The sequence below is a fragment of the Camarhynchus parvulus genome, chromosome 6, assembly GCF_901933205.1.
Source record: "Camarhynchus parvulus chromosome 6, STF_HiC, whole genome shotgun sequence".
Lineage (NCBI taxonomy): Eukaryota > Metazoa > Chordata > Aves > Passeriformes > Thraupidae > Camarhynchus > Camarhynchus parvulus.
The window spans coordinates 22111894-22399345 of NC_044576.1; the positions used below are offsets into that span (position 1 = coordinate 22111894).

The following is a 287452-nucleotide window of genomic DNA, read 5'->3' on the forward strand; positions in this document are numbered from 1 at the left end:
ACCTGGGATCGCCATCCCCGCCATTAATTGTTGACGTTATTAATGAATACTCGGATCAGGTGGCGTTGCTAAGAGCAGATCGGAAGATACAGACCCGGTCGTGGGGTGGCGAGGGGGTGTGGGGGAGGGCAATTGGCACAGGGGGAGTCCCAGCGGCTCCCGTTAATGAATTAATCCGCTAACGAGGGTGGGCTCGGCGGCCCGTGCCCCTCCGGTCCCGCAGCTACCTCCTCCCCCGGAGGGGGCAGTGACAGGCAGCGGCTTCTGCCCCATGTGACTGGGGAGCGGCTGCCCCGTCCATGGCTGGGCCTCCCCCGGGCAGCAGCAGCTCCGGCTCCCGGGGAGGAGGGGCGGGAGCTGCTGCTCCATGGGGAGGAAGGGCAGCCCCCGATCCCCCCAGGCGGAGGGGGGATCCCGGGCCGCCTCCCCCCCGTCCCCGCTCTGGGCCTTACCTGAGGAGCTGCTGCTCCTCATCTGCTCCTACCTGGACGCGCAGGCCTTGGGCCGCCTGGCCCAGGTCTGCCGCCGCCTGCGCTTCCTCAGCAGCCGCGATGTCCTCTGGAGGCGCATAGCCCGCGGCTGCCTCAACTCCGGCTTCACCCAGCTCGGCACCGATCTGTAAGCGCGGCCTTCCCGGCGGAAGGGCGGGGGGCGGCGGCGGCGGCGGCGGCCCGGAAAGGCCGGGGATGCCGCGGCCCAGCCGGTTGCCAGGGCCGCGCTGCCCTGCTGGCGTGGCCGCCGCTGGGCCGCGAGGGGCGGGGGACGCGGGCCCATTCCCGAAGCGCGGTTGCGCCGCCCTTTCCCTGCGCCAGGAGGGGCGGTGAGGGCACGGGAAGGGCCTCCCTGGGAGGGAGCTGCCGATGGCGCGCACCAGGGTGGCGGGGCCCGGCCCCGGCGCTGCCCGGAGGGGTTGGGGGAGGCGCCTCTTGTCCCCGCGAGGGAGCGGCGAGGATGGCGGGGCTTCCGCGGGATCTTTCACTGTCAGGCCCAGCGGGAGTGCTGGAGCATGAGGCCCTCTCCATGTCTGGAGAACTGTGTCCAGTTCTGGCCTCCTCCATACATGACAGGGAGCTATGGGTGAGAGTCCAGCGGGGGCCACAAAGAATGATAAGGGGTCTGCAACATCTCCCCTGTGGGAAGAGACTGGGAGCCAGGCCTGTTCAGTCTCGAGATGACTGAGAAGGATTTCATCAATGCATATAAGTGTCTCAAACGCAGGTATCAGCAACAGGATGAGTAGCAACGTCCATAAACTAAAACAAAGTTTCACCTCTGCATGAGGAAGAATGTAATGCTGAGAGTGGCAAAGCACTGGAATGGGCTGCCGAGGGAGGGCATGGAGTGTCCCTCTGGACACATTCCGAACCTACCTGGACTCATGTAACCTGCTCTAGGTCACCCTGCCTTGACAGGGAGGCTGGACTGGATTATACTCAGAGGTCTTTTCCAACCCTAATAATTCTGTGATTTTGTGGTCTTTTCAGTTCTGGACCCCTCCAAACACTGAGGCTTGGGGGCTTCGGGCTAGGGAAAGTTGGAGCACAAGGAGATGGATGGAGCTGCTGTGTGCAGCTGGCATGGATCCTGTATGCCCACACACCCTCCCCACTTCTGAGCCGTGATCCCTGCCATGGTCTTGAAAACACCCAGAGAAGAAGCTGCAAGGGAGCAAGGCCTGGGACAGCATCCTGGGAAAAGGCTGGAGAGTGGGCTTAGTGCATTCTTAGGTGAAAGAGCTGTTATGGGCCCTCAGGAACATGTGTCTTAGGTTCTCACAGAGCAGCTTGCTGGTATAAATGGTCATGGCTGGCACAGAGAAAATGACTCCTGGACTTCTCATGGCTTCTGGGTTTTAAAGTTTTGTGAGTAGGAATTATTTGAGATTTTTTTCCCTGGGGTCTTTATTTTTCCCCCAGTTCAACAGCACAACACAGATTAGGAATAGTGTCAAGCCCTCTAGGCTTTGCAGTGTGTATGACACCAGCATCATCTTAGATGAGGTGCCTTTGGGTCTTGGGCCTTGGCAGTGGTTGGTGACAATCCAGAGTTTGCCTTTCCTCTCTCAAATTTAGCTGTGTGCCAAATGCCACTTGGAGGCAACTTCACAAAGTGGGCCTTCCTTCATCATTAAAGGATCCTGAGAGAAGTTTATGTTCTTAGGATCTACAAATCCCTTCCTATGGCTTCTCTGTCGCTGCCAGCATGGACATCGTTTGTCATTCAGTGACTCAGTATTGTTTCCATAAACACTGTGCTGACATGACTCAAAAGAAGGGATGGCGAGTTTTGACCGCTGTTTTGCTGTCTGATGTTGCTGTCTCATCAATGCATAGACTTTAGAGAAACAATTATGGCTTCTGCTGGCAGGAGCAGAATTTTGCTGGTGCTGAAAATCCTTGTGTTGGGTTTTCAGGCCAGCACTTCAACCCGTTCGGTTGGAAGTTAAGCACAGTTCCCTTGAAAGTCAGGAGGAATAGGCACTGTGGAATGGCTGTGCTTGGACTCTTGTCTACTGTGATATATGGTTTTGTCTCCTGAGGAAATGAAGTTCTGTATTTTTCATTAAGAATAAGGTGATACTCTGCTCCTTCAGTTGCAGTAGGGATCAGGTGTACAGCAGAGCAGGTGCAGTGTGTGTAAGGACCACCACTTCCCCCTTCAGAGGAATGCAAGTCTATAAACAGCTACAGAAGAGATTTGCTAGGTCAGAGGGTTTCAGAGAAGGGAAGGCTGCTTGAGTTTTGAACTCACAGGATTTCAGTGCTGTTAGATTTGCTATGAACAGGGGTTTTTTTTTAGTAATTCTAGGATGTACTTTTGTGCTGTGTCCTATTTTCAAGTTTTCCTCAAACAACTCCAATATTGAGAGCTGCTTTTAGCATTGGTCAGCACTTCCTTGGTCCTGAGGAGTTCAATCATAGGTAACACACTAAGTTACATTACAAGTGGTTGTGGAGAAACCTTGAGATGTATCTGGAGGATGACTCCTTTAATTGCTTTTAAATTCATAGAAGGCTCAAACAGTTTCCAATTCCTTGAAATAGTGTACCAAATCCTATGGAGAATACCTGAAAAACAAACACTTGTTTTCACAGGGTGGAGATCCAGCATCTGAGGCCAGTTGCAGGAGTTTTACTCCAGTAGGCTAGAGAGTCTGGCAACAGATACGAGGCAAGGGCATACTGCAGAACCAGGAGATCTGGGTATCTGAACATCTGCAGAAGAACCAGTATGGCTGCATGTGTTGAATTGTACAGCTGTAAAATTTGTACTTAGCTGAAGAAGAGTTTAATAGTCCCTGTGGCAGCTCAAGGGTTTTAACTAGCACTTGCTGTAGCAGTCTCAGTCTTCTGTTGCACTTGCTCCTTGACCATGTCTCCAAGATCAAGAGCCATCTCCCAGATTGCTGCTCTTGCAATTGAGGGAGTAAGATTTGCAGAGAGATACTGTGTTTTATTTGAGTAATCAGTACAAGTTGGGGAGGGAGTTTAGGCAAGCTTCTGGGCACACCATCCTTCTTAATAGCAATTTTAAGTAGGAACCTGGTATATTGCTCATTGAAGGTTAAATTTGAGCTGAGTAGGTATTCAAGCTAAAATATTACTGTGAAAATAGAACGGTGATGAAGATGTTGGATAGCTGGACCTTCTTGGTAACTGTGCTTTCTTAGTGATATGGAATAACTTGAGTTTGTCAAACTTGGCTTTGACTCACTCAGGAGCTGAAACTTCAGCGGCATGTTCTGGCTAATGTTGCATGAGGTGAACACTAGTTTTTTATTTTGAGAGGTTTTTGTGCAATACTGTGTGCAGTTGAGAAAGCAAAGGCTGGAACCGTTTATGGTTAATATACTTAATGAAATAACATGCATGGTTCTCACATTAGATCTTAAACTGATGGTCCCTAGGAGGCTGGCATAAGTTAAAAACTAGTCTAGGGAGTATTTACAGTTTAAGACAAAAATCCATCTCAGAATAGTTTGATCATTTCTGCTGTTAAGTGGCTTTTGATAAGCCATCTGTTAGTGCTTTGTAAATAGCAATAAATTTGAGCCTAAAGGAGATAGCTGTGAAACTTAACTCCTGCCCCCACTTTCCCATTTTTAAAAAGGTGATTAACTTGAAAATGACACTCTTTCTTTAAAATGCTTTTTCTGTTGGGTATATCTTCAGATAATTGTCACAACAAGGATCAGAAGTACCAAGCTTTATCTTGCATGTGAAAAAAGTTTGAACAGTTAGCTTGCTTAAAAAACTTCTTTCTGCTAAAATAGGGAAGAGGTAAGATTGATAAGAAATTGGTTGCAAACCCCTAGCTGTTAGCAACATGGAGAAGAAAAATAGCAGTATATGTAAAACCAAAATTATTTGAATTTTAAAATTGTCATCCTGGCTACATACTTTTAAAAATTGCCAGCTGTGGTTATCTCTGGACACATGCTTGTGCTTAAACGATATTAAATTAAGCTGGTAATGATGTCAAAGGAAGATGTGGACTTAAGCCCAGACACTAGCTATTATGCTAAAAGGCATATTCACAATATTGACAATCTCTAATGTTTTCACTTTCTGGTAGATTCAGCCAAATGGGAGCCACAGATGTAAGCCAAGTTAAGTGTTTAAGGCATGGATTCAGTTGTGCACTTGTAGGAGAAGAAAGAAGTTTGCTTTGAGGGATGTATCTGTACACTTCTTTCCTTTGGCAGAGGGGAAGGAATCACTAGGTTCACATCCACCTGAGTCACTGTATGTTAGGGATGTAGGAGCTGACCTGGAAGAGTTCTTGAAGCACATTCTCAGTGTTAAAAATGTGCTGTTTCTGCGTTGAATCAGCAGTAAGTAAATGTTCAATAGAATATTGTGTCACCATTATGGAAGTACAGAGTGGCTTTACATGATGTGCTTCTTGGCATCTGAACTGTGAGTCTCTCCAGGTCAGGTTGTCACTTTTTCTGTATAAACAAGTTAATTTTATGTATAGACCTGTACAGCTACAAGACCTTGTCACGAGGATGGTAAAAAGAGTCCTTATGCTAAGATTTTTGCTTTACTCAGTCATAGGAGCAGCTGAAGTAAAAGTTGAGCCACGTCTTCATGATGTAAGGTGAAAGGAGAATTTTTTGTTTCAAAAATGCGTGGCAGCATATTACAGAAAAGTTAAGGCTTCACAACACTTTCTGCAGCTAAACTGTAGCTGAGTAATGACACAAAGCCTCTGGGGGTTTTGGCAATATAGTGATATTACATTTGTGTCCTGTAGTCTGTGTCTGTTTTGCCAGCTGTTGTACAGGCCCAACAAGAGTAGTCTCTGCCCTGACGAGCTTGCTGCCTAAATAGCCATGGTAAACAGGGGCTGGAGGGGAAGGAGAGGCAGGGAGATGTCAACCAAGCTGCCCTCTGTGCAGTAGGTCAGTGTCAGAGCCAGGAATAGCAGAGGGTGCTTTAAGCCTTTATCCAGGGCCTGCTTGCTGGACCACCTTGGACTGGAGAAATCGGAGAGGCAAAGAGCTCATTGTAAGGTGATTCTTTATTTAAGGCATGGAAGAAAGGAGTAAAGTTGCAGCTGGGCTAAACTTATTTCCTCTTTGTTACAAAGGAATTTTAGAGGGCAGGTTAAAAGTTGGAACCTAAATAGTTTGACAATTTGCTCTTTGTAATGTATTAATAGACATCAAAATATAGAAGTGTTCCACTGCATGTTTTTTCTCTCCCTGTCTCCTGTTCTGCCTTGCCCACTAGGATCATGGTATATTCTCCAGTTCAGAGAAGCAGATTCATTAATGGACAGATTTATCATCTATGAGTATTTAAGAGCTTGTGTAAGCATTTTGGTGAGTTAATAAAAGCTGTGTTTTCTCCAGATCTTGGAAAAATGTATGTACCTACAGGAGCAGGAAATGGCCAATCTGTGCAAGTCAAATCCAAATGCAAACTGCAGCAATCATAGGAGACCTCAGCCTTCACCACTGGAGGGGGAGGGAGTGTGAATGCTTGTAAAGCTGTTTCAGTTTCCTTCATCTTTTAAAACTTGTTTTAAAAACAAAGTTTCATTACTTTAAGACAGAAATGAAGAAGGCAATGAACTGGTGCAGATGATGCAGAGGGGAATACTCTGGGGAGGATATTGCAGTAGCAAAAAAATCTTGGATGAGGGAATGCAGCTCTTGCTTTGTGCTGGAAAAGTCGGTGGTTTTCATAAACCTGATGTTACATTTATTCTTACTCTGCCTTAAACTGTTAGTGCGGAGCGGGACAGATCTGCCAGGACAGCTCCACAACCTTGAAACTACTGCTTTTTCTGGGAATATGAAGTTGTTTGTAAGAGTTCTTTGAGGCCTGCCTACCCTTCCCTTAGGATCTTCACTAGTACAAAGAGAAAGAATTATTTTATGTAGTACAGGGCTTAAAATACGTGTTTTGTTTGTTGCTGTTACCCCTGTTGGACTAGGTATGGGTTATTTCATTCTATCTAAGTACTTCCCTGACAATCTACTCTTTCAAATCAGAATACATTTCACACTTCTTCAGCAGCTTCAGGTTTTCTCATAATCTTTCCAGGGCAGTGCATTTTTTGAAGAAGCCTAGATTTTGTTTCCAAAAAGCCTACAGAACTCTCTGAGAGAGTCCAAATCCTGACTGGAGTTTCTAGCCAATATCCCATTGCAGTCACTTGTAAGGGAGGGGTCATCTGGTGGCAGAGTGGCCTGGCTCAGTCTTGGTGGTGGTGGTTTTTTGGGAAGCCTTTGTGAAAGTGTGTGTCCTTGCTGTGTGCATAGAAATTTGTTAGCACCCCTGGATATCATGACAGCCTCTGCCTTCTTCATGAGGTGACTTTTCCACAAGAGCTGTTTGGTGGAGCAGTTGGCAGCCTGGTAACATCTGAGATGGCATAGACGCAGCAGAGGAAGCAAGGAACAGTGAGGAACAGTCAGCAGAGCTCTTTTCCATCTCGGAGTTATTTGAACCCATGTCCCGTAGGGAGAGGGGAGCACAGGGGACAGGCTGAACATGGCAGTAAGCTAAATAAGGGTCATGGGCTAAAGGAATTCAGTTGGAATTTTTGTCCTGGAAGAGACATTTAGCAAGCCAGCCAACTTGTTGAGGACAGTAACAGGGGCTCCTGACATAAATAGCTTTTCCCTCTCGGCTGGCTGTTGGTGGCCCATGACTTGTAGCTGCACTGAGACCCTGCCACTCAACAGGTGTGTCCCGACTACACAAATAAGTGCAGTTGGTCATTGTGTTAGCCAGCCTTGCCACAGGGCCAAGGTTGATAGTGGGGTTTAGCCACTGTGACCTGTTTGTTCTCTCTATGACCCTTCCAGTCAGGCCTCAGGCAGGCTGGTGACAGCTTTTATACAGACAGCAGATTTTGTCCACAGAAGAAATTCAGTCCCAGCAGGTCTCTGCAGACTTGCATTTCCAGATGAGCTCTTCAGTACTTAAGATGTAGCGAAACATGAAGGACTTTGGCGGGTTAGGGTGTCCCATGCAGCTGGAAAAATACACAGCATGACATGTTGGTGTTATCTTCTGTAACACGGCCTATGTTGTTGCAGGCACCACTGTTTTGGCACATGCTGAAATTGTAGACAGCCAGCAGAAATCTCCCTGGGATGCAGTACAGCACAGAAGCTCTTGCTGTTGCAGAAATACCATTTCTGGTGGAAAAGGACTTTAGATGGGGAGGGGATCATTGAAGGCAAGATATGTTGGAGGTGAAGCTTTAGGAGGTGATTCTTTCATTGCTTTCTTTTGGGGCCCAGGCCAGCAACTGCCTTGGTACCTGAGGTCACCTGGGTCAGTGGTGCTGTGTGGGGACAGTTCCAGTCTCTCACTTCAGCAGCTGGGAAGTGGGCTCCAGAAGGAATATTACGTTTGTTTTGGTAATTCTGCCAAGAAAGAGAGGAAATTCATAATTTGAGCAAAATACTTTTAGCTTTTTTTTGTAGAGTGGGGAGAGGTAGGAAGGGGGAAATGAAAAATCCTTTATGCTGGGTTGCTTGGGATGATTTTTGTCCTGGAGCTCCCTCTCAGGCTGTAAGAAATGTTCACCTTCTCTTTTTTAGTATAACCAAGTCTTTGAAAAGGGAGCCTCCATCAGGAGTGCATGTGATTGGAAACATGCATTGGCTTAGGTCATGTATTGCACTATGATTTGGGATCCTGATAGAGTGCTTTTTGCTGGTAATCAGATAATAACAGACTTGTGAGTAATGTAACTTTATCAAATATTGATAATTGTGATGCCCTAGCAGAGGTGTAAGATGATGCACTCTAAAGGGCTTTAAGAACATTTTGCTTGTATTTCATTGTGTTTTCATAATCAGTCTTCACTCATTCCCTTACCCTGTGTTTCCTGTCATCCTTCTAGGATGCTGGACTGTACCTAGTTGCTTTCTGATCAAGGCCTGTGTAGGTCCTGCTAAAAATAGCAGTCCTTCCTCAGTGAGCCAGCCTTCAGCAGTCTTGAAGTTCACTGTTGGGTGGCTTCTCTGGGAACACAAATGCCAAGATCTTGATTTCACAGAGTAGTTAAGCATGTGCTGAATTTTAAGCCTGTGGCTTAGTATTTTTCTGGATTGTATACTAAGAAAGATCAAGGTATTCATTGGCCAGTGGACAGTGTTCCCTCCACAGCATTTCATACAGCATTTGGCTTCATATGGTGTCTTAGTCTCCTGAATCTTTGGATGTTCAACACAGTTGCTGAAGGAAGAGGTACCTAGTTAAGTCAACCACCCAGTGCAGGTGTGTGATGTCTGTTGATTGCCTTGGTCATCATGGAAAAATTCTTAAAAGTTTGCAAGTGTAGAAAGTGTGTTGATCATGATTGAAACAAAATAGGCTCTTGTAGGCAAGAAAAGGAATTTTTAATCAAATTGTTAAGTTTATATGGTGATGACATTTTTAACTTTCTAAAATTTGAGAATTGTTCTCAGGCATTGCAGTGATAATCATCACATTTTTTGATGCATTTTGGAAATTGCTCTGGAGGGATGCTGTTGAGGAAGCAAATCAGATGATCAAATTGTATCTCAGCAGTTGATTCCATAGCTGGGCTTGATTTAACTTCTGTGGTGAGGGATTGAATGTCTCAGACCAACACTGCACTTCAGCATTTGCTGCCCCATAATTGGCAAAAGGGAGGGTTGTATCAGTCAAATTTCTACATCATCTTTCTCCATATGGTCTGTCCCTTTTCTTGCATCTATTTTGAAAACAAATAAAATGTCTGGGATATAAAAGGAGGATACTTTTAAGACATGTTTAAATTAGCTGGATCCAGAGTTGCTATGTGGAGGAGCAAGGCTGGATGAATAACATATTTATTAGGAGTAAAATAAAAAAAGACAAAACAACACCATCACCCCCCCCAAATCCCATCAGACCTCCCCCATATAGTCTCCCACCCAACCCTCATCCCCTCCAGACAGGAACTGTTGATATGTGGGAAAGAATGAGGTGTGTGTTTCAAAAGTAACTGCAATAGTGAACTGGGCTCTGGCCTGAGCCAACATGAGACTCTTCAGAACTTCCATATTCAGCAGTGGGAGGGTCAAGGCCTGCTAGAAAAGGGACCAGCGGGGTAAGATGGAGGCTGCTTTTTTGACCTTGGAATCACCTTTTTCAGAGCCTTGGAAATTACATCTAGTCTTTGTAGGGTTTATACATTGAGCTCAGAATGTCTGGTTGGGCCAGCATGTGTTGGGAGGGGGATGTGGCACGAGTGTGTTTTCCATCACTTTGCAAACTGGTGACTTGAAATCTCTATGTGGGGAGAACTTAACTGAGGGTTGAGTGTAGGGAGGAGAAGTGTTTTGGAGTAATGAATGGAATTGCATGTAGGCGGAGAGCCTGAACTCTGTCTGGGAGAGTAATAAGCAATGATGAGAGTGGATCTGACCTGACTTTCTGGTACTGTGCATTCCTCATCTCAGACACTATCTGGCCTCATGAGCTCTTGCAAGTGTTCCCTTTAAAAAAGGAATTCCTCTTCTTGCAGCCTAGTCTAACTCTATTTTGGTTTTGTTTGTTTGTTTTTAAATGGCTATGAAAAATAAAGAGCCCGTGGCTTCTAAATTCAGTTTTAATTGGTGTGGCTCTACTGATCATAAATGTAAAGTTGCAAAGCTTTCTAGAGGATGAAAAGCTTTTCTGTGTGTGGTTTCTGTTTTTGTTTAAAATGGGTCACATGCCCAGGAATGCAGTCAAATTATAATGGTGACTAAGTGCCGGAAAGCATAGAAAAGAGGAGGGAAGGGTGAGCAGAAAAAAAGGAGCCTGAGGCTATGGAAGGAGGGCTGGGAAAATAAGAATCTGGCCAGACCCCAGGGCCAGGTTAGAGATTCCTACACCCATTAACACAGGAGATGTTTATTTACAGGGAGCTAATCTTTGTTTTAAAAATGACAGAGTACCCAAAAATGCTACTTTTGGGAAGTGGATTGGAGGGGCTATAGGGATGGGAGGAAGAAACTGATTCTGATGAGGCACCAGTTCCCATCTCTCAAGGATCTTCGCTTCTCCCTGTGAATCTGGGTGTGTTGGCTGTTGAGAAACAGCATGAATGTGGTATAAACTCTTGTAGTCTAGTAAGTGTAACCCCTAGTTACAAATGATAATTTCTAGAGTTTCTTGTTGTTTGTAGTTTTTTGATCTTTTCTATCTAAGTAGCTCCAGTAAGGATTTTGAATAATTAAATTTATGATACGAGAAAGATGGGAGCTAAAGTTGCCATTCCCCATGTCTTTAATCAACTCTGGATCATGAAAACAAAACAGATCTTGAACAGCTGCTTGAGCTGGGTATATTCATGTAGACTCTAAGGAGACCTTGGTCCCAGGTCTCTGTGGTACCTACTTTTTGTCACATCTTGAAGAGTATTGATCTTGGTTTTCTCAGCTAATTCCAATAACCTTGATTTGTAGCCCAGCAATAGTTTCTCTTTTAGTAGCTTTGTCTGACTGTAAAGAGAGAGTTTTCCAGCGATATGCTGGAACTCTCTATCCTTTGGTGAGCTGCTGCAAAAGATAGTTTTTCTTAGGGTGTGTGTACATTGGATTGTTAATACACATGAATGTATTTTATCTTTTGTTTGAACACATCTTTATTTCTGATTATTGTATCTGGTTATGGGATTGTCAGACAGGTGAGACTCTGGAACAGTTTCTTTACTAGTCCTTCTGGATAGACACTCTTTGGCTTCTCGTTTCAGTGTTCTCCTGACTAGTGTTTCCTCCATCTGTTCTTGTGTGGTGTTGTCCTTGTCTTAAATGGCTCTTGTCAATCTCTATTAAAAGGGCGATATCCTGTATCTCTGGTTCTTCTGGTGGTTTCTTTCTGTGTCATCTTGTTTGGATTACATTTTGTCTGAAGCTATGCTGCATTCAGTATACTTGGTCAAGTCTTGATCATATTTCAGGTTTGTGATCATCAGAGGTGGCTTTCTTTGCTGGTAATCCGTGAGTGTTGTCAGTGTTCCTTTCTTGTCAGCTCTCACAAATGTCCTCACGGTAGTGTGGCACTGCACCATCAGTGTATATCAGTGCACCATTGAGGAACCAGGGTGAGAGTTTACCTGTGGCCATCTTGAATGCATTTGTTATCCAGAAGGCATCAGCCCTGGTTGCTAATCTCATCTCTCCTCCTCTGTCTGCAGAGCTCCTGGCATTCCAGTGAAGGAAAGGGTGAAGGTATCTCAGAACTGGAGGCACGGAGGCTGCCGGAGGGAGACAGTCCTGAAATGGAAATGCAAGCAAGTGGCTCCTTCCTCTTCTTCTTTGTTATGTGATAGCTGCTGTGGGGCTTTGGGTTTGTGCCTGTGCCCTGAAATGAGATGTTTCCTGCTCTTTGTGCTCCATGGGGTCTTGTGGGGTAACCTGAGTTGTTGCCTTGCCCTAGGGATTCATGCTGAGTGTCAGGAGTGTCTTTCTTAGCAATTTGAATTTGTCTTTGTTCTGATCTGTACAGTTTTAGTCACATTTAGTAACCTTTACTACAAACTGTTGCATTCATGTCTACTGTATACGATGAGCAATCTTTTGTCTTCTCTCGCAATGAGACCACCTTGATCCCAGATATGGACTTAGGTGTTCCCTCGAAATGCTTTGTTTGTCTCCTGTGGTTTATCCTGGATCCCGATTTGGATGTACAAATCTAAAATGCTAATTGCCATTCATCTGCCTTTTGCTCCTTCATTCTCATGCTTCTCTCCTTCACTTTTAAAACAAAAAGTATATTTGACATTAATGATAGGAGCTTGTTGTTAAATTCTTGTTTGGAAAGGTGTACTTGGCTTTCAAAGCAAAGCATACGATAGATTTCTTGTCTGAGCTGCACATTGAAATTTTCAGCCTTCAGCACATTGAAATTTTCAGCCTTCACATAATCAGACTGAAGGAAAAATGAGAAAGACTGTGGTTTGTTAGCTGCTGAAGAACAGGGACCTTCTACTGAGCTTTCATGCCTTTTTGTGCTGTGTAGATTGAAGTGGTGGATAATGTGCCACTTCTTGCCTAGAGTCCTGGGAACAGCTGTAATGAGCAGAGTGGGTTTTGGTGCAGGTTGTATACCTGCCTTTGAAGTGCTTGCAACCATCTGTGAAGACAGGCTCTGTGGATATTAGAGATCATTACTAAACCAGCTTCCCAAGTGAAAAGGCAAGGACTGATTTAATGAGGCCACCATCCAAATGGCATCTCCTAATTTTCATTTATTCTGCTTCAGATTTTTTACTTCTCCTTATGAAAAAGCCATAGAAAAAGGTAAAAAGCTAAACTTCTGCAAAAGGAGAGCTGCAGAAACTGGCTGTAGTCTGGGTAAGCTGGATATTCACTTGCTTTTAGAGGACTGTGTAGGAGTGGAGGAAGGAAGGGGAAATCAAAGCCTGCCTGACCCCAGAGCTCCTGCTCTAAAGATGCCTCTTACTTTTTCCATGTATATGATCAAGTCCCAGATGAATATTATAAACTCAACTGCTTTGTCCGTGTGATTAAAGGCCTGTTACTGGAGATGAATACAGGCAAGCTGGAACCTTCTGTCTAATGAGCAATATTGTCCTCTTGCTTGTATCTAGTTGTTCATTGTGATGCTACAAGGTACGGCTGTGTGTAATGACTCTGATGACGCAGAAAACTGTGACCTCTGAGGATAAATGATCCAAAAAAAAGAGGGAGACAGGTTTTTGTGAGAAGCCCCACTGCTCTCAAAGCCATTTGTTCCTGAATAGTTTGAGAACTGAAAGGCTGCTCTGTAGAAGGGCTCTGGATTTGCTTGGTGTTTCTGTGGGCATTGGTGTGCTTGGCAATGACTGCAGAACAGAGACAATTTCACACATCCATGCCCCATAGGACATGAGTACCATGTCTTTGTATCTGGCCTCACTATATCCAGAAATCTTATTTGCTGATTCTCTGTTGGCTACACAAAAGCAAAATCTAGAGAAAAGCTCTCACTGCCTAAGTATATATTGTAGCCTATTTTCTTCTATATTTTGGTTTTGTTTCAAGAATAAATAAACTTCTTGAGATGGCAGACTTGATTCAGATATTGCATGAGTGTCTTGTTTTCTTCCTCATCTCCCAGAAAGTAAAGCATATTTCCATATGTAACATCAATCTTCAGGATACTTTGGAATAGTTCTTTTTGCTCCACTGCTCATGGCCTGGACCCTGTCCATTCCATACAAACCTGCCACTGTCCCACATAGAGCAGTGGGCACAAAGGGCATATGGGCTTTTCTAAAAAATGGGCAAGAGAAACCAAGAGTTTGCTCTACAGCTTATGGCTCAGCAGGGGAAGAAGTGTGAATATAGAAAAATACGTGCTCCGTATGATGAGCATAAAGTTCTTGGGTAGCCTCAGAGTGCAGGAGGCAGGTGACTTTCTGTCTGTAGGAAGATCTGTGGTATTCTGGTGACATGCGCCCCTGCTTAGAGGTGTGTGGAACAGTGACAGCTTTGTGGTCTCTGCTGGGCACCAGCAAATAGTGTTCAGGATCAAGAGTGACTGTTTGCACCAAAAGCCTCACATTGAATGCTCTCTTAGAAATGCTCAGCATAGCTCACCAGCACTAGAGTCTAGTTTCTTAAAAAGTACAGAGCTCATGTGCAGGTTCAGGGGCCCTTAAGTATTTCCTATCTATGTTCACTAGACTTTTGGCCATCTTCTCTTTCAGAGATTCCATGCTTCCTTTTCCTTAGCTCTGGGTTAGAAAAATGCCAGCAATGTAATCTTCTTTTTATGTTGCTGGAGAAGCTTCACTTGTAGCTGTGCTGCTATATTAAGCCCTGCTTTTGCATGTCACCTGCTGCTCCAACTTCACTTTTCTTGAGCAGGCATTTGTTTTTGTTGATATGTTTGCATATGGATTTTTTTTTCTTTTTATGTGTGAGGTTATTTTGTTTTGTTTTCTTCTCCCCACTCCTGCATGCTCCCAACGTGCTGTGTGTTTGCAGTTTGATGCCCTGGATGGAGCTGGATGGCGAATATCTCTACCTGTCTCAAGCGGAGAACATCCAGGCCTACCAGCTCTGTGCAGAGGGGACAGGTTTGCAGCGCCATCCCCAAGCCATCTTCTCTGGCCACCAGGAGGATGTGTGTCGCTTTGTTCTTGTCAACTCTCACATTGTCAGCGGAGGGGGGTAAGTTGGGTGAATGAAGTAGCCGGAGGGCTTTGCCACTGAAGTTGGAAAGATTCTGTGTAACTCCAGAGCAGAGGAGCCAGTTTTGCTACACAGTGTCCTCATGCTTGGCTGTGGTCAGCTGCTGCTGCTTCCTCTCTTATAATTTTGGTTCTGGCTTGAAAAAGCTTCTCCTGCAGCAGTGAAGGAGATGAGTTTCATACCGTTGACCTTACAAAGTGTCCTTTGCTCTGTAAACTTGTGTTGATGTCCACAGGGTTGTTGAATTGGGAGTGACTGATCAGGCAAACCTGACTGCTGTGCAAATTTCACTTCTTTCCCTGTTAGAGCCAGGGTAGCTAGACTGTTCTAATAATCAGTACTGCTGGTTAGCTGGGACTGCGGTAGTGCAGGAAGTTTTCTAGAGACAAGTGTGTGTTTATTAGACACACTGATATAATTGTGGAGAGGGGAAAAACTGCCAAGCCTTCCAGCATACCCACACTTCTCCAATTCATTTTGCATTTGACTGGACTTTTACAGCAAGTGACAGGACTTTCATTAATAGCTAAAACTATAAAAATATATACAACAGTTAAGCACAGAATTGGGAGACACAAGCATGGCTATCTGTCCTAGGTACTATGGGACTTTCCCCTGTGAACTGTAGACCAAAATTCAGGGGAAAACGAAGGCTTGCATTTAAAATTCCAGTAACTGTGTTGGTTGAAAAAGGTCTAAATGTCTGGGTAGTTAATTCAAAGCACAGCACCCTGCATGGCTGCTCTGAAATTAGTGAAAAGCTGAGGTTTGGGTGAGAATGTCCTCTCACTTGTTCCCTTACTCCAGCTGCTCAGCATACAGACAGGATTCTGGCAAGCTCCAAGCAGTAGGAGGAGGAGTGGCTGCTTTGCTATAGTTTCTGCAGCTTAACACAAAGTGAAGGGTGGAAAGATAGCCAGGAAAATTTTCATGTGCATCAGATTAGGCTTTAACTGGCCAGATGTGAAATTGCAAAAGGGCAGGTGATGTGTGAAGAGTGGAGGGTTAATAATGCTGCATGAATTTGAGCCCCTGTCAGACCAGTCCTGGTCTTTTTGTAGCACTCCAAAGCATTAGTAGAAGGTGCATGTCCAAGAGGTACAAATTCCCTGCCTGTGGATTTGTTTTTCAGAGATGGAAGTATTGTCCTTCACAAGCTCCATGGCTCCTGCAGCGTCAAGTTCTCTGCACATGAGCAGGAGGTGAACTGTGTGGACTTCCAAGGTGGCCTCATTGTCAGCGGCTCCCGGGACCGAACAGCAAAGGTGAGCAGGGAGTGTTTCAGCAGCTGCAGGTGCTGCTGTAGAGGTGACTTCAGAGGTCTTGTGCCATGAATATTTAAGTGTCAGCAGAACTGTTGTGAGCCCTGTACTCCTTGCAGGAGGAATGCTGACTGTCTTGGCTCATGTCTCTGAAAAGATGCTTGCTCTGCCAGGCTTGTTAGAAAGAGATTTGGCAGTAATTTACAGCATCAGCTGCTGCCTTAAACTTGGAAGTGCAGAAGGCGGCAGGTGATGTTTTGCTTCTTTCCCTGTACATCCATCTACACTGTAGTGGATATGCATGCCAGTTAGTGTGAAATTTACTGTATGGATCTCAAACCCATCCTTGTTTTGTGATTTAACATTGCAATGTGGTTTAACATACTCTCTATTATATATTCAATCTCTGTAAAGGATAGGATGATGTCTTTTCTAAATCTGTGGTTATTTACTAATATTGTGGTTTATTTATTTGTGTGAGGGTTTTCTTGTTTGTTTGGTTTTTTTTCCCGATGGTTCTTGGTTTGCAAACCAGGAATGAAGTTAGACTATGAGTATTTTTAGCTCCCATTTTTCTCTTCCAGCTGGCATCACTGGGTCCTGCCGCATAATTTTTGGCTATTTTTTTGGGGGGCAGGACCTTGGACCTTCTGGATCCTGTGTGAACCTGGAGAGTTGTTCATCTGAGCTGTAATCAGCTGTATTTGATCAGTTTAGGAAGCTCTACACACGTTTCACCCATACCCTGCTAGCAGTACCTGTAGTATCTTCACAACCACTTGTTTCATTGTTGGAAGTGGTTGCTGTGTGTTGCATATGTTGGTTTTTGCTCTGGGTAGGCTGATAGATGCTCTTGGTCCCTGCTTTATATCATAGAGCATTCATGGAGGTAAGAGGAAAACCAGCTAATTGCTGTTTTTCAAGAGGGGAAGCTGAAGCAAGGAAAGACTTAAATGTCTCTTTCAAGGTTTTATAGGAAGTGTGTTAAGCAGCATGACCCGATTTATTTTTGTTGGTCCCTCTGTACAGATGTACTCCTGAGTAAAATCACTTCCAAGTAAAGCAAGCAATGTTCCAGTGCAAAAGGCAATTTTGGGATTGCTGTTTGCCTGCTGGGAGCAAGATCTTGATGCTGCTTTGTCTCACACTTCAGCGATGCTGCTCCTCTCTGGTCTGTGGATCCTCTTTTCTGGGAGAGTGCCTTCTTGCTACTTCTCTGACAGCTGGAGGACAGACATCCTCGACCTTGAGAACAAATTCCTGAAACCAAGAGGGGAATTTCAAACTGTTTTTCTTAGAGCTAGTGTGAGATCTTGCCCACACAGTGCTCCCCACAGCATATACTCTGGGGATGTTCACCTCTTATTTTTTATCATCCCTTTTGTAGGCTGTCTTGTTTGTGTGAATGAGACTCTTGGAGGGTGGAAGGGAATCCCTACGAACCTTTTAAAGGGGCTCTAAGTGTCTAAGCTATTGAGGGCTCTGCTGAGTGTTGATTAGGACTAAGCCCTGAAGAGCTGTTAATGTACATTCCTGTGTGATAGGCAGCAGATAGTGTGCTCTGAGCAATATTTTTAACCTGTAGGAGATAGGGATGCCTTAAAGGAGTTAAGCTTTTCTGCTGCTTTTGCTGACACTAGGTGCTAAATTCCCCGCTGACAAGAATAGCCTGCAATCCTGGGCATTATCAACAAACAAACAAATAGGGCACTCCAAGCTTTGAAGTCTTGAAGCAAAACACTGGGGGTTGGTTACAGACAACTGGGGGGCTTGAGTCCTGTGGGCCAAGAATGATGGCAAGGTGGAGAAAATGAGGGCCACTAGCAGAGGCCCCAGCAAGAATTTTGGGGCCTTTATTAGGACCCAGAAACAAAGGGGTGAACTGGTGGAAGGAGATGTGCATGTTTGCACTGTTGGGGGAGGGCAGGAATTCTCTCATACTGTCAGTGAGCAAGGACAGCCAGCTTGAAAGCAGCCTGGGGTACGCTTGAAAAACTTGGTCTAAAGTGGGGGGGTCTTATAAAAGAAGATTATTTTACAGGCTGGTGAATTATTAACTTTATAGTTAATATTAATGGAAAATTTTCAGGGATGCTACTAAGTCTTCCCACACTATTCAAGAGAACAGATTTGAACAAATCCTAGTTGTCATTTATTTAACTACAGAAGATGAGGAGTTTGTGTTGAGTGCTGCCCTTAGAGAGCAAGTGGTGATGGGGGTGCTCTCTCTGTTACCAGTGGGGTGGAAGGTCCTACTTATAAGCTGACTTCAAGTGCTTGATTCTGCCAGCAATTGAAGGCTCTGCTTCCCAAAATAAGTAATTGGAATTCAGGGAGAGGGTCTGTGGGAAGGTAAGCATGGCAGTTTGGGCAGCTCTTCCAGCACAACATTAGCAGCATGCATCCTACCTTCTGCAGTTTTGGGTGATGTGGCATAACATGCATCTCTCTCTTTAGGTTTGGTCCCTGTCCGCGGGCAGAGTTGGTCAGTGTCTACATACAGTGCAGACAGAGGATCGAGTGTGGTCCATTGCTATCAGCCCATTATTAAGGTAACACATCTCTTTATTCCCAATTTTCATCAGAGAGAAGTAAAGGAGTTGGATAGGCTGTGTGTCCACAAATCTTTGTGAGGCACCAATGTGATGGTTCAGGGACTTGATTTGTGTGGAGGCTGATCAGGTGCTTGTGCCTGCAGCAGGAGCTCAGGGGAGAGCATGTGGTCCTTATTTCCTATACCAGCAGAGTGATCCCCTTATAAAGAGGCCATGAAGGTGGCCCTGGGTTCCTTTTAGTGCCACAGGTGGGACCTGTTCATTCTTTCTTGAGGCAGGAACTCTGACTTGCTAATTAGAAACAGTGAGCTGGATCCTCTTGAGATTTTTAGTGCTGAAAAGATGCCAACTTGTATTTTTATTCTCTGGCAGAAGAGATTCTGAGCAAAAAGGTCCCTGCTTGAGAGCTGCGTGCAGTGGTTAGAACTTAGGTTTTTTGAATGTGTTGAACTGGCAAAGATGAAGTAGAGTTCAGGGATGTGGTTTTCCAGCCTCTGTTGCTTGTAGCTCTGCACTTCTAGTGCGTAGAATGCTACAAGTACAGTTTCAGTGTGGGAGGCAAGGGCAATACATACACCAATGTCTTTCAGGGTGTTCTTTGAAGTGCTCCTGTTATTGAGGAAGTGAAAATCTGAGAAACTCTCACTGTTAAAATCTTACACCAACTAACAGTGATCTGTCTCTTTGGTTCCCTGTTAAACTGGCCTGCATGCAAGAGAGGTTCTTCCTCAGCATACTTCAGGGAAGAGGGGAAGAAGAGCTGCTGTTGCTGCTCATGTGATGTCCGCAGCTGCTGAGTTTTAGGCTTGTGCAGAACCAAAATACTGTCCACAACTGCTGTCCTTGTTAGATTTCCAAGCTTGTTTTGCAGGCAGCAGAAACTCAGTGGTACGGAGCTAATGGCTTTATCAGAGAAATGACACTCCAGGCTTGCTATGATTTTGCTGTTGCCTTGTTCCTTTGCTCTGAGTGTTTGAGACAATTAGTCTTTTTGAAGAATAGCCATGTGTGTTAGTTCCACTGCAAGATGTGAGATAGAAACCCTTTGCTGTCTTCTGTGCTGCAAGGGTCCCTTTTCTGGCAGACAGGCTCTGGCTCAGGCACTGTGGCTGGTTAGAGGCCAGTGGCATTCTGCTTCCTACTCCTAAGTGATGACCTACTGCCGTGGCCTCTTGTCAGGACGGTGTTCCTCTCCGTGGTGTGCGTGCTTGTGCACACACTCTGTCACAATATTTACCCTCAGTCTCCCCACCCCCCCTTTCCTCCCTGCAGGGTGATAAATTGGAGGTGGTGGAACAGCTAACCCATGAACAAGTGGGCTTAAATTGTGCACTCTCATTTTTTATGAGACTGTGGACTGTACCAGCCTCTCCCACTAGCCCAGCCTACTGCACCCTCCCCTTACCCCTCCATATTTTAGGGAGGGGGGTGTGGAGAATTAGAGCCAATTAGCCACGTCATTAATTCTTCAATTTGACGGCTGATATAGCAGGGCCTGAAACACGCTGCTGACCTCGTATAATGGGAACCCTGCTCCTTAACATATTGACGATGGGAGAAGTTAATTAAAATTCCACAGAGAGAAGGTGTCGGCTAACCTATAAACCTGTCACTTCTCAGAACAAATCGCAGCCATCCTAGAAGAGAGAGAGGATCAGAGCAGGAGGGCATGTGGTGGGGGTTGGCCAGGGCAAGGGGCAGGGGAGATGAATTTTTCACTAATAGGTTTTATTACTTGCTGTCTAATGAGCGTGAGTATCAAAAAGATAATATCTGGTTTCTAGGAAAGTCTGCTTTGGGGAGCTCTGTGGTTTCTGTTTTATTTGCAAGAGCCCATATTTCACCTATATGCTTTCCTTATGCACTTATATCTAAAGCTTTTCCTCCCTTGCAGTCCCCATCCTTCTAGCCAGAGCTTGGATACATTTGTTCCCCAGTGAGGCTGAACATGGCCTATAACCTCTTCTTCCTCCTAAACATTTAACGTGACCTTCTGATTCTCCCTTCTCAATTGCGCTGATGTAAACTGAGATCTCCTCCATAAGGACAGGTAGTTCTATTGCTGTATAACTGCTGGAGAATCAGGTTCCAACCACCTAAGTAGTTTTGGCCCATTGGTGCTAAGAAATGGCAGCTGTCTGTGCTATGGACACACAGAGCTCAAAGCAGTTCTGTGCAGTGGGGTGGGAGCAAGAAAGGCTCCTCTAACTCTAGCCATTCAAAATTGCTTTGGAGAAGCTGTAGTTTCCTGACCTGGAAGTTTGCCAGGACTTCGACTGTCTGGAGTAGTCAGGGTGGTATTTTTACTGAACTTCAGCTGTTAATGGTGTGAAACTTTTCATCTTTTCAGTGATATCTTCCTCTCTGTGAAGCTTCTTACGAAGTATCCCATATGCTACTGACCCACCACTGGGTTTTTGCTGTGCCTGCTGTAGTCCTGCACTGCTGGACTGCTACTCTAGAGGACAGTGCCTGTACACTCAGGCTAAACATTAGAGACTTGTGCTCTTAGAGCACAGCTTCTCCGGTTTTAGGCATTTTCCCTTAGATATTCTGCTTTGATTTGTCCATAGTTTCCTTGTGTCACTACAGAGATCATCCTGTAGATGTGCAGAGCTGGAGGAGGAGGCTTCCTTGTTCTTAGTGTAGTGGTGCTATTCTGGATGTTTCTAGATCTGCAAACAGACTGATTCCTGTAAGAGAGATTAAGTAGGGGGAGAGGTATTAAAAGGCTACCAAGAATATTGGATCATCTCTTCATATTGTGCAGGGGAAAACTGTGCTTAGTCCTTTACATAACTTTTTCAGCCATGGAAGTGTCTAGACATCCATATGTGTTGTTGGAGCTTCATTGCTTTGGGGATCCCTAACAGTGCTCTGCAGGGTAATGGGGATGGGAGGGCATTGTGTTCATTCTGGGTTTTCAGCAAGTCTGCAAAGTTATGCTGGTTGGTGTGCTTTGAATAGCAGGTCACACATTGCATGTCTCATAAGTGACTAGAGGAGACTCTGAGAGAGTTCTTAAAGTAGGATACTTAAAATAAGGGTACCTCAGCTTCTTTCAGCCACTGGTTTAATTGATCTCTGAAGCTGTCCTTCTCTATGGCTTAGTAAAATGCTGTACTTACTCTGCTGTTTACCCTAAACTACATCTCTTAGCTGCTCATAATCCTCTTGCCCCCACGAGTTCATTTGCCTTTTGAACTCTGCATCACGCAGATGTTAAACTTTGGTTTACTGGTGCTTGCTGCAGTGACTTATGTGTGTTCAGGGACCAGGGCAAGCCTAAGTGCAGTGGACCAATTCAAATGTGCAAAGTGAGGCAAACTCGGGAGTATCTGGTAGAGCAGTGGAACCTTCATGCTTTGTGGTTCCCTGAGGTGGCAGTAGCCAGGGAAGAGAGGGGAGCAGTGTACAGTGTAAATTGGAGGGGAAAGAAAAAAGCGCACCTTCATGTTAGGTTCATTATTAATCTTAGATCCAGATTTTTTTTGTGTTGAATTTAAAAAAGTATTCAGATCTAAGCTGACTTCTCCTGCCAGGCCTGGCCACTGGCATTTGCTATTTTCATTTTTAAATATTTAAATATTTATCATGAGATGCTGTAGTCAAAGTGTGTCGGATTTTAAAGGAAGCAAAGAGAAGACAGAGGCACACAAATGGTTTCCAATGTGCGACTGTAGGTGAGCAGCAGGATGCCAGGTTTCAGCTGTAGGTAGAGAGCTAGTAAACCCTTGGTACACTTTGGGGCAATCATAAAGTGCCCTGCTGTGACAGAAACATGCTTTAGGTGTGTAAGCCCAAGAGACAGTCTCTTCTTTTCCGACTTTGTCATTAGTCTGCTGCAGTAGATGACCTCTCCTTGTGGATATTGCCTTGGTGAAGTGCAAGTTAAGTGCAGAGAGAAGGAAAGTTTGTACTGAAGACTAGCTGTCTGCACTGGATGCCTAATTTAAAGGAAAATATGTACTTATATGAACAGCTAAATTTAAAAAGCCAGGCTGGCTCTTCTGTTTATGCAGTATTGTAGTTGAGACCCAACTCCTGTATTTGAACATGCTGATTTTAACCTAATTGCCTCTCCCATGGATTATTATGAGGAAGTAATATCTGAGGAGATCTCTGCTTCTACGGACAACTTCAGGCAAATTGTAAAACATGCCCCAAACTCACTGGGGAAAGGAAAGAAGAGAAAGGTTACTTTACTGAATGGGGGCCTCTCTTCCATTGGGAGTGATCAAAATGATTAATACTGAGGGCTTCTTTTTAATGGCTATCTAGAAACTTCTTGTGAAAGTGTAACAATTTGATCTTGCAGGTTGCCTTAGAGCAAAACAACCCACTTGAATCAGAGCAACTTTGCAGTGGTTTTAACTATGCAATTGAAGCCCTAATGGGTTGAAGTTAAAATGTTGGATAATGTTCCCCTGCCCTCATTTCTTACTCTGATTTTATCAGCAGGTTTCCCCTACTGCATATCAAGATGAGCTGTTGGCCGTAGTGTGCTCTGCTTTGACCTTGCTTTGTGCAGTTAACCTCTCTGAGTCTGCTAGGACTTGAGAGAAGTAACTGAGTTTTGTTGGGGTTTGTGCATTGCCAGCAAAACAGCCGGCAGCAATAGCTCTGCTGTCCTTGGGGATCTTCCTAGAGCCTGGTCGGTTTGAATAATTGAGAGGGGACTCTGACCTGCAGCTGTTTCTTAAGCAGGGCAGGAAGAACCTGCTCAACTGTGAGATCCCAGAGTGGACGTGCAGAGTTAGTGGTGGCATTAACTGCCATCTTTTACTGACCTCAGAGGGTGATCTGGATGTGGGTTTCTAGGTATATGCAATAGTCATAACTGACTTGGTGCTCTTTCACCCTAAAGCTGAGGAGCAGGAAATGAGTATCAGTTTCTCCCCTCTGGAGCTAAAATGACACCTGTGTCTTATCCATTTGCCCTCACTGTTCCCTTGATGTTGGGAGGAAGAAGACTTTGTTTTACCTTCTTTAATTGTGTGATAATAGCTCTATTTAGTCTTCTTCACATGGGTGAATGCATGAACATGCATGTTTGTTTTCCCTCTCCTCTAGAAACAAACAAATATGCAAACATTTCTATGAATTGAGAAACTGCAGCTTACCTTTCTTCACTTCAATTTCTTTATTTTGCCCTCTAAAGCTCACGTGATTGATGGCTTCCTCCCTTTTTGTCACTTTTGGCCAATACTCTAATGTATATATTTTCTGTGACTGTGTGAATTGACTCACTAGTGGTTGCAGGCAGGTGAGCAGGTTTTGGGAGGCAGTAGCTGACTGAGTTGGAACGCAGACATCTGTTTCTAATTGTGTTGAGCTGTGTTGCATATTGAATTTTTTTTTCCTCCCCCTGCAGTTTTTTATCATTTTTCCCCTTGCTTGAGGGGAAAGTCTGTCTCAAAAAGCTTGGAGGAAGCATCTTTCTTGTGCTGCATGGTTTGCACAGGAGAATCCATGACTGTTTAATCGATGTGACAGAAGAAATTTAGTTGAGGGGGCTGGCAGCCTTATGGTTTGAGGTTTCCATTTCCAGTTTGTGATTGTTTTCTCTTTGCTTTTTAAGTTCGCAGGGGGAGAAGGTAACTTCACCAGACCTTGGCTGCTGTTTACCTTTGCTCGGTTGTGCAGTGTGCCTTTGTTTTTCCACCTTTGATCAGTGTCCTGCCAACAGATAATTTAGCAATTGCATCCTAGGGTGGAAGTGTGGAGTTAATGTTAAAATTAGGGTTTTTTTCCTTTCCTTACTTCTGTGGCTGATGGAGCAGAGAAGAAGAGAGGGGAGGTGAAGGGGGCCATAAATTCTAGACCTGGTGATTCTGTTCCTTGTAGAGAAATGAAAGCCTCTGATGTCTCTTCAGCACTTTCATTAACATTTAAATTAAGGGTTTGTTTTTCAGGTGGCTTCAGTCGAAGCCCTTTCATAGTCTGACACATGGAGGCTGTTCTCTCTCTCCTTTTCTCTCTCTCTTTCTCCAGCTTGCATATCAGTGTACAATAGTAATCACTGTTTTATTTTTTTTTCTGATCTCTCAGGAGGGCAGCGACCTGACAAGCTATACCAGAGGTTCAAAGAGAAACAGAAATGGAGTGCAAAGGTAGATGAGCAGGAGGATGCCAGGTTTCACTCCTACAATTAGAGTGGTGTCTGTTCCCTCCCCGCCTTTCAAATAACTGCTTTTGGGGCGGGAAGGGACACAGAGGGATGGACCTTTCTTGCACGGTGAGAGCCCCAGGTGCAGATGCCTCTAAGCAGGCTCAGCTTCCACTGTTACTCCTCCCAGATGAGGCTGAACCTGTCACTCAGAGGATGCAAGCTCATGCCCTAAGGTGGGAAGTGAAGCTGTAGTGTCCTAAGATAGCAGCCTGGCCCTTCTAAAGGAGTGTTGATTCACTCTGAGGACAGCAGGAGACTGGCCCTCAGCCTGCCATTGGCATTTGAAAGGAGGGTGATAGTGGAGGATATTGCCCTGAAGTAAAGCCAATATCTGTCTTTTGTGCTGCAGGCCTTAAGTAATGTCTGCTCTGAGCACTGCAGATTACAGCGTCTGAGGTGTCAGTTTGGATCTTGGCTTGCAACGACCTAAGCAAGACCGTGCCTTGCCATAGCTAAGCAGTTTTTGGTATAAGAGCAATTGGTTCAACATCTGGAAAAAAAAAGCTGCTTTTCACCTGCTTCAACAGTTGTGTAAAAGCCAGGAACAAAATGGTATAGTTTTAAGAATGTCAGTGACTTGCAGTGGAGAAGCAATGTAGTAGGATCTGTGTAAAGACGTGAGTCTTTGTCCCAGAGCTCTCTTGAAATCTTCCACTTCTCATCTCTTACCCAGCTGGTTACCACTGGTAGGCTGTTGCCTTTTGCAGGCTGTCTGACAGGAATGGGAGACTCCAGTAGCACTGCACTGGTGTCTTTTAGCTAAAAGACAGAGGGAAATGAGCCAACACGTGAGCAGTGTTTAGCATAAAGAAACTTGCAGCTTGGTTGCTGTGACTCTTCCACTTTCTATGGCTTAACTATACTACCACCCCAAATTTGTTTTCCTTTCACTAAGACCTTCATCCAGGTGGGCTTTAAAGAATGCCAACAGGATGAGAGCAGCAAGTTGGTATGGGATCAGGAAGGGTATTCCCTGAATGACAGTAGTTATGGTGCATAAAGAAGAGTGTCAAAAATTTCTGATTCTTCAAGACTGATCATAAGTGTGCCAGTGGTGACTATGACTCATACCATGTAGCTCTTCTGGAGGACCTAATTCAGTCATGCACTTGCAGAAGCATCCTAAATATGCTGAATAATATTCCTGTTACAGAGTTTGGATTTTTTCCTTTCCTTTTTGTGTAAACTATCACAGACTGTAGTCTGTCATTTCTTGTGTCACTTGTCAGGTTGAAGTATTATGTCTGACTGTTCTGAGTGTATGGTGATGACTTAGTGAGTGATGCAGAACAACCTTTCAGAGGCAGTTGATCTTGTCCATGTTCCAAGTGCTCTGGAGCTGTCTGGTGGGATGTACTTCTCTGATCCCATCTGACCCATGCTCTAATTGTTTTGTCTCCATCTCTTTGTTCTGGCAGTGCACATGGCTCCTACCTCCTCTCTGTGAGATATTTCTGTGTAGTCCTAAAAACAGCCACCATCAGCGTCATCTTGGTATCTTCCTCCTGTATCATGCGAGGGGGGAGTCAGAATGTCTGCTCTGCACTACTGGCATCTATCCACTCTTGCAGGTGCTTCAGCTTTTGGAGACTCAGAGATTCACATCTACTGAGTTTTTCTTCAGGACTCTCTGTTGGATGGTGCTGACCACTACTGGTGAAACCCCCAGCCCATGCAAACCAAAGATATCAGCAACAGGAAAGAGGATGCTTAGTATTTGTCTCAAAGTGTCCTCGATTGTGGCTTCTGAGCCACCTCCAGTGTTGCTCACTCTGTAACTTTCAGTGAGAAATGCTTTTAATTTAAGCTCTCCTGAGGCTGCATGCCAGCACAGAGCGCTGCTTGGCTGCCCTAGTGGTACTTGGGGCAAGTGTGCTGCAGCGCTAGCTGGGGTAACTCCTACTAATTTGCTGTGGAAGCTCCACTGTATTTATGGGTGGAGAGGACAAGGGGATGCTTGCTCTCCCACCTTCCCCCATGTTGTCTCAGAAGTCCTTGGTGCATCTTTGATTAGGTGTAGGTCAGAAGAATTTCCACATCGTGACCTTAATAACTAGGGTTGATTGGCAGGCAGTCTGTGGAGAGGGAGCAGCCTGTCCCTTTCATCTCCCTTGGTGCTGTGCTGGGACAATGGGCCAGCATATTTTCCTTGTTGTTCCTCATTTGAAAAGGGTCTGGTATCTCTACTAGGTACCTGTGACATGGGGGTCTTGATTGGGGTCTCATAAAGGGCCCTGTCACTGTGTCCAAAGGCCAGGAATACAAAGGCGGTCAGTGGGTGGGGGTCTCAGCTGACCACTGAAGAAGGGAGGGGAGGGTCCTGGAAGCAGTGGAGGGAGAAGCAACCCCTGATGGGAGACTTTAAAGGGGGGGGGGGGGAGGAGGCGGCCCATTTTTGTCCCGAACTCATCAAGCACATCTGCAGAATTGTCCCAGCCTCTGCCTCCCAGTTTCAAAAGAAAATGATCGTTTGATAAACCGTCCTGATTCACCACTTTCTCACAAGGGAGGGAGACCCACCTTTGACCTCTATGATTTCACATTGGGCCCAGCTCCCCCCCATCCAATTGCTGGAGAAACTTTGAAATGCATCCCTTGTGCTCCCTTTCCTTCTCCCTCTTTCCCTTTACTCTCTCTTCCCCTTGCTATTTTTTTCTCTTTAGTCCCCCTCCTCCTCTTCCCACCACCCCCACCTTCCCCACTTTCCCGCTTTGTAAAAAACCAGGCATATTGCTTTGGAGTTTAGGCAAGTAATTAGTAAAATCTTTTCTGCAGCACAATAAAACCACAGCCCTTGGCCTGCATATTCCCACAATTTACATACTCGCGGCCATTCGAGAAAACAAGTGGTATTCCCAGTGCATCGTTGCCTATGAAAATCATTTGGAAGGCAGGGAGGGGAGGGTGCTGAGACCCACTCGCTCCTGCGAGCTATAGGAATGTGCATGAATATATTAAAATGTTTTCACACAATGCTTGTATTTTCCAATGGGAGGAGGCATCTTCTGGATGAAAGGCGGCTGGCCCAGACACAGGCCTCTTCCAAACGCTCTTTCCCACTCAGGGCTTGTTTGCATGGACCAGATAGAGAGGGGGCCTGGAAGGGGAGGAAGGGGCAAGGCTGCTATCCATGAAGAGTAAATCTTTGTGTGCCTCTTACCCGCTCCCCATTTGTGGTCCCAGAAAGTCAAATTATGAGGGAATTGCGTCTGCAGAGGGAGGCAGGAAGGGAGATCATCAGGACTTTCTGCAAAAGCTTTTGGAGGCATTGCAAACGTAGAGAGGAAATAGCTTGTAATGGACCATATAGTGCTGTGACCAATGGGATTCAGCGGCTGCAGCAGGAAATGACTGAGAGGGAGCTGACTATCTTGAGCAGTATTAGCAAAGTGCCTATTAATAACAGAAAACACTCTTGCAGTACTTTTCCATCTTTATCTTACTGTCAAGAACAGGCTACTCAATGCTCAGTCTGGGCAACGTGTCCAGCTGTTCTTCTACTTTTTCCAAGGGAGTGGTTTTCCAGGCAGTGCCACCAGTGGAACCCAGCAGTTTCCACTCCTTTTCAATCATGGCCCACTTAGTTGCTTTTTCTCCAAAGAGGTTCTTTTGTCACTTTCTACTTACAGGATGTTGGACAACAGGTGTGTGGTGAAACTTGTGTCTAGAGAGTGTAGATCTATGATTTCCTTTCTAACAGAGAAGAGCTGATGGAGAAAATTGAAGTGAAGGGAGGGAGAGGCTGGACACAAGTAATTAATAGCTTGGCTTAGGAGTGGTGTTTGTATGTAGGGAAGACTGTGGGTTCAGATCCCTGAATACTGTTTTATTTGAGAATACTGGGGCAGGCTTCAAAGAGGCTTTGCTTGGAGGTAGGATGGTGACTGCATTTTTTATGATTTTTGTTCAGTAATAGTCTTTTGGTGACTTAGAAAGCTCTTTGAAATTTCTGTGGGAAGTGATGTGGCACCAGCAAGGACATCTGGATGCCATTTCCATATGTGGTGCCAGCTCTTCTGGGTGGATAACCTCTCCAGATGGGTTCTGCCCTGAGGATTCACATGTCTGTCCAGCCACAGCCATGGCAGCACAAATTTATGGATGCCATGAAGAGTTATTCCAAGGCCCATGCTACCCATCTGAAGTCTCTGCTCTCCTGAAGGAATTTTCTGAACACAGAGTCCCAGAACAAGGCATAAGCCATTCAGAGAGGAGTGGGAATGCTTTATTGAGAATTTCTCCTCAGCTGAGCCAGCTCTTCATGTCCTTTCTGACCAGACTCTCACTGTGACATATGAGAGAAAATGTATTCCCCAAGACCTACAAGGAACTAAACAATTTAGCATCTAAAAACCTTTTGCAAAAGAGTATTCTGCATGGGAGCTGTTCCATTTAGGAGCAGAAGTAGCAAAGCTCTGTAATGCTGTTGCTCCTGGCTGGCCTCCACTGGTCATACTGGTGTTGGTCATGGTGCAAAGGTCTCTAACCTTTTGTTGGAAACAACCAACAACCTAACTTGCAAGAGGGCTTACTTCTTATTTTTAATTATTGTCTTCCCAATTCCCTGCTCCTCCCCTTCATCTTTCTGCATTTCTTAAAGAGGCAGTGGAGGGAAAAAAGCTTTGGTTTTTGTTTGGGAAGGGGGTTAGCAAGGGCGACATGGCCCCTGCAACCTCTCATAGGGGTGTCTTGTCAGGGCGCGGCATGGAGGGCACAAACAGATCATAACCTTTAAATGAAAATGTGATGGAGGGGAGAGATGAAAGCAGTGAAACAAATTAGATACATCTAGAGGGGGTGCTCAACTGGAGAAAATTAGCATTTCTTCCTAATTGGAGTGCAGGGCATTCCATTACAGGGTTTCATTACAAGGAGGGAAGCACTGGGCCTCTTTGGAGGATTCCCCACTGTCCTTGGTTTTTCTAGAAGTAAAAAAAAATGTATTTGGGAGAGAACTGCAAAAGTACTGAATTTATCAGAGTGAAGGTTTCAGACTGCTGCAGGAGGAAGAATTATCGTAAAGCACCAGTTCTTTATTTATTAAGACAAGAAAGTAATGATTGTGTACACATGAAGGCAGTTGCTAGTCCTAGTTTTCCTGAAGGAAACAAAAAAGTATACAGGAGGCTGCAGATGATTATAACTTTCTGATTCAAGTTTTGATTGCTGAATCAAATTTCTAGACTATCCAAAATGGACTAGTTTGTTTGAAGCAAAGGGATATGTTTTTGATTATGATCCATGGAGTCAATTCAAGCCTGTTTTATACTGTGTATCAAGCCCATGCTACACAAAACAGTTGTTTAATGTGTGTTTGCCTGATTCTACCTATAACTAGAGCTGTTGTATCTAACAGAAATTTGCATATATCTCTGGGAAAACAATGGCCAACTTCCAGCACAGAATGTCTGGTGGCTCCTTTGGGGCTTGTGCACAGCTTTGTGATCCAAATAGCTTGTGCCAGCTTGAGGAACAGGCAGACATGGATATGCTTTATATGTACATCTGTATGTATGAATGGGGGCAAGGAGTAACTCAGAGAGAATTCAAGGGATGAGGTTTTGCATTGCATTTCCTGGTTAGAAGTAGAGGGGGACAGTTTCTTTTTTCCAAGCATGGACTGGATTATTTATCAGTCAGTGCTCTCAGGAAAGGCTGGGGGAAGAGGAGAAGGGGGAGTGGTATGCAATGTATGTTGCTCTTCCAATCTACAGTTACAGACTTTTCTGTTCCAGCTCAGGAGAGAGAATACATGAATGTATCAATATGGATTTTAGGAAACTGCTGAAGGAAGGGTTCTGTCTACAGAGAAGATGTTTCCTGGCAGAGGGGGAGATGTTTGCAGCAGCACTGCCTTCACCCTGGGCAGGCTCTGTTATCCATGTGCTCAGGATGAGGTTGCGGATGGTATGAATTTACAGAAGTCATAAGTGTAAATCTCTGACTTATCACTTACTGCTGGATTTTGGCATTTTGACACAGAACATAGCATTGCCCCCAGGAATATCTTCAGGCTTAGAGAAAATAGTGATAAAAACGAAAGCATGGCTCAGAGATGGGCTTCTCCTATATTAGGTCTGGCACATAACAGGATGATGATGTCTCCCATTGCAACATTCTCCTTGTCACTTCAGTCCTCACAGAAGATGCTTGGCAGACTGTTTAAAATAAGGCAAGAGGGGAACAGGACCAGAGAGGCTGAAATTTGGAGAGGAGCAAATGAGTAACACAAGATAGTCATCCTTGAAGGGAAACCAGTTCCTCTGAAGAATGGGAATTTCTCCTCTATGTGTGCATCTGCTAATGCTAATACACTTTCAAATGGAGCATGCCAGAGTGCCTCTTGCCTGTAGCTAAGCTTCAGTTTCCTTGGCTTGCTGGCATCCTGAATCTCTGCTGTGAGTTGAATCGGACACTGGAAACGTGGACGGAATTGTGTGGCTCTGGCTCTCTTGGCTCCATTGCCTCTGGTTTCTTTTCAGAGCAGTGTGAGACTGTTACAGACTGGAAGGCAGAGTGGAAAGTCTGTTCTTTCTGTGCAATGTTGCCTGTATTGTATTCTGTGGTTCATTATCTAGGATTTGTCAGGTCTTCTCTACCTTCCCTCCCAACTGCATGGAACACAACTGCTGCAACCACTTTCTTGCTCTTAGGAGGTGTTGTGGGCTCATGATGCTCCATTCACCATCCCTACATGTGGGATGTACTCTTACTGCTTTGTAGGCATCCTCACACTTAGCAGGTGCAGGGCTAATTTGCGACCAGGTATTAAAGCTAGCTTTTAATGTGCATTGCCCTGTCTAATTAGTAAATTCCTGTTCTTTCCCCTCTGAGATTGAAGTACATATTCCTTTAAGTCTAACCGTCCATCAAAGAGGACTTGAATGAGGCCCTGCTATGGTTGGTAGACACAGGCAGCTAATGACAAGAGAGAGCCCATTTCCTTTGTGAAGAGAGACCTGTACCAAGGTGATTTATAGTGCCAAAGATTTATTACTGTGGGGGCTGAAGAGTCTTGCAAGCTGGAACCCAACAGCTTAGGTTTTTTTCAGGGGAAAAAGAAATCTGTGTACCTCTTCCCTACTCCTGAAAGAAGTGAACTCATCAGTAGCAGCAGTTGCAGACTGAGCTGGGCCAAGCAGCAATTGCTACTACTGCTGTGCTTGGTCTCTTCCTTCTGGTGCAGCTATGTTGAGCTTTACACCTGTGCTTTGTTCAGTCACCTGCTTTGGCTGTTCAGGCTGATTTACTGAGGGATGGGGATGGAGCAGGACTGTCTGACTGAAGAGTTTCTCTCTTGCATCTGATTTTCTGTCTTGGCCTAGAGCATGTTTTCATTTTCTGTGCACTTCCCCTGGATTTTCTCTTCTTTGACAGTGGAGAAGCAAGGGAGCCTGGTCCAGATATTAGAAAAGAGTAATGTTTCTCTAACATCTGTTTTCTGATGCTCTCAGAGTAGAAGGTTGTGGAGGGGAATGATGCCAGCAGTTTTGAAAGTGATTTTGTAAATTCATGGATAGCAGGTTGATAATGAGGAACTAGGTGGGGATACACTCTTTATAATCCTTAATACAGAAACTGTGGGTGCAAAGTGAATGACCACAGAGGGTTGCCAAGCTTACATGTTCTTCCTGAACAGCATCTGCCAGTACCACTGGAGATGAAAAAGGTGAGCTCGATGGGCCATGGCTTGACAAAAGTGGGCATTTCTCTTCTTCTTCTGGCTGTGGTGGGTCAGTCCAGCATACTTCTACCCTAGCATTTGGTGTTCAGCAGTGGTCAGTAGTAAATGTCTATGGAGAAGGTAAAAACAAGAGCGAAAGATCCTTTCCTGCCTATTCCTTCCCAGCTTCCAGTGAGGAGAGGTTGGGGTTTCCCTGGCTAGAGTTTTCATCTGGACCAATGTTTCTTTCATATTTGCAGAAGATAACTCTATGAGCAGCTCATCTCTTCTTTCTGAGCCTGTTAATGTTCTGGGCTTCACAGGCTCCTTTTAAATTCAGTGTTGGGTCCTGAAGAGGAAACATGTTGTTCCATTTTTAAACCTTTTGACTGATTGTCTTATGTGGTTATACAGTGAAAGATTTCTCTCTCTGGATACCCTTCACTCTGTTTAAAGTTTTAATATTTTTCCCAAGCTACCCCAACTCTAGAATTGATGGACTTGTGTGAAGCAGTAGCAAGCCACAACTTGCTGGCCAGTTGTTGTTTGGAGTGGAGTTCAGGCATCCCTGAGCTGTGGTACGCTCATCTCTTCCTCCCAGGGCAGCCTCTGATTGGAGCCCACAGAGATGCAGCCCAACATGAATTGATGGCCATGTAATTGATTCTTGTGTGTTCACATGATAAAAGATGAGTGACAGTTTTGACTGGGACACTTGTAACTGGCTGCAGAATCAAATACTGATATTTGAGTAATGTGCTCATTTCAGTGTAGGATGTGCGAGTAAGCTTGGTTTTGGCATTTCTTTGTGTAGGTGTTTGACCTAAGTAGAAATTGTTCTTTTAATAGCTGTGTTTTTGGATGTGACTTCCTAAATTCTCAGAGCACACGGAAATAGGGCAGGCAATGGAAAGGAAAGGAGGAAACTGTGGTTTCACACTCCTACCCACAAAGCTGCCTATGCATTTAAAGCTTCCAGACTTCTGTTCCTTGCAGTGTTGGAGGACTGACTGCCAGCAGGTTGTCCTGCTTCACCTGGACAGCAGCTTACTGAGTGGCAGGAGGCAGTGTGGTACTTAATATCCCTTTACGAGATATTTTTTGTCATCAAAGGACAATGTATGCTAGGGAATCCTCTGTTCCATTGCAGACTTGAGATGTGTGCCTGAAGAGTCTTTTTCTCAGTCCTTTTTAATGCAGTCCTTTCCCTCTTATACCATTTCATGTGTAATTTTTTCCCAATATACTGACATAAAGCATTATAATAAATTACTACTCACTTTCTTGTCTTATCCTTTCCCTATATCTGTGCCATCTCTTTTGCCTGATCACTTTCCTATCTTCACCTGGCTTATCTCAGTTATCAGTGAAATTTAATAATTCTTAGCCTGCCTTGCAGCCCAGCCTGATTACAGACACTGAAGGTGATAATCTGTGCTGTGAAACTGTATTGATGTCAGCATGGTTTGAACTCTGGCTTCTGCAAAACTTCTCCAGCGAGTTTTTGGGTGGTTTGGGATCTGTGTGGGACATGCCACTAAACATCTTTATACCTTAGATGTGTATTATCTGTTAATGAAACCTTGTATGCCTTTCTCTGCATGCAGGGCTGGGGCTTTCTGGCCTGACTGCCAGGTTTGATTTCTCACTCTGGTGCTTGCTCACAACCAAGCGTGCCCTGAACCTGCAGATGGGGAGGAGGGGTTTTATTCAGGATCTTGGTTGCTTAGGGCTGAAGAGTTGACATGCTCCAAACACGTAGTATGAAAACCCTGAAGCAAATCATATTGTGGAGAGTGGAGAGCTGGGGAGGTGGAAACTGCCCAGAGCTTCAGGGGCAAGTGGATTAAGGTTGTTGCAAGCGTGTCTGTGTCAGGACTGGAATGATCAGCACAGGAAAGCTCTAGGAGTCATTTCATGGCTGAGTTAAACGCAGATGAGGCTTTGCTTCCCTCCTCCACAGAGCACCTGTGTCTCCATGCCTCAGTGTCCTGGCCTTCTCTGTGTGTAGCATGTGCTCCATATACATACCTTTCCCCTTTCACCTTTTCTGGTCTTTGACTTCTTAAAACCCTCTGAGTATTAGTCCCCTCTACCCTGATGAAGAACTTATTTAATTTGTAAATTGTTTGAATATCACAGGGCAGAGGTTTTTGAGATTTGGGCTCTTTCCCCTAAAAGCATGAACAAGTACAGCTCCTGCCTCTGCATGATATCGAGAAAGAACTTCTGCCCTGTGTGCTAAGATAAGGAAAGTATAAGTTTGACTCCTCTTCTTCCTCACCATCCTGATTACTTTTTTCAAAATTCTCCTAAATATTAGAGTTTGAATTTATTATACGTGTGTCTGTATGGCAAAAGGAAAAAGACAAAAATAATTTGTGGCTTGTGGCACCCATAAAAGAGATTCCTTCCACCTCCACTTTTAAACTGAAGCATTCTTGATTTTTAGTTGTTCTGGCAGACCTGAAAGGATTCTCCCTTCCCCCTGACCTCACTGGCATGCATGGATTGCTGCTTATTGAAAAGTAATTTTCTGTCATAGATTCTAATGGAAAAGTTTATATAAAATGTCATTCTATATATATACATGCATTTTTAAAACAATACTTGTTAACTGAAAACTTTGCCAGTCACATCTGAAAAAATACTGGGATTGGTCTTGGCAGTCCCGAACCTTAAAAAAATAGTAAGGGGGTATTTTATAAATAGAAGAGATTTTCTTCTTTTGCATCATGATTCTTTAAGCATTTTCTATACATGAGCAAATATTTAGACTTTTGTCCAAAGCAGTGACAGCTGGAATATTAAATCAATTCCACATATCCTCTTGTAGAGTGTGAGGTTATAAGGAGAAAAAGCCCTGGACCACTATAAGGTTTGTGATAAAGTGTGAGCAGAGATGACATTACATATCTTTTCCCACTGGTGCAGGGAATATTCACTCTGTTTCTCTGCACAGGCTTGAAATTGGCCTGGTCAACATGGGCCTGCTTTTGTTTATTCTTGGTGTCTGCTGCTCAGATGCTGGCATGGATTTCACAGCAAGCATACTTTGTCCAGAGGTGTCAAAAGTTGTTCTAAGGAAAAGTCTTGAGAATTGTTGGGTCAAAGGCACATAGTATCTGCCTGAACTCCTCTATGTGTGACAAGTACTTAAGGCATCTTGGGTGAGGCTGAAATTAACAGGATTGAAATTGAAAAATTATCCTTTCTGGAAGAGTCTTTCATAAAATGTGATAGAAATAGATATGGCCTGAACAGAAACCTGAATCATGGGGTTGAACCAGGCAATTTGCTTCTCTAGTTTGCAAGCTGCTGCAGCATTGTGTCACTGTTGTATTTTAGGCAGCTCAGAAATTAAAAGTCTGTGCCCTGGGGGTTGTGCTGCCTGCCTTCTCCCTTCCTACAACTGGAGTCCCTGAGGATCTCCTTTCCTTGTTATCAGGATTGTTGTAATTGCATCATCTCCTAGGGCTTGCTCAGCACTCCAGTGTACCTGTCCTTTGATAGTAGTGGCATCTTTTCACTTCCCTGCTGGGTCTTCACCTGGTCGTCATTGCAGAATGAGGACCAAGCTTTTAGATTATGACAATTCTTGCTTTCTAGTAGGATATTGCAATCATAAGAGACACAAAGTGAGTTTTTTAAAACTTTAAAATCAAACAAAAAATCCCACAGACCCCATTGCACTGAAGCTGTGATGGTTAATCCAGCTGAGCAGCAGCTTTAACTTGTCTACAAGACCTGACAAGTCCGGACAAGCATTTCTATCCTGAAGGCGATGGTGATAATTCAAAAAAAGCATAGATCCTAACAAGTCCTGAGAATCAGCAGAGGCAGCATGCCACACACAGGATGCCAGTTTCTGGTTTGTGGGACATCCGACAGCAGTCTGATTTAACGCAGGAATGATACACTGGTGGCCAAGTTTTTTGAACCCACATGCAGCAGGTTTCCTGGTAGTTTTTTGCAAAACCGATGTCTTGTAGCAGAAAGGGAGACAGAACAAGTGAGCTCCCACTCTGAAAAACAGTTTTGGTTTGCTAATGGGAGATGCCTCAGCAAAAAGAGAACCTGGAGCCTTTGTTGCTGTCCTCCTGGTTATGGTTATTGCCTGACTTTTGGAGCAGATGCTGGAGGAGTTGACTTACTTTTTGATTATTTTTCTCAGCAGTAAGAGTTCTCACTCTGTCCTTCTCACAGTTCTTGCTATCCTGTTGGGACCTGCACTGTCCAGCTTATTCTCCCTGGGTCTATTGCCTTTCTAAATCTCAGTGTGAAGGTACTAGACTAGAAATCCTGTCCTGGGAGCATAGGCTACACCAGGCCTTCAAGAATATGTCATGCATCACACCCCTTCACATGCTTCTTTTGTGCATCACTGGATCTCTTTTCTCTTTTACTGATTTTTGGCATGCTGCACTGGCCTGTTGCACAGGCTGGGGGAAGGATGCCACGGGCTGACTCCTCAATGTGTGTCCGAGCGCTGGCCATGCCCCAGCTGTGCCAGGCGCACCGTCCCGCTCCCACCCCTCCTCTTGCTCGGCCCACATTGGAGCCCCCAAGAGCTCTTTGTCCGCCCGTTGAGAGCAGCCCCCGTTCCTCCATTCCCACATGGCGCACCCTCCCCAGCAGCCCCCTCCCCATTCAGCAGTTTGGGCTGAAAGAACCTTGGCTAATTACGCAGGGCTGAAAATTACCACTTTGCCGTGTTTTCCTGCTGCTGGGCCCATTTGCGTGGGGCCTGTAGTTAGAGGGAACAAAGTCCCCCCCGTGGAGCCAGGCAGGCCCCAAGTGTGAAGCTACAGGTACAAGCAAGAGGGGAATGAAGGGAATAATTACCAGCTTCTCCAGGTGAAAGCCCTGTTAAAACTTCAATAAGCCAATTAGGGGCCAGGGTGTGTGTGTGGGGAGAGTCTCCCCCACCTATAACTGATTCCCACCAGGCAATTAACAGAAATCATTTCACGGAGGGGAGGATAAGAAATGGCTCTTAGAAATTGTCTTGGGGGGCTGAAACAGCACGACTGCTGCAATGGTCCTCATGTACTCCAGCCTCCCTGCTCACTGTGTGGCCTGAAAATGTTGGTGGGGCTAGGAGGAGAGGGAGGAGGGAGGGAAAATGGCAAAGAAAAAGGAATCGCTGGAGCTTTACACCTGGGCAGGCTTTGAGGAAGTGAGGGCTGGAGTTCAGAGCTTCTTGTAAGGCTGTGTGTGGGCCCAGAGCCCCAAGCTCAAGGGGGCTGCTGGGTCTGGGGAGGATTGAGCTCAGGGTGTCTTCCCCATGAGGGTGAGGGGGAAAGATAAGGGTACTGACCAGAGCAGGGAGGGGAAATGTGATGGGTGTGAGGGCTGGAAGTGGGTGTGCAGGTTGAGATCTAAACGCCAGGCCCTCAGAGATCTGCCCAAGGTGCATGATAGTCTGTAGGTACAAATGGTGTCCAGTGTCTAATACTGTGCATGTATCTCATCCAGAGATCATGTTTTTCTGCTGCTCAGTCAGCAGCTCCACCTGTTCCTTCCTTTCAATTCATTCCAAAAAACCCAGGAAATTTTCTCAAGATAGAGATTTTATGAAGTTATCTTGCAAGTCCCGTGTACTGTATTGCAGATGGCATGTGCAGCAGTTGGAGGTAGAGCATGCTGTCTGGTGGGTGCCTCTCAGGAGTCTTGCCCATTGGTGTTTGAAAGGCTGCTCTGGGAGTAGAGCAAGAGTAGAGCATAGGATGAAGTTGCTACAGATGGCTGAGATTTCTGTAGTGATGTTGGAAGGGAGAATGCTTTGTGTGAGTAAGGAAGTTGAGACACCAGCTGTGGTTATTTCACCTGCACTTGAAAAAGAAACAAAAAACCCAAATAAACCTTTAACTCCTCAAGACACAAATGTAACCTCAGTAGCCACTTTCTTTGAATTTCTAATGTTATAGCTTCTGAGCATTAAATATTTTCTTTGAGATTTTGTTCTGGTTACTGATAAGCTGATATAACTGTGCTGTAGTGGTGTTTAGCCACCTAGTCTCAAGCTGACCTGAAAGTCCCTAGATTTCATCCTTTTTCTTCTTTTTTTTCTCCCCTTCTCTTTTTTCATAGAAATCTCTCTGTGGTAGGAATAGAGAGCTGTATCTCTTGCACAGCCCAGATTTTAGACTCAGAAGTGATTTCTCAGTTGAGTCATGTTTCTTTATTATTCAGCTTCTAAGATGTAACCACAGTGGTTGCCTGCAGAGAGCTCTGCTCACAGAAAGGCCTGGTAGGCATGCACAGACAAATCAGTTTTGGCATGGACTTTGATTTTTGGTGCAAGTTATTCAGATCAGTGCCTGAATTATGTTCTGGATTAAATTTCTGTTATGGCTAAGGAGTCTCTTTTTTCCTGCAATCACAGTAATAACTTGAGCATCATTTAGGGTTTAAATTTGGTCTCAAGAGAGATAAGGAGTTTCTGTACAAAGACCTCTGCATGAACAACTACTCCAAGCCTGGCAAGCCCAGAGGTCGGGGGTGTGAGGAAAGATAAAGATTATTGGACATAGCATGTAAATATGTATTTTGCATTATTAAAAATAGGTTTTCAAGACTTTTAATAAAAGAGCAGGTTGATGTCAAATACTTGTATAGGTATAGCTACAAAAGCAATTCTGTTTGAAGTTCTGAAAAATGACAGCAGCACTGTGAAAAGTACTGTTCCAATATTCCTCTTACACAGGAACACTCAAGATCCTAAATCAACTTTTATAGAGCTAATCTGAATGTGGCCCTCTTTTGAACACTTGTTTCTTCCTAAAAGTGTGTGTCATGTGGAGTATTGGGGAAAGCATTGATACTTAGATGTGAACAGGCCTTGGAACATCAGGACTGTTTTGTGGATTGAATCACTAGTTTCTAATCAAGGGTAGTTTCCCATTCAATATTGTAGTGTGGAAGAGCGTGCATGTGTTTGTCCTGTCTGCAAGCTTTGTCTTTATGTCGTTGAGCTCAGTTTTTTTCCAGAAATGAGGATTGTGCTCTGTCCTGTGGCTTGTTTTCACAGAACTTATCTGCTGCAGGGCTGCTGAAGGGACAGGGATCAAGGTTGCAGATAACTTGGGCGCTGAGTTTGGGATGAAACTGCAAGGAAGTGAAGGCAGAATGGAGGTGTCTAGGTTGGACACCTGCTAAGCAGCTTGTCTACCGTGCCAGGAATTGGGCTTTTGGGAATATGAAAAGTTTTTTCTGCTCTTCAGCCTGAGTGTCTCTGAAGTCTGGAGGAAGACATGAAGTTAGAGGCCAAGGAGGAAGGCTGGAGAGGTGAAGCTGATGTTCCCTCTGTCATGAGGCATGAAGTATATGACTTGGGAGGCAGTGACATGAGCATTTCTTCTATCTCATGAGCTGGTGTTCTGCCTCAAATGTGATTTCATGTTTCAATCCAGCATCTCTACAGTGCCCTTCAGTACAAAAGGTAAATGCTGTCTTTCTGGGGACCACTTTTCAGTGGTCCACTTGAGGTACCATATGAATGAGTTATTAGTCCATCTGTTCATGCATGTGTCACTGGTGCTCCTTGCAAGAGCACAGGATTTCCTCTTGGAGCAGTAGTGGTTGTCAGTGTTGCAGGGTTCATGGTCTTCTCTATGCATTTTGCTTTCTCTCTGTGCTGAGTCCATGGTGGGGTGTGGCAGAGCTCTTCTGTGTGACATTTATGAGGTATATCAGGAACACAATTTCACTCTGAGTTGACTGATGCCTTGGGTGATGCTGTAGCATGCATGTGAGCTCAAAGAAGCAGCAGCAAACCTGCCAGAGCTTTCCAGTCTGTTTCTGGAACAAGCCTGGCTATTTGCCTTCAGCTGCTGGGCCTTTTTGGCAAGGTTATTCAACAAAGGTGAGGCTGTGCTGAAGTGGGATTCTTCTGCTTGCTCAGGTGAGCTTTAGATGCTGTCTTACCTGTTGATTTTTGTTGAATTTTTGGTTAAAGAATGCTAACATATAATCCAGCTGTCTTGACTTCTGAGATACTGAAGATGCTTGGTTCAGTTCTCTGGTCATCCTGTGAGAAGTACAAAGTACAGCTAAAGGAACTGGTCTAGGACAGTGAAGGGGCAACACCAGCCCAGCATGACCACCCAGACGTGGGTTTGTCCAGCATTGCCTGCATCTAAAGCAGATGGGATTTCTTGCATATTTGTGGTGCCTGCTTGCTCATAAAGAAGATGCTAAACTGATGCTGTGCTGTTTTTGGTTTTTTCTCCTTGCAAATTAAATGCCCCTGCGGAAGGAGCACTTGCTCCCCTGCACTCTCTGTCTCTCTCCCTTTGTGTGTATCTGGTCTGTTGGAGAAGTCTCATGCCGGAGGTGGCGAAACTCCCTGTGCTGGGTTTCTGACCTCCTCCTCTCCCCTTCACAATGTTGTTACTGTTGCATCTGCTCTTCAGCAGGGGCTCCATCAAGTTTGTGTGACCTTAGCACTGTATTCATGCTGGAGGAGTTACCTTCCATAATGATGTCAACTGATGAGGCTGGCGGGATGGTGGCGGCCGCGATAAGACATGACATGTTCTAATGATTCGCCTTAGCGAGCTGAGTGTGTGTGTTGGGGGGGCACAGAGGGGCTTGGAGAGGGGAGGTGGGGGCCCCACAGGTGCCGACAAAGACTTTGACCTTTGCTGCTATAATATCAGTGTTTCACAGGCAGGGCGGTTCGGTAACCCACTTTCAGCCCATCAAAAATTGATTTAATTGCAATTTTTTCCCCCAATTAGGAGCACTGGAGCTTAACTAATTGGAGTAATAGAGAGTAATAAGGCTCTGATAAAAAGCCTTCCTCTGCCTCCTTTGTATCTTGTGTCATCGCCTGTCAGAGGTCAGAGAGCTTGCATATTCTATTAGGCAGAGTTGCCTTCATTTGTACAAATTAGTTTACCCAACAGTAATTAAAATGCCAGTGCGGGTCGGGGAAAGCTGAATACAATTGATGGGCACGTTGGTGAAGGATTTGACAGCTCCGGTGGCCTCCCTTGCCAAAGCGTGTCAGTGCTGAATCAAAGGCTACACAAACCCACAGACCCGTGCGTTTAACCCACGGCACCGTCGGCACCAACAGCTCTCTCTCTTCTCCTATCTCTCTTTTGGACTTGCTTTCTCTTCTCCTTCTTTTCTCATCTCACTTGAGACTTTTTAAAATAGATGTTTCCCATCTTTGAGCTGTCCTTTCTGCTGATCACTTTCATAACACTGCTACCAACCGCCCCATCCTGTCTCCTTTGGTTCTCCCCCTTTTCTCCCCCCACCTTCCACATTCCCAGCTGCAGGGCTCTGTCAAGTAATAACTTCTTTGTTTCCCAGTCCAGTGAGTCTCCATATATAATAGTTTCCAAAATGGAACAACGATGTCCAATTCCAGGGGGCGGGGGAGAGCGCCAGGAGGAAGGAATGGGCTCTTGCACGTGTCGAGTAGATTCTGGATTTGAAATCCCTGAAGAGCAGAATAGAACTAGAGAAGCAATCGGTTTACAGTACAGGGAAGGGCACAAGTCTGGGGCACAGAGGAGGTGTATTGAGAAGAGGTGGGAAATGACCTGTTTTACCCAGGTTCCTTCAATGACTTTGCATTGCAGGATTCCCAGCTCAGGCAGGACCTGCTCTAGAGGCTGGGTTGATGGTGGGGCAAATATGTGTTGTTCAATGTGACTTGTGTTTCTGGAGCTGATATTGTTTCTAAGCCTCAAGATAAACAGCATCTTTCCAAAAGGACTAATGGGCATCTACCTCTGTCCCTCTGGTTTGTTCACATCTGGCAATGGTTTGTCCAGGATGGGGTCAAGAGGGATGCTACATGAGTCACACTGTAGTTGGCACCTTGGGAGCAGCAATGGGATTATTGCAGCTGGAGTGCAGCCAGAGCACTACTGCTGTTGCCAGAAATGCCATGGGATCTTCAACAACCACAATTCAGTCAGATAGAGAATTCTTGTGTTTCTTCCAACAGCACTGCCAGGATGTGTGCTCTCTTTCATTTCCTGGCCCAGCTTCTATTGTGCAGGGATGATGTCTAATGAAATGTCTCTTCTGCATTAGAGACATAGAGGTCTGGCTTCTGGAGAAGCAGGCTCTTGGTTGTTCTGTTGGTTTTTTTTCCCCCTCTTGTTTATTCCTCTCCTCTCTGTCGATAGGGGGTTTCAAATAAGAAAGAGGACATCAAAGTATCAGATGAGTTTGAAGATTCCTTGTGTTGGACAACAAAAATATGCTGTTTATGAAGTATGTGTGTCTCAATGCTGTGCAAAATTCTTGCCTTCCTGCTTTGGTTTTTGACTCGGTTTTAGTTCCTAGGGGATCCCTGTGAAGACAACATGCCCTGTTATGGAAGCCCTACATTGGTGCTTTTTTCCCCTTTAGAAGGGCCTATTAGGGGGAGCTTATAGTCATGGTAGCCGGCAGCTTTCAAAGGATAGAAGGAAGCATAGTGGGGAAGGGGCTTTACATCTCCAAGGCCATCTGGAGACTGGCCATGGCAGTTTTTATGGTGGATGTAGATGCATCTGATCAGAGTCAGTGTACATCATTGTGTTGTATATACTTCAGGTAGATGAGTCATGTCTGCATGAATGTATTTAGGGTATCCTGTACTTGCCTCTTCCCAATCTAGTCTCTCCTCAGTCTGGCTGTAGAAAGTAGTGTAGGCAAAATGAATGACACTCTCTAACCTAGTAACTCAGCTTCAATTGTTTTTCTTGGGCAGCTGGCAACAACAGTTGTGAAAAAGCTGCGCTTCTCTAAGTTGGAGGGTTTTCTTATGTGTGCTCTGTGGTCTCTAAGACAAAAGAGCCTTGTTGAAGATGGAAAAGAAGCAAGTCTGATAGAAGGCTTCAGCCTGATCTTCCACACTAAACAAAGTTTCAGAAGTTTTGGAGCCAAGCTTTACATGCTTTCCTCCAAACTGCATGTTGGTTTAGACATATGAAAGCTGACTTGTGTTGCTCTTTTGCCTGAAGTAAAACTGTCACCTGTGAGAGGTTCCCAGTTATGAGACACCTGAGGCTTCAAGGTGTGTGCCTGCAGATCAGACTCAAGGTGAGGGGTCCTGTATCATGCCCTGGAATCCAGACTTTAAGGTCAGTTCACTCTCAGGCTTTGAGAATTTCTCATTGGTGCCCCTTCTTGTGCATGTTGTCTTGTGAGTGCTGCAGTGAAGGTGGCCTGCTCTTGTGGGAGAAGTCTTATCTTTGCTTGCTAATAGGCTCAGGCTGTTAAAGATAAGGCCTGCAAACCTGATCCCACTGAAGTATGAGACAGAATTCCTGTTGACTGAATGGAGTCAGCTTTACCCAGAAGAGACTTGTTTGTGGCCCTGAGGCCTGTATTCGATGCTGGAGAAAAATCTCTTTATCTAATGCTTTCTTCTCTCTCTCTCTTTTTTTTTCTTTTTTTTTTTTTCTCCGAGGGGTGGGGGGTAAGGACCAAGGAAGGAAAGCTGAAGTCCAGAACTGACAGCATGAGGGAGGATTAAACCTAGCTGTTCCTCCCACCTTTTTCTCCCTGTTGGTGTGCCTCCATGGTAATTTAGACCTGTGGCAACCATCAAAGCCTTGTGCATACCTTCTGCACAAAGGGATCTGTCTCCCAAGTGAGAGCGTTCTCTGCTGGGATAGAGTCAGTTTGTCCCCCAAAAGAAAAATCTTAAGCACCCAATTGCCTGCTTGACTGACTCCCTGACTGCTATTGTGTTTCTAACCACAGTAATTGACTTTAGTAGTTATTAATGGATTATGGCTGGGGAGTGGGGACAAAACCCAACACCTAGCTTTGTAGCAGAGGGACCTCCTGACCAAAGTGCTGCTTGCCAGACATGGGGCTTGACCGACAAACTATCAAAGTGGGTGTCTTTTGCTTGTTTTCCTCTGAGGTGGATGACATTGGCAAAAGAGAAATGTTCCCTCCTGTCCTGGACTATGGTGGAGAGAAGGCAGGCATTGAGCAGAAATCATGTTTCCAAAGATGAAATGCTGCACACTTTCCTAATTGATCATGGTGGCTGCTTCAAGCAACAGGAATTGGATTTTCCATAGACTCTCAGACTTTGGTCAGGCACTTACATGGAGAAGAGTAATGTGAGCACCCTGCAGCACCTGTAGGGGCAGCTCAGTGCTACAGGTGCTTTGGCTGATTGCATGTGCACTGCCAATGAACCTGGAATTTTGCACGTTAGACATCCTGGTTGGAGACACTTTGAAATAGCTCTAGGTCTGCAGGCCTTTTCTAGCCTAAAGGGCAGCTAAGCATCACAGAACTTGTGGACACCTCCATGATGTGGTTTGATGGTTTGAAATGGTTTGATGTTATCTGCTTGCCTCTTTTGCAGAGTGTTTTGTCAGTGCTGCTTTGGCCTTATGGTTTGGAGAAACCAGTTGCTCAGCTAAACCACAGAGATAGGAGTAGAAAGAGTCCTGAGTTCCAGTTTTGCTCCCATCTGGTCCTTCTCTGACTTCGATTGAGTTGAGCCTGTGTTCACCACTTGGCTGCTGAGTGCCTTCTTGCAGCAGCAGTAGTGCTTCTCACAGAAGTCAAGGCTCTGCAAGAATCCATTCCTGGTACAGTAGAGGCTTGCAGACACCTTGACTTCCAAAGAAAGAATGCTGTAGAGGATTAAAGAAATGTTAAAAACTGCTCTAACTGCTATTTTTGTAGACATGACATTGTTTTCTTATTTTGTTTTCATGTTTTCAGCTGCCAGCCCTGTGTCATACTGCAGAAGTTCTTTAGGCAAAGCGTAGAAATGGCTTTTATTTAAAGCAGGTTCCATTTCATGTATTCATAGTATCCTTGTTGCATTGACTTAAACGTAGTTTTGGCATTTTATTCTCAGTAGCTGCAATAAATATGGCTTTGTGAGAGGTTATTTATAACTTACTTAGAAATCCTTGGATGAGCTGCTTCCTCTTATTTGGACTGAGAATGGGAAGCTGGCACAAAACAAGCAGTGTGGTTTGGAGAGCACAGCACCCATGTTCCTCATGCTTGATTTTAAGGATTTGTTCTGTCTTATGAACTAGTATGAGGCCAGTGGGTGTCAGGTGACTTCTGGAGCCAGCATGTGCAGCAGAGACATAGCATTGCCAAGAGGACTTTGGAATGGGCCCTGCTGGAGGGTGTAAATGGAGCCAAATATTGCTGCAGGAGAGCTGTGCTGCCTCTAACACAGAGTGCCTGAGCACTGGGGAGGGCAACCTGATCCAGCTTTGAAATTGGCCCTGCTTTGAGCAGGCTGGACCAGAGACCTCTATTCTGTGATTCTTTAGGCCTGTAATGCTGCAGCCGGTTCATGATTGTACTCAGAAGTTGCCAACAAGCAGAAGTGATACATGAAGTAGGAAATAACAGTAAATTTTCCATGGGGTCTTTCTGCAGCTTACAGCACTGTATATGAAACATGCTAAGTACTGTCCTGACCCATTTGAAAATGTTGTTTACAGATGTTCCTGTTTAGGTTTTCCCTTTGTATTTACAAATACATTTTATGTCCTGCCAATTCTCTGCAGTTGTGACCTGCTGCATCTGGGAAGCTCAGCTAGTGAGAGTCCTTTGGCAGCTCTCCCTTTGCTGCTGCCTGTCCCTTGTGAAATGTGGTGGGACATGCTGAAATCATCTTGTACCAGAATTCAAAGTCTGTCTTGTAACCTGTTTTCTCTCTTGCTCATGCACTTTCTTCAGAACATGAGGATTAGTAAGTGTTTTTTGTTTGTTTCTTTGTTTTTTTAAACAGCTCATTTGTGACAGGGACAGCCTGCTGTGGACACATCTCACCTCTGAGAATCTGGGACCTTGAGAGGTGAGTGAGCTTCCAGGTTACAGGGAGGGACTTGACAAGAAAAGTGAATATCAATGCAATATTGGAAATGCTGCAAAAGGGTATCATTCCTTTTGTCAATATAGGCAAGGGATGATAGAAGATGAGATGTGTTGAGGAGTGGGAGACAAAGCAAACTGGTGTGGAAAGGCATATGTTGGGGGTGGTTCTGGTTCAGTAACCCGGCTATTCTTCTCAGCTTTTCCAGTTGATGGCACAGCCATCCTGGTTTCTTCCCATTACCTGTATACAGTCAAAATATACCCATTACACCCTCCTTTTCATCTGTCTCTGTTGATGCCTCAGCCAGAGGAGGTGAGGAAGGTGATCCTTATCCTCCCATTCACCCATTTCTCTTTGGTGCTGGGAAGCCAGAGGCAAACACAGGCTCTGAAGTCACCTTGTCCTGGCTGGCAATTCCAGTAGCTCAGAGAGGTGGTGTGTGGCAACAGGTTATCTATGGAAGTGACTTAGGCACATTGTCTTCTCTTTGTCCTAATAAGCACTGAGGAGGTTAATTGCTGTGGCCAATGATTTGGGGTCTTTGGGTAGTTCCTGTTCGGTGAAGGTGCTGACCTTAGCAACTGGGGAAATGTTGTTCTCAAATCTTGATGTGAGAACTCAACTGCTGACAAATTTGAAACTCTCAGCCTGAGGGTCTTAGTGTAGTGATGGACAGATAGCAAATATTTCACAGGATTATTGGAATGGCAGCCTTGCCTTCCAGGACCAGGATGCTCTGGGTAGGAGTGGCATGGCCCAGATTATCCAAAGGAGTGCTGTCAGAAGTGGGGTGAGCAATGGCAGAAGGGGCCTGAGGGATATCAGTAGAGCTGTATTTGGGGAAAGGGGGTGGAGAAGGATTGGTGTGGACACAGGGTAGGTCTGAGACCAGTTGCCTTCTAATCCATAGTTTAAATAGTTTAGATTGTTTAAGTCAACTCTATCAAATACAAATTTAAACCAGCCATTTTTTTCTCTGAAATAACAAAAATACTTTCCAACAATGCATCCTAGGAAAGACAAGCTGGAGCAGGAAAGAGCACCAGTGCATTAGTTATGGTGCATGTTTCTTAGTGATCCATCCAGTGGCGCCTTTGGAGTACCCCAGAAGGGTGTACCCCAGAAGGATGCAGGCTGTGCTGGGATACTTCTGCCCATCAAGTCTTCTGGCTGTTCTTGAATAGAGGCATCTGACAGGGGTGAGGAGATGGGAAACCCTCTCCCCCCTGCCCCAGCCTTTCTGACAGCCTTTCCCAAGGAAGCCTGAAGAGATAATAAAGCTGTGTAGAAAATAGGATTAAGGTAATGAACAAGCACAGTGAAGTTTGATCTTTCAATAACGTAAAAGCCTGAGTGACAGGCAAATAAAAAAGCCAAGGCAACCTAGGCCACTGGGCCTCTGTTGAAATGGCTAGAGTGTCAAACTTATTCTTCCCTCTTCACCTGTCACAGCTGGAATGCACCATGCCACTGGGTCTTTTCCTCTGCAGGGACCTGTGTGTGAGCTGGTAGACTCGTCAGCATGTGCAGGGTAGGAGGCTGAGTAGGAAGCATGGCTGGGACTCTAGCATGTGAAGCTTGATGTCATTATTCATAAAAAGGGGATACAGAACTATCCTTCCAGGTCTTGACTCTCCATAAACTGTTCATCTTCCCAGCAGAGCTTTGGATCCATCTTCAAAGGCTCCAGTGACTGCCGGAAGTAGGGAATGCTTGTCTGTTCCTTTGAGGTTTTTGAATGTTGTCTTCCTGGTCAGACTCCAGGAGTGAGAGTGTGGCATGAAAACTTAAAATCTTAGAGCCACGCAGGACTTAAAAATTCCTCCTGTGCTCAATGTATCCTGACAACATCTGGCAGTCAGAGCCAGAGCCTCTGAGTTTGCTGCTTACCCTTTTCTTGTGGCTGCAAAAGGGCCCAGAGGCTGACCCGCAGAGGCTGAACATGGCAAGGATGTCTAAGAACAGAATTCAGGTAATTTCTGTCAAAAAAAATGAATTGGGAAGGGTAGAATGATGCATAAGGTGTGTTCTTAAAAACCAGAGGATCCTTAGCACCACTGAGGTGTTTAGTGCTGTCCAGGATCAGCTAGTTCAGTTAGGGGAGTTTTCTTTGCATTGGTGGGGTGAGTAAGTAACAGTGCAACAGTTTCTGTGCCATTCTCTTCCATTGGGGTAGGTGGTCTTTTTACCCAACAGCTGAGATCTGGAACGTCCTACAAAAGGATTTAAAGCTTAAATAACCTTTTGTGTACTGATCATCTTAGTTCCAGGCCAGATAAGTCCTTGGCTGGTGCTTGTCACTGTTGGTCATGGTATGTTTTGTATTTATGACCTTCGCTGTTCCCTGACCCTGGGGCAGCCATTCTCATCCCTCCAAGAGGAAGGGGATAATATCTTCACCTGTAAATATGTCCTGTGCTTTCAAAAGGGCTTGACTGGTTTTGGTGCAGAGGAGATTTTTAGTGGGGAAAGGAAACGCCTTTTGCTGCATCCCGCTCCCACAACTGTCTTTCATTTCTGACTCTGCTGAGATGATGGCGTTGGATCAAAGCCACAACAGGCAGCAACAAGCAATTGTCAAGGGAGTCTAAAGCAGGGGAATGACTACATAATGCCAAAACACTGTCTCTGATAGCTGAAATTCCAGCTGCTGCTACACCTGGCCCTGTCTCCTGTAATGAAGGAGGATTTAGATTTTTTTCATATGCTTTTGAAGCTGGCTAGCTGCACTTGTGGAGGACATCTCTCACCTCTCACATGCTACATTGTGCCATCTGATTGCTTTTAGATGTGGGCAAGTTGCTGTGCACTTATTCGCACTCTGGATCAAGGTGTGTGTATGTAAAAGCAGCTGTAAGTTCAGTGATTAGAGGCCTGCAAGGGGAACAGTGAGCAAGATGGGCCACACGATACTAACTTGTGTCTTTGCATCAAGGATCAGAGCTTGCTGACTCCTTGTCCTCTTCCAAGCACCCTTGTCCTTCCTTTCGTGAAGGATATGATGGCAGCTGCCCCTCTTGCAGGTCAGGTTCCTCTTCTCACTTCTGCCTTTCTTTATTCAGACCGTCCTGTCTTGTTTGCCAGTGTGAGTGTGTGGCTCAACAGAACAGCCACTTAATGGCAAGCAAGAGAAAAGGAAACCTTATTCAGATCCTCCTCCTCTTTTTTCTTCTTTCTATTGCCTTTGGGAGTTTAAACTCCTTGGAAGATGAGGGTCATGCACCACTGACAGCTCCAAGGCCAGCATTTGTCATTTGCCTGCAGAGAACTGTTGCTTCCCATGTTATTGGGGTGGTCTTGCATGTCATTAAGTGACAAATGCCCGTCTCAAGGATGCTTCTCCATAAGATAGAATAATCCAGAGGTTTCTTTGCAGCAACTCTTGGAGTTGTTCTGCAAAGCCTGACATTTGAAATGGACCAGTGATCTGTCTTACATAGTAGTCTTCATGCTATAAACACTTTAAATGCACAAATCCTACAGTGTTCTTTCCTGTGACATGACATGCTGCAGGGCACAAGAGCTCTGAAAACAACCAAAGTTAGCTGTGCCCTGCAAGCCACCCAGATCCTCTGCCTTTTAAATAGCCAGTCTTTGTCCAACTCCTCCCCCCTTTTGAAGGTATTTTTGGCAGAGTGGGGATTTTGTTTGTTTGTTTTCTGTTTTTTGTTGTTTTTTTTTTTTTTTTAAGAACCCTCTAATTTCTTGTTCGGTTTTTCTCCTGCTCCTGAGCCCTTTGAAAGTAGCTTTATGCCGTCACTGACACCAAACTGACACTTTGCGTTTCCCCACTTCTTATCCCTTTATGGCAACAGATGTTGAAATTTTGTATCCCTTTTATCTGTCCCTCTTTGCCCTCTTCCTGTAATTAGGTTTCCCTTGTTAGCAGTACAAAGTGGCCCGGTTTGCTGCCTGGCCTTTTGAGCCATTGTGTTGGAGCACATTTTTTTCTTCCTCTTTCGGAAGAGTTCCTTCCCCCTTAAGTAATAGGCAGGGTGTGGGCCAGAGCTGTGGCTTTTTCTTGTTTCTTTGTTCTCCATTTATCTCTGCCACCTTTTTCAAAGAGATGGAGAAAAAAAATAGAGAGTGCATGGAAGGGGAAGATACAGAGTTGCATTTCTTGACTGTCAGGCCCCCCTGCTCTTCAGGTGTTCAAGGCAGGTGCCTTTGATGTCTGCAGCTTTTGGGGAGGTGGGAGGTAGAGGATTCATGAGAGTGACTTGGGAGTGGAGGAGAAGGGAGATTCAGGTGTATGGATGGTGCCCTCAGCAGAGGGCTGAGAAGGAGTCTGAGGTAGCCAGGCAGCTGCTGAGCAGGTTACTAATCTGTTCTGCCTATAGTGTTATTGCACTGTGCTCTTTCTTTCCAAAAGCCAGCGTGAATGTTACCATTTTTAAGCAGCTGGCTGAAGTTTGCTAATGTGCTGCTGCTGTATTTCTAGAGTGTGTTTCCATGGGTCCATTGCTAGGTTACATCTGTCTGGGCCATGGAGGGGGCAAAAATGAGTTGCTGTCTTTTGAGCTTTTGGCTTATGTTGATCTGCATCCATTTCTGTGGCTCTTCAGAGCTTATGGAGTTAAAATTTGTGCTCCCTGTGCTGGTCTTAAACAGCAAGTGTAATTTGAGAGTTGAAGCATATAGCACTGAACACTCTGGTCAGCTGATCACTACTGATGATTTCCTGTTTAAATCCAGTCCTTCTTGACTTTGTCTTCTGTTGTGCTCCAGTTTTTTAATTGTGTGGAAGTAGATGAGTGAAATGAAAATCTGCAGGTCTAGTTCTTGGTTATAAGTCTTGCTGAATGTTTTGAATAAAAGTTTTTAATGTAGAAGCTTGGCTCAAGGCTTCTTAATGTTGTGTTCTAAAATAATTTCTGCAGAAGAGCATTCTCTCCCCAGCTTTGAACTCCAAGGTTTATGCAAGTTTGAGACCCTCTAATTTAATCACCAAAGGAACTGTTGGGTGAAGAAAGCACATATATTCAGAACTGGAGTTGGTAGATCAAAAGGAAAGGTAACTGACTCCAAGAAGTGTGGGGTGTCTGTTTCACCCAGGCATTTAAACTGGATTTATCCAGTCACAGAGAAGTGGGTGCATATGTCTGATAACAGGAAAGACAAGCCATAGCAAATGTTACCCTGTCACTGATGCCAGTTTCACAGGATTTGGGGAGCAGCAGAGTAAATGCAGTAGATGTGGAATACCCTTTCCAACCCTGCTTTTCTATAGATTGATATGTCAGGCATCTTTTTTCACCAAGGAAACTCCTCCAGGTTTTGTGGGAAAGAGGCTCCCTATTCCTTTCAGACTTGCATTCCTTTCTCAGCATCTCGCTCTTGGCTGAACAGTTTTAAATCACAATGACCAGTCCAGACCTTGAGATCTTGAGTGTTGGTGGAAGCAAGACACCAGGCCTATGGCCAGCTTGAGCCTGTTGTGGAGAAAGCTTGCTGGTGCAGGGAGCCTCTTAAGTCATGGTTTCTTGGATAACTGTCCCTTTTAGAAGACTTTGTTGTGTTCAGAACTCTGTCTCCGGTCTATAATGGTTAGTTTCAGTCTTGTCTGTGCAATGTATTCCATGGTATGCATGTTTTCTCAAAACTGAGGCCTTGTGGTTCTTTACTGACTTCTGCTTGGGCTTTGGTTTTGTGACACTATGTTTCTGAACTCTCTCACATAAGCTGGGCATCTTCTCCCTTTTTGTTAAGAGGGCTCTGGTCCATCTTAACCTAAATGTAAAATCATTGTAAGAGGAAAAACATACAGGTGTTTATCCTAAATCCTTTTTTCCCCATGGCAGTCTGGCCCTGTCTCACTAGAAAGGACTATGAGGCCAGCTCCTGCCTTTTGGATGTGTGCATGTTCAGGGCATGCTGCAGCCTTTGAACTCTTGTTCAGGCATATTTATGACAACTTTACAAGGCCCTGAACAATCAGAGAGCATGGGTGGGGGCTGGACACTCCAAGCACATCAATCAGTTTCATCCCTCTGAGCCAAAGCAAAAGTAATCTTTATTTTTCCCTGGGTTGAGAGAGAATCAACAGAGGCAAGAGAGAAGAATGGGAAGGAGTGAATGAGGAACCCCCTCTGTCACTGGCTAGTGGTAGCTCATTTAAACAGATGGCTTTGTTTTGATTTGGACTCTCCATTTTTTTGTCTGCCCAGTAAAGGAGACCTGCAGAGCTCTGTCCAGAAAGGGAGCAATACAGCCGCCTGTTCCCACACAAGTGGGGCGAAAGGCGAGAGGCTTTGAGAATTCCCTGCTTCTTTTCCTTGCCTCCCTCTTTTTCTCTTCCTCCAAGAAATCGCAGTTTGAGAATTCCCCCCTACTCCTCCCGTTGGAAAGAAAGACAGAGAAGACATTCTTGACATTCTTTGCAGAGAAAAGGGGTTAAATGTCTGAATTTGGGGGTCACCATGTTATACAAATTGCAATCTAATCGTTTTTACAAGAACACACGTGTGCTAAGAAAAGGAGCCATGGACAAGAAAGAAAAGGGGAGAGACAACCTTTTTTGTCCTATCTTCTTTTTTTTTCCCCTCAAGGTTTTGGACTATTGTCACGTCCTGTCTCTCTCCCCTCCTCACCCCCGAGAGGGAGAGCATTGGTTTTATAGTTAAATTGGTTCGTAAAGCAGAAGGGCTTGGTGCCATTTCTGTTTGTTTTCCCAAATAAAAGCCCCAGCAGGGTCTCTTTTGCACCGTTGTGGCTTTATTTGAAGAAACTGGCTTTTTCCCATAGCCCAGTGTGTCAGTTTATCCTCTGAACTTAACCTTACGGGAACCCGAACAACAAAAACTCACAGGGTCCCAGAGCTGGAAAGGTAAAGAAATTGTATCTTTTTATTGGACCATTTAAAATGTGTGTGGGCCAATTCAGAGAAAGCAGAAGAAAAGAAGGCAAAACTCCCTTTTCTGTCTCTCCTCTCAACACAATCTCAGACCGTCGTTGGTGTCTTTCCCCCCTACTGCCTCGAGTCCCTTCAGCTGCACTGTGGAATCAGACAGAGGCATTTGCCCTGAAAATCACTTGAAACAGCATCTCTGAGCCATTTCACTTGGAGGTGCTCCTTCAAAATTCCCCAATTCAATCCCACACCTCCCTGTAGGAATCAGTAGCCTGGTCTAAATGCAGAGGCAACTTTGGGGTAGGATAGAAGAATAACTTTGCTAAGGATCTGTGTTTCTCCCTATGTTTCTCCCTACAATACAGATGTTGTTTGATCAAGCCTTTCCCTTCTTAGCATAAGTTGCTGCATCTCCTCAGTGCCTCAGCTGCTCTTGCAAAGCACCTAGAAGAGACAGCATCTCATCTCTTCCCTTTGGTTTTGGTGCACTCTCCTAATTGGGTGACAGAAATTGTGCAAATGCTATACTTGGGATAATTATTTTTAAACGGATTTGTTTTCCTTTCTTGTTGTTGGATACTCAGATCAAATACCCCAGTGTTTGGAACTGAACAGGGCTCTTTATACCTTTTTTTTTTTAAGTATATGCTTCCCACCTGTCTTGTTTCAAATAGTTATTGGGGTTGAAATACTGGTTTACAGCTCTCTTTGGTTTCTGAACAGTCATCTGCTTATGTGCAATAGATTCTCCTCTTTGGTGGATGATCACAATTCACAGATGAGGATTCCAGAGCAAGTGAATTGTCCTCAGTTTTGCACATCTCTGTTTTCAACAGACGTTCAAAATTCAGCAATTTCCTAGAGTTTGCATATTTATATAATATAAATTCTAGTGAATTGGGGTCACCAGAAATTGAGGGTAGGGAGAAAAAGGTTTTTTTCATTCCAGCTTTTGGAGTGTAGTTTCTTGTGTACGGAGACAGCTGGGCAAGATACTCAGCAAATGGGCAGGTTCCAGGGAGGTAGGTGCAGACTTCTTTTGGACTCTGACTTTGAGAAAGATCTCAGGGAGATCCTGAGCTTTTATGGACACACAAATAGTTGCAGTGGTTTGGGAGGCTGTATATAACTTTAACTTGGTGAAGCAACTTTCCATGGGTTATCTGGAAAGTAACCATCTGGGCTCTGCCATGACTGACCTTATTTTGTCTTCATATTAGGGATTGAGAAGGAATAGAACTTGAAGCTGTTTTAAAAAAAGAACAAGAACTTAAAGAAACGAGACTGTTTCTTCCCTTCACTTTGCTTCTGGGCTTCTGGAGGTATCAGGAGAGCTATGCTTATGGCTAGATTTCTAGCATGGGAAGGAAGGAGTGAAGTGTGGAAATCCTGAATTTAAAAAATCCTTTGATTTTAAAAGCAATTTTTAGAAGTCTTGAAGAACTTGGAAATTGATTGAGACGAATTAAAGGATTCTCTATAGTGTCTGAACAAAATACCTTTCACTGTTGGACTCATCAGTTGGATACATTTACCAGGCACATCGACTTGGTTTAAACATCTTGTTCTATCACCAAGGAGTCTGGAGCCTAGTGCCAGCACAGCTTTCCTGTACTAGGGATGAAATAGGCTGCTGGATTTGCTCTGGCTCTGTTCCTTGTGGGCAGGTACTGGATTAGTGCCAATATTATTCAGTCATTATTCAGTCTGTCTAGATGCTTAACAGGAAGTATGAAAAGTTAGGAATATTATGAGATTCCTCGCCACTTGAGACTTACTTGTCTTGTGTTTGTAGGTGCCGGGTTGGCCCAGGTGGTTTGTGGTTAAAGTGCTGAAACTGAGAGCTCTTGCTCTACAGTGGTCTTTCCAGAAGACTTGCACTGTCACATTTGTGATTCTGCCTCACAGAGCTCCACTGGTGCAGAGCTGTTTCTGTTGGTGCCACCCAGCGCTGGGACTGAACGTGGGCACTATCTGGCCCAGGCTGTTCAGTACAAAGACAAGCAAACTCCAACCATGTGCACAGGTAACTACCTGGCTTGCCTGAAAAAGACCTGGGAGCAAACCAGCTACTTGCTACTGCTGGAGGGCCATGGCAGGGTGGGGAGATGGTGTGGCCCTTCCATGTTTGGGCTCGCTTGGTCTTCACAGACATTTCCTGACTAACCTTCACAGCCTGTAACTTTGAAGTACTGAGGATCAGCCTACCTGGGATTTGAAAGGTGTTTAGGTGAAAAAGGGACCACAGATTAAAGAAGGCAGCTGTTTCCTGCTGTGTTTGGCTGATGCTGGTGAAAAAGGTCCAAGATAGCTATGCCATCTCTTTCTGTCCCTCATGGAGACGGTATCTTTGTCCTTCTAAGTTGTTAGAAACCATTGGTGATGTGCTGGTGTAGCTGCTCCTGTTCTGTTGCCTGTTCATGGGTTATCTTGATCCTTTATGGGTTATTAAGGATTAGCTGTGGGTTTTGCTCCCAAGAAAGGGGGAAGCTGTTCAGGTATGAGGTTTGAGGGGAGGGCTTATTTGGGACAAGCAGGAGTGGACAATTGGTGGGCACTAACTTGTGATCCCAAGACTGGAAGAGTTGTGGCGGCAGAATTCTCTTCCCAGCATGGGTTCAGCATGGCTATGTATGCTGCAGCACATAGAGCTAGTCTGGCATGGTGATAGCTGTCCAGAGGCACCTTAATCTGCTGAATAAAGGGGAAATACTAATCGTGTTCTGCATCTTTTTCACCTTAAGTGTACCCATGGCAGAACACGTTGGTGGTTTTTTTGTGTCCCCAGTGTAGAGCACAGTAAATTTTCCCCTGGTGCCAGATGGTTAAGTGCTTCACTGTAGCAACTACCACATTGCCTCTGTAAATTGCCAAAGAGCTGCTCCTGTTTCCAAGGGCTGCAGATCCCACCTGAGAGCTGCCTTGGCTGACCTGATCTTGGGCCAGGAGAACTGAACTGATTAACAAACCAGCAAAGCAAGGTTTACTTTGCTGCAGTAACTTGCAAGTATCTGTGCTCATTTTATGCCTACAGAGAAAAGCCAATCCTTTTCTTTTCTGCTTCCTTTTTTTTGTTGCCTTTTCTTTCATTTTTGTTGCCTGGGATGGAAATGTAAGCAGAGGGAGGAAAACTGGTGTGACTGGGTTGAAGTGCTTGGGTACCACTGCAGTGAGGTGTGAAGACAAGGGGAAACACTGGGAGTGAAGCACCTGGGTGATGCTCAGGGTCCAAGCTGCTGGTGCTGCCTAGAGCTTGCTGGGGTAGCTCGCCTCTTGGGAGTAACTCCTTGCTCCTGCCTGAGCAGCTGGCAGAAGATTCTGTCAGTTGGGCAGTCTGGCTTCTTATGCATCTCACAGGTAATCCAAGGATTCTTGTCTGGGAGAGCAGCTGACTCCTCCTCATACCCCTGTTGTATGTCTTACAATTCTGGGCCACGCATACATCTTGTGGGATGAAGAAAGTTTTGCAGAAGCCTTGATAAGGGCTGTGTGCATGTCCATCTGTCCTGCTGGCTTTGCAGAATGGCAGATGGAGGGGATCTCTGTGCTTGGAAGGGTGGGGGAGTGCAGGAGAACTCATGTCCATCCATGTCTCACTTCACAGTGGATCTGATGACCCATCTGTGCCATCCAAACCCCATTGCTCTTGCTCATGGTGCTCAAACCACGAGTGCTTCAATCTCTCAAGCCACAGAGAGGTGCAGAATTGCTGCTGGGTTGGTTTACAAGTAACCTTCCAAGGGTTAATGTGTTGTGAGAAGGTTGCAAAGGGCTGAAGCCTGGAATCCCCTCGATTCCTTGCCTGGAGAAACACAAAGTCCAATAAGCCAGCACCCCTGGATTCGTGTTGGGGGGGATTAATTCATGCACTTGATGTTAAAGCTTGTCCGAGAGGTTTGCATGGGGGGGCCATTGCTAGGGCTGGTTGGCCTCTCTAAATGGTTGCTAGGGCCCTGGCATCAAGGTCCAATGTAGCTGCCCACAGCCACGGTCACGGAGGGAATTACACAGCCACAAAGAAATTGTTATTCTACATAATCTGCTCTTTGGAGAGTGACTGTGGGGAAACAGGCTGGCCCCAGCATGCCGCCAGCTCTGTGATCATAGAAGCGTGCTGGCTGCAAAGATCGGCCAGGGCTCGCCTTCTGATCTGGGGACACCAGGGCTCGAGGCGCTAATCTGCTTTATCAGCGATTTCTCTCTCCTGACACAAAGGTGTTTACTTGTTTTAACATCTCCCAGGACTCTATTTCTCCTTTTGTGTGGTCTTTATCCCCCGACGAGGGCTTTAGCCCAGATTACAGACAGAATTAAGGCATTTGGCGATGTGCCTCAGAACTGTGTGATGCTGGATCAAGGAGCAGAATGTAACAAAATAATGGAGGGAGATGCTGAGAGTGACCCCACTGTGGGATCCGTGCTGTTGGCTTTCAGGACTGCTTCATTGTCCTGAGAACCAGGGGGTTGTTGGTGAGGGGTGGCCATGCAGCAGAGTTTGAAAAGCAGGTGCTTCAAGTTTTATTGTGTCCAGCATTTTTGATGTAGAGGGTGTGAGGAGAAGGAGATGGAAAAAAAGGAGGGTTTGCAATAGGTGGCCATTTCAAGAAGCTGGGCAGATTGCCCACTCCATTCCCAAGAGTCTGTCATGTCTGAATACCACTGGCTGCTGCAGCAGGTGGAATGACACTGGGACAGGCTGATGCAATTCCGTGTGACCCAGGGAAGACGCTTAAGCTTCTTCTTGAAGTCTGGCAGGCCAGGACCTCACCAAGCACTATCTACCAGGTGAGCTGCTGGTTTGCATATAAACAAGCAGCAGAGTGATACCACAACAAAGCACTCAGCATAGAGCTTCATGGAGATCTTGCTTTTGCTCTTTCACTGCAGGCAAGGAATTAAAAGGAGAAAAATCTAGCCTTTGGAAGGTCTCATCTGGAGATGAGATGACTGATCATTGGGGGTAGTTGCTTTTAACCTATCATGTTCAGCCCCAGATACGGTGTTTGTAGAATGTGGTATAACTGGAGGGGGTTGAGGAGAGCAGCCATGGCAGACTGGGTTGGGAAAGTCTGATTTGCTTGTGGATCTGTGCTGTGTGTCCAAGATCTAGGGAAATACCCCAGTGGATAATATTTTGAAGGACAGTATGGGATGGGATTGAACACGTAAATGGCTCTTGCAGACTATTTGGAGTCTGACTAAGCTGGGAATTGTGTCCTATGGAAATGGAGCCATATAATTCAGAATATTGGTCACTTCTCCCAGGGAACAGGATCCCATTCTGCTGGGGGTCAGCTGCGCCTGTACCTTGGCTCTTCCTCTTCCAGCTGGGACTCCTGCTGGTCACCCTTCATGACGCTTCATGGTTAATGGCCTAAGCAGTAGCTGAATCTGGGGGTGGGAGACAAAAACTGTGTGGGCTTTTGTATTCTATCACAGAAATGAGATCTGGAAGACTTCTGTGACACCATATCTGCTCTGGCCAGCTGAACTGGAAGGGCTTTTTGCTCTGAATGACTCTTCCCCTAATGTGTTTCATTGCAGTGGTCAGCTGTTGACCTGTTTAGGGACTGACTTCCACCGTGGAGCTGGAGTCCTGGATGTGTTCTACGAAACGCCCTCCCTTCTCCTTTCCTGTGGGTATGACACCTACATCCGCTACTGGGACATACGGACCAGCACCAGGTGAGCCTGCCTTGCTGGTGTCTGGGGCCCACGTGAGGCTCCTGCACTGACCTTGTGCAGCGTCTGAGAACTCAGCTCTCACTGAATTAACTCCTTCAGGCAAAGTGGATGGAAGAGTGGAAATTCAGCCCTGCTCTGATTTGTGTTGCCCTTGCAGGAAGTGCGTCCAGGAGTGGGAAGAGCCCCATGACAGTGCCCTGTACTGCATAAGGAGCGATAAGAACCATATGATTGCCAGCGGCTCTTCCTACTACGGTGTGGTGCGCCTCTGGGATAAGCGTCAGACTCGGTGCCTGCAGGTGAGCACCAGTGGGAGACTGAGCAGCAGCAGAGCTTCTCAGTGTTCTCTGGCAGCCCAGTGTGCATGCCTTGTGGGAAGAAGAGGGGCTGCTGGGCTGCCTTTGGGGCTAGTCCACCATGGCAAACCTACCCTATATGCAGGGAAAACCTGCTTTCTCAGGCATCTCAGCCTTTGGATCTGTAACACCAGCCAGCATCTTTGGGCTGACCTTGTTTCTGAAAGGTTGATTCTTCTGTTTTTTGCAGAGCTTTCACCTGTCTTCACCCACCAGCAGCCCAGTGTACTGCCTCCGTTTCAGTACCACCCACCTGTATGCTGCCCTGGCGTCAGCCCTGCACGTCCTGGACTTCACGGCCTCGTGAAGGGCACCACAGCTGCTTCTGGTGACCCCAGCTCAGCAGAGCTGACACTTGGCTCAGGGAATTGCAGGGCAGGAGAGGTGAGAAAGGCCCACAAGGCTTCTGAAGGGACGTTTTTGCCTGCCAGAAAGCTACAATGAAGAGTGCACAAAGGGCCAAACTTTCTCAACCTTACCTGCCTGTTAGTGAAAATAATAGGCCAATTGTCCTTTACCCTTTTTATTTTGTGCAAGTCAGGAATTGTTTTATTGACTGTGTTACTTTTTTTCTTTTTCCTTCCTTTTTGCCCTGTGGATACATCATTTGAGGGGCAAGTTGAGCCAGGATGCCCTATCAACTGTGTGCTGGTCAGTTTGAGATCAGCCAAGCTCTAAGCATATGAAACAAGACTAGGCTGTGTGTGGGGTGAACTGATTTGGTGGAAGGGAAGGGTGCCTGGAGAGAGGCCCACCTTTCTCCTTAACTTGCTGTTCTGACAGCTGCTTGTGTTGTCCTTCACAGCCAAGAGCAACAATTGAACTAAAAGGCAGAGCCAGCCCTGCTTTCAGTGTGCCTCCCCAAGCTGGCTGTCAGGCCAGGCTATGCACTTGGCAGGGCTGAAATGGTCGTGTTTTGCTAAATAAAACTGAAAGGAAACAAAAGAGATTGTATGTTTTGTTTCAAGTTCTGAAGGGGCTGTGATGTTACCTGCTGATTGCAGAGGCCTGGGTGGGTGGGGGAGGTTGGATCTATTTCAGATGCTGTCTCCATGTCTTACAGATCTCTCTCCCTGGCTAGACCCTATGATACTGCTGCATTGAAGGCGGTACCTGGGAGTTTGGATCTCCTGTCACTTTTTCAAACAAGAATTCAAAAAGTAGGATCTGTGACTCATTTGGTGCCTGCTTAATGAAGAAGCAAACCAGACTAGTATGAACACCTGGATGTGATTTACTGGGATCCTTTAGACACATCCAAGTGGGCTGTGCCACTGCTTCCCCTCCATGCCATGCAAATGGAGGCAGCTGCATCTTGGTTCCTGCCCTCTGCACAGCCCTGTCACATTGTGGATGGCTGGCACTAAGGAAGCAGCTGCATGTCTTCTTCTTTACCCTGTTTCATAGGCTGTGCCCACTCATGTCTAAACATTGATGCTGTTTGCAGAGATAGCAAAGTCACCAGAGCATCCTGACTTGCATAGAGGAGCTTCAAAACTGCACAGGAGGGAGCTGCTCCCAAGCTCATCCCAGGCAAGTAATGGGTGTGAGGAGGGAGTTCTTGTTTTCCAAACATTACTGCCTTCAGCAATGGTGGCAGATGGGGAATTCCCAAGGTGTCATGTTGGATGGGGACAGGGCTGCTGGTTCTGGATGTGGTGTGCTTCCTTTGCATACTACAGCTTCCTACAATTCATAGAAGGATCATTCCATCCCTGGAAGTGTTCCAGGCCAGGTTGGCTGGAGTTTTGAGCAGTCTGGTCTAGTGGAAGGTGTCCCTTCCCATGACAGGGAGGTTAGAACGACATGATCTTTAAGGTCCTTTCCAACACAAACCAATCTATGGTTTTATGAAATGTCTGCATAAATCAGCAGGCCAGGGCAGCAGACAGGTCAACTGCCCTGCCATCTTCCTAGGCTTGCAGAGATTCCTCCAAATGACTCTGTTAATAACAGAACCCATTTTTATTAGATAAGGCAAAATAAACACCATGAAGCTGTGCCAGAGAGCTGCCCCTCACCTCAACCTCTCAGCAGCCATTGCCTACTGGGTCTTACAGTCTCCATCCCCACTGTTAGCTGCCTTTATCTTCTTCAGCTCCTTCTGCAGCTGCTCTTCTGCAGCCAGGATCTCCTTTGGCTTCTGGTACTGTAGGACAGACAGAAATGCCCTTAGCACTCCTGAACTCCTGTTCAGCCTCAGCTCCAAGCAGACCAACTGCAGCCTGTTGCTGCCAGCCCACAAGGGCCAGCCTGCCAAGGGAGGCCTTGCTCTTACCAGCAGCCTCTGAAGCCTGTTTAGAGAGGTGGTGCCATCAAGCTAAAGACATTTGCCAAGTTCTGGAGTGTCTTTTATGGTGCAAGTAAAACTTTCCAGTTAGGTGTGGAATCTTGGCCCCCATCAACCCTTCTGGAATATCCCGGCAAGCAGATCCTTGCTGTGCTCACTGACCATATGATCACAAGTGTTTTATATATATATATAATGTATGTATATAAAATATGCTTTTTTTTAATGCAGAGAGAAGTAAGAGTTGCAGTTCCTCTGTCTTCCCCTCAGAGGCCTCTCACCCAGCTGCAGCTTAGTGGTGGATGCAGGTGTTTTTTGCAAGGTTTGGCCAGTAGCAAACAGAAGCTCAGGAGGACTCAAGGTGCTCCTCTTGGCCCATTTCCTCTGCATGTGCAGCCCAGGTCTGCTGCCAGGTTTCTCATGGAGGGTGTGCCCTCTGTGTAGCTGACTTCTGCACTGAATAAGGCAAACACCTGTTGCTCTAAAGCATCTGTCTGCTCCTTGCAACAAGAAGTGTGTGTCCATGTTGCTAGTCTCTTGCCTCCACCATGTGTCTGGAAGTGTTCCCTCTCTGACACAAAGCAGCAGGTGATTATTTTTTGTTATACTGTTTTAAGACTCTGAGACCTCAAAGTGCAGCAGGTCCTTGGGCTTTTATGCTCTGAGACAAGAGAAACTTAATGTCCCTGAGAGTGGAGGCTTGCTCAGGCCTGAGGGAGGGAATACATGGAAAACAGGGCATGACAGACACTCTTCCACCTGCATGTCACCTTGAGCAGCAAGCAGGGCCTCTCCTGCCACCTGGGATCCCTTGGCTAGTGTCAGCATGCCCAGTGTAATCTGAAACTCCCAGTGTCTGTGTGACAGAGAAGGAGCTGCATGGGTGACCCTCAGCTCTACTTCATTTCCCCACGTGTAAGAACTTTAGCTTCTTTGTGGACATAGAGGGGCAGAGTGGTGATCTGCATGGTTAAAACCTCACCGTGATGATCAGGGTGTTGTTGGCGTGTGTGAAGCTCAGGGCAGCTGCATCCAAGGGGAGGTGGTATCGGTCCAGATCAGGAATAGAGAACTTTTTATAGTACCTACAAATGAGAGAGGAGATAGAAATAAGGAAGGTGGGGTTTCTATTCTGCCACTAGGAGTGCTGAGACACAGCCTGCTGGTCTACAAAGTGTACATGAGGACAACAGACCTCTCAGGGTTGGCAGGAGGCCCTCGTGCCATGTTGTGTGCTTGCCGGTGCCCCCAGGTTAGCAGGAGCACTAGAAACAAACTTCCAAACTGGAAACCAGAGCTGGCAAAGTCCTGAAGAGCTTTGGTGTGTGACAGCAGGCTTGGTTCCTCCAGCTTGCCTGTATGTGTAGTGTAGCTTTGGTTAGACTACTCAGCCCTACCAAGGTGTTCCTTGTCTTTTTCCCTGCCCATGGCCTCTCACTCCCTCTAAGTAACAGCTTCCTTTAGCTTTTGTCAAAATAGCTGTCAAAGCTCTTGTGCCATATGACTTACTTTCCTCTGTGATGCACCATTTTGTGCTGCAATCCTTCCTAAACCCTTCTTTTTAACTTCTTGCTGCACTTCCTAGGTAGCTTCTTGCTTTGGTGGCATGGTGGTGCTCATGCATACCCCGGGCACAGATCTCCAGGTGTAACTGCCCACAATCACCTGAGCCTCTGCTCTGCAGCATCTCCATGCAGACTACATGGTGGCTTTGGTGCTCCTCTGCACTTACAGCTCTCCTAGTTGTTCCTTCCCTGGTTTCTATCCCAGCCTTCCCATAACCTCTCACATCCAAGCAGAGGACAGAGAGGTTCTACCAAGTAAGAGATTTTCTACAGCTTTGGAGCCAGAACACAGTAGACCTGCACCTGTGTTTGCCTGAGATCTTCTGTGCTTGGCATTGCTTGCCCTGCATCTACTGCTTCTCTCTGGGGCTGCACCAAATACACTGGCTTGTGGTCCAATGCCCACCCAGAGGCAGGGCTGGATTCTTGGTCTCTTCCAACGCTCTTGTGGGCAATCCTCTCCAAGGAATTGGCCTGAAGCTGGTACTGAGGTGCCTGGAGCAGAGTGGGAATAGGCAGTGGCTGCTACCATGAGGGGTGGTTCTCAATTCAGCTGGCTGTGTGTGAGGCTTGGCCTCTGGAGCTACCTCTGCCCAAAGTGCAGTTTATTTTCCAAGTCACGGTGAAAACAGCTACAAAGGGCAAATGGCTTTCCCGGTGCAGTGGGAGGAATGTACACGGCTTGTTACCGCAGGGCTCAAACCGTTCTGTGTTGTCACTGCTGTCGGTATTTGGAAAAGGTGGCAGACATGGATAATAAGGGAGATGTCAAAGGTTAAACAGCAGAGATTAGATGAACACAAAGACATGTTAAGGAAGTGTTAACTTCTTACCGATTAGACAAAAAAAAGCAGTACACAGAAAAAAACCCACTGTTTCAAAGGGCCTTGGGAGTCATCAATGAAACAGCAGCATTCTGCTGCCCCAGGACTAAGGAGAAGGGGAGAAGAATGGCTTTGGCTGGCCTCAAACTAAAATCTGTGACAAGATCAAAGGAAACCAGATCTGCCTTGCCAGCCCCTCCTCCTCCTAACATTACCACTGCCTCTCACTACAATAATTGAATCAGGTTTGGCGTTTGGGGAGGTGGCTTTCTAGGTTTGTTTTTAGAGTTCAGTTTAATGGATTTATTTTACAGCAAGAGGTTTTAAGCAAATCCCACTTGAGCAGCCTTTGCCGTGGCCAGAGGGAACAGAGTGACTGGTGGAAGTGAAGAGCTCCTGTCTGGGCTGGGGAGGTAGCTGATGGGTAGTTATCCCAGCCGATGCAGGCTGATTCTCTGCCCTCTCCTCTCACCCCATGGCCAAGGGGCAGTATTACACTCTGAGCCCGAGTCCTGGCCCGTGATCCACAGTACATATGTGAAATCACCTCTATTATTTTCCTACTGGAAACCCACTTTTTGTTAGCCCGTAGGGAAAACTGCTACTGGTATGCTGAGAATTTAGAGCTGAGCTACTCAGTAGTGACTTGGCAGCCCATCCTGTTACTTGTGCCTCTGGCTGGCGGTCAGCACAGCTCTGTTGCTCAGAAGCAGCATGGCTGACTTCCAAGGGCTGGAAAGGCTCCGAGGCTTCCTTTCTCTCCCGTAGTGATGTGCACTCTCTCTGTGGATTCCATGCTGCTGTTGCTATCTTGGAATTAGTTGCTGAGTGGTGCCTTGCCCTGGCTGAGACGCAGGAGAAATGATCTAAGATATCCTGGAGCCTGTACGAAGTGTGCTAGTGCTGGTGTCTGTCCCTGCTCCCTACTGACAGCACCCTCATTCTTGTCCTCAGTGAGGTGGCTTTCAGCTTTAATTCTAAAAGTCCTTAACTGTCAGACACAGGCCATGAGTTGCTCTTGGGTCCTCTGGCACCAGTCTGTGAGAGAACAAGTGTCAGCTGCTCATGGAAGACTCTCCTGAGAGCAGTACAAAAAAGCCAGAAGTCAGGTAGGGCGTAGGTAAAGCCTCAGTGCTACATTATAACCTTATGGCACCCATGCAGGAAATTCCCACATAGACACAATTATCAGTAGGAGTGGGAGTAGATAAGCCTGTCTGTGACAGGTTGGATTTAGGATCAAGTACTCCATTCCTGTCCTAGCTCCATGGATATCCATGTGTGGCTGATGGGAATCTCATTCATCTTTTGCTATGTGGGTCTCCCTACTAAAGCACCACTGTTCTGTGAATCCCTCTGTGTGCATTTAGGCCAACATCTTTCTGTATTAGAACTGTAATTGCTTGCGGTTTCTATGTGTTAACTTCCCTCTTCCCAGCCTTCTGGTTTTGAGCCCCCAGGTGTGCTGATGTGCAGAGCTCCAGCAGCCCTTTGCCGGGAGACTCGCGGGTGCTGCTTCACGGAGCCCTGGGCAGCAGAGGGGCCGCAGTTCTGTGCCGACAGCACCACCTACAGCCACTTCCATCACCTTCCCTTGTGCTCCCAAGGCTCGTTCCGTGCACTCACTTCCCAATACTACAGCTCATCTTGGCTTATCTGAAGCTGTAGATGCTTTGGGACTCAATGTGTCTTTCATTCCGTGTGAGATGCCATGTATTGACACTCTACAAGATGTGGCTTTAACAGCATTTTCTATTTTCATCCTCCCATCTCAGATCTCTCTTGGCAGAACACTGTGGTGCTTCCTTCCCAGATTCAGTCTGTCTTTTTTGCTTGCTACCTCCAGATCATATCACTGGCATTGTGACTACTGGACATGTTTATGCAGGGAGATCTGTTTGGGTGCCCATGACTTTGCTATCCATGTTGAATTCTGCAGCATTCTGAGATGCAGTGACAAAGTCAGAGGGAGAAAATTGAATGTTCTAGCTTCAAGAAGTCTGCAAGGCTCTTACTTTATTTTTCTAAGAAAGTGATATCTGACAGGGAAGAACACTGCAAGCACCGCCCTACAGGAGCCAAGATGAGTTTGCAATGGCCAATGCAGAGCTTGGAGGACCCTACCTGTGAACATGTCTGAGGCAGTTGGGAGTGGAAATTGGGCAGCAGGAGACATGTGCTGCAAGGTGAGGCCCCTCAGCCCTTGCACCCTGGGACAGAAGAGGGGACAGCCCCCTGTGCCAGCCCACCCCAGGGGACTGTCAGCACTGGCAGTGCTGTCCTTACTGACTTCTTGTTGGTGGTCCGGATGACACAGCAGCGCTGCTCCTCCTCCACGCAGACACTGTAGACCTCTTTGGGGTAGGGGAGGTTACGGATCCGCCACTGGAAGCTGCTCAGGGTATCCTTCCTCATGAAGATAGGCTACAGCAAACAAGTACCTTTAGCAAGGCCCCTCCAGCTGTCTCCTCTCCTCCCTGTCTCCCTCCTGTACTACCTTGTGAGACTCCACATGGGAATAGCTGTTATTTCACACTGGAGCATTAGGGAGTAACTCAAGAAACTGCCTGAGCACCACCTTCCTACAGCTAGAGCTGCTCTGCCTTTGCCCAGGGCACTGCTTGCAGGAGGCTGAAAGTGTTCACTGAGGAAGCCTTGCAGTACAGAGTTACAGGATCACAGACAACCAAATAATGAGCTCTGCCTGCTCTAGGAACATGCTGGATTCAGTCCTAGCTCTGCCCCAATTTGTGGTGCAGAGCTGTGCTTGTGTTTCAGAAGCACAGCTTCTGAAAAGATGATGAGAGACTAAAACAGCTGTGCCCTCAGCTAGAGGGTGTGAAGATGAAACAAGCTGTGCCCTATTAGGGAGCAGCCTGCTATGCACTGCCTGTGCCTTTCATTGCTATCACCTTTGTTTTCCATCCCCTGACTTGTCCTGGCACTGGCCTTCCTGTCACCCGGCTCTTTCAAGACAGGCTAGCAGTTGGCCAATGCAGCAGTACAGTTTCTTAAGGAAACTACAAATGTCTTGAAGATGCCTAAAAAACCTAAGCTGTGCCTTCTTTCTACTCAGCCCTGCAGTTTTGGGGTGATTTGTAGCAGAGTGCTGGCTGCATTAAGGCTGTCTCTTGGTGATCTGCACTCTACCAACTACTGCTGTAAGCACAAGACAAAGTAGTTTTAGGTGAAGTGGTACCTGCAGACCCTTACATACATTTGAGCTGCTCTCTGTTATAAGCTCTGACTCCAGTGCTCCCAGGAGTGGCGAGGTTGGCTCTCCCACTTCCACCTGCCACTTGCCCGTGCCCCCAAGGGTGTTCTTCTCTCGCCATTTTCTACCTGGGGAAGAGAGAAGAAGGGTTTTCATTCTTCTGCTCTCTAAGAACTCCAGCAACTGACTGCCAAAGCTGCCCAGCACACTGAGATGATATGAAGATATGTATCTTAATTCCAGTAATTTTGACTTTAGTGTGAGTTGATCTGCTAGCTGGCCTATTCCTAGGTCAGAAATTCTGTGCTGAATGCCTCTTTTTTGCTACTTGGTGCTGAAGCCATGGTGGGGTTGCGACAGGTGCTGTGCTGCAACTGATGTGGTTTTGGACAGAAGCCATAAACAACATTTTGTTTGCGGTAGCAGAAGCCACCAAAAAGCATATTTCAGCCCTTCATGTGGTACAGATTTGGTGCCTGGCACCTATGATGGCAATCCCATCTAGTCCATCCAAGTCTGTTGTGACAGATGGGATGTTTGGGGGGGATCCTGGGCTAAAGCAAGATCTGCTATGACACGAAAGTCAGAGAACCCTGGCTGCAAACTGAACCCTACAAAATTCTACTACAGACATGCCTGTCTCCCAGAATAGGCAGGGATGATTTGTTCCTGACCAGGTGGTATAGACCCACTGCCCTGCAGAGCACCACTTACTTATTAATTGGCCAGTCTTAATGTCGTACTCTTCGGCCATCTCCTTCCCATCCTCGAACAAGTAGTGGATCTTCCGCTTCCCTAGAGGCAAGGCAGGTGGTGAGAGGAAACGGGATACACCCACCCCTGGGTGAAAGGCTGTGTCCCACTGCCTGGGGCCCTATCCCATGATCCGGGATCCCGTCCCACTGCCTGCGTTATGGCCTTGCGTCCTTCCCTGGGGCCCGGGGTGCGGGGCTGTGCCCAGAAGCGCTCCCCTCCGCGCCCGCTCGCTGCAGGACCACCCCTCACTCCGCAGCGAGGGCTATCCCGACCCTCGCCCCGCGGTTACCGTCCTGCACCAGCGCCGTCTTGCCGGCCGCCCGCAGCCGCTCCAGCCAGCTCGGCACCGCCATGGCGGCCGCGCCGTCGCCGCGGCAACGCGGAAACTTCCGCCCGCCGCCCGGAAGCGCTTCCGGCCCGGCCGAGCTGAGCGCGGCCCTGCCCGGCCCCGGCCCCGGCCCTGCGCTCCTTCGGGGCCCTTCCCCTCTCCAGCTGTCCCCCCTCGGCTCCCCCGGGCACAGCCGCGAGGTCTGGGGGGGTCGTTCTTGCCCCCGAGGTTGCGGGTGCTGCCAGCCCCAGGTTGGTGGCCTTGAGACCTTGGCGGCCTGAGGAGGCTGGCAAGGCAGGTTTGGTGCGTTGTGGTTTATAGGAGTTCAAATATAGCCTGAAGAAACACACTGCCCAGCCCTGGAACGGACTTGGGCTCCCAGAACCTTGGCGGGCTTTTGGTGTGGGCTTTTTCTTTATCTAATAGAAAGGATTACTGTTTCCAGAGGGCTTTTTTTCTTTTTTTTTGGTCAAAACGTCCTGAAAACGGAAACGTTTCACCGAAGGTGAGTTTTAGAAATGTAGTGGATTTCTGTTTCCATGGAGCTGAACTCTTCCTCACAGAAGTGAGGGCTTGAGTCGAGCTCTGGGTTGGTCTTCAGAGGATTATGTTTAGTGCTCAGATGAGAAGGTGACCATAGCAGGAAACCATGGCCGATGGGACCATTTGCAGCTTTTCCGGGTTGGGTAGGATAGGTTTGTGGTGGACTGTGTGTGAGAACTCTGAGAGAAACACGGAGTGCTGCACAGAGAGGAAACCAACCTGGTGTTTGCTCCGTGCTGCAGCCACATGGAGGGGGCTATTGGGATATACAGTGATCTGGGGCTTGTTTGGGCTACAAAAAACTGAGCTTCCTTGTGTCCTGGTAGTTCAAGCTCCGAAGTTTGCATTTGCAAGGCTTGTCATGGTAAAGCTACAGTTGTACCCTTATTGAACTTGGCTAGTTAATCTTTAGTAATTTGCTGTTTCCAGATGAAGCCAAGTTGGGAGTTTTCCTCTTGTGAGTGTGTGAAACACTTGGTGTCAATCCGTGTTTTGTCTCATAGGTGACTGGATTTCAGCCCTGGCAGGGGAAGTGTTTCCCTCTTGGGAATGTGCTTAAGAAATACCTGGGAAATTAAGTTGCTTCTTTAGGCTGAGCAGATAGGAGCTCTAAGCTGTTAAAGTAGTTGAATGCTTTGCATTGTAAGAACTCAGCTGTAGAGGTTTCTAAGACATTCAGGTATGGTTAACTTAAGTGACTTTCTGACTTTGGTTTTTCTGACCTTGTGAGCTGCAATTCTTGATTCTGGTTGCCTCCCTCAGGCTGAGCATTTTTGGAAGGCAGCAACAAAAAACTTCAGAACAACAAAGACAGTGAGCAACATGAGTGAATCTTGAGTTGTGGTTAGGTAAGATCTAAGCAACTTTGCTCTTTCTTGTTTGTATTTAGCCATTGCTGCTAACTTTCCCACCAGGCTATGGAGCCACGAGGGATTGTCAAAGCCTTTCCCAAGAGGAAGAAGGTGAGGGATGGCTCGGAGAAAAGCATTCCTCCAAAGATCCTGAAAGAGGAAGGAACAGAGATACCTGAGGGTAAGTCCTGTGTCCTTGTGATGCAGGTTATAATACTTACACCCAGTGTGTTAACTGCAAGTGCTGTTCCCCAAAGGCTTTTTCTGGCCCTTAGTGTGTTTTCTGTAGTGGTCATGGCCAGCTTGGTTTGGTGTGTCCAGCTGGAGCCCCCCCAAGACTGCCTGCCAGGGCTGGTGCCATCAAGTCTCGTGTGAGAGATGTAGCCCTGCTGGGTTGGAGTTTCTCTTGTCACTGTGTCCCTGTGCTTTCCTCAGCAGAGTGGCTGAAGCCAGTCGTCGCCTACGTGCTGCAAGCCGGCATTGGCCGGGCCAGGGCCGAGATCCTCTGCAGGCAGATTGTGCAGAACGGGGGCGTGGTTCACAGCCAGCTCTGCTCCGAGGTGACACACGTCATTGTGGCCGAGGACATGGACTGCCACCGCGCCTTCCGGCTCCTCAGGCTCACCAAGCTGCCCCCGGGGCTGCAGCTGGTGAAGGCAGCCTGGCTTAGTGCTTGCATTAGGGACCAGAAGCTGCTGAGTACTGCTGGCTATGGCGTCTTTATCCCTCACAGGTATGCAAATGCCACTCTGCCACTCCTCCCTGCATTTCCTCTGTCCTAAACTGAACAGCACTACAATTTGACCTCTGCTCAAAATCTTGGGCTGCAACTCCTTGCGGCTCCTGTGAGCATGACTCAAAGTTCTGTGTGGTAGCAAAACATATAACAGGGCCCAGAAGTACTGCCAGAAGTGCTGTCACTTGCTACAGGTGCTAAAGGCACCTCTTCCTGATCCATCAGTGATAACAAGATGTCTCTTAAAAATACTGAGGATTAAATACTGTTTCTTATTTATTGCAGATGAAAGGTAGAGAGAAAGTGGAAACTAGGCACAAGAGGAAATTAAAAATGGAGCAGCAGGCACAGATTAGGATCAGAATGTTTTGGCAATATTTTGGGAAGAGAGTCTAAGAGTCAGGTAGGTTGGAGTGGAAGATGCAGGTCAGCAAGGTAGATGTTAAATGGGGAGCTGAGCTAAAACCAGAGTAACTAGTCTGTGATCTGAGAGAGTATGATTAATGTGGGTTGTTTGGTCCATCCCAAAAAAAGCAGAAGGATTTCTTGGTCAAACTTCTGGGAGTTGAGAAGTCCTCCTTCTTCTGTACTGAGACATCCGATCCATGGCAGGTACCTGGAGGAGGAAGAATTGCAGAAAGAACAGCAGCAGATCCTGGACAGAGAAAAAATGCAGCCCCCAGCAGAGGAGGGTGCAGTGAAACCAAGTACTGAATCACAGGTGGAGGATTCCTCACAGCAAGGCTTGGGCACCCTTGGACAGCAGCGACTGGCTGAGGTGAGGCTTTCCTGCACAGATCCATCTCCTTGTGAGCAGATCCTGCATGCTGCTTTTCCCGGCTAAGAGCATCCCTGCAGGAATACCATGTGAGATCTTCTCAGTGAAGGGAAGGTGTTTGGATGGTGCAGTGAGCCAGGCTCAGGCTGTGGACATGGTTACTGCTTCTCTTTGTCCTTTTTAGGTGTTATGAATAGAAACAGTTTCCCTAAATTGCTGTTCCCATCAGAACCTTTCCAGCTGAAGCTGTCCTGGTCCCTGATCAGGCCAGGGCTCACTGTGGTGATACTCACTTATGTCCTTTTGAGGAATATTCCCTGTCTGAGAATATCTTCTTTTCAGGAAGCTGTCTCTGATATTTCATCCCATGTTTCTGCCTGAGCCATATGGACCAGTGCTCTACTCCTTGGCAAACACCCTGTTCAGACACATTTGTACAGTGGATCAGGTTGCTACCAGAAGGATCATGGAGGTGTTCTTAAAATATCTGTGTTGGGTTATTAGTGGCTTCTGCTGTGAGTCAGCATCTCTGGCCTGCTGTTAGCTTTCCTGACTTTCCCTGCATTTTTGCTCAAATTTGCTGAATTCTTCTTGGGCATTTTTGTAATTCAAATCTGTCTGTAGCAAAGTTACCTCAAACATCCCCAGCAGCTGCCTTGTATTACTGGCATCTGTTTTGCAACACAGTCCAAAATGTTGTTGCCCAAAGCCCGAAATTACTTTCTACCTGGCAGCTCACTGAGGACACAAAAGCCACATTTGTAGACATTTCAGTAAAATCCCTTGTCCCAAGATTAGATCTGTGTGATTTGGAGAGGAGTGAGGTACTTGACGCTCAGCTGCAGCAAGAAAACTGAAACTTAGTTTAGAAGTAGCTTTTAAGCACAGAGTCATTTCTAGCTTGTGTGGATGTTTTTTCTCTAGGAGATGACGGGTGTCAGTGTTTTGTACTAAACAGAGACTGATCTGGGAGTTCTGCCTTTGGATATAAACTCCTGTGAGGAAATCCTGTTACAGTCAGACTAGCAACACTTTTTGACTGGCATGCAGATGCAGAGGTTCTCTGCAAGGCAGCCTCTGTAAGCAGTGCTAGTTACTCTCTGTGAACCCAGAGCTGTCACCCCATGCTGCCTGTTTCCCTCTCAAGTAGCCTGTTGCTGCTAGTTGGTTTTGCACATGTGGTTGTAAAGAGTCCATCACCTTTCCTGACAAAGTATAGAGAGTCAGGGGTTTAAGGGCTGTTTCACCTCTGTGACACTGCTGGCCAAGAGGATGGGAATTGCTTCCACCTCCAGCTGCAGAGCTCTCTGTGTTGTGAATGGATAACATGCTCCTTTATATGCTTTTAAGGGGCTTACTGACTTATCTGAGCCTTCTGAGGCTTTGCTGCCCTTAGAGAGAGCAGCATCTCAAGGGAGTTGCATTTCAAGACAAATTAAACTGATTAATCTTCAATCTTGCCCAGTTTTCAGTTATAAAACAAGACTGCAAAGCACATCCCATCTATGTGTCTCCAGACCTCCTACCTCCTCAGCCAGCAGAACCAGAGGTTGTAAGGATGTGGCTCTTCTTAGGCTCACACTCTGCTGAACTCATAACAGAACATGGTGTGCTGCATGTAATTGCTGGACTGATCCCAAACAACAGTGCATCACTCAGAGTTACTTCCACAAGCTCTTGGGTCTTCATAGACTCCTGTGTTTATACATCAGGGAAGATGGGGACCCCAGTGAGCAAAGCAGTCTCCAAAGTCTCTGTGTGGCTTTCCACTTCTATCCCCTTTTGTTCATTACCTGAAGCCGAGGCTCATTGTTTCTTAAGTCTACACAGAGGCATCTTAATGCTGAGGGTATCAGCGAATGCATACATTGGTTCTTTCTTCTGTCACTGAGGAATGTGGAGTCCTTTGTGTCATTCCTTCCTCCCCTTTTCTCTTGCAGATAGCCATGGGGAAAATGAGGGGGTTTAAATTTACTACCCTTGTTAAGATTTTGTGTCTGTAAACTGAAAACAAAGTTCAGTGCCTATCTGCTGTCATCTGCATCATGGGGTAGAGGTTGCTGAGTCTGAATGTGAGAGATGTGCCTATGCTGCCACCAGACGAGCTAAAGGTTTCCCAGAGGGAGTAGGGAGTCAGCATCTCTGCTGGCCAGGGATTTTGGCATTGTCGTACCTTGCTGCTGGCAGCAGTTGCTCACTTACTCAGTGTCTTAGTTCAGGGCTTGGCTGTAGGAGGGGCCTGTATGCTTGAATCACAGGTAGGTAGACAGCAGTATAGTCTCCTCTGCAGTGTGAGAGGTGCATGTGTTGCTTGAGGTGTGAGGAACTGTGGTGTGCAGTTCTAGAGGTGGCAGTTGGAGCATGGTGTGCCCAGGAGGGAGGGTGGTTAGTGCTCTGCTTTCCTAATCTCAGAAGTAGCTTGTGCTAAGGGTTGGTATGAGGCATGTACTTAGTCTCACATGGCTGCTTTCTGATCTTTCCCTAAAGAAATACTCTAATGATGAAGACAGTGAAGGAGAAGATGCTGGTGTCACCCAGGGAGACCTGGAAGCATTGATTTCTGGCCGCTACCCTGTGAAATCATCAGAGGAGATCAGTGATAGCTCTGACACAGTGGCCCAGCCTCCCAGCAAGTGGGTTTGTGCCCAGTCTTCCAACACCAAGAAGGAAAATCACAACCAGTGCATCACAGAGAAGCTGGAAGTGCTGGCAAAGGCTTACTCTGTCCAGGGGGACAAGTGGAGAGCTCTGGGCTACTCCAAAGCAATCAATGCGCTCAAGAGCTACCACAAACCAGTCACCTCCTACCAGGTAAAACACCTCCCCAGGGGGTGGAGGGAGATAGACCTTCAATGGAAGTTGTATAGCAAGTGCAAGTTGAGATTTATTGACCACACACAGTGTTTGTGAAGCAGTAGAAAAATGGAATCTGAGCCTTTTAGGGCCAGATCTGGACACTCTCAAGATAAATGCCTTCCTTAGACACAATGCAGGGATATTTTCACCTTCCTCTTCATCAACAGCAACTGGCCACTGGTAGTGATAACATGTAAAACTGACTGGATATGAGTCTTGGGGGCTGTGACAGTCCAGCATTTCAGTGTGTTCATGTTTCAGTCCCATTCTGCAGGCTTGTCCTTTTCCACTTGAATTGATCAGCCAAGGTAAGCCTGGGCTAGAGAGGAGACCATCAGGCAGGACTAGTCCTGTCACATACCCTTTACTCATCAAATGACTAACTAGGCTCTGAGTCAGTAGCAGCTCTGGTTTCTTTCTAGGAAACCTGTAAAATCCCTGGAATTGTCTATGATCTTTGCTTTTCCAGTAGCAGCTCTGGTTTCTTTCTAGGAAGCCTGTAAAATCCCTGGGATTGGGAAGCGGATGGCAGAGAAGATCCTGGAGATCTTGGAGAGTGGGCACCTGCGCAAGCTGGATCACATCAGTGAGAGCGTGCCTGTGCTGGAGTTATTTTCCAACATCTGGGGAGCAGGGGTCAAGACAGCTCAGACATGGTACCAGCAGGTAAGTTCAGTGCCTTACACAAGAGGCTCTCTGGTTATGGTTTGAAGACTGCTGCTGAGTGTAGGAGAATTACTTTCACAAATAGTTTTTAATTGCCAATACCTACACTAAGATTTAAATCTGGTTTTTTTTGGGAGGAACTATGAGGTTGGGTCCCATTGTGTCTCAGCACCCTGCTGAGACTTTAGTTGTGCTAGTTTAGTTGTGGGACGGGTAAAGGACAAAGATGTGGAGAAGAGGAATGGGAGACATGCTGCCTCTGCTCTAGCATCACTTTTTGGAGCTCATGTCACACTAGTCATGGCAATGATGTTGCAAAGAGCCAGGCTTGAATCAGAGCATCTTGGCCATGAGGCTCCTGATGCAATTGCTGACTGTTGGCCTGTAGCTGTCAGAGTAACCATCCATTTTGTCTGAAAGTTAGAAGAATGAGGTTGAAATAATTGTGCCAACAGGTGCAGCCTAGCCCATTGGGTGGGTTCCTTCTTTAAAAGCAGTTTGTCTCCTGAGCATGAGCTATTGAAGCCTGGTTTCCTGCAGTGGTTGGTTTGTGACTGGATTCTTGACTTAAAAACACATTTGTGTTCATGCTGTCAGCTTTCCCTCATTGTGATGTTGTGGGTGTTGTTCCTTTACCAGCATTACGTGTTTTCTTTCAGAGTGTAGGGACACCATGCCTTAAGAGCAGTAGCCTTCTGTCAGAGGAGGGGTGGAGATTAGAGGTGTGCATGGATAGTGCCATTGCCTAAATCCCTTCTTTTAGGAACCAGGCCCTAAAGTGTTCTTTACATGTGGTCTCAGAAGCTGTGACTTGGCCTGAAGTTGAGACAGGCTAAATACAGTCTTCCCAAATCTTGGTAGAAAGTGTGTGAAGACCAAAGTCTTGGCAGATGTGTGAATATCACACATGGTCTCCTCTAGGGTTTCCGGACACTGGATGACATCCGCAGCAAGGCCACTCTGACCAGCCAGCAGGCCGTGGGGCTGAGGCACTACACGGATTTCCTGGAGCGCATGCCTCGGGAGGAAGCTGCAGAAATAGAGCAGACTGTGAGTAGCTTGGCCACAGGCCCTCAGAGTGCAGTACCTGCTGGGACATGACAGGAGGGTACACAATGGAAATAGCCCTCGTGTTATAGCTGAGCTCTTCAGCCTCTCCTCTGAGTGATGTCAGTGCTTGGAGGACCCTTTTTGGGCATGGGCACACAAGGCCCCTACCTTGCCCCAAAAGAAAGTTCAGTCTGAGTGCCTGGCAAGGAGGAGGATACTTCACTGGGCTTCGTCCTACACACTGCTTTGAAGATGGCTGCATGTGGCATGGTGGGATAAGCAGGTTCCCAGCTCTGCTTTCTTGCCTCTCATCATGTGTGGAATGTCTGCTTTCAGCTGAGGTGTCCTTGGTGCTGCTCCTTCAAAGGAAGCTGTGAGCACCTTGTGATCTAGTTGTCAGAGAACAGAGGGTGGATATCCTTGGTGGAAGCAAAGGGGATCCAGGCTGCAAACAAGTGCTGCTTGCTGTAGGATGCTGTGGCACTCCATGACTATGGGGTGCTAAGCCAGTGCACCCTAATGTGAGCAGAGAGCCTGGGGGGCACACTGTCATTGCTACCCCCGTGCTCTCCAGTCACCATGGAAGCAGCAGCCAGTGTGACCCTGTCACTCGGCCACAGGGCCTGGCCATGAAGAATACCTTCCTGCCAGGCTCCTGCTGGGGTGTCAGTCCTGTGGGCCGGATTAGCCATTTTGGTGGTGAGTGGTCCCTTTCCCAGGCAGGCTGGCCTGAGGAGCTGGCTCTTGGGAGTGGGTCTATTGTTATCTTGATGGGATTACTGTGCTTCCCTCCATACACACGCACACACCTCTGATCCAGGCCCTGGAGAGAGAATGAGGGATTAGTCACTGTCTGTGCTGCCTGTCACAGTGAGATCTGAGGAGCTTTTAGGCTCTCGGGTGGGGCTGGGAGTTTTCTAGAAATCTTCATTTAAAGCCAGAAGGGGGGCAAAAACACCAGAGGAGGGCTTGCTGCGCATGAGAAAGGCTTGTGGCTTCTTGGAGCACCTTTGGGGCAAAGGTTAATGGGTTTATCTCTTGCTAATGAAGGATGATCCCCAAGAGTGACAAGGGGCTGTGGGCACGGACACTGCCTTGCTGAACCCCAGCCTCTGTGATGGCCCCATCACTAGGAATTGCTGAGCCCCTCATTATTTGCTGCCAGCAGGGTGATTGGCACAATCAGGCCAAGAATACTTTAGGCCTGTCAGGGACTTGGGAGCCTTTCTTAAACATGTAATGAATGAAGCCATCAGAGTTACCACACAGGAGCTGGGGTTCAGCTTGGAGAAGACTGTCATAGAGGAAGTTCTTATTTTGTGTTTGATTGCTGGCAGCAGCATGTTGGCATCCCTTTGGTCTAAAATGCTGGGACAATTGGGCTTTTTCAGGGTCAGGAAGCCCAGCTCTCCTGCAGAGGCAGAGCTCCTTGCAGGGGTGAATTCCAAGGGGTACTCACAGATTTTCTGTGAGTAGGAGAAGGGGAGAAGGAGAGAAGGAGAAGGGGAGACTTCACAAGCCCATCCCTGTTTTTGAAACAGGGCCTTTGACCATCACCTGTTGAACTGGTTTGCTTTGTGGGCAGAGCTGGTGAGCCTTGTGCTTGTAGGACGGCTGAAAACCTCTTATCTCATGCTGTCTCAAAAACTGAAGGCTCTGAAAGCTTGTGCAGTACTTTGCCCCTTCATATTCCTGCTTGTCCCGACCCAGTGCTCCCAGGAGCTGATGGTCGATCACTGTATGGTGTAGCACTGTTTGCAGGACTGGGTGGAGGCCACTCTGGCTCACTCCTCCCCTGACAGCAGGCCAGCCTTCTTGGTGGGCAGAGTGCCATGTCTGCATCTGGAGATGCAGGACAGGCCTCAAGGCAGGCACGAGATCCTTTGCTGCCTTAATGAAAAGGGCATGGTCTCTGACTTCTCATCCCTCTTTCTCGAAGGTCAGACAAGCTGCCCTGGCCATCAAGCCTGGCCTCGTGTGTGTTGCCTGTGGCTCCTACCGTCGGGGAAGGCCACCTGTGGAGATGTGGATGTGCTGGTCACTCACCCGGATGGGCAGTCTCACCGTGGGGTGTTCAGCAAGCTGCTCTGCAGCCTCCGCAGGAGTGGTAAGAGGGTGGGGAAGCTGCTCTTAGACTGGCCAAGGCGAGGAGGCAATGAGGTGGATGGCATTCATTGAAGGATAGGTGATCACTACTCCCAAGGATGGGACATCTTGTTAGTCCTTAAAATTACTGCCCCTGGACCTGGCTCAGCTGTAGCTTTAATGGGGGAATATTGCTGTAGCTCAGCGTGTTATCCCTGGGGTCCCACAGCACGTTATGGGACACCTCTGCTGCTCTCTGGGCAGTGGAGAGTTCAGCATGGAGGTGTCCATCTACCACTGAGCTCCTCTTGGCCCCTTCTCTCTTCCCAGGCTTCCTTACAGACGACCTGGTGAGTCAGGAGGACAACGGAGATCAGCAGAAGTACCTGGGCGTGTGCCGCCTGCCGGGGCCCGCGCGCCGTCACCGCCGGCTGGACATCATCGTGGTGCCGTAGCGGGAGTTCGCCTGCGCCCTGCTCTACTTCACGGGCTCGGCTCACTTCAACCGCTCCATGCGCGCCCTGGCCAAGACCAAGGGCATGAGCCTGTCGGAGCACGCGCTCAGCTCGGCCGTGATGCGAGGCCCTGGCGGTGCCAAGGTGGCCCCTGGCCACACTCTGCCCACCCCCACCGAGAGAGATGTCTTCATTCAGCTGGGGCTGCCTTACCGCGAGCCCTCCGAACGGGACTGGTGAGGCCTGCTTGTCACCCTGGGCTTGCTGCTGTGCTGCTGCTTTGAAGGATCTGATTTCCCCAGAGGTGGAAAGGCTCTGTGGTGCCTGCAGGATGAAGAACATCTCCCAGCAAACTGGGGCTCCTTGCAAGCGTAAGGCCTGGCTGCTGGGCAGAGCTCTGTGGCTTCCTCAGGAGAGGCTGTGGGCTGGAACCACGCTGGAAGTGCTCTCTTGGTGTTGGCTACCAAAAGGGCTCACTGCCCATCAGCTACCCTGGCCCTGCTCTCCCCAACTTTGGAAGATTGGGTTGCAGAACCTTGTGATCCAGCCCCTGACAGTGCTTGGGAACAAAGGAAGTGGGATGCATCTTCCTCTGTATCTGAGCACTGACGCTGAAATTTCTGTTCTGAGCTGTGAATGAAGGTAGCAGAGGTCTAGCTTGGCTCTGTGACAGGTCTTCCTCCTCACTACTGCTGGAAGCTGCTACTGCAGGAGTCTCAAGGGGTTAACCTGTACTGCTGCTGTGTCCTTCTGCTGTGTCCTGCTGTGTCTGAGCTAATGTGTCGTTTGATGGGTCCCATTGCACAGGGACAGGCTGCTGTTACTGCCACCAGCTTTCCCTGATGCCAGCTAAGCCTTGAAAGAGACATAGGGACATGAGGTGCTGTACCTGCTTGCTGCCAGCCTCGTGTTCTGAGGGTCTTCCAGATTTACTCAGAGCCCTGGTCTGGCCCAAGACCTCCTTTCTTGGTGCAGGAGAGGAGCAGAGCTCACAGCCTGGGGAGCTGTGCTCAAGAGAGATTTGAATGTATTGGCACTGAATGTAACCCAGCAGCACTGTGTGTCTGTCTGTAGGAGGCATGGAGACAGAGAAAAACACAAGGAGATAGTTAATTTGTAAATGGGGCAAAGCAAAACTTTTTCCTTTTTTTTTTGTGTTGGAAGCCATGGAGTCATCTGGCCTTTGATCAGGGAAAGTGTGTGTGTGTGTGTGTGTTTGTGTGTACAGGTGCATGGGGCTGGTCCCACCAGTTCCATGGGAGTGAATTTTATCTCTCAGGAAACCTCAACTGTTTTATATTGTGGAGATGAATTTCCCAGTGACATTGAGTGCTCTGTTACAGGTATTGCAGTGGTTGCTCCTGGCAGAGGTGCCATGGTGGGCATTTCTGTGCCAGGCCCCCAGGGCTCTTGCTCCCTTGTGGGGGATCTGGCCCCATCAGGTATAGTGACAAAACTGTGTGTTTGCTGCTAGGGCAGGCACAAACCAGGTGGGTTTGCACAGTTCCTGTGGCTGCTGGGCACCAGCAGGGCTGGGGCTTTGCTGGGGTAGCCCACACCCAGCAGTGGCATTTGTCAACCCAGCCTTTCTGCTGGACACCTGGGGAAATGAATGTCTTTTGGCACGTCTTGGTGCTTTGAAATTTGAAGTGTAATAAATAAATAAATCCCTCTCTCTTTTCCCTTGGTATCTCTGTCTTTTTGCTCTCTGCAGTGACTGTTGGGACTTTCTCCTTTAGCTTCCCAGGAGCTCCTGCTGTGCTGGTCCCTTCTCTGGTTTCAGTGGAGATTGAGAACATGCAGTGGAGATCATCACACTGTTGGACCAGCACTTCTGGATCTCAGGGCAGGGAGCTGCTGGCCACATCCTCTGTCCTGGCATCCAGCTGGCCATGTGGCTGAGCTGGGATTGGCTGTTCCCTGACTCAGAATTCTTGAGCTCTGAGCCTTGGGTTGAGATCTTTCTTCAGGTGTGGAGTCAGGAAAGGATTGCTGTCAGCTTTTCCATATGCATCAAACAGTAGGGCATGTGGGAGTTGGCTGCTGCTCTGTCTCCTGTTCTCTGCCTGGAACAGAGCTCAGAGTCTTGAGCATGGAAATGCTTTTGTTATCCAAGGGGAATCTGAACAACCTGGGAGCCAAGGGTGCACATGGAGATGAGCAGCAGAAATGATTGGCTCAAAAGAAAGATGGAGAAGCTGTAGAAGGACAAGGGCTGCTGAGGCAAAAGCAGCCAGAACTGAGCTGGGTTATCCAGGAGCAGAAGGCAGGCAGCCTCACACCAGGGGCCTGTCAGGTCCTGGGAGAACACTTTGGCCCCAGGAGGGCTGTGCAGCCCAGGGACCACCCCTCAGGGAAAGGGGTCCCCATCCTTACCGACAGCCAGCTTTGGCCGGGCAGCACCACAATCTGGCCTTGTCCAGGGCTGGGGGTAGTCCTGTCCCTCAGGGAGGGTGGATGGGGAGGCTGCCACGGGCCTTTTTCTGCCTGGGCTGAGGCAGGGAGCACAATGCAGGGCTGCTCAGCTTTGTGCCTGGATGAGCACAGATTTGCCTCCAGCTCTGGATGCCAGGACAAGCTGTTCCTGGAGCACTGAGGCTGCTTCTTGGTGGGACCATGTGCTGAAGGCATCAGCAGTGATATGGGAAATAGGCACTGCTGGCCCCCAACTCCTTCCCCTTTGTCATCCCTCCTCCAGGGCTACAGTTCACACCCAGGGAGCAAAGGGGTGCTGCAGCAGCACCTGACCCTGCTGTTTGTCCTGCTTTTATTTAGGGAGAGGCTGGACATGGGGATGTGTGGGGCCAGAGCTCCACAGGAGCAAGACTTTGTGCCCACCCCCTTGGGAAATGTCAGGGAGGGTGGCCCTAGTACATCTGTGTCATGTAGAGGCCACTGGGGCAGAAATCCCAGCAGTCCGCTGCTCTGTGAGGGAGCGAACCTGATGTCTGTCTGTCCCCTCCCACCCCACAAATCCCTGCTCAGGAGCTTTGGAGAGGGCAGAGGGCCCTCATGTGGCTAACTGCAGCCAGGTGGGCCATGGATGGATAAGGACCACTTCTCCTGGGTGTAGGTATGGGGTTTAAAAGGGGCAGGAGCACAAGGAGCTTGTCCAGAGCAGCTGAAGGATGACCTTTCTGGATGTTGCTTCCCCCTTATCCTGGTGCAAGGGGAGAAACAAGAGAGGCTGGGCCCTGCCACTGTGAGTCAGCCCTGCCCTGGGCAGAGGGGACAGAGCTGCTCCATAAATGCTCCTCTCTGTACCTCTAATCCCTCACCACCCCCTTATCACAACCCACCTCCTGCCTCTTCTAAACCACAGCATGCCCCACCTGGCAAGAAGGTACAAGGGATGGGGGTCCTGGGGTGTCTGGGAAGAGGTGGGGGCCGAGTCCCCAGGATCAGTGCAGGCAGGGAGAGCAAACATGGTTTGAGGCATCTCTAACGAGGTCTTGCCTAGTTTCTGCTTCCCAGGAAGGGGCTTCAGCTATTCCCCCTCCCCAGCATACCCCCTCCCGCTCTCCCTGGCTGTGAGTCTGATCATCCTGAAAATTAAAAATAAAACAAAAAGCAGCAGCACTTAGAGGATGAGTGGAAAGTCGTGGAGCTGGGACAGGCCCTCAGGTTCTGCCACAGAGCCCCTTGCTCCCACCCTGCCATCCCTGTACCCTGAAGGTGAGTCTAGATTGGGATCTCAGGCAATTCCTGTCCCCCCAACAAGCATCTCTCTGCCTCCCTCATTGAAAAGGAAGAAAAGCTCTGGACAAAGAAAAAACTCTGGGTGTTAGGCAGCCCTTCCCACTCTGCTCCCTACCCTGTGGGAAGGACACCCATCCTTAGCTGTCCTGCTCATCCTGGAAGGGGGCTGGGGGAAGGGGGTGCAGGGAGGCTAGTTTGGCCTCCAACTCCAGCACTTTGTGTTCATGAGTAAATATTTGCTAATGGCAGCATGGCTGGGCAAATGTAGGGGAGCTGCTGCTCCCCCCGTCGGAGCAGGCAGGGAAATGAATATGAATTTATCATGATTAGGTGAACTCAGCAGGGAGAGCGGGAGAGGGAGGGCTAGGCAGGGAGGGGGCGGGTGAAGATGGATCTGTGCAATAAAATTAAATAAGGACACCAAATAGAGTCACTTCTCACACACTCGCCTGCCCTCCCGCGTGCAGGGCCTCTCCTGCCTCCCGCGCTGCTCTGGCTTTGCTGATTTCTCTCTTTCCTCGAATTTATGAGGCCAATTATGAAGATGAGGTTGGAAGTTCTCAGAAGTTCACTAAATGCAAAGTGTGGTCCCTGCTGTTCCCATCAAATTAATTAACCAAGCGCTATTGATGGCCGGGGTGACGTCGGCGCTGTGCGGAGCGTCAGGGAAGGGCTGCTGGGGAAGCCTGGCTGGAGAAGGCCTGGAGGGCAGAGCACCCTGCAGGGCACCCTCGGGGCCAGTGGGTGCAGAGTGAGCCCTGCCTGGGCAGCCACTGGGCAGCAGGAGCAAGGACTGCAGCAGGGCATGCAGCAGGGCATGCATCAGGTCCCGCTGTGATGGTTTGTAGTGCAGCCCCTGTTTCCTCTGTCTGGAATAAGATCCAGCTGGGTGATGGCAGAGTTGCCCTGACGGGAACATGGCATGGATATGTGGCAGGATGCTGGGCCATGTTCTGTAGAGGATGCCATGGTAGTGTCTTGTGCTCTGTATGAGCCTGCAGGAGCAAAGCCAGGAATCAGTGCTCCCTCAGAATCATCCCCCCATTTGGTGAAGGGACTGTGACCCCAATCCCTTGGGAGTGGTCTGCACAGGGGCTTCATGCTTGCTGGATGAATGGCTTTTCCTACGATTCAGCAGTGATGGTGCAGCTGGGACAGGCCTGCTGCCACCTTCCCTTGCTCCCTGCAGCCAGGGCTATGGGAAGCAGCCTGCCTTGTAGGATCTCATGAGCAGAATGTCCTGATTCTACACAGCCCCTTGGCCATCCCTAACCTCTGTGTGAAGCCACCCAACTCTGTGCAGGGCTCAGGGTGGCAGAGAGTGCCTTTGCCATGGGGGCAGCAGCCATGTGCCTAGGTCACATCGGCTCTCATGTGCCTGGCTGTGTCCATGACATGTCACCCCCTTCCAGGGAATGTGTTTTTGGGGGGTGTCTCCAACATGACCCCCGTGCCTGCCCTGTCCCATGGTTCAGTCACTGCAGGGAAGGTGCTGCAGGGCTGCTGCAGCATGGGGGCTGTGAGTCTCCAGTGTGCCCAGGTGCAGGTCAGACATGGCACAGGGCTCCTCCTCTGCCTGCCTGCGGGAAGCTCACTCAGAGCACTTTGCGGTTGCTCAGGTTGAATCTCAGCACTGGCTGTGCTACAGCAAATGCTTGAGGTTGTAAAAGGATTCCCCCATGCTGAGGCCCTGGCTGAAACCCAGGATGTCTCTGCATGCCACATGGGAACTCTGTGCCTCAGTTTCCCTCCTTGCATTTCCCGAGGCTGTTTTTCCTTTGGGCAGTGTCTCTTTTTCTCTGGGTGCAAATAACATCCCAGTTCCTGAGCATCCTTGGTAGCATTTAGTGGCTGTGAGTTGTTGACCCTGGCAAGTCAAGATCAGTCCTCACCCCCAAACCAGCCTTTTTTCACAGCAAATATGTGTGCCATAAGGCTCTGTGCTTGCACCACGCTGGCATAGGGACCTTTCTCTGTAGTGCCCTGGACTCCTGACTTAAATCCCTCTGCAGTTGCTGGCCAAGCAAGTGAGCTTGTCCAAGGGGTGAAAGAAGCTGTCTGTGTCCTCAGACCAGGGATCTCCCAGAGGCGGAAGGACACAGAGGGCCAGACCCAGGCATCCGTGCACGTGTTCAGCTCCTGGCACGGCTCTGGCTGCTTGTCTCCACCATCCCAGCTCCTGCTTCTCTTTGCTGGCTTCACTCCTGTCCGGGTGATCAATGGCCTCTGGTTGGGTTGGAAAACAGCACAAACAGAGGCATTTACAACCCTGCTGTCTCTCCAACAGGGCCATAACTCAGGCTCCCCGTCACCGTGGGGAATGGGAGGCAGGAGCTCCTGCTTTGGCGGCAGCAGCAGCACCGACATTTTTCCTCTCGTGGTAAATGTGTTACTTGGGGATAATTTACCTGCTTATGTCAAGTTTTGAAAAGAAACAGACTGGCTGCTGAGCAGCTCCTGACACTTGCAGTGTGCATGGCGTGAACACACATGTCTGCCCAGAGAAAAGAAATCACCTAAGCTGGAAGGACCTGTTTGCAAATGCCTGCACTTTGGAGCTGCAGTCTCGGCGTGGAGTCAGTCAAGCTGAGGCTGAGATCTTGCCACAGTCCATCTCTCCATGGGATCTCCAGGGTCTGCAGCCACCTACTGGTCCTGGCAAGGCTGCCCACTGCCCCGGGGCTGCTTGCGGCCGGCTGTCCCACGTCTCCCGCAGCGTGCCGGGAGCATCCTCTGCCCTCATCCTTTCTCCAGGTGAGCGGAGCGGGGGCTTATGGGAGATGCTGGTGCTGGTGCCCTGTCGTCCGTGCCTGGAGACCTTGCTGGGGACCCAGGGCGGCTGAGATGCTGCTCCGGCCGGCTCCATCAGCGCCGTCCTCGCCAGCAGCAGAGGGAGCTGGAGGACCGGGGATGGCAGCGCGGGCGGGCAGAGGGAGCCCGGGCTGGGCTGGGCTGGGCTGGGCTCTGTTGGGCTGGGCTGGGCAGCTCAGGGAGCCCCAAAGCGGGAGAGAAACCCCTCTTCACCCAGATCCTCCCCTAGCAGGGCAGCGGGAGGTGCCCCAGCCTGTCCCCTCAGCCCCGTGGTGTCACCTCTCATCACATCAGCCCTGTGGGTGCCCAGCTCTGTGGTGGACACTTCCTGAGCTGACCCTCAACCCCCTTTTTGGGCTTTTAGGGTCTCAGCCCTGCTGTTCCATTGCCTCTCTGTGTGGCACGGCCCTTGTCCCTCCCTGGGACACAGTGCTCCTCTTCACCCTGAGGGGCTGCTGGTGGGACAGCCAGGTCCCCAGGGAGCCTGGCTGGATGTGGTGGGGGTAAGGCCTCCATTCCTGGGAATCATCCCAGGGTGGGAGGGTCCTACAGCACTGGTGGGCGCTTGTCACTGCTGTCCCCAGGTCTCCTGGCCCATAGGGAGCTGATTTATGTCTGGGCCAGCCTGGCTGACCTCGTGCTTGGGCTCAGGCATCATAACTAATGGCAGGTCAGTGGAGCTGCAGCTGAAGTGAAGTGGCTGGTGTGGGCCAGGGAGGGGGGATGCAGAACAGGGGGTGCTGAGGATCCCAGTTCCAACAGCACAGCTACCCAGAGCACTGAAAGCAGGGGTGAAGCAGGTGTAACTCCCAGTGTACCCCCTCCACCCCATCCCCTGCTCCTGAACTCTCTTTCTGACCATGCTCTCCTTTTGTTTTAACCACAGGATGTTCTGGTCAGTGATACCAAGCCTGGAGAAGGGCTCCTTGCTGGGGAAAACTGAACACACATGGGCTGATGGTTTCATGAACATCAGCTGCAGAGCCAGGGAGGGCACCAGGTGTCTGAGCCCAGCTCCTGCCCAGGACTCAGGGTGAGGAACAAGGAGGACCTGATACAGCAGAGGGCAGTGCCACAGCTGGTGGCCTGAAATGTCCCCTTTGGTCTGTGGCTCTCACCTTCTGCTTGATCCATGAGCCTTGGAGTGCAGAAATCTCCTGTGGGGGTGCACCCCCTCTGTTCCCTTGTGACAGGTTTAGCTCCAGGTCCCAGACCCCCAGCGTGCACGGCCCCCGTGTCACTCAGCCCCATCTCAGCACACTCCCTGTGTGCTTTGGCAGTGAGCCCTGCTTGTGGATGACCAGCCCAGCATCCAGCCAGGCTATGGCAGCTGATCTTTGGGGACAGCTACATCAGCTGCCACCCCAGTCCCTGCCTGCACCAACTGCTGAGGTGAGACCTGGACATGGCTGTAACCTGGATATTCATGTACCCACCGGGCAGCTGTTCTACATCCTAGCATGATGCCAGCCCGACCTGCCAGCCTGGACGGTCTAAGCTGGTTGGGGGGAGCCCTTGGGGGTGCAATAAAAGGCACCCAAAGGCACTCCTGGCCACACACTGAGCTCCCCTCTGTCCAGCATAAGGGAGAACATTTTTGCTGACCCTGCCTTTGCTCTCTGCTTGGGAAGGGGGAGAACAGCAAAACAAATCTGAGCAGGGCATTAGGACTTTCCCAGGGATAAGCTGTACCTGCCTGCCTGTGCTGGGATGGGCTCATTTTTGGTGAGCAGTACAGCCAAGCCTGGGGTGTGCAGGCTGCCAATGCCCTGGCTGGGCAGGGCTCTGTGAGCCCCTCCTGGCCCTGCCTGGCCACCCCACGGGTGCAGAGGGTCTGACACAGTCCTGCCAGGCTCCTGCTGCTGCTCACACACTGAAGGCTGTGCTGGTGTCCAGACTGCAGCCTGTGCTTCCCACCTGCTGGCCCACATTTCTGCTCCTGTTTCCCAGCCAAGGAGGGTTACTGACTCTGCAAGGCTGCAGGGAGAGCTCCCATCCTTCTGAGCAACCCTCCCCAACAGGTTTGTCAAATCCTCCACATGACCCCATTGTAGGTTGCTCTTGCAATGTTACAGGGGTGATTTATCTTTTTTAGGGTCCTTCTTAGGGCAAAGCTGGGGTCAGGCAGCAGCAGCTTGAGGCCAATGCTTCAGCATCACCCTTGAGCTCTGGCCTCTGACAGGTCCCATGCAGCATCCCAAGCTCTCCCAGCTGGGGAAGCAAGTCCCCTGGTTGAACCTGCTGCAAAAACAGGAACCTGGTGTGTTCCCAGCTGGCTCTCAGCAAAGGTGATTTGCTGAGAATAACTTCCATGGCCTCTGCACTTACTCTTGCTGCTGGATCCAGGACAGCAGGTTTAATCTAGGCAGCACCACAGGCTGAGTTTCATCCAGAAGAAGCTGTTGGAAGACTTTGCTCAGCTCTCACTCTGAATAGGTCTAAAATTAGATCTGGGATACAAAAGTTGATGGCAACAGATAGGTGAGTCTGGCTTCAGATTAGCAGCTTTTACAGGAGAGCTGGGATGCTCCCACTGACAGTGGTTGCCATTTGGGATCAGTTTTGCTCCAGCAATATTTCAAGGTTGTCAAAGCCCCTTTGAAGGCCTGGGCAGGTGAAAGGAGCATGGGGAGCTGTAATAAGTATAAGCCTTAAAAAACTTCCTGAAATGACCAATAAATCCCCCAGGACATGACAGGAATCATTCAGGGATCTTTCCTGAACAAACCTAGCTCTCCTTTGAAAAGGAAAAGTACTTTCCAAAGCATGGTCAGAGCAGCACAATGTGGTTCCCAGCCTCTGTCCCAGCCTCCTCCTCCATCACCCAAGGACAGTGATATTCCCTGACGAGTCCCTGTGCCACTTGCTCCCCATACCTTGCTGTGTCCTGCCTGGAATTATTAAGATGTATGGCACAAAGCCAAATAAATGGAGAACCTGAGCCTACAGACTGCCTGGCATGAGGTAAATACGTGCTGGATGTGGCCAGGACCTGCAGGAGATGCTGCTCTGTGCTATCCTGTGGAGTGTAGGGTGTGTGGGGAGCTGCATCCCCTTGGCACCCCTCTCATCAGGTCTGGTGAGGGTTGGAGGTTGCCCAGACTTTCCCTGCATGTAGAAAAGATGGGAGAACTCCATTGGTGTGGCCCCTCAGCACATCTGCAAGGTGCAATCAGGGATGGGTCCAGGCACACAGAGGGGCCCTGGTGGCAGTGGCACTGCTCCTCTCTCAGGTGCTGGACTGGAGGTGCTGTTGGGTGTCTCCACAGCCCACTGAGACACCCCACAAGTGTGACTTCAGATCTCTGGGGAGAGGACAGGGAATGAGTTGTCACTTGCACATCTCTCTCTCCAGGTGAAAGCGGCCAAGGAGGCTGGGGATGTGGGTGGGCAGAGCTGGAGAGGGCAACCAGACCTACCTCCTTGCTGGGGAGCTGGGAGGGGATGAGGGTGTGCAGGCAGCTGGGTGGCCGTGGGGAGGTGTGGGGACAGTGGGGAAAGTGCCTGCCTGCACAGTCTGGGCACCTCATCCATGCTCTGGGGTGTTTATCCCTGCTGTGCGCCCTGGCAGGGGCTGGCTCCTCCTTTCCCCCAGCAGATGCTCCCACCTCAAAGTCGCAGCTGTGGTCGTGTCCTTGTCCCCAAGGGCACAGCCATGGGTGTGCTCAGGGGCTGTGGGCACACAGAACTCCTGGAGGGACTGACCCCCCCCCACAGCTGCCTTCTCCCGCTCCTGTCCCAGGGCAGGTCACTGCTTCCCGTGAGCATCCCAGGGACCCCGGTCAGCCCCGTCACTGGCCGCCCCCTCTGCGTCCCCACAGGTCGGTGTTGGTGTCCCTGCTCCACAGCCTGTTCCCAGGGTGACAGTGTCCTGCCCGTCCCCTCTCTGCCGCGCGGCTCCCCCGCCGTTCACAGGCTGCAGCAGATGGTGGAGGTGACATTTGTCTCCGAGTGACGCATCTGACGGTGGCCGTGTCCCCCTCCTCCCTTCGCCCCGGCTGGGGGAACCTTGAGCCCACCTGGCAGAGGCAAGAGGAGCAGGCTCGGGCTGAGGGATCCCCAGCGCCCCCCGTCCTGCACACCCCTGACATCTGCTCTTCTTGTCCATCTGCATCCCCACCAGAGCAGAGCCCTCTCCCAAGGCTCTGGGCCACCAGGGCAGCTGGGGGACACCGTCCCTGAGGGTGAGTGCCTGTCCCCGTGGGGTGTTGGAGGGGGGACTAGGTGGGAGCCGGGCACCAGGGACTCCTGTTCATTCTCCGTTTTCTGCCTTAATTAGAACCCGGAGAGACCAGGCGAAATCGCATTAGCGCGGGGCCCCGGTGCGCTGAGCCATCCATCTTTTTTTATTACAGCGTAATGGGGCTGCTCGCGAGGCGCCGTGCGATTTGTCACAGGCCTCGTTCCCTGATAACGGGCATTTGTCATCACTTTCTTCCCGTGTTAATGTCATCATCGCCGAGCTGACAGGCAGACCCGTTGAGGGAGCGCTGGCGACAGACCACATCCGTCAACCTAATATTTCCATGGCTGTGGGGATCAGCCGGGCTGCGAACACACATTAAAGCGCTTAGGAGGGGAGGGGGAAAAAAAAAAAGTGGTTTTCATTAATTAAAATGTTAGTGTGAGAGTGTGAGCGTGTGAGCGTGTGAGCGTGTGGCACTGCGTGGGGACAGGGGGCCGTGGCGCGGAGGGCGCGGCACGGGGCGGGCGCGGCGCGGTGGCCTTTTAACGGAGCTCACATCAGCTCCTGAAACCCATTTAAAAGATATTTGGGACTGGGGAATCAGCGGTGAGCACGGTGGAAAGGTCATTGTTAATAAGGGAGAGCACATGGGAGCGCGTGGGAAGGGCGCAGGCATGGCCCGTGGAGGATGGAGGAGATTGTCATCCCCCTGGAGCGGGGGCGTGTGTGTCCCACCGGGAATAGTGGAGCCACTTCTGTCATGAAGTGAGTGACCTCAACTCTACCTGGCAGAAGGATGAGGCAGGGGAAGGAAACCCTGCAGTGGGGCTGCTCCAGAGCTGGCCAAGGGCAGGAGTGGGGTGTGGGATGGGCTGTGGGACTGCAGCCCCCACAAACAGGGGTTTGGGACAGGGCTCTGCAGCTGCAAGGTGGGCTTGTGGCAGAAGTCTAGAGGGTCAAACCTGAGATATCCCCCCTAAGCAACCGGTGAGGAGACCTGCCCTCATCCTGAGGCCATTTAGTGACAAGGGGGCTCAGGTCCCACCCCAGAATGTGTGGCTGTTGCCATGGAAATGGGTGGTGGTGACTGGGAGGAGTGGGTGTGTGGTATCTTGGGTTTTCCTGGCAGTGGGAGTTTGTTTTCTGGACTTTTCTGGGGTTCCTGTGTCATACAGAACAGGAAGGCTTGGTGGCCCACTTTTTTTTTAAATTATCTTTTTTGGGGTTTTTGAAGATTTGGGGATGGGCATCTCAGTCAGCTCTACCCAGCTCCCATGATGTAGTGGTACAAGCCCAATTTGCCCTGCAAAATATGACTCCAGGAGCTCTTACACAAATGAGACCAAAGACGCTGCTTCCTCTGCTCACATCCCATCCTCAGGTTCCCTGGGAAAATCCCCGATGTCCTGACCTGTGGCTGGACACAGTGCTGGAAGAGCAGGCCATGGCAGGGCTCAGGCAGGCGTGGGCAGAGCTGGAACCCTGCTGAGTGCAGACAGGGGGCTCACGGTGTGAAAATGTGGCTGCACAGAGCCTTCAACCCCATGTACCCCATCTCAGGGATGGTCAAGGGCAGCCTGTGAAGAGAAACATGTCCCCTAGCCCAGGAAAGCTCACAACTTTTTCTTTCATCGTTTTTCTTCTTCTTCTTTTCTGTCCTTCCTCGTTCCAGTCACAGGCTCTGTGCGTGGGAAAGTCAGGTTAGGGATGAGGTGTGGGGTGTTTATAGAGACCTGGGTCCTTTATGTGCGTGCACATGAGCACACACTGCTGCACACACATCCCCATAAGTCATTTCTGTAAGTGCACCCCAGCCTTTGGCTCACTGGTGAGCCCTGAGGATGGGTAGAGCTGGGAGGGGGTGGTTTTCTCCAGGTGCTGGTGGGGAAACTGAGGCATGGAGCAAGGATTTGCAGTCCTCATCCGCGCTGTGGATCATCCTCATCAAACAGGTCATCCCATCACCAGCAACATCCAACAAGTCCGCAGACATCAGGGAAAAAGAAAGTCTGCAAGAAATTTTCTTAGGACTGCCCAGCAGTGCTCAGGCTCCCAACTCTGTGACATCCCGACACCCCCGGCAGCAAACCCTGCCACCAAACCTCCCTCCACTCCAGCTCCCCGCCATAAATCACTGCCCTGCATTGGCCGAGGACCTTTTAAAAAGGATTTATTAGGGGGGATTTGAGCACAGGCAGCGATAGGGTTTCATAAATCGAAAGGCAATAGCGCTGATCGCCACCGGCCCGCCCGGCGGGGCAGCCCCGTTCGCGCCCCGGCCCGGGAGCGGCTCCTACCGGCTCCTCCCGCTCCCTTCTCCCGTCTGTGGAGACCGCGAGTGTGGAAAATCCCCAGACAGGGAGTGTAAATGCTTGTTCTTTGTAAATGAAGAACATAATTAACATTAAATTAAGGTAATACAAATGAAGACAACACAGAGCCTGACAGGATGAGTGTTTGGGGAGGCAGTAGAGAGAAGTGATTCATATTTTTAATTTACTGTACAAATAGACTAGCAGGGCTGGGGGGAAAAGGGCCATCCAAGTGGAGTGGGGATTTTTTTTTCCCACTGTTGTTTTGCTGTGCTTTAAGCACACAATGACTATTAAAGTCAACTGCCCATATAATAGGACATCTCCTACATGACTGCTCTCCGAGAGGCAGCTTGCTGTAGCAATAAATTCTGGGAGTGCCATCTGCTGGTGTGCACCCTCCGCCGGGCACCCTCGCTCCGGCCACCCGGCCCGGGCTCCTCCTGGCACCCCACAATTGCTGCAGAGACCTGCAGAGCACCAGCCACGGGCCTGCAGGCAGCCATACAGAATTACTGTATTTCTCACAGGGTAAGAAACACTTTCCCCCACCCAATTGTAAATATTTTTCATTTTATATGTTTTTTTCTGAAGTTGAGTGGATATTGTTGGCGCTGGGGAAAAATTCTGGGCTTTTAAAAGATCTGAATCACTGCTCTCCACCCCTCTGAAGTGCTGGGTTTCAGCTGAGTGCCTGTTGCCCAGAACACAGAAAAAACCCCACCCATTTTCGATTTTTACCTGCAGGAAGACTGCTGAGCTGCAGGCAGGACCTGGCTCTGCACTTAAGGAGGTGAGAGCTGTGGTCTCAGCCTGGGTCTCTGCTGGGAGATGACTTTCAGCCACGAGGGAGCCAAATTTATCGTAGCACAAAAGTGTCCATGGGGCTGTGACACCTGAAATGGGCACACTTTCACTGCCTCTGTGTCCTTGTTCCACTCCCTGGGAAACTCCTGACACCACCAGGCAAAGGAGAAACAAAAGAAGGCTCCAAGAGGAACCATTCCTTAATGAAATCACCCTTCCCAGGCAGAAGATGCCCTGGGATGGTGCTGAAAGATTCCTCTGCTATGTCAAAACAGGAGAGGATTTTTTACCATTTAGGGGGCATGTCCTAATTTTGGGCATGTAATCTTTTCCCTCTGGGTGATTTGTATCCTGGCAGTTATTATGTGAGCAGTGCCCATGGTCCAGGGCAGCCACTTGGCCAACTTGCCCTTGAACACTTCCAGGGATGGGGCATCTACTACTTCTCTGGGCAACTTGTTCCAGTGCCTCACCACTCTCACAGTCAAGAATTTCTCCTTAATATCTGATTGAAACCTTCTTTTTGTCAGTTTAAGCAATTCTCCCTTGTCCTATAACTACAAGGGAGAATGCCCTTGTACCAAGTCCCTTCCCAGTTTCTTGCAGCCTCTTTATCCAATGAAACCTCCCCAGGCTAAACTCTTCTCCAGGCTGAACAACCTCAGCCATCTCAGCCTGTCTTCACAGGAGAGGTGCTCCAGCACTCTGAGCACCTTCATGGCCTCCTCTGGACTTGTTCCAGCAGGCCCATGTCCTTCCTGGGCTGAGGACCCCAGAGGTGGACACAGTATTCCAGCTGGGAATCACTGGAGTGTACTAGAGGACAGAACCCCTTGACCTGTTGGTCAGACCTCCTGTGATGCAGCCCAGGACATGATTGGGCTGTGGGCATGGATTGCAGGGTTAGGTCAAGCCTCTCATCCACCTCCAAGTCCCTGTATCAGTCCCTAAACCCCTCAAATACATCCAGAGCCCAGGTGCAAACACGGGGTCTATCTCCAAACCCAGCTGACCCCGGCAATGCTCCCTGTGTCCAGCACCCTCCTCCCATGGCTGCTAAGCTGGAGCAAGGACAGCCTTAGTGAGACAAGAGGCAGGGACAAATTCTGCACCAAACTCTGTGGGGAAATAGGGTGCTGCCCCAGCACTGCTTTTCCCACGTGGAATGTGAGGGGAGGTGGAGCACACAGGAACTACCTCAGTCAAAACTGGACCCTGGTGGAGCTCTGCAGTCAGGTGAGATTTGTGGGGAGTGAAGGCATCCCTGTGGTGGTGATAGGGACAGTTTGCTGTTAGAACACCTGGTGAAACCAGTGTGAGAAGTTCAGCCTCAAAGGATCCATCCTCCTGGAGCCCATCTCTGCTGGAGCCATGGGGACTGAGGGCACTGGCAGGGTGTGAGTGCTCCGTGGCTTGTCTGACCATTCTCTGTGGCCACTTGTGGCCTCACCAATGCCCAGAGATTGCACAGGGACACCAGGGTGTGTCCAGCAAGCCTAAATCGGCTTTCCAGTTGGGATGTGACTATTCACCTTGAGCCAGGTGAGCTCAAGCCTAGAGAGCTCCATGGAGGATCTGCAGATATCCAGTGACGGGCCATGACCATTTCCTTGAGGATCACCATTCAAAGCATCTGGAGAGTTCAAACCAGGGTCTTCTCTCCCATTCCACATTGAACAGGGCTGAGCCCCAGCCCTCCATGTGAATACCTCAGCCTTGAACCCACCCAGCCTTTAGCACTGGGCACACCAGGAGAAGGCACGTGTGCATTTGGAGAGAGCCAACTTCATCTTCTTTTCTGTAAACCTTAAGAGGATCAGCAGCATTTCCAGCTGTCCAAGTAATTTCTCAGACTCTTCTTGGCACCTTCTCCAGTTTTTCAAGGTCTACTTGGACACTACTAGAGAATACAGCCTTATTCTCACCAGACAGAACCAGTGCTTTTGGAGGCCTCAATCCAGGGAGCTCAACGTGGGGAAGCAGCTTTGGACAAGGAAAAGCAGCTCAGAGCTCACCCAGCCATATCCTTCCTGAGAAGCCTGCAGTGGAGCAGCTGGGAATGCTTTCCTGGCAAGACAAGCAGAGAGGAAGCCCAAATCCCTCTTTTGCAAGAGTAAAAGGTCAGTGGCATGGGGCAGTTGGAACTACAACCCCCAAAAAAATCTCTTGCCCCAATAGCCTCAGAAAAAACGGATGAGTTGCCAGTGTTCCATGAGCAGGGGGGTTTCTCACCCCCAGGGCCTGATGGAAAACAGGATGGACATGTCCTTTGACATGGTACCCTCAAATGAGTCCCCAGGAAAAAATGCATCCAAAAGATACCATAGAATTCTTCCAGTGACCCCCAGTCCTTGGAAAGAGGGCACTTCTGGCTCTGGTGGCATCTGAAACCCTGACAAAGAAATGGGTCCTGACCCCACATTTCCCAGGTCTGCCCCATCTCCCTGGCCACTTAGAGCAGTCTTTGGCCATAAGGCAACATTCCCACTCCTTGGCTATGCCAGGACCCCAGGAATGGGGGGCTGGTCCCAGGGGGGCCATTGCCCTCACACGGAGGGCAGGGGCCATCCTCCAAGCTGCCCCACATGCTGGGTGGGAGAGATAGATAAATACCAGAATAAATAAATACAAGTGGCAAAGAGGCCTGAAACGATGCTGTCGTTTGCTGGGAATGAGAGACACAAGTGTAATTTAGGTTTTGATATTATCAAAGTCTCGCTGCTCTAAAACAGCAGGGCACTCAGTGCCTCATTAATAAAGGATAAACTTGGAGTCTATTTACAATGCACTTTTTGGGGTTATTTACACTCCATTATACATATGTAATGCTGCACATATTTACCGCTCTGTTCTGCTGCCGGGAGCGGGGGGAGGCGAGCGGGGAGCTGCAGAGCCTGACCCTGCTCTCATTGCTGTCCTGTACACAGCCCAGTATGCTCACAGCCCCAGGCTGCTGGCTCAGGATGGAAGGGATGGGAGCAGGCTCTGGGGACCCTGTATGGCCCCGTCCCCATGGGTCCAGCACCCACACACACCCAGCAGCGCCCCGAGGCTTTGCCAAGGGCTGCAGGAAGGGTGGGCTCCTCACTAAGTGACCACAAACACCAAACACCAAGCTGTAGACCTGTCACAGAGAGGGAAACTGGAAAAAAAATGCTAAATTATCTGCAACAAAATGATCTTTGTGCTGGCATGAGAGTGTTTTGGCCACACAGCCCTCCCCCCCACCCTGGGCTTACCTCTCACCAGAACAAAATGTTGTAGTTTTCCTGCAAATGATAGCTCCTGGAAGGTCAGGGAACCCCATGGTCTACCATGGTATTTGTGGGAGCTGCTGTGGGGGGGGGTCCTGGGACACAGGACAGCCTCTCCCTCCAAACACCGCCCCCAGGACTCAGGGCAGAGACATGGGAGAGGTTGTACTTGGAGAGCACCTTGGCGTCACAGCAATTCACAGCGTGCAGTAAGGGGATGAGGGTTTATCCTGGATCCCTTTGTCCTCCAGGGAGTTTGGGAGTGTGCAGAGTTCCCATGGGAGCACTCTGTGGGGCCAGCACACGAGGCCAGGCACCAAGGCCCCCAGCAGCCTCTGGAGGGGCACAGTGGCTGGACAGTCACCCCCAGCTCAGAGCTGCTCCATGTCCCTTCTGCAACAGCCTCCAGCTTTGCATGACCGACGTGGGGTGAGATGCGAGAGCCTGGGAACCATCCTGACCACCTTTCCTAGAAAACGTGGGGTGACTTTGACCTTTCCAGCCAGTCACTGGGGGGAGGAGGACAAGCCCCTCTTCCCATTCTGCTCTTCCCTGATGCTGGAGAAGCACCCACCCATTCCAGCACACTCTTGCTTGCTGCCATTCCAGGTTAAACTTGCCAAACAATGGCTCTGGTGCCAATGCTCTTTATTAAACAGGTCATGCCAGAAGCCCTTGCCAAGGCCCCACACCCAGGAGCAATGAGAACCCCCTGCTTCAGGAGGTCCCCTTGTCTCTGTGGGAGCATCTCTTCCAGCATGGGGATCATGCCCAGCAGTCAGTGCAACCTTGGTGCATCAGTGGGGCTCATCCTGGGTCCAGACTGTGCCACAGAGAGACGTCCTGCGAGAGCCAGAGATGACCAGGCTGGAACAAATTGGCCTCCACATCCTTCCCCAACCCCAAACCTCCTCCCATCCCCATCCCCCCAGCCCACTGAGATCAGGGCAGGCTGGTGCCTGAGCCCTCCAGGGGGCTGCTCTCCAAAGTCCCGTAGCCATCGAGCTTCATCATGCCGATCAGCTGGGCTGGCACGGACAGCACGGAGCAGCGCGCGGAGAAGATGTGGCTGATCTCCATGAAGGTTTTGTTCTTGGTCTCAGGGATGACAAGGTAGACATACAGGGCCACCAGCAGGCAGACACCACAGAAAACCAGGTAGCAAAAGGCACCAGCTGACATCTGAGGACAAGAGCAGGATGAGGCAGCGAGGCAGGCGCTCCCAAACTGGGCATGGCACAAGGCAGAGGCACCCTGCCCTGGGCTGGCTCTGTCCAGCACAGAGCTGAGCCAAGAGCACAGGCATCCCTGCCTCGGCACCCCGTCCTGGGAGAGCAGCAGGGCCATGTCTGTTCCCTCCATCCCCCAGGGCCCCTCTGGACTGGTACCTGCAGGAAGGGGAAGATGAAGCCGATGGTGAAGTTGCAGAGCCAGTTGAGAGAGCCCCCCACAATGTAGGCAGCAGGGCGGTGGGACTGCATGAAGAGCTCAGCTGTCACCAGGAAGGGGACACCAGCTGCAGAGGGAGGGGACACATCAAGGGCATGGAGGACAGGGTGACTCAGGTACCCCTGGGGTCAACAGGTCCTGCTCACCTCAGTCCTGTGGCCAAAGGGCTGGAGCCCAGCAAGGCTCATGGTTCAAACTGGTGGTGCTGGGAGAGCTGGAGGAGACAGGGAGTGGTGGAGCAGTGTCCTACCCTTGGTCTCCCTTGGGATATGTCTTGTGGGGGGTGATGTGATGCCCCCTGACATACTACACTGGCACATTGCTGGGTGCTCAGGCCAGTTCCCCAGGTTGCATGACTGGCAAGTTTCAGACTGAGTCAAAATGAAGGTGGAACATTTCATGTGGATCCTCATTTTCCAAAATTGTTTCTAAATGCTGATCTATTAAATCTCATAGAGATCACAGGCATAGAGAAACATCTTCCTGGCACCCTCCGTAATGCCCTTTCCAGACTCCCTTGATCAAAACAGTTTAGAAAACTTCCTTCTATCAATCAGCTTCTGTTGCCAATGTGGCTGATTCAGGGAGGAAAGAAGCAACCAATTTCTGAGCATCACAATCTCCTGCAGAACACAGAAATGCCATTTTCCAACCTGCTTTTCCCATGCAGAGTGAAAAAACCCAGAATATATGGAAGTAGTTTCCCAAGCCAACTTGTAAGTGGTTTGAAAACTGGACACAGGGTGTGGCTATTTCTTCTAGAAGGACTTAGTCTCTCCAGCCAAGTGTCACTGAGCCAGAAGTCCTGGGTCCCAGGACTGTCCCTGTGTTGGGGGGCAGGATCTGAGGTCCAGAGTACCTTCCAAGACACACAGGAATCTGGCAAGGGATTGTTTTTGATATGGTGACATGCCTGGGGTCCCAGCTGCCTGAAACAGGGCTGGCTGGACCTCTTTATAAATGCAGGGAAAAGATGAAACAAAAACCAAGTGTAAGAAGTGAGGGAGGAGTGGGGGCCCCTGACGGACTCTTACTCACAGCTCGCCCAGAACAGAGATATATATTTTTTTTGTTTTAAAACTCATATTCATCATTGTTTGTGAACAATGAGCCATTAAAATCCTAATTAAAGATGTAATTACAGTGAATAAAGTCTGGGCTGAGGATGAATTATAGATCTGTTAAGAGCTTTGCTAATATATCAACTGGGTAAACCAGTCCAGGTTTCACTCCTGGCTGTTGGAACCTGCACTCCATTAGGGGCAGGATGATAATCACCAGCTGCACTGTGATAGGAGTTGTGACACCTCCACAGAGGCCTGGGGAAGGCTGCCAGGGCTTCACTCTGCTTCCTCCTGGAGCGTGGCCCAGCAGGAGGGCGTGGAGTGTGCCCTGGGGATGTGTGGGGCTGGATGGGTTTGTGGTGGGCTTTCACTTGGAGGTACAGGGCTGGACCACGGGGACGGGGCCAAGGCTCAGCTCCTGTCACCTGCCTGCAAACCCCACTGCTGGTCTCCTGGAGCCCCCATTCCCACCCCATAGACCCAGACCCACCTGGTCCCATGCAGAAGCCAGCGATGATGCCGACCACGCAGGCGACGCTGACGTAGCGCATCCAGGGCAGGGCAGCCTGCGAGGGGACACCGAGCTGGGGACACTGCTGGGGCTGGCCCTGACCCAGCATCCCTGGGACACCGAGCTGGGGACACTGCTGGGGCTGGCCCTGACCCAGCATCCCTGGGACACCGGGCTGGGGACACTGCGGGGCTGGCCCTGACCCAGCATCCCTGGGACATGGCTTCAGGCCCGCCCTCGGCCTGGTGGTGCCTCCTGGGGACAGCGGCCACACAGGACACATTGGTGAGATGCAGACAAGCAATGGGTGGTTTGGGGTAAAGGTGGGTGGGTGAGGGTCAGCCTCAGCCAAGCTCAGCAGCTCGTGATGGTGCAGAATCCCCAGAGCCACGGGAGCATCCTCTGGAAGCAGACAGCAGGAGAAGGACCCTTCACCTGCCCTGGCATTTCACAGCTGCCTCCCTGGGAACAACTATTTCTGAAAAAAAGCTACCAGAAGCAGCAGAATTTTTCTCATATGGATTTGTATTTTCTTTTTTTTGTTGTTGTTCTTGGTGCTAAATTTACTTTCTTTTTAACTTTGAAGGGAAAGCATGACTTGGAAGAGCCAGCTCACCTCTCATTTCCACGCATGCTCCTTCCCCCAGGATTCTAGCCATCCCTCCCCCACTGAGCCCCAGATGACGGCCCAGGGGGTGGCAGTGGCCAGGCCCTACCTGCAGCAGCAGGGAGATGGTGATGCCAGCCGAGCAGACACCCATGGCACAGAAGCCGGTGATGATGAGGGGCCGCCGGCCCAGCCTCTCGATGGTGAAGCACTGCCAAGAGAGAGCAGAGACTGACAGGGTGCTGGGCAGCTCCAGGGGGGTGGGACCACCCCTGAACCCCAGATCCAGCTGCAGGTGGGAGGATGCTCCCAGTGGCATCTGGGGTTCGGGGGCAACCCCAGCTCAGAGTTCCAGGTTTGGGGCTGGGGCATGGAAAGTGCCAGGGGTGAGCGTGCATGGGGCAGGGGATGGGTCCCACTGAGCAGGGGTTAGGGTGCAGAGCTGGGGCTGGCTGGGGTGACCCACAAGCTACACTGGCATCAGTGGCAGGCAGAGGTGCTGGGGAACAGGGCGTTTGTGGAGCAGTGGGCACAGCAGGGTGTGGGCAGGCAGCGCAGCGGCAGTGAGAGCAGGCAGGGTATTGACAGCAGAACAAATGCCTGTAATTTTATAACCAATCTCAGCATGTCCATCAGGGGCCATTTGTGGGGCTGCTCCCAAGCAATCTGGCTCTGTGCTAGGCGACTTCTGGGGGGCTGGGACACCCCCACAGAAAGGGGAAGGGAGTAGGGGGTACCCTTCAGAGAGGCAGGGGACTCCGCTCTGCTCTGGATTGGGCTATGAAAGCGGGGAGCAGCCCCCCACTCATTCCCTCTTTTCTGGGAGCAGCCACCCCCATCCATCTCTGTAATTGTCAGGGAGTGGATTTAGTGCCGGGTGGCTTGGGCTGGCCCTGGGTGACACTTGCAGATGGGACAAGGGCCATAAATCTGCCTGGCCCAGTGCTAACTCTCCAGCTAAATGAGGGCTGGCTGGGGTGGGGGGGCTGCTAGCCTGGGGCCAGGCCAGTGCTTGGCTGGGGCGGGGGGAAATGGGGACATGTGACTCTGCTAACAGAGGGACAATGAAAGCGAGAGCCAGAAGAAACTTCTAGTCCCCTCCATCATCTCCAACCTTCTCTTTGCCTGCTATCTTGACCCAACCTCCCTGCTACCCTAAAATTATCTCACCACTCCTGGATGTGACTCCTAAATTGAGCCTGTCTCATCCCATCTCCCATCCCCATTTCCATGCCAAATCCTTTGCCCCCCAGAAAAGGAGCTGTGCTGTGGCACAGATGATATTTGGGGGTCCACTCTGTCCCCTTGTTTGGTGGTGCTGGGAGCTGGCAAGAGGGCTCTGGCACGGAGGGGCTGCGTCCATCTGTCTGTCCCTCACTCACCCCGATCAGCCCGGCAACGACCTCGATGGCACCAGTGCCCATGGTGGTGTAGGGGATCTGGGACACGGGGATCCCGGCGTTCTCAAAGATGGTGTTGGTGTAAAACCAGATCTGCCAGGAGGGGACACAGCGTGAGCGGGGGGATGGAGGCACTCGGGGAAATGCCCTGCCAGGTCTGAGCTCAGAGCCTGCACAGCCGTGTGCCGGGCCAGGAGCACGTGGGGCTTACGGCGTCGATGCCCGAGAGCTGCATGCCGGCGTTCAGCACCGCCACCGAGAGCGTCTGCCAGCGCAGCGAGCGCTCCCGCAGCAGCTGCCGCACCGACGCCATCTCCATGGAGGAGAGCGACCGCTGCTCCTCCTGCATCTCCTCGATCACATCCTGGACCTCGGGGCTCCCCAGGAACCGCTGCAGGGCTGTGGGGAGAGCGGGCCATGGACACGTGTCCCCAGCACAGGCCGGATGCTCACAGGTACAGCACCAGATAAGGGCTTGGCTCTACCCTGGCCCAACCTCCCCAGCAGCCTCCCTGTGGGGCTCAGCATCCATAGGAAATGGGGAAAAGCCTCACACCACAGTGCTGGGCACCATGGAAATGCTGTGGCACAACCAGGTGCGACAGAAGGGCTGAACCATCAGGATTGCATTGGGCTGTCAGGTATGGACATCCAAGAATGTCATAAGGAACCACCTTGGTCTTGGAAGACCTTAGAGAAGCAACCAGCACCTTCTGGAGCCAATCTCCCCAAGGATATCCCCTCACCTTTGGTGGCCCCACAGACGTCGTTTCTCTCTATCAGCAGGTACCGAGGGCTCTCAGGGAAGCAGTGCAGCAGCAGGAGCTGGAGGGAGGCAGGAACAACCACCACTGACAGGAAAAGGGGCCAGAACCTGTCCTGGGAGGAGTTGAAATGGGATGTGTCATGGGGAGGGCAGAGCAGTGTCCAGCATGTGTGGGCTGGGGTACTGCACTCACCTTGCCCAGCAGTTCTGGCAGGCCCAGGACCTGGGCAGAGAAAACCCCCAGGCAGATGAAGATGCTGGGCATGAGGCCCAGGAATCCCCGCAGGTTCTTGGGAGAGATTTCTCCCAGGTAGAGGGGCACCGCACTGAGACAGATACCTGGGGGGCACAGGAGGGGCTGGGATGGCAGAGGCACTGGGGAGAAGCCAGACCCTAGGTCCATCTCCTCCTATGTCCAGCATCCTACACAGTGGGGACCCTGTGGCGTTGGAGGTGGCCTTGCTGTACCAGAGAACCCCTCCACAGAGCCTGTGGGGATACAAAGCCTTCTCCATCCCCCTAGGAATGGCTGTAGGGGACTGAGCCATGAGGAAGGGGCTGTGCACAGCGCAGGGAGCACCCACCTGAGTGGATGCCCATGATGGAGCGGCCGATGATCACCATCTCGGGGGATCCCAGCTCCCGGCTGAAGCCCATGAAGCCGCCGGCCAGGAGGACGAGGAGAGCGCTGCGGCTCAGAGCCCCATTCCTGGCAGGCACAAGCAGCAGGGAGCTCCTCCAATCCCACCCCACCTCTGGAGCACCCCGGCCCCCGGGGGGACACCCTTACCTGCCGTAGCGCTCCACCAGCACCCCCACCAGCAGGGAGCCCCCCAGGCCGCCCAGGGCGAAGATGGAGACAGTCAGGGCGTAGAGCAGGGTCAGGGGGGCAGGGCCCAGCCCCTGCCCGTAGCGCTGGGACCACGTGGCATTGTAGAAAGCCTTTATGTGCTGCAGGGCAGAGACACACACGGGCACCAGCTGTGCTGGCAGAAAGGGAAGGCAAGGGAAGAGAGGATCTATAGGGACAATATTATGGGTTTAACAACATTAAAGGAGATGCAGGGCAGAACATGTTTGCGGATGACTGGGATGTGCTGGTCTGGTTGCTCAGCAATTCTCAGCACCTGAGAGGCCTAAGGCCACTAAAGCTGGAGCAGGGAGGTTGTGGCCAGCTTTCCAGGCCCTGCTTTCCCAGGGGGACAAGTTTGGAATACATGAACACGGATGTTGATGTCCTTCCCATGCCATTCCTCTCTGGGTGACAGCTCAAGGAAAGTGCCAGTGTTTTGATGTGCGACTGCTGGACAGCTGTCCCTCCCCTCCTCCCAGGGAGGGATGCAGGGCTGTTTTCCCTGCTCCCAGAAAGGCTGCCCATCCCTTACCTCTGCCGGTGAGTTCACCACAGCAAGGTTGTAGCCATAGAGCATGGAGGAGCCAAAGGATACCAGAAGGGTGACAGACAGCAGGGGGAAGGTGAGATGCTGGGAAAGAGAAGGAAGGATCAGCACAGTCCTGGCCAGCAGAGCCAGGAGCCAAGGTGTCATGGACTGCCCCTCTTCCAAAAGGGATGACCCTGGCCCAGAGCAAAGACCCCAGTGCAATGGAATCCTGTGTTGAGCACTGCTTCATGCCAGCGCCCAGCATCCAGACCAGCTGATCCATCTTCCTCGTGGCTGGTCTTGTGGCTGTGGTGTGAGGTTTTTTACCATGGTGGTGACCCAGCCTGGGTAACCTGGGCACCCCAGCCTAGCTGGGATGGGCAGCAGATGGAAAAAGGAGGGACACCCATTCCCCTATCTCAGTGCTGCTCTGAGTGGCCCAACACCGCTGAAATGGTCCCGTGGAAGGTCCCATCGCACCCCAAAACGCCACATGGACCCACCTCCTGAACCCTCACCCCCTCCAACACCTTTGCCTCCCGCTCCTGCTGGGGTCCTCACTGAGGGGAGCCGGTGGCTGCGGGGTAACAGCCCCACTGCAGCTCGGACCCAGCCCAGCCCGGGATCGGGGTGCTCAGGAGCATTCAGAGCACCCCCAGCTGCAGGGACGGCCCGGGGCGCTGCAGTGAATGTCCCGAGAGATGAATGTCCCCGCAGGATGCGGACATGGGACGAGCCTGTGTCCCCAGGAGCAGCCCCGCTCCCCGGCAGCACACCCGCTCCTCCCGCACGGTAGCCGGATTCGTAGCACCCAGCAGCTCCCGGCTCACGCACAGCAAATCCCCCCTGATCCCATCAGGAATCCCAAGCCGGGAAAAAAGGGAGGGGGATGTCAGGCCGAGGGGTGTCAGGCCAGGAGCTAGAGGGGGACAGGGGCTCCGTGGGGCAGACGGGAAGCAGGGACGGGCAGCCCTCCCGGGCCGCAGGGAGCTCACCCCGGTGATGTCCCCGCCGGGCCGCGGGGTCCCTTTCCCGAGCGGCGGCGAGAGGCTGCGGGCGGAGCGCGGGGAGGGAGGGGGAGGAGAGGGGGAGGAAGGCAGCCCCGGTGCGGCGGCCCGGCTGTTCTCTCCCATTTTTAGATGGAAGAAGGAGGAGGTGAGGGAAGGGAAGGCAGGGCAGGGCAGGGCAGCCCGGGAGCCCCCGGGGCTCATTGGAGGCGCCGGAGCGGCCGGAGGAGGAGTCCGGGAGCCTCTCCCCTCGCCGGGGGCAGGGGCAGCACCTCCGGACTGCTCAGCCCCGCGGAGGGGTCACGGCCCAGCCCGGGGCCAGCGGAACCACTGACGAGATCCTCTGCCAGCTCTGAGAGCTCCGCATGTCCCCTCTAAACGGGAGTGACCCCGGAACCGTAAGTGGGGCAGCAGCACTGCACCATCCCCGACGCTGGCGGCGAGGGGGCGGCCCCGCATCACCCAACATCCCGATCACCCCCGGCCCCTCTCCCAGCGGGGGCAGATGTGCCCCATCCCCCGTGCTCGGGAAGAGGCTGGCAGCCCCCGGCCATGGCTGGAGGCAGCTGCCTTCCCCGGACACAGAGGGACACAGCCCCCAGCCCCAGGGAGGAGAGAACCGGCTCATGGCAGCTCAGAGGAATCCAATTTTGCTGCGGCCAGGAGCTGCCTCCCCTGCTGCTAATGAAGTGCCTTTAATTAGCAGCCTAATAGCAAGCTCTTAATTTGCCGAACAGCCAGTTGAAAGGATGGGGACCCCACTAAGCCACGGCTGGCAACAGCTCCAAGGGCTTAAAAGGGACAGGTCCCGACAGGCTGGCCCCACTCAGGATGGTCCCGCGGGGCCAGGAGAGCGGAGCAGAGCTGGGAGAGCCCCACGGGCACCCCCAGGCCTGCAGTGCCAGCCCCAGCTGCACTGTCTGGGCTGGGGGAGAATCCAGGCACCACGTTCTCCCACGGAGGATGTTCCAGCTCTGGTCTCCCCCTGCCCATGAGCCTCCAGCTCTTCCTGAACGCATCGGGCCTCTCCCCCAGCCACCAGCCCTTGCCAGCCTGCCAGTGTTCAGTTTTCCCAGGGCTGGCCCCTGCTCAAGAGCTCCTGTGTCTTGCCCAGACTCAGCTTCTTCACATCTGGATCAGGGCATCACCGTTACCTTTGTGCAGGTGTTGCTGGGTGGCTGCAGAGACCTTGGTGACAGGGCCACAGTGGGGGAGACCTGCAGGAGTCTCAGTCCTTCTGGGGATGATCCTGGTTCATTCCCAGAGCAGCAGGATGAAGATCCATTTTATTGGATCTAACCATGGCGAGATGACTCAGCAAGAGAACATGCAGCCTGTGGGTCCCAGCCGTGCCCAAAGCACCTGCAGTGCTGCAGGGCAGCCCTAAACCTGCCCAGGAGTCACCCCAAGCAAAGCAGCAAACCTGGGACAGGATGATGAGCCAGGCCATTCTGTGTCCTGCAGCCTGCTCCAACTCTGGTCATTCAGGTACATGGCTCACCTCTGGGAGCAGCATGTGGAGGGTTAAATGTGTCCAGTGGTTTCTGGAAAGAGGAAACAGCAGCAGCCATCTCTCCCCCACCCTGGTACTCTCCCAGCCAGTACCTACCAAAAACCCTCCTGGAACTTCCCAGCTCCTCTGCACTGAAGCCCGTACCTGTCCCCAAACCCCGTGCTCATCCCTGCAGCCACAGCCCCTCCTCCTGCAACACACAGCCTGATGCTGGGCACCAAGCAGGAACATCTTCAGGACACAGCTCCAAGGCAGGGGATGGCTGCTGCCTTGATTTAGGGAGTAAATATGGGTTATAGTCACTGGTTCCCAGCAGTGGCTGGGATGCTGGGAGCAAAGGCTTAGCAGCAGATGTAGAGGTAAGAAACTCAAGAAGGGCAAGAAGGGGGAGGAGGAGAGCCTGGAGTGCCAATTAAGGCTCACCAGAGGGCTGGGTTAATTGGAGACATTCCTGTGACCTGACCTGGTGATAGTGGCACACGATAGACAAGGGCTGGTGAGAAACAGCCACTGCTCTGAGCTGCAAGGGAGCTTGTCTCCACATTTTACAGGCATTCCTCCCCTGCCTCCATGCAAGGTGTCCCTGGCTAAAATATTCCCTGTAGCTGGGAAAGTGGCTGTGAGCCCAAAAACCACCCTGATCCCCACCCATCATCACTCCCAGAGCTCCTGTCCCAGCACTCCATGTCATGGGATGCTCACACAGCTCCTTTCCTCAAGGCATCTGACAGTGCCTGAGGCACACAAAGAAACCCGTGAGAACTGGCAGAGGCAGAGCAGCAGGTGTAGCTGGTCCCAGCACACATCCTGCAGAGTGATGGCATTTGCTGAGGCCAGGAGGATGAATAAGCAGTTGAGACACCTGAGGGCTTCCCCAGAGCTGACAACTCCCCACTGGGAGGTCTGTCCCCTTTTTCAAGATGAGATAGAAATCCCTTGGAAAGATGTGGTCCCAGTGCTGGTTCTTGGGGTTTGCCCAGCACCATCTAGTCCAAACTAGATAAATTCCACAAGGAAGCAATAAGCAGCTCATGCAAAGGCAAAATGATGTATTGCCTATCAGCCACTGACCCCTTTCTCTGTGCTGGAGGAGAGGGAACTGGGCAGCACGGGCTGGGTAGACAGAGCTGCTCACAGGCACTGTGCCACTCCGAAGGTCAGAGCAGTTGGCCAGGGCTGTCCTTTGAGAGGTGACACTGCAGAAACAGAGATGGTCTGGCAGCCTCCCCACCTTACTGCCCCTTGGAGGAGAAGCCTTCCTTGATCCACCTTGGTAAACGCCAGCAGGGTGCTTGGGGTGTGGCACAGGGAGTTTGGATACATCAGCTGTGTGATGTTAACCAGGGGCTTGAGTTTCTACAAACCACAGTGGCCTCCAGAGGGAAGTCAGTGCTGTCCCCAGTGAAAGCCCTGCTCAGGCTGCTGTCTCTGCCTTGCTGCACTGGAGAGCCCATCTGACTGTTCTCCATCTGCAGGCAGGCTATTTACCTGGACAGGTGAGACCTTTCCAGCCCAGGTGTCCCTGATCATATTCCTTATCCTCTTCAGTGGTGAGGCTGATCAGCCTCACAGCTCAGCAACCTCTCTGTGGGTTTGGAGATTTCTAGCAGCTCCTACCAACCAGGTGCATGCCAGCAAATAATTTTGGAAAGAAAGCTCAGGATGGGAAGGTAACATGGATGTGAAACAAAGAGTATTGCTCTTGGGGATATAATGAATATGGTCTGAGCTCTTTTAGGGTAAAGCAAAGTGGCTCACAGATATGCGCTGCTGGGCATAGATCAGCTGGCAAAGGGGTCAGGCTGAGATCTCTAATGGCTGCAGCCCACTGCATGGGAGAGTGCATGCAGCAGCTTAGTTTTCCTTTTTTTAAAAATTATTCTTATTCCACCTTATTATTCCCACCTTATTCCCATCTTATGATTCAAAACATTGAATCATTTCTACATCCTGGGCACTGACGTGTGCCATTCCACAGGAAGCTGTGCCACACACCGCCTTGGAACAAAAGGGGCCAGGACACTGCTGGAGCCAGGAACAGCCCTTACTCCCAGGACAGACAGACAGCTCATCCACAGAAATATATGGCAGCACTACAGCATGTCTGTCCACTCAGGGCCTTTTGTTTCCTTGGCCATGCTGCCTTCTCTCCTGAGAGCTCATCATCCTCTTCAAACCACCAATTGCTAAACTCATCCTAAACAGTTACTGTAAGAATTACATTCTTTCTATCCTAGCTAATCTAAACTGGCCAATTCCCCCTTTCCAAAAAGTCTTTACTATACTCTTGAAAGCATATATATAAGACAACAATAAAAAAACCACGAAACAAGAGAAGATTTCATTTTAAAGCTGTAGGTTGATCAAACGCTGTTAATTTGAAGCTATGGCAAACATTACTTTCCTTCTTCATTTGAAGTGGAAATAAGGCACACATTTTTAAACAGAAAGGGTAATTAACCACTGAATCTATTTAAGATAAGCTGTTCATTCTTTTCCAGTGGAAATTTACAATTGAGATTGCTTTTCTTTCTCAAAGACTCTCTTTAGTACTTGAGTTTTTGGATTCCAGTCCAGATTTCCTGGGAGAAGTTTTCCAGCTCATGCCCTGCAGGACAGCACTGTCCTAGTCCTAGAAATCTGGAATAAAGACCCTGATTCTCATCTTTAAACATCAAGAAGAAGAAGGGGAAGGACTATCTAAGGAACATCTAGAAATAACCCACAAAGAGAACGTGTTTCTCATGGGAGCAGGCAGTATGTGTGTTGTTTGGGTACACACAGACAACTGGGACTGTGGGTATGGAAGGGGTCTCATTTATGCGTGCTGGCACTCACAGGTTGTTGAAATCAAGCTGCATTCTGTGTTATAGACCAATCCAAAACAATGGATGGATGTAGCCTGTCACTGCAGCTCCTCTTCCAAATCTATTACTGGATGGGAGGAAATAGCAGAGAGGGAACAGAAAAGGTTAAAGTGGTGCAAATATATATATTACATATTATATATAAGTATGTATATAAAATATTTATTATATATGTGTGCACACCCACACATACATATAAACACCAAAGCCTTGACAAATAAAGCACGGGGCTGCTGGGAACCCTGTCACAAAGAGGGACGGAGATTGGAAGTGACAAGAATCCTGCTCCCAGCACTTCAGAAAAGCAGGAGCCTTCCCAATCTCCAGTCCCCTGCTGGCTGCCAAGAATGGAGCCAGCAGGGAGAGAGATGTCGGGAGTGCAGGGGTTTGTTTGTTTTCTGACCACCCCTGGAGTCAGGATCTTAAAACTGCAGTGGCCTTTGTTTTAAAAAGGGCTGTTAAGTCAAATGGGAAGATCCAAGGCTGCTATCCAAGGAGCACTTTTAAGAGGAAGGTATTCTGAGGGTGAGGGTGCTTGCCTTCTGATTTGGGTGAGCGGTGAGCATGGAAGCATCCCCAGCCATGGAGCTGCGTGCTGGTGCTGTGATATGTCAATTACTCACTCATTATTGAACAGCAGGATTCTGATTAGCTTATAAAACAAATTTGTGCTTCTCCTACCAGGATCTTGCAACAATACCCAGAAAAACACAAAATCTTTGCAGGTTTTCCCCCCCACTTTTTTAATGGGCAGGATGGCTCCAACTCTTTTCTATCAGTCACATCCACTCTCTGGCTCACAGGGCAGACTCATCTGCCCCAGCCAGAGGCCATTAACTATGAATGGAGAGAATGTTAATTAAAAAGTATGCTGTGGTTTTAGGAATAAGTGTTTTTTTTCTGACTGCCAGGGCAGTCTTTTATGCTGTGTTTGTCAATGGGCAGCACCTCTGAGGTGGGACGGGCTACTGCAGACTCTGTGTCCAGTGAAGCTGCATCCAGCTCAGGCTTGGGGCAAAGCTGTCCACCTTCCATCCCCAGCACTGCCAGGTGTTCACACTGCAGATGTTGTGTACAGTACATGTGTAGCAGAAGCATAACCCACACACATGGGTTTGAGGAAGATACAGGATTGGTATTTTGACAGCATCTTTCCCCCCAAAAGGAAAACAGGAGAGATTCACAGCTTAATCTTTGTATTTAAGTTATTTTCTGAACAGTTAAAAAAAAAAAAACAAAAAAAAAAACAAACCACACTGTTACCATGATCCTAGCTCAAGTGAACATTAGTACATTAACTACACATCACTGTAACATAATCACAAAATTCAAAGCACTCATTACTTAAGAATCCAGATAACAAATATAGCAGAGTAACAAACAGAAAACTCTGGAGAAACCATGTTCTTTCTCACCTCTCCCACTTCCACAGCTCCCCCAGCCTGAGCAGGCTGGAGTGATGCAGCACAGGCTGGCCTGGCAGGCATGCAGCTTTCCTAAATGCAGTGATGGAAAATGATGGGAAGAAACAGGACAATACACTTTGCTGAGGTCCACACTATTGTTCTGCCATGCTAAAACTGGGGCTAGGCTAAGTCCTGCAGTGCCTGCATGATAAAGACACAGTAGCCAAAGCAAAGTTTTACACTCAAAAGCAGCTCCAGATTTTCACACTGAATTGCCCAAAAATTTTCATAGGTAGCTCCTTGTAAAAGCCACTGCAAACAGCCCACTGACCTGCCTCCTGTACGTGGAGTTTTGCTCAGAGGTAAACCAGTGCTCCAGTGCCAGGAGGTTAAAACACTTTGCCTGTGAAGGCAAAAAACTGTTCATTGTGCAGGAACGGGCACAGCTGCTCTGTGATGAAGACTTGTACTTCACACTGATTTTCTGGCCACAGCTGCACTTGGCTCCTGCTTGAGCAGAAATCAAGGTATTTCTTAGGGCTATTAAAAAAGGGGACTTATTTAGGAGTTCTCTATAGTATCCAAAGGGCTTGCTGCACATCCATGTACATCAGAATCCCTCTGATTTTGAGAGTATTATCTTAACATCCCCAAGGATCAATCAGTGTTGCCAACTCCCCATAGTTATCTGCTGGACAAGATATGTGGAGGCCCAGCAATCTTTGGGAACAAGCACAAACACATGGGAAGAGTTTTGTGACCAGTCAAAGGATGATCTATTCTGGCAGTGTGCCATGGCTCCCCCATGGTATTTGCTTTGGGAATTTTGCCCAGTAGTTTGGCTACACCTCATCTTTAAAAAAAAATGGGGCAAGGGGGGAACGGAGGGGAAGCCAAATGCTCAATTTCAGCAGGTAGCCATTCCTCTCAACCCATTACTGGGATTTTGGAGAAGGAACACTCCCAAGGGACCTGCTGCTCCTATCTCTGAATTAAAAGGGGGGCAGAAAGACTGTAACCCCCTCGTGCCAATCAATTCAGTTTCCAGCAGGATAGACAAATTTCATATGGAGACCTCCTTTGAGGACAGCTGGGTCACTTGCTGTTTCCCCCTCCTTCTGGGAAGTTGCTGCTTATCACTTTGGGGGTAACAGTAGGGCAAAGCTCAGCATGTCAAATGCATCATGCATGCCACTTGGAGACCCTGGCAAAGCTCATTCTTCTCTTGGCAAGCAGAGTTTAGACCATCCCCTTCTCCTTATGCCTCCACTGCATCCTAAAAGGGGCATCAGCTGGCAAGTTCAACAGTTGGAGGCCTTACTTCATCACCTCCTGACTTCTGATCATGGAAAACCTCAATTTTTCACAGCCAACTACAAAAGCTAAAAGATCTATTTTTAGCACTGTCCCCACTTCTGTAGAGATCCATTTCCATCCCCACATATGCCAGGTTTTCATCCACTTGGGTCATCTCCTCCTTTTCCTCCCACAGTTAAGAGCAAGCCTGCAGTAGGAAGGCTGGACATTCCTTCTTGTTCCCTTCTCTAGCAAAGGAGAGCTGCTAGTATTTGTGATTTATTAAATGCAAATATTGCCCTTTCCCAGTGAATAAAGGAATAATAAGCCACAAAAGGCAGATATAAAATCATGTTAAAGAAAGCTAACAAAGTTAGGCAAGAGCCCAATCTAGAGAGGTGCTTCCCAATGAAGGTGGGATGCAAAAAAACTCAGAACCAAGCCTGGAGCTCTGCTCAGACTGAGGAAGGGACATGTGGAAGGGGCAGATACACATACCTGGGAGTGGAGATATATGCATGATACTCTCCAGCTTTTTCAGTATTCAAAAAAACAAAGAAAAAGAAAAAGAAAAAAGAATCCTTTGGAGCAGGAGGTGGGTAGGTAGAGCATGGTGGTCCAAGTCAGCTTCCAGTTTAGAAACAAGTGTAAAGCATTTCAATGTTTCTGATGATCATAGACTTCTCAACTTGTCACCTGAATCCTTCCATTCCAACAGTGGATGTGTCTGTCCTTGAATGTTAACAGGGAGCAGAGGGAGCTGCTCCAGAGGAGACATCTGTAGAAGTTATCTCACTGCAATCTCCTTCATGCCATTTTCTATTTGCATATTTGAAAGCAAGCTGTGTTCCTCTGAGGACGAGAAATATTTGCAGCAAAACTGTGCCCTATTGCAAAGGAGTCACACGCAGGAGATGGTGTGGCCACAACAGATTGTCCCACATCTCCAGCACTTTCCATCCCATAATCCAAGGTGGAAGGCTAGCATGAGCTTCCTACTTGTGGGAGAAGTGATAATCTCTAAGCAGCAGAGGTATTTCATTTCAAAGCAATGTGCAACACTTAAAGCCCACAGACACTTCCAGCCCTTTTTTATCTCCTTTCAGCAGGCATGTTCTAGTTCTTTTCATTATAAACTCTGCCATTACTCCAATCTGGTTGAGGGATTATCCATCCTGTTCATGCTGAAACCTCTCTCTCACATGCACTCTTGAACACTCACACACAGATGCACACACATCCTAAGGGAAGGGAAGGGAGTTTGAAAAAGCCACTTTCTTCTGACATTGGGAGATCTGCTTACCAGATTGCTCCTCCCTGGGTGCACAATAAACACCACCAAATGTCAGGCTGTGGCAGTTTCAAGTTCAAGTTAGATCAGTTAACTTCAGTTTCCTTCTTAGCCATCAGAAAATTTGTACAACTCGGGGAGTGGGGTAGGAATCTTCACCCTTCTGCAGTCCTGTCTGAAGTACCTAGACACAGTCCCTTCCTGAGGGTGACACACCTTTCTTACCATGTGCCAAAAATGGATTCCAGCAGTTGCTTGCTAAATGTACCTTAAAGAGCTCTATACAGCAGAGTACCAAGTACGGCACCACTTGAAGACTCAACAGAATAGCAGCATAGAGCAGCAGGGCTATGACAACCAAGGACAATTTGCAGTGGTGGTATCTCTTGTGTTTGGCCAGCCAGTCTGCCAGTTCTCCCAAATTCTCTCAACCAGCAAAAATACAACACATCCTTGAAGGTATTGGCCACAAAGATGTAATTAAAATATTAGGAAGTTCTGCAGCCTTCAGTAGCTGGAGTAACAGATCATTGTTTTCTACATTAACAGAAATGGAAAAGACAGAGGATGACCAAACTGAGGAAAATAATTATTAAATCTTCACCCAAGGTCGTACAAACCCCTGCTGATATGCAGCCATGCTGCAGACCTTGTAATACATGAACTTAGAGAGACTCTTAAAATAGTATTAAGACTCAGAACTTGAATTCAACGAAGTTTGGGACGTGAACTTTGATTCTCTCTGCTCCCTTGCCAATTTGGCTTTGGGACTGCAATATTCATGATATGTCGAGCTGACTGAAAGCCCAAACAGCCTTCCTGGACTTAAAATTAGTTGTGGATAAACATTGTGACTCAGAACTTATTTATGACTCTGCAGAGGTAAGTCACTCTGTCACTGTTACCTGAGCAGAGTTGTTAACCTGTTTGACTCTTTTACAGGAATAGTTCAATCAGAAAAGAGGAGTGTGATCACATGCTCTGAGATGCTTGACACTGCTGCCCACAGGCTTCAGGAAATGCACTAGGTACTACCCAAGAACCAGCTTTGCCCTCCTCCCTAACTCCATTGCCTTCTTGTCTGTCCTAGCTATCACCTAAATTATTCAAGCCTCTGGACTGCTCTCTGGGGACTCTTGGACCAGCTCCTTGCTAGATTTCACTGGTGGAAAAAGCGCATCCCAAGCAATTAGAAACAATGCAAGAGCTTCCCCAGGAAAGTGAAGTTGATGAGAAATACTTATAAAAAAAATCCCATTTGCCAAGTTCAGAGGGTGTTAACAAAGCCAGTTAGCAGGCAGCCCTCCAGCCCAGAGACAAAGGACCTTGATTTCCTGCTGTGGGATTAGAGCAACTCCCCACTAAAGCAGTGGAGATTTTTCCATACCCCCCCCTACAGCAGAGGATCTGGGCCTAAACCTGGAATGGCCAGGGACTGATTTACAGAGTCATTTCTAATCTAAATGCAGGCCAGCTGCAATTTGTTCCAGCTCTGTGAAGAGAGCTGTTTACCCCCAGACCTCTGTCTAGTTCAGACATGCAGAATTGTTTCTCATGTACCTACTCTTCAGGGCTATTTTTGTCTTCTAAACAATGACAATTAGCAGAAGACTCAGCCAGAAAGCAAAGACCCATCTCAGCTATCAGCAAAAGGACTAATCAGCCTGTGTCCCTAAACTGCAAGGCGGTACATAGGTTACAGAAGCAGACCAAAAACTCCTCAATCCCTTCTAGCAAAGCCAGTCCCAAAAATGCTGCAGAATTGGCCTGGAGCCATTGCTAAATGCAATGATTGTCCTCATGGCCAACTCATTTTACTCTGCCACCATCTCCAGGGTGTGCATTTGCTCATTCAAGTGAGGCAAAGTCTTATAGTCATGGGCAGAATGTTTGTGTAGTATGTCAACTCTAGAGTGGCACTTGAGAGCTCCACGAAATTTTTAACAGCTCCCTCTTCCAGTACCCATCTGCAGCCTCTCTGAGGGAGAAGGAATGGAAAGATAGGAGCAATGTCCAGCTTTCCTTCTCAGCCTAGCCTCAAACTTTCTCCAATTTACAGAATGATTCATAAGCCATCAGCAACATACTGTCTTCAGGGAGAACAGCAGTAGGAAGATGGTACAGACAATCCCTTTCCTAGTGAAATACTGTCCTGGGCCAACAGTTCACCTGGGGTGGGGGTGGACAGGATCTCAGCCCCAGTCCATCATGCTTGGGACTTTGGCAGGAGAGAGTTTAACTTTTCATTGACTAGCAGTCCCCAGCAAAGCCGATGTTAAGGGGAGACTACAATACACATCCAGCTTCCAAAGGGTTAGCATAGCAGACAGGAGAGGAAAGAGATGGATTTGGCTCATAATAGTCAAATTTCAAGGGTCCTCTCTCCACAAAAAATAAGTCTGCAGTTAGAACAGCCAAAAGCCGCAGGGAAGCTGGGGTTGGGGGGATGATGGTCTGGCTGTTATAAGTGTTTCTGCTGCTCCTCAGAGCTGAATGCTTTTTCAAAGGCCTAGCAATGGATATTGATTTCAGCCTGAGAGTAGCAGCCTCCCCACCCACCCACCCTCCCACCCACCCTGAAGTGACTCTCAGCAGGATGCAATGTGGCTGTAAGTCTTCTGCTTAACAGCAAAGCAACACATTCTGGTGACATCTTAAATATATTCATAGGACATTGGGCTTGGAGTGGAATCAAATGGGGTAAGGGGAAGAGTGAACATGAAGAGGGGAATGAGGGAAGAAAGGGATGGGAAGGTTTAAAAATGTTAGCTGTTCATGAAAGATAAAAGTCATCTTCTGATATAGCAGCACTTTAGCAGTCAGCCGCGCTGAGTAGACCCTGTCTGAGATCAACCGCATGCCAACTTTGTTCCAGAAACAAGTCTGAGAGCCTCTCTCTTCAGCAAGTATTGGTTACGTGGATAGTTCTTTTGTCCTGGCATTTAAATACTGCAGCTTAAATGAGTCCTGGGAACAAAAAACAGAACAAACCAAACAAACCCCATTCATATTAAGCCTTTTAATGATTTAAAATAGCATCTGATTGACCAGAGTGTTTGAGAAAATCAAGATCTGACAGGTCCAGAGCATCACTGTACAGTTACCAAACAGGATACAGGATATGCCCCGTGACAGAGCACTTTCATGGGAAAATGTCACTGTGGACACCCCTTTGCAGAAGCCTGTCAGCTCTTCTGCCATTCTTCTCTCTTATGTTTACTGCTATTAACAGTAATTGTGCATGTACCCACCCACACAGGCAATCATGTTATGCCACTTCACTCATATGCATCAAATTCACTCTACAGCTGACCCAAACATATGAAACATTTTGTACTCCCCACACTGTGCTGGCCAAGAAAAAAGGTGATGAGCAAACCAAGCAGGCCTGATATGAATAATTTAACATCCATGCCATGCGAGAGAGAACAAGGGCTAGGCCCTATCCGTAAATGATTTTGCACATTGATGCATCTCGATTTAATTTGCCTGGGCTTGTGCTTGTGCCTCAGTGTCTCCTCCCTTAGCCAAACTGTAATCTTGAATCAGCTTGCTGCAGAGTGAGGAGAATGGTCATCACTTCAGAGGGAGGTTCTTGGCAAAACCCTCCTGCCTGGTGACAACTGCCCAGGGTCAGGCCATCTGCATCCTCTTGTTAGGCAGCAGCTGCTCTACTCGCTCTGCAGAAACCCTTCTTCCTTCTGGACAGCAGTATAACTGATTTAATTATTGATGATGATGGACAGAGGAGGAGGAGTTCTTCAGGGGGAGTCATAGGCACCACATGTCACAAATCCTAAAATAAAGTCCCTATTCTAAGGTACCAGAACAATTCCTGTCCTTTAACAGGACACTGTAATTCCTGTATAACCAAGATGACAAACACTGCTAAACCCAGCCAGTTATTCAAACAGCAGGCTCACACTACATCCAGTGCCACCTTTGAGCCTCACCTTATTTTGAAAGATTTTTTTTTTGTTGTTGTTTACCTGTGCGAGTGTGAGGTACAGTGTAGTGTTATTTATCTGGAGATGTAGGTGTACGTTCTGGACGGGGAACGCGTGGATTCTGCCTGGGCAGCTGGGTCATTCAGAAAATCCCAGATGAGGATGGTGTCATCATGTGAGCTGCTGACGATCTGGAACTCATCAAACTGAAGTCGAAAGACTCTTCCAGAATGCTCCTGAAATGCCAGTGGGAGACAGAGCATGTTACCTTGCAAACTAGTTGGCACCTGGGATGGAGCAGGGAAGATGAACTTGGGCTTGATTTTAGTGTCATATTAATTTGTCAGTAAACCCCAGATGACACACTGTGCATCAGCATCTCAGAGCATAAATTAAACCCTGTCTCAAGGAAAAGTCTGAGTACAAGGAAAATATCCGAGTATTTGACTTGCAGGAAGTTTACATTATAGTTGTCCCACTACTCCTTAAATCCCAATATTAGACACACGCTCCGCAGAACAAACCAAACTCCCTCCCCACATAATTCCATCTGGTGAGGCTGACAGGTGCACTGTCTTCCTTATTCCATGGCAAAACTCCTCCCTGAAATTACAGCATTCCCAGGTACAGTAGGTTACAGGGTAAGAGATGAGAACTTTGCATTCAAGACTTGGCATCATTGCCACTGCTGAAGAGGGAACAGCTTAACAGTGGAGGACACTAAGGACCTGTTGTAAAGTCCAGTGACACAGCAGTAATTCCTCCTAAGCAGTTCTAAAAATATGATCTAGAAAGGGCATTCTTTATAGGCAGTTTGCATTCTGCTCCGAGGCTGAGTGGAAATGGCATGACAATTTGGCAAGAGTTCAGACCATAATTAACAGGAGGCAATGGCAAGATCCTGGATTTCACAGAGCAAATCCACTCTGCTTTCACTTGTGCGTTGCCAATTTTCTCTTGGTGCTCACAGCACTCCAAAAGCAGTGGCTTCCTCCTTGGTCAACAGGGAACAGAAACTGTGCAGTTACAGTGAGCCCTGTCTCTTCCATGAACACATTTCTCTTTAGTGCTCATACATTGTAAGGAGCTGCTGAGGGTCAGGAAAAAAACATGTCTTAAAATACTTTAATACTGAATCTACAAGTTTCTCAAACATTTAGGCAAAAGAGAATTGCTAGTTACTAAAGGGGAAATCTTTGTCTTATAATACAAGACTACAAAAATACAGCTCAGTTTACAAAGAACAACAGATGCTTTAAAGTGAATTTCTGAATCTTTAAATCAAAATTATCTAAGAATAAATGCAAACGTAAGCCAGATTCTAAGATAAATTTTTTAGAATTTCTAATCAATGGAACCTTTTTGATCTTTAACTTGAGTTTGTTTTATAAACACCTTATGAGTTTCTGACTTCCCACTTATTCTTAAGGGAAGCGTTTTTCCAGATTTTGTGTTATAGCAGTAAAGAAATTCTTCCAAAAAGTATCATTACAACAGTCAGATCCATGGATGGATTATTCACAGAGATGGTGGCGGGGGGGGGGGGGGGCGTTGAGAGAGAATGAGAGAGAGAGAGAGCGAGAGAGAGAGAGAGAGGTACTTTCAGAAGTTCTTTTCAAAACTCTCTTTTTGATCCCAGTCACTGTGGTCTAAGTAAGGCTGCCCTACCTGGACTGTTTATGTCACAAGCAAAGCTGAACTGTGAGCTTATTCTGTTCATGGAAAGCTTCTGTCAAATTCATGTCGCACTGTTCCAGCTAACGGAAGACAAAACTGGAAGGGACCTGGCATGCAGCGAACATTTGTTATCTGTGCACTTTCCTCCTACTGTTTGAAAATTGAACACAAGCAGCAGGAGACTCATGATGTTCATTGTGCAGCCAGGTTTAATTTTGGAGGATGAGGGAAGAGGAAAAAAACACCAAAGCACGGGTAAGCGGGTGTAAGGACACCCCGTTGTCATAAAAGTCTTAAAAGCACTGCAACAGTTTCCTCTGCTCCCCACCCTGCTTTTGGCCCCCTCCATTGCTATCAAACAGGGATTTATGAGTACCCATGTGTTGAGATTCCTACAGTGTTTCCATCCCACCACTTCTGATTTATAATATAATTAGCTGGAGCACTTTGGCTGTCCACTGCTGGAAAATGCAGAGGAAATCACACCAGTTAAATTAAGTCTACAGGTTACTAGGCACATATTTGTCTCAGGCTGGAGCAGAAACATTACTAATACCAAGTCTTAAGTCTTAGACTCTCAGGATATGAGCTCATGGGCAGAGAGTTGTTCCATAGCTTGGAACTGGGTGACCAATGACCAAGGGCTTTTCTCGATTTCAGCCATGAAACTATTTGCACTTCTATTTGGCTAACAAGAAGGTTTTTCAATGTAGCACCTGCGGGCATCCAAAGCTCTCATGGACTCTGATCCTGTAGCTGATGGTCCAAATACATGATTGGAAAAGGGTAGCATGACTTAATGATCTTACGGCCTGTCAACTAAGTCCCAGTAACCTCACAGCCTGCACCAAATGTGATGTAAAGTACTTCAGTGAAATCTACAACAGGAGCAATTCAGGTGGTTGATGGGTGTGCAGAAGGTCAGCCAGCACAGCTCAGCTGGTGAGAAGTAACCACACTTTCAGAGAATCAGATAGCCTTGGTATGATCCTGTTTTACAGCACAGACTGTAGTCATGAGCCACAGCAGGAGAAGTTCTAACATATACCTATTGAAACACTGCCCAAACACTTTCAACCTAAGAAATAAAAACATATAGTACTTATTTTTCAATGAGATTTTGGTACTGGTTGAAAACTTGCTTTATTCCTAGCAATAGTGCCATTTTTTTGAGTTGAATGTGGTAGAGGAACACTTAGAACCACCCCGAGGCCTTGGCTGTCCTGGTATTTTTCTCACAACTATCCCACATTATTCTAAGACCAAGCAGAGCCATTTTTAAACATGACTGTGAATGTTGTTAACACTCACATAATGACATTTTAACCACACTATAATTGACCTGCACTAGAAACCAGTGGACAGCATGAAAAGAGTAGTTGCTGTTTAAGCATAAGGCAATTTCACTGTTTGTTTCTGTCCTGCTTTTTCTTTAAGCACCCAAAAGGCAGTTAAAAGCAATCCCAAGTGTGTTTGTTCCTCAGATTGGGAATGTACTATTTTAGAGAAATTTCATGCCAACAATTCAGAGAACTTACTACTGCATCATCAGGTACACACAGATTAATGTAAACCCACTAGCATATGGATTCCAAGGATGACTTAAAAAATGGATTCAGTTATTAACTTCAGATCACAGAATAAAACTGTTGAAAAGTTCAGAGCGGAGTGAAAAGGTCAGAGATTCTAACTTTTAATGCTTGCAATTAATAGCTTGCAAAATTACAAGAAGTTGGACACCCAAAAAAGCCAGACCCCTAGAAATTATTTCAAGATCCTGCAGACTGGGGCTAAACTGATTTGAGTTTTCACAGCTCAAGATAACTCTGAACAAGCACACTTTCCTCAACACCTCTAGCTAAAGCTCTTACCACAAGGGTTCGCAAGCAGAGGGTCCCTGCTGGAGCACGGGGATCCAAAGCAGCCACAAGATCCCATACTTTAATTTTCCTAGTGGTGAAAAATAGACAAACACCATGGCTCTGTTAAAGAGAAAAGAGCAAGTACTCACAGAAAAAAAATAACTGTTAGTACAACTTAGCTAATACGTCAGTTTAAGGAAAATTACAGCAATCCTTCTGCTCTTGAGACTTGCTTCTTGCATTTCCCCTTTGTAAAGCTTATAGAACTTAATGGGAGGTAAAAATATGCTGTCAATAAAGTAAAACACATAAAAAGCAGGTGGTAATAACTAACAGAAACACATGGGAGTGCAGACAACTTGTCTGTAATGGCAAATGGTCCTGAAGACAACCACAGATGGGAAAGATTGTTCTTAAAAGTGGTTGAGCTGGAAGGAGTTTCAGGTTGAGTCAGTCAGATATTCTTACCAAGCACAAGAACTGGACCACACACATCAAATCACATGGACTTATTTTAAAAGAAGAATAAAAGCTATGCTCTATAGCATGGTTCTCACTTACTGGCCATGAAAAGGTCCTCTTAGTATGACAGACAGAGAGTCTGATATTTATACAGAAGATGCACAAAGTGGGATGGGAGACACTGAGACAGACAGAAAGATGCAAAGCATTGACTGCACTGGTAACCTCACCCATCATATGCACCACTGACTATCCTCTTGTTATCAAAGCGTATGCATCTCACCAACTCTTCATGGCCTTCCAGTACTCGTAAACATGCCCCACACTCTATATCCCACAGCCTGGAAGAGAGTACAAAGAAGCATTAAGAATTTTTTAATACCTTAGCATTGCACTGAAACATTTGGTCTTTGCTTGTAGTTAATGGAAACTTGGAAATAAAAATTATGATGGAACAACAAAGAAGAAACAAACCACACTCATCACGCCTTTCCCCACAGTTAAACGGATACATGATTTTCCACATGACCCTAGGATGTTACAGTAACACACGGGAGATGAGTCACAAACCAGTTGTGTCTAGTATCTACAGCTCCAGTTATCTTCACAGTGAGCCTCACTTTGTTTTACTGAAGTTCATAGTTTGTAAAAGTGTCGTGCCTTGGTTTTAAGATATTAAGTGAGAGACACTGACTAATCCTCTCAGCAGCTTGTTTCAATTGATATGATCACCTTCATGGGGGATGTGCCCCCTTCTCTTCCCCTACATGCCCATTTCTGATTTGAAGACTTCCATCAGACAAATTAAGTTATCAATATAGTGGTGAGATGTACAAGAATTAAAAGACCTTTTCCTTTGTCATTTCTCCTCCTGAAGGTATGTTTAATCTGTAATCCAGGCACCTTATGCATAAGCTAAAATGGATGCTCTGTGTTTATTATTTTAAATTAATTTTTTTTCTTGCTCTCAAATAACTCCTGTGGCTCTATGTGAACTGTTTCTAATAATGCAGTATTTTTAAAAAGTTCTGGCACTCAAACCAATATACAGTAAGAGGCCCAGCAACACATTATTCTCTCAACTGTAACTACCCTAGAGTTTTAGCTTTTATGATGGATTTTCAGCACAGAGACAAATTAAAATACATAATTTTTACACTTGCACCCTACCTTGAAAACTAGTTAAAGGCTTCAAACAGTTATGAAGTAAGTCTATTTGTTTTCCATACTTTTGCCAGCTCTTTGACATGACTCCCAATTACCATGGATAAAAAAAGATTATTTGCCTACAAGAACTGAAATTCTTTGACATGTACTGTCTAGAGGTGTTCCATCTCTGGCTGAGACATGTTCTGCTCATACAGCAGTCCTGTAATTGCAATATCTGCTCTGACTCCCTGACACACAGCAGAAAGAAAGTAGTCACAAATGTTCTCAAATGCTCATTCAGTAAGTGCTCTGACTGGCATGAACTTCACTGCAGTGAGAAATATGGGGGTTTGTGGAATTTCTCTGGGTGACACATCTTGAAGCAGTACAGCTGCTGAGAGGTCAGGTCACTTTTGCTTGAGAGAAAGAAAGAGATAAACCATCCCCCATGTATTTTATTCCTGAGGTTCCCTGGGGAATAATCCAGATCGGGTTGATGTGTGCCCAAGGCTGGTGGATAATGACTGCAGCTGTCTTGCCACAACAAGTTGCTCTCATTTTGGACAACAGAGGAATGAACAGAACGCTTTTGTCACTGTGGAACTGAGAAAGGATAGGTCTATGTACATGTTTGAAGCCAACAAGGAGCTCAAAGTGATTCTTCAATCTGTGAAGTTGATCTTTCAGGAATCTGTGAAGGGCCCAACAGTTTTACTTGAGTACAGCACACCAGTCAAGGTCAGAGCAAGCAACTCCATGACAAAGGTCAGCCAAAGGCACTCTGGCTGCCAGAGAGCATTACAACTTTCAAGGACTGTAAACAGGATGGACAATGCCAGACATTAACTGGTGCAGAAAGGTTGGAAGAGCAATCTTGTGCCAGGAACTTTTGTGCCATGTGTTTCCATTCCTTGCCATTGATCATGAAATTGCCAACAGCTCTGGGAGGCTGCATCACACTTACTCAGGCCTGTATTTTCAGGTCCCAGTCTGAAGTTTTACCTGAATGGGATTAAAAGAGATGATCATGTCCCTTGTCACATGGCAAATGGGTTTTCACGTACAAAGGGGATGACTGCTATTAAGAGTAGGGTCTCTTAGCAGAGTTGATGCCAAGGGTCCTTCTCAGATTTTATAAGTTTCTCTAACTTCTACTTTTTTAAATATTCAAAGGAACAAAGAGTAAAATAACTAAAGGCTTGAGAACTAACTAACTAAAAAAAATCACTTCAATAGTGTACGCAGTCAAAAACACTACCACTGCTCTTTCCTATAACTTTGGGAGAACTTCTGGAAATAGAGGGAGGTCTGCAATTATCTCAGCCTTTAATTCACTTGAAAGCAGAGCAGGGAGATGTACAGAAGGCAGGTGAGTCTGAATCCCCACCTCTTAGAAAGAATGCTGTTGTCTAAACAGATTGGTATCAGATCCTTATGTGTGCACTAGAAATAGAAATAGACACATGAAGACCAACCACTCATTAAAAACTTAACCCAAGATGATATTGTCTAATATCAAATCTACAAAGCACCAAGCCATCCACAAAGATGACTTAGAAACCTTTTTCTGAATCATCCTTCTACTGACTTGTGCCGTCTGCTAATGGCTGGGAGAAAACTGTCTTAGCATCGGGTAAGTCTCTTGCCGTGCTCACACTGCTGCTAAACTTGACTTCCATTAAGATTCACTGTTGACACTCCTGAAATTCTAGCACAATTTATCTATGAAGTAGGGATTTTGTCCAATGCAAGCATAAAAGTAACTGTATTCCTGTAGAGCATTATCACTATCTTGACATTTATTTTTATTAGCATTGCATATTTTAGATCCTTCCCTAGCTGCTGTAGTATTTAACTACTTCTTGCTCTACTTCTGTGGCCAAGTTTCATGGTACAACTGCAGAGGGTTATTTTTTCTATTTGAAGTGCAGTTCTCAGCAGTGGTGCTGCTCTTACACAATGCCTGTAATACCTCTTCCCCTGATTAAGAGATGGAAGTTTTAGCTGTCCTGGTCATGTTCTCAGACAGCCTTGTACTAAAATTTGGAACAGTGACCTGGTGATGTCAACCAAAGGACAACTGTGTTTCTACAGAATGCAGAGCAGGGAGAGGCAGCATGTTGCAAACCAAGTCCACAGGCAAACGATAGCATAGATATAGATCATTCTCACTGAGGAAAAATTACTACTGACATGTGAAGTGAAGGGTTCCTGCTTACACTGTCCAGCTTTCAAGTTTCACCAAAAGGCAGACAATTACTTTAAAAAATGACAAAGGGAAAGAGAGGTTACTGTTACTCCCATTTCCATGACAGAGCCATTTTTTTATATCATGTAACTAATATTCAAGCTTGTTACATACATTCTGAAATTAGTGGGACATTCCTCTGCCAGCAGCTGCAGGATGTAGGGAGAAATTCTGGTTGGTGATATCAGAAAGAGTTAAATCTCAGACTTCAACCAGAGCAGCTGGAGAAGTGCAAAAGGCAGCAAACTGAACTTCATGCTCTAAACCAGCTGTTCCAAACTTAACCAGGTGCCAAGTACCACAAGAAGAGTTTGGCGAGAGCCCAGGAGGATTTCTGCAGAGGATTAAATGCCTCTTACTGCAAATCTGACCCCTTTAACTAGACACATAGTCCAATTAAAATATCACAAGAGGACATGGTAGAAAGTGGTACTTGCCAGCTCCTTCATACACCAGAACTGTCAGAGCAAATGCAACTTGTTGATTAGTATGGGACTCTTGAGATGTAGAGGATGAAAGACAACACAGTAAAACAGACTTCTAATATCTCTTTCCAGTAGTTCCCAATGTTCTATACTAAAGAAAGCATATTTCAAAGTTGACAAGGGTACAGAGCACTTCAGCTGCCTAACCTCAGCACGTCCCAGGGCACCAGAGACAGCGTGCTTGCACAGAACCCTGCGATGGGGAGTGTGTCTCTCACCTGATGGTATTATCTGAAGAGCCGCTCACTACTAGCCTGTCTCTGTACTGCAGACATGCAATGCCTCGTTTGTGGCCATTTAAGGTGCGCACAAATTCGCAGGTACTAGTGTTCCATACCTGTGATAGGAAGGGAGGAGGGAACCACACAGAGACAAAATTATTACGAAGAGACTAACAAAAGAAGATGTCTGTATGATAAACAGATGCATCCAGAATGCTCTTAATGAAGATGCTACCATTAAGACTGGGAAAATCACCCCTCTGATGACCTGTGATTATAGTCTGCAACCGATAGCAGGCTGGGTCACTGCACACAGTAGATTTTTGCCACACAGTATCAAATGAGCTTCCAGGTTCAGCATTCTTGGGTTATGATTTTGTTTACACACGATATAGATTCTCCTGAGGTTTAATGCTGCAGACTGGGATCATAGCAGTAACACTTAAGTGCCTCCTTAAGTATCTCCTATCAACTCACCTTCACTTTTGTCCCCATGCTGCCCTCTAACAACTGTTTAAATGACTGAACAGGTTATGGAAGTGGTCAAGTCGAAAAAGAACACAGAAAAAAAATATTCTTTTTTAACTGCATCTGTATCTGGAACTGATTTGCCATAGGTTCTGTAAATGAGCTATGCCAGCTCAACTGAGGGACAAGTGCAAATGAGCAGGAGGAAGACCACTTCTAAAGGAAGATCCTGCCAGGGGCCATCTTCCCTGTCTGATCACTGTTCTTTGTTAATAAATACCCCAGAGCAGCAAATAAAAAGCCTCTGAAACACCTCACCTTTATAGTTCTGTCACCTGATGCTGATACAATGTACTTGTCATCAAAGTCCACCACGTTGACGGCGGCTCGGTGCCCCACGAGCACCCTCCTCAGGGTGATGTCCGTTGGGGAGGCCATGTCCCACACGGCGATGGAGCGGTCCTTGGAGCACGTCACCATCATGCCGTTGTTGAAGCGCAGGTGCAGCACAGCCTCGCAGTGGTGGATCAGCGTATTCAGCATCTCGCCTGCGTTCACGTCCCACACTCTGCAGGTTCACATTTCAAACCAGACAGAAGAGAGTTAACAACCTGCACTGTGAATTTTCTGCAGAGCCAGAGAGGGACAGGGAGAGGTAATTGACTCTCTAGCGATATTAGAGAAGCAAACACCACCACAAGTTATATCTACATCTATTAAATAGTTCATTAAAAAATGTATTAGATAAACCTGTTGATTATGTGTACATTGAGACAGTCCAGCAGCCAAAAACCCTGCAATGCAGTTAACACCATAAAAATAATGCACCCAGGAAAAAAGCATTCTTTAATTAAGGGAATTTAATGCTGAGGAAAGGTAGAAGACTAATGGCCTTAAAGACTGGTGTTTCCTGGTTGTGCCAGCCTATTATACACTTCATTTCCAGCCAATGGGGAGAAGTAAGTTCCCTGATAGGCTTCATTTTTGACCTCTCTCACAGGACTATCAGCTTAAGTGGTAATTTATACAGAAGCAGAAGACAAGACAATTCTTTTCAAACAAATACAAGTAATTGCCACAAGTTGCACTATGATTTGCATTTACCCTGCGGTGCATCTGGTACACAGCTACATTCCAGGAATGCACTGAATACCCAAATTAAGATGTAGCATTTATGTCAATTTAATGTTATTGGAACCAACTGTTTCAACTGAAAGATAATTTAAGATGCGAGTTAGACAAAAGCTTCATACAGAACTTTTAGTATTTGAAATGAAAATTTTAAGCCTTAAAAATATTTATTTTGGGCTATTCTGTTGGCAAACTTCTTTTGCCCTCCATAAAGAGATTTCTTTTGGCACTATCACACCTGTATCCCAGATACACAATATGAAAGCAGAAAATGGCTGTATCATCAGGCACATCAGACCTCGCAGAAGTTAAAACTTCCTGCTGCCAATAAGGCAAGCAATAAGAAAAGGCAAGATGTGAGAAACACTTCTAATGTCTTATTTTCTAACTTATGGAAACTAAAGTGCATCAACTTATAAACTCTAAATGAGAAGGAAAATCACATTCCAATTAGAAAATGCAAAGGAGAAAAAACTAAAGACCTGAACCATTAACATACAAACAGTTTGCAGACAGAATTGCCAAACTGAACAGGAGCTGGAGACCCACTGACTTCTTTGGACAAGTGCATCCCTGAGATCTCAGAAGCATTAAGAGCCCATCTGTACTGTCTATTGGATGAAACCTCTCTTCCTGAGGAGACCCAAGGATAAAAGTGATGCATCCTATGTGCCTCTGGGGTCTGCACAAACATTTATAGATACAGTGGGAGACAAAGTATTCCTGGGCAAGTAGCCAGTCTGCAATTTGGCCTGCCTGGCCTGATATGGAAAATGACAGTGCTTGTTACAGAAATCAGCCTCTCCTTTTGCAATCTGTTTAGCCCAGTGCAGTTCCCACATCACCTCCAGGCAGGCAGTGTTGCTGAAATTCTGGATTCCTATGAATGACAGGACCCCAAAATCTAGCAGAACTGCAAGACTGCATGCATCACATGTTAGGAATTCAATTTAATTAACTTAACAATAGTAGTTTACACAAGCACAGGGGAGCTTGCAGCCACCTGAATGCATACTAACAGCTCCAGAAAAGGCCACCAATGCAGCTTTTTGCTGTCTAACTTCACTACATGAGCATTGCTTGTACTCTGACAAGGAGGGAGTGTATAATAACTTGGAGAAGTCAGACCTGCCCCTTCACATCCAAGTTCATATTGCAATTCATTAACTCATATGTGCCTCTATTTACACTACAGGTCTTACACTCTTTGGTATCCTCCAATATGGAGTGGACTTCACAAATGCACAACATGCACCACAAGTGCTACCTTGAGGTGTCCATCCTTTTTCTGGAGACTTGAAGAAAAGCAAGGTTAGAAAGATTTAATGAAAAGAAACATCATGCTAAAATTTAATTTAAAGTCATAGGATATCTAGTCATACATATTTTGTTAAAATTAAATGACAATGAACAACTAAACCTTCAAACTTGCTTTGAAAACCTCAACTCTTAAAAAGTTATTCTCAAAGAGAATTTATAACATTCTCAGGGAGTGTCAAAACATGCAAAACCTTGGTGAAATGCCAGATGGCCTTCCTAAGTCATCTTGACCTTGACCGGCCTTGGCTTAGATTCTCATTTCTCCCTGACAGCGATTTGCATGGACATCTGATAAGGACAGCACAATGCTGAACAACTTCATGGAACTGCTTGAACAGCACACATTTAAGAAGAGATCATTTCAGCAGCTTGCAAAGCTGAAATCTTAAGAGGCAAACAGAAAGGTGCAAATCAGGGCACACACCTGACTGTTGAGTCTGAAGATCCAGTAATGATCACCCGTTCATCATACTGGAGGCACAGGACAGAACCCGTGTGGCCGGTGAGAATTCGCTTGCATTCCAATGTATTCTTATCCCAGATCTAAGACAGCAAACATTCAAAACTGGACAGTTCAGTAAGGTTTTCATCTTTCAGCACTTACTGGTTTGACTAGACTGTTTTTTACTACAGCACATCTTCCATAGTGCACTCAGAAGACCTTTAGTGGCATCTGCAGAGTCTTCTACAGGCTCTTTGGTGCAATACCTTGACATCTTTGATATTACTGGCTTTACTACGAATATTGGTTTTACCCTTCTCACTAGGATACAGGGCCCAGTAATTACATAGCCTGTAATTACTGCTGGACAGAAACTCTGCTGGCGAAGCCTGTCTGTCTGAAAACAGGGTCTCTCTAGCCAGATAAAAGAGTAGCTGCTGTGCAGGTGGGAGATGGGGGAAGGGGAAGGAGAAGGCTGGGTTACTAACAAGAGACTGGGTAGGTGTCACTGAAATTAGGACTCTATTATTTATGGCATAGGCACTCCAAGCCATTAGTATGCCATGATGGAGCATTCTCACCTTAATAGTATTGTCTCGTAGGCCGCTTACTATCTTCTGATCATCATACTGTAAACAATAAACCCCTTTGCTTGTCTCACTTCGGCAGTGGATCCTCTGTAAACTGTGCCTTCCACACCGCCAATTCGACTCTATCGTCTTGAGGAGAGACAGGAGACAAATGAGATGTAGGGGAAAAAAAAAGCACAGAACTATCTCCCCTTTTTTTTTGTTTGGTTGAGAAGGCAGCAGACACTTTTCTTTATGCTTTTTCCTGCAATCAGGCCCATACAATGACATAACTGCTTTCTAGAATACATGTAATAAAACCAATTAAACCGACAAATGCTTGGAAAACATATCGTGGCTAAACTGGTCTGTGCTGTTGGGAATGGTAAGGAAGAAGTAACCTAAAAGCCTTTTTCTATCTCCAGCCTTTAGCCCCTTGTGACTCAACGGCTAAATAACTGAAGAGAAAGTCTCAGTCGAGCTCTAAATGTGTTTACAAACTTGTCACAACAGTGCCCAAGCACTGCTTCTGCCGTTAGGAAACAAGCAGAACATACCATTTTGCTCACACTAAATGCAAGGCAAACACGCTCAGCTGCTTTCTGTTTCCCTGAGTCTTAGGACTGCAGACTTCAGAAATGCACTTCCTCCCTGCCTCAGTTCTTGATATCTTCCTGTAACAGCCTATTAGGTCTCATTGAACCAGGAGGAGCAAAGTACCATGGAACAGAGAAAACCAAGATGTTACAGTGCTGCTGTGATATCTGATGTGCAAAGTGTGGAGACTCCACCTACAAACAGCTCACTGAACAATCCAACTCATCCTCTGTCTAAAGGAGCAGCAGGATCTTTTGTAACTATCCCAGATCTACAAACTCCAGACAAACACAGACATGTCAGATTTAATGAAATATTACACTGCAACAGAATATCCCCAGAATTTCAGCATCATGAATAAATCAGGAACATTTGAAAAAAAACAAAACTAAAAAACCAACAGTGAAACACCACCATAGCTGGCAGCTGTTTCTTACCTCTATGTCCTGTATAATTTTGGGGTAAAGTGCTCTGTAGAAGGAGTTGGGTGGTGCAGTTCCATCAGGAGGTTTGTTTTTAAATAGATATTGCCCCCTGGAAGACAAAGAATATTTCCATTGAACACAAATCATCTTTCAGCATTTTGGAGAAAGGTCCTCCTGGCATTTTACAAATGGATAATCACTGCTGACAGATTCATAGTCAAACTTAATTTATTAAGATGGGATGGTCCCTTGTTTGTTTGCCCTGCAACATGTCAGTGTTGCATTTTAACACTGAAGTACCCAAGAAAAATCTGTGTCTAGTAACTTGGGGAAGGGAAAGAAATTCTCTATTATGGACATGGGCCCATTCAGCTCAGTAAGGGCTGACAGTGGCTCATGCTTGCAATACTCACACACATTATCAGAGGTCACCTTTAAAATAAAGCATGCAAAGCAAATGAAAGAAGCCAATGAACCCTGAAATCCTCTACACATTCAAGGCTAGCTTTTATCTGCATTAGCAGGAACAGTATCAGGTTGGGTACATGGATATTTTACTGCTACTACTCTGTGCTGGTAAGCAACACCTCATCTGTGGTGCCTCCCTCATCTCAACACTGATTTGGAATACTCATATCCCAAGCTAGAGTTTTGTTACCAAAAAAATCTGTAAACGGCAATCACTGCCTGCTGTGTAAAAAACTTTAATTCCTCATCCTGAAGTTAAGAAGCCACCAAACACGGTGTGGAAGCTAGTAAACCCCACCATGGGCGTACTAACTGCTGCTCTGCCTGGCAACATGCCTCACAAAATGGAGAGAGGCACAAATGCCTCTGAGTGTAATCCTGGCATCAGAGGCACAGAGTTTACACTGGGCCAGCTCTCCACTTCTCCCTCCCCTGCTCCATTACAGCATAATTAACTGTTCAATACTTTCTTGTGCATTTCCTTCCTGTCCTTTCCATACAGTACACCTCAAAACCCATTTCAGAGACTGCAGCTGCCCTGATACACTTGAACTAGAGAGATCACAACAATGAACCAAAATCTTTGGGTTGTAAGGCAATAGCAAACTACAGGACTGGACAAGCAAAATGACAAATGCTCAAGAAAAGAACTTTTGATACTACTTTAAATCAAGCATTCTAAGTACAACTCAAGAGAAAGGCGCTTTCATGTTTGGACAGAGCAATTACCTCTTTCTTCAAATATAATGACCAGCAGACATGCATATAGGAACAAACACATGAAGATGGCACATATGGATGCAGACAAGCCACTAACTAGACAGATGCCTATTTACTGTGATCCAGCCTGGAAGTGCATTCATGAAAATCAGTATTACTGGCCAAGAAAGATGAAAACCTCGTTTGAGATGCACAGAGTACCTCAGAGACATCCTGGAAGACTTGGGGCAGGTCTAGAAAAACCTGTCTACAAGTCTGTGTGCCTAAAAACCTTTTTATTCTTTCTAACTTTACTAGCTAATGTAACACAAAGTCTGGTTGCTACCTGTAAGTTGTGCCCTGCTGCATGCATAGTCAGTTGTTTACTGTTCAGCTGAAGGATTGCTTGGAATTTCCATGGCATCCCAGTAGCTGTTGTGCTGTGGCTCTGGGATAAAAGGAACTATTGTTTGTAGGTTTTGATGACCAGCCAATTCAATCAGATGGACACAAGCATGCCCAGATTTTGGGCTTCTGTTTTATATTTCTCTAAATCTGTGTAACCCTTACTGCTCCCTGACAATCTGGCAGTGAAGGCTCCCAACATGGAAAAGATTACTGTGAAAAGGAGAATGAGAAACTGTCCTGTTTATCTGTGCAGCTTAAATGTAACAAGTCAAACTGTGGCTAGGAAGACAGCCTAGATAGCATGAAAACCTCTCAAACACTGAAATCAGAAAGAGTAAAAAAGTGAAATCATCGAATTCCTTTCCCAGGCATTGCCTGGGGAATCTCCATCAGTAGAAGATTTTAAGAACAAGTTAAGACAAAGATTTGGGATGACTTAAGAAAAATCTCTCTTCCTATGGGAAACAAAAAGGACTAAATGACCTCTCAAGCTCCTCTTAGGACCTACTGTGACTTCAACAGTAGGGAGAAAAAATATAAGTCCTGAAGAGAATAAGTCACTAAAAGAAATGCAAAAGTTACCACTGTCATGTTTGTGTTTATTTTATACTCTTTAGAAACACTGCACTATTGGAAGCAGATCAAAGTAGTATTTATTTTTAAAGAATGTCTCATAATCCTGATTTACTTGACTTTACTTCCTGAGACAAATAGTATAACAAAATTAACCATAAACCAGAAGTCTTTGTTTGCAACTCTGTATCTTTTTCTTTTTAATAGCAACCAAAATGCCTGAGCTGTCACTTTTATCTTGTTTATGAAATATTCATACCCAGTTTCCCTTCTGCCAACATCCTAGGGACACCCTTGGAAAAGAAAATTATGTATTAAAGGGTGTACCCCTGAGAGAGAAAGTTCTAATGAAATGTTAGCAGAGCAGCTTCAAACTTGAGTGAGACCTACATTGTAGTAAGGCTATTCCAGATGATTATTAACTAATCTATCTGCATTTCTAAAGTCCCCTATTCTCCATGGTACCTACCCTCAGCTTCCAGTTTGAAAATTAAACAGATATCTAATAGTGAAAATCTGCTGAGGAAAACAAACAGACCTATCAGGAAAGAACTAATTCATAGCACATGCTCCCCCACTGCCACTCCTGAAAAAGCTCTTCTGCTCTGAACTGCTGACCGGTTTAGGGTTCCCCTGAGGCACACACAGCTTCTTAATATGAACTGAAAGACAGCTGGGTGTAAAAATCTCAGTCTGTATATCTCACTTGTCACAGTGGGCTAAGAGCATGATCAGAAGAGGAAGTTGAGGAAAAAATCCCCCACGTTGCCACACAGCCAAATGTGGCACCTAATTCCCCAGTGGCTGATTTTTGATGTAAGCAACTGTCAGGTTTGGAATTAACATGATGTTTCAGTGCTGAATAACCCTCTTCAAATATGGTTTGAAACACAAAATCCCTGCTGTCCTGAATGGGGGCAAAAGAGGTGAAGATTCAGTTTCCTTACCATCCTCTCCTCTCTGACAAACCCCTCCACAGGGAGTCTGTCCTGACCATTCTCTCAATGAGCTTCTTCCACAGCATCCCATCTGACGTCACCCGGTACCACTCCTTGCACACCAGCTCAGCAGCACACAAAGATTTGGCATCCAGGTATGACAGAATGTTCTCAGCAATGTGATCCAATCCCCGAGCTGGGGGAGAACAACAACAACAAGAGGAAAACATTATTTGCTGGACAGACAACTCCCCCTGCTAGTACAAAGATACACTCTCCTTCCATCTCCTCTTCTGCATGCGGAGCTGGACAAAATGCACAGAAGAGCATTTGAGGCTAAGATCAGGAGTGAGCAGTGTTATCCAACTTCCTTTGGATATAGCACAACAAGTCATTAAAAATAATAAAGAATCCAAGAAGTCATTCCAATCTACTTCGATGGGTTTTAGCACTAGGGGGATATTCTATGGATGGCATTTCCAACTCAGCAACGCAGCCCCCAAAATCTCTCTATATTAGGACCATTTCTCATCTCACTGCTACAGCTGTTCTCATGTTGCAACGGCTCAAAAGCTGTTTTTGCTAAAGCAGTAGCTTTTAAATGTAATGAAGAAAAAAATATATATTCCCAATGTGTGCCCTGAAGGGTAGTGGTACCTTTAGACAGGGGGGAGGGAAGGATATGCAGATGCACAGGGACGTCAAGAGGGAAGGAGAGGCTGTGTAAGGAGAAAGTGAAGCAGGTTTGCTAGTTTCATTTATTTTAGTGGGTGAAGGAAAAGTACACACCAAAATAATATCATTTGCAAATATTTCCCAGTGTGAACACCAGGACTGGCTTTACTTCAGTATGACCGGAATGAAATGTAAAGCAATTGCCTGGTTAGCACCAAGCAGGTCAATGTAATCCCTATGTAGGGAAGGTTATGCTATATTTCTTAACTGGATGTTTGTAGTCAGTCAAAATGTGCCCTTACCAACTCAAATTTAATCACAATCAAGACTTCAGGAAAACAAGATGCCTTTTAAATGAGAAGTTGTGTAAATACGGCTTCTCTTGAAGGCTGTTTAATTCACAAGTGAGACACACCACCAAGAGATTATCTCACTTCACAGGTTAAATTTCATACGCTTTGTGAAAGTTCAGACCACATCATCCCTCAGGCATAATGTTCAATCCAAGCAAAAATGAAACATTGCAGATTGGTATTACATGCATCTTCCCTCTGGTTCACATTCGGGACAAAGATAAATACATGTTTTCTTGCTTTTAAAACAACAGCCTCAAAGATCAGGCCCTGCTTGTGAGAGAGTAAGAAAAAGCAGTAAGTACATTTTTACAATCACATGTCTGGACTTTTGCAAACCCAAACTGGGTGCAACCAGCTGACTTTGATTAGAGTTCATGACACAAAAATGGCCCAACCTTTTTTTCCTTAACAAAAAGATCTCAAAAGTATCTCCCACTGCATGAAAATTAGACAATTCAGCATACTCCTCCTGCTGCTCTCAAATATACTAAACTTAGAATACACTTTGGGTCAGATATTCTGCTCAGCATTTTATGCTTCAATCTTTATGAAGAAAAAGCATGTGAATGATACCAGGCGCAACCAGAGTGTAGAGAAAGAGGTCTGACATTTCTTATCTTTAGAGATGCAAAATTAGATGTCAACCTGCAAAATAAAAGCATCATCAGCCTTTATTATGTATTTAATCTGAAGAGACACGTACAACCACTATTAAAAAACAAAAGTGTTTGTAAATTTAGATTGACTCCACAGCAAATTGTGGAAAGAGGGAGACAACAATTTAGTGAATGTGAACAGGAATTTGCAGGAAATCCACAACTGGCAGAGTAGACATGGACATCCTGTTGCCCTGTTCCTCTGAAGCTTTGTGTGGAAATGGCAGATTTCCCAGTCTGCTTCCAGCAGGCTCACAGACATTTACAGACTCACCAGGACACTTCCAAATGCCTGCCTCCATAGAATCCTTACAGGTGACTTTAAGTCAGCAGCATCATCAGATGAATTAATTTTATATATGGGGAACAAGTGGTGGTTTTAGGAAGCAGGGCTACACTGCAACACCTGGGCACAGTAATCTTCACCCATGTGCCCTTTCTATTTCATCAGGAATTGCACTTTAGATCTTGGCTGCAATAAGGTGCTGTAACTACTGCCATGTCCTTAAGTCCTCCTTTGCCATTGATACTAGACCCTTTGCAGCAAAAGAATACTAATTGTTTGGCCTCACCTCCTCACATTTATGATAAGTGGATGGGCAGAGTTATTCTGGCCTGGCTGCAAACACAATTTTATTATTTTGTTTCTTAGGAACAGCACAGCTCACTGAGGCATGTATCCAACAAAGCTTCCTTAAAAAGGGAAAACTCTGCTCACAGAAGATTTTGCTAAATGGATGTGAAACACGATTAGCCCTTCAACCCTCTGAACCAACAAGAATGTTTCAGCTATTTCACACATGAAATCCTTATCAAAATTACTTTCCTCATAAAAAATGTTAAATAGCTTGAAAATGCTAAACAGAAGCCTTATTTTTTCAGAAACTGAACAAACTTCGTTAAGTACACAGTTAAGCTGTATTTTTCAAACAACCTTAATTCTGTTCAAAGCACTGGGAAAATAATCTGAGCCAACTTTACTCTATATTAGTAACACATGCCCATGATCTGAAATTACCTTTAATTCTGGTCATTCTTTGGGACTGTGCTAGGAGGACAGAGATAAGATGCCTCATGATTTTGAAGTAGCTTTATTGTTTTATTCACTCAAGGGGGAGAGCAGGAAAGAGAATGAAGCAGTAAAAATGAAAACAGAGTACTGAACACTTGAGAATTTCAGAAAGCTAAAAAATACTTTCAGAGTTTAGGGTTTTTTTTTTTTCATTATATGACTTAATTTAGAATTTTGTGTTCATCACTTTTTCCTAGGCAGTTTCTTACCTTCCTCCTTCCCATTCCCTTCACTAGAACCTGCTTATACTCAGGACATCCAGCACAGACTGCAGAGTCTGCACCAGTGCAATTCCTTGCCTTTAATTTTCTCCCTCAGAGTGATATTCAGTAGGACATTTGCACTTTGTAAATATGCAAATTGATGCACATACATTATTTACATACACATTTTCCCCAACTATTAAAATACTCACATATTAACTGCTTGATTCCTATTTATTCTGCAATCTGATAGACTAAAATCAGCTGCTTCCTGGGCAACTGGGAATAGACCAGTAACAAATATGGTAAGGCTAGGAAATTTGGAATGTCTCTACAAGTATTTATAGCACCTGCCCAAAATTCTCAGAAAAAGCCCTGTAGGAAGAAATTAACCAAGAGCAGTGAGATGTGTTGATTTCATGGGGTGCTTTCATGGGGTTCCTTGGAGAAAGACCTGGAAAAATTGTGTAAGCACCTACATGTATACTTCCACTTTAATAGTGGGGAAACCAATGCAGTCTCCAAACACTTCCTATTTTTCTGAAACAGAGCAGCTCCACAAGTTATAATGCTGCTCTAAGTACAAGAAGATTATTGCCATTGGACTACTAAAAGCTAACATAAAGCAGGTACTTAGCATAACTAAGATTTTTTTTTTAATGCTACAACAGCCATTTGATTACTGGGCACAATGAGCTTAAAATCCAATGAGTCTACCTATTTAACTTCCTAGCAAAACTCCTACAGTGCCTTTACGCTTTATACAATTCACAGTTAAACGTGCTTTTTTCCATCTTTTAAGGCTAGAACTTATATTTCGTGTTGAGAACTCCCTTCTGAAGAATGATCAAGTGACTAGATTGATCAAATTGCCAGAAGTTCAGTACTTCTATGAAAGTATCCACAGAATAGGCTTTTGGCAAGAAACAGCTCTCTTCAACTGGCTGTTAGAGACAACATCTGTACCACTTCTTGCTCAGGTCCCTCTCAAACTAAGGACCTATGGCGTGGGAATGCTAATCTATGAAGTATCTATCTATTTATCTATCTACAGAGGTATGACCTAGTGGTCTGAAAAAATATGACCTAAAGAGTCAGGAATTTATGTTTGGTTCTGAAACTCTATTGCTGTATATATCTGATCTTTTACCACCTTAGTTTTCCAATCCATAAGACAGGGGGGATATAAAACTGCATGTACACTACTTTATGTGTGCATTCTGTGAGATCTGCCCAATGCCACATCTGAGAATAGCTGGGATAATATTTTCAATGGAAAGCACTACAAAGGTGTAAAAAGCAGAACACTTCCATCTTTTGCTCTTATACCCTCCATTTTCTATTAGCAATAAACACATAATCAAAGCAATGGCTTCAGGAAGTTATTTCAGTAGGAAAGAGAGACAAATATCTAAATAAGAAAAGGAAAAACCTCAGCTGAGCAACCAGCAAGAGTAGTAGTTTTAATTTTAAAAATTTTTGTTATTCATGCATCGTTGTGGGCATTAAGGGCACAACTACCTGCCCTGTGGCTTGGGATAACTACCCATGTAATACAGAGATTAGCTATCAGTTACTCCTAGAAAAACCATGATGGTGTTAGATCATGCCTTGACATACAGTAGGAACACAAATTAAAATATTATGACATTTCATACTGGTATAGAGCTTTTTATTCAAAAGCTATTATCTGTTTTGCAAACTGACCCTACAAGAGACCTCTCCAGCAGGGTAGGGTGGAACAGAACAGTTTTTTGAAAGACAAGGAGCAAGCTCCCTCTGCCTGCAGAAGTACCTGGCAGTGCAGTGATGAAGTCCCGCTGTAACATGGGTTTGAGGTATGAGTTTATGTGTCCGTGCTGGTAGTGACACATCTGGGAGATGAGGTGCTCCACAAACTCCACCTGGTCAGACTCGGACCATTGTTCAAAGTACTTGACGCAGAGCTCCTTCTCCTTCTCATAGCTTGCAGACAGTTTTCTTTGCTTGGGCACAATCATACTGGAAGTGCCATTGGCAAGTTTTGTCTGTAAACAGGAAGGAGAGGAACAACCCAAATAACACATATGAGAAGAAACACAAGCAGTTGTACAATTTTTTTCAGGGGGCAGACAACAGAAGGCAAAAAGCACTCTGACACATGAAAGCTGTCACACCACGCATCCCGCCTGGTGCTGTCAGCCCGAGCGCAGCCTGCAGGACAATGCACTGCCTCGTGCCAGAGCTGCAAACAAAGGACTCTGGTCACATGGGAAACCTTCAGCAACAGTTTAACATAAACACAACTTTATTTAACATGTAGACAGTAAAATGCATTTGGATTTCTAATGCACATATACCAGTTACTTCAATGCACCTACAGCAAATTGCATTTGTACTCTGTTTTTTTTTTCTTCTGAAGAATGGATTGCTGCTAAAATTCATAGGGAATGCATGAAAGGGATGAAAAAAATTGAATTACACCTCAAGAGCAAAGCCAGCTAAAATAAACCCTGACATTTGGTAAATACTTCTTTCACAGAATAAAATATTTTCAACTTTCTGAGCACTGTTAATATCTTGTCAGAAGGAGTCAGCTCAAAGAAGAGTTTCAGGGACAAAGCAAAACACTGACATTTCAATTTACTACTTGATAGTAAGATATAAATTCTGCTTTCTAAATGATTTAACTGGAAGAAAAGTCTGCATTTTGCATTGCAAGGGTATCTTTTGTCAAAATAAGATTAACCATTTGCTGCGAAATTATTTTTCTTATGCTGGTCAAATAGTTTCTACTTCCTGCTGAAAACATGTGATTTTCTCTTTTTCATTGCAACAGTTTAACACTAGACAGCATTATAATAACAGTCAATATCATTACATCATTTTTATTGTCAAAATACACACACAGCTTCTTCATTAATTATCAAATAATTAAAAATAACTTACAGATCTAAGAACACATAAAATACTGAGGTAAGGATGCCTTATTTTTGTTCTATAATAAATCCAAGCATTGGCCTTGCCAGGGACCCTTATTAAATTTAAGGGTAAAAAATGAATCCTTAAATCTCTCTGCAAAGATATCTAATGAACTAAAAGAAATGCAATGATTAATCAATTTTACAGGAAAAGGAAAAACAACAAAAAAGCCTCTTTTCAACAAGTGCCAAAACAGCAGGCTATTTAGAGACCACAAAATTTAGTCACCAGTAGTAGATTTGGAATGCAGAAGTTTCTCATTTCTCGGGAATAAATAACTCCTGAACTTCAATACCTCCCAATCCCAACAGGAATCCTGACTTTGGAACACCAAAATTTGAAAATCTGAAAATCTACTTAACCGATCACCATATAAATTTCATTTTCTTAGAGATAATGCATCTAAATACTCTTTTCAACATTTCTAGAGAGCTGGATCTTCCTTTGGTAGAAAAAGACAGTAAAGAGCTGTGATTTCTAACAAGCAGCTTTTTTCTATTTCTGGATTATAGTTTGACTTAAGCTTCTTTCAGAACACAGAACATGGTGATCACACCATCAGTGCTCCATTCTGCAGCTCAACGTTTTCAGGTTTACCCCCACTCCTCCCTGCAAATGTGTGGCTGTGTCCAGCAAGATCATGCAAGACAAGGACAGTGAATTATGATTTCATTCAATCCTCACATGGACAGCACTACTGCAAACAAGCCATAGAGCCAGTACTGGGCAGCAGGAAAGAAAAACTCTCTCTTGGGCCAAGAAAAATCACTAAAGGGACTGTGGGCATCAAGTCCTGTGTGTGAAAGACTGGAATTTTTCTAGCAAAGTCCACAGTAGTTAAGAGCCTGGCAAAAGATGATTACCAGTGGAGTGGACTGAACACCTGTGTTAAGGGATTCTGGTAATTTTAGCTGCAGTTAAACTGCCTGCAATACAGGCATCCCAGTAAAAATACTGGTTTAAGACAGTGGGGAGATATTGTAACCCACAAGTTTGATCTCATTTAATTTTTCATTTTGTTTGCTGCGCATCTTACAAAAACAGGTTGTCTCTACAAAGCATTTATTAAAAACCTATGCAAGTGTCTTTTAATTTGAGGGACTCTGAAGTCTGCCTAACATGCTGAGCCTGAGTGGAGCATACAGCTCATGTGCAAAGCCAATGAAGGGGCAGCGCCTTTCACAGGGTGGCACCACGTTCTGGCCTTTCCTTGCCTTCTGAACACCCTTCTCCCAGCAGCTTTCAACTCCCAATTACATCTAAAACATTGGTTTGTGGTATCAAACAGAAGCTGCAACATCTGCAAATACAAGTAATGGCTTATGTGTGTGCAAATAGATGGCTTAGATGGGACAAAACAATTCATTCTGCCTGAACACAGGTTTCTTGGATAGGAATAATGAGTAAATTAAAGAATCCATCGCCCAGTACTTTTAACAGCTCTGGAAGTGAAACTCCAGATTTATAAACTGGTTCTGCTAAGAAAAGCACGTTACAGTGTTTATGTCCAAATTAGTGATCATGAGAACACCATATTTTTTAGGTTCGTACTTCAGCTGCATTCTTATAATGTCACTTGAGACCTGGTCTGCACCCTTGCCTGCTCTGGTTTCTCACCAAAAGGAGTGAGCATAAGCCCAGAGTGTGCCCAGCATGGCCTATGGTTCGTGCCAGCAGGGGACCAAGAGGACAGGACATGCCATGAACACACCAGCTCTGCAGAGTAGAGACAGATAAACTGATAGGGCTCTCAAATCACTCAAACTACAGTTTAGAACAAAAGTTCCAGAATTTTAATTTAAAGATTCTTGAAAATCCACTGGTAGTTCAGTGAAAAAGGCCTATTACAAAATAAAGCATCAACAAAACAACATCATCAAGCACCTGTATTATTGAATCATCTACAGCCTCCTCCCTCTCTTGATACAATAATCAGGCCTCACCTGATAAAGAAAAACCTGTTCCACTTGCCATCCACACTGCTAGGGTAAATATCCATCCAAATGCACTGTTCACAATCACATTTTCTATACACTTCACATCCAAAAATGGTGAAGAAGAATAAGCACTGGTAGTTCATCATCTGGGAGGAAATTTGGGTGTAACAGAGCAAACTACTAAGTTGGAACAGATGAAGCTTTCCCAACTCCCTTTTCACAAAGGCCTGTGTGTGAGGGCTGAGAGGTGCCCCAGCTGGCTCTGGGCACCACGACTCATCTGCAGGAATGGCAGAGGTGTCCTCTGACAATGCTGAGCTGAGCTCATAAGCTGTGCCAGGAAACCCAGGGGACTGAGTGCCTCAGGTTGGTACTAGCTCAGGGATCCACGTACTATGCTCCAGTGCAGCCCGTAATTACAAGACCATTTCTCCAAATGGCTACATTTAACACAAGGCACATTTGTATGCCCAGTGAAGTAGAAGAGGACTAATATATGAAAGGACTTTAATCTAAATAATGGGTTGCAACTGTAGGAAGGTGCAATATTTCAACACAGATAAATAAAGACTGGATAAATCTCCTGCTCTGCATATAAAATAAACCAGCTATGGTAAATCAGCTGTAACCCATATATGACAACTAAGGTTACTTTTGGCTTTGTTCAGTACGGGGGACCAAGGAGCCTCCTAAAAAACAGAAAAAACCAAAACCAAGCAACTTCCCTGACTGTAGAACAGCAATAGTGTTTACCCACCAATATGAGTGGTCACAACTTTTATACGTTTTTAAAAAAAAATACATCTCTAGTCACTGCAGAGGACTTTGTTCAGGCACCTTTCATTGGGTAGATGAATTCAGGTTTTGTGTTTCTCAATGCAAGAAGATGAAGACATCTCTTCAAGTCAAAGAGAAATTGTCTCCTAGAATATTAAGAATGGCTTAAATGATCCCAGCAAGGCTTGGGACCTTCTGAACCTTCAAGACATCTTCATGCTGAAGCTCTGAAAATACTGAGAGCTTAGACCACCAGTGCAAATTTCAGTTTCTCCCTAGATAAAAGGAAAGGTCTTCTCTTCCACAGCCCAGTACCAACAGGTCATACTGGGTTTCTTCCCACCTTCCTGGACTCACTGGGACTACAGGCTCTGACATAGACAAATGTCCTTTTCTGCTTTTCTGCAACTGCAGCATTTCACCTCCAATTGCTTGCACCGCCCCTTGCGGTTAAGTCACTGATCTAGACAGAGCCACCTTAACAGGAATTTTGGATGGGTCTTAGTGAAGGGGAGGAAAAAAGAGGACATAATGTTTAATTATAAGAAATGATTGAAATAGGCACAGACATACCCCGGGTGCCTCTGCACTGCAGCAAGCTCTAAACTTGTTATCGTTAATGGTTTAAATTTCACTGTGCTAATCATTTCAGGACACAAGCCTTTCTTGATAATCTAATGAATTATTCCAACATCCTTCAGCAAAAAAAATCCTCCATGACAGCACTAATTACAAGACGTTTTCCCAGTGCTTATGTAAAATATGACAGAGCAGCAGCTTAGGGAATTGCAGAAAACTGCTTCTAATTTCCACTGAGAAACTGACAAACACCTCTCTTTCATCTCTCCCAGCTCTCAAGTAAGATTTAACTTTCTCATTTAGTTAATTACCGAGTGAGGATCATCATTTTCCCGGATCGGAGCGGCACAGAGCCTTTATCGTGTTAACTTGTGAACTTGATCGATGGCTGCTGCTAAAACTTAATAACTTCACCCCCTGGCAAATTGTAAGATAAATATAATAGGAGAAACTCTGACAGTAAAAACCTGCCAGAAATGAGCGCTGTGTTTATGTTTCTTTGCAGGCAGCAAAAAAACAACCGACAGCTTATTACTGGGTGCGTGTTACTTATATTTAAAAGACTCCAGGCAGTTAACTTTCTGCGTACTGTTCAAACTTTACTCACAAGATAAAAGACACTGGGGGAAAAAACCCAAGCAATGGAATGACAAAGAAAGGAACCACGGAGGTGTATGTCCAGGGGCCAAGGAAGGTGGGGGAAAGACAGGAACTTCACAGTGGAAGCAAAGCCATGCTTGCCTCTATATCCTGAATATTCTTCAAGATTGACCACAATAAAAATGTGCACAACTGTGAATCCAAACATGAAACTATTTTCACCAGCAGCAAAAGCTCAGGAGTTCTGGATCAAGTTAGAAGCATGTGGGAAAAGCAGAAGGATTAAAAAGTACCAGCATGGCCATGGGATGATTTGGTTTGATGCCTGAAAAGGTGCTCTTAGCCAGAGACCCTCAGCCCAGCTGACTTTCCCAAAGTTACTAGTGTGGCCATGGAATTGCTTGCTACTGCCCTTGATGAAGCAGCACTCAATGCCACAACAATGCAACCACAGCAATGTAACAAAAATGGTGAAAAGGAGCTGAGGTATGCCAGCCCTCCATGCTAAAGGCAAAGATAGTTATTTGAGAATGCAGCTCAAAGGGTGTTTTTTGCATGGCCTAAAGGCAATAACACCATAATTAAGAGGATACAGGTACAGTTTCTATGGCTGGCTTCTTCTTTTTTTAGGCTTGCAATGACCAAATGCTGCAGAACTGATTCCCAGACTGTCAAGGTGAAGCAGAGAGAAAAGAAGTTCCTTTGCAGCTCCTTACTGGCAGCTTCCTCTAAAAGAACTCCTTTGCTTTGAGAATTGGGGGTGGTGAGGGGGTTGTCTCACCATAAAAAACACGATCTCATAGCCATAGCACCTGAGAGACATGAGTAGGGCAGCCAGCTCCTCATTTTTCTCCTTTGCAGGACGAACCTGCTTTTCCAGTGTTTGAGTTGACAGCAAGGCTACAATGCTAGGTCATTAAACAACTCACTCCATTTACTTTTATTTTAAAAGCTCAGTTTAGAATCTACCCATTTCTGCCTGCCTCCATCTCACATAACAGCCTCTGTGAGGTTAACCATGGGTTTAGCTCATATATGGACTTACTCGCTCAGTAGTGAATTACTTTCCACGCTGCAAAGCTCACTGAAACATTCTGAAAAACGAACATAACCCAGAAGTAGATGATCATCAATCACATCTGAGAGTCAAAAAGAAAGGACCATGAAAGAAACCACAGCATCTCAACTGTTTATTTTCAAGAGAAAATTCAAAACACACACACTGAAATTAACAGCACCCTAGGAACTAGCAATTTTGCTTCTCTGGAGCTTTAGGCTGCTTGTCCACATCTGGTTTCTAATCACACTGCAGAAAAGCTTTGTAAGAAAGGATACATCTAGATGAAAGATCACTGGAATTACGCTGGACACAGCAGCCCAACCTGCTGCACTTTCTGAAATCCTGGGAGGGCAATAGTTTTCAGAGGTACCATCTAAATACCTATGATATGGTGTCAGCTTGGAGGGCACCTGGCTAAGGAAATTACCTCAGATACAGAAGACAGGGAAAAGGCTGATTTTGTTCAAGGCCAGGAGAAGCTGCAGGCACCAGAGAAGTAACGTGGTGAGTCTCTCTCAGGACTGGGGAGACAGGACTGAGCCATGGACACTCGCACATAGGCTATACAAAGAGCAGCAATAATACTTTGCTGGACAAGATGCTCCCCTCCCACACTGCTACACAGTAAACAGCAACAGGGAGGAGATTAAAAAACTATTCTTTTAAGCTAATACTTAATGTTTCAGACAGGCTAATAAAGTTTAATTGTCTGGAATCTCATAGCTCTTACTGTAAACTTTCCTTCGATATAGGTCTCCCACCTAGATTTTAAGTGTTGACAAAAACCTCCAAAATAAAATTTCTCTGATGCCAGCAATGGATGTGAATTGGGAGTCCCTCTCCTCCTCCTCATCTCCAAGTTGTCTTTGCAAATAACAAGCACTGATGAGAAATTTGCTTGCATCAGCACAGCACTGGCATATGTTACTTTCCCAAACTATGATCCCTGACCAAATGCCTATCTAGACATATGGGGGGGAGGGCAGGCACCATCACTCTTAAAGGGATAGATTTCAGAGCACACCCTCTACTAGCTGTAAAGTAATCATACACTAATTTCAAAGCAAACACTCCAGTAACAACAAATCTCTTCCAGGGGAAACCACCAAAGGAAATGCTTTCTTCCTTGGCATGGCTACCAGAACCACAGTTGAATTGCTGGGACCATTACATGTTATTACTGTTAATGGAGGGAAGGAATATTCACATTATGACTTGGAGAACCAGTCTACTGAAGTCATCAGGTAATGGCCAGTAACAGCAAAGCGCTCATTTATGTCAGGGAGAGGCATAAGTAAACAATGCTCCTTAGAGCAGTTTTACAGTTTTCTGGAACAGTTGCTTCTGGTTTTAAAACACTCAAGCATGATCTACTGCCTGAGTGAAGTCACTCTTAATGGGTGTTACTGTTGATTTCCTCCTTACTTCATGTGCTCCCCTAACAGAGAGAAAGGCAGTCAGGAACAGGTAGATGGACTCAAGTGATCCAAAACATGGCTTAAGTAACAGAGAAGACTGATACCACTGTGAACAACACAAAGGGAGAGAGAATGATCATAAAAATCTGCTCTCAATAACACTACTGAGATTTTCCAACCACTTGGTTCTGCCTATCTAAAACTTTTAGCACCAAGAAACACAAGCCCTCCAAGATGGCTTACTCAGTAGTATTTTCCATGAGTTTTTCCTTTGAGATGCATTTTGTTACCAACAACAAAGAGGGCATAAGCACACCAAACTACTTGGCCAAGGCAATGTGAGAGATTCAGAACTGGAAGGCAGGAATATACATGCTGGGTATCATATAATATTTCCCAGGTACAGGAGTATACATATTTCCAGGCATACTGGAGACATGTAAAAAACAAAAACCCAGCAGCATTCTGAAGAAGCACAAGATTCATGTATGTGCTCTGCTCCCATTGCAAATGTACTCCTTGGACCTGCTGGAGGAGTTGGCTACATGAGCACTCCCTAACCTATTTCAGTCAAAATAAGCTTGTTAGCAGAGACCTGCTATTTAAACTGCCTACACTAAAACACCTCATCTTAACTGAGAGCAGGTTTGCAGCTTTGCTGACAGATCCTGGAGGGCAGCAACTTGCAGCAGCCAGGCGAAGGCTGCATGGTATTCTTTTCCACCAGTACAGCCAGATCTAGAAGAGGACATCTCAGCAACTCACACTGGCTGATACCAATACTACTGCTGTTAGCAGATACCACAGAGGCAGCTGTAAGAGGACAAATCCATTAAATATTCTTGTACAGTGCTAAGTTAAAGTTGGTCAGTGGTCTGCAGCCAAAATCTTGAGATGATGCCTTGTAGCCTCCTATAACCTCTACAAGGTCATGCAATAACCCTCTCTCACTAATAAGCATTGTCTTCTCCAATGAGCTGTTCTGCTAAACTTTCAGTCAAACGTTACCTTCCTGGCAAACCAGGGTGATTCCCATGGAGGGTCCCTAGGATTGCTAAGGAAGATGGATGTGTTTCACCCAGAGAAGTCTGGTGGTTATCCACCAGCCTTCCACTACCTAAAGGGAGGTACAGAGGAAAGAGACAGAATCTTTTCAGATGTGTGTTATGACAGGAAGAGGGGCAACAGCAACAGGCAAGCAAAGCTCTGGACATTAAAAAGAAGATATTCAAAATATGAGTGGACAAAGTTCCAAAATGGACTGGTTGTGAAGGAATCCTCCTCTGAACAGCAGCTGAGCTACAAACCTCCAGAGGTCCATCCTACCTTGAAGTTTTCTTTGACTTTATATCTTAAGATTGTGTTGGTCCATCCTTTCATTGATACCTGGCAAAAGATTAATGACCTGAGAAACAGACTCCAAAAATCCATGCTGAGGACAATGAATTCTGTATCTTCAGAAATTGCATTAAGTTGGGTTAGGCCAATTGCTGCTGGTATGTGAAAACACATGACAGAAGACAGGCAGAAACCAATACCCTCTGCTACAGCAAGGTACCAGGTCTAAGCATAACAGCACTTCAGAAAGGCATATGCAGCTGCACAGCTGAGCAGACTTTATCCCTATCAGCTGACACTCAAATTGCATGACTCAGGAGCCCAAGTCACAGACTGTTCCACTAGGGATCCCTCCTTGGCTCAGTGTTTAGCTGCTAATAATCTTTCAAAAAATACCTCAAACTAAAGGAGGAAGGAAGCTTTCCATTACTCTTCTCCCTACAGCAGAGTCAATCAAAATGGACATGTTTGAATGTAGCATATAAACAATATAAATCCCCCAGTAAATTGTGGCAAAACAGATCTGCTAGCTTCATTTGGTCATTCAACATATTGTATTTTCCACATAATGTTCCTCCACTCAAAGCAATGATTCTGCTACTTCTTTTAGTCAGTTTGTTAATAAACAATGAAAATAACATCAATTCACCTATATTTCCCTTTCTACAAATAAAAAACAAGTTTTCTCTTATTTTTTTTTCATCCCGTTCTGAGAGTTACTTTCCTGTCATATCAACAATGTTACCAGTGTGGAGTATATGATGTGAGAAATCTCTCCCATCCTCATGCAATGATGCATCACGTTTCTAAATTTATCTAACAACCACCACCATTTTCTATAACTTCTACTAAAATAATTGGCTAAATACCTAAGAACCTATTACATGCTGAGTAAAGTAGCTTCTACTTTCAACAGTTTGAAATGTATTCTCTTTTAAATACCATTAGGTCTTCTATGGTGAGAATTTTTTCTCCTTTGTGAAAGGAAAAGACCATTAGACTTTAGCACTCACTATTTGCTAAACATCTCAGTGATACCTCTCACTTGTTTTCTGTATTTTCAGGTAGCTCACAATAGCAGTATTAAATCTAATAATAGTACACTCACAAACATACTATTTGCATCTTCTCGTCTAGGAAGAGCAATGTGGGCTCATGACTGGAAAAACCAAATGCAACTTCTTGCTACAAAATAAAATTGAAATGTCAAAAAAAGTCAACGTTTCCTGCCACAGCCCAAACTCTGAGATGCACCATTGACAGCCTGTTCCTCGATCGAGGGGTTAGAGCTCCCTCTAGCACTCTCCACACAGAAGAGCCATAGATGCTAAGCTGTGACTATCTGATCTCACTCAAAGCAGTCTTGGGTAGTGTTGTTTGTAATTTTTATTTGATTTACTTTTTTGTCACATGCATAATTAAGAACACATCCACTAGTTTATCTGAAATTCAAGAGAAACAAGTGTCATTAGAAATTCCCTCTACAACTGATTAAAAATATTCAGATTGCTGTAATTAACTGATCTCTATTTTAAAATGTAATTTAGGACAAGCTGAAGGATTATCATGTCAGCTGTGTGTACAATGTGAGATGCAGCAAGAAACTAAATGAAAAAGTTGTTGAAAATTTTCAATTTTCATGGCTTAAAAAGTCCTGCTACTTCACCTCCTTTTGGCTGACGAACATCCCAATGCAGCTGACTGCAGTTGTGAATAACGCCTTTCTATTTCACATTAAATATTGAATAATGCCGCTTAAGTAAAGCTAAAAAGGTGCAACAATTCTGAGCTCTGCACAATGCTGAAGACAGAGAAACATCTCATGACAGAAAGAGTGTCAGGCCTTTTCAATCATAGGTTATTACTTATTAATTCTTGATAAACTGAAAACTGGTAGAGCAAATGTAAAAATGAGGAAGGGAAATGGGAGCCAAGTCTTTTGAGTTTTATTCCTAACTCTCCCACTCCCTTCCTGTGCTGCCATAGGCAACCCACTCCATTTCACAAGTCTATCAGTCAAATAGATGTGTTCCAACATACTTCACACAAAGACAAAGCACTGCTTAATGCTGGGAATGAAGCCCCAGCACCAAAGGTGCTGGTTGAGGGCAATGTCACAAAGTGACACCACACCATACAAGTGTAAACTTCCTCTCAAGTGTCAGCAAACAAATCTGTCATGTGAAAGCTAAACAAAACAGACTCGTTAGTAAAGGCATGGTCTCACTTCACCAGTTAGAAAAATGCAGCAGTACTAATTGTTTCCACAGCCTTCCAAAGCAGAACCAAAAGGTGAGTGTTATGAAAAAGTTTCACATTGAGTTTTCTCAAACTGAAACACCCAGCTACCACTCCAAAATCAATACAGACATGGTAACAACTCACATCCTGAAGGTAAGTGCTCCAGGGAGGATATGCTTTAGGTAAGTTTCTTTAGTCATCACAGCAATTCTGACGTGTAACCACTGGGGGACTTCAGAACATCGCCTGGGTTTAGAAGTTTGTGATTTTAATATTTATATGTGACAGAGATGAGGAAATACAGTAGGATGTGCTAGGCTATCCACAGCTACGTTTTTATGTCTCTGACAAGTCCAATAAGAAAGACTAGAAGTAACTAGACCCGAGTAGATGACAGAAGCACCTGACCAAAACTTCCCAACATCGCCTGCCGATGTCCCTCAGCCCCATCTGTCATCTGTCCTTGCCATTTTGGGCCCGAACTCTGTACACAGTCCTGCTGCTGCACCCAAATCCTGACACACACACCTTCCTTCTGCAGTACAGATGGCATCCAAGGCCATTCCTTTTATCCCCTTAAGAGGACTTGGAGAAAAGCACTGGCAACAACTTCTCTCTCCCCACACTCCTGCATGTGGCAGGAAAGGATTATAGTGTGACATCTGACCTGTCCAGCAGCAGTGAACGGACATCTCAAGTGAAAGCAAGATCTCTGCAGTTGCAGATCTGTTGGTTGGGCTGGTGACCTTCAGCTGGGTGTCTCTTGGGCTGACACCACAACCCATCTGTTCTCCCCCCACCTCCACAGAGTTGTGGCTTAGGTCTGAATGAGACAGGTAAAAGGTGATGCTGACCACGCAGCAGGAAGGCAGCAGCAGCAGTTCCCCCACAACAACCAAGTACTGAAACTTTTCAGATCTGTGATCACTTCTGTATATTAGCAGCAATATATTTCTCTTCCTTTTAGGAAAACAGCTTGCAGCTGGCTTTGTGTCTTTGTTACTTCAAGACTACATAACTTGATGTGGTCCTTGGTGCTATCTTAGGAGATATAGGCAGGCAACAGCTAGGGCAAAATGTAGCCCCTCTTATGCAAAGTAGGTGCTGGCTTCATTTCTTGGTGCAGTTTGAGACCTCAGATTGTAGGCAGATGTTCTGAAGATGCAAAACCCAGGAGAAGCAGGTTCCTGGCAGTGGAGCTTATTTGGGAGTTATAAATTCAATATTGACTATTCTGCTGTGAGCAGAAGACTGGACCTCCTGAGGTCTTTTTCAACCTAAGTGACTCTGTATTTCTAACCTCTCTATCAAAGTTCATATACCCTTAACAGACTTTTGGATAGTTACAATTGTCAGATGTTGATGTATTCAATTTATCACAAGCAAAATCTGGAACTCTTTTACAAAGATGCTGTATAGACAATTATTTTTTAATAAGACTTTCCAACTCTAGGGTTCACAAGCCTTTGCTGTTCATTTTTTACAGCCACTAAAGACCAGGTTCTTCAAGAGTACTGCAGATATACCTGCCCTCTGGCTTTACAAGTTGAGAGCAAGCAGAATTCATCTGTTCAGACATCCAATACTGACTTTCAGTTACATCCGTCCAACTATTAAAAAAAATTTCAAAAACTATTGATTTTTTTATGATGCTTGTTTTCTCTAGGAACTTCAGCCAATACTCTCCACAAATTATTAAATTCCAAACAGATCTTCACTTACAACCTGAACCAGCTTCAAAACTCAGGTTTTACAATTAATTAACTGCCTGTGAAGTCTAATCTGCAGTCTTCTAAATTGAACCTTGAAATACTCCCATTACAACCCACCTCAGAACTATTTGGGATTACAAATTATGATCCAGAATAGGGCTGACAGATCTAAATCAACATGGCAGGAGAACAACCTGATTCAGCTCTGTAGTTCACACAATTTTCTAAATACAGTGACTTGAAAGAAAACAACAAATGTACATAATTGGCATTAATTAAGAACATTTTTATTACCTACAATCAAAGACCTATAAGGAAGGTTTACTTGTCAGAGAGGGAGCTTTCTTTGCTGAGAAATTACAAGTCTTAGTTAATTAACCATCTAATTTTTTGTGGTATAGTTGTTAAGTGGTTTTCACTTTTATTTTCTTCTAAATGAACATTAGTCTAAACAAAAGCAGTTGTTTAAAGTGAGAGAAGTGAGATCAGAAAAAAACAATGCTGAAATATTTTAGTCTTGTTTTAACTGCATTCTCAGTTTGTTGTCACTGTTACAAAGGTTTCATTGTGTGTTGAGAAGCAACAGGAGTCTTTAAGACTTTAACATTATGAGAAGACAGTTGAATCTGAACCTGTGCACACACATTTAGTATAGACCAATTGTATTTCATAAATTCAGGGCATCATAAAGGCAACTTTGCCCGCTGGGCACAGGCAAACAGCCTAATTACAAGCTGAGCAGGTAAGGACTACTTGCCTGACAAGATTCATTACTATGGTAAAATTTAAAAAATTGCAGCCACTTAGAATACTATTTTCAGGACTGTGAGCACAGCTACTTTGCTGCTCATTTTTAGTTTTCCTCAACAGTAAGGCTCAGCAATGCATACAGTGACTACTGCTGTCTCCCTCCAAGCTGCAGCCTCAACGAAGCCATCGGTTACAAGCAACAAGGGACTGCCTGCCTTGCCGAAGTTATCTTAGGTATGAGCTTCCACAGGCAGACTAATTCAAATCTATTTTTGTAAATTACAGATTGTGTTAAATATACATGAAGGAAAATATGGAACAGTTGCTTTTACTGCACAACATGAGTTATTCCCATTACAAGTTCCCTCCGAGAAAACGATAAATTTTAAAATCTGCCAATTAGCAGCAGTGACTACTGATGATTCTGTATTCCAGTCAAGCAGTAGTATTTGCTGAGTACTGCAGAGGGCAGAACAATATTCCAGGAAAATCAAGGGACCATGATACCTGACAGCAACAAGTTGAAGGATGCAGTGATTAGTCCAAGCTCTCTCTTTTATTTAGAAGGATGCAGGCTGTGTCACTGCATCAGCCAGAAGGATTAAATCTTTACATGTATGTAAGCCTGTCAATACCTGAAGTACAGTTCAGAGCAATAATGTGACAATTTTTGCCTAAGAGAGTGACCAGAAAAGTGAGCATAAATAAATTCTTCCTAGAAAACAAAGTCCTCAACCACAAATGCTCAAACATCTTTTCTCTTCCATTTCTTAAATCATACAACTCCCTAAGGACCATTCAATTTGTCCTAATGAAACAAAGCGGGTATGACAGCTCTCTAAAACTATATGTGGATAAACATCAACAATGGAACAAGAACTATTAAAAGAAAAGGAAGAAACAAAGAACCAGTGATACAATCTCTCCAGAAATGAACTAGCTTGGAAACTCCACCTGGGGATTTCCAGTTATTAGAACAACTGGGTTCTGGAAAAATCTTCTGATAGAAACAGTGGAAAAAGACTGCAGACCAGACCTTAACTGACTGTAAGACGAAACTCAGTAAGTTCACTAAAGGGACAAAGTAGTAGCTACAAGACACTGGAAAGTAGTAGTATCTGCAAGAGGCTGGAACCAGTGACATGTAAGGTTCCAGAAGGTGGAATCATAGAGTCATGGAGGTTGGAAAATACCTCTAAGATCATGAAGTCTATCTGTTAATATTGCCAAGTCCACCACTAAACTAATGCCACATACACAAGCCTTTTGAATATCTCCAGGTCTGTGACTCAGCTTCCCTGGGCAGCTTCCAGTGCTCCATAAAACTTTCAGTGAAAAATGTTTTTATAATTGCTAATCTAAACCTTCCCTGCACAACTCGAGGCCATTTCCTCTTGTCCTGTTTCTTGTTACTTGGGAGAAGAGGGTGACTCTCACTTTTTTACACCCTCCTCTCAGGCAGTTGTAGAGAACAATAAAGTGCCCCTGAGACTCCTTTTCTCCAGGCTAAACACCCTCAGCTCCCTCAGCCACTCCTCACAGCACTTGTGCTCCAGACCCTTCACCAACTCTGTTGCCCTTCTCTGGACTTGCTCCAGCACCTCAATATTTTTCTTGTAGTGAAGGGTCCAAAACTGAACATGGGATTTGAGGTGCAGCCTCACCAGTTCTGAGTACAGGGGGATGATCAGTGTCCTGGTCTTGCTGGCCACATTATTTCTGATACAAGCCAGGATACCATTGGCCTTCCTGGCCACCTGGGCAACTGTTGGCTCATGATCAGCTGCTGTTGAACAGTACCCACTGGTCCTTTTCTGCTGGGCAGTTTTCAGCCATGCTGCCCCAGCCTGCAGCTCTGTGTGGGGTGGTTGTGATCCAAAGGCAGGACCCGGCACTTCACTTTCCTGATTCTCACAGTTGGCCTTGGTACATTGATCCAGCCAGTCACAGATCCAGAGATCCCACTGCAGAGCCTTTCTATCTTCAAGCAGACCAACACTCCATCCAAATAAGTGTCATCTGTAAATTTATTCAGGGTACACTCAATCCCCTTGTCCATATTGTTAATGAAGATATTAAACAGAACTGGCCCCAATACTGAGCTTGGGGAGCATTACTGGTAACTGGTGACCAGCTGCATCTGACTCCATCCACCAACACTCTTTGGGCTTGGCCAGTTTCTCCAGGAGAATGCTGCAGCACATGGCATCAAAGGCTTTACTGAAGTCTAGGTAGACACATTCAAAGCCTTTCCCTTACCACAGATCAGGTTGGACAAGAAGGACTTGCCCGTCACAGCCCACACTGACTGGGCCTGACCACCTGTTTGTCCCATATGTGCCCCATGATGGCACTGAAGATGATCTGTCCCATGACCTTCTCCAGCACCGAGGTCAGACTGATGTGCCTGTAGTTCTCTGGATCCTCCTTCCAGCCTCTCTGGTGTAACAAGGCTGGTAATGTCTTGCTCTGCAAGAGACATTCATCACTTCACAGCTCAGAGCAAACCTGAAAAGGCTCAGATGCAAACTTGCTGATTGCCAGCTGAACAAACTGACTTTGAATGAGTAGAGAACATTGATGGGACTGTGCACACCACTTTGTTAATACACAAAGATGGGGCTTCATTCCTCTCTCATTAATGACTGGAAGAGCTGTCAATTTTCAGTCTGGCACCTGCCCAGTGAGCTCGAGCCTATCTGAGATTTATGAAATGTACAACCTACACCTTTCCACCATGTGCTGAACTGCTGAGTTGCACATGACACACAAGAACAGTACCTATCCTGGTGAGGTTTTATCCATCAATCTTGCCTCCAGGAAACTGCCAGGCAACTTCAGATTGCCCTGAGGCCATATTTACTGTGCTTGTCACTGGTTTCACAGGATATCCCTCGTGGTATCTGATACATTTATAATAAATGTATTACATGGGAACAGAGAATATCTCTTTTCATACCTTCACTGTCCCCAGGTAAACTCTCACAGGATCTGGGACAAACTGTTAAGTTCTTCATTTATGTGATGTCTGGATGTCAGATGAAGATCCAGATGTGAGTAATGCAAGTGACCTTAGAGTCGCTAATATGGAGGCACTTTTACTGGAGAAGTTGCCTTCAAGTCACTTACTGGGAAGATCAGGCCAAGATTTGCTGGGCAGCAAGATGCTGCAACTATGAACTCCATTTTCTCCAGGGCCAACTGTCTATTGCTTTCACAATTAGAAGAAAAGTTACACGGTTTGTTTCAATATTGTTGCTGTCTTGTGCCTTTAATTGATCAGTTATGTGGCTATAGGCTGCAGTGGCTATCTAAAAACTCCTGAGATTGCAAAGAGCAAAAACTCAGACTCAGGTGCCAGCTGGTTCCCAGTATGACTCCAAATCAACTCTTACAACCATGAAAACCTGTCCTGACAGTTGACAGTGATTTACTTTGAGAGAATGGAGATGGAGGCAAGTCTCTGACTTCCACACAAACTATTTATGTTGAGTCATCTGAGGTCCCACATAAGATGAAAAGTCCTTTAGTGCAGTATCAGAAAACTCTGAAAGAAAATGTGTCTCCACCTGAGGACAGAATTTGAAGAGTGTTGATCTGATTTTTCATATTTGAAGGGGTTCCACCTGTCAGTACTTGATCCAAAGAAGATACTGTGGTAACAGGTGCCCAGAAATAAAGGTAATTACATATTTGGAAGTAAACCGAGGGCAAGACATCAAGTTCTCCTATGAGAACTGCTTTACTCTATTAAGCATCACTGTAGGATATGAGACTGCAGAATCAACAGTGATGCTCCCATTTCCCAACTGATAACTTATCTATGCAATGCATAAATTCACATTTCTCTGACCCACCTTCATGGGAACTGCAAGATATATTTCAGGAACTAGTACTTTAAAATATGCATTAATTTCATTAGTACAGCTAAGGTTTTATAATCTCTTTAAAGACAAATTACATTCTGGAACAGTTTATAAGTAACTGTTTAGCTAACAAAAAAGCTTAATAAGTAAACTTATGAAGTTATTTCTCTTAAAATAAATGTTATCCTTGTGTTTTAAAGTTATTAATGAGTTCAACAAACTCACACTTTACAGAACAGATACTATGTTTGACTACCCAAGAAATAAAATTACTATGTATCACACATTGATTCATACTGCTTATATGAGAAGGGACAGTTAAAATCAAGTGAAAATTTTGAATCTCAAATTTTAAACTGTTTCACCTATAATAAATATTACTGCATTAAGAAAAGAAGGATTTCTGTGGAAGAGTATTACTATATGTAAAAGAGTATAAAGAAGGGTATTACTAATACAGCTACAAAAACATACAAAACCTTTTGATATATGAAATTTGCTGTTACTTTTCAACATGCAAAAGTCAGGCTAAATTGAGTCTGAAAATTGTGACTCTGTTTAACACAGTTTTTATAGAAAATTTTAAAAAGGAGGAATTTAAAAAAACGTTGCTGATATTCTGTCAACAGCTAGTAGACAGTTTGCTAGCCCTCAGAGAGCAAAGAATGAAATTATAATTGGATTAAGTAAAAGATAGACCCAACCAAGAAATTAAACTCTGATAAAAACATACATTTGCAAAACCCAGCCAAGAGCTAGAATGAATTATTTTCACTAGGTTAAAAAAAATTAATATTGGCTCTACATTCATTTTAACATATATACAAACATTAACAATCCCAAGGCTACCTATTAGTTCACAAATGGCATATTTACAGTATTTATGATATTATACCCCATGTTGGGACATTCCATTACAGAGTCACGGTGGTAAGCTCCATACTTAAGGTGGATTCTGCAACACACTGCATCTTTCCAGTTATTCTCCTGCAATATGATTACTTTGGGGGAAGAATTTACTACTTGGTTTCTGCCCACAGGGGAATCTCTTTGGAAGCTGACAAACTGATTTAAGCAGCTGTGGAATAATTTACTGGGTCTTGAGTTTTAGTAAAGGAGAACAAAAGGCGTTGAGAGCTTTTGGTGTTTTGTGCCACAAGAAGAAGAATGTTTGGCTTAGTAACTGTCCACCTTCTCTTTGACTTTCCTCTTGCCTCCCACAAGGATCCTATTTGACTGCCATTAGAATGCAACCATTGGTAAGTGCATCTTTCCCAAGATGTATGCCTAACACAGCCCTTAAAAATGTACATGGTCCTGGGGAAAGAGAAGATGCCACAACAACAGAGCCCAAATCAACATGAGGTGTATATAAACAGTGTTTAAATACAAAACATGCTTCAACTGATACTACATTTCTAGATTCCCAAAAGTCTAATGAGGAAATGTTAAGCAGCATTATCCTTCTACAGATGAAAGAACTGAGACAGAAAAGCAGAATACGGCAAAGACAAAAGATATCTCAAAATCTGGTGTTATAATTCCTAATCAAATATTCCTCCTGTGAGACCTCATTGCTTACTACAAATAAACTATTTCTTTCCTAAATTTCAGTTGTTAAAATAACTTTTGAACTTCTCTGCAAAAAAGGGATGCTGTGAGTCCAACACTCACCCCACGAAACATTGGAAGGATTAATTAAGGTTTGTGAAGCACTGAAAGTGTAGGGGAAACCCCCAGGAGGCAGTCCCTATTTCCATATTCTGACCAGAACTTGAAAGGCATGCAATAAATACAGCCTGGGGCACAGAACAAGCAATACAAATAAAATAAAATATAGAGCAGCTGTTTGTTAAGTGAATACAGTTCATCCCACACGCCAAATTTTTTTTCTGCCTTAGGCTGCAAGGAGTGGGAGGCTGAAATAAAATGTTACTTCGAAGGGTTAAATAGTGAAAAAGTTATAGAAAATTGGAACTGTTTCTTACAAATGAAAATATTAAGACAACCTTTACAAGCAGAACTGCAAGCCCCACTCATTATTATATTAGAAATCCAACTGGTTAGATAGTACAAAAAGTCTATGTTTTACCAGGTTAACTTCTGTGTGGAGATGCAATGTCTTTCGGCTTATAAAAGCTATGTGGACACCACCAAACTCATACAAAGCCCTCATTTTATAAAGAGGGATGAGAAGAAAAGATTACACAGCTCTTACAAAACTTGGAAAATTCCAAACACTACAGTAAGCAAAGATGTTGAGATCTGCCTGGAAGTGAACCCCAAAGGAGCCAAGCTCACCCACAGCAGCTTTCCTCCACAGCTCACTGCTGCCTACCCAAAGCAGGCAGCACGGAGCTGCCAGTGGGAGTGAGCTCAGAACTCACCCACCCAGCCTGTACGGCTCGCTGCGTGCAGGGCGCTGGCTTTTGCCTCCTCCTGCAAACTGACAAGAGTTTATTTGCTGTTCAGCATCACAAAGTAGAATACCTCAAAGTAAAGAGAGCCTGTGTTCTGACTGGAAAAATGAAAGGAAAGCAGCACAGCTGCTGTGCACAGTGTGATGGAGCCTCACTCTTCTACCACTACAACTTCTTCGGGTATTACGGGGAAGGAGAAAAGAATTGTCTGAAAACAACAATACAGAGAGCAAGGAAGAAAGAACAGGAACTGTGGCAATCAGAAGGAGCTGCATTCCCACTGTAAACATAAATATTATTTTCTAACATTTCTTATTTTCCTTTTCAGAAATTGCTCTGTAATATCACTTTTCCCCCTCCACATTATTTTTCTCCCTTTACAAAAATAAAGATTTTCCTAAGACTGGTATTCAGAACTGACAGCCATTAACTCCAGTATCTGTTTTTAGAATTCACTTGAGAAAACTGTGATTTTCTCAAACCACCAGGAAAAAAAATCAAGTCAATTTCAGCAATTACAGCAGTCAAATATTTTTAATTATAATTTCTTGTTGTTAAGTGAATAAACAAAAAATACTGGGGCAAAAAAACACATTGGAAAAAAACCAACAAAAAGGAGCATTAGGAAATCAACCCAGTATTTGATGTCTTCTCTTTTTTTGCTGCTGAAAGCCACATGGCACACAGTATTTTTAACTGAGGAGTCTTGTTTCAAATATATGCTGAGGAATCTTATTTCAAACATATACTAAATAAGGAGAGGAGTATTAAAACAGGCAGTCCCTTACTCTAATTTTATCCATCTCCCTCCTCTTCTTTCCTTGATGCAGTGAAACTTTAACACCAAACCCTGTCTCTCTCTCTCTCTCTCTCTCTCTTTTTTGTAAACAGTGATCAACATTTTCCTAAATGACCCCTGAAACGACCTACTTCGAAACTACTCATTAGTAACAGCCACGTTTGCAATATTAACCTGGATGTGGCTGTTTATTAAGATCTTTTAAGGGGGTTAGAATGAAGACACACTGCTGGTGTACAGGGAGCACAGAAGGGGTAATTTAAAACCCATGTTTTTCCTCCCCCTCACCGAAAACATGCCCAACATTGTGCAGCTGTGCTGCCAGCTTCATCACTCCCTCCATCTCCACTCTTGCTAATTAAAAGGTTGATCACAGAACAATGCTCTTCTCATTAATTTCAGCTTTCTGATTGGGCAGGATTCCCACTCGCTCCGCCTGATCTTTTCCACACTGCTGAAGTTAATGTGACAGGAGCCCGAAGATGGATTACCCGCTGCCATATTGCCCATCACCTCCAATCAGCAGCTATCGGGGTAAACTGATTGTTCTAATTTGCTCTCATTATTTTTACAATATCAGGAGAAAATAACGCACACAGCTCACTGTCAAAGCCGTGAAAATCAGCCATTAGTTAAACCCAGACACTGAGTGGCTTTATTAGAAGCACTGCAGTTTATTGATTCAGCTTCGGTAAACTAAGATAATACCTGTCCTCTTTGAACACACTTTTTAAGGTGCACTTATGTAGCAAGAAAATATTTATTAGGATACTTTTGGAAATGCTTGCTGTCTCAGCCTGTTATTTTGGTATGCTGGCAGACAACAAAGATTAAGAACAATGGAAGCTTGACTTCCACATAAAGAAGGGCAAAATATGCAGCATTATCTGCACGGCAGCCTGCGTGCATGTCTCAGCTACTCTTCTACAGTTTAAATAAAAATCATCTCAGGACTAGTATGGCAGGTGAATATGTAAATACACCTCATAATCACACAAAATACAGTACTACCATAAAGGCAGACATGGTACAGGCATGATTGTATGAGCTGTATGTACAAGGTCAGTGATTTTAGTACTGGGTCTGGTTTTCTGTTGGGTTTTTTTTGGCTAAGCAAAAGAACCTGCATAGCCCAGCATCAAAACACAAGGTCTGAGAGAAGAAGGTCCAAATAAGAGAACCTCTTTTGTATGGCTGGGAGCTACTTTTTACCCTACGCAAATGTATTATGCCGCCACAATTTGGGAACACATTCAGAAATGTCACTCCACACTAAAGCCTCACAGGATCCCAGAGCTGAGAAATGAATAAAGTATTGTTAGCAGTATGAAGTCAGGAATTTCTACACCACAGCAGTGTTTAGAAAATGTGTTTTGAAAATTCTGGACATCTGACTGTCTCTATGCTGTACATAAAGGGTGCCTTATTTTGCCTGCTGCCTATCTGCATCTTAGCAAAGGGAAATGCTAAATAATGGGATTAACAGAAATACGATACCTTAAATCTTGCTAAACATAAACCCTTAACTGGTGTCTACGATGCTCTAACTGGCAATGTACTCCAAGAGTGACAGGCAGAGCACAGCAGACTGATTTTACTTTTAAATAATATCTAAATTAGATTAGTTCTTTGTGTAGATCTGCATGAACCAGAGGGGACATTCATCATTATGCCAAAAAAGTTAAATTCGCTGGGGTACGCTCAAAGTGAATGGTTCTAGACCTACGTTTTATCTCTCAGATGCATCATCAAGATGCTGTGCCAATATGCATGAAGCCAGCTAGGAGCTGCAAGAAAGACAACGGGAGAGTAACTGGATAGTAGAAAAGGTTTAATTTTTTCCTTTGTCGATTATGAATTGCTTGGGACAGGATCTGTGGTTTCTCTGTCTTGTAAGCACAGAGCATCCCTTTCAAGATTTGAGTTTCTTTTTTAATATTTAAATGGCTTAAATATGAAGAAGGGTAGTCTCCTCTCCCCCCCTCCCCAAACCAGATGTAATTCTAGTTCCCCCTCCTCCCCCTGATGTAATTTAAAGTGCTACACTTTTCATTACTGCCTTTTAATATTTTTAAATCCTCATCAGCTAGGGCTGTGTGTTTGCGGTTTCATTTTTCCTCCCTCCCAGAAAAGCCACCTCCTAGCTCTGTTTGGCATCTCTTCTGACCCTTGCTAATGGTGCTCTCTTGGAGGGGCGTGCCACGCTTTTCCTCTTAAAATTCCTGCACTGAAAGACTGCACCACACCACACTCCACAAAACGTGCTGATGGCACAAATTACAAGCCCCCAGCCGAACACTCCAGCCCCCACCATTCGGGCAGATTTATGTGGGCTCTTGCCGACGTTATTACAAGTCAGAGTTTATTGGGAAATTGTTACATTATGCGGAGTGTCTAACAAATTGCTTATGCTGCTATAATTGGATTACAACAGCCGCTTGCTCCCACCGGTAAGATTAGGCAAGTAGGACTCCTGCCGATCTCTGAGCGTTAGCAGTAATTTTATTTGCCTTGCCTCTCTCTTTCCTAACAACATGCCTCTTTCCCTGCCAGCTGTCTGCTGAAAAGGCACAGGCTTGTTCCTTGGCCCTAACAATGCAATTACAGCCCTGCAGATCGCACTGTTTGTGCATTAAGTACAGAGCCAAAACGAGGCGAATTGATCGTTTGACTTTTGGAGGAGCCATGTGATCTCTGCGTGCGGGTGATCCGGCATGCACCACTGGGCAGTGCTGCAGTGTGCGCCTCGCCATGAACCCGCTCCTTGCTGCCTCCCTCCCCTGCCCGCTCCCAACAGCAAAGATGTTGGAGCCCACCCCACCTTAATCCCCCTCAGGCTACAAAAACAGCCTCATTTTTGGGTGCTCTCTTGCTAGGCTCAACTCAGAACTCTGCCGTCTGAAATGTGATACTTGGCCACATCAGTGGCTTCCCTGCAGTGGGCTACACTAGGAAACTGCTATTACAGCATTTCATACCACAAGCTTTAGCACAAGAATTGGACATATTTTCAAATAACTTTTTCAATTCTTGTATTTGAAAAATATTAAAAATACATCTAATGTCATGTATTCTGTACCATCTGAGGGTGTTATCACTGCAGGTGACTACTTAAAAAGCAATGCTTCCCATATCTGCCACCATTTATCACCAAAGCCACCGATGACTTGGATCCCAAACTGTTTCATATTTCCAGCATGAAGGATCCTAAAGTACTTTATAAATGCAAGTCCAGTTTGGTTGTAACACTTATCCTGGCAAACACTTCTTACAAGCTTGATGTGATGGATTTGGAATGAAGACCTCAAGGCTGCAATTCTTAATGCAAGTATCCATCATCAAACCAGCAAACACACGGCAAGGAACAACAGCATGTGATCCTACACATAATATAGTCGCAGAGGAATTTTGACTAAGGATGCCAGGTCAAGTTCTACATTTTACAAGACTTCTATTACATCTTCACTGTCTGTACACTGAGAGGATTCCAAGATGGTTTCACTTAGAAGAGACCCCTGAAGTTCTCCAGCTCCGCCTCCTGCTCAAAGCAGGATGCTATATGAGGTCAGATCAGGTAGCTCACGGCTTACTTTAGCCTGGTCTTGTAAACCTCCAAGGACGGAGGCTGCAGACCCTCCACAAGTAACCTGCTCCAGCTTGACTGTCATCACCACAAGAAAACTCTTCCTTGAAACCACTCAAACAAGAGATGGAGTTTCTAACATCTGTGGGGGGACCTTCCAGTATTCACTGAACTCAACCTGAAATGTAATGCAATTTGCTTTATCAAGATTCCAAACCATGGAGTCCAAAATGTAGAAACATCTCCATTGAGTTGACCAAATTTTGAAAACGATTCTTCATATCAAGATTATGCCTATCCCCTGCCTGACCATCCTTACTGCAGAGCTTGGAGAACTGATCTCCATAATATGCTTAAGAGACCCTCAGCTACAAAGCAATGAATGAGTTAGCTTTTATATTGCTATTTCTTCAAAGTCTCTGTTGCATTTAAAAAAAACCCCAAGTGTAATTCTTTTTTAATTTGTGGTTTCATTGACATGCAAAGTAATTTTGGGTGGTAAGAGAAGCAGAAATGACAACCACTCCACAATGTTTGCGTAACTGAAGACTAAAGAAGCCTGTTTACACATAGTTTAACAGTCAAAAGAAACTCTGAACAGCTGAAATGCCTTATAAATAGCTCAGACCCAGAGGAAGTGCAAACGTCTGCATTGTGAATTGTAGATCTTAATTACAGACAATGGCTGGTACAGCAAGTAGCACAGAAAAAAAAAGTGAAACAGTTGCACTGTTCATGGTTGGCAATAATTCTTCAGGAAAATATTTACTATCAATCAGTTATGAGAAAAGGGACTCTGCGCTCATAAAACAGCACGTTGCTTCTCATACCAGGACCATTTTGCTTCAGCATAATCTGAATTTAAACAGCTTGTTTCCTGCGGATATAATTTTGGAAATAAATAAAACAAGTCTATCAAAATCTGGAGAATGTGTATGGTGGGGTGGAGTGGGGGGAGCAGGAATATCACATTTCTTTCTCCATCATTTGCAAAGAGGTTATTAGACCAAGATGAAGCTAAAGCATAAAGATTGTCTTGACCTAAAAAAAGACAGATGAACTAGCAAGGAAGATAAAAGTAGTCATATTTGTGACAGGAAAATCATCACTAGGGCAAAGCGTTTAGATAAAACTCCGATGCCATTTTCTATTTCTGCTGTCTGAGAATTCCCTTTCAAAGCACCTTTTGCATGTTAAGTACTCCCAGCAACGTCCCTGCAATGCCTGCCATTCCCACAATTCTCATTACACAGAGAACACCTCCAAGAGAAGGGTAAAATGACAGGCTTACATCTCTATCAGCCAGTGGCTGAGGTGGTGTTTATCCAGTTTGCAACAACCTCAGACACTGCTGTCCCTCCCAGAGAAAGGTATATCCAAGACACAGTAGAGGACATTTTATTGAGGGATTTGGGGCTGGAAGCACATCCACTGACAGTCCCTCTGCATCATTACACAGAAGCTAACACACTTTCTTCTTAAAACAGCAGAACAAATATCTCAAAACTGAATGTTGCTAGTCAAATAGTATTTGTTCATTATTAAATTGCTCTAATTTCGATCTAAACTATGCATTATCTCAAGATGCACTGACTCAGTGGTATATCACAGCAGAACTCTGAGCTGCTAGTGCTATTCATGCAAAGTAAATGCAGACACACACTCTGGAAAAAAAGAGCCATCAATCTGTGACATAAAGGGACTTGAGAGTACAAGAGGGACATCTTCAGATCAATTTGTCCTACTGCCAACTGGAACATCCAGCCTGGAACCCTAAACGCTTCTTTATTAAAGAGTGCTTGTGGCTGCTCCTTTAAATTCATATAAAAATTCCAGACTTAATGTTATTATTGTGCAGACAATGTTTGTTCTAAAAATTCAAAAGTAGTGATGCAGAAAGAACTGACAAAGGAAAGAAGATTTCAATTACCAGCTACTTCCACCACTCCTTGCTTTAGCTGAATCACCGTTGAGTGTACATGTGTGGCTATAGCTAAATAATAAGATGCATCTTTGAAAGGAAATTTCACATAGCATGCTGGAAGTGCCAAGGCCTGTTCTGTGTTACCAGAATTAAGCAAACTAGAGCTCTGTCCCACCTTTAGAAGTATGATGAACAGCAAAAATTCCCTGAAAGACAGAAAATGCTTAAAAGACCCTGAGAAGTCCCTTAGTTTGCCAGGACCTTAAAAAGCAAGACCAGTTATCACTGGTAGGACCAGTTACATGAGTAGCAAGCAGTGCTTGGTCTGAAACAAAACTCAGATTTTTCAAGGGTATGCATGACTATATTTTTCTTCTTCCAATTTTACTTATATCAAGGTAGAGGCAGAGACTCTCCCAGCTGCTGCTGCTGAGTCCAGAACTAAGCAGAAACCTGGGGATGCTGCATGCCATTTTGAAGGTGTCTCATGAGTGCTCTCTTGAAGGGAGGCCATAGGGTGCCTGTCTTGGGCACAAGTAGGAAAGAATTCAAAGTGCAAAATGAAACTGAGAACGCTCCTTTGTACGGGGGATACAGATGAACTGGAACCACCTGCAGCAGTTAACAAACAGTAAGATCTATCTAATGAATGAAAACATGGGTATTGACTGAAGAACTCTGAGATCAGCTATACACCAATCTCCTGTTGGGAAAGGAAAGAGCACTTGGAATCAAAACGATCTTTCTAGGATCCAGGGTAATGCAAAATCTAACAAACTTGATGCAAACTGCAAAACTCAGACCTAACACACCACATAAAGGTGTGAAAAGGCAAGACCTCTGTTTGAAAACAGGACTGTATACAATCCATCCAAGCAAATACTCAGCCAAGGAGACTGGAGACACACCAGAGCATCCCTCACCACACATCAAACAGAAAGTGTGAAGGTCACCACAGAAAGATTTCCTGGGTACAGAACAGAAGAGAAACTTGTTTGCACACCCAGGAGCATCAAAAGAATCCTAGTGACATACCAGATGCCAGGGGACTTTTAACTATGTCCCTCTCTAATTGAGGATGAAGCACACACCAACACCATTATCTGCCTGAAGATACTGGCTTACAAAATATGGAACAAACAATAGGAACAGATGCTCATTTGGCCAGATTTCAATAAGCCTCATTAAAATCAAACACCCTGTCCTTGGAGCCCAGGTTCATTGTACATTTCTACCTTATTTAAGCACCTAGCACCAATTCCTGAGGAAGTTGTCCACTTGTGGTTGCACACCAGTAGTATCTTTAAAAGAAACCCTCTTGCAGAGATTTTTTGGTATCTAAATAAACAAAAAGAAGGAGTTTCTATATATATGCCTCTCTGTGTACACACACATGAAAAAACACAATTAGAGATTGCATTTCCTTTTAAAAGACATTAGATTGAATATACATCAGATCTGTTGACCACTCAAAGGCAATGGGCAAAAAGATGCCAAAAAATAACAGAAAAACTCTGGCACATGCAAAAGAAATGATGTTACAGATCACACATATGAAATCTATGCATCACAACGTATAATTTTTAATTTAAGATCCCAGCTATTCAGTCAAAACATGCACACACTTGAAACAATTTCTAATGCTCCTTGTTTGTTTTTACCCAAACAGGTGCAAGTCCTATCAATGGAGTTTCAGAGGACAAATGCCAGAAAAGAAGGGCTAAGAACAAGGCACAAAGATTCATCAAAATATTATATTCTAGCTTTATTTTAAAATATCGGAATAAAGCCAGTTAATTCATAGGTTTGCAAAAGGCACTGAGCACCTGGCTGCAGAGTCAGCATGACACTGTACACAAAACCAGACACACAAGGTTTCCTAACAAACACAAGGTTTCCTAACAAACACAAGCTTCCTTAAGTGATCAAAATACTGTGGCCCTATGCTGCTTTCCACACCTGAATACGTGTATCTGTTTTTTCCCCCTTCTATTTTAGGAAAATGCCAGTTGTTAGGTTGGTAGTTTACACTGGATGTCCTGCACAGAAGCACTTGTTCACAAGAGGGTTTAACAAATGGGCAGTGCTCCAGTCTGAGAGAAGATACCTCAATATTGATATGTGTGGCCTCAAGGGAACTGCATTTCATTCTTTGAATAAACTTTTAGAAATGTCAAGCACACAATCAGCAAATGCCATTAATACAGTCTTAACAGAGCACAATTATCTTTTCTGCAAGTAGGTGCAGAATCAGAAATTTAGTTTCAGAAAAACCATTGTATCTTGCAGACTGACTGACACATCTGACAAGCAGCTGATAATGCAGACAGTGGATTCCAGTCAGGGCTGATAATGCACTGCAGAATCAGAAAAAATAAATAATGATTTCCAAAGTAACCCTTCCTGTGTTTCAATGCAAATTCAAAAAAAAAAAATTGAACCCCCTACATTTGGAAAAGTGATGCAAATAATGAAAACTGCAGAACCTTCCAGTATTCACCTCCCTGACAAAACACTCCAAAGTCCAAGGCCAGAAAATACATCAATCATGGAGGATAAAACTTGCTGTGTGCATGTGGTGAGAAAAAGCCTCTGGACTCCCTAAATCCCATTTAAGCCCTTCACCTAGGGAACATTTAAGAGTTGTGCCATTTGCCTATGCCATCACTGAACCATCTGCTTTTAGATAGTTGGATTTATAAATGCTTTGAGACTTCTGGAATTTGAAAGACAAGCTTTCTTAAAACCAACTTCATTTGGTTTGTAGATAGGAAGGCAAAAGAAAGGAGTACAACAGCCAGGCAAGCAAGTACTAGAGGAATTATACCCCCAGAAAAGTCCTTATGCTTTTTTTCTTTTTTAGAGAAATATATCTACATATATATATACACACACACATGTATGTGCATGAATGTATGCATATATATCTGTATATATAGATATAGATATATATGTTTATATATGGTTTTCCATACCTATATGATGGCAGACTTTCCAAGAGTATATATACACATACACTGCCGTACAGCATATAGAGACGTGATACTTCGAAAACATACACTTTTTTATCTCCAGGATGATGTCTTAAATTCATCCTCAATAGCATGAAACAAGCTTCGCTGTTCCTGCCTTGAGCCCTACCCACACCTCTCACCACAAACCTGCTGAAAACATAACTTTTGGAGAGCTTATTAGCTAGGACATGAAGTTGTTAAAGTATGTGATTTTATTTAAAAGAGGCACCGCCTAAATTAGCAGTACTTCTTGCACAACCTTGCTCCTTAGTGACGCAATCAGGTCAAAGAGGACACTGTAGAGCAGATGGGGTTGAATGGGTTTACTCACTGAGCTTGCTGTGAGCTGCTTTTTGGCACTGGAACAATGCTCGGTGATGAGACAACTCAGCCAGAGTTGCTCTGCTTAAAGAGTTTCACCTAGTCTGTATCATAAAGCACCTTAGGAAGTGTGCAAGAGCAGTCATGTCAAGAAGGGAAGTGCTGGTATCAAACTTTGTACCAGAACTGGTAGCTTCTCTCAGAAGTGCTTCTCCAGTGGAAGGTAAATGGCATGTCAAGCACAATTTATGAGAGCTAAGCCACCTGCAACCATCATTACAAACTTCTATGGTAGCCAATTCCCTGACAAGAGTCAAAAGTAATGGGACATCCAAATTTCACCAGCAAAACCCCAGCAAAGATTTAGCTGGGAAATTATCTTAAAGGTCAGTACAAAAGTGGCCCCTGAAGGGACAAGGCACCTTTAACAACCAATCAAAGTACGAAAGAAATGGACCTCAAGAAGATCAAGGAATAATAACTGAAAGAGAAAACAGGCTTTTGAGTGGTCAGGTTTGTGGTGACAGAGGAGCAACAAAATGCCAGCTGGTTTCAGTAACAGATGGCTGCATGCACTGGTCTGTCCTGCATGCCCATTCTAAACTTCCTTTCAGTGGAAATACAAAGCTTACACAAGACTAAATGCATCTTTCATGCAGCCTTTGCACACATCATCATGGTTCAAATGTCCTCCATTCACAAATAGACCATGCTGTACATTGTTTTACTCTAGTTATGCTGAATTCTAAGAAAAGAGGATAGCTAATGGCACCTCATCCTTTCCAACCCCATTTACCTTAATTGTCAAGAAATTACTTTTCTGTGACAGGCTAATAAATTCATTTTCTTACCATTCTGACTGCAATATCTCCCTCGTCCCTTTCCTTTAAGTACAGTGTTCACTGTATTTTAATTGAAAAGTCTTTTTGCACCTCCCTTCTGGTAGCTAAGAAATGGAACCATGATACACAGAGCTCTCATGCAGTATTTCTAATATATATATGGACATTTGTCATTTGAAGTTGCCACAGCTAATTACATGGCTGGCATAGGTCATCCCACTGAAAAAGCCTATTACTTGTATGGCAGAATGAACCTTTCAATCCCACATAGCTCAGGACTCAAGTAATCATTTCCAGCAGAGAAAAACAGCAAAACAGGATCCTACACTGAAGGACAGAAAAGCCTACCCAAAATACTTGCTCTTTTGTTTAAATATTTTTCCTAACTGTAGCATTTAACAAGAACTTTTGTTGACTAACAATGAACGATTTGCTAAAAATCCCTCAAAATCAAAGCCGTTCTCTTACTTACTTTGGCCACACAATTTTCAGTCTTCATAGCAGTGCTTCCTAGACATACTGTTTCCTGGTTTAAGCACAGTCTGGCACAGCTGTTGTAGGTCTGCAGAAAGATTAAAATGGTTATGAATAGAAGAATAGAAGAACACAATTTTCTTTCAGGCACCACATTTTTGGCACAGGAACCTACACTAACTCTACAACTCTACTACATTTCCTTTTTCTAAGACGCAAATGTTTCAAACCAAAATAAACTGGTTTATAGCAAAAGTCTATGTTCAGGGCATGCATGTTCTCTGAGAAGCCATGTACAATTTTACAGTATGGAAATACAAAGATTTTTCTTCTCTGTTCCTTTGAAAATGGAAAAAAAAAATCTCATCTCAGTTTTCGTTCTTTCACAAAATGCTGCATGATGGAACAATTAAAGCGAGGTGATTTCTACACACTGGTTATCAGAGAGTACGTCAAATGTGAATAAACATCAGAATTTGACTTCATCAGAATGTAAAATGTAAAATACACAGGACACAAGGAAGGTTATAATCAGAAGGGAGGAAATGCAGACCACATTTCATTGCTGTATTTAATCTTCTCAGTTTGTAAAGCTTTTTAAATTTTTTTTGAAGTAGAATGTCTTTTTTCTTTAATGCTGTCCTGCCCAAGTGACCCCCAGCTGGGGCTGCAGACTTCAGAGTCTTTGCAGAGCACATCACTCGTGGTCTCTCACTCTTTTGAGGGAAGTGTATGAAAAATACTTACAAAGTGGGCTTAAAATAATTTGGCTGTTTAAACTAGTATGCCTGAAGAACTCAGGAGCTTCTAACTGAGGCTCTTCTCCTCACCCTCAGCACCTTTGCATCTAAGAGCTTCAGTACGGGATTAATATACCAGCCACCATTTAGAGAAAAATGCTCCCATGCAAAAATGGCAGCTCAAAAGCAAGCACCAACTTGATTTGTTTCAAGAGTAGAAAGCAGACCACAGAGAAGATGCTGCCACCTCAAAAAGTTGTGTGGGGAAACCTGAAAGATGCTGAAAAAGAATGAAATTAAACTTGTTACAAAGACATTTTCAAGAGCACTAAGTAAAGCATAATAACATTCATTATATTTTAAGACTGCCTTAATGGGAGGATGCACAAAGACTTGTAGTGAGCTGCCTATCAGTTATCTCCCTGTAATAGTCACTGGCAATCTCTGGAGATGGTATTTTTGGGGCTTGCTACGATTTCCATTTGCTATGACTTCAACCTTAAACCTGCTATAGGTTACAAAACCTGTGGACAACACTGGCATAATAAGGGCACCTAAACTTCTCCCTCTGTCCTAAAGCTCTATTACCAGAGCCAGGTTCCCTCAGTGCCAAGAACCAAAAACCTTCTCTTGCCCCTCTGCCAGACGCCTGACTGTGCAAAATGCTGTCAGCAGCAACACAAAAACTGGGAGAGGGGCACATGGCAAAGGATGTCAGAGACAAGAATGCAAAGAGATTAAAAGGGGTTTACATTGAGTAATAGGAGATGTGTCCACCAAGCCAGTGTTCCCAACAGCCCCCAGCTGAGGTAAGCACCAACTGATGGGCACTGAGTGTTTACAATCAGTTTATAACATTCACCTAAGTTCTTATGATCCTCATGAAACATTCCTTACTGCACACCATGGGAAATCAGTATACTGGCTTAGGTGGATCTGTACTGGACCAGCAGAGTACAAACATTCTTGAGAAACTAAGGAAATCACAGTCCTTTCTACCTTACCTGTTTACAGAGCCCCTTTAAAGTTCACCACGAAACAGAAACAAAAGAGAGCACAGAAGCCCTATCTCCTCCATTGCTTTAGCGTTCATGTTTTATTTCTCAGCTAGCTCTCTAACCAGAAAACAACCAGTGACAGACAGGAATGCAGAATATTCTGGCTCCAGTAGTTCTCCTCACATGTCACAACACTGATATCTGCTCTGACTAGAAGCCAGCAAGAAATTTCTGTCTCTAGACCCAGAAGGAGAAACTGAAAAATTCAAACACACAAATTCTTTCAAGGTGCTGTGCAGATGAACAAAGTGCATCTTTCAGCAGGGGAGGCTCAGATTCAAACTGGATTAGGCCACAAGCAAACAGAAGTCTGATTGCCTCTTGCAAATATTTGCCAACATCATAAAACCATCCCCCTGGAATGCATAAAACTTTCTCCTCAGAAGAAAGATCAGAATGGTATAGACTACTATAAACTGGGGCTTAGATATAGTACCCCAACTGATAGACAAAAAGTTGATACCATCTGCTTTGCACTGACATTCAGACAATACCATGCAAACATCATTTTACGGGCATGGTATTAGTTAAATTCAACCAGATTGTGAAGGCGAAAAACCATGAAGAGTTGGTAAGATTCTTTGTTCAGTTTTCACATTTGTGTAATTTAACCCATTTATTGTAAATCTGATTTTTTTCACTTGCAATTTAACTCCTAGAACTCCATATGCAGTATTTCTGCACAACTTGTCTGCTACACCCTGTAAGTTTTATGAGGAGCCCTGATTGAGGAAAGCTACTACTAGCTCCACTTTGCAGATCAAAAGCTCAGCCACATAAACACTTATTGAACACAACAAGGAAGTCTGTGGCTCTGTGAACTGAACCATGAACTCAAATCTTGTCAGTCTTTTTCCTCCCAAGACAGGTATGCACAAACCTTGGTTGCATGCCAGCTTTATAAAAGCTGGGCTTACAACAGGCTTTCTCCGCATTTACAAATGGGAAAGACCAGACAATCCAAACACAAAATGTGAAATACTAAATGCTAAACCTAGAGACATCAGCATTTTCTGAGAATGAAAGAAGCTCACTATGCACTATTCAAAAGTTACATACATGTCAGAATGCAAATACAAAAAATTATTCTAGTGAATTGCTTAATTTTGATTACTTTCACCCACACATTACATCTCCAGGAACAGTACCAACTCAACAGTACCAACTGAACTTCCAGCATAACTTGTTTGTCAAATCCACAATACCAGGATTACTGACATTTGACAGAACTAGTATAGTGTAAATTTAAAGCAGATAAAATGAAACACTCCTTCACACAGTTGGCAGTGAACTTCTGGTGCTTCCTGCCCTAGGACATTGTGCAGAGAAACATCATCAGAAGTGGAAAAAGGGACTAAACAAACTCATGGACAGCAGCTCCACAGATATTCAGCACAGATATCTTCCAGACATCCCTAGTGAAACAGCAGTAGATGCTGCAGGGACAGGAGGGCAATGGAGCACCAAAAGAGGCCAGACTTCCTTGCTCCCATTCAACAGCACTTTCCACTGACAGTGCTGGAGTTGGCTATGGATGAGGTGACTCTGGGTCTGACTGACCTGGGCATTCTCATGCTATCAGTACACCACTCTGCCCTTTGAAAACATGCCAAGGAACTCCTCCTTCCCAACCTTTTCAACCATAGAAGGAGAGAAGAACATGCTTTTACAGTAAGAGCCAACTTTTACACAGTAATTTTATTACATAAGGATTTATGTATGTGCCAAATTACCAGATGACCATTTAGTCCTTCAGCAGTAGAAGTAAAAGGGAAAAAGAGAAAATTGTGAAGAGTATATACTGTGGATTCAACACATCAGGATGTATATTTGAGAATAAAACATAAAGTACTCTTCAGTTTGACATACATTACTATCTTTTCAAAGTTACAAAGTTCTTATTTTCAAATTCTCACAGAAGAATGCCTTATTAGCCTTGTGGGATGAATAAAGAGGGCAAAGAAGATCCACACACATGTTCTACAGTACGTTTTAAAGGGTTGAAAGCAAAACACAGAAAACCTAGTTCTCCCTTAAAGTCCAGAGGAAAAAGAAGTAATGTCACTCTACTTGATAGGTCTTAACAGAAACGTACTGCCAATGTTACAAAGAAGCTGCATCTGGCTCATGAGGCCAGGTCGTAAGAAGCTTGGAGAATATATTGTCAAGGCAGTACTACATGGTAGTCTTCAAATGCTTTTTGGTAGTCTCCAAATGCTTTTTGCAGGCAGCAGTTACTGGCTACTGAGAGACACAAAATGGCTGCTGGACATGGAGATTTGGTTTCATCTGATATTGCTTGTACACTAATAGTTATTGTGAATAGGTCCAGTGAATAGACTAGTGAATTCTGAAAGCAGAATTAATGTCATATCATCAAGTAATAATGCAGAGCCCTTCATGTTAGGTGAAACATTTGATGGTGTCTGATGCTACACAGCAACATAAGAGTACCTCCTTCCATTTGTTCCAATGCCCATGGGAACACTGACTCACCGGGAAGAAAAGCAGGAAAATCAAAGCCAAAACTAAGCCTTAGAGAAGGATATTTCTCAAGTTCGCCTTTAAAGCTTGACCCTTTTACATATCTCATCTAATCAGCTCCAAAACTGTTCAAGTTTCTCCTCACCTTTCATCAAAATAAGAGGTTTCTTCACCAAGGAAAAGTATTCTGAAATGGTAGCCTGGTTCAATGCTACAGGCAGACAGCTTTGCGTTGGAGTGCTTTAATATGTTTTTACATTGCATATAAAGCATGCAAACATAAACCAGTTTGTTGAAAACTACCCTCTTTGTGGAAGCTGGCTGTAATTCTGAACAAGTTTTCAATTTTCACACCGCTGCTAGGGTAAAACATTTTAAAGACTTTAATTTTTACAGTGGCTTCAATGACACAAGATTATCTAACAAAGTAATGGTTAATCAATAGAGGGTTTAGTTGTCAGGTGAAACATATAACACACTAAAAGGGATTGATTGCAAGACTCCTCCTTATTTACTAGAAGGTATATATTTAAAATGACACAAACTTGTTACCAAGCTGCATTCCTTTAACCTTGCAAAAGCCGTTTGAAAAGTGTGTTAAGCAGCCCTATAGCCAAACCAGATCTAATGAAAGAAAAAAAGAAACCTACAAATATATGGGAGCACCAAATCATGTCAGAAGCAGGGGAACCACAAGGCTGTATTCACTCTCAGCCAAAGGCTTAAAATGCCACAGAGGTACTAGACTATGGTTCACTAAAGATAGAGCTGTATCTGATCTCATTCCGTAAGTGTCTTTGGTTACATTTTTCTTTTTAAAGAAAGTATGATCCTGCTCTTTGACACAAACACATAAACATTTCTACTCTTGTCTGTGCAGCTCTGGATGAACACTGAGCACCAGGCTGAAGCCTCGAACCCCAGGCAGAACTCCATGTATGTGCAGCTTTTCTACCAACTGAAATCCATTTCTTTGGCCATTCATTCCAAGAATCCCCAGTCCCTGAACAAAGCTCTGCTTTTTAATAGAAGCTGCAACCCAGGAGTTCAATAAGATTTCCCCCCCAATAGTTAGTAATTACATGATTTATCAGAGAAAGATAACACTAATAAAAACACAGCAAAAAGACAAAACCCATACCCTCCCTTCAAGTCATTTTCAGGGGAAAGATTATTAAACTGTTCTTTTTGAACAAGGGCTTTTGTAGCTAAGCACAAATTGCCAAACAGTTAGAAAAAAAAGTTATTAGGCTCTGAAGAATTCAGCAGAAGTGGGAAGTTATATAAACAAATCACTCCAGCAGATTTGGAAAGATCGCTTTCATCTTATTTAGAGTCTTAGGAGACTTGTATTAATTACCCTTTAAAGGTCTTTCACATGGACTATTTAAAATAAATGCAATTTATTTATTTATTTCAAATGAGGTACTTCTTCTGAAAGAATTAAGTAATCTTAACAAATTTAAAAACGTTTTTATAAAGAGGTAATTAAAAAGAAGACTAGAATTAAGTCAAGCTGTAAGACGTTACCCAGGATCCACCTCGACTATTTTCTTAAGACGAAATTTTTATCCCTAGCCCAGCCTTGGGAAGGATAGTCTCCACAGCAAGTCATAAGACAAAATAAAGACTAGCCAAACAAAAACCTAGATCATTTACAGGATTTTCCCTAAAGCACAGTTTGTCATATTGCAATTACACCTTGCTGACTGTGAAAGCCAGAGTCCTTAATATTGCCACTAGAGGGAAGACGTGTCTTAACACACGGCAATGGCAGTTGGGGAGTGGGTTTTCTTGAGCAATTACCATAACAAAGCTCCCTTGGCTGTGTGTACCTTCTAATTACCCAGTACAATTAAAATGACTTACCTAAAACAAACATGGGGAAAAAAAAGGCCCCTAAAACAAAAAAAACTCAAGACAATGCAAACAAAAAGCTTTAGTCCAATATGCTTGTTACCTGAAATTACATTAAAGCTGAAGATTTTTTTAAACTCATCCATCAATGCACAAGGGGGAGGAAACACAAAAAGGAGTATGCCACAATGCCCAACACCACAGGGCTGTTCAGCTATGTAAAAGCATTAAAACAAACAAAAACAAAGAGCAAGGCAAACTAGATCTCTTGTTAAAGAAAAGAAGGGCGAAAAAAAAGAAAAAGAAAATGTGGTATTTAGCCATCTGGTAGCTGCTTGAAAACAAATTGTCCTCAGAAGAGCAGAAATACAGTATGTCTTCTTGCAGTTCACTGGCTTATGAATCAGACTACTTTTCCTACTTTTTTTTTAATACAGGCATGGTAATTTTAGACTTCTGTGCAGCTCCTTTCACTTCCCTCTTGTCCCACTGTGCAGACATAACCATGGCCATCCCAATCAGACCCAGTTGTTCTAACTTGGATGCATTATTCACAGTCTTTCAAGATACATCTTGTTGGGCCCATTGTTCAAAACCCCCCAGGATTTTTTTTCCCGTAACAGCTACTTGCTGATTTTTAAACCCTTATATCTTTCATTTTATAAGGCGTATCATTAAGGGAAGATGGCAGCCAAGTGATTTTTCTTTCCATTGACAATTTGTGACATTTTTCCAGCAGAATACAAGGTGTTGAAAACCTGGCAGCTGTTACCTCCTGGGATGAAGATCCTTTTTTATCCTCCCTTGACAGTTTAACTCAATGGGTCAGCACCTTTAAAGACTGCAAAGTACCACTGAAGTGGATGGAGGCTTGAATTACTGCTCCCTCCCTAATCAATGTAAACCCTCACTGCAGGTGAAACTCTTAATCTATAGAGGTGCATGGGGGAGGAAAATGTAATGCCCTGAGCCAGATGGTTTTCATCTTGTTTTTTAAAGAAGAAAGGAACAAGCTAACAAGGGGACAGCTACTTTTGTTAGCTTCTTGGCCTCTCTCATGGCTTCGGATCCCCAGGGTTCCAGCCACACAAGAGAAAGAATACAGAAAAACATAAACACTTAAAGAAATATAACTAGGGGGCTGGCAACATGCTGCTTTCAAAGAGCTGGGAGCCCTGTTCAGCGCTTTATTTATCACTGCCCACGTTCTTCGGATGGTAAGTGGACATGGACACAAAGGGCAGGGGGGAGCAGACAACACTTGCAATTTACTCAATTACAGAGGAATGCAGCAATGCGGTGGGGTGACAGATTCCTATTAGCACTAATGCTGAAAGAGCCCAGTGGCCTTTCCGCCACGAGGCAGCATTCCCATTGTAACTTAGACTCCAGCACATCCCGCTTTGGCCAGCTTTGTAACACGCACTAGGTGTCACAAAGGAATGGAAATTATTTTTTTGTTGTTGTTGTTTGAGAATAATGAGCAAAAAAAAAAACTTAAAAAGGAAGAATAATCGAGCAAGTAAGGCTAAGGGTGTACCTCTAGCAATTTCAGGGGGCTTTTCAACCAGCAATTCCTTATTAGCAAGCGTTGTGTAAAAGATGAGGTAACCAGCATAACTTTATAGACTAGGACTGCCCTGCCAAGACAGCTCTCCAACACAAGGTAAATCTGAAGTGCAGCATCTTCCCCAAAGAGACGGAGGGAGATGAAGGACCCTCTCTTCCTCCCCATCATCCAACTTTCCTCATCATTCAAGAAGAGGGCTTCAATCTTGCATGGCAGAAACAGTTTTGCAGCAGAGAAATACACATGGACAGGAGCCCTAAGCAGCAGGGTGAGGCTGCCAACTGAAAGTAAACCACTAACAATTGCTACTTCTTGTTTTCCCTTTGCTCTACCTTCTTCAGCCATTTTCTGCTTCTCACAGTTTTCTTGAGTACTGGCTTCAAACTCTTAAGATCAGACTGTGTCTATTTTAACTTTGAAATAGTGCCCAGAGCATGTTTTAGGTGCTACATGTAATTTTAAAAAATTATCTCAAATCTGTAAGAGTGAATTGAGGTAATATTCTGTGCCAAAACCGTAAGAGGGAGAATTCTTGAAAATGCTAAGGGGCTTGTCTGAATGGGGTAAACAGACAGGGATTTTTTTCCCCCGGACTTCCATCTGGAAGCTTGCAGAAAGATAGCAGAGTCCAATGTGAGATTTGCAGGAGGTACACTGTGGCAGCCTTGCTGCTGCCAGCTTTTCCCCACAAGGCACCTTCGCCCACAGATGAACCACAGCAGCAAAAGGCACTTCATTATTGCTGCAGTGAAGAGAAGGGAGGGAGGGTTTTAAACAACCAGCATTGTGCCCGTCTTCTTTAAAAACCAGTAGGGTAATCAAGTTCAGGGCAGCCCCGGACAGCTGCCCTGTGACCTATTCATGTTGACCCCCACTATTCATCACTTTCCTTAGGACTATGAGGGCAAGCTCCCGGGGAGTGACCACCACAATAGACAGATACGAGCCAACAATAATACGGTTCCTGCAAAAAAACCAGATGGCACTGCAATAAATTTACAAATCTGCATTCATGGCTCTGTTAAAAACACCCAGAAGCTAAAAGGCTGGAGGGGCCCCCAGAGAGTTTTCCCTTCCCAGTTTCTAAAGGCCGGCTCTCTCCCCAAGACTATTGAGCTCATGTTCTTCATAAATGAAGAATGGAGACACAGCCCTTAAAATAACAAATGGCTGACCTAATCAATCTAGTATTTGGGTCTAACACTAAATGATAGGCACTGAAAACTAATTATGTTTTTTGGCAAGGAAGTTGAATTAAAATGGAAACACACAGGTTAAAAATGCACTGAAGCATTTGCGAGTCCCTTTGAAAGGGCAGCACACACACACGCTCACATGCAGGGCTTGAAACAGGAACCTGATTCAATAACTCATGCATTTATTTTTAAAATGAATCAGATTAGTCCCATGTGTGACCTGCCGGTCCATCTGTATGAGCTGGACTTAATGGGCACTCTTCTCACGCTTACTTCAGTTTGAAGTATGAGAGAGATAAATTTAGTTTAATTTTCAACAGATCAAGCTATCCATTTTCCAAATGGACCATCTGGATCAGCCTATTAAAATTAATTTATAACTTTGCAGTGTGAAAATTCGTTTGTTAGCTTAAATAAAGTTGCCAAAAACTTTTGCCACTTGTCATTGTTTTTTTCTGGTCTGTTTTCATACTATGATTTTCAGTTTATCCCTTCAAAATTTAATTTTGTCAGATCAAGCACTCAACAAAAACTGAACGTCTGCATCCATATTCCAAAGTCTGTCATAGCTTAGATCTTTTCACTGTTCCAGCAAACAGTGTCAAGTTCATTGCCTTCTTCAGTTTCCCAATGCTAATCTCCATGACTTTTCTCCCTTGCTGCCCTCACATGCACCCAACAGTGCCCATGCCTTCCATTTCCAGCAATTCAAGGACACTGCCCCACTTGTTGAGACTTCTGAAGACACCCATCTCCATAAAACCATTTTAATCAACAGCAAAATGGTATTTCTCTTACTAAGAGTTCCACAGCAGTGAGCAATGGGTGTCTTCAGCTCCTGCCCAAAACTTCAGATGTGTAAGTAAGCATTACACCTCCTTAACACCTCCACCTTCTGGTATGTCTGATTCACAAACTCATCTGAGAAAATGTTATGGCTAAAGCTGCATAACAGCACTGCAAACAAGGCAAGAAAAGGAAACACACCTTTACTTAAACTTGTTAGCAGCTGAGCATGTCAAGACATAGTACTTAGCCTGAAGTGGTCTGATGCATCTCATTAATTTTCTAAGACTAATCAAAAAGTACTAAATATGAGGATATGTTCACTGGAAAGACCATTTAAATAAACAGACTCCTACTCCCATACACTCAATTTCTCTGTGCATGTAGGTCCATGTTCCCCAATAATGAAATATTAAGGGAGTCTTACAGGAGGAACTAAAAATACAAAACCATTCACACAATATTTACCAAGTTAGCATCTTTCCAGTAAAATGGAAGGCATTTTTTGTGTATTATTGCTTTGACAGCATTTTCAGGTCACATTTTTTGGTTCTACAAAGCATGGATAGATGTAAGACATAGCAGTCACTCTGCATACCTTCCTATAGGAGATCCAGATCTTTCCAGTAAGCATTACTCATTGATTGTGAGTATTTAGGCACATGGCTAAATGTGTCTGACTTCTGGAATGAGAGCCCCAGAAAACTCCCACTGCTCCTGTCCATTGCTAATGGAGAGGAGGAACAATCTGAGCTTTCAAAATGCTCAGACAGCTTTATTTCTGTCTACGTAAAGAACCAGAATTCCCTCCATAATGGGCAAAAAATCATGGACAACCACCTCCTATGATCTAGACAAGAGGGCACTTGCTTTAAGACTAGGACTACATCTTGAATTTATTTACAAAGACTGTTCTCAACACAAAGGCCCCAGATAGCAATAGAAGACCCAAGGATTCTGTCCTGCATCTCTCACTGTAAGGACTGGACACAAAGATGGAGACTGACGCAATGTCTCAACAATATCGTGCAACACAGATAACCATCTTCAATGTAAACAATGCCCATTGAATTCCTTCCAATATGAAATCTTGGGACACTACAAGTGGTTTTTCAGTTGTATTCCTGGTATCTACTTGATTATGATGAATTGCGGGCCTGAGGGAAAAGACAGCTTTCCTGTGACGCTAAGAATACTTCTGCAGATTGAGATATAACAAAATGGAAATCCAATTCCAGAAACTGTACCTTCCTCATCTGTATAATACAGTTTGCAAATATCTGTTTCCTCAATCAATAATTACAAGGAAGGACTCAGTGTGATGAGAAGACACACAAAATAAGTAACTCATGATCCTTTTTAATTAACATCTCTTACTATGAATCTTCTTTTGAAGAAGAGTCCTATACCTCTTCTTGCTGAACCTGATGGCTTGCCATGGATAATATAACTCTAAGATAAAACCCCCTGATTTTCTGGGGGGAAAACCCCCCTGATTTTTTGGGGACCTTGTTTCCTATCCTGGGGATACACAGTAAGGACCTAGTAGGTTTGCCCTCTTCCTCCAACTCTTGCTTGTTGTTGAATGCCAACAATTTAAACCAATTAAGCTTAAGAAACAATTCAAGCTTAATCTAACATTTAATCCATTCTGCAAGGTATTCCTTCTCAGCTATAAATGCCAGCATATTGCCTCATGTCTAAAAGACTTATATGGACTACACTTGTTAGATGGATCTGTCTTAGTCACATGTATGTAGTCCTTCACATAACACCTCCTCCCACAAAATCAAACACTCCTATTAAAACATAAAAAAAACCTCAAACCAATCACACAAACCAAACAACTCTGAGAACAAGTGCACTGTATCAAAAAAGATATGTCTTCCTTTACTATGACCCACAACTTCTCCTGGAAATAGCTGATGTGAGGCAGGTTTGTGCCATCTTATTCTTCTGCCTGAGGCTGCTGCTCCTGTGGCTGAGATGCAGAAGGAAATGCAACAATTCCTCAGCTGTTGCAATGTATGGCCTGGGGTATTCACTTAAGTCACATTCACCAATGGTTTCACTCTGATACACCAGGCAGCAACCTCAGGCAGCTAAAGCATGGACATAATTTTGCTTCTGCTGCCTGAAGGTTGCAGTGGGGAGAAAGACCAAAGTGAAAATGGATCAGAAGTCACTAAACCCAACTTAAATTTCCCAGAAAGCACATGCCAGCCTCCCTTTGTTGGCCATGGGGATTAAAAAAAGGAATTATTTTGAATTGGTAAGGAATTTGCTTTACTATATATAAAGGACAAAGAAATATTGTTTTAGTAAACCATCCCTTCTCCTTTTTACCCATTAGTAATTTATATGAATGTAAAAGAAACAAGACCAGGTCACTTTTCAGGTTATTAACCTGGATATCATCTCCAAGAAAATTTACCTTCAAGGGCAATAAAAAGTTTAATTGTTGTACAACATTTTGAGAGTCTTGATCTCAGGCAAGGCAAAATATACTACAAACAAGACAGGAACAATTACAGAATAAAAGGCTGAAGAGGTCTTGATGAACACCACCTGAAGAAAGGTAAAAATAAAGTCACAGTTGACTGAACTATACTGAAGCATACATTTCTTCAGAGTCATCAAACTCCCCTGAAAGCTAAATCTCTGTGTCTGATTTTCCTGGGTACAATGTGACTTGCTCAGACTTCAAAGAAGAAAATAAAAGATTTCCATGAGCACAAGCCAGACTTCAGCTTCCAGAAGCATTTATGGATTCAAATAGCTAGAAAGTTTTATCACATTTTTAAAGAGACTGATCACATACCTGTCTAAGTGAATTCTTCTCAGGAATGATCTTCCTAGGGGGCTCATCATTATTACAGTCTTCTCTCTCAGAGGAATTCTGTGAAAGAAAGTAAGCTTTAATTCAGTTCTTATCCCTAATATTACTCTGCAAGGAGAAAAGAAACAGAATATTTTTCCTACACAGGCTGTAGCATTTCACATACACACATACTGGAGGCTAACTTGTACTTTTATGCCAAACAGCTTGTTATGGCAGAGAAAGAATTTTTCCTCCTCAACACAACATTGCAACACTCTGCAGGAATCTATTGAAGAAGCCCATGCTTTAGGGATTTATTCTGAAACTACCAGTAACAGCCACTTCCAAAAGCTGAAATGGTGGTTGAGCCAGCATGGCAACACTGGTACTCCTGAACACCTCAAAATAACCACATAAAACAGTGGAACCTGTTAAAACAAGAGGTTGTTAATGGGTGCAACTGTTGTCCTCTGTGCCTCTATGTTTTTAATCTGCCTAACAATTACTAATTGCCTGACTGCCTAAAATAATAGAGAAAATATGGTGGAGCTAAATTCTTGTAAAAGAGGTTGTAAGGGAATGCTTCCAAAAACACCCCCAAATATTGTATAGGTAGTGTATAATAATACAGCTGTGTTTTTCTCTCCTGCTGCCTGACTCCACGCAGATGTGCCATTTCTAGAAAGACTGATTCTCCAAAATGTAAGCTGCCACCTTCAAAAAAAAGATCAGTCAGACAAGAGGATGTAGACAAGAAATGCAAGGGCTTTTCCAGCAAAAGTTAAAAATACAACCAGGAAATTTTTGTCATGCTACTGTCATGATTAAAACCAAATACTGCTTGGTTTAAAGACAAACTATAGTTGTATCAGGACATGAACAGTCTTGCAAATGTTTGGTTAAAAACTGCTGGATACAGCGGGGAGAATCCTGACCCCGCTGCCAAAGACAGTTACTCTGGAAGACAGCGTTCCTTTGCACAGGTTCAGCTACTGCACTCGGGGAGAAATGACAGCCAGCTTTGGGGGAATCCCACACACACATCTAAAATAAGTTTGATCACCACAGTATTCATAGCCTTAGGCCACATTCCCACACATTCAGTAGTGAGCAACTAAACAGGTTTTAAAGAGATGCAGAAAAACTGCCTAGGGAGAGCTCTGCCAGGAAAAGGGTGGCTTTCCAGTTACTTGCAGACAAGCTCAGGACTGCGTCTATTACAGCAGTTTACATTCTGCATCTGTCTCCCAAATAACCTGTCCTTTGCTGAGCACGGCTCTGCCTGGCTTCTCACAGAGACAGCTTCCAGCCCAGCAGCTCAGGAGACACAAGTGGCATGTGTTGGCAGAGAAGGAGCAGGCTGGGAGAGCAGTGGCAGCGCAGGGCCAGCAGCAGCACGGCAGCGGCTGCGGGAAGCCGAAAGCAAGCGCGGAGCGTGCGCCCACTGCAGCACTGCGTGAGCAACGGGACCAAAGGGACAGCCAGGACACAGGGCAGGGACAGAAGCTGCTGAGAAATGGCAGACAACGGGTGGAGGGAGAGGAACACAACAGTAAAACCACACTTGGGATGTCATAAACTGGTCAGGAGTAAATCAAGGCTTGCAGACCAACTAGTGATTTTGAATTCTTTTTTTTTTAAACAAGATATAGAACCTATGAGGCACCATGACATTTGGAATGCTGTAACCAGGGTTTTATAATGGAAATCAATCCTAAACAGGCCTGATAAATCACTGTAAGAGGGCAGCTTTTAAAAGTTTTTGTATGAGGTCACAGTCAGGACCTAGTTATTACATTAAATCCTGCTTTGAAAGAACTGTGATCATAAAAATATACAAGCTAGAATTGCATATGTACAAAAGGAAGGTCAGACATTAAAGCTGCTCTTTTCTGCTCATGAAATTTAGTTTAGTCAGTGGATCATTCAAGTTAGGATTTTAATTGTTGTGCTTTGGGAAAAACAAAGATCAAGAGTGAAACCTGTAAGAACCTGAGGTGAGTTACTGAAGGAAATGCATTTTGTTGTGGTTGTAGGGTAAAGGGGTTGTTTAGTACTTCTGGATTAATTTTCAATACCCACCTCCTTCCCTACAGTAAGTGTCAGAACGATTCCCCTTTCCAAATAATCTCTCTTTGACAGTGAAATCTCGCATTCTTCTCGCCACTAAGGATCCTCCCTCACACAAACATCGAAAAGCAGGAACTGCTGGTGAACTGTTAGCCCTTATTTTGAAATTTCTAGTTACTGCAAAGCATCAAGTTATCTACTTTTTCTTTAAGCTGAGCATCTAATTTTAAGAGCAAGCAGAGGACCATTTTGCATTCATTATCTTTATAGGTGGCAAGGCTAAGAGGTTGGCTGAACAAAGACCAGACAAAGACTGCCAAGTGCATATGGTGGTTCACAGCTTGGCGTCTCACCATTCTACAGCACCAACACAGCAGCTCCGATAGCAGACTATTAAAGAGGAGCGCTGCTCATGCACTTTTGTCGGCAAGTAAGTTACGCTTGGTGAAGACAGAATGACTGGAAAGCATTACACTTAAGAAAAAGCACAGATGTTTATAACTCCCGCTCATTTCTCAGGAAAAGGAAACCTATCAATCCAGGTGCAGCTACAGGACCCTGCATATTTCAGGACTAACTGTAGCTGCATGGAAGTGAATTTCACTTGACAGGGCAACACTTAGCCATGGCCAAGGGAAGAGCATAACGTAATCGACTGAAACGGTACATCTATATATTTCTCCTTGCTGAACAAGGTGGGAGGAGGGATAAACATGTGTGAGGTCAGAATAAGGTTTGTCTCAGCAGGACTCCAGCGATGCTCTCGGCCACAGGAGAGGCAGACAAAGGGAGGAACCGCTCTGAGCACCCTCTCGTGGTTACTGAAATGCACGTCCCAGGCACAGATCTGGAAAGAAGCATTTGGTATCCAGACGGTAAGTTGGGTGTACTCACTGGGAATATTAAAGATCTGCAGCAACTCTACTTCATACATAGTAGGGGAACGATGGAATTTGCTAGGGAGAAAGAAGCAAAGAGAACTAGTACACATGGAAAGCTAAAAAGCCATACAAACTCCCTTCCACCAGGGAAAATTTTTACTTCCCACAGGGAAGCATTCTTGACTAAAGCTGGACTAGCTAAAAGCATTTGTGCTTGCGTGCAAGGGTCTCTTCTTTTGAACAAATACAGGAAAGATTAGATGCTAAAGTCTCCAAAGCACACTCTCTTTCCACAGACAGGTAATTTTTTTTTTTTTTTTGCCCAAGGTCACACAATGACAGGGGAAGTAGTGAGAAGAGAAGCCAGGAAACCCAATCTCATAGTTCTTATAACCTTGAAAATTTGTTTCTAACAGAAGATTCCTGCAAAGGGCCTCTGCCTTCTATAGCTCATTTTTCCTAAAATGGCTACTGCCTGTAATGAGATCCTTTTAAATCTGATTTGCATTTAAAACTTCAGCCTGTAATTAACAGAATATAACTCCATGGCAGGTTGTCTTAAAGACCACTACAAAATTATTACTATTTAACTCTCCCTATGAAGCCTCCTCCACCACTAAACACAACATGCTACAATGCATACAAAATCCCCAGACTGAAGCATTTGACAGGAGATGACATGCAGTATTTTGTGTACACAGCCCAGCAAAACACTGCTGGGAATGAGATATAATACATGGAGAAATGCACTCCCAGGGACTACCAATTGGGCAGAGCTACCTTTAGTACCGCCTCACTCGTGGTGGAAATCAAACCCTTGCCAACTGGGGGAGGCTTTCTTTGATGCTGTTCTGCCCTGCACTAATTATAAAAGAGTACAGACACAGCCTTTTTTCCAAGTGTATGGAGGTGGGGGTGGGGGAGAAGTGTGTGTCTATGTGAAGAGCACAACTATTTTTTATGCTTTCAAATTCTTAATCCTGTTTGGAGCTGTCAGTGGGGGTTAATGGAAGCCTTGGATAGGAGAATTCCAATCTGGTTGGCAGATGGATAGGTTGGTTATAGCTGCATAACTATGTCTTGCCTGCAGGCACAATTCAGAACACTGTTAAAGCAATATAAAGTCTCTGTCAAGCTGAACCATTTGGATCAGTAGCAAGGAGAAATAATAATAAAAAAGGAGTTCATTTCTGGGCCTTGCGTGTTTATGCTAGTATGCAGAAACTGATTAATTGTCATCGTGTGCTGGTCTGCTATACCTCGGATTTCTACTTCTGGAGTAGATTTTGCATGCTAATATAATCATTCTCCCTCTTGAGACATTAGCAAATAATCAAATGAAAAACAGGATCATAATTTACTGAGATTCGGGCAATTCTCTATGCAAATTTGACTTGTTATTGCTGCTGCCTCGTTAATCTGAATGCCTTTGACAAACTCCTTTGATTTATGAACTCATGACAACTCCAATGTGTATATATTTTGCTAGATTGACATTATCATTAAGAGTGGGTGGACTGAGCTCACATGAATGGCTGATTTTATTCGCTGGTGTCTGCTGCTCAACAGCTGAGCATCTCCTTCTCACAAAGCCCCTGAGCGCCAGGCTCTTCCCATCTACCCATCCATTCATCATCTCGATGTTAATTGGCCCAGGCTTTAAGCAAATTTTCAACACGATTTAAAGGCACGATGACACTGATTACTGACCCTCTGCCATACGGTGCCTATTGATTAACCTGACAGAGATGATGAGCTTGAGGGAAACTAGGTGTGTGTGGACCTCGGGGAGGGGAAAAAAAATAATATATTGTTTATGCAGGCAAAACACTTGTCTTTATCCCAAAGGCCAGAATTTGTGCTGCACTGGCCCTTAAAACACACTATTGCTTTAAACACCTGCATCCAATACAGAAAATGCTTGCTTGCTTGCTGTGGAAAAAATGATTACAAATTTGATGTCATGTGCAGTCTGTATTTTAATCGAGTTCCCTGATAAATAGACCCCCTCAAGCCAATCAAGTCTCGCTCCAGCCATTGCGTGCGTATACATCAGTTCGAACAGAAGCCTGGGTGTGCAGAGTGTGCTTTTAGTGGTATCAGCAGATCCAACTGCATGTAGGAAATCTACTTGGGTATTTTAGGTCTCTAAGCAAATAATACAGTGGGAACACAGTGTGCAAACAGTTAGAGTAGAGTAAATGTTTCAAGGGCAAACTGAATGCCAGACATAGCTGTCTCAGTATTTCTGCTGCCACATTAAAATAGATGCTGTAGCACACACCAGTGAAATAGTGCATTTTTCCTTTTCCAGTGCAAACTGTTGATATGACCTGACCCTCAAGCTCCTAAGTGCATTGAATGAACACAGCATTTTATCAGAAATTGAAAATAACTGACATCCTTTTTCATGTTCCTGGAAGTGTCCCTGCGCTGCACTTGGTCCTCCTCACCAAGGACAGAACGGTACTCTCTCAGTCAAGAGGGAGCCACTGAATAAAGAGGTACATCAGCATTCTGTCTGCAGACTGGTGCTGTGTGAAAGTAAAAGGAGGCAGAAGGCCTGTTTAACCCCTGCCCAGCCCCGGGTTAAGTCTGTCAATCAGGGCACACTGTTCTTCTCTCCCAATTCAAGCCAGCAGCCTGCCAGAAGTCAGGATGTTCCTCTTGTTTAGGAGGAGGGAATTTGGGAGAATGAGGGTGTTGCTCCAAGATGCTGCAAAGTTAGTTGTCTTGCAGAAAACAGAACAAAGCATCATCAGGTAAAGGTATGGAGAAATTAGCTGTAATTGCCTAATGCCAATGTCAGCCAGAGAGGACTAAAAAGAGAGAGCTATGTGTGGAAATAAGTGCCAGTCTAAGACCAGAGGCACATAGAAGCCTTATGTTCCCTTTCCAATAACCTCTGTAAGTGATAGATGAGTCCAAGTCCATTGTTATCGTTAAGGGACTGTCAGCATCCTCATTTTATAAATGCTGTCTGTCAGTTTATAAATATCTCAGCCATTTCAAACAGTGCTAGGATGAATCCTGGCATAGCCAGTGTCAGCCTGAAGCAGTATTACCGTTAAAAAAAAAAAAGCGTCTAAGATACACTAAAAACATGTAAGGAGAGCTTCTCCTTTTTCTCCTATCATGAAGTCCAAAACATTCCAATTCACACTTATTTGGCTAGTCACTACAATATATAAAACCAGTCCTTAGGACTGGTAATGTTCTTTGAGAAGAACAAGTATGAAAGCTTCAAGTTTGAAGGCAATTCTCTGCTGTTCAGTAGATAAAACAAAAATGACAGCTATAACACACAGGGAGATCCACAGCAATGAAAATGCAGAGATAAGTATCAGACCCCATTCCTCCTCGGCATTTGCTGCTCTGAACATTCACTGAGATTAGATCCTTTTAGAGAACACCATAAATTGCAACGTGTAGGCACAAGGGGGTGACTTCAGCCTGGAATGAAGGCACAGACAAGTTTCCCAGCTCTTACAAGTTTAAAGTTAAATGGTACTTTTGCAAGGGGTTTTGGCTGAGCATTAGAATGACAGGAGGGCAGAGAATCTTCAGCCTGCCTTGCACTGACTGATGACAGAAAAAGAAAGGGAATAAACTAAAAAGGCCTTCCAGTTCAGTGTCTGCTTTACCGACTGGCATGCAGATGTCTATTCTGTTTATTATATCTATTACTTGTTAGCTGCACAGAAGCATGGCGCTTTTTTTTCCTCCAATACATTTATAAATGCCCTGTGATGGGGGTGAAGACTTCACCTCCCACCTGGAACATTTACAAGTTGTAATTCATGCCCAAGCAGCTGAAGTACCTACTAAAACTTAAATTCTTAAAACTGAATCTCTGACAGCAGTGAAAATGGGAAGTACAACACTACACCTCTGACCAGACACATACATTCATGTTCACACAAGTCCTAATTTGGTCTGCCTCCATGTTAACACTGATGATGATAACACAAGTTTCAACAACCAGGGCAAGATTCTGCTTTTCACATCTGTAGAATGGATCCTTCATAGTTTTCTTAATTTTTCATTCAAATTAATAATTGGAAAAGTATAAATTTTCAAAGCAATGAGACTTGATAACAGAATTTCATAATATACAGAAAAGCTTCTTATGACATGCTTTTAACTTAGTAATTACTTGTTGGCTATAAAGGGTAATTTAATGGTGTGGGAAGTCCACATTACTAGAACAGTAAATTCAGTTTAACATTAAAATACCAAAACCCAGCACAAATATCAAAGATCTGATGAACAGATGCATTTCGAACAGCAAAAATCTAGTTGTAGCTAACAAAAAGACCACCACCACCACCCCACTCCAAAATACAGATGCTAGGAACAAGTAATTTAGAGGAATTTTAAAAAGCTGGTTTCATTTTATCCATATTTTTCAAGAGAGCGAGAGAGAGAGAGACAGAGAATAGCTAATGAGAACAGGCTTTCCATGTTTCCCAGGAAGCAGCCCTGCTTAACAGTTCTGTTCTGTGAATTTAAGAGAGTCAGCAGTGGCAAATTTGTTTTTAATATTCAGTCTTTCAAGCTTTGCAAGCTAGTTGGCCAATGGCTCTTTCTATTCCAATGTTTGTTGGTCCCTTATTTACACACACATTACATCCAGAGAGCCTTTGAATATAATTTCACGTGGATTAAGGGAAGAACATTTGCTTCTGCTAATCAGGACATCTGGTTGTTTTTGTAACTCACAGACATCTGCATTAGGCAGTTTGACTTCCCCATTCCTCATAACAAGGTTAGAGCTTAAGAAGCCTCAAGGACCTCCAGTTGAATTTTATTATTTGCATTTCTTCACAGCCAGGTCTGTTTTGGAATTTTCTTTCCTAAACAGCACAAATTGATCAGCACCTTCACAGGTATACACATGTTTTTATAGCTAGCACTTTCTATGCATGATTTTATAGCGTACATCTTGTACTCCAAAATTTTATGTAGTTCAAAGCCATCTACATCTTTTTAAGGAACAAAAAGCACACATTCCCAAAAAAGTATGGCTGAAAACATCCAATTAACCTTACAACACACATAATATGGGTATACTTTCAAATATTCAACCAGATCACTTATGTAAGACTGGTGTCAGGACTTGTTCTGAATCTTATTATCTCTGTGCTTTGGTTTGCCTTTTCCTACTGATTTACCCTTGTACATCTGCTCCTCACATTGAACAAAACAATATTCTTCCCTTTCTATTCTTCAGGGCAACATTAGTAATTTCTCCCATCTTTTAAATTCATGTTAAAATTCCTCTATAACAGTTTCAGCTGGGGTTAAATTTTTCTGCCAGACTGCTGAATTGTGCCACACATACTTCAGGAAGAAGGATTTTGCATGCAACAGAAGCCTTTTAGAAAAGAACTGAATCAATCCAGGCTTGGCTCTCACTTATTTGTTCCTTTCATTTTGCTACATTCCTTCCACAAAAATTCATTTTCAACACTCATCGCTGAGTGTAAAAGTACTAAAGTTTGAAATTATACACTCTTATTCACAGTTCACAGCATTCTTCCCTCCCATGCTCATGAATTGTACGCTTTCATCAGTGATTTTGTATGCTGGAATAAGATGTTTTCTTGATTTCTTTCCCCTACATGTAGGATGGGGGGGGCAGCACAAAATCAGCTTTTACAGGCTTAGAATATAAGCCAAAATTCAAAATACATGTCAAAAACGTATTTCTTGTACTAACAGGAGTTAGCAAGAGCCAATGGATCCAGGGAGAGTTTTAAAAAACTTTTTATTTATTAAAATTCTCTAGACACAGCTTAACTTTCTTTGTACAATATTTATTACAGCTTCATCTGCATAGGAGCTGCAAGTGCTCTTAGAAACCAGTTGTAAAAGTGTCTAGTTTTGCTGCAGATTTCATGTCCTTGATGCCCAAAAGACAGGCTGGAAATAAACCCCCACAGACTGATGTCTATAGAGCAGGTATTTGTTTATTGCAGTGCTGATGGTGAGGGGGATTTCTCCACCTAACTCACCCACATCTGTCCAGTGCTGTGCTACACTTACACAATGAGTATTGCTTCGTGTCACTGTGTCACTCCAACATCATCACACAGGTGCCAGAACTGATTTACATCGTATGAGCTCATGGTTATCAGACAGTTCTGCTGCACTGCGCTTGTGCCATCCAGCTCAGGGAGGTCGGGGGCCTTTGATGGAGGCTTCCAAGGTCTTCTTCACATCTGAACTTTTCAACTTTGTCTTTGGAGCAAGCGCAGCTACAGTGTTCCTTGGTCTGTCTGGTCTTAACCAGCCTAAATTCTTTGTGGCTAACTGGCTTTGCACTTGACAATTTTTCATTAGTACTACACTTATCTATCTCTAAACTATCCACCTGGCAAGTTTTTTTCTTCTTTTTTGCCTATTCAGCATTAAGCAACTAGTTAACCATATACTAGCCATTACATTGTATCAAAAGTTATTTATATCAGGTTATATGAGTATAAAAAGCTATGATTCAGATTATATAGGTATCAGGTTATACAGATATATAAAAAGTCATGATTTAGGTTATATTGATATCCAGTTATATAGGTATATCAAGTTATATTGATATCTTCTAACTCAAGCTATATAAGCACCTTGTAACTTTGATCTAAGTTATATAGGCATCATCCTTCTTCAAGCACTATTTTTTAACTTTTACAACTATTTCTCTCGAAGAACCAATGCCATCTCACTGGACTGACTACAAAACCCCTTCCCCTCTCATCCCTGGTCACCACCTACACTTATTATTATATTTTCCTTTTCCAAAACCTCTCATTCTGAGCTTTTCTGTCAAACAGACAAAATACCTGCACTCGTCATCACACCCCTTCCTCAGAACCTGTGGCATTCTCACTCGAAACACCTAAATCAATGACACCATCCTCATCTCACTGTACTGTTCTACGCTGTACTTGTTTTTTCCTTCCTTGTTTTTATTGCAGGAAAGGGAAAAATGAGATACAAAACAAAGGCATGAAGCCCAAGTTGTCCAAAGTAAAAATGACAGCACAGGGGAACAAAACTTGTTAACTTTTTAGGCACAATTTCTCCCCTAAAGCAACTCACTTGTTAAGAAATGGGGATTCAGTGATGTCACTGCAGTGTCAGACTGATGGGAATTCACAGCACACTGTCAACACCACCAAATGTGGAGGCACCCACATCTTTTGTCTTAGACACTGTGAGCCAGGTGACGCTGCAGCCAAAGCTATTTGGTTCTCAATCTGGAACAGCTTCAATGTACCTACGGAGTCACCATGGAGCAGTGTGGGTGACACAGCTCCACCTCCCCAATGTGCCTCACAGTAGTAATTAGTCCATACAGTCAGGCTTCGGTGCTTTTTCAAGCTTCCAGAGCTACATTTATCACAAGGAGCATCAATCACACCACTGGACTATGAGGCAAATTTAGTTAGCTTCCAATACAGGGTGTGTTTACCTCCACACAGTGCTGCTGAAAATCCTCACTGCAGATATGAAAAAAGGTGTGATTGTTCAATCACATTAAGCAAAAAAAATATATAATCTTCTAATAAAAGAATTGAAAGTCACAAATTAGGCACTGCACATTATAATGTTTGGCTAGCAAGCACTGCAGCCTTTGAACAGCTGCCACCCAAGAAACAAACCCTTGGGTTGTCCTCACTTGGCTAGAGTAAATTTAATTGTGGCAACACAACAGCTCCTCCTGCAATATTTAAATTTAACAACTCACTACTAGGTTCTGCCACTGTAAAATAATTCCAACTCTACAACACCATTTTCTTTAACTAGAACAAGGAGTTACAAACTATTATTTTGAATTTCATTGCACTGGGTAAGAAAAAAGAGTTGGACATGCTTTGGAGACCATCGAATAGGGTGAGTAACCAAGCAGCCAAAGAAGGAAAGATAAAGATGTACATAGGTTCTCACCTTCAGATACCGTGGGGCTGGCAAACATTTTGTTCCTATAGGAAATGATACAGCTCTAGACCACCGCCTATTCGAGATCCAGTAGTTGCAGCTTTTTTGCTACAACATGAATGGCTTATTAAACCTACAGCATATCTGTTTTATTTAACTTCTTGGTGGAAAGGGGCCAGGAAAACAAAATGTACTTAAATGCTGAATTTTTTTTTCCAGGCTGAATGCCTTTCATCCAGTAAGACATTCAAAGCAGTGACCCAGCAAATGGATTGAAAAAGCAATCTTCCGTCTCAGTGCCACATTATCATTCCTATTCAGTATTCTCGGTGAGATATCTCAATCAGCTGGATGTGTGTGTAAGTGACAGCGCAGCCCATTGCTGGGTTAATTAAACATTTGACTTTAACACCCTCCCCATCATTAAGCAAATAAAAACAGATAATTCAAACTGCACTTCATCCACGGGGTACACAACATACATGTCAAAATTAAGAGAGTCCAAGGCCCTCAGGGAGTTCTACTCGGGGAGGTAATCAGTTTAAATCTTATCTGGTTTATCAATTATTCTATTGATTAAAGCAGGGTGATTATACAAAACTCCCTCTTGCCACATGGGATACATGTAAGCAGAGCAGGACAACACACACAGGCTCAAAAACGATTTAAAGAAAATACAGACAGATGAATAACAGTCTATTAGTACAAGCCAGCAATCCATAGCTGGAAAACCTGACACTTCTTCAAAGCTAGTGAATTAAGTCCTTCCAAATTAGAGTACCAATGCTTTTAGTGCATCTGCTCTAAAATCAGATCTGTATGTTGAAAGGACCACACTTCTTCATTTTTAAAAGGTAGCTGTTTTGCCTGAAATATGCTTTATTGATACAGTCTCAGAACATAACAAAGATAGCAAACACCAGTAATTCCAGACTTTTATCATTCTTATCCATCAGTGACTCTGAAAAAGTGGATGAAAAGGGCATTCTCTGTATTTTCACTCTCCCACATACATACATGGCATAGCCAAAAGTAGAATGTTATATTTTAACGATTTAAGTGTGACAGATCAACTCAGACAAAAAAAGAATGTGCTGTGGATTTGTGGAGGTTTTTTGCTTTTGCATCCCTCCAAAGTGAGGTATTAGCAGTTGTGGGAGCTGCCACTGCCATGTACTCCTCATTTTCAAAAAGCCCTCACAGAAAATCCCACCACAGTGGTCCTTTTCACAACTCTCTTGCATACAGATGCACTACACAAAGCAATTCCAGTTACTTCTCATTCCTCGTTTCCAGCTGAAGACTTTTTTCTCTTCGTGTGTCTGTGTCCTGTGTTTATAATCACAGTCCCACCTCCATTATCTTCCAGTAATATTATGTTTCAAGTTTCATCTTATCCTAAACTGGACTGTACAAGACCTTGCCCCACACATACAAAACAGGAACCCTTTAAAAACAAAACACCGCAGGTTACTGCAAACAACAACTGGAATTTATTTCCAAAAGTTCCCTCAAAGCAATAATTAGCAGCAGAAGAAAGCTCAGCTTTAAACCAGAGTCATTTTTTTCCCCTATAGTATCTCCCACAATCTGTTTCATAATGGTCATACTGGTAGCACAAATTAGTCATCTAATCACATCCCAGCTCTTAACCAGGACACAGGGTATGAGCCACAGCAGTCAAAACACCGACAAGCCAGAGAGCCCAAACACCTCACCAGCCAATGTTGCTGGAGTTGCAGTCACAGGAATTTTAAGCAACAAGGACAGCTAAAAAGCAGGTCTGAGGTGTGTTCTTGCCCTTCACCTTCAGGAGGGGATTATGTGCTGCTCCACATTGGCATTGTGTGTGCATCCAACCATACTTCAGCCTCCTCTTTGTAGATCCCTTTTCTTCTTTGGAAGCAAACTAGAAGCCTGCATTAGCATGCTGTATTTTGCTCTCACCACTAGAAATACTGAGGGTGCTATTTGTAATTGTATTCTTTTAAGAGGTTTGTTCTCTGCAGCTGTTTTCTGCTTGCAGTGTATTTTGTGTAATCAGCACATCATCATAAATACATTGGCTGTTCCCCCGAGGGAAGCTGTCACTGTTTAATTTACAGAACAACCTGGCCAATGTGAATTCTAACACTACAGCACTATGGCAAGAAGTTACCACACTCGGAAAAACAGGTTTCTATGAATTTTTATATCAAGAGCTGGTCCCAGGACAATTTAGTTTCTAGAAATAGATTGATTTTAAAAGCACTCCATACACTGGATGGAATAGATTCTTTCCCATTTACAGCCTCTTAAGGCAGCACCAAATTCACTCTCACATTATTTTAAAGGTGACTATCTCACCACAACCATCTTTACTTCTGACTTTTACCAAAAGAAGGCACTGGATATAAGTGTGTTATCCTACACACTAATTTTGTGTGCATGCGTGTTTGGGTTTTTTTAATGAACATCAACGTGTTAAGTTTGTCTTCATTTGCACAAGGGAATGTACTGTGCTGCAAGGTCAAATGTTATTACCTACATCAAAGGGTTGCTGCACAGTTTATTACTCTGAAGATGTGATAGAAGAGCAAGGTATATTCCTGAAAGAGTAGAAGTGTATGCAGCTTTATTGGCTGAATGAAGAGTTGCTTCCTTTGTTCGCTGGATATATGGTTGTATTTTGAGGGAATAAATTACAGGGATTTTTTGTAGAAGGTAGGCAAAAAGCAATGGTGATCTTGCTACACACAGACACAATTTGGAAAATTCCACAACGGTACCAAATTATATTGGTAGCCATTTAAGAACTAGACATGAGCCCTAAATAAATATTTGGGTACGATCAATGAGTTACTTGGCTATTTCATTCACAATGGCTACTAGAAGCAGTCTACCTGACTACTTAGAAAGGCAGCCAAGAAGACTGACAACCTGATTTTTTTATACTTATACACACACATACACATATATTTAAATAAGGAAATATATAAATAAAATGCTAGAGAGAAACAACTATAAACATAAATAAAATCTGAAAAACAGAATTCGCAAAGTATAAACTTCTTTGGGAATTCTCCTCAAAAAGCAACAAAAACCTGTTTCATCTATTTAACAAAAAACCTGCATTTTATTTCGGGGGGCAGCTGGTTGTTAAATAACTTTAGTAGCAATTTTGCCAATTCTTAGTGGTAATTAAAAGCCCTGTTTAACATCACCAGACACAGGGCAAGTATACAAACATCATAAAAAAGAATCATGCATATCACAAAGTATTGGTTATGTATTTTCACAAGGAGAGTTTCATTTTACTTAGTCTGCAGAGTATTCTAGCAAATTATTTTTATTTCAAATCTAACAAAACATAAGAAACCATTAAAGCAAAACAAATACCATCTTGTCTCTGATATGGTTTATGTTTGTGAGAATGACCTACCAAATACAGATAAAACTGAGTGAAAATAGCTGAGATTTAATGGAAAAGTGAGTCATCTGGTTATCTGTAGAGGAAAGAATACAGGCAAGAGAATATCTGAGTATTTTTACACGCTATGTAAGTAATAGCCAACAGAAAGCAGAGGAAATAAGTTGAAATCTATCCGACACAGTGTAGCAAAGTACTTCTTCAAGCTATGAATTTTAAAATTTAGCAAGTGCATTTCTACTAACAGTGTTTGGGTTGATTCTTTGAAATTTTGCATGTGATCACCTTATTTCAGAGAAGAAATATTTCATTTTCTTCTCCTTATACAGAATTATTCAGAACTGTCTCTGTATATTTCCTAAGAGTGACTGAATTCTAACATTGCTTAAATTTAGATGCAGGTAAGAAAGTATTTAATGACTTCTCCAAATTTGTCATAAAATTCTGTATTCGCATTCTTAAATTCAAATCATTGGTGTTATCTTTTTGCCAGTTGTGCACAAATACGTACAGCTTGATCTTGTGCCATCAACTCCCTCCAAAGTCCTCCCTGCCCGTGGAGCCACCAAATCCAAAGTGATAATGGGGCGATTTACAGGGACTAGGCTGGTTCTAAACGCACTGGACCACCTATGACTGGTGCGAGGGGCTTGGAGCGGGGTACCCTCACAGCCTCCTTTCTCCACAGAAAGGGACAAAGATGTGGGCTTTGGGGCAGCACGGAAGAGTCGCTGCAATGTTATTTAAGCACCAAAGCCCGGCGAGCCGCGGGGCTGCAGTTCCGGGCGCGGCCGGGGGAGCGCAGCACAGTCCGCGCCATGGCCCGGCCCCCGCCCCGCGCCGCGCCCGCGCCGAGCGCGCACACGCACAGCCGCCTTCTAATTCAATTAGCGCAGCCTGCAACTCCAGAAAAGAGTAATTCAATTAGTGCATTGTGGAGCTCCACAATACCTCCAAGCAGATGTTCGCAATCCTGAGGAACCGGAGCTAGCTTTAAAGATACCTGTATGCCTCCAACGCGGCGCTGCATATGCCGTTTGTCACTACGGCTTTACACACCTTCCTGACTCCTAACGAGGGAGGAAGGAAAACTCGGATGAGTTTTGTTTCATTTTTTAAACCCAAAAGTCAAACTGGTGCTAGTGTGCTAGAAACCTTGCCTTCACCTTAGTGAGAAAAGCACATTAGTAGTAACCGGACCATCACTACGGAGGCTGAAGGAGGGGGAGGCCTTGTAGCTACTATGCAGTTTAAATTAATCATTGTGCTGGAAACACTGAGGTGGTATTTCTCAGTGAGAGATACGGTCACACTTCTTGATACCCAGATTAAAGAGCTAATAAAAGCACATGGAACTTCTGAGGATCAATATGGGTGCAGAACAAATGCCGATTTCTGTTACTAAATGTAATTACTCAATGTAATTAGAAATTAGTGATGTGCTACAAAAAACAACCAAACCCATCCCACTGATCCACAAAGATTTCGTTCTAGTCCCCTTCATTTCTTTGCCACCTGAAAGGAGGAAAATATCTCTTGCTGTTGCTACTACCCGTGAGCTGAGATTTTGCAGCACACCCTGGGCAACTCCCTGAGTTTGGTGGGCTCCCCAGCATCACCCAGTCTCTGCACAGGTGACACCACCAGCCAGACCACGTCATCAGATTTAAAGAGGGATAAATCCTAAATATGTTTAAGAAAGCTCTTCTGTAGTCACTGGGCACTTTATTTAAAGAAATCTCCAGCTAGGCTAACCATTGTGGTCTTCCTACAGTGAAGCTCCAAAAAGTCTGAGCTACAAATGGGGCTGGAGGCAAACACAAAAATGCGACTTGGCTTCATTTCTGATCCTTCTTTTATCGTCTCATGCCTTTATAATTGCTCCTGCCAGGTGGTAAAATGAGGAAAAACAGAAAAGACTGCTGCTGAACACCTCCAACAAGAAACTTTGCTGAAAAAACCAGGTGTCAGATTGTGGCAGTTCAATATTTCATAGCCAATACAAGGAATGTGCAACAGCACTGCAACTTTAAATCTTTGCCTTCTGTGTCAGTCTATCTCCTCTCATTGTAATGCCAAAGGGAACAGCAATCAGAGTGGAGATGTTCAACGTGATAGAGGTCAGGACACCAGTGGATCAACGTACCAGAAACACGACCTTGTTTATTTTTTTCCCCAGTATTATTGTTTACAGGGTGCTTTGCTCATGTACCTTGTGGTTCTTAGCTAAAAGATGAAATTACAGCCCAGGATGAAGCGCTCAGGCACACATCCAATTTGTGTTTCCATCTCAGAAAACAAAAAGCTTCTGAGGCCCTCGGGCTGCCATTCAAACTTGGAGAGGCTGACATTTTTAACAGCATGAACCAGAGACTGGCAGAGGAATGATCTAATGCATTTCTGACTTGTCAATCAAAGATCTCACCTCTGCTGTCTTGTAAACAGTTGGGGGCCACCTAACTACATTCACAACCAGGGCAGAGCCTGCTGCCAGCCAGGGGGATGCTGGAGCCACATGCTCTGGCTATTAGTCACCAAAATTAGGATTCTGCTTTAGAGGTGCACTGTAAACAGCCCCCGGGCAGGCTTCACACAGCCACCGGCAGAGCAAGAGGGGTGAATACAAAGCAGGCTTAGTGTCTCCATGCTGATGGAGTCTGTGACTGGACACCCCATATCTTTCCCAATTAGAGACAGAACTATGCACACCAGCAAACACTGACTCCAAAGCCAAACAATTTCCTTCAAATGTATTCCTCACAAACACATTTCTGAGCATGCAGTTTGCCCACCCCAAGACTCCAGCTCTAACCTCCTGTATAACCAGAAATGATGTACTACTGCTCATGTTTACACTGTATTTCCAGCAATAGAACGTCAACTTCTAACACAGAAGTGCATCAACAGGCAGACGGAAATTTAGAGACACAACTGTTTCCACCAATACACTGACAATGCTTCTTTAACAAATACTCCACTTTGTAACACAAAAAATATAAACATTAGGAAAAAAAAAGTAAAAGTAATTTGAAGAATAAGTTCATGCCTGTCTCACAGGGACAACAGACTTCTATCACTGCATACCTTTAACATCTTTTTCATGTTCACCTTTCTGCAAAAGTAATCTCAGTCCATAGAGGTCACATCCATACTGCACAGCCTCAAGTGCACTCCAATTTGCCTAGCACAGTACACCCATGCTGTCCTGCCCAGGACAGAGCTTATAGCCCAGACTGAGGAAGTCTCACACACATGCTCACTTCTGCCAAACTGAGCAGAAGCTCATTCCCTTCACCTGACAAACCCTGAGGTGTAGTTCTTTATGGCCAAGATCTTCAAGTAAAACAAAATGCAAATTTCTGACATTCTATAGAGACACTTCTGTATTCCCCCCTCTTTGATTACTAGAGCCTGTTACAGAAATAAAAGTTTCAGATTTGGCAAAACAAAGCTGACAAGACAACTCTCTTCTTTTCCACCTGTGGCTAGGCTCCAGACAAAGGCAATAAAAACATGACTCTTGTCCCAAGAAGTTTACAATCTAAACAGGAGCTAGTATTTGTGTTGGCTGTGAATTAGGTAAAAAGGAAGTGGTGGACTGCTCTCTGCTATTATGGTGATACATAAAGTCTTTGGCAAGACTTTCAAATTCCTCTTCAAGCCTCTTCATTTATACAACAGCCTACAGAAATTAATTCAAGAAAATACTTCAGTCTTCTGCAAACCTGGAAGGATTAATACAATCATTCCCTTGGCATACTTGATGGGTGTAATTGTAAATTTGAATTTTCAAAGAGCTTCAACTATGAAAAGCAACATACATAGAGCCTTGTGAGCATGCATGGAAAAATATTTTAACAGGTAAAGTAACTATCTTCACATGGAAAATGTCATGAAAACAGACACCTGCTGGCACATCTGTAAACTTCCAAAGCACAAATTTCTAAGAAAAAGGAGCATATTCTGCATAATTTATTTTTTATTATTAGGAGAATCTACACGCAACCTAATTTTCAGTTGCTTTGAAGATTAACAGTACCGTAAAATCTGGCATCCAAGACGCTGAAAATAGAATAGCTGGCCTTTTTCTCTTGTTAAAATACCCTCTTTGACTTGACCACTTCCCACAGTGCCTTATAGGAGTTCATGTTCCAATCCGCTGCCATCCTCCACCATGATTGCTATGAAATTCAGCTACACTGTAGATTATCAGCTGCAAAGCCCTTTGAGATAAAAGATGTAAAAAAGAACTGTTTCTAGCTCCTTATTCCCCTATAGATATAGCCTTAAAGCCTTTCCCACTGCAGGATGATTGCCTAAAAAGAGGGCTGAGGAACCAGAAGATCCTATTTTCACCTGTCTCCAATAATAAAAACACAAAGAAGAAAAATGAAGTTACTTGACATATTAACAGAATTATCTCTAAATCAACTACCTGCCAATGCCTCCCATGAGGAGTCAGTAAGACTTTAACTGAGCTATTAAAAAAGAGCATCTTTCCACATTTCTGTCTGAGCATCTGAAGGCAGGCATGTAAATAACTAGACAAATTCAGCAGTGACTAAGTAGCCTTCCAGATGGCATCTTCTCTTTTGCCATAAGCAAAGAACATTGATATGCTTCTCCAGTTACTCCGAGCTTGCTGTGGAATAAACAAAGTAACTTAATATGAGAAAATTCACTGGGCTACAAGAAAGTCTTTAATGCTTTCCTGAAGATTTGATACCAAAAAAAAAAAGCATTAAAGAATGATGAAATACTGCAACATCACTGCTTCCAGCAGGCTCCAAACCACTCCATTTTGCACTGGAAAATGCAGAAGCCATGTCTCAGAGGGGAGTTTTCTTCAAATCATGCAAGCTAATGAGGATCAATCAGAGCCCATTGAAAAAAATGGACTGAAATGTGGATGACTCAGTGCTGCAGAAGCTGTTGTTGGCAATGTGGTTTCTCTATCAACTGGCAGATGTGCTCCTCAACACAACAGTCAGAGTTCAGTGAAGAGTACCAGTTTACCATTTCAGATGGCAAGTAGGACATACTTCCCCAATTCCCATAGTCACTAAATACACATGGAAATGTCTCTCAAAATCTGCAGAAATTCAAATGTCAGTCCTACCAGTATCCCAGCACAATGAATCACTGTGCAGCTGACTCATTTGACCCCAAATATCAATGCACTGCATTAGCAGAACAGTTATTTTTCATATCTACCATTAGTAAGGACATCTTAAGCTTAAATAAATTATCTTTCATTTGTAATATATGCTATTTTAAGTAATCAAAAATAATTCAAGTAGAAAGAAAGAAGTCTCAATTTGAGTTTATAAATTACTTTCCATATACTGCTAAGCTTAAAGAGATTTGAGATTCCTTCAATAGCCAGAAGCTCAAAAATTAGGCCCATATGATTTAGTCAAATTATGCAAATCAGGATTAGGGGTCTAAACTCTGCCTGTTGTCTCTAGAGGCCTCTTAGACTAATAAAAAGTCGTGTTTCCCCCTCCCCCACAGAAAGCCCCACTAAAAGCTTGGATCAGCAAAGGAGGCCTGGCAGGACACCTTCCAGAGTCCATCAGTGCTACTGCTGTGTCAGCAAAAAGAGTTGCACCAAAATGCTGCAAGACACTTAAGCCTCCTCTGGGACTAAGAGGATTATTTCCACAGCATTATCCTAACTCTGGGAGCAAGAAGTAAAACTTAAAATAATCTTTGCATGCTTTCCTTTAGAGGCGCATAATGAACTTACCTCAAAACAAGTGAAAATTTCAGAAAGATTCTGGCCTTTTCTTTTTATCTGGTTTTGAAAGATGCTGGTAAATAAAACTCTCTGCCACAGGTTAGGCCAGCAGCAGCATAATCTAGCAGCATAAACCTCAAAGTAAATGTTCATGCTACAATAAGCTCAAATAAACATGCTCTTTGCAGAGATACTCCTGAAGTCCTCAGTCACTGCAGTTTATAAAACACCTCAGAGTTTCCAATGTGAATATAACATCTCCAGAGCCCAGTCTCTGCTGGTATGTCCACATGCCATCAAAAATGCTTGCAATGATCAGGAGAGTCTTGTCTAGGTTTCTTGATGTTCACCCAGCACCTGTCTTACTCTCTACCCATGGGAGAATGTCTGCATTTTTTAAGATTCACTGGTCACCCTAAGGGTCTGAACAAACTGGTTTGGCAGAAAACTGACTCGTGACAGAGAAAAGCCTGAATCTAACAAACTCAGAGATCAAAGGGAAAAAAAGTTTTCCTTTATTTGCCTTTTGACTGACAGCTTACTGGGATAATAATTTTCTGTAGTCAAAATGTCCAGACTCCTGCTAACAAAGCTGAAGTAAAGAATTTCTGGCATCAATTATCATCATGGCAATGAACTCACCCTCTCAGTCCTTTAAGTGGCACACAGAAAATTTAGATAGGAGGGGAATCACAAATAGCCAGAACAGCCAGATTGGAGACGGTGTGATGGATGCTGTTTGCCAGATATAATTAAGTGGTATCTTTTTGACACAATTTAAAACCAATGAAAAAGATGATAGTATCAAGCCAACTTAGATAAAATAATTATATCAAGGTAAATGGAAATGCCCCAGCTGCCCTGAATCTACACAAGATGGGTTAAAATACCAGAGATCAGAATGACAGAGGAGAGGCAGAGTATGAACCAAAATAAACAGAGGTCAAGCAGGCAAGTAAAGAAGATGCACACGCACACAGATGGAGAGAAAAGGAGTGGGGAGAGACAGAAAGTACCTGGAAAGCTGGGAGTGCGCCAGTCCCTGGGTTATACAGGCATCGCAGCGAGGGCATGCTGTCCGCCAGGCTGGAGCAGCCCAGCCACAGAGATCTGGGCATAGAGCACTGCAGAGAAAGGACAACTATGAGATGGGACTGTATGAGACAGGATGGCACAGATTACAGGAACTTTTAAGGCTTAGCCAAATGGCATCAATGCAACTGCCCTTTAAGAGAGCACTAACTGCTGAAGCATCTTTTCCTTGAGAGAAGCTTTACAGATGGCATAGTAGCAAAAAAAAAAGGCACTATGGATCAAGAAAGTAAATTTTGATTAATATTCCACAACAATGTGTTGAATTTTCCCAGTAATAGAAAGTTTCTTTCCAATTAATCAGACCTCTTCTCTATCCACAGCAATGCTCCAGGCAGAACACAAGGCAAGCAATTTTGCAAGGAAAGCAGAAAAGTAAATGACAACTTTAAGTGTAATACTTGCAGGGAAAGAAAAGGTTTGTGTTTTGTCTGTAAATGGGATAAAAGGAAAAACCTATGATCCCAGGTGAATAGGAAGTTTGTGACACTTTATAAGAGTTTCGTGTTTCTGCTTGCCTTGTTGTTTGTTAAATAAAATATAATTTTTATAATAAATTGATTCAGTTCCTAAAAACAGAAATTCAAAAAAGGAGACAAAGCAGCCAATCAAGGAAAATACTAGCCATTTTGATAGTTAAAGCCATTACCCCTTGAAATAGAGAGCTGCTTATTCATTTTACACCACTACTATTAAATTTAGGGATGCATTATGATAGCAATTGCTTTTACCAGACACACAGTTTTTGATGCCATAAGCAGTACTGCATTTGTCTAATTACTGGCAAGGCAGAAAAAACAAGTGTATTTTAAATTGGCAGATAGCCATGAAAACTGAAGGATGTGATAGATTAGCTGCTGGAGATTTTAAACCCTCATACTCTTCTTTTTTTGCAATCCTGCCCCCCCTTTTTTTTTTTTTTTTTAAAAGAGGGGGAGGGGATGGGAGGAAATTTGAGTGGAAAGGGCAGCTGGAATGGGTATGAAATGACAGCTGCCTTCTGAGCCTCCATTTCTTCCTGCTCTTGAGAGGGCTAGAAAACCTTGCGCAATCTTGCACTAAATGAGTATGTAAAAGCAACATAACCCATGTCTGAATGAGCAGAAAGGTGATCACCAACATCCATAATCTGGCCCTGTGCAGACAGACACAGAGATTAACCTTGTCTGTCACCAGATTCCTTGCTGTACTTTGTTGCAATTTACACTGCTGTTCCAGAAATAGTATTTAAAGACTGCTGGGGAATATATCCTATAGAAACATTCTCAATAGAAGTTTATGATACCTTAAAATACATTCCTCGCTGCATTTTCATTTTAAAAAAACCATCCCTTTACAAAGATACTGAAACTCAAGAATTTGAGTACATCATAGTACTACATATCACATGAACTTGCTACTTGTATGTAATGCCCCTCCTGAAGCAAAAAAAAATTACAGCCATAGTATTGTAACAAGCTACAAAAGTGAGCCATACTTCCTTGTCCACCATTCTAACCTCCCAAACACTCCCACACATAAAAACCTTCCAAATGCCAGCAATGTCTTCTTTGCAATGTAATATGTATCACTACAGCTACTGAAAGCTGTTGTGACAAAAACTTTAAAAAAAAATTAATACATGAAATGGACATCCATGATTAAGCATTTCACCAATTTTATTTATTTAAATCAAAGTTGCTTATTAGTCTCCAAGAACATCACAGTAACAGGAGATTCACTACATGGCTTCTCTGATGATGCAGAGCAAATTCACTAGGTGAGGATCAGCTGCTTACCATTATCCATCCCAGGATTCATAACATAATACAAAATAAATATGGGATGATTTTTTTCATACAGAGTTATCCAGGACTTGCAGTTATCATTTATTCCATATTCTCAAGCTTTCCCATCCTTGAGGCTGCCTCAAGTTTTTGTACTGTGATAATGAACTCAAAGAACTGATTGCCATTAAAACTGACTGATAATATAAAAAAGAGGTTACTTTAAATATTTGTACTGACTCAAGCATGGAAAGGTACAGAGGCAGGAAAAATGAGGAGCATTCAGTGGAAAGGCAAGCTTAAGTTGACTCAAGGTTTATGTGAGATTACAGCTCAAGTCAGAGTCATTACTATCTGCAGGTAGGGCACTCTATTGTGCCAGGGAACTTACAGGGCAATGAAATGTCTTCCTCTAAAATTGCCACAATAACAAAGGCAAACATTGAAGGGCTGTTCTGCAGAGCTCTCTGTCCAACAGAGGATATCATTCCTCACCCATGCACTCCTGCCATTTAGTATTGTTCCAGAGTTAGGAAGTACAAAGTAAAAAACTACCAATACCTTAGATGATTTCTGAATCTGTTCCAGTATTTAACAAAATCTACATTAGTGGCACAGTTCTGTTACCTATCTCAAAAACATAAGCGTGAAGTTGCACAGTGTGGAAGGAAATGTCACTCCTGTACTTGCCTTTTACCTACTGAAGTAAGCAGAGACACTAAATTACTTTTGGTGACTGAAAGAGGCTTACTCACAAGCCTGAACAAAAGGCCCCAGGTGCTTCAATAGAAACAGCTTGTGTGTAAATCAGATGAGTGACCCACCAGAACAACTTCATTTAGAGCCTGATCTCTGAAAAATCTCAACAGCCTCTATCCCCATGCACTGAGCAAGCCACGTGTCAAACATTCACTTTTGTACTGTCAGCTCCACAAACAAGGGACTGGCCTCAATGTTCATGACTTGAAAGCTGACTGAAAAAATCCTCTCCTGAACGCCAGTCAATCTACATCGATTCATCAAAACAAAGGTACAGAGGCACAGTGCTTGGACTAGAGCCAAATGGGAATGCTGGTATTGCTTCCTAAGTACTGGGCCAGGATGCAGCAATCTCTTTACTTTCCTAACTCCCAACTGCATTAATACTTCGGATGTCTGAACAACTTTCAGACCCAGAGACACAAAGCTTTTTATTTAGAAAAGCTAAGCATCTTTAATACACATTGAGTGGCATAAAATAGGGAATTATTTGATGAAAAATCCAATTTCTTTTTCCAATTGATTTTAAAATCCCACTCCCTGAACTCTGAAATGTATTTTCCCACTAAATAAACACAGGGAGTACAGTTTCAAACAAGACCAGAATCCTCCTTGTGACAGAGGCTGGTTCCAGCTGCTCCACTGGTGATTAAAATGGGTTTGCCTTACTTTGAATTAAAATAGGCTAGAAGCATTGACAGCCTCTGCCTGAGCTGAGTGGACAGTAACCATTAGCTGAAGGGAAGATGTATTTTAACCTATTCAATTATTCTTGTAATTATATTGCAAGAACATTTTTTGACTACATCAGATGTTCTGCCTCTAATAGTCTACCCTCTCTTCCAATTATCTGATGTCCTAAAGACAAATTTCAATACACACTCAATGGCTAAATTTTTGCCAGTGCTAAAAATTGGTTATTTACTTTATTTGCTACTGCATTACAAGATTATACATTACCATTTCAGACTGGGTTTTTCTTATCAAATTTGTTCTCTTCTAGTCCTTCAGCAAATACAATATACTAGGGGTAACTAACACAGTTTTAGTAAATTGTGTTACAGGTCAGAAATATATCACCTTGTCCTGTAAAACTAAGTGGCTCTACACAGGGAAAAATAAAGTTCTTGAACTACTACAGTTCACAACTACAGTGCACAGGTATGAAAGCATAAACTGACTATACTGAGCTCACTGTAAAACAAAAATGACCAAAAGAAAATCAAACAACAGTTGAAGGATATTTTTTTCATAGTCACTTCAGAGAAATTAATTAGACAGCAGTACAGAATTACTGTCTCTAATTGTGGCACATTTTAAAATAGTGAGGTATTACCTACTACCCCTGTAAGAACCCTGTACTGAACTTTATGATAACCTGTGCACTTAAAACACCTTTGATTTACAGGCAGCCTAGTAACTTTTTGTTCATCTTCACAAGTTAGTGACAAACCCAAAGAGGAAAGCAAACTTTCTCCCCAAGGGCTGGTGTTTGGTGTACTGTATATAAAATTATTTTCAGATGCTAACCACATCTATTGCAGTCCTTCCCTAGTTCAGAATTGCTTCCCTTCTAGTACAGAATTCAGCACCTTACGCAAGTGAACTCTAAAGATAAAACAATCACAATTTCTAACTCTTACAAAAACCAAGACATGAGGGGAAAAGAGACCCTAGAAATCCCACCAGCCAAACTGGAGCAGATAAAACATATGGGATGCTCTGAAGGGTATTAGAAATATATAAACCATATGCGAGCTTGATATGAGGAGACAGATCACCACTCAAGAAAGCAAATATGGGATGGCTGGTAAGAACAATTCTCCCTTAAAGTCTCTTTCACACTACTGTTTCCTGCATGCTCTATAAAACCTAATTCTCAGGAAATGTGCCTAAGGAATTTTAATCCTTTATCAAACACATGCTCAGATCTTACTGGGATTCCTAATATTCCGAATTATTTTTATCATATACCACAAAAAATGGGAGAACAAACTTTAATACCTTTCAATCTCACTCAGTTCCTCTTATACTTTTTTTGGCCACATACTTAACTAAGCCAATGCCAAAAATATAACATACATCACTTTCATATTGTGTTCAGTCTGCACTATTCCTGTCACCACAGAATGCAACACATTGCATGAAACATATCAGATAAGGCAGCTGCTATTTACATTGCAAATGCTGGTCTCATGAAACTTAATAACAATTCCAGAAATTTACTTCTGGATAAAAAATTATTTTGGATCCTTTCCCTGATCCACTTTTCATTCTTTTAACCTCTCACATACGCATAAAAATGAAAAGGTATCTCTTATTTTCCCCTCTACTGTTCTGAGAGGTGTTTTCTGATTAAATATATATAAGTATTAAAAAAAAAATACTCCCAGTGCATCTTGTATACTTTCACAATTAAAAAACCTGCCATACATATTTCATTTTTTAGCTTTGGTAGCTCTTCTTATCTGAAAAAAAAGTATATAATACAACTTCTAAAAAAGCTGCCAAAACAGAATGAGAATATTCTTTTATTATTTATTTTAGTAGATTTTGTGGGGTTTAGGTTTTTTTCTTTTCCCCTATCCCAACAATGGATGCAAGGCATACTAAATACATAATTACATGAGAGAGCCACACAGCTTTCAGAGGAGCCATTCAAGTGAATTGTGTAAATAATATGCCTTTAAAAACCCTAACATATGAATACAGATTTACCAGTTATGAAGTAGTTATATACCTGAGAGACAAGAATATGCATTTAAAAAAAATTCTGCCCAATTATGAACTTACCAAAGAGACTATCACGTCTCAGAGCAAATTAATACTTTCATAACTTTTGGAGAAAGTTTTCTGCCTGTTTTCACTTGAAAATAAGAAAAACATTAAAAGCTGTAAGTCTTAATTAAGACAAGAAAACAACAGTCGAAAGCCATACAGTTAAAATGTGCACTTCCTTGCATCCCAGACCAGTTTGCCACACTTATAACTAGGTAATTCTGACTTGTCACTGGCAGTTTTTCTTGAAAGTCTTTCCACAATAAGAAAATAAATTTATAAAAATAAAGAGGCAACTGTAGTAATCCTTGGAGCGTGACCATGAGAAGGATCTCACAGGGCTCAGCCAGCCCACAAACAGCTCTAGCTGCACATATTGCACCCAAATGGTGAAGGGCCAGATGAGGTTGCTGTCACAATCAGTGCTTTGCACAATTCCTCACCTTCTACTGTGTTCAGACACTTTGGTCACATTTCCACAAGCATGTATGGGTATGATTCAAAGTGGCTTGTGCTCCTGCTCTGCCATAACAAAGCTCAGTTATATCATTAAAGACCCTTGGACCATTTTTCACGAACTGCAAACCAAGAAAACCAACATTTCACTTTGGGAAAGCTGAGTGTATTTTTCTGGCACAACCAGGGTCTGACTTCCCAACAATTAGGTCTCTCAAATCAGAGGCTGAAACATGCTACCAGATTCAATTATAACACTCTTCCTAGACTCCAAATGTAGGTGATACTGGACTTCTTACCCTGGTACAGATCACTGACTTCAGTGCAGCAGTTTTCCCCTTCACCCTCAGGGTGTTACCACATTCTGCCAGCTTTGCTGTGCACACAGAACTCCAACTGCTGTAAAGGGTTCTTTCTCCTTCAGCCACCCACTTTGTGTGTAATTGCTCAGTAAATTTTCCTTAACGTACGTATTATGCAAACTCTTCTCTAACCTTCTGGTAACTCCCTAGCTAACAGTAACTTTTTACAAGATATTCCAGTTCACTAACTACTTTTAAATACCAATGGTAAGACACATGGAAAAGGATTTACTTATTCAGATTATCCAAATAATAACTTACCTGAGTGGGATCTGGGAGGATCAAATCACAGCTTTTAGGTCAATGTTTGTGAAGAAGTGTTTTCCCCAAGAGTGGTTACTGGAGTTCAACCTCTGTGATTTCAAGTCAACAGAAATGACATGCCCCAGAAAGGAGCCAACTTCCATCTATAAAGTGTACAAGATCCTCATTTGCCAAGTGCTTGAGGAGACTTACATGGATCACATCTGAACTCGACAATACTAACGTTTTCATAATTATAGCTCTTCAATGCATGAAGTTGATAAATCTAAACCAGTGCAGCTGCAGAGCTTTAAGATTTAGGTGCCATACCCTTCTTTAAGGAGTAAAATTTGCACACACACTTGTGTGTGCTTCTTTAAACAACACCAAACTTAGTAAGAGCAATCTCACCAAGGTCTAAAAGATGAAACTATGTGAAGGCTTAAAATGGAGATTTTACAAGACCAAGTGCACTTGGCTCTTTGGTAAGCAAGAAAACACAGTTGCTACTAAGCTCCATTATATCTGATGATCTTAGAAATATCTTCCAAACTTAATGATTCTATAATTCTGCATCTAAAGCCTGATCAGTTACAAACAATTCCTCATGAATTTGGGCAGAGTAGCACAACATACTAAGTATTGTGTTGAAACCTCTTCATCTTGGAATATTTCTAGAACTCCTCTCTATTTTCATGACACAAACTGCAGAGAAAAAACCTACATTGGTGGAGATATGAAATGGAAGTTTCATTAGATTTTTCCCTCATCTCTACTTTATTTAATTCCATAAAATCTCTCAGAGTTATTGTTATGCACCTACCACACAAAAGTGTTTCAAGGATAAGTGATATGCCTGCATAGTGCTTTGAGGACATTATGTACTATAGGAGTGCCAAGTATTAATAAATGAACTGCAGAAAGAAATCTTATTTCAACTTTCCACCCAAGGAGTTAGTATCTGAATTTTAAAAAGCATATGGATCCACTGAAAGTAGATGTTTTAGAAGTTAAGGAAAGGATGCTAAATGACAAAATTACAAAACCAAAATACATCCAGAATAATTTCATTTTTCTCTCAGCAAAGTGCAATTCTAGTAGAAGAATCTTGGTTTCACCACAGTCCTGGTTTTTACACTCTCTTTTCCAGCTGACTTGACTGAAGTGCAGACCATTAATATCTGAAGTGCCTTGTTTTGATTATACTGGCCTTTGCTGGTACCAATCTAGTTAAGGTATCACCAAGAATTTCCAGCATAAAACACATTTACAGGTTTATAACTTGGCTTTAAAAATTCTACTACAAAAAGACAGTGGGAGGCAGAAAGGCTCAGATGAGTGCATTACATTACATATCCTACGTGATGCATACTTGCTCACAATGCTATGAAAAAGGGAGGCATTAGCTTTAACTCCAAATAACCATGTTTCAGAAGCCACCTAAAAATGATACTTTTACTTCCCCGTTTATGTAATCAAAATAAGCTTTTGTAAGTGTTTTACCTAATTAGCTTAACTTGCCCAGTTTCACAGTTTGGCTTAAATTATAGAAAGTGCCCATATAATATAGGAATTAAAATGTCACGTCTATTGACTGTATTTATACACAAACATTCCCTCCCTGTCTCCCTTCAGAAGTCAATTGTGGCTTGTCTCCAAAGGGACAGCATCTAGGTGATAGGATGTTACAGACTGCTAGCAAGTCAAAAGCTTAAACAGAGATCAAGGCTGAATGAAACAACTGCATTTTCTACAAAAAGACAAACACCTAAACAGGAAAGAGCTAGAGTAAAGAGAACAATGCAGGTTACTTAAAATGCCAGTCTAAAAGCAACATGCATTTCTGGCCATTGGTATTGTATTTCCTCCAGCCCACATAAAAACACAATACAACTCTCCATTACAGCACAGCAACATTAAATATAAAACCTGCCATTAAAGAGCAGAGGGTAATGACATCAGTGTGGGCAACCCATGCTCAGGTAGTGTTCAACTATTATCTGCAGTTTAAGAAGGCTGAAAATATGCAAATGCCGCCAGCACTGGTTTTAGATAAAATTGTCAGTTTTATGGATATTTATAGTATGTGTCCAGTCTTGCAGAACTTCATCTTCCTCCACCTCATCTGTAATATAAACTGCTTTTAGTCCACGCTAATACAATATGTTACTGGGATACTTCTCACATCCTGTGTAAGTCAGGCACCAGATCAATACTCAGCCATGCTGAGGAAAAAAAAAATCATTAAGTTAGGATCCAGTTAAAAATACAGACAACAGGAGAATAAACCTGATGCACAACCCCCATTCCATGTGGATGCAAATGAAGATTATGCTTTTACATACATCAAAAGTGGCTTTCTTTTCAATACATGGTTCTTACAGGTAGTACCTTTGATAGATATCCTATACCAAACCCAACTCACCTCAAAAAAATTTAACCTCTCTGCTTCTCATGAAAGCTCTTCCCAGCCTTTGTATCAACTGCCTTACCCTTATACTTCCTGTGGTGAAATCACAACACGAAATTGGAATAGCAAAGCTATTTCCACGACAGAATCTGCTGATGACAAGCACAGGTTTATAACTTTTCCTTGGGTCAAGGAGTAAGAAGATTGAGACAGACTTTAAAACTAATACCAATAAATTAAAAATCAAAGGGAAAGCATGCTTGCAAAAAATATCTTTTTCAAAAAGTGCAAATTCTTCTATTATTTGAGGTTGCCTAGTGTAAAGCCTCCTTGGAATTTTACTGTGCATTTTAGGTTTTTTACCCCCTTGGTATTTTTCAGAGTCCAAAAAGCATATATCGCACCTGCATCACAGCACTGGTAATATAAGGCTGCTCTGTTGGCCTCAGAAGTAAAAGGAAAACAGAACAGCCACACAATCCTCTTCCTATTGTTCTCCCAACCCACATAAGAAAGAGAAACTGATGCCATGCCCCATAGGTCAACAAACTTGAGCTCTGTGAGACAATAATTGCAGAGTTGAGATTCCTCTGAGACACCTTGCCTCAGGCTCAGCAAAGTTTAAATCAAGAAAACAGAAGCTTCAGTGTCCCAGCTGACCTTCACTGGAGTGGACTTGAGGAGAGAGAGAGAAACGGTCTCTCGGAGAGAAGCTCCAAAGCACACTTCACCCTTGCAGCACATCACTCATTCAAAGAAATGGCTTGCAAATATAAGATTTGGTGCCCATCTTCTAATAGGTGTTCAAGCTCTATCAGTAAGTTGACAGCAGTAAGCAGCTTGCACAAGCACATTACCACCTACTGCTTCTAAGATACTGACACAAGACTGGACACTATCAAAACCATCCTGTTAGCACCTTCAATGAAACTCATATTTTAAGGGGATTTGCTGGTGCAGCTTTTCATTCTCACACTCTGCTCAAGTGACTTGGCTCTTTGTTTATGTTGGGCTCACGGTACCACCTTGAAGATCCCTTCACCACCACGTTTTGTCATTTCACAACTGCAGTTGCCATGACAACAGGATGCAGCTTATCTGTGCTGTTTTCATATTTCAGTTTTTGTTGCCATAACAACACATTCTGGCTTTCTACAGAAACAGCAACTTTAAACCATGTATTCTCAAGGACACAGGATTCATCATATATGTTCATCAGAGAACAGATCTGTACAGGCCATTTGTAAATTAAGCTATTTTTTCTGAAGGGGGATTTTTCACTCACAAAAGTGAAAAGCTGACAGCAATTGCTAGAGGCAGACTGCTGAGACTTCTAAAGCCTGGCCTTTAATAATAGCCAGAGTAATATAGCACTAGGCCACTTCCGAGTGGGGACTCCCCACAGTGTCAGACTGTGTCAAACTGCACAATTGTTATGTGATGTGAGTAAGTGTCCATACTTGATTCACCCAGGCAGATCTGAATTAGATGCTAGATGCAATTCTCTTGAGTTTTAACCCAGTGGCCTCCCCATTATTACCAGCACCACCACCATGCAGCTTTGTGTTTGAAGGCCCATTTTAATTCTGTAATTCAAGCTGTTGTTGTAGATCTGTTTTCAGACTCTGACCCTCTTCGCTTCCAGGTGACTGCATTTTGAACTTTTATTTACAGGAAGTGCACATTCATCAGACTGGTGAGAAAATGTTATACAAACACAGCATGCATAAACACAAAACAGTGATGGCTATGAGGGGTATCAGCTAACATGGCACTGTAACTTCATTACACCCTCATTTATGTACTTCACTAATGAGACAAGCACAGGTGTCTAACACGGTCCCTCACATGAGATGAATAACAATAATACAGTCCAACCTGCTTTAGCCATGCTTGGTATCCAGAAGATATAAGTTGAAATCCATCTTTTGGCATGTGTATTCGGGGCTAGGAGAGAATAGACATAAAGAGAGACCTCCTTTTACACTGGGACCTAGCTAACCTAAGTCTAAATTCTGGAGCACTTTAAACAATGCAGATTTTTTTAAGCATGATATGAAGGTTTAGTCCCCAGATTAGTTCTTGTTTACTGCTCTGATATCAGCTGCCTCACGAACACTTTTTTAATAAAGCCACCATTTTTATGTTTTCCACCATTTCACATTTCAGTACAGTATATATAGGTTTGGGGTTTTTTTTTAATTTCTACAAAAATGCACTTGGATAAGTACAGCCTCTGTGGTGGTGAAACAGCAAAGATTAATGGTCATTAATGCTTTTGACACTATATAAAAAGCAAATGGTGTCAAAACAGCAGTAGTCAAGCTATGAGTGTTTTCACAGTTACCATCCTCAACATGATCAGACCAGACACTGGACAACATGAAGCGATGACAGAAAATTCCTGAAGAGGTGCAGCCTTAATATCAGGGTAACAGGATATTATACTTACACAGAGCCATACATTATGCCTCAAATCGACAGACAAATATAATCTCCCCCCCCATTTACTGTTTTCATGCTTTACTGGACTGAAGAAAAGGCAAGACACCAAATTGCTCTAGAAACACAAAACATATATAACATAACTTACAGCTAGGAAAAAGTATGCAACAAACCCCAAAACAGTGTCTGACATGAAATTCATTTGTAGTTTAAAGATACTCCCTCATTCAAGTGGATTCAAGTGTTCCCCTTCCCCCCAAAAAAGGAGATGCTTAGAAATTAAAATCACATCTAAGCAACAGGACCAGGCAGAACATCCACAAACACCAAGTCCAGAGATTTTTCTTATTTCTTGAAACTACTACACAATCCCTTTGTTAACTTCACAGTACTTCCCCTCCAAATCAGATGTGTGCCCTTACCACTCACTTCTCCTGGGAGGCTGGAAAAAGTTTACTCATTTTCAGAATGGCTCTACTGAAGATAAGCTTACTCTCACTTGTTCTTGAGTCAACACAATATCTAGTTTGTACAAACTGCATCCGCTTTGGTACTTGTAACAACAAAAAATACAATCTGTTGGAGACAAAAAAAGTGGCTGAATGACAAACCTTCACACCTACGGTGGGCAGCCTTGGAATATGAAAATAAAATAAGAACTAGCCTGGACTAAATCTTGCCTCTAAAGAGAAGTACATACTCAGGATTTTGCAGTATACTTTAAGCACTTGTTATTTTTGCTTCTCTCCAGTTTGAATTTAAATCCTCCTAAATCTTTCAAAGTAGTAGTAAGATTATGCTGGTGTCCTAGCCAATGATCTCAGTTGAACATGAATTTTAATAACCACCATTGTGCTGATAAATTAAAGTTCAAGTATGTCTGGTTACTGCATTCACCTGCTGCATTTGCACTTGCAATGCTTAACACATTAACAAACTGTGTTTTAGGAGACTTCTACCACAGCTAGAAGCATCATCCTCCAAGACCTAAGCTTTCCTTCAGCACTAACTTCATGGGTGGTTAGTCTCTCTATGACTTTAAAATGGGGACAACATGCATTTAACCCACCTAACAGGTTTGCTGAGAGGATCTCTTGACATCTCTATGTGCTTTGGAAAGAGAAGAAACTATATGAAGTGCTGCATATCTAGCAAGAGCACTACAGAAATACATATTTTACTTCTGGCTCAAGTGCTTCAGTTTCTTTTCTCAAAGTAGCACAGTCCAATATGTATCTATTCAGGAAAAAAAATAAAAGTACTCATCAGCAGAAATAGCAATCATTTGAAATCAGTGTCACAAGTAGAGAGACCTGAATACCAGTCTCAGATGCGCCCAAGTTCACACAACAAATTGTTGTGATGTTAGAATCAAACTGCATTCACAATAAATTGTGAAAAATTACTTAATTTGTTTGTGGTTCTGTCACCTAACCTACAAATTAAAAGATAACAGTCAAGCTCTTCAGACCAGCAGGCTGCTTAACATGTGGTAGCCCATCAGGCCAGAGCAGTCTGAATAATTGATTTAAAGACACTGACTTGAACCATTGCATTTGAAGACCCTGGTCCTGCAAATATTTAAGTGTATTCACAGATCTGTTGCCAGCAACAGGATTATTCTTCAGTGGAAGTGTTTCCAGTAGTAAAGATAACAATGCATTTCTATTTAGACAACTCTTACCAACAAATTTTTTTGTGACTCAAAAGTAAAGTTGCTTGAGTATTGTAATAAAAGCAATCAGGACTTTTGGCAGATAAGTAGCTACTGTAAACTCAATTAATTTTTCAATGATGACAAGTGAAACATAAAAATAGGAGAAACTAAGACCCACCACTCATCCTCAATACTGTATTTGTCAGAGGTATGTCTCCTCTGCATGATAAACCTGCTCTCATTTAAGAAGAAATGAGAGACTACACAGAAGAGAAGCAAATTTTACCAGTATTCACAAGGTACATGTGCCATTACCCACATACTGCTGCTTATGCCATTAAAGTGGGATATTTGCACAAGTGAGCCCTCATTTACATCAAAATAAACACAACAAAAAAGCATAATTTAATTACAATTTCTCAGATTGGTGACTGGTTGTAAAAGTTTAGCCAATATCCTACATTCTGAATTTCTGTGGTTATCCAAGGCACACTGCAAATGACCCCTAGGAATGCATTCTTCAGCAGAGAGAGCCAATTAAAGTAATACATCTGGTTAAAATATTCTGAATTGCAGTATCCCAATGACAGCAGACAGGACTGTAAGAGGACTGTCAATTTAAAAAAAAAAAAAAAATTGTCCATCTTTCCCCCAGCCTTAAAAATATGTGGGATCCAGAACACGGTCTTGTTTGGAAGCTGTATTAATTTATAAATCAACACTAAAATCTTCCATGATTATGATCCATTCAAAGCAATTCCACCAGCAATACAATTAATTGCCCAGCAAGACCTACTCATTTTTGTATTTTCATGAGCACACATCGTTTATGCTCATGGTTCAATACCATTCATAAGCACAGTATTTTCTCTTAGCATCTGCTCCAGCATTTTCCTTGACTAGAAGTCAGGCTGCGAGGGGAATTTTTCTCTCTTTTTCAATAGCATCAACAGTGATTGTTTTCCTCAAAAAGTAACTCTGAAAGCACTCTAACTGCTAATTTATATCATGCTATTTTGTGAATATTTCACATTTTGATTTAGGTCAGTGACTAATTTGTAATATAACTTAGTCTACTTCCTTTTCCAAGACATTCATGTTTATTATTGAGGCCTTGCTTTAAAAATGAGCCTTCCATTATCCCAGATGGCTTATTCCACAACCATCAGCACCTTACTCACAGTTCTGAAATGCAATTTTATTGTGTATGAAATCTTAACTCTCTCTAGTCTTTCTGGTGTCCACAGAACTTGTTTTCTATACGTTAGCCATATATTAAAATTATATATATTGCATCTGTCTATAAATTGGGGAGCCAAAATAGCTTACTTTGCTCATCTCTTTGTCTGCAACCTCTGACTTTTTTCCTTAGTAATCTACTCTTCCATTTTTAATCCATTTGATTTCTGCAGTCCCTAGCAAGGCCCAGAACAAGAGAATGATTCTTGAGAACAAGTCAGTAATTTAAAATTCAGTGGTACCCTCTCCACTCTCTACCAAGGCTGATTTTCAGAGGACATTTAATTACAGGCCTGAGTTCCTATTTTCTAAGCCTAAACACAACCCCTGAAGGCTTACAAGATTTGAGTCACAGCTGGAGCTGTGGTTACTATACAGTTTAAATATCAGCCTCTTTACTGTGCAATTTGTTTCGAAAATCAAATCAGATGCTGTGTCATAAACAAGTGCTAATTAAGTACTGAGCGGAAATTGGGCTTTTTTGTGCAAGAAGGGTTCTTAAATATCTGCATCTTCACTTCCATAAGAAAGGATAAATATGTCAAGAATGATAATTATAAAAGGAAACCTACTATGGTACTTCCAAGGCAATACTGCTGCTTCTCCATTTCATCTGCTTCTATGTAAGAAGAAATGAGGGAGGGAGAAAATTGAGACTAATATGAAATATATATGTATTAAGGATCTTATTAATCTGATCATATCACCCATAATGCTTGCTGTTCCCTCAGAGAAGACATTCACTCTGGGTTTCCATCACATGGGATGCAAACATCACAAGCAAACTAAACCCATCTTTCTCCATCACTGCAAAGCAATAATGAAGCGACTTATATTACCATTTCTTTTAAGTCATGATCTACACACAGTATTTATTTGACAATAGCATTGAATTCATTAGATATAACACCTTGTTTGATAAATATCAAGTGAGGAACAGGAATAATGCATTTTAATACTCTGAAGGTTGCCTCCAAGTAATAATATTCAGGACTCCATTAACTAACAGGCTGTCGGCTACAAAAGCAGAATTAGATCTGTCAGTCACTGACATGGAAGGGCATGGCCAGTTGCACTGAAGATTGTCCAGTTGAGATGACTTCCACAGCAAAGGAAAGTATCCCCTGTGGCCTAGAACTTGTAATGAGTTTGCATCCATTACAGCAATAAACTGAATTCCTATTACAGAAGATACAACTTCATGGCCCAAACAGATCCCTGACTCTACTGCCCAAAGCAATACTCAAAATAAGGCAGAGGTAGATTTGTGGACTCCAATTCAACAAAACCAAACACACGATTTCAAAATATTTCATTGTTATTTAGGAGAAAAACCCATGAGCTATCTGATCCTAAAAACTTAAGTTGCCAATATTTAAGTGTGTCCTTTGTGAGATTTTGTAGAAAGAAGGAACAAACACTGAGTCAGCTGTCAGGTCTCACAGTTTGATACAAGCTCCTTCAGAAGGACACAGCACTCTCAAACAGTAGGTTCTGACTGCCTGTGAACTTAATGAGTTCACTGCACGTGGTGAACATGGCTACTCCAGCTCTTTAATGAACCTGCCTGAGTTCCTCGACTGAGATCTGCTCAAAACCAGCTCCCACTGGAGAGGGTCTATTTATACAACTTGACAGATAAATAGATGCAAAAGTTTTTTTATATCCTTCAAGAGCAGCAGCAACCAGGTAAACTACTTCTGTAACATGAAACACCTGGATACCTTCTTTAGGGCTCACAAGAATACTGAGCTACAGTACTGAAAACCAAATGGAGACCCATGACAGCACTCCATTAATCTCTGAACAAAGTAACAGCAAGATCCACAAACATGCTTACTCTAGCAGTGTGGAGATTCTCTTTGTGCCCATGCTTGATTTCACAACCATTTGACACTTTAAGTATGAAATTCAAGTGCTGTATCCAGCCTCGTTCAAGATTGCAAGATCTGTGGTGATGATCATTTCTCATGCTACTTCCTGACTTTGTGCCAGGTAAGTATCCAACAGGAACAGTGACATCCACAGTGCAAGCTTTTATGTATAAAACAGCAGCTGGAAGTTAGTCCAGAGAACAACAAAATGAAGCTGCTGCCTTCCAAGTATTGTGTCTTTTTTTTCTAAGTCCTTAGAAAAGTCAGAGACCTCATCTGGATTCTAATTTTTCACTAAAATTCAGTGCATCAAGAATAGAAAGTCCTGTACTTTAAAAAAAATACAGCCAAGGCAAACAAAATTGAGTTTGGAAAATGACAATCTCCACAATCAGCCTAAGAACCTACAGTATTAACTTTCACCTTCCCAATCTCCTGCTGAATTTTACGTAACAGTCAAGAAAACATAGAGGAGAGATGGGTTATAGGTCTGTACCAACTATCCTGGAAGGAAATCTGCAGTTCACACATTAAGCAGATGAATTTGTAAAAGGAATATAATTTTTTTTCTAAAGAGAACGAGACACTTTGGAGAGCACACTTCAGCACTCCACCACATTTTCTGCTTAGCTACTGAGCTCTTGTCTTCTGAGCAGGCTCCAGCACTAGCCAAACATTCTCCTGTTCAATAAAGTAACCAAAACACTTCCTCTTTGCAGGAACGGCTGTTCTGTCCAAATACATTTCCCTTACAAAGCACTCTGCTACAATTACAATGCTGGACCTTTTCACCCATCAGAAGTAACTTGGAATCTGTAACTAATTGCCTCAAAAACTTACCAAAATATATTAAATTTCTTTTCCTTATGTAAATACCCGGTGCCAAGTTCAGCTCCATGACAGTTCTCAATTCCTGGCATAGGATTCAAATATTCCTTTGCTCGGCTTAACTAGGGCAAACTCCTCCTTCAACCAAGAAACACCAAAGCATCACCTGCTGTCTTGGAGGACTGCAATGCCAGAAGGAACCAGGGGCAACAGCAGCAGCAGAAGACACCTAACGAGCAGCCCCTGGTAGCACCCTCACACAGAACAACCATCTGTAATTCTAACTAGAGTGAACCTAAAATGTTGCAGAAATGGCTGGCCAAAAAAGAAAAAAACAAAGCCAAAACACAGACAAACAGTATGTCCTGTCTCCCAAGGAAGGGCATCTACTGAGACTGAGTACTGGTAACTGTTGCCAAAATGAAACAGTCACCATGGGAGGCTAAGTAAATCTACTCCCAATTTAGAACAAATGAGAATTAGTGCTAGACTAACCCAATCTTCTTCTTTAAGAAGATCACTGAAGTCCAGACAAATTAGAAGTAGTTAAGCATTTGATACATGACATGTAGGAAGTTACTAGTTAAAATTAAGAGGATTAGGATTAATACTGGAGTTATAAAGAGGCTAAGAAACTAAAAACTGTAAAGCATCACAGGCAATTTTGAAAAAGGAACCATTAAGCTGTACAGAGAATTACCCTTGTTGAAATCTATTCTTATTTTTGAAATTAATGTTAAATATTCTCACTAATGGCTAAAATAGTCAAGAATTACCAATGTGCTAATGAAATTAAAGAGACATCATAAATATATAGGACAAAGCATCCTGAAGATTTGGTAACAGAAGTGACACATGATGCATATAAATCAAAAAGTTACATTATTTCCATTATAAATTAGGAACTCAGTAACTGAGAAGAGGGAAAGAGGCCCTGGGATATGTTACTCATTAGACAATGATGGCTCACCCATAAGATGTGGCCACAGAAATAAATGGGAAATACTATTACAGGATAAGTGTATAAAGTAAAAAATTCCCAGAAGAGAGAAAGTAGGATCACTGCTTTAGCACAAGGAATCCATAAAATGTTTCCTGGAATGTTCTGTATAGCTCTGATCATTTGTGTTTCAGGGACACTAATCAAATTTTGCAGCTGTTTAAAAAGGTCTATTAAGATGATCAAAAGTTCCAGGAAATGTTTTACAACAGAAGGAAAAATAAATTAAAGAATGCTGGTTTAGCCTGACCAGATCCAGCTCAGAGCAGAATATGATTGCCCTCCACAAGAGTCTGCAGATGAACACAGCGAAACAAGGAGAGCTGTTTAAGCTCAAGGACACTGGCATATGAACTAATGAGAATGAATTAGCCATGAAAGGAGTTAAGCAGGAAAATAAGAACTAGGATTCTGACTTTCAAAGTAGTCAAATTTGGAATAGCTCTGCAATGGCATAGCAAAGAGAATTCCAGTTAGCAACTTCTTTCAGTAGTTTGTGAAAGCTTTAGAGAGTACTTTGGTTGCCAATATCAGACTTGAACCCATGCTCCACAAGACCTACTCCAGTCCAACACTGACATGTGTCTTCTCACTGATGGGCCCTTTATCATCCCCACTTAAATTCTTATGTTAAGGTCAGGACATTACAGGAATATTTTCTTGTTAGTAAAAAACTTGCAGGGTATTTATGCTTGCTTAATACAACAGCTGTAACAAAGTGCTAGAGCAATACACTTCACTGGAGTCATCGTAGTCAAGACAAGCAAAAATAAAAAGGAAAAAGTTACAAAAAGAATAGAGAATGCAGATTTTTCTCATTTTGAATATATTAACAACAGGAAACACCTTCTGTCACATTTGAAGAGGCTGTTAACATTATTTGGACTTTTTTCTGTTGAGATGCCTCTAAGACTCATCTTCTAGAACAAGATCAATCCATCATTTCTTGAGACTACACCCCCTTCTCATTGTTCTAATTTGCAGGAGATGAATGATAGCTGGCTGCATTTCTCAATCACGCTGGCAGTTTTGGCAAAAAGGAATTAAGGGCATTGAGCAGTCCCAATGAACAACCCCCCTGGAGAATCGCCAACATCTTCCTAATAGACAGAATTCAAGGCCAACTATCCATAAACTAAAAGCAACTCCCACATAAACACTGCTCCGTTCTGTATTGCTCTCACAATAAATTACAGATGATGTGTGTAGAGAGGGAGACTGACTACACTGTACGACAGACTTTCATGACAGACCATTTTTCTCTGAAACAACTAGAGACTGTTCTGGTTCCTGTATGGGCAAGCATGGAAACATTCAGACTCTTTTCTAGTCAGCAGACAGTCCAGCCCTGATTAGTATCCAAGCAAAAACTGCCATCACCTTTCTCTACAGTGTTTCATCCATCCCACTATATTTGGGAAAAACTCTTAAAATTCTGTAAGAATAACTATGTCCTAAGATGGAAATATCCTGAGCAAGTATTCCTACAAATGGAAAAATCCCATCCAGGACACAAAGCCAGCTGACAAAAATCACACCAGAGTTCTGCATTGGCTGTTGTTATCCAAATTCCCTCTCTACCATCTTCTTCAGGTGCTTCTGAAGTAGATAGGTCCATCTAGACTACTGTTAAAAGAACACACTTATTATTACTCTGCTAACATAAAACTTAAAACCTTCTTCATTCCTTTGTAGTGTGCCTCTGCAACCTTTCCCTTCTCACCATGGGATGAAGCAAATTAAACCAGCATTAGGCCTTTTTGCTGCTTCTAGTCCAAACTGGTTACTCCAATGGATTCTGCCGAGAGGCTGCATGTCTCCTGCCCACAGACTGGAAACACTTCTGTCCTTCCCTCAAGAAGACTAGAAAGGCCCCTTGCTGAGCTTTCCCATTCTTCCTCATTCTCTCCTTTCCGTTGCTCTCATCAAAATGACTGCAAAAGACCCTGTTTTAGCAGTGGGGGAAGGAAAATTAAATCAGATGTTTCCCAATTTTTAGTACAAAAGAAGACTAGAAGTAGCTAGAGAGAACAAAATTATGATCAATCATTTGTTTCCAAGCAAAATCATTGTGGAAAAGTGAAATAATTTAAAACTATAAGTCATCGTGTCTGCTTCTGAACCCTTCTGCCACCCCAGCTAACAAATCTGGCTGTGCATGCACAGTGGCAAATAGGCTGAGCACCCATTGCTTAATGGGACCATGGAACTTGCACATTGAAGAGAAAAAAATGAATTTTAATGCAGTTTTTAGAAATACTTGTCATTGTTTCTGCATTGCCATTTAGTGAATGGGACCGATTTCTCTCTCAGTAGGGGATGATATTTTAATGATGTAACAATGTACTTCCCAGAAGAAAGACAAGCCTCATGAGGCAGATTAAAACTAAGAATATTCAGATCCCATTAAAATCAGACAGTTTCAAGCCATTTTTAAAATTAATTTTGTTTAATGATAAAATGGGTTATCTTAACAGGTGGCTAGCCAATTGTAAAATTAACCAAAACATGGTCAGAAGCACAAGGGTAGCTATTAGAAGAACTGTTTTCTTTGTATTCTGCCTCCTATTATCAGCATACCATGTCACCCTACACAAATTCCTCCAGCCCATGACCCCCGGCAAATTTCTGAGCTTCAGCTTTCTCTTTCTGCAAGCAGGGGTAGCATTTGTCCAACACCAGAGCTCCCCAGCACCTCAGAAAAACTGCCATTAGAAACCTCTGTTGTTTAATAAGCAGGAAATATTTAATGCAACTCCCAGGATGTTTATTTTCAACCATTTCTGTGGTATCAAGAAGTTTTTCACAGCACTAATCAGTATCCTGTCAGGGAAACAGCTTCATGTTTGATTGCTTATTAATTGTATTTTGAGCACTTACTCTTTAGCTGCAGCCACTGGACGCTGCTATGCTACAATTAATTTCCAGCTTCCACAGCTGAACACACAGTGGATTCAGCCCTTCTGCGTAAAATCACTTAAAATGTATAAAGAATAAACCTTGTTGAGCATTCCTGAATTGTAAGGAAGAAATGTGGAAGACTGAAGAAAACACTCAGTACTGGAAATACCAGTTAAGCTTGCTACTGAGGACAGTTAAATATTACACAAATGCATGAAGTTTAAGATGATGCAATACAAGCAGACAAGGAAGTGAGAAAACAGCTGATTCCATCTGCATTGATGAATTTAGCAGGAAAATTTTTATACAAAAAATCAAGTTGTTCAGCTTGCTGGTTTTGCTGGTCTTAAATGTGACCCTAAATACTGTTGATCACTGAGAAAATGAGTATGACAAGAATATATGACAACCCATACAGATGATAAAAAGTTAGTGGATCCCTTCACACAATACTCAGTGAGAATTCCTAATTTCCGGTATAAATTACTCTTCTTGTAACAGAAAATAAGTATCTTTCGTTAACATGTTTTATAATACAAACTACCAGCACAGTCAAATCCATAGAAAACAAAATAATGGATGAACACATTCACTCGACAAACATATCCACTCAACATATGTACATCAGGAAATACTTTTGGATCCCCACTTTAAATGTTTTTAGAGTGTGAAGTGAATTTTAAATGAGACCACACCTGGAAGTTTCCTCAACCATTTAACTTTTTGTCTCAAATCATTATTTCTGCTACCTCAGAAGCCGCTAGCACTGAAAATAAAGAAGAAAACAACATAACTTTATATTTCATCTCATTTATGGCCCAGACATCAGAGCTCGGAGTATTTCCATGGCCAATCAAAGATGACCATTTGATTTTTTTCTTCATTAGGCACCTCTTAAGGAGGTGATCTCTGAACACTGTACATTCCTACCTTACCTCCAGACATGATACACAACTATGGAATAATTTTATTTTTTTCTTCTAAAATCCTTATCACCTTTTTGTACATCACAAAACATTTTAGGATATTGAGAATGTTGAAGTCACTGCACATCTTGTATCTTCCAAAGACTATTTAGGAAGGCCTTTGCCTAACCAAACTTTGTGGTTAGAACAGTCTGCTTTATCTCACTAATGAGAATGATAATTTAGTACCAAATACTCAAGAGGAATTATAGCTCTGCTGACTGGCAAATAATTTGCCAAGGCAGATTAGTTTAGCTGCATAAAATAAATATCCACCTGCACATACTAGCACTAATCAGGGCGTGAAATTAAACTTTTTATTCAGTGGGAAATAACTGCTGCAAGGCGGCGATTTAGTCTGAGAAGCAAATATTAAGGTCAGCCTATTCTCTCTGATGTTTATAGTACATATTACAGTGAGGAGAGCATGGTGCAACAAATTTGGCTTTTTAAGTCTATGAAACTAAATACTTCAGTGATGCGATAGCAAATTTGCCATTTGCTTTTCTAATTGCATACATTTAATGGAGCAAAGTGGCTGAAATGAAACATTACCAGAGAAGCAAGGGTGAAGTTACTGAAGTACCAAAGGCCTGCATCAAGTGCAGAAAAATCTACAGCATGAAGTTTGGCATAGAAGAGAATTAATCAATGTTTTCCATACAATATACTAGTGCCAACAAACACCCAAAAAACCAGGATGCCATTTCAGTACCATTGGAAAAACTGGTAAGTGGCATGTGTAATATTCAAGCAGGATTTGCAACCCCACATTTAAGAGGCAATGCTCTGCTATCCCAGCTTACAAAATTATTCTCACTGCTTTCATGACTTCCTTGCTTTGGATCCCCAGGGTTCTCTGCCACAATGTCCCTGACACAAATACGTTACTGGGAAGACTGCAAGGTTCTCAAAAGATTTTTTTAAAAATAGCTAACAAATAACAGTTCTTAAAAGTTCTGGTCCTATTGACACCATGAATGACATAGGTCCAGTGCAAGCAGAGCCTCTTTTAAAGTGTAAGCCTTTGTCCATCTGTTCCATATATATACATGCACACAGCAGGAAAAGAAATTCCAACTTTATTACCTTTTAGCCTTCCATTACACTGACTATTCTTTGCTATATTACCTGCCAGTTATGTGGGAGCTCCTACAAACATGCAAACATAAAAATTAATGAACTTCAGAGTTTTCACTCATTAAAAAATAAAACAACTCACAACCAAAAGAAAAGACAACCACCAAACCTGTCCCCCCCACCCCAAAAAAAGACCACAACTGAAAAACAACCCACAGATGAAGCTTAAAACACAACCAGAAAGCTCTGGTTCTCCTATGAAACTGGAAAGCCCATCAGCAATTCCTAGAATCTGACCATCCAAAACCAAAAGGAAAATGGTATTTTGGGGCTGGAACAGAAAAAACCCACAAAGAACACTCAGGCTGACTTGTTCCTATTCATAAGCCAGGAAATTAGATAAATTATTGCAAATTAATTAATTCATAAAGCCTGAGAAAGTGAAAGTCTGTTAAGTATCAAGCTTTTGCCTCTCAAATGGTCCTACATGGGACCCCAAACTGGTCAGGTACTGTTCCAAGCACTGCTAATTAAACACAACTGAAGTTGTCACTAGTCCATTCAAGAAAACAGATGTTGCTTCATAGAGCTTTGATATTTTTCTTAAATACCTTTCAAAATGAGGAACAAAAAATATGAACTCTTATAAAAAGGGCTTTATTGTATTTTTATAGCATATTACATACCTTGTAACAATCATTCTGTTAAGTGTGAATGTCAGTTTTATTTTCTGTCCCTTTTTTCTTGGCTATTTACAAGCTTTGTAAGAATCGTTCCTTAATTAAGTCTAAACATAGTTTTATATAAATGGATTCCTGGAATTAAAAACGTTCAGACTTAAGAAATGATTGCTACAGAGACTGTAACAGGCCGTAAAAAAGAATGCCACTTTAAACAAAGATTTCTCATTTTAATTAAAAAGATAATCATCAGAACATTCATATACTTAACAGAACCATTTGAAGCTACTTTGAAAAAATATCTACTGTTCTATGCAGGCTTATGTAGTTTACTTTATATGACATTTAATCAAAGTCTCAGTTGAGCCTATCACACTCATAGTTTCACTACTGTATCTACTGTTTCAAACACTTATTTGAACTTGAAAGTTACTTACTGAGCACCTCGATTTCTTGTTCTTTTGTCAATGACTATGACTATGGAAATCCCATGTTCCTGAATGCATAAAAGCAGAGCTCTCTATGGCAGAGGTTTTGGGTGGGACTTTGTGTGCATTTTTTTAGGTTAATGGGCACATTCCCCTCTCTCGTTAGCTTGTGCATCAGTTTCTTATACACTGTACTTTCATCAGCAGGACTGTACAAAAAATAAAAGAGGCTGAAGTGAACTAAGACAGGTTCCACTCTGGTAAAATCCTTGCTGCAGCGGCAGAACACTGGACTATTTAATTTTAAAGATCATCTTTAAACCTATGAACTATCTTTCATTCAAAAAAAAAAAAAAGAAAAACCTAAAAACACCAACAAAACTTTTGAAAGATGATGTGCAGAACACATGATACAAGACTCTCATTCACCAGCAAAAACAGTCTTCCCTTGTGAGCAGTTGCTTAGTATTGTGTGGTGTTAAAACACAGCAACTTAATATCTGGAATAAATTAGGTCTTATTAAGACATAGAGATAAACTGAGTAAGCAAATGAAATTAAATAAATTACTTAAACCTTAAAATATTAGATTATACATATTGTACCTGAGCACAGATAACCAGGAAACTGTAGCAGATATCAGTTAAATGCAATACTGCATTTAATACTGCTTCACTGGCAAGTAATCCAGCCAACAGCAGCCAGTGAGAAGGCAGCTGCCTTCTACTCCATCAAAAAGTTGCACAGACAGAAAAACAACAGAGTACTGTTTGTCTTTCAAAACACCAAATATAGATGCTTCAAAGCAAAATAATTTCATTCATAATATTAGCACTGGATGAAGCTTTCCCACGACATTTTTCTGTTAGAGTTGGACATTAAAATGAAAATCAAATCACCAGGTCCATCTTGCCTGGTACCTTGTGATTCAAAAGGGCTGCCCAAAGTCAATGTCAAAAATTAAATCCTGACATTTTAAGTGGAAAAAAGGTATTATTTTCTAGAGAAGCACAAACAAACCACCACCTAAAGGGCTGCTTTTCAATATGAAATGAAACCTACCCCAAATACATATCAAAATCAAAACTGTCTCTCCTGCCTTTGATAATAGGCCTCATACCCCTAAAATGTATTTGATATTTACCTACAATGCTCCTTGAGAAGCTCCCAGGAAAATCAGTAATTAATAGCAAAGACCACCTCTAGCCAAACTTGAGCCACCTTATAAGAAGATGCAAATGAAGCATATCACACACTCTGATGGACAAGGTAATCCACTGTGAATGATTCAGCATTAGCTGATCTGCTACCTCTGTGTGGATAACTGTACCAGTGCCACTACTGCAGTGCCTGAGCACTCTATGAGTGCTGCAAGGCCCAGAAAAGACATTTCCAGGGAGGGCCAAGATGATACTTTCAACTGATTCTTCGTGTATCCTGATGTATCTATCTGTGCCACCGTGCCAGGAACACCAGAAGACCCCCCCGAGTCAGGCAAACACTGCACTTCAGCAGAATTAAAAGAAGAGCCACGTTCTGGACTGATGCACACTAAAGCAAAAGCCTGGGATGTGCTCAATAAAACCTTTGCTTCCTCTACTCTCAACTTGTAAGCAAAAAACCCTAATAGTTCAGAGTGGACAGAGGGAAGCCACATCTTTCACTGCAGGTTTTACAAGCATTTTGCATAAAAGAAGCATTTTAATAAAACATGAAAGGAGGTGGGTTAGCTTTTAGCTCTCAGTACAGTCTGGTCTTGATAATTCTTCCCTTTATCTGCTGCTCTTAACCGATGCACATCCCAGAAGAGCAGCTTCCTCTCATGGGCATGCCTCTCCCCAGTGTCAGGGAGCTCTATTGTTGGAGTCCATCAATATCTAATTGTTGTCCATCTATACCATCTATTGTTGGAGTCCATCATCATCCTGCCAGCTGCAGGATGAGCAGGGATTCCCTCAGCCTCTAGGCCCAATCTTACAGACCATCTCAAACCACCTGGACTAAGCCCTTGACTGAGAATCTTAGTACAGGGGTGAAAAAAGTAATGGATGAGAAGTCAGCATAGCATGTTCACAATGCTGCCTGGCAGCAGACAAGAATGTTTCAGCAGAAACTTTTCGGGATGTGAAACTCACTATCTAGAGGCAGGGTGTAATTACCAAGCTTGGCCAAACACAAGTGCAGCAGGATCTGGGACACTCCTTTGGCCAATCCCACACCAAAGATGGCCATTCATTATTAGTAATTGCTATCTTGCTGATTTAGGTGTCCACAGCATTTTTCCATTTCACTTAGCTGAGATTCTATACATCTGGCAAACTTGGAGACTACTAGCAAACAGATCAAAGAGTCTCAAGAGAGAAACAAGTTCTTCCAGATTAAAAAAACAAAAGCCAAACAAGTGTATCGAAGCTCAGTTAGAAATTAAAATTGCAGCTAATGTTTCCTCAATTTCATTCTGGGCATATGTTCTGAAGATTTAATAGAATTTCTTCTTCCTGATGAGATCAAGTTTAATTCCGCGCCACTAGAAGCACTAACCCAAATCAAACTTTTAGCAAGTGTTGCCAGTCATTTAAATTATATCCGTAGGGAAAGAACAGTTTGGGGCACCTGAAAGTTACATTCAATTTAGTTGGCAACACTTTGTTTTCATTTCTAAATTTTACATTTCTGGCCAAAATGCTTAGAAATAACAACAAATTAAGAAAAAAAGAATGAAGCTACAGTTTAAGTGAACAATGCCTCAAATCTATGGAGATTAGCCATATTTGAAGAGCATCTTGGATGCAGGTACTGTTTTCTATACCAAAGGCCAACTCAAAACCTAAACAATGTACGTGCTCCCCGCAGTCCCTATCAGTGGTATGCTGCTGCAGCATCAAGTGAAACATTCAAATGCCAGTATTTAGGTATCTCACAGTAGAATGGGAGGAAAAACAAAATTACAGAGGGATGGTGAGCAGTACAGCAGGATAGTCTAAGGTGCACAAATAAAGAAAAAAAAATCCAAGAATTACATGCGCAAAGCCTGCCGGTGCTTCTGGCCCCCTCTGCCAGGTCCTGCCTCGCTCAGTTTAACTTCTCCCGCTCCCCAGTGGCACCTGCAGCCGCCTCCCCCTCCTCCCAAAGCTCCCTGTGCCCGGATCTGGGGACCCTGCTCACTGCCCGCCCCGCAGGCAGGACGCCCCCTCCCCGGCCCCGCTCACCGCCTTCCCCCGCCCGCCACCCCAGCGCTCCCGGCCCGGCCCGACCCGGCCCCGAGGCCCGGCTCCCCTTCCCCACTGCCCCCGCTCCATCTCGCCCCCCCGCAGCCCTCCATAGACAGAGGTGCCAACCCTCCCGCGCCGCCTTGGCCAACCCCGCGCCCCTCACCATGAACTTGAGCGCCTTTTCCTGCAGGACGGCCTCGGCCGGGTCCATCGTCCCGCGGGGCCGGGCCGGGGCCGCCCCCCCGCTCAGTGAAGGCCGCAGCCAGCGCAGACGGGAACCTGCGCTGCCCCGCGCCCCCCCACCCTCGCCCCGCGGCCCGCACGGCGCATGCGCCGCTCCGCTGGCCCACGGGAAATGGAGTCCCCGGCCGCGTTCCTGGCAAAGGTCCGACCTGCAGGATAAAACTACAAATCCCGGCAGAGTCCGGACCTGGGGGCACGCTGGGAGCCGGCTGGCGCATGCGTTGTGTGCAGTGCAGGGGGCCGACGGGGGTTGTAGTAACGTGTCAGGGTGCGAGGTGCGGGCCGGGGTGGGATGGACGCGGCCGGTCGGGGCGGGCGAGGAAGGGCGGTGAGGAGGCGCGTCCTGCAGGTGCCGTGTGGGCAGTTCCAGCTCCAGACCCTCCCGGAGTAGAAGGTCCGGCTGGCTCCTGAGCCACGGCCCCGCGCTCTCCAATGCCCCCCAGGAGGGCTCGGCTGCTGCCGCGCTTTGCTCCGGCTGCGCTCCGTGCTGGAGTCGATTGCTGCTGGTAAACCTAAACTGAGGCCCTGCTCTGGGTGCCAGAAATGTCTGGGGAAAAGTTACCAGACCGAAGGTCCGCAGGGGATGTGAAACAGGACAATTTGCATCACTGGAATGGATCGAGTAGGCTGACATCATTCCTGAGAGATGTTTGTTTGAGGCCGTTCTGTGCGACTTTCCGTGCTTTGGTGCCCTTTTTCTAATCATGTTTCTAGATCAATTTTCCCTGAAAATTGGACCAGGTTTTCTTTGCTGTACTAAGCACCAAAGAGAGAAAAAAAAAAATGATCAGCATTCCTTGACTGGCAGCTGCATATAGACAGAACAATATTTACCATATCTCCTCTGTTTCTCTTGCACACCCCACAAGACCAGTTCACATGGCAACCATTGTTTCTAATCCTCTTCTCTATTAAATTTGTCTCATCTCTTTCCAGTTTTTCTACATTTTTCACAGTGCCCAAAAACTGAAGCTGCCTCGTATGGAGCAGCAGAGAGGAATTGCTTCCTGTGGTTTTAATACCAACTATAAGACCCTGATAAGTTTTTACTCCTCTACAGCAAACACAACACTCATTTCTAGCCAATTTGTCATCTAGTAAAACCCTCGGGTTCTTTTCCTTGCTGCATTTATATATTTGGCTGTGCATTTTAAGTGAGATACTCTGAATTTCCTCCTATTTAAATGCAAACAAGCCAGCAACAAACATCAGCACTTGCTTGCCCGTATGCAGCTCAAACCCATTGTTTTCATTCCCTTGTTTGACAAAGGAACAAAAATGAAGGTACAGGTACAAAACCTGTATCTCCTGAGTCCCAGTGCCTTCCCTCATTTTCTCTAGACATTCCATCTCCTCCAGATCTTCGGGGAGGATGATTAGAGAGAAAGCCGAGGATGCAGAGAATGTGCCCATTACTGGATTCCTCCCAGGGCCATGTGACTCGGTGGTGCCTCATGGTCCAGTGCCAGGAGTGGCTGGTGCAACCAGTGACCCAGCAGAGGTGATGGGGAATGTCAGGGAATGTCAGCCTTTGCAGGGTGTGATGCTGGCATCATCTACACTTCCAGAGCAGTGGGCTAAGAGGAGGAGGAAGAGATAACCTGATGTTCTCCCTCTGCAATCCCAGAGCATAAAAGTCTCCCAAACAGAGCTTCCATACCACCAGGAGCAGAGGCTGCCATTCTTGGACCGAGCCAGCCATGCTCCTGGCCGTCATGCTTAAGCCCAGACTCTTAGCAGTGAAATGCCTGAAATGCTTGGCTCTAGTGGGGCTGGGCACTTTCCAGACTGCTGACAGCACTGAAAACACTCACCACGATTATATAAATAACAGTAATTATAATGAGAGAATCCTGTAATTACAAAGGGAGGGCTCCTGTAACAGCACTGAAGGCAAGCAGGGGCTGCTGGTGCTTGAGGCAGGGCTCTCCCATGTCTCCTTCCTCCAGGCATCCTGCAGCTGGCTTGGGCTGTAAATGGATCCTCCTGGTGGCAGCGTGGCAGGCTCAGGGCTTTGATTGCATGGTTTATTTGTCAATAATATCTGATGCCGGCCTAATTGTTGGAAAATTGGAAAGTGTAATGCTTCAGCATTAGACACCAGCGTCCCAAAGCCCTCCAGGCTGATTGATCTGTCTGGACTGTAACTTACAGGGGATTAATGTCCCTGAACTCTCTGGAGCCAAAACTAATGAGTGTTTAGGTGCTGGGCTTAAACTTGGTGGTAGAAGGTCATGGCTTGGTTATTCTGCCACACTGCCATCAGGACCCCACAATGCAGAACCACTGCAGAGGGACAGGGCAGGAGCCTCAACCATAGCAGAGTGACTGAGGAAGGACTCAGAGAAACAGCACTTGGCCCAGCCAGTGCTGAGCATGGAGTAACACCTTGAGGGAACCTCACCTGGATCTCTGCATCTGCAGCCTGACCTTGTGGCCCCTTCTCACTGTGGGAGGCTCCCTGCAGCTGAATGGCCAGCTCTGCACCCACAGCTTGCTATGTTCTCTGTGGCCAGAGCAGAGACTGGTCAGCACAGCAAGCTGTGACACCATCAAGGTGTCACATCGCGCAGCAGGCAGAGAGACCAATTGGAGAGGTCTGTGGTGCATAAGGCAGGGAGAAGGCACACTTCAGCAGATTTACAACCAAACAAACAATAATTTGCTTGAATTGCAGGACCTGGATATGTGTAGTCAGTGCTGTCTCTGCCATAGTAGAGCCGCCCTGACCAGCTCCTCTTTACTTTTCCTTGAAACAGCAACCCCCCTCCCTGCCCTCCACCCCCTCACTGCAGAGCACTGAAACGAGCCCATATAGTGCTCAGGGGCCTCTCCATCCTTCCAGATGAAGGATGCTACCTAACAGTAAAGATATTGCTGTGATTATTTTTGCACTAGCATATTGCTCTGTGCATTCCGGACTCTGCGGACCATATCCACGCCTGGTGTAACGCCATGTTAATTTGCTGTGGCAGTCATTAATTGGGTAAGGAACAGCTGGTGCTTTGCTTCAAGTGAAGCTGATTGGGCCAGTAAGTAAGTGGTTAAGAGATCTACAGCAGGTACAGCCCTACCTTTCTCTGCACTCCAGAGGGGTTTCCCTTCTTGTCCCAGTGACCCGTGGTGGAAGCAGCAAGATTTGGCCATGAAACATTAGGGAACTTTAATCAGTGCAGTTCCTTTGGGCATTATTGCCTGAATTTTTAAATTTTGAATAATAAAGGATGATTTTAAATTAAATTTGTGGAGTCACCATCTGTGTGGGCTTGGCCTTGTTTTCCTCTACTTTGGCAGTGCCTTGGCTTCATTCTTTCCAAGTTGGAGCAAAAAGGAAGGGAAGTGAAAAGAAGGGAGTTCACTGGTGGAAGAATCTTTTGTTGTTCCCTTTGTCCTGCAAGAACTTGGCAGCAGCAGTGGCAGCAGCTGCTACTGGGGCTGTGTTTCACAGTGCTGAACACACAGGCAATCTCTGATAGCATAGGAGCTTGTGAGAAGGTGACAGGGACCCCTGGAACCAGAAACATCCCAGTGGTTCAGCTCAGCCTCTCCAGCCTAGCTGATCCCTGACAGTGACATGTCCCACCCAGGGCTCTGGCATCTCAGCTAGAGGCACTTGGTGTGCAGTGGCCTGGGGAAACTGAGGGCAGAATGGCTCCCTGTAGCCTGTGGGCAAAGGGTCTTTTTTAGGACAAAGGGACACAGTCATGCAGGAGCGAAGGGAGGGAGTCCAGACCACACAGTATGAATTATGCTCACTGAGCAGGACAGTACTCATTACCTGGTATGAGAAGACATGCAAGGCTGCATGTATGGAGGGGATGACCAGAGAGAAAGGCTTGTCTGCAGAGAAACCACAGCAGTGTAGGCTGTAGATTAACATTTACAGGTTGAGCTGATTGTATCCCCTGTGCTGCTGAAAAGGGGAGCTGCATCCTCTCTCGTGTCTCTGACAGCCATGTGTTTCTTCTCACCTTCTGTTGTCTCCAAAACCTGTTTGCTAGCACAGTGAGCTCATTTAGTTGACTATAGTGGCAGGAAAATTATACTGAAATATAAATTAACCAAACACTTTGCTGGCAAGTCAAACTGGCTTTTTTTGTGACCACACAAATGGCAAAACTACAGTAAGGGCAAGTGGACCAGGGCAGAGAGGGATGAGGCTGATCCCTCTCAGTTATTGGGAGCTGCTAATTCAGTAAATGAAGGTGGAAAACCTCTTGTCTTCCCACTTGTCAGGATCTCTGGACCCTCCTGGGGGTTGAGAGCCCTCCCTGCACTAATATCATCATCACTGGCTCTGGATGGCCAAGGGAGAGTGTCTTGGACAGGGCAGATCCTGAAAGTTTAGAATCCTTACAGGGATCCTGAGCAGATTAAACCTGAGCTCACTTCCCAGTTTCCCATCCTACCATGGTGGCTGCATGGTGCTGCTCCCCCACCAGATTCACTTGGCCACTGGGAAGCAGAAGATGCTGAAGCCCTGGTCCCAGTCCTTTCCATAGACTCTGTAGGTGCTTTGTTTAAAATATAAATGAAAACAAATCAGGGTGACAGCATTCTTGTACAGGTACTGTACCAACAGTTCCGCAGCATTCCCAGTCCCATGTTCTTGCCAGAGGCCACGGTGAGGAGCACCAGGCTGAGGCACATACAGAAACATGCACCCCGGCTCCCAGCCAGCCCAGTGCCCCAGCACAGATCTGAAAGTGCCTCTTTACCCTTAAAGCAGCTCCTTCACTCTCTGAGGCCTTGCTACCTCCCCTGGGATGTGTCCTTTGGTGTTTGCAGCACCTTCCATCAGCCTGTCCTTGACACAGCAGCAATGACAAATTCATCAGTCCTTCGGCAAACACGAGTCCAGAGGAGCATTGCTGGGGGCTCAGTGCTGCTGCCTGAAGGGCGGCAAAGGGGAAAGAAAGATTTCTTCTTACAAGGACAAAAAACAAACCCAAACCACCAAACCTGACCCGACAGAACAAAAACAGCCCCAACAAGTACCTTGTAGTCAGAACAGCCTTTTAAAGCCTCATGAATATTTAGTTTGTCCTCATGTAAAATATATGACTTTGTGTAAGGATCAGGCAAAGGAGGTGCATGATTTTTTTCTGATTTATGGGCCCAGCAACGGATTATTCATAGCAGAGCAGCTGTGTGGAAAGATTCATCCACTGCAAAATGTGATTGTACATCAGGCAGTGTGAGGGAACAGAGCTATGACTAATGGCTACTTTACATATAAATGAGAAGGTTTTCGCTAGGAACTGTAAAAAAATACAATCGTTCAGCTGACGGGCCTGGCCTCTTTATCGAAAGTGCTGCACAGGGGCCAAGGAAACAAGGAACAAGCCTGGCTGAAGGCACTGCCTTCTCTCACATCCTTCAACATGCAATAAATGAGGCAACAGCAGTCAAGATTTCCAAGGGCCAAATTTGTTGCTGGCATCAATCTGCAATAGAGGAAGGTAGACGTTTCTCCTCCTGCCTTGAATGCCCCTGAAGTCCCTCCTGGCCAGGCTGGGATGTACCCTGCTTTAAGCATCATGCTCAAAAGCAGAGGGGCAGCATGAGCCAGGGTGCTTGGCACAAGCCCCAGCACAAACCCTTTTCTTCCCCTCCCCACTGTGATCACAGCAACCCCTCGCTCGCTCTTCTAGCCGAGACGGGTTGTCTAGACATTGCAGTTGTGGACAGATGTTGGGGCTGTAATTTATAACAATGGCCTCCAGAAGGCAATTCCAATTTGTTTCGCTAAAGCTTTAAGTTACAAGCAGCAAGATCTCCTGTAAATACTTTTGACTTACAGAGTAAGTACATAAGAGAGTTTTTCTGGCAAAAGCCCACTTGCTGCAGTGATTGTGCTCTTCTCCATATCACAGAGCCACATTACAATGCAGAGATCCAAAAGCAATTGCCCTCTGCCATGGACTAAACAAGTCCAAGAGTGGCCTGGATTCCAGGACCTGACAGAAATGCAGTTCTTAGAGGTGGCTTCTACAGCATCATTCACTGCTCAGAAGAGGAGTTTGGAATCCTGCCTGCAGAGTTTACCCACTCATTCATGTGCACCCCATTCCTCATGGGGCATATTCCTTTGTCATTTGGTGTCTGAAGGAGAACTCAGAAAAGGAGATTTTCCCAGCCTTTGAAAATACTCCCAAGAGGGACACCTCTCTTGAAAGCAAAAAGGCCCTCCACAGGAAAGATTTCCCTCTAGGAAATGACTCGCACAGCCTTGTCTCTGCCCCAGTTCCTACCAATCCTCTTCAGAGCAGAGTAGGCATCACAAGGCCTTCTCCCTCCATCACCCAATATCTCAGATACTCCTTTTGCTGCTCTAACCTTCCTGTGAAAGACAACCATGGTACCAATTTTGCAAACCTGCAGCAGATACCATGGCAATGAAGAACCCAGAGCTGTGAGCCTGTAGCCATGGGCAAAGAGGGCACCAAAGTCACAAGCAGCTACTTTGAGCACTTCTGTAATTTGAAGCCTTCCAGCCAGGGGTTAGACAAGCAAGGGAGGATACCTCCAGCACTGTTTCACAGCACCTACAGTTCATCTGCTTGCAGAGTCTGGGGGAAAAAGACCACGAGCCCTTTAGCAATTATTTGCTCCTGCAATTGTGTTTGTGCAGGTTGTTCCTATATTGAGCAGCACAGAACTTTGTCACAGAGCACTGAGGTGCTCTGCAGTGGCTGTATTGGTGCAGAGGTGCATGCCTTCCTATGGAGGCATGTGCTGAACTGGCTGGAAGTCCCTCCAGCAGTCCCTCATAAATTACAAAAGATGGTACTAACATCCAGCAGCCAGGCAGGCCCCAGAGATCCCACTCTGCAGCAGATTCAATCATGCTAGGTGCACTAACAGAGGATCACTGCCCAGGAAACTAACTCCTTCATTTCAGTCTGTGTAGATTTCCACATTTGTTAGTCTGCCTGTCCCATTCATCTCTATGACTAGGCCATCATACTGGTGAAAATCTGCAGAAGAGCTCTGCATGAATAAAACCACTAGAAAACAGAGACATGAGGTTTTATCTCATGTTCATTAGAGGTGAACATATTTGGAGACTGGGAAATATCATATGGCTGAAATCCCAGCTTTAAGAGTCCCAGCACAGGACATCAACCAAAAGAAAATTAAATATATATATGTATATAATAATAATAATATTGAATGTATTTAATTTATATATATTTAAAACAAAGAGCATAGACTGTGGCTGGAGCACAGCCAGCCACTATGGCAATTTCACCCATAAAACAAGATTATGGAGAAACAAGACCCTGCAAAATCTAGAAGACACAAAGCGCTTCAATTAGAAGACATTTGTGTGTGGTTTGGTTGGGATTAGAGAAATGCTCCATTTGGATTTGCAGCTGAAAGTCTGCAGCCATGTGAGAGAGTCAGAAAGAGAAACCCACTGATCTCCCAGAGGAGTGGGAGCAGAGACCAAACCAGCACAACCCTGCTTTGTAAAATGTGTGTCACTTTGGTTCTAGAGTTTGCAATTAAAGCAATGGGAAACAGCAGTTTTCATGTTTCCAGCCAAATTAAAAAGTCTTACTTTCCCCAGCCCCCAAAAGTTTAATCTCAGATTTAATGAAACATTTAATTTGAAGCAATATATCTTAATTTGTGTGGAAGCAATTTATTGAATTAAAGTAAATAAAGTAATAAATTATTTATTGTTCTTTAATTTTGAATTTTTCAGCAGAGCGATCAGCTGAATTCAAGGCAAAGCAAATGTCTGAGCCCCCATTTACCTTCATCCACAAGGAGAATACTTGATGCTTCTTTCAACTCAGCATGAAGGTGTGGGAGAAGGTCTTGAAGGAGAGGCTTTTCTAGGAGGGAATCAGACTTTTGGCACTCAGCTCCTTTTCCTACCACAAAGGCACATTTCCATACTGCTTTGCATACCTGTGATTATCAGTGCAGGGGAGGCACAGTGGTGCTGCAGCTCATTCTGCAGGCAGCATCCAGACCAGCCCAAGGAAGGCAGATGACTTCATCCATGGGAATCTGACTTGGAGACTTTTCTGTGCCCTGAAGGATGGTGTGGGGATTAGGATCCAAAAGTGGATTTCCTCCATTTCGGCTTTAAAATGGGAAAGCAGAGCAGACATCTTAAGTTTAGGTTACTCTTCCAAAACATATCACAGTTGCAAATTGCATACCCAATACCTGCAGCCCAGCCAGCTGCTGCTGAGCCCCAGCCTGGAGCTGTACTGTCCTTATCAAGGCAGAAAAGCCAGATTTCCATGGGAGAGGACAGGAAGGACAGGACCATGCCTCACTTGCACACTTTTTGTCCTGAACCAGCTTCCAAAGTAAAATAGAGATCTAGATACTGCATCTTATTCATTTCCAGATCCCATGTAGGAGCCTAGCACCTGATGGGATAGAAAGCCAAGGCTGAGGTGCACAGATGACCCCAAGGAAATAAACAAGCCAGACCCTGCAGCTACCCCAACAGTCAAGAGGATAAGGTGGCCCTGGGACTAGTCAGCTCCATAGGCATGAAGCCTGGGGCTAGTACTGCTGTTTCCAGAGAGCTGGACTGGACAATTCCCTCTGCTGTTTGCTCAAGCACTTCCAATTAAACCCAGTGGAATTCAATCTCTTACTCTTAATAAACTTCCCTGTTTCCTTGCCAACTCCCCTCTGGACACCAAGACACTATTACTCCAAACACAACAGGAAAGGGCTATTTTTTTCTGCAAACTTTCTGACTGAAGAGGCAAGCACAATCCCCCCTAGCAGGATCTGAGCCATTAGAATCCATGAAAATTAACTGCAAATAAGCATTGGGCAGGGGAGGGGGAACGGGGCTGCCAAGCCACAGCAAAAAGGCTGTACGTGTGCTTCCCCAGACAGGTGAACACCTGCAGTTGCTAAATAGTGTATACCTGCACATGGGACCCAACATGGAATTTGGGAACTTGTGTTCTGCTGTGAGCACGTATATCTCCAAGGATGCTGCCCTTTATTTCCATGCCACCACAGGTCCATTTTCATGCATCCCAGGCATGCAGTTCTCCTGGTGGGGAAGCTCTATAAGCCCCTTTCTTGTGGCTAACACCACTCTACAGCATGCACATGTAAGGAAGTTCTACAGCCCCCCCTCCTCCAGCCTGGAGTCCTCATCCGCACGTGCTACATCTCCATTGCACAGACCAGAAGATTAATGCAGCCATCTCCCCTTTCCCAAAGCCCTGGTCGCAGCTTTGCAAGGCAGGAGCCTCCTTCTCCTCTCTGCTCTCCCTGACAGATGCCTCAGAGCCCGGGGCCGCAGTTAAGGTGACAAGATTCAGCAATTCTTTATGAACATTTCATTCCCGCTCGCTACACGACGTAAATTAGATGGTGTGTTACATTCGGGCAAGAAGCACGATATGTCACTGTGGCGCCGGCCCATTGGATGGAGAGGCTAATCCTGCCGTGAATTTCATTACTGCTTTTATGCCATCGGAATTAGCTCGGTGACAGCGAGCCTGATTGTCTTTCACTAGGGGTTTGCCGGGGCACAGGAAGGCTTCCTCCCTGATGGGAGCACTGCCGAGTGACCCCGCTCTGTGGCCGCTCATTGTGCCTTCCCTGGGGCAGGGAGGGAGCGGTGTCCAGCTCATGGGGAGCTCTGATATTCCTCCTCCCCAGTGCTCACATAAAGAGATTGAAGGATCCCCTTGCATGGGGAGGCCAGGATGATGACAACCCCTTTCCATGTGTCAGGAGAGTGTTTATCCCACCCCCTCATCTTTATGTTCACACAGACAGCTGTCCTGAGAACACTTTTCTTGCTATGATGGATTCCTCATTCTCCCAGCACACACCGTATCAGGTACCAGAGCTTGAAAGCCCAGAGCCTGGGATACAAACTGCAATCCATGCTGCAGTTGGGCCAAACTCAGTTCTCATATCAGTGTCTGCACTTGTGAGTTTCATGCCCTTGCCCAGCGTAAGAGGAGATGAATGAGATGCACAGAGCCATTTCCCATCACTCGGGCTCAGTCTGGCAGAGTTTCCTCCTGAAGCATCCTGATGAAGAATATCATGAGTCTGGGTGACTCAGCAGGTGCTGACTATCAGGAGTGAAGCTGGACAAGTTGAACCCATCCTGTGTTCATCACTGCATCTTGTTTATCACTCCATCTTTCCTGTTATAGTGCTACTGCCGATCAGGGTGCAAAGCCAGGAGCACACAAGAGCTTTCCAAAGGGCCAGCACTTACCTAAGGTGAGACTGCTGAGAGGTCAGACGCCCTAAGGGTGGCTTCCAGGAAGAAGTGGCAGAGACAAATCTGGGACAAACAAAAGCAGGGCTGGCCACATGCACATCCAGTACCCACTTAGCAAGTTGCATGTTCCCTGGTGAAACGAGGGGTCTCAGAAACATGCTGTAAGCTGTCCCCTGATGCTGTCTCCAGACCCAGCCATCAGGAGTCTGTCGAACCTGAGCACCCACATTTCACAGACATCATGGCTTTAGTACTCCAAACCTAGCTTCTGGAAATGCTTTCTCCCTCCCTGAAGGCCCATGGCAGGCCCACACCTGCCCACCTCTTACTGAAGCACTTGACCTTTCTCCTGGTGCTCTTGAGCTCTGCTGCCATTTACAATGTTTAAATGTCAGTGCAATGCCCTCCAGAGGTCCAGAGGATTGAGCTACAAAACACTTGAAGGTTGCAGATGACATTGGTGATGGTCATCAGGCTGATCTAATTGGTACTGCACCCTAGCACAGGTTCAGAAACCAAATTGCAGGAGCAAGGATAGGGGCACATATTGATCGTCACAGCCTATCATCCCAGCGCATCTCCATAGTTTGGGTTTTGTTGTTCTGCATAGTTACAACTTCAAACCCTCCTCCAGTGCTGAATATGGCCCCTGGAAAACGCATAGGAGGCTTCAAAGTCAGATGACTAGCAGGAAATGTTGATATTCGTGGCTGGAAGGTCTAGGTATACAGCAGCTCCTGAAATGCTCTGTGCCTCCAGAGAGACCCATCATGCTCTCCTTTTGGCCATCCCATTGTCTTGTCCCTGGGCAGCTTTGGGTGATCCAATACTCAAAGTACTGGTGCAGGCACTTCAAAACATCCCCTGGGGGACTGAAGGAGCCCTTCTGTGCTGGGTGTTGTACAAACAGCACGAGGGAAAAGTCCTCTTTTGCCTGAGCAGGAAAGCTGATATCCATCACAGGCAAAGGATGCCAGGTTGCACCTACCGGGAGTCAAATCCACCTGGCTAGGTGTTGCCAAAGGGCAAGTTAGATCTGAAACCCATCCCGTAAGAGTGAATCTGAGAGCAGAATGGTCTAACTGTACAGTCTGAATATCTGGAGAGAGCCAGTAATGCTGATGTCTGGAGCTCTGCTCTGTTCTCTTGGACCCCTCCTCCCACTCTCAGGACAAGAGGATGCACAGCCTTAATGCTCATCTATTAGTCAAAGTGCTCTCCTCTTAGGTAAGCACTTTGTGAAGCTTGCCTAGTTCCTCACAGTACTACTCCATTAGTCCTTCACTCCAATTAGTGGGAGGAGGAGTGGGAGGGGATGGGAAGAGCAGGAGGAAGTTAACAACCGATTTGGGTTGATAAACTACATAAGAGGTTTGTGAAAGACAGGAAAAGGAATAAAAGCAGTCAAACCTCAAATGTTTGCAGGACAAATGCTTGAAGGTACTTAAGAACAAGGTGTAGTAGACCAGGGCTCCTGAGCTCCTCCCAAAGGAGGGGGCAGGATGCAGCCTTTCCTCTGTCCTTTGGGGTGGGGGAGCAGGTAGCACCTGGAGCTTGGATAGGGGTGGTAGCTCCTTGCCAGCAGTTTGGTGGATCTGTTGTTGAGTTCAACCAGGATGAAAAAAAGAAGTAAAAAATTAAAATGAGGATATAATCCGCTATTGTGTCCACAGCCTTCTTGATAGAGATTTCCTCTTCTCCACCATCAAGTTTAATGCAAACATGCCCCCAGAGAGCAGGGCCAGGATAGAGGACCTCAGTGCTCAGAAGAAATCAGATTGGCTTTGTGACATGTCATGAGAGGTGACAGTTGAACCCCAGAGGACAGAGTGTCTTTTTTCTGGGGATCACTGGGGCCCAGGTCGCTCTCCACAGCTCGAGAAGCCTCCCTGACTGTGGAGGTATCCAAACCTGGAAAGGACTTACCTGTGATAGGGGACAGGCTCCTGGGTAGGCAGATCCAGCAGAAAGAAACCACTGGAGAAAGCAACTGTTTGGGCACCACAGCATATGGCTGTCCCTCAACCCAGCTCTGTCACCCTGTCACAAAGTGCCCCAGTGACAGAGGCAAGGGCAGGAGAGGCTGGTCCCTCCCAGCCCCCAGCCCAAAACCAGCACTTCGAGCATCACTTCCCTCCCCTCCAAGCCTCTCCTCTTGCTGTGCCATTGGTCTGGGCTTCAGGCAGAGCTGATTCACAGAGAGAGCTCTCCCGGCAGCCAGGAGCAGTCTCGGCTGGATTTGCCCCCAGACGTGAGAAGCCTTGGACAGATAATTCATCGAGCAGCCCGACGCAGCCGAGACAAGGCCAGGAGCTGTACAGAGCAAAAATAAAAAAGTCACCGGGACTCCCCATATCATATATATATCAGCCAGCAACAGCTCCATCGGGAGCAAAGGTATTCAAGCATTGGAAAGAGAGTGCTTAGCAGTAAAATAGGTCCTGGAAGCCCTCGGGCACTATTTACTGGGGAATGAATCTACCTTGGTGACTGATTGCAGCCTTTTAACCTGGATAAATCAGATGACAGATAAGAGCGTCTCCCAGGTAGCCCTGTCGGCAGGTACCTCCATTACAGCCCCATCCATTTCAGCCAGCTCTGTCGCCCACCAGGGGACTCGTAGCCTGCTGTGGGGTGAGCCCTGTGCCGGGATCAGTTGGCACAGGTGCCTTCTCTCTTTGGAGCGCCTCTGCTCTTCTCTTTATGTCAGGGAAGGCAAGGAAGCCTTTTCCAGCTAGAGAAGAAGCAAAAGCAGCTGCAATGCTGAGAATTCATCCCGCCCTGTCTCTGTAATGCCAAAGCAACCCATACCCCAGACTGCTGTTGGGGGTGGAGAAAGGACATGCAATAGATGCCAGCATAGGTTTTTGTGCTACACCACTGCAGCATGCTTTTCTCATGTGCAGAGGGCACCTTCCAGGCTGCTTGCAGCAGGACCCATTACAGTTTCTGAATCAGCCTATATCACATCTGAGAGATGGCAGAGACAGAGCCATCCCCAAAGCCGCTTATACTGCAAGGACAGCCATCAGCTGGGAAAGAAGCTTGATTTATATAAGGACGCTTACAAGTCATGAGTGCTCACAGGCAGGAGTGAACAGGTAGCCTGTCTCAGTCTTTCATTTTGAGAGATGCTCTGTCTGCTACCCCCTGGCACATATTAACTAGGATTCAAGTGTCTGTAATATGCACCTTCCCTGCTTATCCTGTCTCAGAGACAAGCTGCAAGGGCCGAGTCTTCCATCTCCCTGTGTGGCTCTCCAGCAAAGCAGTCAGGAGCAGTGACAGTGCTGCACAGCAATGCCACGAATATGGCAGCCCCTGGCCATGTGCTTTCAGGCTCAGGGCATGCAGGGCTTGTTTTGCATGCACTGTCCTGCCAGGTCTGCCACAGCCCACCAAGGAATTGGCAGGTTAACAGCATCAGAGTCTGCCCCATGCAGGCTGTTGCTGCTCCTTTGTGTTTTCCTGCCTGTTTTCCCCCTTCGAGCACTCAAAACTTGCAAGCACACACTTAACATCCACAATTTCAGCCACTGCAAAGTCTAGGTACCATCCTATCCCATTTCTGCTCTGAATGCCTTTTATTGCTGCTTCAGCCTTTGGAGGGCCCCAAACTCAACACTCACCCTGCAACTCTCCTGACACAGCAAGAAGTGCTCCTGAGGAACACTGACATTTCAACAGCCACTTGAGCAATTAGTACTCAATACATCCCTTTATCTTGCAGAAAGGAACAACTAATCCTTTCCACAATGCAGCTTGCCCACAGGCACCTTTCTGGGGCAGAGTAGGGACCCTATCTCCTGCCCTCTCCTGCTTTACAGATTTGAGGAAGATCACAAAAGGCACAAACAGGTGTTCTAGCACCTTATAACCCAATCCTGTGCTCTGCTGCTCTCTCCAGCGCAGGTCCCACCCAGGGCCAGATGCTGATGTTCAAGAGAATTAATTATCCACATGAGATAATAATCCTAAACAAAGCACAGTGGAGAGGAGTTAAAGGAACAGTACTTTTGTCTCTGAGACAGATTCTGGGGTTAGAAAACCTCACAGTACTCCATCAGTGCTCCCAAACATGAGACTTCTGAAAACTTTGAAAGCAGACAACAAGTGTGGGAAGGATGCAAGGGAATTAAACTTTGGCTTTACATGTTGGATCAGTATGGTCTGGAAAGTTCCTGGGTTTCTGTGCCTTGGCATGATAGCTCCAGAGAATAGGAAACAAAATCAAACTGACATATCTTGAATGTCTCCATATGGGAATGCTCCCTACCATGCCATTCCTGTGACAGCTGGGTGCCAGTTTCAGCTAGAGGCATGCAGAGCAGGCACGGGAGGTTTGCTGGGGCTGAATACAGAGCAGGGCATGTAGTACAGGGACAGTGGTGCCCCACTTGCACCAGAACATGCACAATGATGCTCAGTCTGCCAGAAACCACCAAAATCAGTCATGAACCCTTTCTGTCTGGTTTAAACTCATAGGCTGCAGTTTTTAGAGTTGCTGAAATGAGCAGGAACTCCTTGTCAGGGTTATTCCTGAGAAGCCTGCAAAAGGGGTTTCTCCTCTGCAGCAGCTGTTAATCATGTTGGGAGCCGGAAGAGGATGGGTCTGATCCAGCAAGCTGCCTCTCTGTGGGAAAATCCAGTCAATGCCCTAATGCCCTGCAACTGCTCTGCTCTGTGTGGTGGGTCGGATCAGGTACCTGATCCCTATGGGATTTTCTTTTTTTCTTTTTTGGTGGTAGGGTTGTTTTCAGTGGGATTGCTTCCCTGATCTAGCCTCCATACATCCTCAGGGACAGCAGACCTGAACGGGGTTAGACAAACAGCTTGGCTGAGCAGCAGGGGTGAGGGTGCCCTGGGGCAGGATTAATCCCGGCTTGACACATTTCCCACACACCAGAGCATTCGAGCTGAGATGGAGATGCTCCAGGGAGCCGGGCAGGGGCTGGTAGGCTCCGGGAGCCAGGACCTTCCCTCTACTCAGCCCCACAAACAGCAGCATGTCCCTGCCCCACTCTAGGGGCATGATGCAGATGGGACAAGAAGGCAGTGACTGCCTGTCTGTCCAGCCAGGTCTGTCAGTCCAGTCCGGTTCCACATACCCAGGAGGTCAAAGAGAGATGAAGCCGTGTGTGTGAGGACTGGAGAGCATCGAGGATCCACACAGAGCCTGACCTCCCTATCCATCAGAGATCGCACCCTGGAAGCCTTATTCAGCCATCATTAGTATGCAAAGACTGTGATCCGAGAGAGGGGGAGAGAGAAAGGGAGAGGGAGGGGGGGGGGGGAGAGAGGGAAGGGAGAGAGAAAGAGAGAAAAAGCCAGTTGTTTTATTCATGGCTGGTGATATTATAGACTGAGTGAAAATCACATTATCGTAATGGGAAAGTTAGAGTTGCCGTGATGATGCCCTGAAGCTTGTGTGCTGATTGGGGTGTGATTGCTATCTGTATTTATATGTAGAAAGCAAAGTTCACTGCCAGTTCAAGATGGTGGAGCCTGCTTCTTCATGCTACATAATTCTTCAGTAGGGAGAAACTAAGAGCAGCCGGGATGCTGAGCAGGCGTGGGGGCTCCCGCCGTGCGGGGCCGCGGGCAGGGCTGGTTGGTGCTGCCCAGCCGCTCCCGGCGCTGCGGGCTGGGGGCAGTGCCTGGGAGCGATGGGGGCAGTAGGCGTGAGCACCCGGGTGCGTTTGCCTCTGAGTAATTCTCACAGCCCTGGTTTGTTCGTGATGCCAGGGAAACTGAGCTGCGGTTTCAGTTTTGAGGATCCAGGGTGATGGAGGGTGCAGAGCAGCGAGAGGAGGGGATCAGTGTAAATGTCATAGTGCTTTTTGCAGGCGGCAGAGGACTGCAAGGGCTTTGGGGATGTGAATTATTGATGCCTCTGGTATTTCTGTGAGATGGAGAGTCAGCGTGACATCCTGTGGACTCTGCATGTCCCGTCCATTAGCCAAATTCCCCCCTCATCCCCCAAAGACTTCTTGGGTGAAGGAACCTTGGACTTTCCTACTTCAAACTCCAGCTTCAGCTCTACAGCTGGGACAGTGCTGGGTGTCCGTGCAGCAGCAGCAGGTAGTGGGGATGCAGATGAGTCCTTTTGGAAAAAATCCATGCAAAGAAAAGGATGACACTCAAAACCTCCAACCTCACTCCTCTTCTGCCAACCCTGTGACTCATGTCTGACTGCTATAGATCCTGGTCCCATCCTGCCCCTGGCAGGATGGAGAGCCTGTAAGGCCAAGAACATGTTCCAGACCAGGAGCTGCTATCTGTCATACAGCAGCACTTGAGAAACCTCGTGTGGGATGAGGACAAGTCATGATCACCAGCTTCCCCCAGGCAGTGACAGAGAGGAGACCCAGTGATGGAAAGTTACTGCTCTGCCTGGACCTCAAGCAAGTGCCCTGATGCTGCAGCACAAGGCAACTTCCACTCACCAGTTTTTCAGATGCCAAAGGGACACACATTAAAAAGACAGACTAGGAACTGTGCATCTGTCAGCAGTAACACTGAGGTTGTACTGGCACCTGGTGTCCCTGAGTTCTCCTCCCAAGGACATGCTTTCCAGCAGGTTCCTGCATCTGCAGAGACGTGTTGGCCTCCAAGGGGTGCATTTACCTTGTGTTTCTGGGCACAGCTTGAGAGAATAACAAAAATAAAAGTTTGAAGGAAACAGAGGGTAAGTTATTAAAAAAAAAAAAAAGAGGAAAATAACTGTAACTACTCTTGCAGAGGTAAAGTGAGGCAGATATTGGAGAAGTGGGAAGAGCAGAGAAATATGCTAAATCCTCGTCTTTCTTTCAGTGGGGTTTATAGCAAGCCTAAATGTGCTCTACTCCCACTGGAGAACCTTCTTAGTCAGCTCATCTGTGTGCCTCACATCTTGCCGTTGCTTTTCCCTTTCAAGCCCCCATGAGGACCTGCAGCACTGTGGTGGGAATTTCCTGTGCCTCTCCAGACTCCTCACCCTTTGGTTTGCTATGCAGTCATTTGCAAATGCACCTTGTATGTGAAATGCTCTTCCACTCACATTTTGCACTGATGCAAATGGCTCAAGGTGCAGGTCCCAGAGCAGTGTTCCCCAGATTTTCTCTCACAGTTCAGGGCATGACACAGCCTGGGAGGAGACAGGAAAAGTCTGGATTGTGCCTGGCCTATGTGGAGAGCTGCCGCAGAGCAGAGGGACTGAGGGATGCACTTGCTCCAATGGGACTGCTCAGCACCAAGGTCAGAGGGAAGGACAAGCTTTCCACTGCAGGCAGAGCTCAGACCTGGCCCTTCCATGGCACGTGGTGGCAGAGCCAGCTCCTGGGTGCCAAACCCCCTGTGGCCTCAGCGCACCAGATGGATGCTCCTGTTCCCGAAAGAGCAGCCATTACCTCGTCCTCCTCCCTCCCACTGAGGGAGTCAAATGCAGCTCCAGAATGTGCCATGCTGCAGAGCAGAGACTGCCTGTGACCCCACCTGTCCCCTCCAGCAACCGTCACAGCATGGCTGCCAGCCAGGACACCCCGTGCATCAGACACGGGCTAGGCTGGGACCAAAGCACAGTGAGCTGGAATGGCAGCAAGGAGCTGGCTGGAGAAACAGAAGAGCATGAAGGCTGCCAGCTGGGCTTGAAAGCAGGAGGAAAGTATGCTGCAGGGCACTATGGAACTGGGGACAGGGACAGCAGAGGCAGAGTGAAGGTCAGGCCACGCATACAGGCAGTTGGGGAACATCCCTGGGGTAAAATACAGCCTGGGGTACCTCATGGCTGCCTGTGCTGATGGCTAGTGGGAACTGCCTGAGTAGCTGCTCATGAGCAGCAGCATCAGGCCCCCATGCGCAGCTCCTCATCCCTGGGCATGGCAGTACCAGCTGTGCCTGGCACCAGGCTGACATCTCCCTCTCTCCTCAGCTGCAGGAGAGGCTGTGCCAGGGACACAAGGAGAGAGGGGCTGCTCTGGGCTGCCTTTGAGCCATGCAGGCTGTACCATGGCCAACAGCTGGAGACCACAGCCCACTTAGCTCCTTCCTCAGGAGCCTGCATGCAGGCATTTGGTTGAACGTGTGTGGGACACACACACAGTCCCTGCACACGCACACACACACACACCTGTCATTAGGGAGAACAAGCACATACTCATGCATGCGAGAAGCAGGAGCCCAAGCTCCAAATACTTCATCATTTCCCACTGCTTGAGACATGGCACCCCTGCTCTTTTTTTTTTTTTTTTTTGCTGGTTCATGCAAACAAATAAAGAAAATGACATCTCTCAGACACAGACCTCAGACCTGGTTCATGCAGACAAATAAAGAAAATGACATCTCACAGACACAGACCTCAGCAAACACCTACACAAAACTGAAGGTCTCCTCGTGCCAAACGCCCACACAGAGCTCTGTCACACACAGCAATACACTGTTGTCCCAACACACCCACATGAGATCATTGCAGCCAGCACTGACTGCTTCAAAATCTTCTCAGCCCAAACCTATCTGGGGTTTGTTCTGTGTGTGGAGACATCACCCACGTGCTCAGGCACTGCCAACCCATGTGTGAGCCAGGTAGTGGGAACATGGCAGACCTAGGCTGCACAGCCTTCAGTAACCAAAGTGGTACAAGTATTTGGCTATTCCCATATGAACATGGGTACACACACACAGAGATGTTTTTTGACCCCAGCTGCCCAGGCCAGAATGCCCCTAGCTCCCTGCTTCCCATGGCAATGCCTCTTTCCCATCCCTAGCTGATCAGTTTTTCACAGTTTAACCAGAATCAGCAACTTCTGTCACCTGCTGCTACCTGGTGCATCCTTTCCCATGCTGGCTAAGTCTGTTTGAGCCCACAGATGTGTGATTAAACACGGCGAGCGTTAGTGGCGGAGCACCGCTGCGCGCTCCCCGTCTGGCTGATGAGCGTGCAGCTGGAGCAGAGCTCCCTGGGGTACCCTGCTGCTCGCTCAACATGCACCGGGTCGGGGGGAGGAAGGTGTCGACATGGCAGGGAGGGTATTTAAGCATTAAGCCATTTCTTTTCCCTACAAGGATTCTGAAAACTGCAGCTTTTCCTGCCTAGGTATGTGTGGCTGAGCCTCTGACAGGGAAACTGGAAAGACTTTCCTTTGTAGAAAAGCTGGAGAGAACAGGGAAGTAGAGAATGTGAAGAAGACTGTAAGGGTGTGGAGAAAACTGTGCAGAGTAGCAAAAGCAGCTGCTGTGTCTTCTCCCAGTCTTGCCACACAAAATTCAAGGGGCTTCCAGGGGAACCAAACAGCAGAGAACAAGGGAGTGACACAAGGAGTTTGTACGTTACTGCCACGTGATGATGCTGGGACCAGAGAAGAATATACCACCATATATGTTTCCAAAGGGGAAACTTTGCTTCACAGGCTCCAGCACGTAGACCACCCTCCAGCTTCTCTCAGTATGTGTTCCCTAGATCCCAGGGAATTTGGTTTCCAGGGGACTCCTCTGGTTTATGTAGCCTGTCAAACAGAAGCAGTGAGACTGACCCCAGTGTGATCTGTGCTGCAGGGGAGAGGAGTGAAGAGAAAGCCTTGATCCAACACACTAGAAAAACCTTTGTTGGTGGCTTGCCCAAACAGAGCATATCATGAGCTCAGAGCACCTGGTCCCTTTTCCAAGCTCATCAGTGGGAAGCATTTTGGGTCAGATTTAAGATGCATCAAGAGCCATCTGAGGATAGATCCCAGAGAAAAGGGACAGAGATGGTTCACACTTGCCTTAAATAAATAACAACTCAGCTTTCTTGCAAGTCTAGTTCAACCTGCAGAAATGCAGGGAAACACTTGAATAATGCAGTAGAAAACCTCTTACAGCACAGGACTGACCCACTGTGTTCTCACTGCTCCCTGCCATGGTCCTGGCCAACAGACCCTACCCAGCTCCTCTACTTTGCTCTCTAACTGCACACAGCATCAGAGTAGCCTCCCAGTGCCACAGGAATGGGATAACCACCTGGGACAGAATGCTGTCGGCCTCATTTCTGATGGGAGTGACATGTGGCTCACATTCAGCATGCCAGCCACTGTTGCCCACAGCAGTTCCAGGGGTGTGAAGGGTGAATTACTATGAACATCCCATTTTGCAGTGTGCTCTCTTGCCATTTTCCTGCTGGAATAAGAACTTTCCTTGGAGAGGGGGCACAGCTGGAAAAATGCTAGTGGGGCTGAGGAGCAACATGGGACAGAGCAGCCTGCCAGGCTGGGGAGCTAGCACCACCCATGCCAAGGGACATGGGCACCAGGTCTTGCTGCGTCTCTTATTACCTCTCTCAGCTCTGTCTTTCCCTGGAGGATCCCCTCAAGACACCCGTGCCCAGCACAACTCCATATGCTACCAGCACTGCAGCTGCTGACTCTTTGCTCCTCTGTCTCTTGCTTATTTCCCTGCACACAGCCCTTATTTTTCCTGTCCTCACTTCTCACTGGGTACCTCCTAGCCAGTGTCCAAACCCTGCCTCTCTGCTTCCATCTCTTCTCTGCTTGCTCCAGGTCCTGCTGGCCTCACCACCAGTCTCCTTGCATCCCTGTGTCCTGATACAATGGGGAGCAGATTGGGTGCAATGCTCTTCTTGGAGCAGGCCCTGCACCATGCAAATGCTGAGGTGGCTGTTCTGCTGCACACAAAGGGTTAATGTGTAGAGAGCAGCTCAGAAGCCTGTAGGACCATGGAGCATCATTCCTGGGGAATTAGTACCACGCAAATTGACATTGTGCTCTGCAGCTGGTTTCCTCTGTGCAATGCCTTGTGCCAACAATTACTGCAGGCAGGAAGAGGAAGATAAATGGATGAATGGGTGGTTCATGGAAGATCCCTGGATGGATGGATGGATGGATGAAGGACAGCCCAGATGGGTGCTAAGTCCATTCAAGGTTCCGGTCGAAATTCTTAAATTCCTTATATTAATTTACTTTCCCCATCTGCTGCAGTGAAACCAAACACCCCCAACTTTTCCTTATTCCCACTTTTGACGTCAATTTGATGCCATTCTGTTGGTGCTTTACTTGCCAGTCCCCTTCTGCACAGCATGAAGCACTGCAGTGAAGTAGCCGTGATTAACATCCTTCCCACAAGAGCACCATTCCCTCGGGGCCAGATACTGGATACTCCTGAGTCTGTATTTTCCCCTGTCCTGCCTGTGACATTGTGTAGTCTGATCAGCCACCAAGACCTCTGCACTGATCTTCTGCACCCTAGAAGTGTCCATGGACAGATTGGATGAGGCTTTGAGCAATTTAGTCTAGTTGATGGCATCCCTGCCCTTGGCATAGGGGTTGGGACTTGGTGAAGTTTAAGGTCCCTTCCAACCCAAACAATTCCATGGCTCTATGAAACAGGTATGAACATTCCAGGACTTTGGGAAACAGAGAAGGTTGCTAGTCCCTGTCTTCCTTAAACACTGTGTGAATAGCACAGCATCAGAAAACTCTGTAGACCTCTGTGTTGTGGAGGAAATTTTCCTTCACTGCTCAGCAGCATGGCTGGAGTTACCCAGGGACACAGTTCATGGGCACAAGACAGCAGCAATCTCCCTCTTTACTAGATTTCCACCCCTTGGCTCGCCCCACCTCACATCTGCTCCCTGCTGCAGGAGCCAGCTGGTCAGAGGGCACACAGAAATCCTGGGAGGGTGGTGCTTTGCATTCTACAAGTAGTTTTGGGAAAAGCAACAAGGTGTTACTTGGATGGAGTCAGACAATAGAATTGGTGATGCTGATGTCTTAGCAGGGAAGGGCAAAGGACAACCCTGCTCATGAGCTGTGCTCATCTGCAGCAAATGCTGATGGAGCTGGGTGACAACATATTTTAGGACTAAATGTTTTTTAAAGCACACCAAACCCCTCGCAGAAACTTTTCACTTCAGTAGAACTCCCCGAGTTATTGTTTTGTTTATAATTCTGCAAAGCCTTTGAGTCCATTAAGGGTCTTAGCAAGGCAAAATAAAAAAATCACAACCAGGGATTTCCTCTAATTTTTGGAAAGCCAAGCACATTTTACAAAATCTGGCTTTGAAAGCTGATTTTGGAAGAGAGGGAGGACAGGGTGCTTCCAGCCAGTACTCCTCTGGAGTATTCACTCATCGATAGGGGAAAAAAAGGAGAAAAAGTGAAGTCATTGGCAGTTGCACACAGACTTGGAAAGGCAGAAGGAAAATGTCAATGCTATGTCACAACTCTAGCTGGTACAAGACAGCTCTTAAACAGAGATGTGAAAGGGCTGTTTGGGATCATGTACCCTCCATTCCATAAATTACAGCTGAGTTGGCGGGGGTAGAACAATGCTGGACTGGTCAGCGGTTTTGGGAAGAGGTCCCAGATGGTTCCTATTTCATCCAAAGTGGGTCACCTGCCCCTCCTCCTGTTCCCTCTTGATTTCAGACCTGGCATCATCCAGCAAAATCCTTGGGTGGTGGTGAGGACCTTGCTGTGGCCCTTTGATCTCACCCCCTTGCCTTTCTGAGCCCTTCCTTCTGAGGAGAAATTTGTGGGGTGGGTAGAGCTGGGGGGATGGAGTCAGCCAGCCCCCTTGTCCCACATCATTCAGGATCCCATGGCAGTGAGTCCCTGTGGGCCAAAAAAGCACTGGCACGATGTGCCGTGGGCTGTAAATCATGCCTGCACATTCCTTCAGTGGCATTTTGCTCAGGACATGTTCCCCCCCTCAAAAAGTACAGCAAGCTTGCACCCCCCCACCTCCCCACTCCTGCCCAACCAAGCTCCAGCAGTCCCCATCCCAGGGAAAAACACTCAGCCCCTTCTTGTAATTTTTGAGCATGAAGAAGCATTAAATTGTAATCTACCTTCTTGGCACTCTTTCTCCTTCCTTCCTTGTTCTTCTCCATCCCCACTCTCCTCATCCTTCTGGGTCCATAAATCTTAATTGTGTCTGTGACTTGGGTTTTCATTTCCCCCTCTCTTGCTCTCTTTCAGTCTTGATCTTTCTTTTTTTTTACGATGTTAATTAATCATATTTAGGCCTGGTCCCAGCTGTTACCATAAGGAGAGTCCCTTGCCAGCCCCCTCTCCCCGCCCCCAGCCCAGATGCGTGTCACTTTTGGATAAATCCAACCAGTTGGAGGAATTCTTTGATTGTCCAGCAGCAGAGGCACCGGGTGATCTGTCACGGTCCCTGTGCCACCTCTGTGACACGCCGTTTGCAGCACTGCTCCCCTGGGCATGCCGACCCTATCAATATCTCTAAGGGGTTCCTGCTCCACAGGAAGAGTCTCTCTGTTCATGCTGAGGGGTTTTTGCAAGAAGCAGGACCTGTCAGCCCAGCCTTATGTGGATGTGATTGAGGGGCTCCTGTCTCTGAGGCCTCATCCTGCCTGGAAGGGATGCAGAGGGGAGAGACAGGGCTCATTGGGAAAGCATATGGGGGCAACCTTGGCAGAGTTTCTGGGAGGTCCAAATGTAAGGTCAGGCCCTGCAATCAGTCTTCCCCTGTTCTTCCATCCCCTTCCTTCTCTGTGGCTGGCACTGCTCCCTTGGAGCAGGAGCAGTGTTTGCATCAGCTGACAGGGCTGGCACATCTCTGTGCCACATGCCACCCCTTCTCCAGAGGTGACCTTGTATCTGACACTGCTGGGACACATGGGGACATGCAGGGAGGTGGCTCAGTGTGCTCATGCTCTCCAGAGCCTGCTGCCAGTGGATATTCGGTATAAAAAAAAAAATTGAAAGATCCCTCCATGTGCTACTTAGGATGGCTGGGAATCCTTGCCTTGGAAAGACAGGACTGAAATAACAGAGGTGGGAAGGGTAAGGCATGCCATAACATGGAAGATGTACAAAGGTTCCTGAGAAAGGGCAAGGAGGAAAGGAGGCATGCAGGCCTAGCCCAAGGGTACAGGGAGAGCCCAAGGATACAGCGAGAGAAAAGGTGCCTGAGCAGCAGTGGCAGAGCTGGCACTGGGGAACTTTGGGAGAGATGCAGAAGGCATTGAGGGCACCAGCAAAGGGGACAGGGTTGGACATCAAAGGCCTGGACTATGTACCCCAGCTGATGTGTGAGTGTGACTAAGGCATGGATTCAGCTGGCTTCCAGCCATGGCCAGCTGGCACTGGGTCCCAGAACCTCCATAAATGCTTGCCTCTAGTGCCCAGTGCTTTGTTACTCCTCAGCAATGCACCAGCCTGCCACATCAATAATCACATGGGCCAGCAACATGAAAAGCCCATGAGCTTGCCCCTCATGCCAGGTGTGCTCCCCAGCACACATTTCAGCTCCTTGTTTAGGCTGTTCATAGGTCCCAGGTTGCTTCCAAACATTGCCTGAAAGGCATATCCCATTTCTTAATGCTCCTGGTTCTCTGGAAGCTGTCTTGAAGCTCCTTCTTTGCCTCCTTTCCCTGACGCCTGTCCCTCTAAATTATACCCTCTCAGTCCCCTGTGACTGGCTCCTAGTGCTAATACCCCTCAGATATTTGCAAGCTATCATCGTGTCCTCACTGTGTCATCATTAGGTTAAGCTCTTGCAGTTAGCTCCTTCAAAAGTTCCTTGTAAATCTTTGCCTTTACACCTCTGCTTGTTTTCATAGCTTTTTCTGAATGCCTTCCAATCATGCTAATGGCTTTCTTGTCATAGGCCTGGAAATTACCCTTGGAACACTACTTGGGCCAAAGGCAAAGCTGCCAAGGGGTTTTCTAGGCTGATCCTTCCCTCTGTGCCTCTGTGCTCAGTCCCCAGTCATATCAGCACCTTTCCTATGGCAATCTCATCTTTACTGGGTACTCTCGGCTGTGCCTGTGTTCCAATACCAGCTGAACCAATGTAGACTAGGAAAAAAAGATAGTAACATTCCATTCTGCTTATCCCATTTGGAAGAAAGCCAAACTGATTTCTTTTAATCTCATAAAGGAGGAGGTGGCAACTCACATGAAAAGAGGAGCAGGTGAAAACGGATCAGGATTCTTTCCCCCAGTAAGAAACCAAGGCACCAATGGGTATTTGAGGTTTGGGGCTGGAACGAACCTGATGAGACCCATCTATTACTTTTCCCTTTGCAGATCAGCTGTGTTTTCCCAAGCTGACCTTCATCTGCTATTTCAAACCCCAGGTCACAGTTCCCATGGGCTTCATCCAGCTCCCACTGGGAATGAAACCGGGTGCTAAATATTTTGGTGTCATTTCACTGTCTGCTTCTGTCTTTACTACCACCTACAGGCTTCAGGAATGAAGCAGCCTCTTCCCAGATCATTAACAGAGAGCTTAATTAAAAGCTGTCATAACACTAGGCATCATTGCTGGAAAAGGGTAGTCCACTTTGCAGATGGGTGACAGGGTCACGCTGTTCTCATTTTCCCATCAAGAACATGCTTTTTTTATCACTGACTCCAGTACTCATTGTGGCTCCAATTCATTTTAACAACTTGTACCTCCTGTAACCTTTTCTGCCCTTGTTAAAGTTTTGACCAGTTTTTAAAATAGAAAATGCCCCTTTGAAATGAAGAATGCAGGACTGATGAAACAAAATATTGCAAGTTGTTTCTGTCCCATCACTATCTCCTCTGGAGTATTTACCATGGTGAGGTATTTGGGGGTTTTAAAGCAATATTCTCATTAGCAGGTTGGGGAAGGGATGAAGTGGTTTCCTAATATCCACAAAAAAACTTCCTTGGATTTAGATGTCGCGCAGACAGAAATGTCAAGCACAGCCAGGTCAGAAAGTTCCATATGTTTTGTAAAAAAAGGGCTCAAAGCAGGCTTTGTTCTTGTCTGGGGTTAATTGGGTTCCAAAAGCACTTTTTCACAGTAACCCTACATCCAGAAAATTCCCTCTAGAAAAGGGAGGTGAGAATAATCGGTGGGTATTCTTGGTTTTGCTTCACTTTCATTCACTAGGAGCAAAAACTGTTGACAGGGACCTGTGCAAGATATTTCGGGTTTTACCTGACTGCTTCACCTTCCCTGCTCTATGCTAGGCCCCTTTGTAGATTTTCATACCCCATTTTCCTGGAGCTTGCAGTCTGTGAGAGCAGCCATGTCCCTGTCCCCACTGACACTAAGAGATGAGCTCTGTTCACGTGTACCCTAATCCTATCCAACCCTCTGTAAGTGGGTAAAAGTCTTCACAGAGATTGGTTTATGTCCTGCCCCTTGCTGTTTTCAAAGCTAAGCCCCACTGGGATCCCAACTCATGAAGATATTGAAGCACACACTCAAACCATGACCACATGAGCTCTGCCACTGCTCCCAGAGGATTTCACAGGGCTGGGCCCATGTGCTTAAAACTGAACAGGTGTTAAATAAGCTGCTAGATCAGGGCATCAGTCATCAGCAAGGCAGGGGGCACTGGATATATCTTGTGATAATAGACCACTTTGCTACATTTACACAGGCCTTTGCAACAGCCAATAAATCAGGCAAAACAGCTGCTACTAAACTATGCAGAGACTTTGCCCTTCGACGCAAATTCTCTGGAAAGATCAGCCATGATCTGGGCAGGGGAATTTGAACCTGGGCTCCTGCACACCCTGTAGCCAGATCCTGCAGTCCCACAGACTAAAGAGCAGATGGAGAACAGGACCTGTGGACCCATGCACCCAGCCAGCTGGACTAAACACTGTCCCACTCTGTTAAACCAGGCAGCATCATCAGAATTGGCACTAAAGCATTTTGGGATCTGCCGAGCATGAGGACTGCAGGAATTTGGGGCATGGGTCCTCAGTCTGACTCCACTGGCTGCTCCTCAGATCCTGTGATTTCAGCCGTTCACTCAATTCCCTTCTTTGTTAAATGATCCTCTCCAATTCAACCAGCAATTTACTGGGCACATTTCCCCAGGGTGTGTTCTCTTTGGGCTTTATCACCTGCGGCTATGAAGCAAAAGTGAAAGAAACCCCCAGCAATCAGTGAGACCCCAGGGACACAGTGTTGTAGAGACAGCAAGAAACAGCTTCTGAAGCAAGAAGCAATGGATTAAAAATGCATAATGAGGAAAGCCTGAGTACAACCTGAACAGAAAGAAAGAAAAAAGGACAAAGACTCAGTTTGAGGGGAAACTCCAAATGAGACAAGTCTGCAAGATCCTCACATCCCACCTTGGGCATAAGGGCTACTGCTGTTCTCCATCCTGATCCCAAATTAGCTCCTTCCTCCTAACAGTTTGGGTTGGCCAGGATTCTCAAGGTGATGCCAGGTCCCATCTTGTTTCTACCCAGAACAGATATTTCAGGGCATTGCAAGCCTGGAATCCATATATTGTGCCTCAATATCACCAAGGCACTGGGGGTGCTGACAGAGCTCAGCTGCTGGACCAAGCACAGTGGTTGGTGCTAGCACACCATGTTCCACATAAAATCTCTGCTCGGTTTTCCAGAGCCTGGCAAACACTGCCAAAATGCTTGTTTGCAATAAAATGGGGAAGGGATTTTCTTTGCATTGTATTGATCTATCAGACAAGTTTATACTCCACTGGACCCAGTGCTTTCAACCTGGGCAAATATGTCCAAGCAGGAGAGGGCAGCTGAGAGAAGGTTATTTGTGCCTTTTGCAACCTCAACCCAGGGATGCAGAATGCCTCCCAGAAAGCTCCTTCTGGCCTTTGTCTTTTTCCCAGCTGCTTTTCTACCTCTGTCTTCATCCCTCCCAAAAAAAACCCCAACAATCCCTGACTTATTCCTGCTCCTCCTGCAAATAGTGTACAGAGGGGAATTCTGCTCCGCTGCTCATTCTTTCACAACCATGGGTTAGAACAAAGTTTTGCTCACAGAGATGAGTCTTGATGCTGTGGCAGGGTCTGGTTGGGAATAGAGTGTTGTAGGCTTAGTGCTGTTTGTTAAAAGGCGTGGCTGGGCAACCTACAAATTGTTATCACCTCACTGTGCAGACTCTACATGATATAGATAAACACTGGGGCTTGCTGCTAGTCCAGGCAAAGTGGCAGGAACATCACTACACCTGAAGCCATTGTTTTCCAATTGTCTGCACTGAGCTCAAAGTTTCTGCAGCACAAAGCCAAATCTGGAGGTGCAAGTGGCCGAGAAGACCAGGTAGCAGGCTGCCAAGAGAAGGGAAGGTGGCTGACTGGCCACACTGAATATTAAAGGGCTTGCTTGTCTAACATTTACAGCTGATCATGTCCAATATATTCATTTTAGTATGAGACACTAGAAAACTATTTGTGAATTTGGCATCTACCATCTACTTGCCATCTACCTGAGTAGTCTCTGAGCCTTATTTTTCCATCTTTCAGGGAGCCTGATATATCTGTCCTCCATTTTTAAATGTGGTCTGGTCAAAACACCTAGTCCCATTTTTCTCTTTCCAGTAAGCCCTTCATGAGCAGCCAGCTGTCACCCCTTTTCCTGTCCATTCCCACACAGTATCTCCCACTCCAAAGTCACAGGTCCATCCTTGTCTATCTGTCTGTCTGTCCAACAAGGGAACAGAGGACAGTGAGTTTGGTTAGGGTGGAATCAGATAGCAAAACCCAATGGCTCCTTGTCCAGCTGCCTGTTCTTATAGAAGGGAAAGATTGAGATGGGGCAGGAAGCCCCATGAGACAATTTGGAAAGAAAAGCAAATAAGACCAAAATTTGGGGAAGGTAAAAGGTGATAAAAGTCCATCTCCTCACCAAACTTTTCTTCTTAGCCTCTTGCTGAACCCAATTACACTAACTAAAATGAATGTTCTGTCATATGACAGACTTTTCTCTTTGATTAAGGACTTCCAGGCTTCTTGCAGGTGATGCACTCTATAACTCATTGTAAAGATGGCTGCATTTTATAACCAATGAGTTGCGTAGAGTTAAGGGCTATTTTGCCTGTCTCCCCTCTCTTCCCTGTTTCCTTGCTCTCCAGTACAGACTGAACTGGGTTTAACTAGGCCTGAATAATTTAATAGAGTCATTATGCTCCTGTGTTTTTCCCTTACTGTCAACTGTAAAATCCATACAGTAGCTTCGGGAAATGGGGCTAATTTGAATTGATAATAGGAGACTCTGGAAAAAGTCATCTATTGCCGTGCAATGGTGGAGCAGATGCATGCTAAATCTTGTATAATGAAAGAATATGCTGGTGTCAATTATGTAAGAAAACGACTTTACAGTGGTTTGAGGCAATGGGTTAGCATTCTGCTTGATATTATCACATAAAGAAACACCCATCAAAACTTCTCATAAATATGGAACGGCAAGTAAGATTACATTATAAATTTGAATGTTATGAATGTGTATGAGAGAGACAGATCGAAGCAGGATACCCACCTCTCATAACTGGAAGTACAAAAGAGCCATATTTCAACATTTACACAACACTGTCGTCAGGAGAGCGGACCAGGAGAGGGACTGAGGCTGTGTCCCTCCCCTACCTGCCTCAGAGCCACTGTCACAATTTGCTGGGGAAAAGGCAACTACTGGGCATCTTCTCTTAGTCATGTGCCTGCATGAAACAGCTATTTGCCATCAGGCAGGGTGCCTGGGAAGGTGATGCTGCTGCTGCAGGTGTAGGGGTGGCTTTCACTTCAAGAGATGTTTGCACAAGGATCTAAACTTCATGGCAGTCATTGGGCTCAGGGGAAGCACTGCTCTCAGCTTCTGACATTCGCTGCTGCCAAGGAACTTGTTGTTTGGAAAGGAGTGTTATGGATGCCAATTACAGTTCCAGTTGCCATCACCCAAAATCAGTGTCACTGCCCAGATAAGAGATGACAGCAAATGGCTGAGCATATATTTGACTGCAAAAGGCTGCAGCAGTTTCTGTTAAGCAGGTCACTGGGGAAGGGGCTGCTCCCCTGAGGAGAGAGCGGTATCAGCTCAGGTCATGGTGGTGTGGCGTGAGACAAAAAGGATTAGCCAGTATCAGAGGGGATTTGCTTCACAGCAGATTCCCAGCACATGCTGGAGGGAGGAGGTACTTGAGGTGAGGGAATTCCAGGGCACAGAATCAATGAACCACATAACTAAATTCAATTTGTCATAAAACATGAGCTGCACTGGGTGTAGAGGAGAAAAGGGAAGTCTGGCCCAAGCGGATAGAGGGAACTGGAGGAGCTCCATGGCCTGTCACACAGTTCACATCTAGCCTGGGGCAAAGTAGGTCACCCAGTGCAGACCTGCTGAGCTTGCACTGCCCACTTCAAATCCCCTTGAGACCCAACCACTGCCTGAGCCACTGACGTCACAGGGCCTCCAGCAGAGCTGTCGCTTGTCCCTGCTCTGGGACTGGACAGAAACTGGACCAAATCCAGGTTCCCTGTGCCCAGCTGATGGCTGAAACCTGTCAGTTTGCTGTCCTTGGGCTCCAGCTGGCTGGCTGCAGCCCGAACACATCAGGCTCCGTCAGCATGGTGCATTTGAGCTCCCAACATGAATGGGAGGCATGTGTGATACATCAATTTGCAGCCATTCCCTCATGCTCTCACAGATGTTGCTGCCCTCCGAAACCTGAGACAGCTGAACACATCATGCATCCAGCCCAGAGCCATCCTGAGCCACCAAAAGCATTTAGACACCACTGCATCAGCACAGAGGGACATCTGCAGACAGGGTTTAGGCTGTGGCACTTTGGGAGCAAATATACAGCCACTCAGCTGCTGTGCTGCAAAGGGGCAACTTTGGGTCTAGGGCCAGTCGGGGGGTGAGGGCTATGACATCTGACCTTGGCCTACAGCACTTGGGTTATCCCTTGCTCTCCCTTGCTGGCTGCCCTGCCCTTCTGCTAGATGCTGCTATTCTTAGAGCAGAAAGGACAGAAGAGAACATGGCCTTCACTGCTACCACCTCAATCATGAATCTGCAAATTCATCTTCAGCAGTGGGTTATGCTGACCACCCCAGTGCTGGTCTGTCCAGGAGAGGCAGGGACGGAGGCAGGGATAATGTTTCTGTGGCTCACTCAACCCAAGTGTCACTCTGCTAAATGACCTCAGTGTGGTCGTGCTAGCACAGAGAGTGGGCACAGCTTAAGTTATGTCTTGGATGGGTTGGACCCCATGTGGAAAACCAAACCTTCATCTGCCCTTCAGGGCTTGGAGACTGAGTGCATCCCAGTAGAGAAGCTGGTAGGCCTGGTTAAGAAAGGGGGACTCCCAGTGCCATCATCTGCACTGAGAGAGACAGACAAGCCAAAGAAAGGTGCCTCTCACCAGCCATAGCTGACTTGCATATAAAACATTGCTGGAGCTGGGGAATAATGCTGTAAGAACATCCAGTACTGCAGCTCCTTCATGGACTGAGCAGGCTCTGTCTTACACAAACATTGACTTTGGCCCACTCTGGCCCTGTGGGATGCCTATTCCAGCCTCTCTTTGCTGGCTACAAATCTGCTGCTAATTTCCAGCCTACATTTTCTTTCCTTGCGCTTTAGCCCTGTTTGCTCCAGTGCCAGTGTCCTCTTTTAGCTTCAGTGGCTCTTCCCTGCTGTTAGGCCTGTTGACGTATTTATGGGCAGCAATCAGATCCCCTCTCAGCGGGTGTCATGCTGGGCTAAACAAGCCGAGCTCTCTCAGCCTCCCCTTTCCAGAAGTGATAAGGACATCCTGCACTGAAGCAGTGCTGCAGCTGCCTTGCTTCTGCAGCCAGGTGGGAGCACATCTGGGTTGGATTCTTACCCCCGCAGCCCCTGTGCCTGGCTGGCTGCCATCGCCTTGCCAGGAGTGGGGGCCTCGCCTGTCCCCTCCAGAGCAGAGATGGATGACCAGCAGTCACCCTAAACAAGATAGGCACTTCCAAGGTCTTCTGTAGGGCCAGTCTGAAGCCTTGTTTACTCCTGGGCAGTATTAGTAGGAAAACAGGAGAAAACTGGCTAAGCTAAAGTCTGTCCACCCAACAGGTGTGAGGAGGGGCTTCTTGTCATGCTTTCATATGTTTCATATCTTTCATATCTTCTCTGCTTCTCCCCTTGGTTTTTTGAAAAGACCCAGCCAACATCCTGACTGGGTCAAATGGGTCAATCAATGTGTTTCATCTCAAATGTTAAGTTTTTTGGTTTTTTCCATTACTGAAAGACTTCCTGGTAAATTATTTGGGACAACTATCTGTCTGTTATGGTTTATTTTTCCTTAGAAATAAGATTGTTTCCACCTTCAGAAGATCATTTTTTAGACTTGTCAGTAAAGCTTTACAAGAGTAATAAAATGTTTTGAAACACATGATTTCTATGCCTGTTGAAAGAAGGCTTCTTCCTCCTGACGCTTTGGTCCCCTGAACTTTAGGGAAAAAGACAGAGTGGTGCCTAATTTTACCAGGATATTAATTTGAAAGAAAATACAGAGGAAACACTGGTCAATGTTTAAAGACCTCACTTCCACATTTTCAAAAACTACTATGTTTAGACACAGCTTTTTTGTTTTAACATTTTAGCTGTATGATGCTTTTAAACCTTGACATTAAAATGAAATTAATTAATCTGATCTGAAAGGAGTGCTCCTTGAGGACCTTCCTTTGCAGATAATTTTGAGATCAGTGAAAGTAGAGAGGGAACAAGATGGACATTTCTAATTAAGTGTTGAACATCTGGAACTCTCAGCATTCTTTCTCCCCTCTGGATTTTGCAAACTTCTGCACTTTGCAGAGCTCCGTCCAGCTCTTTATTGTACTCGATGCTATAGAACCATTTAAAAATGGTAGCCTCAATGTCAGTTCAAATCCCAGAGCTTCAGTTCTCATGTAGCCAAATGTTTTTCTTTTACAAGCATGGATTTTCTCCTCCAAAGCTTTTTCTTGCCATATCTTTGTGCAGCATCCATTGCACTCTAGTCTAACACCCCTAGTTTCCTCCAAACATGCCCTTGCTCTGTCCTAGACCTCTTGTATAATCCACCAGTTCCTCAGCCGTAAAATATAAACATATTGCCTAAGTATAATAGGGGTTTATTAATTTTTATCTTTTAATTTGCTGAAGCTAAACTGTTCAATGGACTGCTTTAGATATGTTTCCTATTTTATTTAAAAAAAAAGGAAATATTTTTTTAAACAGTTTGCAGTCTCTACAATAACAAAGTAGATGTTTTCTGCCTAAAATGAACTTTTACATTTACACCGTAAAATAGTGTGATGAAATGTTGGAAACTGAAAGCCACTGGTTCAAAGTGGCACATACAAAAATATTCATCCAGGTTTCTGACCACACACTTCAGGGGATGGGTAAGGGGCTACTGTGACTGTTGGTGGGTGTTGTTCTGACTTGGGGATGGGATATTTCTGCAATTCTCAGAAAAACAAAAAAGCAAGACTGTCTAATCTTAATTCCGGCCACATTTCAAGGCCTCAGACTGTAAAACTCATAAAGATATAGAACTTTATCCTAACTTTGTCCCAGCTGGACAGGCCTAGCCTAAAACCCCAGAGTGAGAATTCCCAGCCAGCTGGTTTCCTTGCAGTCTTTTGCCTCTTTTGCCTTGGCTTTTAAGCTAAGAATGGGGGAACAACCTCCCCAGACGGTGGGAGAACTCTCCTGGGGGTTTGATGGCAGGGCTCAGTGTGTGTGCAGGATGGATCCTGCACTGCCTGCAGCCCCTGGGAGCCTTGCCCACATGCTGTTCTCATCTACAGGGCGTTATTTATAGCCGCTGATGCCAGGAATTCGGCAGGGACGCTGCCGGGGAGGATAACAAGTTTCTCTTTAGGAGGAATGTTCCACCCCGACCGGAGCAGCAAAGAACAATAAAAGATGATTGATTTCCTCGCAGCCGCCTCGAAGCACGGTGCTATACCCACACCAAGCATCCCAATGTGCAGGGCTCCCTTTCCCTGGCTGATGTGTTCTGTATCCAGCTGCAGGGTAACACCAGTGGGCAGTCAGAGACCAGAGTGTGATATCCATGTTGGTTCACCAAACTGGACATCTCCCATCATCTTCACCTGAGATGAGATAGAAGAGGAAGGAGGGGAGGGAGGGCTTGTAAGACTGTGTCTCTGGGCCTTCAGGCTCTTTCTGTTTACATTCTTTGGAGTAAATTACTGAGGCTTAGAAATTTACAGGGAAATCACTTTGATTCTTAAACTATATGAATGAAGATGCAGATGGAGAGAGTAATGGCTTGAATTTATTAGTGTGCATAAAATTGTTGATGCTAATTTTCAGCTGTACACTAAGCAAACACTCGATGGGATTAAACTGGATCCCTTATTTAAACGAACTCACAAAATGTAATTTACATCTAGTTATTGTTTCCTACTCTTCCCAGACCCCTTCCCAAAGCTCCCTCTAATGTTGCCAGGTCTGTATTGCACCCTCTGCCTCCGGCTCTTCCATCACCTCAGGACAGCGTTGAGACTGCTGTGGGACCTTCACGGAGAGAGATTTATATTTAGACAGAGCCGTACTCTCTGAGATTTGTTCTCCAGAGGAACTGGCCTGGCTTTTTGCACTCTAGAGATGCAATATTTTCCACTAGAGATGCCACTTAAGGATGGGGTTTTTTTCCACTGCCGATGCCAGTTATGAGCCTTTTCACCTCTCTTGGATTGAGCCGTCAACAGCGGGCTCTCACAATGAAGGGGAATCCCTGTTACAGGGCAGCGCCACGCTGCCATGCCTCGAGGATTAAGTGTACAGCCTTGTCTCCGGCCCTGCAGCCAGTCTGGATATCACTTGGTCTCAGCACCAAGTAGCTCCCTTGCTTTTTGACCCCTACTACTGACACAGCCATGCCTGACATACAGCCTCCTGGACCAGGAAGGAGACTGGAGGGATGCAGCAGGGAAACAAAGCTCATTAGGACCATGAGAAATAGTCTTCAGGCCATCAGTATCCTTGTACCTTGCTCTGTGCTCCTACACCTGATCTGACATCGCCTGCCATAGGAAAGGGAAGCTCAGCAACTGCCCTGAGACAGCAGAGAAGACTGGACAATCAAAAGTGTTTCTTCTTCCCGTAAAACTCAGCAGGTCCGCCGAAGATCCACTGATAAAGTGCAGAGTGCCTGACGTCTGTACGGTCCAGAGGTGTTGCAGGGATGTGAACTAATAAGATGGAAAAAAACTCTTCAGCTTCAGCCCTGACCACATGAACTAATCTTATAAATTTATTCCCTGCTCTCTGGTGCCTCCCTATGAGAGGAATCTGTGTTACAGAAAGTCTGGGTGTCACTGGAGGGTGGGAAGGCTGCAGAGGAATAACAAAGCTGACAGCACATGTGGTAATACAGGAATACCACAGGAACTGCTAATCCTGCTCCCTATGGCTGCTAGGACCCTGCCAGCAAGACCCGTGTGCTGGCATCCTATTGTCTGGCAGCGGCAGTGGGGGTTACAAGAACTGGTCCAGCGTGGAGCCAGAAATGCCTGCCCAGGGGGCTAGCTGAGGGCAGGAAGGAGAGGGCAGAGCAAGGGGATGACAGGGAGATGCTGGAGCCACGTCTGCTTAGGGAAAGCTCTTCATGCAGCACAACTCTTTATTTGGTGTTTGGAAACTCCCTGTGCTGGGGTGTACGATGGTTTATCTGCTTGTGGGAGCTGAGCTGGTTGGATAAGTTTGGCTCCTGCGTCCCTGTGGTGGAGCAGACACAGGGATGAATGCAGGAAGAGTTTTGTGCTGCAATTCATCCTTGTCTTCTGAGCAGTGCTGAAGCCTTGCCACAGGTCTGCAAGGACAAGAAGAGAGAGATTTGCAGAGTCCATCCCATCTAGTTGTCACATCTGTGCTTGAACAGTATCTACTTGCCCTCTTTCATCCTCTGCACCTCCAGCTCCTGGAAACACTCCCCTGGGAATGTCACTGCTTAGGACTTAAAGAAGAGATTGGAGGGACAAATCCTTTGCCCCTAGAGAGAAAAGGGCAGAGAGGTAAGGTCTGAAAGTGGGTGACAGGTACAGGAACTGCTGTTCCTCCAGCAGGACAACAGACTTCTGGGCTCAGATAGAGACTGGAGAGGAGACTGGGAGCAGAGATGGAAAGCCACTTCAGCATCTTCCCTCCCACCATGCCACTGAGAGCTGATCAACCCCGTGTCACCTTACGAGCCACTTAATCCCTTCCGTCACGCTTCTCAAGGAAGGGGGAGTGCGGGCCAAGCTTGAGCTGCCACCAGCTGCCCCTCAGTCATATGCTGAGCGTCCGCAGGAGCATGTGCAGGGGGACATGACTGACACCTTGCCAGTCTCCTGCACCTGGGAATTGCCCAGCCCTGCAACCTCAGACCCAGCTGGCTCTTTGATCTCTGTGGGGGCTGAAAAAAGCTCCCTTCCACTCCAGCTTTGGAGAGGATCATTCTGATTTTGTCTGGACTTCTCATATCCTGGCAGGTGTCAGTCTTGACTTCCAAGACACCATGGAGGGGGAGGTGGGAAACAGGAGGATTATAAAAATAAATAAAGTGTTGAAAACCCACAAATGTGCCCACCCTTCCTCTCAGTCCATGTGTTGGGGCCTTGTTAATCTAAGTAATTGCCCTTTCCTTCCTACTAATACCATCAACCTCCATAAGAGCAGCTACACAGTGTCTCCCACAGGAAATACCATCCTCAATGTTTTTGAGCACCCTGGAGGTGGAAATGTTTATAGATGGAGGACCAGGAGACAGCCTGTGCATGTCTCAGCACTGGACAAAGTCATCCATGATCTTTATTATGGAAGGAAATAGAGACACCATCAGGCACATGCTAGGTGTGAGGACAGAGCAAAAACTCATGTTCTCCTCAGTTGCCCTTCTCTGGGTCTCACCAGCTGCTGCTCACACCATCTGAGCTGTGTGATAGATTAGTCTGCATTGTTCCCTGGAAGGAGCTGCTGTAGAAGTAAACCATTTACAAACCAGGGGCTTCTAAAGCCATGAGTGTCCTCTACCTGCAAGAGGCACCTTTCAACCCATGCCAGAAGGACTTCAATATCAAGAGTGATCTCCTGCTCTTGAGTACTCCAGTCCCAAACTTAGTAGAAGTGAAATAAGATGAGAGTTCCCTCACAAAGTTTGGTCTTTCTGTCTGTTAAGGCTTAAATTACACAAAAGCCATGGCTGCTGACAGCTTCAGCCTAGATGGGCCAAGGCACTGCTTTGCATTGGCCCTCACCCTTCAGGATGCTTAACCTTTGCTCCAGACAGTAAATTGATCTCACACCTGGCTGGGATGGGATGTGTGAGATCTTACTGTAGACTGCCTGAAGTCCAGGGGCAGAGACTTAAAGGAAGCTGTGGCTACACAAGGCTGCAAGGCAGGTCACCATCCCCCCACCTCAGTGTCCCACATGAGCCCAGCAGGCGCTTTTAGCTGGGCAATGATCTCAGGATTACAGTGTATTATGCCACAGGACAAACTCCTAAATAGGACCAGTAAGTTTGGTCTGTTCTTGTGTGGGTTTCTGCAAGACTCACTGATGCCTTTTTTTCTCTCTTTCTTCATGTTCCTCAGGTCTCCTCTCTTTATTGAGACTCTATTTTGAGACTCTAGATGACTGAGACAGCCCAAGTGTCCTTCTGACAGCTGATGCTGAACTCATTTTTTAGCCAGGCCTGTTGCTCAGTAAAGTAACCAGAGTTCTGGGATGCTCAACAAAGGCATGGGGTGAACCAGAACAGGAAAAAACCAATCAGGTCAAATCTAAGGTCCATGCACCATGTCTGAGAGGAGACCCAATGTGTAAGAAGGGGGTTGATGTGCTATGAGGTTTCTTCAGAATAGTTTCCCAGTCTTTAGTGGGGAACTTCCTCAGCCAAACATTGTGGCTTTGTGTTTAATAGCAGCTGTTGTGGATTTTTCCCAATCATTTTTTTGAGTTCCTTTTTTAATTTCTTCAAACAGGTAACCTCCATGTATCCCAAGGCAAGGAGTCTCTCAGGTTAGCTGTATACAGCACAGCTTATCTTTCTGTTTGTCCTCCTGCTGCTTTCAGTTGACACCCTTCATTCTTACATTGAAGGAAACAGTGGACAGTCATTCCTTATTTACCTGTTCAATAGCATTCACCTCTATCACCTATCCTTCCTCTAGTCTTTCACCAGCTGAAGGGTCTCAGCTCACACTTGGCAGTGTCAATCCTCTGACCATCCTTGTAGCTGTTCTCCATTTCCATGAGGTCCTGCTGATGCCCTGTGAGGGGGAAGACCAGGAGTCCACCCTAGAGCTCATTATTCCTCTTTTCTCACAGCAGGTGGGACATCCGGAGAGGTTCATGCCACTCCTTGGCACCAGTATCAAAGATAAATGCTGAAAATCTGAGCTTGGAAGGAAAATTGAAGGAACTGGGCTTGCTTTGTCTGGAAAAGGAAAGGAGCAGAAGGCAGCAAGTAAAATGTATTTCTGTATATAAGGTTTTTATGCAAGGACAAGGATGGATTGCTCTCCATATTCAGCATGGGGACAAGATAAGGAGAGCAAGGTTCCATTTTCAGCAGGCATGATTTAGGTCTGGTGTTAGGAAACTCCTCCAGCTCTGAACACACACAAACCCCGGAACAAGCTGTCAGGAAGGGATGGAGCCTCTTTCACTGGCAGTATTTACCAGCAGGTTGGACACCCATCTGTTGGGAGGGTTTGGGGAGAGCTGTCTTGCAAGGCTGTCTCTCAGGGTCCCTTCAGCCTCACATTTCTCCCTCTGTGTTCGCTCTGTCAAACATTGGGCAGGACAGACCGTGCCAGCCGGGCGCTGGAGACGCTCTGCCAAAGGCCCTTGGGGGAGGAGCAGCACTAAGAGGAAATCTGTGCAAATCTATTATCTGTACTTTCTGCCCAAGGCAGGGAGGGTCTCAGTATCAGGCACATCCCCAGTGGGATCTGCCTTCTCACCTCCCTCTGCTACCCCAAAATGTCACTGCTCTCATTACAGAAGACATCACAAACAAAAACTTGCCAGGGGCAGTGTGGATTTTGGTCTTTCGCAGCCCCACTGTCTTTTCTTTCTCATTTTTCAGGGACATTTTGGGAACCCATGGACCACAGATTGGAAGATGTTTGTGACAATTACATGTCATGGGTTCATGTCCCTTCCAGGGTCACAGAGTCTGGAGCCAAGCTGAGAGACCCCATCCTTCTCATCTGCCTCAAGGCAGATGTGCCTGCTCACAGCTCTGAATCAGGCCATGTAAAAATGCCTCCAGTTTTGTCACATCACAGATCTGGGCTGCTGTTAAGGTACCCGTTCCTCAGCTGCCCAGGGAAGGTGGGGTGGACGAGCAATGAACCTCCAGTTGCCCAATGGATCTCAATGAGGATATTTTTAGAAATCTGAGGCATGAAGATTTAAGAGTTTATATCAAAGGAGGTTGCTGATGATCACTTGTTTCTCTGTGAGAGCAGGGTGAGTTGCCTACCAATGCGTGCTGTGATACAGGTGTGGTGAAGAGGGGGATTAGCTAGGCCAGATGTGCACAGGCCACCCAACGGCATAGTGTCCAGGCAGTCACTTCCACACTGTATCCCTGAGGACAGTCACATTCTGGCTGAAGATACCACTGAACTGCTCTGTCAAAACTGCATTCATTATGCAAACCTTCTTAAGTGACTGAGCTTAATTAATGTGTCCTCCCCGGGCTGTCAGGACATGTGTTAATGGTGGAGAATCATTCAGGTAGCAGTAACGATCCAGAGACAATGCTCAGCTCCCTCTCCAGATTTGTCTGTGTGGCCAGTGCTGCACAGTCACTGTTGTGTGCTCTCCCTTCCCTCTCTCCTAGCTCATGCAAGGCATGGCCACAAAGCAACCCATCTTTTTGTACTTGTAAACGCATTTTACAGAGTTGTAAATGCTCTTATTGATTCCTCAGCCTTATTATCCTTGCTGCTCAGCCAAGAATCAACTTCCATTTGAGGATAAATTATTAATCAGGCTTCTTCAGGTCTATTTCATAATCATTTCCACCATTCTGGCTGTCACATAAGAAGGATTTGCATATTTATTCTGCCACTTTTCCCCAGAACAATACCTGGCAGCCCATGTTTACCTTCAGACTCTTAAATCACTTCCCCTACCTTATAAAAGCTTTGCTTTTAGACATAGCAGGCCCTGCACAGTTCAGTCCACATCCTTCTGACTCATTTGCTTAGTAGTGTATTTTTGCAGGCAAATACTTTTCCTTTTCACTTCTCTGCTTTTTCATTGCTTATTTATGATACCCTGTGGGGTAAAACTGTGTGGTTTGTTCAACAATCCATAACAAAAATACAGAAGCTTCCAGCCTGGTACTGACTGTCTTCAGTCCCAAGCCCAGCTTGCACAGAGAGAGTGTGTTGAGCAGATATTTTAGCTTTCAGCACTGGGTTTTTTTCCCAGATGGTCACAGATCAGCAGCCCTCATGCCTCATTCAAGATGTGGCTGTGTTTCTGGGACAGGGGAGTGCTGCTCAATGGGAATTGTTTTGGGAATGGTGGGGAGGAGCAGGGATGGGAACATGGTGAAGGTGATGGCGCCTATCTAGGAAGGGACAATGTTTACACTCACAGTAAGTCAAATGGTGGGGACTGAGCAACACCAAAGGTTAGTGTTTTAAGTAGCAACAGGGAAACTGAGGTTCAGACCAAACCAATCCCTTGTGCCAGGCTCCGGAGCAGGATGGTGTCAGTCAAGGAAGCCTCCAAAATTCCAGTCTTTAAACAGTCCTAAGAGAGATACTTGGGTGTCCTGATCCCTCTGAACACAGGGTGGGAAGGCAGAGAGCAGGCAGATTTACTCCAGCATGGCGCTCATCCTTGTTTTGTCCGTGGGCAGATTCACCCCAGTGCTGCTCTCATCCTTGAGCTTTCCTGTAATGGCTCCCAACAGTTTCCAGGCGGGAGGCAAGTGCACAGGCTGATTCCTTCCAGCAGATGGTAGCAGGAGTAAACAAGGGGATGGACATCCACTCTGGGATCCCTGTCTGGACACCGCAGTGTTGCTCCTCATCTCCTGAGAGAATGGCTGCCAAGAAAGCAGCACCCAGAGCCAAGGCACCAAGGGGTTCTACGGCCCTTCTTTATTGACAAGGCCATGGACATCGTGAGTTTAATGAAGGACTCACCGTTCCTACAGTGAATTCAGACAAGGAATGGCAGGGGGGTGTGTTTGTAGACTGAGTGGCCAGTTGAGGTGGGTTAGCCAAGGTGACAGCCATGGCACAGGCCAGAATGGTTGCCACGGCATCAGACAAGATGTCAGCCATGGCTCAGGCCAAAAGAGCTGTCGCAGCACTGGGCAGGAACTGATTTACAGCCCCATTTTTCCCAGCTTGCTTTTGGACTGTGGTTCATCCACTTGAGACCTTGCAACCCTGTTCTCTCAGGGGTGACAAGATAGCAGACCTTGACCTTGCCCACAGATCCTCAGGTTTACTCCAGTGGCACTCCCAGTTTCCTTCCTTAGTTCTTTGTCCTTCCCCCATGTACATCCCTGTTTTTATCCCTCCTCTCCTGTTTTATCACCAGTAGTGATGACTTTCCACAGGCCTTCAAGATCCAAATTTTTAACACCAGGACACTGCAGAGAAATTCCTGTTCATTTTTTTTGGTAGAGGAAGTTTCAAAATGTGTTGTTAGTGTAACAAGAAGAGAGGAGGCCAGTGGATAAGAAATTGAAAGGAGCTGTAAAGCACTTGGTTTTACAGAAGGACTTGGATGGTTGAAATGTGCATGGTGCAATGAAGACATGGCTGTGGCATGTCTAGAAGTGAAGCCAAGAGATGGTTTCTCCCACAGCTCAGGGCTGTACCCTGGCTCCTGTATAACTTGCAGGCTGGTTTGCAAAGCTGTGCTGCTATATCCTATCTTGCCAGCTTCCCACCTCCAAGTGGTCCAGTCCCCATTAGTTGGCTCACATTTCCAAGGCCCCAGCATGGGACTGGATGATTGGGGTGCTCCTCCATGAAGGTGTGGAGTTTACAGATGTTGAGAGCTGAAGTTTGAGGAGGCGATGGCACAGTGCTGGGAAGGGGAGAGCCTGTTTCTTCTGTAGGGGGACCCATGGGGCAAGTGCTGCTCTGTGTGACGTTTGACAGGTCTGCAACATATGCTGCATCCCACTGCAGTCTGAGGCTGTCCTCCAAATCAGCTTCCAGCCTGTCTCAATGTGAGGTTAAATCCTTGCTCAGGATAAAGAAAGTAGAGAAGCAGCAAATGGAACCAATCAATTTGCTATCCAAAAACCGATCAATTTGTGGGGACCCCTTCCCATCCAAAGACAGGGTGGGAACAGGGTCCAGCCACTCTGTGCATGCAGGAAAGATCAGTGGGCAGCCCATAATAAACCCTAAATGTATTTCCAGCCATAAAATGCTTGACATGCCTTCAGAGAGGCTGCTGAAATCCCTGATTTGCAGCTGGCACTCATTTTCCATTGCAGGTAATAAAAAGACTGAGCCAGAGTGCTCAGATATTTCATCGTTGGGGTCCATTGCCACCCCCCAGCCTAATGGCCAGATCAGCAGGACTCACACACCTCCTCCTCTTCCTTCTCAGGGTTCTCCTTTCCCTTCAAACAGTATCCGGACCCTGCAGGTGATGGGAGGGTGAGATAACAAGCAGGAGTGGTGATTTCAGGAAGTGGTTGGGACTTGTAAATCCTCACAGGGGCTTCCTCTGTCAGAGGAGCTATCCGGGCAGCGGGGCATGTGCTGGCTGAAGTCATGCCTGTTAGGGAGGTATTTGTTCTTCTGGCCCCCACGGCCCAAGCCGGTTGCCTTAACATCCCTCGAGCCGGGATCTGGTTGCAGCAATAAAGTTGAGCGGGTTGGGTTCCTGGCTGGACAGGAAAGAGTTATTGATCAATGCCATGGATCCTTCCCACCTTCCTCCTGGCCACGGGTGCATACCAAGAGAAGCGAGGAGAGCAAAGCTCAAAAGATGCTCTGTTTAGGAGTAAAGGCTGGCATGGCCGGGGCAAGGGCATAGGAAAAGGTTAAACACCAGCTGAGCAAAGCACAGGACCTTTTAAACATCTCTAAATCAGGGCTGGGAGCAATTTGAAGACAGTTCTTTTTGTTCTGGGGCTGTAGAGACAGGCAGGACCACAATACAAGGTGCATATCTCACCACAGTAGGGTAATACCAAGGAAAATTAACTAAAGTAACAACATGCTCGTGTCTTGCATTTTACAAGATCTCCAGGGCTTATATCCTCTCCTATGGCAGGGCTGGGATCATTGGTAGACAATCACTAGGTGCCCACCAGGGAAATGTGACTTGAGACCCAGCATTTCACTCAGCTAGTCAAGCTTCATAATTTCTCACCCTGAGCAGATATTATGTCTATAGTAAGACTGATATTAGTAATACCACTAACAATTGTGGTAATGCTAATAAAATAATGTTGGGCTCCTCCATCCAAGGAGCTCTAAGCTTTTAAAGGAAGTTAAGTCTCATGGTATCTATCCCACTTCAAGAAAGCTTATTTAGCAACAAAGCCTTCTCGCCACTTCTGTGGCATGCAGTCTGCTCCAAGGTGGAACACAGCAGCTATTTCTGGGTAGGTAATAACAGTCCACAGCAATCCAGGCAAAGTAATGAAAGCAAATGCCATATTCAGGAGAATTACAGGGGTTATAGAGGAAACACAGTACCAGGACACCCACCTCAGCCACTAGGTCTTTGGATATATTAGGGGATTTTTTGTGGTGTTCAGAACCTACAGTGGTCAATCACGAAGACCTTTTGCAGCAGTGTGGTCCCTCATTCTGCCCTGGCTACCGTATGCTCCTGATTTTGAAAGCAGGGAAAGCAGGAGCCTTGCTCTCTCCTCTGTGTGACTCAGTACAGCCTCTGGCACTCTGCATTTCTTTATGTGCTAACTTGAAGTTGTCCACTGGGACCGACACCTTGGAGATGGAAAGCTCACTGTCGTCTGCAAGCCATGTTCCCTTCCAGAGCTGTATCGGCACAAGCCTGTCAGGAACCAGCAACCCCCAGGAGTAAATCACATCCACAAGAGAAGGTTCTTGATGACCAAAGACACCAATAGCCCAGCCTGAACATCTCCAGTGAAAACTGCTCTGGGACTTAGACCTGGGGGGTGCTCGTGGAAAAAAAAATCTGAGGCATGTGCTGAAAATCCAAGGAGCTTGTGCTCATCAGCACACACGGCTCTGCCCCCTGCTCCTGCAGGCTTTGATGAATGCAGAACTAGTTAGCAACACTGGTGTGAGTGGGTCCAAGAGGTCATGCTGAAAAATGGCACTTTGTCAAAAATGTCATTTCAGCAGCGTTTCATTGCCTTTTTCTTTAAATGAAAAAATTCAGAGGGAAATGAAGCCGATGTGTTATTTCACAGTGATTTGAAATTTTTTGCTGCTGATTTTTAAAATTTCTTCCTCTTCTCACCCTCTTTTGGTCTATCATTTGCAGCTCAAAAAGCAGATTTTCATCATTCTTCAAAAGATGCAGGTTAGGGTCACATCACTCAATATTTCCTTTACTCAAAAAAGATGTGCAAAAATCAAGATGAAAATTTGAACTCCACAGGCTTGACCCTGTGCATCTTTTTTTTTAAAGAGCCAGTTTCAGAGAGTTTGGCTACCTCTTTCTACAGAACCTAGATGACTGCTTTGGAGTCCTGTTTCAGGAAGCCAGACCTTTTCTCATGGCCACCACTGGAAGCCCAGGACTGATGCAGGACGAGGGCAAACACAAAGCTTTACTTGTCCTGGACCTCCTTTCCCCATCCCAGCCTGCCAGTTAATGCTGGGAGATTTTGGGTTAGGATCAGCCACATTACTTGTGCTCAGCTTCCCAAAAAACATCCCTCCCAGACTCAGGGATCTTGAGGAACATAACAGCCATCACTGCCTTAGGCTTGAGCTCCAGCAGCTCATCTCTTCTTTCACTTGAAAATGGGAATTTTGTTGCTCATTCAGAGTAATTTGGCTCCATCTCCAGCTCTGCATTCGCTGCCAGAATAGGCAATAGGCTGTGGGGGCCCTCTGGCTTCCAGCATCATGGAGAGAAGAGGTGTGATGGCTGGAGGAGCCCATCCTACCCCTTCCTCACTGCCCTCCCCCACCTCTGCCTTCTCACTGTCTGGAGAAGAGAGAGCAGGACCTCACCTAGGACCCTGGAGACAGACTTTCAGCAAGGAAGAGTCTGCCACTGTGCACGTCAGGAATGATTTGATCAGCCAGAGAGATGAGCACCTCTAGCACTGACATCAGGGGACAGACAGAGGAGAGTGCGAAAAAGCTGGTGATGGACAGCGGGACTGCAGCACGTGGCAGGGTGCAGAGACCCAGGGCTGCAGAGCAGCACCCATGGATGGTGAGAATCTCTGCTGGGGACAGCAAGGGGCTGATGAGACTGTCTAATGCTGCGCTGAATTTCTTCTCCTGCAAAATCATCCCTACTGCTTCCATCTGGGATAACAGTTTAAGAGCTGTTGGTGCAAAGCTGTGCTCCCACACATCCTGCACTGGCTGGGAGTAAAACCAATTGGATGGTGCAAGGACCTTTGCTTTTACCCACATGCATGATTATTTACCCACATGTGTAAACACCCCACATGAAAAGGTGGTACCTATGAAAGGCTAACATAAAACATGAAAAGATGGGTGAATTTTCTTAAATGGGGAACTCCCTGGCAAATCCTGCTTTAGCCTGCTGTTCTTGGGAAAGTGGTCCCTGATGAGACACATCTGCCAAGCTTTTCTCAGGGTCACCCCACAGCCTTCCTGTGTGCTCACTGAAACTGTCAAGGTCATCAAGACCCTCAGTGCCCTTCTCTGGCCTCCCTGGCTCAGCAGTTTCTGAGGGCAAGGGTACCAGCTGCAAATTGCTTTGAAGGGCTGGATTGCCACCAAGCTCAGCCCAAAGCCCGGCATTGCAGAGTGTATGAAAGGATCATGGGTATATTTTTGCCTCTCGTATAACCACACATCTCAAGGTGTAATGATCTTCAAGGATGATGATGGAGAATAGGCCTATGGGCAATATTCCCTGCCTGAGAGAATTTCTGCTCTTTTCAGAGCCAGACACTTTCCAGAGCTCTTTTAATACGTCTTGCTCTCCTCTGCCCTCTCATCTTCAGAGCCTTGATCTCTCTTTGCCTTTCTTTCCTTTGGGAACAACTCCCTTTAATTTTAAAATTCCAGGGGCAAAATGTAGCCAAATGACTGCAGGTGGACATAGCCTGTCTCAGCCTCCACTTAAAAAAACCCCTGCAAAACACAAAAAGGAAAACCAATAGCAACCTCAAAAAAATTGAAATCAGAAATTCTGCAGAGGATCGCCAAATGGTATAACCACCACATATACAGCCAAGCCCCCCTGTCAAAACCTCACCCTACCCCTCTGCATGTGATCCTCACCCATGCAGTCTGCTGGTGTCTCCTTGCCTCTGTTTATACTAAAGCCCTTGTAGAATAAAACATCCATGTAAAATCCAATTTCCTCTGAATCTCTCTCTGAGAAGAGGCCTCGAGATTGAGTAGATAACCTCTGCAGTAATTGCCTGAACCACTCCTGTTTGCTGGAAAGGTGAGATCCATTTTTCAATTATCTATCTGCAGTGACAGCAGCGAGCAACGGAGCTAAGAGGAAGGAGAGAGAGAGAAAGAGAGAGAGGAAATCCAGCCAACAAGAGCCGTCTGTGTCAATCCTGGCAAACGGGAGGTACGATAGATGTGGTCACAGTTCCTGCCATCAATATCCTCTAATATAAATGTCAGCGATGCCATTTTACCCACAGTCATTTCCCACAATGCTGATTACATTATCGTATAATAGAGGGGCGCCAGCCGCACTGCTTTCTCTCCTAACCCTCCTTGCGGTAATGTGTCAATAGCCTGCCTCCATGAAACAAGTCAATTTTCTGCAGGCTTGGCAGCGGAATAAATCTGCCGACTATCTAGAGAGCTGGAGATATTTATACACACCGTGTCCTCTCTCTCTCTCTCTCTCTCTCTCTCTCTCTCTCTCTCTCTTTCTCTCCCTCCCCCTCCCACCTTCCCTCCCTGTGTGTGCAAGCATAGATGTGTGTCCTCAGCAGAATTGAGTGATTTTCAGCCCAGACTCAATAAGAAGAGAATTTAGGGCAGTCCTACAGCTTGGCTTCCAGTAACAGCCCTACACGTTTATTTTCTTTAGCTTAACAGGAAAGAGAGAATTATGTTTAGATTTATATGACAAGGGCAGTTCTACCAAAACACTTGTGATAAGCACTGTGGAAGGGGGAGGAAGGTGTGTGCATGTGTGACAAAAAGCAGGCAGGCCAGCGGCAGAGAAGGATTGCAACACCTTGCAGGTCACACCAGGAGGATCCTCTGGGAGCTGGAAAAGCAGCTCTTACTTTAACCGACAGCTCCTTTTTTAGTGTATGTCTGAATCAAATGCCAGTGGAAGAAGGAGAAGGGAGGCCTTGGGCTCCTCCATCCCTGCTGATGGATGAGAGTGAAGGCATTTGGCTCCAGTCTCTTGACTCTTGCAGGTAAAGACGCTTACAGGGACAAGATGCTCTGGCCACTGCAGCATTGGTTGTTATCTTGGGGATGTCCCCAGGACACCCTGTGGCCATCCCCAGGACACCCTGTGGTCCACTGCCCCATACACCCCCACTATGATGTCTCCCTTTCTCCAGCACAGATGGTCCTCCCTGAAAACTCCAGTGGCTCCCTCTGCCAGCTGGCAAAAGCTGCTCTTTCACTCCCAGGCACTGGTGAAAATGGCAGATACTCCTCATGCTGACAAAGAGGAACTTTGCCACTTTAGTGAGGCAGAGCAACAACTCAGAGTGCTTTGGAGAGTCTCTGCTCCCTCTGGACGCTGGACAGACACACAGACTCTCAGCAGATCTCCAGTCCCTCTTGGACTAAGTCAAGAGAATGTGAACCATTTCTCCTTCCTCTCATCTTTGCTCAACACAGAAGACTTTATACTTAATTCTCAGTAGGGGAATTTTTTGGTGATGGAAAATGTTGTCAATTATTTTTTTGCCAAGAGGGAAAACAAAGTCTGAAAAGACTAATAGCAAATACAAGACTGCTTTCAAATTTTTGGGCTTTGATTTTTTTTTTTATAAAAACCTGCAAATGTTCCATCTGTTTTCATCAAATTTTGTACAAGAGGCAAATAATGCTTGGATCATTGCTTTTGGCTTGATTTCCCTATCCTCCTGGTCCAGAACATGGCATTTTCTGGGCAAGGAGATTGTGTGTCCTCCACTAGCCCTGGGAGGAGTGAGTCTACCACCTCTCAGCGATGGGGAAGGCTCCACCAAAGACACGGTTAACAGTAAAAGGTTGTCCTGCTGGCTCCCTAGAGGCACTCCTGTCAGCTTTCAGAAAGTAGATCTGGGAGAGGATGGTGGCCTTCTACCATCATAAGGAGACCTCAGGGTCTTCATTCAATCTCTGGGCCAGTACCGAGCTCTGCCCATGTGCCCCCAGCCTTGGTGAACATCAGACTCTTCCTCGCCCACATCCACTGTGACTTTGTAAGGTGTCATTTGTAGCCCACACAGTCACCACAAAGTTAATTGCAAACACAACTCCCCTCTGGGCAAGAGCAGGCCCAGAGGAAGCAGAGCATACTCAGCATGGTGGGGTGACTTGGCCCTGCGGGAAAGCCAGGGAGTGAGTACCCTGCAGAGTACTGGGCTTGGGCTCTGGTTCCTCTCCACAAGGGAAGATATCCAACTTCCCACCCATTGTTCTGATTGTGTACACACCTTCACAATGATGCCAGCAGCTTTGGTTTTTGCCCTGGCAGCTGTGTCAGAGATTGACAAGAGCTTTATAAAATTGGGAGGGAAGTGGGGCTCTGTGTCTTGATAAAAGTTTTGTTTAGAAATCAATGAAACCCACAGAACCATCACGCAATCTAGTCCTTCTAACCTTCTCAGTCCTGTCTGCCTGGGCTGCAAGTCATCAGCACCTGTCAGAAAGAGAGGCCTGTGGTGAAGGTACATAAGAATAAACAGGCAACATCCACCCAGAGAAACCTAAAATTCCTTCTATGCTATCTAGAAAAGACCCTTTGTCTGGTAAAGGCTTGTATTGGGTCTGTGCTGGGAAAGGCTCTCCCCACATCTGGAAGGGATAAATCTGTCCCGAGTGGAGAAGAGCCAAAGTTGGAGATAGTTGAGACTGCCCAGTCCAAGAGCCATCAGTGCCAGCAGGAGCCTTCCTCTTGACACAATCTGCCTTCAAATGAGTCTAAAATCTGGATATGTGCCCTGGACCACAGCCTTCAGAGGTAGAGATTGGGGTTGTTTCACTGCCAAGCCCCAAGACAAACTGCAAAGGAAGGCTACTGTGTTAAGATACATTTCTCCAAAGTGAGGAAGTGGGGACTGACTCCAGAGCTCTGATTCAGATCCTTGTCTGCATATGTGGAATATCATTAAGGGAAAAAAGCTGGCAGCAAGCTTCAGCTGCTTACTACTACACTGGCAGGAAAGACAAATGCAGAGCATAAGATAAATGAGGCACTTCCAAGTGCGAGAAAGTCAATACTATAGAGACCTTCAAACTGGAGTCTGGGGAGCAGCTTACAATTCAGCTTGCTGGTACAGACAGGAAGACATCCCTGTGAGCTGAGAGCTTAGCAGCAGTTCGGACTGGTACATCCCAGTGGGGTGACAATACAGGTGGCCACGTGGGACCGGACTGCACAAGTCCTTGCAAAAGCCCACAGGGAGGGATTGCTCATGCACCATCTGTGTTATGGAAGCTCTTGAAGGAAATCACAGCCCTGCTGTGCAGCATAATGCTCCAATAAAAGAAGACTGAATCCTGGTTCAATACAGTCTCTAGTGTGGCCAGGCAAAATGCAAGACGGAACAGAAGATAGACTTTCCCCAAAATTTTATAAAAGCCATGCTGATCTCCCTGGGACTACTCTTCAGGATGCTCAGAGTCACCCTGAAACACCAGGCACCCAAAACACTCTTCCACATCAGACCAATGCTGAGTTGTTCCCCCTCCCCTGCTGTGGCTCACTGAGGGGCCAGACCTCCATGGCACAGCAATGCCAGGCCATGCTGGGTACCAGATCCTCTGCTGTGCAGCATGGCAGCACAGCTGTGTGTGGGGCTGCATTAAATATGGCTCTGGGTGCATACGCACGTGCTCAGTCCCACAGCTGAAGGAAATGCAAACTGATCCACCAAGGAAAGAAAGGAAGATGCTGCCCTCCTTTTTTCAATTATATCCAGGTCCAAGGTCAGCAACCTCTTCCCTCCTGCTCTGCAGTATCTTGTCACACAAAACCGAGAGAGAAAGGGAATGTGATAAAGATGAAAGTGATGTGGCAAGCCCGTATGTGAAAACAATCACCCTTCAATTAAGTATGATTGATTTCCCAAATCAGAGATGCATTCAGCTTCCAACAGATAGATATGGGCGAAGGCCAGATGCTGGGGAATTCAGCACACGTGCTTGGTCTAGGACATCACAAGGAAACAAAATGGAGGTGCTGTAAAGTACCAGGTGCTTTGAGATGAGTCTAAGATGGGCATAAGGCCGAGACAGGAAAATTTTCCCCCTCAAAGAAAAGCTCAATGCTGAGAAACAAAATGCAAAGAAAGGTGGTGTTTTTCCAAGCTTTGAAGAAGATTTTTTTGTATCAGACCAACAACCAAGGACAGACCAGAAGAGAGTTTGCAGGGATTTTGCAGAAATGTACAAGAATCTTGCTGACATAAAGCTGTTTCTGTACAGGACAGACAAGGGACCTAGCCTGTCTCATGGGGGAAGTGGGGCAAGGCACTACAGTGACATCTCACAGTGTTGATCTAAAGCCTTTGACAAACAACTGAGAGGTTCAGAAACTCCATTTGGTTCCTCTAATGTCAGCTGTGTCCCTTTTCTCATTCAGATTCACAGAGAGCCCTTCCAGCTGTTTTACAGACCCCTGACGCTTTGTGAACCAAACTTGCCCACCCACGTCCACACTGCCACTGTTGGAGCAAAGAACTTGGGGTGTTTCACAGCAGGCAGGCAGTTAGTATAGAGGATATCAGAGAAGCCACTTTGCCCAAAGAGGAGAGGAGTCTGCTGCAAATGTCCGCAGCAAGCAGACTGAAGCACTGCAATGAGGCACAGGAGCAGCATCCAGAAAACCAGCCTCTGCTGATGTGGCCATGCACACCAGGGCTGGCCAAAATATATGCTGTGCTTTAGGGGAAGACTGGGTACTCCAATGCTGGTCGCCACAACTACTCTAGATAGCACTCCTCATCAGCATTTTTTTAATATGCAAGGGGGGGCTTGCCACCCCCTCAGAAATTTAGCCCCTCAGTTCTTATATGAGCACCCATCATTGCAGCATCTGGTCACACCATTCTACAGAGCCCCCTCCTGCATTTATCAGAAATAGGCAAGGGCAAAACTGGCAGCCCCAGTTAGGGATTTGGCTAGAGAGAAAGGAAGGCAACACTGCAGATCTAGTACAGCTCGTGGCAGGAGAGCAGCTCCTGTATGCTAGTCTGGGCTGTTGTCCCGTTTTCCTTATCACAATCAGCCCCATCCATCTCCCCCTCTCTCCCCCTTGTCCCTTTCAGGGATTTCACATAAAAGGTCTGCACTTGACCCCCCTCCTCCCTGCAGAGAGAGGGGAAGGCCGTGAATAGAGGGACCCTCATGTTTGCAGGAGTGATTTTCACATTAATGGCAGCATATGTTTGCATCGATTCCAAGCTGCGGGGCTGAGCGCGTGTGTGTGCCTGCGCTCTCTGCGGCCGCCGGCTCCGCGCGTGGGGCACCAGGTGCTCGCTGTCAGGCTGAACAAAAAGAAGTGTCAGCACTCTGTGCCGGGAGGCTGTGCTGGCAGCTCCCCCCTGCCTGCAACCCTGCACTCAGAGCATCCTGCCTCTGACTCGCAGTAGCATCCTCTCGAGCCAGTTCTGGAGCTGCCCTCCCCGCACAGCACAGCCCTCCCTCGCTGGGGGCTCTCTGCTGTCACCCATCCCTGCTGCCCAAACACTCTGATGGTGACTTTGGGTGGACGGTGGTCATGCAGAGGGTGCTGGAACATACTCTGGAGGCTGCTCTGACCCTCTGCCAGACTGGTACATCTCAGAGTCCATGTAAATTCCTGCTATACCCAAAAACAGATCAGGGAGGTCACTTGATGGATTCACATGTCCAGCTCATGGCTGATGCATCCTGCTTCTTCCTTTCACCCTTTTTCTGATGCATCATGGGGCTGATGGATCATCAAGCTCTTCAGGCCATCCTGGCTGGCATTGCCAAGTTTCTCTGGGTGAGGAGAACTTCTCTGTCCCCAACTACCCATCTTCAGTGTGAGTGGCACCCATACTCGCTGCATGGGGCTGGACCCCCTCCAACCACCACCAGCAAACCCTCAGCTCTGCCCTCCCAGAGCAATGGGGAAGCTGGAGTTGCAGCTTCAGAGCTGTGGGGACAAAAAGCAGTTTGCACATCCCAGTGCCTATCCAGGATGTACTAAACACAGGTGTTTTCCAATGACAGTGGAACCAGAGATTACAAAGGGGGAGGCCTGATCCTGATGTCTGGTTCACTCATACCTGGGAAATGTGCCAGTTCATGGATACACTCAAACCTTCATCAGCAAAACTTTCTGGGGGAATCCAGGACTTAATCTTTTTTTTCTGCTCCATTTCTCCTGCCTCTGAAACAGGACTCACTGTGTTTCTTTTCACTGCACTGTGCATCCATCTTCTCTTCTTAGATCCTGACCTGTCTGGTGCCCTGGACACATGCAATAGCTCCAGGAGTTGGACCAGCATCTCCCTGGGGTTGTCCTGGCACTGCTGCAATCACAGTAAATTAATGAAGAATAAAAGTTTGGTGTGATTCTATGTGGACTATGAGGACCCTCGGAGGCATGGCTGGAATAAATGGACAGAGCAAGCATGTCAGCAGTGCTGCTGTTCAGCATCTGATGACAAGAAGTCTCTTCTGTTCCCAGATAAGCTCAGGCCTATGCCCTGTGGGAGAGCTGCCTCAGGCCCCCAGGTGAGCTCTGAAGAATCCCACTCTGAGAACAGCAGAAATTACTTATCTTGCTGGGTAAGCCCACCTGACCTCAAGTGTGGATGTTGCAGACTTTACAGCCTGTGCCACCTATTTGACACCTGATGAAAATTGCATTTCTACCAACTGTGGTTTAATCTCTCCTTTGCAGGTGGCAAATGAACAGTGACACTTGTGGGGTTTGCAATCTGGAAATTGTTCATCTTCTGCAGAACCGTTGTGTGCCTTTACAACAAGATATTCTGCTGGCAGAGCTCCCAGGGAGAGCTGTTGTGGTACTTCCACACACTCACAGTGCTCACCTGGGACAGAGTCAGGGCCTTTGAGGCAGCCGGCACCAAGAATCAACATTCATACACAGAACCAAGACATTCTGCCTGGAACTTGGAGTAACTTCTCTTTACCCTCTGTCTTGTCAGCCTGGCAATGCAGGAAAATAAACAGAAACTTTCGCTTGCTGGAAATCTTGGTATTTCCAAATCATACTCAGTGGGGAATCAGAAGGAAATGTTGAAACTCCAGAAGGCAAAAGAAAAAATCTCCAAACTGCAGATTGCAGCTAATCATGACTCTAGAAAGTGAAAACACCAGCAAGAAAAATCTCTTTTACCATTGGACATGTAACTTGGGAAGAGGAAATTTCTTGTCATATTTTAAAATGAAGCTTGCTTCTCAGCCTGGGAATTTGAAGCTGGAATGATTTGTATTGTTGCTTTGATTCTCCTGATCAGAAAATAAAAATCCCGTATGGAAATATTTTCCTCAGAAGGATCTTGATGCTGGAATAACCACATTTTTCTCCATAAGAAGATTTTAAGCAAAACAGATCAGCTCTGTCTATTTAGATGCATTTGGACTCTAATCTTAAATTTTTATTTCTGATGTCTACTTTGTTTTTTTCCCAAAAAACCCCAGAGGTGACCATGTAATCCCAGAATCCTGGAGCCAGGGCTTTAGAGAAGACACCTGGTAGCACAAAGGGGCTGATGCTATACATAGCCCAGACACTACACTGCCGTAGACCGGAAGACAGGGAAGAATTTGGTGGGTGCAATAGCTCGATGCCTTATTTATAGTGTGAAGCTGTGAAGCAGTGGTGGGCTGAGCTCCGGTTGCCATTTCCTTTGCTGTGCTTGCACCCAGCAAAACAAACACATGTGAGACAGGCTAAGCTGGTGTCATCCACTCTCAGAAGGATATCTCCAAGGCAGGCTATTTTAATCTGCCTGGGCATACTTTATCCCCTGCTGTAACCATTCTACTTTTTTTGCTTGTGCTTTACATAAAAATACCTTCTTCAGATTCATGATCAATTCTTATGTGTGTAAACCCATTTGAGTTTCTTTATTTTCTCACTTACTCTGATGGGAGGGGTTGCAAAGCTGTTCCTGATATACAACGGATCTGCTAGCACAGCTTTGTAAAAGTGCAAGAGAAGTGCTCAGGCCAGGTCTTGTTAATGAACCAAAGTCGTTTGCACCCTTCCAGACACTAAGCCCACTGACTGTGAGAAGAGCATGGGTTGTAAACAGCTTAAGTGTTAGAAGTACTGAGTACAGCAGTATTTCAAGTCTTGAAGACTGTATCAGGAAGCAGATGGTCCTCCAGATCCACCAACAGTAGGTTTGGTGGATAGACATCTACCAAGTCAGGACATGGGAAGCAGACAGGTGGCCTCATGGCATGGATAGGTTTCCTTTGGTTGTTTTGTGGGTCTGGAGGGAAGGAGCAAAAAGCTAAAAGCATTAGGCCTTTTTTCCCCCCCAGGCAATAAGACTGGCCAGTTGTGAAATGAAGGGTCCCACCCAATTTTGAGCATTAAATACTCAGATGGGGCTAGAGACCCGTGCAAAAAGCCCCACAGCTACTGTCCTCTGTGAGACCACACTGCAACACCCAGTGCTCCCTTTCTCTAGGATAAGCAGGCACTGGGAATCACGGACTGCTGAGCAGAGCAGGGCTGCTGTCACATTCGCAGCAGGGCACCGTGAAGGGAAGCCCCATGCCCTCAGGGGAGAGAAATCCCTTTGGCTTTTGAGAACTATGTTTTTCTTTTAAAATCTCAAAGCAACCATGAGCCCTGATGTGCAGTCATTCCAATCAGGGCAGAGGTGTGAAGGTGTCTCACACGAGGTCTGCAGAGCATAGCCGACTTTAACCCACAATCACAAATGTGTCTGTAAAATTCCCTTGCTGAGCACCTTCCCCCCAGCATTCCTGCATCATGCTGACAAGATCACACATTCCCACTACATCCCTCATGCAATAGCAGGGCTGCAGGAATGAAGGCTGATGTGAGGACTTAATTAATCAGTTAATTAATCCCAAACATTTTAACCCTCCAAATCCCTGCTGCACTCTAGTTTGGCAATTTGTTCATTAGTGGAAGTTTTTTGGTTTTTTTGAACCTGGATCATTTGATTTCTCCCCCAAGACAGAAGCAAGATATAATCTTGTCATTAGGAGAGTGAATGTGGTTTTGTATACGTCTGTATATGTCTCCTGGGTTAGAAGCACGCTCTGCTTGGGACATTTCTGTCCTGTCTCTATCCTCTCTTTGGGTTTTATTCTGCACTGGACATTGAAAGGCTCAGGTCAGACTGTGCAGGGGTAGGAATGTGCCTTTGCCCTCTCTTCACTGTTTAAGCCACACCAACTGCTCAAACTGTGCTGATATGAGCACCTTTGGGGCTTTCTTGGGAGATAGGCTTGGTGGATCTCATGCCCATATTCAGCAGGAGTGGAGCACTGACTTCCCTCCCTGTCAATGTCAGAGCCATCCTACACAGCAGAGGTGTGAAACACAAATCCCAGCTTCCTGGAGAAGCAGCAGTTAAATATGTGGTCTCTGACTGCCACAACCAAAGGAAACCTACCCTGCTGTAGTGTTGCTCCTCTTGTTTTGTGGTAATGCTTTTTCTAAAGCACAAGACGCCTTGTCCCATCCCCTGGCAGGTTAGGACACCTGAATGTATCTTACAGGCTTCCAAACCCTTCTTCCACCCTGTGTCCCACTTCCATCCCTGTCTCTGGCTGAGCTAGAGAACTGCTGTCTTACCCAGGCTGTCACTCACACCTCTTCACTGACACAGTTTTCAGACTTCATTTCTCTGCTCTCATCTGCTCCCCGAGTACACACACTCACTACCCTTCACTGTGTTTGCAGTGTCCCATCTTGAGAGAAGCCCAGCAGCTCAGTTCAGGTGCCAAACTCCAGCCAGCACCACCCAGGTGAAGGAACTCTGGGCAAGTGAGAAGATTTACTGCTCCAGATCCTAAATACGCCATCAGTGTTGTCACTCTGCCGGCGCACATTCCTCTTCCCTGGGTTTTTACAGCACATCTTTGTGCCACTTGGCTACAGTAATGAGACCCCAACCTAATTGCTATTCAATAAACTCCAGTTAAATTAACAGCTCCATCCAATGATCACCAACATCTGCTGTTCATCAGGCAGCCTTCCCTCCCCTTGTGCTCCCTGCATCTCCTTAAATCCCAGTGCCCCAAAATACAGTGTGTCTGTGCTGGGCATGAGCTAGGTGTAACAGAAACAAAAAGCTGTCTGTGCTCTCAGCTGTGCTGGGCTTGTGCAGGAAGCCACTCACTTGTGTGGGAGCACACACTCAGCTGCAATGATGGGACTAGGTGAGCCAGAGCAAGAGGTAACCACACAAATGCACAAGCATCCCTGTGCCTTTGTCTCACAAGCATCCAAAATCCCAATCTCTGGATCCTTCGTTGCACTGGCAATTCACTTCCCCCACATTGCATGTGGAAGAACTGGTGAGGAAAGGAGGTGACTTGTGCAGCTGACACTGGCAGGGACACCGACTATACAGGAGCTTCACACTCCTTTGACTCATCATTTCTGTTTGAGGATTTAGTCCAATACCAGCACAGCTCTGGCTGAAAATCAGGTCCTGACTCTGACTTCTGTAGGTAGGTTCAGCCTGCTTGTCCACAGATTTGTGAAGCCCATGTGTACCTCACAATCTCCAGCAGCTCCACAGTGCTTGGGGAGAGGGAAGGTCATCTCTCTGATTCAGAGGTTAACAGGGTCACGCTTCACTTGTGGAAAAATCTCCTGCCTAAAATTAAGCCTCAGCCTTGCAGAAAGCCAGGCCAGGCAAGCCATTAAAAAAAGGTCAAAGATATTATCAGCTCCTAATCCAATTAGGTACTGATTATCTGTGAATTCAGCACAGCCTCACTGTTAGAGCTGTGCTTAGGAAAATGAGCATCTCCAAAAAACCAGCTGGAGATCAAGGGGGCTCTGAGAGCTGAGGCAGCCTTGTGAGAGATTATGCCTCTGCCTGGGGAGCACCGAGTGTAGCAAGAACTACGTTGGGTTTTCATTGCTATCTTTCTTCGTATGTGTCACTTGGTGGGCGACATTACATTGCTGATGAAGGAGGCAGACAGATCTGTAACCATCCCTGCTCCTAAATATAAGTTTAAGAACAAAGGGAAACGAGAATTTCTAAATTCGATTAAAATCAGTGATGCAGCAGCCTGACTTGTTGGGAATTCTCCAGCAAAACATTTTTAATGGAAAATATCATTCCGGCTAACCCAACAGTTTCCATGGGGAAATAACAGTTTTACCGTTTACTTGTTGGGAGGAATGTTATATTTTATTTTTGGTCAGTCCAGCAAAACCAAGACATTTTAAGGAGATTTCCTCCTAGTGATGTTCTGGAAAAAAACCTTTCAGTGGGGTAGAAATCTAACTGTTTTTAATCTGGGACTTGATTGCTTTATTAAGAGGATTATGTGATACAGTCCTGAGATACCAGGGGAATGGATTTGCTCCCCTGGCAGGTGGTCTGACTTTGAGAAAAGAAAGTTTGTATGCTGAGTGGTGGCTGAAAGAGTTATGGAAATTATCCCCTGTGGTTCCATTCCCCCTTGTATCTGGACAAGAAGGACTTTGAGGTTTATTTGGTTTTTCTTGCTGATAATAGGACTGAACCATGGCAGATTTCTCTCCCAAAATAGAGCACCTTGCACATCTTGCTGTGGGAAACTTCCTTGTAAATGTGTGAGTGGACTGGGGATGTTACTTCTGTGAAAACAGGGAGAGGTGCTCTGGACAGGGCAAATCCTGCTGCACCAAGTCCTGGATTTGTTTTTAAGTGTGAGTCACAGAATGGATTTGGGGAATAACTCCTTCTGCCCTTTGTGGACCTCCTTCCTTGAAGGCAACATCTGTTCGGTTCCTTATTTGTAAAAGGCAACAATTCTAATATCTTCCCATGTGTTTTACAGTCTCCCATGCCTGGCTGGGCAGAGCCAGAAAGGTTTGCAATACCTAGCTGAGCAGCTTTATGGATTTCCACTGTTGCTGTTTGGCTGCAATGATGTTTTAGTTGTAGCTTCTGCCTTAGGAAAGTGATACTACTTCACAAAGAAATCGGCCTGTCAGCACAGCTACCCCTGGGCAGGGGCTTGCAGAAGCTGACAAGTGGGGATCAGACTGGAAGGGCAGCACTCCTGATGGGGCTGGGACTCTGGTACCACTTCCTAACCTCCAGGAAAAAGCAAGTTCTGATCACAGGCTGGATCTGCCAAGGGTGTTGGGCTCTGCAGGAGTTGAACCAGTCTGGATCTGAGTGCCAACAGTGGTTCTTGCTTCTGACACAGATTTGCTGCTCAGCCTTGGGAAGATGGAGTTTCCCTTCCATATTTTAGCTGTGAGAGCAGCTTTTTGGCCAAAGAGTGGCAGAGTCTATGCTTTGGGTTTACATCTGCTGAACATCTGGGTTTGAGGGTTTAGCCATGCAGCAATGGTCACCAGCGTGCACTTGTAAAGGGCATCTATTACACTGCATTAACCCCACGTGGACACATGCAGGCAGGATTAAGAGGCCATAATCACATTCAGCTTGATGGGCTTTTGAAAGAGAAATCAAATGAAGGCTGTGAACAAGGACATCCCTGCGGGAACTTAACACAATTTGGCTAATCCACTTGGCCTGTAAATGGTTTGTTCAACTTCATCTTTCCTGCCAGCATGTATAGACAAGGTGGGATGAGAACACATGGGCTTAGACACTCAGGTAAGCTGAGTCAGGTTTTCTGTGGGGGTCTGCCTCTGGGGTTCCCTTTA

General features: G+C 45.3%; 5 protein-coding genes across 12 annotated transcripts; 2 read left to right on the top strand and 3 right to left on the bottom strand.

Annotated features, from left to right (window-relative positions):
• The first annotated feature begins 260 nt into the window (after window positions 1–260).
• Window positions 261–60024, top strand: FBXW4 (F-box and WD repeat domain containing 4). Of its 3 annotated transcripts, XM_030951711.1 has the most exons (9): window positions 261–618; window positions 11662–11757; window positions 14459–14644; window positions 15798–15930; window positions 18385–18479; window positions 46062–46127; window positions 58543–58683; window positions 58841–58982; window positions 59230–60022. In XM_030951711.1, the coding sequence occupies exons 1-9, from the start codon at window positions 368–370 to the stop codon at window positions 59344–59346; spliced, it is 1227 nt and encodes a 408-aa protein (XP_030807571.1). In that variant the 5' UTR covers window positions 261–367; the 3' UTR covers window positions 59347–60022. The 3 variants fall into 3 exon arrangements, with proteins under 3 accessions (XP_030807571.1, XP_030807573.1, XP_030807572.1); XM_030951713.1 differs by lacking the exon at window positions 11662–11757 and having other exon boundaries at window positions 59230–60024; XM_030951712.1 differs by lacking the exon at window positions 46062–46127 and having other exon boundaries at window positions 59230–60023.
• A 961-nt stretch (window positions 60025–60985) lies between these two features.
• DPCD (deleted in primary ciliary dyskinesia homolog (mouse)) lies at window positions 60986–68062 on the bottom strand. Of its 2 annotated transcripts, none has more exons than XM_030950979.1 (6): window positions 67978–68062; window positions 67647–67727; window positions 66936–67060; window positions 66009–66142; window positions 62312–62414; window positions 60986–61188 (listed from the first exon to the last, which is right to left on the bottom strand). In XM_030950979.1, exons 1-6 carry the CDS (start codon window positions 68039–68041, stop codon window positions 61084–61086), a joined length of 612 nt encoding a protein of 203 aa, XP_030806839.1. In that variant the 5' UTR covers window positions 68042–68062; the 3' UTR covers window positions 60986–61083. The 2 variants fall into 2 exon arrangements, with proteins under 2 accessions (XP_030806839.1, XP_030806838.1); XM_030950978.1 differs by having other exon boundaries at window positions 61004–61188; window positions 66918–67060.
• A 46-nt stretch (window positions 68063–68108) lies between these two features.
• POLL (DNA polymerase lambda) lies at window positions 68109–79720 on the top strand. The gene is made up of 9 exons (XM_030951034.1): window positions 68109–68521; window positions 69474–69591; window positions 69846–70143; window positions 70681–70924; window positions 73412–73735; window positions 74273–74446; window positions 75368–75496; window positions 77436–77603; window positions 77912–79720. Exons 2-9 carry the CDS (start codon window positions 69477–69479, stop codon window positions 77933–77935), a joined length of 1476 nt encoding a protein of 491 aa, XP_030806894.1. The 5' UTR covers window positions 68109–68521; window positions 69474–69476; the 3' UTR covers window positions 77936–79720.
• Window positions 79721–96047: 16327 nt separating this feature from the next.
• Window positions 96048–103495, bottom strand: LOC115905230 (solute carrier family 2, facilitated glucose transporter member 9-like). The gene is made up of 12 exons (XM_030951372.1): window positions 103280–103495; window positions 102288–102386; window positions 101693–101853; window positions 101487–101611; window positions 101096–101241; window positions 100883–101015; window positions 100348–100535; window positions 100119–100229; window positions 98846–98947; window positions 98109–98184; window positions 96494–96621; window positions 96048–96287 (listed from the first exon to the last, which is right to left on the bottom strand). The coding sequence occupies exons 1-12, from the start codon at window positions 103493–103495 to the stop codon at window positions 96048–96050; spliced, it is 1725 nt and encodes a 574-aa protein (XP_030807232.1).
• Window positions 103496–114245: 10750 nt separating this feature from the next.
• On the bottom strand, window positions 114246–228343 carry BTRC (beta-transducin repeat containing E3 ubiquitin protein ligase). Of its 5 annotated transcripts, XM_030951741.1 has the most exons (16): window positions 228219–228341; window positions 211626–211694; window positions 200898–201005; window positions 179844–179921; window positions 167330–167419; window positions 136511–136742; window positions 131763–131949; window positions 128680–128776; window positions 127658–127795; window positions 127059–127177; window positions 124502–124751; window positions 123713–123831; window positions 119843–119953; window positions 119160–119238; window positions 115654–115847; window positions 114246–114631 (listed from the first exon to the last, which is right to left on the bottom strand). In XM_030951741.1, the coding sequence occupies exons 1-15, from the start codon at window positions 228264–228266 to the stop codon at window positions 115686–115688; spliced, it is 1887 nt and encodes a 628-aa protein (XP_030807601.1). In that variant the 5' UTR covers window positions 228267–228341; the 3' UTR covers window positions 114246–114631; window positions 115654–115685. The 5 variants fall into 5 exon arrangements, with proteins under 5 accessions (XP_030807601.1, XP_030807603.1, XP_030807604.1 ...); XM_030951743.1 differs by lacking the exon at window positions 211626–211694; XM_030951744.1 differs by lacking the exon at window positions 200898–201005.
• Window positions 228344–287452: the final 59109 nt, after the last annotated feature.

What these genes read in the sequence shown, in the direction of transcription:
- FBXW4 (XM_030951711.1), top strand. Translation starts at nt 368, where the DNA reads ATGGGGAGGAAGGGCAGCCCCCGATCCCCCCAGGCGGAGGGGGGATCC. An exon ending in CACATTGTCAGCGGAGGGGG is followed by an intron (nt 14,645 to 15,797) that starts GTAAGTTGGGTG and finishes TTTGTTTTTCAG; the next exon opens with AGATGGAAGTATTGTCCTTC. An exon ending in CCCGGGACCGAACAGCAAAG is followed by an intron (nt 15,931 to 18,384) that starts GTGAGCAGGGAG and finishes CTCTCTCTTTAG; the next exon opens with GTTTGGTCCCTGTCCGCGGG.
- DPCD (XM_030950978.1), bottom strand. Translation starts at nt 68,041, where the DNA reads ATGGCGGTGCCGAGCTGGCTGGAGCGGCTGCGGGCGGCCGGCAAGACG. An exon ending in TAAGACTGGCCAATTAATAA is followed by an intron (nt 67,061 to 67,646) that starts GTAAGTGGTGCT and finishes TCTCTTCCCCAG; the next exon opens with GTAGAAAATGGCGAGAGAAG. An exon ending in ATCCGGACCACCAACAAGAA is followed by an intron (nt 62,415 to 66,008) that starts GTCAGTAAGGAC and finishes TCTCATTTGTAG; the next exon opens with GTACTATAAAAAGTTCTCTA.
- POLL (XM_030951034.1), top strand. Translation starts at nt 69,477, where the DNA reads ATGGAGCCACGAGGGATTGTCAAAGCCTTTCCCAAGAGGAAGAAGGTG. An exon ending in GGCGTCTTTATCCCTCACAG is followed by an intron (nt 70,144 to 70,680) that starts GTATGCAAATGC and finishes TCCCAAAAAAAG; the next exon opens with CAGAAGGATTTCTTGGTCAA. An exon ending in CTGCAGCCTCCGCAGGAGTG is followed by an intron (nt 77,604 to 77,911) that starts GTAAGAGGGTGG and finishes CTCTCTTCCCAG; the next exon opens with GCTTCCTTACAGACGACCTG.
- LOC115905230 (XM_030951372.1), bottom strand. Translation starts at nt 103,495, where the DNA reads ATGAGCCCCGGGGGCTCCCGGGCTGCCCTGCCCTGCCCTGCCTTCCCT. An exon ending in TGCCAGAACTGCTGGGCAAG is followed by an intron (nt 101,016 to 101,095) that starts GTGAGTGCAGTA and finishes AACTCCTCCCAG; the next exon opens with GACAGGTTCTGGCCCCTTTT. An exon ending in CGTCTGTGGGGCCACCAAAG is followed by an intron (nt 100,536 to 100,882) that starts GTGAGGGGATAT and finishes CTCTCCCCACAG; the next exon opens with CCCTGCAGCGGTTCCTGGGG.
- BTRC (XM_030951741.1), bottom strand. Translation starts at nt 228,266, where the DNA reads ATGGACCCGGCCGAGGCCGTCCTGCAGGAAAAGGCGCTCAAGTTCATG. An exon ending in AAAAGGCGCTCAAGTTCATG is followed by an intron (nt 211,695 to 228,218) that starts GTGAGGGGCGCG and finishes ATTCTCTCCTAG; the next exon opens with CCCCGAATACACATGCCAAA. An exon ending in CAGGTGACAGAACTATAAAG is followed by an intron (nt 123,832 to 124,501) that starts GTGAGGTGTTTC and finishes TTCCTATCACAG; the next exon opens with GTATGGAACACTAGTACCTG.